Source organism: Melanotaenia boesemani, chromosome 1 (genome assembly GCF_017639745.1).
Source record: "Melanotaenia boesemani isolate fMelBoe1 chromosome 1, fMelBoe1.pri, whole genome shotgun sequence".
In the NCBI taxonomy this organism is placed as follows: Eukaryota; Metazoa; Chordata; class Actinopteri; order Atheriniformes; family Melanotaeniidae; genus Melanotaenia; species Melanotaenia boesemani.
This window is the reverse complement of record NC_055682.1, coordinates 556,011-844,368: the sequence shown is the minus strand read 5'-3', so window position 1 is coordinate 844,368 and position 288,358 is coordinate 556,011. Positions and strand designations below refer to the sequence as shown.

General features: G+C 43.9%; 2 protein-coding genes and 3 long non-coding RNA genes across 6 annotated transcripts in view; 4 read left to right on the top strand and 1 right to left on the bottom strand.

The window, feature by feature from the left end:
- Positions 1 to 54,777: 54,777 nt before the first annotated feature.
- LOC121641417 (transient receptor potential cation channel subfamily M member 1-like) lies at positions 54,778 to 187,198 on the top strand. The gene is made up of 28 exons (XM_041987529.1): positions 54,778 to 54,828; positions 60,743 to 60,819; positions 63,057 to 63,249; positions 63,338 to 63,551; positions 63,986 to 64,110; positions 73,705 to 73,876; positions 88,042 to 88,216; positions 88,303 to 88,426; positions 133,093 to 133,165; positions 133,242 to 133,342; positions 133,534 to 133,698; positions 133,776 to 133,910; positions 155,323 to 155,373; positions 158,750 to 158,890; positions 159,060 to 159,089; positions 159,173 to 159,465; positions 159,654 to 159,882; positions 159,970 to 160,098; positions 160,171 to 160,308; positions 163,069 to 163,197; positions 163,459 to 163,710; positions 164,230 to 164,404; positions 169,676 to 169,696; positions 170,026 to 170,170; positions 170,826 to 171,028; positions 176,183 to 176,315; positions 176,993 to 177,363; positions 186,618 to 187,198. Exons 1-28 carry the CDS (start codon positions 54,778 to 54,780, stop codon positions 187,196 to 187,198), a joined length of 4,626 nt encoding a protein of 1,541 aa, XP_041843463.1.
- LOC121642142 lies at positions 91,765 to 106,418 on the top strand. The gene is made up of 3 exons (XR_006010844.1): positions 91,765 to 91,775; positions 92,897 to 92,907; positions 106,343 to 106,418. It is a non-coding gene; the product is annotated as an uncharacterized LOC121642142 (long non-coding RNA).
- On the top strand, positions 142,465 to 144,888 carry LOC121642135. Its single transcript, XR_006010841.1, has 4 exons — positions 142,465 to 142,505; positions 143,066 to 143,164; positions 143,267 to 143,339; positions 144,288 to 144,888. It is a non-coding gene; the product is annotated as an uncharacterized LOC121642135 (long non-coding RNA).
- LOC121642130 lies at positions 145,742 to 146,708 on the top strand. The gene is made up of 3 exons (XR_006010840.1): positions 145,742 to 146,060; positions 146,225 to 146,366; positions 146,485 to 146,708. It is a non-coding gene; the product is annotated as an uncharacterized LOC121642130 (long non-coding RNA).
- Positions 187,199 to 254,551: 67,353 nt separating the features above from the next.
- galr1b (galanin receptor 1b) overlaps positions 254,552 to 288,358 on the bottom strand; it is a 132,934-nt gene continuing 99,127 nt past the window's right edge. For both annotated transcript variants that reach the window (XM_041991763.1, XM_041991755.1), the window contains exon 3: positions 254,552 to 255,743. In XM_041991763.1, coding sequence (XP_041847697.1) covers positions 255,426 to 255,743 — 318 coding nt within the window. In that variant the 3' untranslated portion in view covers positions 254,552 to 255,425. The remainder of the gene's footprint in view (positions 255,744 to 288,358) is intronic.

The window sequence follows — 288,358 nt, the reverse complement described above, 5'->3', positions numbered from 1 at the left end:
TATTGTTTTTCTTTTTTAAGTTTTCAATGTTATTCCAATATGCATTAAGGTCTGTTATCTTGAAATTGGAGAAGGAGGGTATGTTTTTCTGCCAAATCATTTTGTGCAAGTAATATTTTGCTAAAATAATTATTAAATTAATAATGTATTTTTCATTAGCTAAAAAATTAGAGTTAGTTACTATTAGAAGTATTTCGAGTTTGCTCAGAAATATGTCTTTTCTAATCTTTTGGGAAATGTATCTTTGTAAGTGGAACCAGAAAAAAGTTACATGAAAACAATCAACAAATACATGTTCAATGGTTTCTCCCTCACACCCACAGAATGAACAAGTGTTGCTTACAGTAGGAACAAAAGAAGAAATATTTGCTTTTGAAGGGTAGTACCTGTGCACAATTTTGAATAATACATCTTTGATTTTGTTTGTAATCACATATTGATGAGGTAACTGGAAGATTAAGTTCCATAATCTTTTGTCCAGGCCAGTCCATCGGTGTTTACATAAGGGAGTCGTGACAGGATCTAGCAGGTTTCTAATAAAAGCATTGTTACATCTCTTGTCTGTAAGTGGAATACCAGAAATGGAAGGTGAGCTGGCAGTTAAAGACAAGGAAATATCTGTCTGTACACTCTTTGCCAAGGAGACGATACTAGCTGGGATAGATTTCATTACCATGTCAAATTCTTTTTCAGAAGTATGCAACCCAGAATGTTCTGTAAATTCATTATAGGAGTAGAATTCACCATTACCCTTTAGTAAATTGTTCACTGTGTTAAGATTATTAATAAACCAATCATGTAGAAAAAGTGTTTTGCGTTTGTGTAGTATATATGCGTTGTTCCAGAGAATACAATTGTGTGGGGAAAAATTGTGTTTAAAGATAAGATTCCAACATAATAAAGTTTGTTTATGGAAGAGGGTTAGTTTCACAGGGAGTTTTCCTACTGAGAACGGACACAGAAGCAAAAAATTGATACCACCAACAGTCTGAAATAAGTTTTTTGGGATAATATTCCACATGTTGTTTGGACATTTGAGGAAATTTTTGATCCAGCTGATTTTCATAATCTGGTTGAAAGATGTAAAGGTCAGTACATTCAGACCTCCTTCAGCTAAAGGGTTTGAGAGGACAGATCTTTTAATTTTATCAGGTTTATTCTTCCAGATGAATTTGAAGAGAATTCTATCAAGTCTGGAACAAGTGGATTTAGGTATGTCTAGACATGAGAAAACATAGGCTGCTCTAGACATTCCTTCTGCTTTGCTTAACAGAACTCTGCCATATATAGAGAGATCTCTGGCAGACCAACAATTAAACTTAGTTTTGATGGCTTCAGTCACCGGGACCATATTTAGATCAAGGGTTTCTTTTGGGTCTTTGGATATTTTTATGCCAAGATAAGTTACAGTGTCTTTGAATGGGATATTACATATGTTAGATTGACTGCTGTCTTTCAGGGGAAGAATTTCACATTTTGTTATGTTTAGTTTTAATCCTGATATCTTTGAAAACTTTGTTATTGTAGCTAAGGAGAGCGGAACTTGTTTGTGGTTTTCTAAAAATAAAGTAGTATCATCTGCTAGTTGTGAAATTTTGATTTCTTTGTCGAAGACTTGGATTCCCTTAAAAGGAGATTGTAATATTAGATAATTTAGTATCTGGGCAACAAGCAAGAAGATATAAGGGGATGCAGGACATCCTTGGCGTACCCCTTTTTCTACATTGAATCTCTGAGATGTACCATACATAAGTTTTACAGAGCTATTATTATTTCTATAAAGTGTTTTCACTGCATTGATGAAGAAATTGCCAAAGTTTAAGAAGGATAATGTTTCAAAAATGAACTTATGGCTAATAGTATCGAAAGCTTTCTGGAAGTCCAAAAATAGAATAATTGGGTCCCCAGATAGTAGGTGTCTATAGTTAACAAGGTCCAAGACTAATCTGATATTATTAGAAATATGACGCCCAGGCATGAAGCCACTTTGTGATTCATGAATAATGTTGTTCATTCCGTGTTTTAGTCTTTTAGCTAATATAGATGCTAAAATTTTATAGTCATTATTTAATAATGTAATGCCCCGCCAATTGTCAATTAATAGAATGTCTTTATTAGGTTTTGGGATTAATGCTATTAGGCCTTGTTTCATTGAGTGGGTTAGTTCTTCATTGTTCAGAGCTTCATTGTATACTGCCAAGAGAAATTTTGACAATTCTTCAGGAAATGCTTGATAAAATTCCGCCGTGAGGCCATCGTTTCCAGGTGACTTGTTAAGTTTAAGATTTTTTATACCCCAATTTATTTCCTCAATAGATATTGGCTCATCACATTCTTCTCTGAATGCGGTGCTTGCTTTTTTGACATCTTCGAGTGAATTGAGAACCTCAGAGGCATCTAGGCATATATCTATTTTATGGAGATTAGTATAAAAATTGGACACAAATTTTGAAATAATCTCATACTCTTCTGTTATGGAATTTTCTATTTTTAGTTTACATAAAGAGTTTCTTTCCTTGTTTCTTTTTTCAATCCCAAAGAAATACTTACTATTTTTTTCCCCGTCTTCAAACCATTTTAGTCTTGATCGTATGAACGCACCCTTGGCTTTTCCTTATAAATATCATCTAATTCTGTTTGAAAATGTTCTAACTGTAAGGATTGTTCATTATCTGTTAAATTTAAAGTGATGTTTGAAATACTTTTGATTAAAAATTCTATTCTTGCTCTTTTTCTTTTGACTAAATCTTTACTGAGATGAATGGCATATTTCCTAATTTCATATTTCAATAATTCCCATTGTATCCCATAATCATTTGTAGAGATTGCTTGTTTCCAATGTTTTTCAATAAGTTTTTTTGTGTTTTCTGTAAAGTTCCTATTATTCAGTAAAGTACTGTTAAATTTCCAGTAATTGAAATTTGTTTTGTTTGGTTGCTGAGACAAGTTCAATTTAAGAGAGATTATTTTATGATCTGTCATAACTGTTGGGCAGATCTTTACCTCTGTGACCTGTTCATTCATATCATTAGAAATCATCCAGAAGTCAATTCGGGAGCAGTGTGAGCCATTTTTGTTGCTCCACGTGAATTGTTTCTCTTGTGGAAAGCGGTGTCTCCATATATCTACCAAATTTAATCTTTTGCTAAATTTGATAAGATTGTTTTCTCCATCATTAGGTTTTGGTGGATGTTTATCCATCTCCTGAGACCATGTCATGTTAAAATCTCCACCTAAAATCATTTTGGCTGAAGGGTATTTGCTAGTTAAGGATTTAATAATATCTTCGATCTCCTCTAATAAGTGACGATTTGCTGATTCAGAGTTATAACCATAAATGTTCCCTAATAAAACAAATTGTACATGTAATTCTAAAACCAAAAATGTCCAGTGTCCTTTATCATCAATTCTTTTTTCTAAAACTTTTCCAATAAATTTGTCTTTTAGAGTAGCAACTCCTGCCTCCTGCTGTCATTAACTCTCTGCTGTCATTCACTTCCTGTTGTCATTAATTTCCTGTTATCATTCACTTCCTGCTGTCATTCACTTCCTGTTGTCATTCACTTCCTGTTGTTATTCACTTCCTGCTGTCATTAACTTCCTGTTGTCATTCACTTCCTGCTGTCATTCACTTCCTGTTATCATTCACTTCCTGTTGTCTTTAACTTTCTGGTGTCATGCACTTCCTATCATTCACTTCCTGTTGTCATTCATTTGCTGTTATCATTAACTTCCTGTTGTCATTCACTTCCTGCTGTCATTCACTGCCTGTTGTCTTTAACTTCCTAATGTCATTCACTTCCTATCATTCACTTCCTGCTGTCATTCACTTCCTGTTGTCATTAACTCTCTGCTGTCATTCACTTCCTGCTGTCATTCACTTCCTGTTATCATTCACTTCCTGCTGTCATTCACTTCCTGTTATCATTCACTTCCTGTTGTCATTCACTTCCTGTTGTCATTCACTTCCTGTTGTGTGGCTGCCAGATCTGTATTTCTGCCAGATTCGTATTTTTGTCGACTGCGCATGCGCATCGCGGCGGCCATCTTGGACGCTGAAATACGGCAACACCGTCTAGTCAAATCTGTGTGGTAGACGCTTTTTAGCTTATGGTGAACAACTTTTTGGTAGACGCTTTTTAGCTTATGGTGAACAACTTTTTGGTAGACGCTTTTTAGCTTATGGTGAACAACTTTTTTCGCTTTTGTTGTCGCTGCCTGAGCTGTACTGCACATATTGTGTCTGTGAGGTGCACGTAATCTATATATATATATACATATGTACATATATATATATATATATATATATATATATATATATATATATATATATATACGTATATATATATATATACGTGTATATATATATATATATATATATATTTATTATTACTGTGCCCACACTGTAATTGTCTGGCACATGTAGGAATTTGTTTATGGATGTGCGCACCCTGTTTCATGTTAAGGTTCCTCTAAGATTAAGGGCTATAACATTTGGGCTCGAACATTAACCCACAAAAACCCTATTTATTTGAAATGAAGAGGATTTACATAAGTGTAGAATTTAATCAAACAATACACTATAGTGACTGATGACCTTAAATATTGTTGTCAAATAATAACATAATGGCATTCCAAAGGTAACAACACAGGTCACACTGGAGGAGAACATCAGTGAAATAAATCAAAGGATATTTCTACTGACTCACACATAATAAAATTTTGTCAATATGGTGAGAAAATAACAGCTAAGTACAAATCCTGATCCTGTATAACATGCAGAAAACTATGTACTGCACATTAAGATTTTCAATATTTAAGGGATACAGCAAATTGAAGTGCATTTCAAAATTACAATAGTGTATAGATATTTGTGGAGAACTATGAACATTTCAGTATTACAAAAATGTGCAGATGTTTGAATAAAGATTTTTATTGATGCTACACGTTGACAAATGAATTGAATTTCACAATAAGAAATTTACACCTAGCTTAACAGAAAACTATTTACACAGTAGCACAAAAGCAAGCGTCTATCCTCTAAGGAGAGGGGGTGGAGGTTGTGACCTCATTATGTATCCATATTTGTGTAAGCGTTTGCACAGAACGCATTTACTTTAAGTTTTTTTTCGTCCCCACACTCCTCGAAGAATTTTTCCATATCCTCCATCTCTTCAAAAATAAACAAAAAGTGATCCCTCAATTCGTCCCTGTCTTCACTGTCACTGGCCTCCAAGCCCTCACGCACAGCACTCTGATGACTTGGGCTCATGCGCAGAAAGGCTGGCTCTTGAAAATCCCCCTTGAGGCTGCTGTGGTTGTCCCGAAGCCACTGCAGTGCTGGTTTGAGGTCCCTAATGAAGGGGTGCTCCTTGAAGAACCAATAACAAAAAAGATTAACAGCAGCATGAATAACCTAATTAGTATTATGTTAAATGTGTTAATTAGTATTTAGTACACTTTGCATAGTGCCGCATACTATGACCTTACACATGACTGATGAGCAGCAATTTTTGCTGAAACTTATTTCAACTTAAAAGGATGAGGCATCCTAATATAAAAGGAGTATCACTAAAGTTTTTCATGGCTGGATCAGATGTCCTCTTTTTTCAAAACAGAATATGCTCACCCTGTATCTATACACATCACAATTACCTGGGTTGTCCTACTGCGAGGCAGTCTAACTACTGGCGTCAACCTTCCCTCCAGCAAGGCCTTCGACTCCTCCGTCCAGAAAGCGAATCGATGTCCATGCCTTAGTAATAGTCCCAAAATGTTAACACAGTTGTAGAACATTAATTGTGGACAAATGCCAACATGATTAGAGGGCAACATACCCTTCAATGCAGAACCTCTCCATCAATTGAACACACCACCACCTGCGGATGGCTGGCATGTCACTCTGCAAAGTACATGTATTGTTACAAAACAGAAAAGTAAGCATGTAACTTAGTAAAGTGACATTACTGCGAATTAAAAAGCTTACTTCTGTAAAGTCAAATGGTGTGTCCGTGCAAATGCTGAGGGCAGACTGAAAAATACAGGTAGTGGATGCAAGAAATTAAAAAATGCATTTTCTACACAATTCAATTTGAATTTCATTCATTTACCATAAGCATGAAGACGCCACAGGGGTTGGAGTTTGTTTGCACAGGAAAGTTCTGTAAAACACAATATATTCCTGATATTCATACCATACCATATCTATATTTTGATTCAATATTAACATTACGTGTCGCATTGAAGCAGTTACCTCAAAATCACTCCCAGTCTTTTCTTTCCAACCTCCATTGCTGATGCTGTTTGCCACTTGTCTAATATAAACATAAAAAACAAAGTCAAACAAGTGGATAACATAACAGGTTTATGAAAAAAAAAGTCAATTACCACATAATCCCACAGAACAGTGCCTAACCTGAAGATGGAAGCCACAGAACGGGGCTCCATGAACTGAATAAATAACAGCTTGAACAGCATGCCATAACCTGGACTGTCCAAAGAACAGGCCCAACTATTTTTTCTGTTTTCAACCTAAATATAGCCTGGTATGCTTCATCTCCGAAGCCACCTGGAAGAAGGGAATCCAGAAATAAAATCTCCTTCTTCAATGGTAGCAACGCCTGTAACAAACATTTACACAACATTGTAATAATTACATCACTTAAATATTAACAGACAAAATGCAATGTCTCTGAAACCATTGGCTGTACTCAACACATAGCATGTAGTGATCTGCCCGATCCTGCTGTCTGCTCCATGACGGAAACAAGACGGCATCCAATGAAGCCACATTGTCCTAATGTTATTGGAATAAATGCATTTCAGTTCTAATTTCTTGTAGTTGTACACGAATTGCAAACTTTATCAAGAAAGAAAACCCCAAAACTAACCGGCAGGCCAAGCAGGGGATTTCCTGTGTCTTTCCATGTTGGAACCACAAACATGTCCACAATGTGGACATTTTTACCCTGTAAGGAGATAAGTATCATTCTATAGATTAAATGACCCAAGACTTAAAAGGAATACTTCACCCTCAGGATGATTTGCCTTCATTTTCTAGCCACCCTCATGCTGATTAACACTCTGGAACATTTTTTTTTTTATATTAATCGTGCAGCCGGAGATGTAGGGAGGCTTTCGTTCTGCATACATTCCTTTACAGTGATGTTGTACGGTGCCCGGGGAAAAAGTTCCATAAAAACTTGTCAATATTCCTCGATACTGCTGGTTCATAGTAAACCAAGTGTCCTGAGTGGGTAGCATCCATAATCGACTGAAAATAACATAATTTAATATATTTTTAGAGCCCAAACCGTAGCATGTTGTACTTCCTGGATACGCGAGTAGTATGGAGTATGGAGAAATATTGCCAAGTTTTTATGTCCCTTTTCGAACAGGTGCCATTCAACATCAGTGTGCAGAAGTCTATGCAGAACGAAAACCTCCCCATATCTTTGGCTGCATGATATCAAAAAAGTGTTCCAGAGTGTTAATTAGCATTAGGCTGAAAAGAAAATAAAGGCACGTCATCCTGAGGCTGAAGTATTCCTTTACGTTATTTGTAATTAAAAAAAAGAACATTACATGTCTCTGAGCAGCCTCGAAAATAATCTTCAGGCAGGCATTTCCAATCTTAAGAATGTAAAAAATGAAGTTAGATATCCATGGTAGCTTAAATATTATGTAAATCAACAACATTTATTACTCACTTGAGAGTCCATCCACTGATTTTTTCCAAGAGACATAAACTCTTCACGGGTCAGGCACACAGTTCCATCTTTTATGATGAGCTCATTGGCTGGACGGGCCTTGTCCAGGACGTATTCCAGCTGAAAAACAACTTTATTCAGTGACAACTAAACCAAACAAATTGGCAATCAAATCTCATGTGGATTAAAAACCAAATCAAATCGGATTAAACTTGCCAATTCATGCTGAAGAGGACCCAATGTTTTTCTCCATTTTGGTCCACTGAAGGAGTAGAGGTGGCCATCTGCTTCTTCAGTGGGATGGTACTGGTGGTCATGGTGGAATGTCGCAATGGAGGGTTCCTGATCTGGGAGTCACAAATGTAGGTCAGTTACACAGATTAGAATTGGGATGGGATTGCAGCAATTTCCATGACTAAAACGAGAACTGTGTAAAGCTTGGAGACACTTACTCTCCAGACTGTAGTACGGCCTTAGCCGTGACACATTCTGCCTCTTTTTACTTCCATCACTTTTTAAGACAGTGGCAACACCTTTTGGGGTCATCCCAACCACTACATATGGTCCCTCATGCCGTGGAGAGAGGCCTTTCAGGGACATCTTCCTTGGATCCTGTGAGATAAGGACCTTATCTCCTACCTTGATTCTGAAGGGTTTAACTTTTTTCTTTCTGGCCTCATATCCCTTCTTTTGCCTGTTTTGGGCTTGGCGAATATTGTTCAGCACCTAAAAATATAAAGAATTACATTTATCACTTCCATGCCAACCACAGTTAGTATTATGTGCCTCTTGAAATAATACTAACCTTCTCATTTAGCTCAATCACATTTGACACATTGGCACCAATGGTGTCCTCTGGGTTTCCCACTTCAAAATGGTCTCCCCTTTCGCAGGCGTTCAAAACCTCTGGGAGGCGTGGATGCCGGTGAAACATCAAAAAGAATGGCGAATACTTTGTGGATGCCTGTAATTAATTGAGTAGATATTGATCTTAACATGTTTCACAAAATGTAGTTATGACACATCAAACCTACAAATATGAGCCTTCACCTGCACAGCTGTGTTGATGCCATACACGACTGCAGGGAGGTGCAGGTCCCAATCATCATGCGCTTCATTTACATATTTTCTTAATGCTCGCTTTACATTTTGATTGGTTCTTTCGTCCTTCACGGTACAGATTTTGAAAAAAACAAACAAACATTACTGCAATGTAAAAGTAGCCATCTAGTATACTTTGAATAAGGGATCAAAAATTACCTGGCCATTTGATTGGGGATGATATGCACTGGTCACTGAGTGCTTTATGTTGAGCATCTGGAATATGCTGTCATTTAGCTGTAAACAGGTCAGACACACACACACAACCATTTAAAAGAAACATAAAAACAATGTTCAAATTTTCTTAATGATGCAGCAATGTATAGTGTATATTGCATACTTATATTTATCATCGGTAAATAAGCCACTATACCTCATTCACAAACTCCCTGCCTTGGTCAGTGATAATTTTTCTGACCATACCATACATGTACATTTTCTGTACCAGGGCTGATGCCACCTCACTGGCGCTCTTTTCCTTTAGGGGCTCAGCCACCACCCACTTAGTGAATAGGTCTGTCATGGTCATCACATATTTGTGACCTCTGGGGGTTTCCATCAAGGGACCCACAAGGTCTAACCCCACAACCTCAAAGGGTTCATTGACCTAACATATGACAATAAGAAAAACAATTAAAAATCTTGTAAAATTCTGGGATTAATAATCAAACTTCCTGAAAGTCACAAAATTACCTTTATAGGATGCAAGGCTGGAACCTGGGTCTTAATGGGGTCATTCAGTTGACACTGATGGCAACATCTCACCTAAGATATGAGGTATGTCAATAAAGCAAAGTAAGATATTCTCTGACTTTGCCCACAAATTTATCATAATCCTTTATTTTCGCTGTTTGAAACAGGTTTTATGGAAATCCCCTTTTATCCCCTGAACTGTGGGAACCCTGGTTTGATGTTTTACCCAGTTAGCCACATCCTCCGTCAAGGTACTCCAATAGTACCCGGCCACAACCCGGTCTCTGGTGCCTCTTTCACCAAGGTGGTTCCCGGTACCCGGTGCGTTGTGGCACTCAGCCAACACTGCCCGCTTCTCCTCCTCAGACATGACCACCATGCGCATGTACTGTTTCTTCGGTCCTATATAAAACAACCGGCCGTCTATTAAAAGAAAAAAGAAAGAACTTATTAAGGCCGTCTATCTTTTTTTTTTTTTTTTTAAACGTATCTCCTTGAATGAAGAAACCAGTTATTGTTCACTTCTTATACTCAAGCAATCATCACATACTAGCTAACTTTATATGAGACCGTTGTTAAATCATTGCATCCCTAACTAAATATACATAAAGTTTAGTTGGAACTTTGAAACATACAAACCCGTTGGTAATTCCATACATATTACATTTTTTTAACTTCACATCTCAGGACCAAAATATAACAAGTGCATAACCTGTTTGCAGCTAACTGTTAGCTTAAGGTACAAACCTTTCATTAAAAAGTTGTCAACAACACGCCGAATGTCGGCTTTTTCTGTTGGACCCAAGCTGGGATGAAACACGCCATCAGCCATGAAGGCTTGAACATTGTTGAAGAAGACAAATCCCCTCATCGCGAAGCTGCAAAAAGAGGCAAAAAAAGTTGTTCACCATAAGCTAAAAAGCGTCTACCACACAGATTTGACTAGACGGTGTTGCCGTATTTCAGCGTCCAAGATGGCCGCCGCGATGCGCATGCGCAGTCGACAAAAATACGAATCTGGCAGAAATACAGATCTGGCAGCCACATGTTGTCTTTAACTTTCTGGTGTCATGCACTTCCTATCATTCACTTCCTGTTGTCATTCATTTCCTGTTGTCATTAACTTCCTGTTGTCATTCACTTCCTGCTGTCATTCACTTCCTGTTATCATTCACTTCCTGCTGTCATTCACTTCCTGCTGTCATTCACTTCCTGTTATCATTCACTTCCTGTTGTCTTTAACTTTCTGGTGTCATGCACTTCCTATCATTCACTTCCTGTTGTCATTCATTTCCTGTTATCATTAACTTCCTGTTGTCATTCACTTCCTGCTGTCATTCACTGCCTGTTGTCTTTAACTTCCTAATGTCATTCACTTCCTGTTATCATTCACTTCCTGTTGTCTTTAACTTCCTGGTGTCATTAACTTCCTGTTGTTATTCACTTCCTGCTGTCATTCACTTCCTGTTGTCATTAACTCTCTGCTGTCATTCACTTCCTGCTGTCATTCATTTCCTGTTATCATTCACTTCCTGCTGTCATTCACTTCCCGTTATCATTCACTTCCTGTTGTCTTTAACTTCCTGTTATCATTCACTTCCTGTTGTCATTCACTTCCTGTTATCATTCACTTCCTGTTGTCTTTAACTTCCTGGTGTCATTCACTTCCTGTTGTCATTCACTTCCTGCTGTCATTTACTTCCTGTTGTTATTCACTTCCTGCTGTCATTCACTTCCTGTTATCATTCACTTCCTGTTGTCATTCACTTCCTGCTGTCATTCACTTCCTGTTGTCATTCACTTCCTGTTGTCATTAACTCTCTGCTGTCATTCACTTCCTGTTGTCATTAACTCTCTGCTGTCATTCACTTCCTGCTGTCATTCACTTCCTGCTGTCATTCACTCCCTGTTTTCATTCACTTCCTGCTGTCATTCACTTCCTGTTATCATTCACTTCCTGTTGTCATTCACTTCCTGTTATCATTCACTTCCTGCTGTCATTAACTTCCTGCTGTCATTCACTTCCTGCTGTCATTCACTTCCTGCTGTCATTCACTTCCTGCTATCATTCACTTCCTGTTGTCATTCACTTCCTGCTGTCATTCACTTCCTGCTGTCATTCACTTCCTGTTATCATTCACTTCCTGCTGTCATTCACTTCCTGTTATCATTCACTTCCTGCTGTCATTCACTTCCTGTTATCATTCACTTCCTGTTGTCATTCACTTCCTGTTATCATTCACTTCCTGTTGTCATTAACTCTCTGCTGTCATTCACTTCCTGCTGTCATTCACTTCCTGCTGTCATTCACTTCCTGTTATCATTCACTTCCTGCTGTCATTCACTTCCTGTTATCATTCACTTCCTGCTGTCATTCACTTCCTGTTATCATTCACTTCCTGTTGTCATTCACTTCCTGTTATCATTCACTTCCTGTTGTCATTAACTCTCTGCTGTCATTCACTTCCTGCTGTCATTCACTTCCTGCTGTCATTCACTTCCTGTTATCATTCACTTCCTGTTGTCTTTAACTTCCTGGTGTCATTCACTTCCTATCATTCACTTCCTGTTGTCATTCATTTCCTGTTATGATTAACTTCCTGTTGTCATTCACTTCCTGCTGTCATTCACGTCCTGTTATCATTAACTTCCTGTTGTCATTCACTTCCTGCTGTCATTCACTTCCTGCTGTCATTTACTTCCTGTTGTCATTTACTTCCTGCTGTCATTTACTTCCTGTTGTCATTCACTTCCTGCTGTCATTCACTTCCTGCTGTCATTTACTTCCTGTTGTCATTTACTTCCTGCTGTCATTTACTTCCTGCTGTCATTCACTTCCTGCTGTCATTCACTTCCTGTTATCATTCACTTCCTGCTGTCATTCACTTCCTGTTGTCATTAACTTCCTTAAAGCTCTCTGCACTTTATTACCGGAGACCCACCCAAGCGTCGCTGATGCCTCCTTCTTGTCAAACCATTGGGGTGAAAACATCAGTAGCTCTATGCTTTAATAGATGCCAGGAAAACTAGTAACTTTTCAGGTGATTTAGCTGCTGTCTTAAATATTGATGAGTCATTTGTGATAGTGGTGGATGTATATGGTTATACCTCAGCACCTCAAAATAAGCTACGGTAAGAAAAATGATCAGACGTGTTATCTGAATTTAACGCTTATATCCTACAGATTTGGTTTTACTAGGTGGTGACTGTAATCTTATTCCAAATGAATGGCAGGATAGATTTCCTTCCAGACACAATATCAATCAGTGGAATCCAATATTGAGAAGTTTTATTGATTCTAATCACTTAAATGATACATGGAGAGAGAAAAACCCTGGAAGCACCCAGTTTTCTTGGATCAAACCAAATGGGAGTAATAGGTCTAGGTTAGATTTATGGTTAGGTTATAGATGTGTTTCACATGTTTCAGTCTCCACTGCTCCGCTTACTGATCACACCCTTATAACGCTAAAACTTAATACTGAAAATAAAACAAAATTTCAAAAAGATTATTGGAAATTTAATGCTTGCCTTTGATGACGAATACGTTAACACTGTTAAAGAGTTTCTCCACAATATCTAAAACGATAAAACTGTTGGTAATTATTGAGTAGATGGGAATTCTCAATTACTTTTAGTAAAATGAAAAGTAAACAAAGGGAAATTGAAAGTAATTTGATTCTAAATAGAAACAACTGCTGTAATAAACATGTCATGACGAGAGCAGATGAAATAACTTTTTATCCTTACTCGCCCAGTTGGATGATTTGTATAAGAAAAAAACCCACAGCGCACACGTTAGAGCTTAGGCAAAATGGATCGAACAAGGTGAAAAAAGTGCGTCTTACTTTACAATCTGGAAAATGTTTTAATGTAAATCGAGGAATTTGTCAAGGTTGCCCAGTATCCCCCTTTGCTCTTCATCACTGTGACTGAGTTATTGGCAGTTTTTATGAAAAACAATCAGAACATTGCACCTTTAAACTTGATGGGAACTTCAGTCATTATAAGTTAATTAGCAGATGATGCAACTCTATTTCTAATCTCAATGTTCTCGAAAGCTTCTGGTTCAAAGTTGAATTTTACAAATTGTGAGTTATTGACAATTCATGATCACCCACCTGAAAACTTCTTTAACATCCCTGTTAGAAATTAAATTAAATATTTAGGAATTACAATCACAAAAGACATAAATAAAAAGAGATTCTAAACTTTGAAAATAATATACAAAAATCTAAAAAGATCTTAAACAGTCGGCTCCAAAGAGACTGGTCCATTTCTGGATGTATTCTGCTAAAAAATGGATGGTCTTTCATAATGAATCTACCCCTCACAGCTTATATATATCTAAAATATCTATAACAAAATAAATCAAAATCACTTTAATTACATTTGGAAAAATAAACATAATTATATTAGGAAGAATGATGCAGTTAATTAATTTGAGGAAGGATTGATTTTATATCAATGAATGGTTCTATCAAATTAAAATGGCTGCAATTATTCGTAAAGAAACTGGACAAATCTTGGTTTTAAATTCCTAAAGTAAAGTTTGAAAAGTTTGGAGGAATTTAATTCTTACAAAAACGTGATTTTGAAATTTCTAAATTACCAATTAAATGATCAGACTTTCACAAACAGGTTCGCCAGTACTGGAAAATGATCTTTAAACACTTCAGTTTGGAACAATAAGTGTATTTTAATAAACAGAAAATCAATTTTCTATAAAGACTGGATGGACAAAGGAATTTGGACCACATTACATTTACTAGATACCGATGGAAATCCTTTATCATACAACAAGTTTACTGAGAAATATGAGTTCTAAAAAGTACTGAAAGCTGTCCGTTCGGCAATGATCCAGATGGCTAAAGAGGTTTTAACTCATTCCTCTTATATAATCAGGAAAACATCATTCATAATTGAAGGATGTCTATTTATGGACAAGAAATATAACAACAAATTTTTAAGGACAAATCTCACTAAACATCACTTTCCATCTAACAAGGAAACTCTTTTTTAAAGATTATAACCCAAAATTTATGGTTCATTATCTTTTCCAATTAACTTCCTGCTCGACCATCTGTGTCTATCTACTGTCTGACTTCATGGTCAGACGAGAACTTTGTGAGTCATCATGCCGAACTATAAAAGCAGCGTAGCCTCAAGGTCGTCACCATAGCGACTGCAAGGATGGACGATCTCGTGGTATTTGCTTCGTCATTGCGGATTCCCGTTTTTCTTCAGGATGATGTCGTTGTGCAGCAAGGCTGGAGTTCCTTCAGTGATGGTTCAGTGATTAACTTTGTGGTCAGTAGCCTTCGTAGCTGCTGACCAACGTGGGCAAATGATGGACTCGTCCAAGTCTGATCTGAAATGGACAGGCCCAGATCCTGACCCAGTAGAGATGCTATGACCTGGAGAAAGTCCTCCACTAAACACATCCAGGGAATGTGAGCTAAACCAGTTCTGTCTGGAAGAACAGGCTGGACATTCTGATCCAGTTCCTGCTGGAACAAGGAGATTCACCTGGTCCAGATCTGATCCAGTTCCTGCTGGAACAAGGAGGTTTTCCTGGTCCAGATCTGATCCAGTTCCTGCTGGAACAAGGAGATTCACCTGGTCCAGATCTGATCCAGTTCCTGCTGGAACAAGGAGGTTCTCCTGGTCCAGATCTGATCCCGTTCCTGCTGGAACAAGGAGGTTCTCCTGGTCCAGATCTGATCCAGTTCCTGCTGGAACAAGGAGGTTCTCCTGGTCTTTGTTGCTGGTAAATGGTCATCCTCACATTTACTAAACTTTAATGCCAACAGCCTGACAATAACATGCCAGGTTTAGTAATTCAGAGCCAATAAAAGAAATGGGAACAGTTATCTGGATGTAGTAGAAATAAATGCAGGCTACAACCTGGCCCTTCAGTACTGACCTAGGACAGGATCTGATGGATCCAGATCTGTGCTGTGGGCTCCATTACTTTCACTTCTGTTCCTTCTTATAGTTTATTTATGTGTTGAGGGTGTGAAAGGCAGCTAGAAACACAACGTATTATTATTATTATTATTATTATTATTATTATTATTATTATTATTATTATTATTATTATTATTATTATGGATGACATGAGGAAAAGCAGGAACACACCAGTAAGTCCTGGTATTGTGGATCTTTGAATGAAACAAAACCAGATTATAGAGAATGGTGAAATTATTGTATGTGTTATGTTGACATGAGCTCCAGTTCTGCTTCATATTTATCTCGGTGTGATAACTTGGAGGCTGCTCTGCTGAAGCAGCCAAAGATCAGCCTGTCCAGGTTTAGTAAAGATGAGCTGCAACATGAAACACCAAGACTGTTAGAAACCATGCTGGAGCCTGTTAATGACACAGAAACAGATTTCTTACTGGGAGCGTTGCACGGAAGTCCCGGCAGAAAACCGGAGGTTGAACCTGTCGTCATCGGAGGCGGGTCCACAAGCTGCAGTTCGTAGCTCTTTCTTTTACCTTGTCTTGTCCAGCATGGTGGCGGCAGAATGATGGTCTGGCTGCTGTGTTATACCAAACAAATTTGCTTTGCCAAGGGGAGCTTTACGGGTATAAGACTGCTCTTGATAATCTGATTTTATTTATTTTTATTTTTTTAATCTTGCTGGACCCAACCAGAGGGGAGAGAAGAAAAGAAGAATAATGAAGAAAAATAAAAAGGAAAGTAGAAAAAAGGAAGAGAAGACAAAGATCCAGCAGATAGAAGTGTCAATCCAACCTAACACCAACCATCTGCTACACCTGTACAGAAACACAACAGAGAATTTCCTACAGCTTTTACAGGTAAACTAAAAAATAACCCAGACGATCAGCAACCATCCTGGAGCACAAACCCAAGCCACCCCATCACGAAGACCCCAGTCAACCCCGCCAGGCACCAGCCATCCAGGCCCCCAAGAACCCAGAGAGAGAGCGGGGAAGGAGAGGGGTCCAGGGATGTAAGTCCAAAGAACTTTCCTCCAGAAGGTGAGCCGCTGGTGGCAGTAGGCACCCCCGTTCCATATCCTTCCAGATGTGAAAGACAAGCTTGCTGATACCATTGATATTGTTCATCGTCTGGGAAAAAAGCAACAGGTTACAAGAGATGACAGAAGATCCAGGGAGATTATTCTGAAATTCTCATCACGTGTCTGCAGGGATGCAGTGTTGAAGGCTAACCCAACCCAACGGCTGCGGTTCAAAGAGGACTTTCCCAAGGGTGGTGCGGATTCCCGTTTTCTTCATGACGATGTCATTGTGCAGCGTGGCTGGAATTCCTTCAGTGATGGTTCAGGGATTAACTGTGTGGTCAGTAGCCTTTGTAGCTGCTGACCAACGTGGGCAAATGATGTGCAGAGGCTCGTCCTGCCAGGAAAACAGCCAAAAGCTTTCATTGCAGGAGAAGGTGAAATAAAACTTATGGACTAGGAAAGGCAGTTTTATCTGTACGTCACATTTCATGTACAAGACAAAGTGCTTTAAATAAAACATTAAAAGCATCACAGCAGCAGCAGGAAGGAGTAAAAAGAGCATTAAGAACAAACTTTAAAAGAAATAAAATAAATTAAATAAAAACATAAAGCTAAAATAAACTGGATAAAAAGCCAGAATTAAAATTCCAGTTTGGGGAATTAACAGTTGTTCTGATAAAAAGCAGCAAATAGAAAAGTTTTAACCCTGATGTAAAACTGCTGAGTCAGCAGACCTGCAGGTTTCTGGGAGTTTGTTCCACATGTGAGGAGCATACAAGCTGAACGCTGCCTCTCCATGTTTAGTTCTGACTCTGGGAACAGAAAGTAGGCCTGACCCTGATGACCTGAGGGATCTGGTTGCTCCATAACCAGCTAGAAGGTCCTGAATGGGTTCTGGTCCTGAACCATTCAGGTCTTTGTAAACTAGCAGCAGGAAGCCAGTGTAAAGATCTGAGGACTGGAGTTCTAAGATCTACTTTCCTGGTCTTAGTGAGGATGGAGTTCTAGGATCTACTTTCCTGGTCTTAGTGAGGACTGGAGTTCTAGGATCTACTTTCCTGGTCTTAGTGAGGACTGGAGTTCTAGGATCTACGTTCCTGGTCTTAGTGAGGACTGGAGGTCTAGGATCTACCTTCCTGGTCTTAGTGAGGACTAGAGTTCTAGGATCTATGTTCCTGGTCTTAGTGAGGACTGGAGTTCTAGGATCTACTTTCCTGGTCTTAGTGAGGACTGGAGGTCTAGGATCTACCTTCCTGGTCTTAGTGAGGACTGGAGGTCTAGGATCTACTTTCCTGGTCTTAGTGAGGACTGGAGTTCTAGGATCTACTTTCCTGGTCTTAGTGAGGACTGGAGTTCTAGGATCTACGTTCCTGGTCTTAGTGAGGACTGGAGGTCTAGGATCTACCTTCCTGGTCTTAGTGAGGACTAGAGTTCTAGGATCTACCTTCCTGGTCTTAGTGAGGACTGGAGTTCTAGGATCTACTTTCCTGGTCTTAGTGAGGACTGGAGGTCTAGGATCTACTTTCCTGGTCTTAGTGAGGACTGGAGTTCTAGGATCTACTTTCCTGGTCTTAGTGAGGACTGGAGTTCTAGGATCTACCTTCCTGGTCTTAGTGAGGACTGGAGTTCTAGGATCTACCTTCCTGGTCTTAGTGAGGACTGGAGTTCTAGGATCTACTTTCCTGGTCTTAGTGAGGACTGGAGTTCTAGGATCTACTTTCCTGGTCTTAGTGAGGACTGGAGTTCTAGGATCTACTTTCCTGGTCTTAGTGAGGACTAGAGTTCTAGGATCTACCTTCCTGGTCTTAGTGAGGATGGAGTTCTAGGATCTACCTTCCTGGTCTTAGTGAGGACTGAAGTTCTAGGATCTACCTTCCTGGTCTTAGTGAGGACTGGAGTTCTAGGATCTACTTTCCTTGTGTTAGTGATGACTGGAGGTCTAGGATCTACCTTCCTGGTCTTAGTGAGGACTGGAGTTCTAGGATCTACCTTCCTGGTCTTAGTGAGGACTGGAGGTCTAGGATCTACTTTCCTGGTCTTAGTGAGGATGGAGTTCTAGGATCTACTTTCCTGGTCTTAGTGAGGACTGGAGTTCTAGGATCTACGTTCCTGGTCTTAGTGAGGACTGGAGTTCTAGGATCTACTTTCCTGGTCTTAGTGAGGACTGGAGTTCTAGGATCTACTTTCCTGGTCTTAGTGAGGACTGGAGTTCTAGGATCTACGTTCCTGGTCTTAGTGAGGACTGGAGTTCTAGGATCTACTTTCCTGGTCTTAGTGAGGACTGGAGTTCTAGGATCTACTGTCCTGGTCTTAGTGAGGACTGGAGTTCTAGGATCTATGTTCCTGGTCTTAGTGAGGACTGGAGTTCTAGGATCTATGTTCCTGGTCTTAGTGAGGACTGGAGTTCTAGGATCTATGTTCCTGGTCTTAGTGAGGACTGGAGTTCTAGGATCTACTGTCCTGGTCTTAGTGAGGACTGGAGTTCTAGGATCTATGTTCCTGGTCTTAGTGAGGACTGGAATTCTAGGATCTACTTTCCTGGTCTTAGTGAGGACTGGAGGTCTAGGATCTACTTTCCTGGTCTTAGTGAGGACTGGAGGTCTAGGATCTACTTTCCTGGTCTTAGTGAGGACTGGAGGTCTAGGATCTACTTTCCTGGTCTTAGTGAGGACTGGAGTTCTAGGATCTACTTTCCTGGTCTTAGTGAGGACTGGAGTTCTAGGATCTACGTTCCTGGTCTTAGTGAGGACTGGAGGTCTAGGATCTACCTTCCTGGTCTTAGTGAGGACTAGAGTTCTAGGATCTACCTTCCTGGTCTTAGTGAGGACTGGAGTTCTAGGATCTACTTTCCTGGTCTTAGTGAGGACTGGAGTTCTAGGATCTACTTTCCTGGTCTTAGTGAGGACTGGAGGTCTAGGATCTACTTTCCTGGTCTTAGTGAGGACTGGAGTTCTAGGATCTACTTTCCTGGTCTTAGTGAGGACTGGAGTTCTAGGATCTACTTTCCTGGTCTTAGTGAGGACTGGAGTTCTAGGATCTACTTTCCTGGTCTTAGTGAGGACTAGAGTTCTAGGATCTACCTTCCTGGTCTTAGTGAGGATGGAGTTCTAGGATCTACCTTCCTGGTCTTAGTGAGGACTGAAGTTCTAGGATCTACCTTCCTGGTCTTAGTGAGGACTGGAGTTCTAGGATCTACTTTCCTTGTGTTAGTGATGACTGGAGGTCTAGGATCTACCTTCCTGGTCTTAGTGAGGACTGGAGTTCTAGGATCTACCTTCCTGGTCTTAGTGAGGACTGGAGGTCTAGGATCTACTTTCCTGGTCTTAGTGAGGATGGAGTTCTAGGATCTACTTTCCTGGTCTTAGTGAGGACTGGAGTTCTAGGATCTACGTTCCTGGTCTTAGTGAGGACTGGAGTTCTAGGATCTACTTTCCTGGTCTTAGTGAGGACTGGAGTTCTAGGATCTACTTTCCTGGTCTTAGTGAGGACTGGAGTTCTAGGATCTACGTTCCTGGTCTTAGTGAGGACTGGAGTTCTAGGATCTACTTTCCTGGTCTTAGTGAGGACTGGAGTTCTAGGATCTACTGTCCTGGTCTTAGTGAGGACTGGAGTTCTAGGATCTATGTTCCTGGTCTTAGTGAGGACTGGAGTTCTAGGATCTATGTTCCTGGTCTTAGTGAGGACTGGAGTTCTAGGATCTATGTTCCTGGTCTTAGTGAGGACTGGAGTTCTAGGATCTACTGTCCTGGTCTTAGTGAGGACTGGAGTTCTAGGATCTATGTTCCTGGTCTTAGTGAGGACTGGAATTCTAGGATCTACTTTCCTGGTCTTAGTGAGGACTGGAGGTCTAGGATCTACTTTCCTGGTCTTAGTGATGACTGGAGTTCTAGGATCTATGTTCCTGGTCTTAGTGAGGATGGAGTTCTAGGATCTACTTTCCTGGTCTTAGTGAGGATGGAGTTCTAGGATCTACGTTCCTGGTCTTAGTGAGGACTGGAGTTCTAGGATCTACTTTCCTGGTCTAGTGAGGACTGGAGTTCTAGGATCTATGTTCCTGGTCTTAGTGAGGACTGGAGTTCTAGGATCTATGTTCCTGGTCTTAGTGAGGACTGGAGTTCTAGGATCTATGTTCCTGGTCTTAGTGAGGACTGGAGCAGCAGCGTTCTGGACTAACTGCAGGTGTCTGATGGACTTTTTAGGGAGACCTGTGAGGACAGCATTACAGTAGTCCAGTCTACTAAAGATAAATACATGGACCAGTTTTTTTTAAATCCTGCTGAGTCACCAGTCCTTTAATCCTCCAGATGTTCTTTAAGTGAAAACAGGCCGACTTCACAGCTGTCTTATGCTGGGCTTACTTCAGAAGACTTTGAAAAGATTTGCAAAAGACTAGAAAACCACCAGCTCACATCTAAAGACAAATGTTTAAAGTATAAATGTGATTCTTTCAGCATTTCTTGCGACATGTTGGACAGCTGGTATGGAACAGGGCTGATCTGCCCACAGCAAAGCAAACAAGGGGAGAGTTTTCAGGGAATTACACATCATCTTTATTAAGTGTGGCTTTGCATCTCCACCAGGTGTCACACCGACTCTTCAGCATCTGGAGGATGAATGAGTTTCTATTCTTCTCTCATTTGTTAGACCATGATACTGTAACAGAAATGATCCACAGCAGATGTTTACTTCTTAAAATCTGCTCCTCTTCCTGGATGCTCCACCGACGACGTTTCATCACCGCTTCTTCTTCCTATTTTTTTTTTTTTTTTGTTCGTTTTGGCCGGTGTTCTGTCAGGATTCCTGTTTCTGCTTTTGTCAGAGCTCATCTGTTGGTTGTTCATTGTGTTTTGTCACAGCGACTGCAGACCAGGACTAGAGAAAGACTGACATGAGACAGCGCAGATTACAGCTTGACCCTAACGATGGAGATGACGGGGGCGCTGGGACTCCAGTAAGACTCCTAGATTTACTAAAGACTTCAGTTTTTAGTCTGTGACCATGAAAATTATTTGTTGTAAGCCCAGTATTAATACTGCTAAAATCCAGGTCTGAGTCCAGGACTACTCCCAGGTTTCTGGCTTGGTTGGTAGTTTTGAACTTTGCTGTTTGAAGCTGAAAACTAACTTTGAGCTGAAGTCTGGAGGGGTCACTTCTATAAGAACAAGCATCTTTTTCTCTGTCTGACCAGCTTTCTGGTAAAAACAGGAAATTAACTTTGTGCTTTGTAATAAAATCATTGATTAAAATGTTTTTCCAGCCAAGATCTGACATTTAGCAAAGCTAGCTTCAGTGTGCTAAAACATTACCTGTGCAGGTGTTGTTCTGGGCAGGCTGAGGCTGATGAGGAACGAACACAAGATGTAATAAATTTATAGAATTTATTCGGTGAATCTGGCTTCTCCGAACAGCCCAGCTTATCCTGGACAGAACCATGAGTACCTACATAGCTGCAGCCTGGACCAGCTCAGATCCATCAGATGCTGGTTGTTATCAGGCTGGAGACAGATGAGGAGCTTGGTTCCGTCCTGGAGGGAGGGGAGGCCGGCGCTGGGGCTGGGACGACTGGTCAGAGCTCACTGGGGAACTGGTGGGGGAGGATGAAGTGGGATGGTTTGGGGTGAAAAGATGGGACTGGGACATAGGGTCAGTTTGGTCGCCATAGTGACCAGCTCCTCCATCTGGGAGGTAAAGTCCAGGAGGGGTGGGGAGGATGGGGAGAGGGAGGGTGACCTGGATGGAGTATGAAGAGATGAAGGGGATGGGTCCTCGCTGGGAGCTTTGGGGGTTTCTTCAGGAGGTTTTTCCTCAGGTTTCCTCTAGACTCATCACGTTGTTCTGGGCTCTCTTGTCTGTTGTCCTTGTCCGAGGGAACAGAGTCTGAAAATAAACCAGGTTGGAGGTGAACAGCTTCACTCCTGACTTGTTCAGCCAGAATCCATCTGTCTTAAAAAAGTGCCTGCGGTCCCAGAAGAAGCTGAACTTGTCTAGAAATGAACTGGATGTGGTACATGCAGCTGACAGCCATCATTTTTGTCCATTTTTGGACGGTGGGAGGAAGCCAGAGAACCCACACATACACAAGGAGAACATGCAAACTCCACACAGAAAGGCCACAGTTCCATTACATTCACCTACCAAAGACTGTAGGTTCTTGAGACAAATTAGATGAGCTACATAAAATCAGAGGTTTTTAGTGGCCAGAGCATCACAAGCAGATGGCATCTTATTCTTCAAACTGGAAAGATCAAGAGCCAAGTAAAAAACTGGATCTGACAGCAAAGGGATATTTCCAAACCATGTTTTCATTATTTCTCTACTTTATACAAAACTCAGTTTGATAGTGATGCACTTTTAATTTCTCACAATATTTAGGAAAATGAGCTCAGATTTAGTTGTTTTCCAGTTCCAGTAAAATCTAAACCTCAAGGCCATAAAACACCCGGCCAGTGACAGCATCATCCCGGAGCTGGAAGATATTTTCTGAACCAGCTTTTCTCTTGAATGTCTTTTCTAAAAGTCTTACAAACTAAAAAAAAAAAAAAAAAACACAGAATTAATACTGAAAACGTGCCTCATAATAACTATAAACTGTTTGCCACAGTTTTTTTTCCCCAGAGATTACAGATGGAAATCATTTGGTTTTATTAATGATAGACATCATTAGGCGAGGCAGTTTATTTGTACACGTTTCATATACAGGACAAGTCAAAGTGCTTTACATAAAACAAAAGCATTACAGATATTAAGAAATAGTAAAAGGCAGCAACACAAAGCAAGAATCACAATAAAATAATAAATTACATTAAAATGACTAAAAACAAGACAAGTTAAAAAGTTACCATGTAGATTTCATGCATAGACATGAGAAAAGAAAAGTTTTAACCTGGATTTAAAAATGTCTGCATTTGGTGAAAGTTTAATCTCCGCTGGCAGTTTGCAGAGATGGGAGTAAGTCACTCATGTATAGGGGTGCAACGGATCATGACTGAACCGTGAGCCGTACGGATCACTAGCCACGGTTCGGATCACATGTGTACCGCGGATTGGGTGTGTTTTATTCTGGAAGGCGTTGATTGGTTGATAATTTAAAAAAAAAAAGCCAGGTGTACGTTCACGCGAACAAGATGGTTTGCCCATGTCAAAGCGCAGTGTGTTAGCAAGCATGGCAAGCGGACGACCAGGAGAGCAAGAACTAGAGAGGCCCCGGCATCATTTAAATCAGTTGTATGGGAGCACTTTGCCTTTCCGGTCAACTATAATGATGATGGGAGAAGGTTGGTGGACAAAACTGTTACGGTGTGTCGGCACTGTGGCATGAGAAAGTCATACGAGCATGGCAATACATCTAGCATGATCACGCACATGAAGCGACATCACCAGGGTGTGTCACTCACAACGACGACGGAAAAAAAGGCAACACGGCAGCTAATCACCGGTGCATTTCAGCAGCCTTTCCCTGTAACATCACAGCGGTTTAAAAATATTACAAAATCCATCGGAGTGTTTATAGCGGCAGATACAGTATGAGGCCATACTCCCTCGTGGAGAACAAAGGATTTAAATATATGGTCAAAGAACTTGAGCCACGGTACGAAATCCCCTCACGCACACACTTTAGCACAAAGATCGTTCCAGAACTTAATGAGCAGGAAAAGAACAGAGTAGTAGAGGAATTATCTAGTGCATCATTCGTTGCTCTCACCACAGACGGGTGGACGTCCAGAGCTACAGAAAGCTACGTGACGGTGACTGCTCACTTTATCACACCGGAGTGGGAGATGAGAAGCCCAGTGTTGCAGACACGCCCTCTCTAAGAGAGTCACACCAGCACCAATCCAGCGCAGGTACTGACAGGAGCAGAAGCAGAATGGAAGTTAGAGAGGCCCAACATTCCAGTCACCACAGATAATGCTAGAAACCAAATTAATGCAGTATATGAGGCTGGATTGGGCCCTCAAGTAGGATGCTTTGCACATGTCATCAATTTAGCATCCCAAAGGGGAATCAGAGTGAACCAGGTGGAACGTCTACTCAGGAGAGTCAGAAAGGTGGTTGAATATTTCCACCGTAGCTCAACAGCAGCTCATTTGCTTAAGACCAAGCAAAAAATGCTACAGCTGCCCACCCACAAGCTCATACATGATGTGCCAACAAGGTGGAATTCCACTTATGACATGTTAGAGCGTTATCTTGAACAGCAGGCAGCTATATTCTCAGCGCTTACTGACAAAGTCCTGAAAAAAAAAATATCAGAGATATTGTTACCGTGTCTGAAGATGATGTGAAAGTGGCAGAGGAGGTTCTCCAGGTACTCAAACCCCTCAAAATGGTCACATCCCTATTGAGCACTGAGTCAGCACCGTCTGTGTCCATGATCCTACCCTTGAAATCAAGGATTTTACAATCCTTGACCCCAAGTGAGGAAGACTGCACCATCACCAGAGATGTCAAGGCTGCCATTAAAGAGGACCTGGAGCCCAGATACACTGATCCCGCTAATCTACAGGACTACCTTCATAGATCAACTGCATTGGACCCAAGGTTCACGACCCTATCCCACCTCAATCCTTCCCTGCACCTCACAACTTACTCTGACCTCACCGCTGAGGTTGTGGCCAGTCTCGGCACTGAAGTGGACTGTGATGATGAGGTAAAAAAATATGAATGAATTACCTGAATAGTGTACTGCAGTCTAGTCTTGGCTCTTTTGCTTTGAGAAATTATATAATTTAAATATGCAGATTAATCTGTTCTAATAAATGTTATTGATACAATTATATTTATACAAAATCTGAAATATTCAAATAACACAATCAATTAAATGGATCAAATCATTGTTTCTACAGGGTCAAGCCAGTGCACAGTCAGGAGAACACTTGGACACATCTCCTCCACAAAAAAAGTCAGCCATGAAGGAGCTTTTTGGGGAGACCTTTGCAAACAAGGTAACAACCAAGACATTTGCCACTACAGTAGAAGAGGAGGTGGCATCCTACCAGGCAGCAGCTGGCGTTCCAGTGGATGGGGATCCACTGGCATGGTGGAAAAGAAATGAGTGCAATTACCCTCATGTAGCCAGGATGGCAAGGCGCTACCTCGCTGTGCCTGCTACGTCTGTCCCCAGTGAGACGGTGTTTTCAGCAGCAGGGGACATAGTGTCTGCAAAGAGGTCTACACTTTCCCCAGACAATGCAGACATCCTTATATTTTTGAAAAAGAATTTGAAGTTGTAAATTCAGGTATGCCTTGCTGTCTTTTACCTTTTTCTTTACTTTTTTCACAATGCAATGGCCCATATTGCACTTTGTTTTTCTATATGGACGTCTTGAGTTCAAAGATGTCATTAGTGTTTTGTTTTTCTAAATAGGCCTACTCAATGGGCAAATGTTTTGAAGTGTTTTATATTTATATGTGTATATGTTTTGAAGTATTACATATATGTTTTAAAACATATATGTTTTGAAGTGTTTTTTGTTTTTCCTTTTTACTGATCCGAACTGTGAGTTTTGTGATCCGTTGCACCCCTACTCATGTGCAAGTCACAAGTAAGCACCAAGTCTTCACCTTCAAGTTACAAGCAAGTCTAAGTCAATTTTTATGAGAACCAAGCAAGTCAAGTCAAGTCACTGCTTTTGGTCTGCAAGTCGTGTCAAGTCAGACATTTAATTAGCCCAGTTTTACAGATTAAAAGTTTAAAGACAAAAGTCTTAAACTGTGGGACTTTATTATTATATATTTGCCAACAAACAATTTGTAGGACCACACAGAGCTAAGTTTTTTAAAATAAAAATATAAAAAATAAATAAATGAAATAATAAATAAAAAGTAGTATTCCTGTCATTATTGCTTGACCATTTAAGTCACTTGATAAACAAGCACAGAAACACATGGATAAAAAACAGCATCACCCCTGTCATATACTTAGCAAATACAGGATGTTAAATTTTGAAACGAAAACTAGCTTATGTGTCTGTTTTTCAAGATTATGCAAAACTGCACCCTAAGCACTTTGTTTAGATGACCTCTGAAAAAAAAATAGCAGCAAGACCAACCTATAGGGGGCAGTGCAGTCTTCAAAATCATAAAATAACTTTCATAAAGCGATTAAGTCCCCACACATCTGAAAACATACCAACTTTTGTAAGTGAGGTAAAAAGTAAGGTATCGGTGGGCCAACAATATCAATACTGAGCAATATTTTGTTCTTGTTTTCTTTTCTTGTACTCGAACATGCATACTGTATATTTGTGTTGTTTCGTGGTATATTTTCTGAACACATTCCCTACCAAACAAAGCCTGAACTGACAAACAACAACAACCTTCAAGTTATACTTAAGGCCTATTATTAGACTGTGCACATACATAAGTGGAACTACAAACAGATATCACGCAACATTTCTTCCTATTAAATGAATAAATCCAATCACAGTGCATTGCATTTGCAAAAAATTAAATTGGACAGAACTTTGTCTCTCATTTGTGAGCGATGTGGTCGCATTATCACCCCTCCATGGCTGAATACACGCTCAACTGGTGCACTTGATGCAGGGATTGCCAGAACTGTGGCTGCCACCTTGAACAAAGAGGGTAGTATGTGCCTGTTCATGGCCCAAAAATGAAGGGAGTTCTGTCCATCACAAATATCCAAATAGTGGTTCAGTTGAATTAGAGGACTGGAACATGAATCTCGTTTCTGTTTCTTGCGGTAGGCTGTAAACAGTCCAGACTGAAGCTCTGCTTCTGACTCTGTTACTTGGTCCTCCTGCTGCTGGGTAGGGGGAGGAGATGGGGTAGCCTTGTATGCCTCTTGAATAATCAAGTCTGAAAAGCACAAAACAGAAATCACAAACTGTTTTAAACACTGAGTACAAACAGCACATCATTGCACAAGTTACCCATTAATCTATATACTAAAATAATCAATCTAATTCACAGTCCAAATCTGTTACATTGAAGTTTACCTTTAATCATGGTAGACACAGCCTCTTTGGTCTTTTCAGGTGCCATAACATCATGGATTAGCCACATGGTGCCAAAAGAAGGATCCAGTAGAGCGGCTTTGAGGTATAGAGGGTCAGAGAAAGGTAGTGGTGGCCCACTCTCACCATCTTCCATCTTTACATTAATGAAGATCCCTCTGAATCTTTTTTTAGGGATGTTTGCAGGCTACAGATAAAGCCCCACAGGTAGCAGACTTTCTCTTTTTCATTTTCCAGGTGGTGATTAAGTGAAAGTACACAGGGAACCACAGCACCAATTTTTCTCCTTGTGTGAGATCTGTGGCTTCTGCAAAGGGCTGCAAGACACGCACAAGTTCTTGCAATTGATTCCACTCTCTTGCTGTAAATACAATCTCTTTGTGTCCCACATTTGCAAGAAGGGTACACAGTTTTTGGTTGTCACAGCTGATTACTGCTTTCAGTTGCCTGAGCGTAGAATTCCAGCGCGTGGTAACAGAGGCTGGGATTCCGCGCTGTCCAAACTCCATCTCAAAGTTCTCCTTGAAAGAAGTACTTGCGTGTAGCAAAGAGCTTAACCTGGAGGATTTTGACAGAGCTGCACTATCTAATTTTGTCTCCTTTAGGCCATCTCCTACAACTAATTGTAGAGTGTGTGCAAAACATTGGAGCCGTGTCTGAGTTTTGGCATTTAAAGACTTTTCAACCAAGTCTTGCTCCTCAACTGCCAGGTCATTCCAAATGTCATTTCTCCTGGTCCTGGAAAGCACACGGTGAATGCTTTTTTCATGTTAGCGGCATTATCACAGATAATGTGCTCAACTTTTTTCTTGATTTGGTACTTTTCACATATTTGCTCAAAATCTTCACAAATCCTCTCTCCAGTATGGGAACCTTTGAAGCGTTTGCAGGCAAGCAACGGTGATTTTAACTGCAAACTGTCATCTTCTATGTTGAGCCAGTGCGCTGTGACTCCTAAAAAGCCTCTCATTTTACGGTCTGACCAAATGTCTACAGTTATTGACAAATTGTCAGCCTTTGCAAGCTCATTTTTTAACTTTAACTGCCTTTCCATCACTAGATCATCCAGCTTTGATGTAATGGTTTTTCGACAAACAGGTGAGTACTTATTGTCTATAACTGACAAAAAGTGATGAAAGCTTTTGTGCTCTATTATAGACAATGGCATATTGCAGTTTATAATCAGGTCTGACAATATAGAATTTGTTATGGCTCTCTGTTGAGGGTGACTACTGTAGAGTGGAATAGTGCGTGACTCAATAAACTGGGATATCTGAGGCTGCTGTGAGTCAAATGTTTTGGTGTTGATGTATTCTTCATATCTAAAGAAAGAGAGAAAACAAGACAGAATACTTAATTGCAGTAAATATTTAATAATTTACCACAAACTGTATAAATAACTGCTTTCATGAATTACTGGCCTTCTGTAGGCTATTGAGAGACAAGAAAATAATTACTGAAGAAAATGCCTGGTCCATAGAGTATCATTATATTTTATATTTTTATAAGTAAACAGTTATATAAACAGCTGAGAAATTAATGTTATACCCCAGCTTAAGTTTTTACCCACTTTTAACAACAAAAAATAAAAATATTGTAAGATAATTATCATTATAATTTATGTAAAACATTGTGGCTAAAAGTGAGATAATAATCTAGGATATCTATCTAGGAGCACATTAATTCTGAATTTGTGATCATTAAAACACAACAACCTTTACTGTTTGTCCACTTTTATGGGGATTTTATAGATTAAATATAACATAAGATAATGCATTAATACTGTATTTATTCTTAAAAAGTAATAATAGAAATGGTATTAATCTGTGTTTGCAAGAACACAAGAAAGAATGTGAGCGTTTAATGTTTAGCGGGATCTGCATCAGCTAGAAGCTTGGGTTCAGATCAGCCTCTAAATCAGTGCCGGCCGGTTTATAACTTTTAATCTTAACAAAAAGCACATATAGACCACGCTATGGACACGGCCCCGCACTGCGCCACACCCCACATCCCTCTCGTGGCCTCACCTCGTCGGCAGCAGTTGTACGCTCAGCCAGACTCAACGAGACCTGGCGAGACACACGGGAAAGTAAACGTTATGGCGCTGTCTACGTTGATAGCTGCAATTAACATTAAGACTGGACGTTCAAAGACTCCAAAGTGAAAGCACTGCCTCATTTAAATCTGTCAAAATGACAAACTAGGTAGCCTACCTCCCAGCCAAAAAAACAAATCAGACAAAAAGACCTCGGTATAATCTCTTCTGCTTCCCACCGTATAAAACACTCACACAACTAGCGTACTTTTAAGCCTGTAAAACGTTAGCGTTAGCTAAAGACTGAGCAACCCCGGTACTTACTTTTCTTTGTGGCATTTGAAGTGTCGAATGAAATTCAACGTAGTTGTCATTGTATCGCGTAGCTTGACTCGGCAGACCTTACAAACCGCCGTTCTTTTTTTGTTGGTGCATACATATTCGCTGAAGCCAAACTTGACAATACGTGGAGCTACTGTTGTGCCCTCCATGTTGGTCAATGTTCTGCCAGATTGCGCCAAAGTGAGCACATGCGCAATATAGGAAAATAAAGCAGGCAAAAGCCGACTTGATAAAACAAAGCACACAATTATATCCTGAATATTTGAAAAATACAACAAAATGTTAAACCAAAAATAAATAATTTCAAGTCATTCAGCTCAAGTCCGAGTCAAGTCTAAAGTCATGAAGAGCAAGTCAAAGTCAAGTAGAGTCTTTTTGGAACATTTGTCAAGCAAGTCACAAGTCCTAAAAATAGCGACTCGAGTCCGACTCGAGTCAAGTCATGTGACTCGAGTCTCCCATCTCTGGCAGTTTGTTCCACTTGTTTGCAGCAGAACAGCTAAATGCTGCTTCTCCATGTTTAGTCTGGACTCTGGTCTGGATTCTGGTCTGGACTCTGGTCTGGACCATGGTCTGGACTCTGGTCTTGATTCTGGTCTGGTCTCTGGTCTGGACCCTGGGCTGGACTCTGGTCTGGACCCTGGTCTGGACTCTGGTCTGGATTCTGGGCTGGTCTCTGGTCTGGACCCTGGTCTGGACTCTGGTCTGGATTCTGGTCTGTACTCTGGTCTGGACTTTGTGAAGGCCGCGCTCTTCAGTGGTGGCGTGAACACTGCTCTAGGCCAGAGAGCCGTTGCTAAGGCAACGGACAGGGAGCAGAGGCCCTTATCTCGACAGATAACACCTGCTGGAAAGCCCCGCTTTTCTGCTCTCAGTGAGTGAAGGAGGGAGAGAAGTTTTATTAAAGTTTGAATCTATGACTGTTATGGCACACATGATGTGAGATGATGTTTTTAATCAAAAGACTGAGTTTATGGACTGCCTGATCAATACTCATTTATGTTTTTCTATGTGTTATGCATTACCTATTCACATTTCATATATTCCTGTTTGCTTGCTTATTTACATTATTATCCTTAGATTTAGCGATGTTCATTAGGTTTTGGTTTTGATTAATAAGAGCTACAGCTTAGTTGTTATTATTCTGTAGCTTACAGAGAGTGCATTCACAAATAAGATGCAAATAGAGACAGAGTTTTTTACACTGCTGAAGAAGTAGCAGAGAGGCCCAGAAGGTCTGAGTCTAAGAAGGGAGTAACCTGTTATCTGCTCGCTCCGAAGCAGAGCGGAATTTCCCAGCAAACTCAGAAGATATTAACAAGCAGCCTTTGTGTGAAAAACTGTAAGGATAGATAGATAACGGGGCAGGGAAAAGTTTCTTCTTTTCCTTCAGCTCTGATGCAACCCAGAAGGAGGGACCACTTTGCAGATGCCCACATATGCTTTATCCGCTGATGGAAAAATACTAAGTGGGTTGGATCTGAGTTGTTTTCTGTTGATGGAAAAATACTGAGTGGGTTGGTTTTGGGTGTTGTTCTGTTAGTGGGAAGGTACCAGATGGGATGGTTTTTAAGTTATGTATATATACTGGTGATTTTGTGAAAAGAGAGAATTTGTCCGGAGATTTTGAGGAGCTGCGGCGGAGAATCTGCAGAGATTTTTGGACCTTCATCCCTTCACTGGGATAGATTTTTCCCCTTCTTACCAAGGGAGATTGAATCATTATTAGAGAAGATGTAGACCGCGAAAGCGGAATCACCTATTGAGGGAAACTTTTACTTTATACTTATTCTGCTTTTCAACCCTCACTGAAAAGGAAGCCCGAAAAGGGAATTTTATTATTTTTTCTTTCTTTTTATTTTATTCTTTCTGTATTTTACCAATAAAAGAAAACTTGAATAAAAGGGTTATAGTTAACTTCGGTTAACTTCCCAACCAAACTTATTTCTCTTATATTTCTCCACATCCACTGAGGAGAGGAGAGGACAACACAACGAGCAGGTGAGCCCCAGATTCCCCAATACCCGAAGAGACATAAGAATTCGCTAGATTATTATTTCGATACCAGGTAGTTATCCTGTTAGGACGATAGTACGGTAGCTTCATACTCCTAGAACCAAAGGCTGGCTTATCTACCAGAATAACTCCTCAGGTCTATCTCCGCATGAGCGGACGATAATAATCAGGAATTCTAAAGGGGTGAAATTGCTTATTCTCGCGCCACAAGAATCGAGGTAGAAAGGTTCGCCCATCACTTCGCGACTGGAGTCTCAACGGTCGTTAAAGATCCAAGAGAGGAAACAACAGGACGTGAGCCTGAAAGGTCGGTCAAAGAACTGGCAATAGGGTAAATATTCGTCACCGGTTTCAACAACTTTGGTCTGGATTCTGGCCTGGTCTCTGGTCTGGACCCTGGTCTGGACTCTGGTCTGGATTCTGGTCTGGACTCTGGTCTGGACTGTGGTCTGGATTCTGTTCTGGACTCTGGTCTGGACTAGTTGATCAGAGGCTTTGGATCCAAGAGCTCTGCTAGGTTTAGATTCTCTACCAGTACAGTAATCCAGTTTACTGGAGATGGATGCATGGAGGAGTTTCTCTGGTCTTTCTGGGAGAGTAAAATTTTAATTCCGTTGATGTTTCTGGTAAAAAGATTCTTAGTTAAGTTTTATTGTGGCTGCTGGTCTTAAACTAGCTAAAACCTGCTCTGGCTACAGCTGTCTTACAGCTCTTCCCTTCAGTGTTAAAACCGGAATCGGAATGAATCCTGAAAAAAATCGACCAGCGTCTAAAATACATTTACATGTCTGCATTTAGCAGATGCAAAAAAGCGACCTGGTCAGGCGGCAGTTATCCTCAGTCTCCCAGCAGTGATACTCACGGTCAAAACTTTGGCTCCTGACATTCAAACTTTCAGACTACCAGCAAGTTAGTCAGTTCATGTTTACTGTTGTGCTCCTGTGTGTCAGTAAATCAGATGGGAGAAAAAGTAGACATTGTTGAAACAAAAGTGAAAACGATTGGCAAAAACTGTAAAATACAAAGCCAGGTGTCTTCCATGACTATCTGGGTCCTTGTGGGTCTTCAGATGGACATAGAGGAGCTGATTATTCTTGTGCAGCGTTGACAAGGGAGTGTAGCGGTGGTGGATTTGAGCTTGGCCTGTTTGCCATTTCTCTCTGCTTTCTCCCTTCAGCTAGCTGAGAGTAAAGGACTCAGGCATACGAATAACATGACCTGTCCACCTGAGTTGGTGTTGAGCGATGGTGGCAGTGATGGTGGAAATATCCACCTCCTTCAGGGCGCTAGTGTTAGAGCGTTGGTCCTCCCAGCTAATCCTCAGTATTTTATGGAGGCATCTTAGATGATATGCCTCTAGTGCCTTTAGATGCCTACTGTATGTGGTCCAGGCTTCTGACCCATACAGAAGAGTTGGGAGCACCACCGCTTTATCGACCAAGATTTTGGTTGTTGCTTGGAGGTCTCGGTTTTTGAAGACTCTTTTCTTTTGCCTTGAAAAGGCCCTGCTTGCACAGCTGAAGCAGAGGTCTATTTCATCAGCAAGAACAGCTTTTGATGACAAAAGGCTACCAAGATATAGGAAGTGGCCCACATTTTCCAGCCTGGTGTTGTAAATGGATATGTTTGGGGGCAGAACAGGTGAACTGCTATTTGGTGGTGGCTGATGAAGGATTTGGGTCTTTCTTATGTTAACAGCTAGACCAAGCTTTCTGTTCTCTGTAAGTTCTTTTCTGAGAGGGCTACAAGGGCGTTGTCATCTGCATACTACAGCTCCATGATGGACTTGTTGGTGGTTTGACCTTTAGCTCTGAAACGGTTAATATTGAAGATATGCCCATCGGTTCTGTACATAATTTTGACTCCCTGTGGCAGGTCCTTGCTTGTAAGATGTAGGATGACTGCAACAAAGATGGAGAATAGTGTTGGGGCGATGACGCATCCCTGTTTGACTCTTGTGTCAATCCTGAAGGGTTCAGTCTCGTCTCGTCAATGCCACTGAGTACTGTGGCTGACATATGATCATGCAGCAGTCTCAGTACCCTTATGTATTTTTCTGGGCAGCCAGTCTTTGCCAAAACCAGCCAGAGGCTAGAACCTGAGCTAGGGCTTTTCCTATGGTGTTAAGGAGAGAAAAGCCATGGTTATTCCTGCAATCTGCTTTATCTCCCTTCTTAAAGATAGGGACGATAAAGGCATCCCTAAGCTGTGCAGAGATTTTCTCTTCTTCCCTCCATGCCCTGCTGCTCGTGAAGATCAGGACCACCTTTCTTCAGGACTTCTGCTGGGATATCATCAGGCCCAGCAGCCTTGTTGTTTCTCACCTTCCCAATGGCATCCTGCACCTCTTTCAAGCTGGGTGGCTCTCCCATGCTTTCGATTATGGGCTGTTGTGGAGTTGTTCAAGGCCATCCATCTCAGGAGTAGTGTCCCTGTTCAACAACTCCTCATAGTGCTCCTTCCACCTGTTTGCAATTCCCACCTTGTCCTTTAGCCGCGTGAGCCCATCTTTAGAGCAAAGCAGGGTTAGGCAGCAGTAGCTAGGGCCATATGCCGTTCTCGTCAAAGAGCCGTCTCATGTCTCCAGAATCAGCAAGCTGCTGGATCTCCAGAGCCTTCTTTATCCACCACTGATTCTTCAGTTTCCTAACTTGCGTTTGGACAACTCCCTTCGCTTTGGCATGGGCTGCTCTTTTAACCTTACAGTAAGGCAAGGCAAGGCAAGGCAGTTTATTTGTATAGCACATTTCATGTACAGGACAATTCAAAGTGCTTTACATAAAACAAAGACATTACAGATATTTAGAATAGTAAAAGGCATCAACACATAATCAACACATAATCACAATAAAATAATAAATTACATTAAAATGATTAAAAGCAAGATAAGTTAAAAAAAAGTTACCGTGCAGATTTCATGCATAGGCGCATGAGAAAAGACATGTTTTAACCTGGATTTAAAAATGTCTACATTTGGGGAAAGTTTAATCTCCACTGGCAGTTTGTTCCATTTGTTTGCAGCATAACAGCTAAATGCTGCTTCTCCATGTTTAGTCTGGACTCTGGCCTGGACTAGTTGACCAGAGTCTTTGGATCTAAGAGCTCTGCTAGGTTTATATTCTCTGAACATATCACAGATGTATTCTGGGCCTAAACCATTCTGGGATTTGTAAATGATCAGAAGGGTTTTAAAATCTATTCTGTGACTGACTGGAAGCCAGTGTAAAGATTTTAAAACTGGTGTGATGTGTTCAGATCTCTTAGTCCTGGTTAAAACTCTAGCAGCAGCGTTCTGGATGAGCTGCAGATGTTTAATGCTCTTTTTAGGAAGTCCTGTTAAAAGACCATTACAGTAATCCAGTCTACTGGAGATGAATGCATGGATGAGTTTCTCTTGGTCTTTCTGGGAGACTAAACTTTTAATTCTGTTGATGTTTCTGAGCTGGTAAAAAGCTGTCTTAGTGACAGCTTTGATGTGGCTGCTGAAAGTCAGATCTGAGTCTATCAACACTCCCAGGTTACGAACTTGGTTGGTAATTTTAAGAGCCCGAGTCTCCAGGTGTTTGCCAATGCTGACCCTCTTCTCTTTGCTACCAAACAGAATAATCTCAGTTTTGTCTTCATTTAATTGTAGGAAATTCTCCCTCATCCAGGTGTTTATTTGCTCCAGACACTGACACATTAAGTCTATTGGACTGCAGTCATCTGGTGACAGAGACACATAAAGTTGTGTATCATCTGCATAACTTTGATAACTAATGCTATAGTTTTGTAATATTTTACCCAAAGGGAGCATATACAAGTTGAACAGTGGGAGGATGAATGGTGGAGGGATGATGTATGTGTGGGAGGATGGGGTATGTGTGGGAGAATGTATGGTGCAGGGATGGGGGAGTGTGTGGGAGGATGGATGGTGGAAGGATGGTGTGTGTGCGGGAGGATGGATGGTGTATGGGAGGGAGGATGGTGTGTGTGTGGGGGAGTGGTGTATGTTTGGGAGAGTGGGTGATGGAGGGGTGGTGTGTGTGTGTGGGAGGATGGGGTACGTGAAGGTGGATGTTTGGTGTAGGAGAATGACCACCCCCCCTCCCACACACCACGCATCCACCTCCACACACCCCACCCTCCCACACACCATCCCTCCACCACCCATCCCCCCACACCCACACCACTCTCCCACCCCCCCCCCCCACCCCCCCAACACACACACACACAAACACCATCCCCCCACCACCATCCTCCCGCCACCCCACGCCACGGGGGGACAGCCCCAGCCAGGAGGCGAGGAGACACGAGCCAGGCCCCCAACCCCCCACCCCGCCCCCGCCCTCCACTCCCCACCCCCAAAACAGCACCTTCCCCCCAGGGCCAGCAGCCAAAACCCCCCGGGACAGCCCGCCTACGCCCCGGGCCAACGCGACAGGCCACCCGGCCCGCCCCGCCCCCGGGCCATCCATGGAGACAGGGGCGCTTGAAGACCCCATCCCCCCTCCCTCCCCCACTAGTGATGGAATATATTATGTGCTGTTTGCAATTAAAAAAAAGAGGGTTAAAATTGGGGGGCAGTAACTGCATTGAGGAGGGGGTGGGGCCACCTGAGCAGTCCCACCCACCTGACCTCGCATGTTCCACCCCCCAAAACGTGTTTGTATGTTGCAAATGTTATTTGTGCTCAGTGACTAAGTGGAATTAAAAGCTGGGAGGCATGCTGCCGCTCGGCGAAGCAACTGGGCCACTATGATGACCCCCCTGCCCCGCCCAGCGCAACAAGCACACCTCCCACAGCCCTACCTGTGTATGTAGTGAAGAGTGGGGGAGGGGAGGGGTCAGGAGATGTAGGTCCAGAGGGGAGTAAGCCTCCCCCCTGGAAGACGACCCGCCAGTGGCTTAGGACGCCCCCGTCCCCCGCCGGCCCCGAAGGGCGTCACAGGCCCGGAGCAGGCACCCCAACCCAGGCACGCCACGAACCCCCCCAGGGGCCAGCCACCAGCCCAAGGGGCCACTTTCCTCTTTCTGAGTGGGAGGGGGGCGAGGCAAAGGAAGGGAACCCCAGGCCCACGCCCCCAACACCCGGCCAGGGCGCCCCCCAGAGGACACGTCCTAACCCCCTGCAAACGCACACACTTTTTTTTTTTTTTTTTTTTTTTTTTTTTTACCCCAGCCACTCACACACCCTCTCACACACCTCTATACACCAACACCTCAATACGTGCACATACCTCCACACACACACTTCACGCACATACCTATAGACACACACACCGGTGCCCACATACACACACACTCTCATACCCCTCCATACACATACACCACTACACACGCACTCACATACATACCTGCATATACACACAAGCACCTCCATACATACTCACGCCTCCACCCACTCCTTCACTCCTCCACACACACCTCGACCTCCACATGCACACACTCATATATACACACCTTCACACACACCCACACACACATCCCACATAGACCTCCACACACACACCCGCACACCACTCACACACACATACACGCACACACCTAGACCTTCATACACACCCACACACACATACAGCACACACATCCCTCTACACCCACCCACACACCCGCATACCTACAGACACACACACACACACACACCCACCTATATACAAACACACCCCCACCCAGGTTCCGGGGCTGCGACCAAGCACCAGGGCACGGACCAACCCCCGGCACGGCACATCCGGACGGGCCCAGCCCCCCCCAGCAGCGGCAGACCCCCCACCCCCAGGAGAGGGGGGAGACCCGACACCCCAGAGCCCGGGGCCCCCACCCGGCCCACCCCGGGCCCGACCGGCCACCCGGCCAGGGGCCGACGGACACCGACCCAGGCACCCCGGCAGCCACCCCCCACCGCCACGAGGCAGTCCCACCCCGGGGCCCACCCAATGCCGCCCGCCCAGACCGGAACCCCCAGCCGACCCAGCAGCGGAGCAGCCGAGATCCCCACCCAGGAGACAACCGGAGACCCGAAGCCACCAGGGACCCCCCACCCATATCCACCCCCATCCCAGCGAAGCCGCAATCCTCCACCTACATTAGGTGATGTAGCCAGTCACAGGGGACCAGAGGGAATGAAAGTCATCTGATTGGTTCCTGGAGGAGGCAGACATTGTCTCAATGCTGATGTGATCTAACAGGAGATTTCTAAACTGCTGGATAGACAAATTATTCTTATCTTTCCAGTTCACAAGGATAGTTTTCTTTGCGATGCATAAGACTGCGAGGACCAAGTTTATGGAGTGTATTCCTATGTTAGTGTCACCCAGGTCGCCCAGTAGGCAAAGTGTGGGGTTTGCAGAAAAACTGGTTTTAAACCATTTTGAGAGATCTTCACACACCTTAATCCAGAACCTTTGGACAGGTGTGCAGGACCACAGCGCATGGATGTAGCTATCAGAAGTGTTCTCAGAGCAGTGTGGGCAGATATCTGATGGTGAAAGGCCCATCCTGAACATCCTGTGTCCTGTATAATGAGTTCTATGGAGAATTTTGAATTGTATTAGTTGTATATTTGAATTCTGAGTCATTTTAAACGTGTTTAAACATATTTGTGACCATCTTTTCTGATCAAAGTTATTAGATAAATCATCTTCCCATTTTGAAGTTGGGAGAGATATCCTGTCTTCTAGCTTTGCAAGTAATCTATATATTTTTGATAATAATTTTGGAGTATTAAGATTCAAGAATTCTGCTATTCTGACAGGAAGCTGCAAGTCTAACTGTACAGGGGTATACTTCTTACATATAATTGATTTTAGTTGGTGGTACTCTAAGAATTTATTGCTGTTGATTCCATACTGTGAGACAATTGTGTTGAAAGATACAAAGTTTCCATTTTCTATTATCTGTCCTAACTGTTGTATTCCTTTAGTCTTCCATTGAGTGAAGTTTATCATCTTTTTGTTCTGCAGGATGTCAGGGTTGTTCCAGATGGGTGTAAGTCTACATGGAAAGAGGGAAGATCTGGTTATCTTACAGAATTCCCACCAAGCCATTAAGGAAAAACGGATGTTAAGGCTTTTAAAGCACTTATATGGTTTAATGGTTGAGCTGATGAACGGCAGGTCAGAGATGACTAAGTCCTCACACAAAGCCTGCTCCCCATCTAGCCACGGCTCATCCAGATAACTGGGTTTGAGCCACATTGAGATGTACTGCAGCCTGTTAGCTATAAAGTAGTGATTAAAGTTTGGTAGATCCAGTCCTCCTCTATCTTTAGTCTGCTGTAAGGTTTTAAGACTGATACGTGACGGCTTGTTTTTCCAAAGAAACTTGGATATGAAAGAGTCCAGAGATTTAAACCAACTGGTGGAGGGTTTAGTGGGTATCATTGAAAATAAATAATTAACTTTAGGTAGAATCATCATCTTAATGGTGGCAACTATCCCCATTAGTGAGATGGGTAAGCGCCTCCACCGTAAGAGATCATCTTCTATTGTTTTTAGTAGCTGAACATGGTTTAATTTTGTTAAATCTGATAATCTGGGGGAAATATTTATACCTAAATATCTAATGTTTCCTGTCTGTATTTTGATATTAGGGATGTTTTGTAGGTCACAGTTGATGGACATGGCTGTAGTCTTAGACCAGTTAATAGAATAATCAGATATTGATGAGAACTTATTAATAACTGTGATTGTCTCAGAGAGTGATGTTTGTGAGTTCTGAAGGAAGAGTAATACATCATCTGCATAAAGACTTATTTTATGTTCTATATTTTTGCCCTGGATTCCTTTAATTTCTATATTTTGTCTAATAGCAGCTGCTAACGGCTCTATGAAAATGGCAAAAAGTGAGGGGGAGAGTGGGCAGCCCTGTCTGGTGCCTCTCTGTAAGCGAAAGCTTGGAGAAGTTTGATCGTTGGTTTTCACACATGCATTTGGGTTATTATATAATATTTTAATCCACTCTATGAAAGCAGGTCCAAACCCAAATTTGTCTAGTGTTGCAAATAGAAACTTCCAGTTTACCCTGTCGAAGGCTTTTTCTGCATCTAGAGAAATGATTGTGGATTCTAGATTATGTAAAGTAGAGTAATCTATGAGGTTAATTAGTCTACGCGTGTTAGTAGATGAATGTCGACCTTTTATAAAACCTGTCTGGTCCGGATGTATTATAAGAGGGGTTATTTTTTCTATCCTTCTGGCAAGAGCTTTACTAATTATTTTCAGGTCTACATTTATTAAAGATATGGGACGGTAACTGGATGGAAGTGTGGGGTCTTTGCCTGGTTTTAGCAATAGTGTTATATTAGCTAAGTTCATATTTTGCGGTGTTTTTTGTTTTTCCTGTATTTCTAACAACATATTATAAAATGTAGGAGCTAGCGTTGTCCAGAATTCCTTGTAAAATTCTGCTGAGTAACCATCTGGACCCGGGGCTTTATTGTTGGGCATATGTTGGAGAGCTTCGTGGAGTTCATCTACAGTAATAGGTGCATCTAAAGTTATTTTATTTTCATTTTTTAGTTTTGGTAGATTAATGTTGTTTAAAAATTGTTCAATATGTTCATCTGTTGGATTAATCTGTGATTCATATAATGTTTTATAGAAGCTTCTAAACGTGTCATTTATCTTGTCTGGGTCATGGCTGATGTTTCCGTCTTGATCTTTAACAGAGGAGATTGTTGTTTTCTCCTTGTTTGTTTTTAGTTGATTTGCTAAAAACTTTCCAGATTTGTTACTATGTTCAAAGTTCTCCAAGCGAAGTCTTTGCACTAAAAACTGTGTTTTTTTATCTATAATTTCTTTAAGCTGCAATTTAGTTTTCCTTATATTATTCATTGTGTGCTCTTCGGGGGAAATGCGGTAAGCCTCCTCCAATGATTTAATCCTGAGTTCTAATTCTAAAACTCTTGCTGTTTCCTTCTTCTTCTTATGTGAGGAGAAGGAAATTATTTTCCCTCGCATTACTGCTTTTCCTGCTTCCCAAAGGAGACACGCTGAAGTTTCAGGCATGTCATTTTTTTCTATATAAATTGACCATTCTTTTTTAAAATAATCAATAAACTCAGGATCTTTCAATAAAGAGGTGTTAAATCTCCAGCTTTTACCAATCGGTTTATTATTTTTGATTCTCAGACTGAATGAAACTGGTGCGTGATCGCTGATGCTGATTGGATGTATCTGAGTCTCTGAAATGTCGCCCATTAGTGAATTACTATTTAAAATATAATCTAGTCTAGAGAAGGAGTGGTGAACTGAAGAGAAGAAGGTGTATTCTCTTAGTTTAGGATGGTGAGAGCGCCAAGCATCGCAAAGACCAAAATCCTTCATGTACTGTTTGATAGTTTCTGACGACTGCCAGACTCGATGACTGGCTGATGTGCTGCAGCGATCTTGTTCAGTCAAGACTACATTAAAATCACCAGCTAGCACTATTCTGTTATCTGAATAATTCTGGAGTGTAGCAAACAGGGAGTGGAAAAAGGAGGGATCATCTGCATTGGGGCCGTACACATTGGTAATACATAATTTGATATTACAAATAGATAATAAAGTTATCAGAAATCTGCCTTCCGGATCCACTACTGTGCTATCTATGTCAAAATTTAGTCTCTTATTAATAAGAGTAGCTACTCCTCTCTGCCTAGAATTATAACAGGCTGAGTAAACATGAGGAAACTGAGCTGTTTTAAGAAGATCTATGGTTGAGTTTGTTAAATGAGTCTCTTGTAGTAAGACAATGTCAGCCTGCAGCTCCTGTAATTTATTAAAGATCTTCAACCTCTTCTCCCTGGAACCGGCTCCATGTACATTCCAACAGACGATTTTTAACATGGTTATTGTGAACGGTTTAATGCTTCATGCGTGTTACTGACGTGTGTGTCTTTGTGCACCCCTCTTGCGTGTTCGCGCGTGTTTGCATGCAGCCTGACTGCGCGCGTTTGTCCGTATGTTAAATGTCCGTATATGTACCTTAATGCGTGTTCTCTCATACATAAAACGCGAGTGTTTATATTTATCATGTATGGTGCGGCTGTGTGTCCTGACGGTGTTCGACCGGCTGCGTGCGCTGCTGATATTACGAGCTGGATTACAATTAACAGTGAAGACGTGAAATAGAAAGATAGTGAAAAGTGAAAAGTGAGAAGAGTGGTGAAACAGAAAAAAATACATCGATCTAGGTGTAGAGGCCGTGGTGAGACGAGCAGTGTGTTCTACTGTCAGTGATCTATAATGGCGAGTTAAGAGTGATCATTTGGAGAGATTGACTTACAGCACCTGGGATCAGAAGAGCCACGGAGTGACGTCCGGGTCGCGGTACAGTTGTCCATTAATAAACAGTTTATCCACCGCGATGACAGCGCGAGCGCCATTAGCCATAGATTTCCTTCTGATGGGAAACAGGACTCTCCGTCGGTCCAGAATCTCTCTCGGATATTGGTCGTTTACTCCGAAGTTGGTCCCCTTCAGTTCGCGGCCCTGGTTCTTCACCTGCTCCTTCTGTTTGAAGCTGACGAACTTTGCTACTATGGGTCTTGGTCTGCTGGACCCGGGTTTCCTCCCGCCGAGCCGATGGACTCTGTGAAAGGAGATGTTTTTCACCGTTTCCTCCGGGAGCTTCAGGTGGGTTTTGATGAAGTTTTTCACCGTGGTCTCGGGGTCCTCCTCCGTCTGCTCTGGAATCCCTGCAAACACCAGGTTCTCTCTCATGCTCCGCGCCTGCAGATCGATCACCGTTTCCTTAATCTTCTTATTTTCATCTGAGAGACGGGTCAAGCCCTCGGTGAGGGATTTTACCGTCTCTCTGAGACCGGCATTTTCTGCAGCCAGACTTTCCACCTGCTTCTGGCTGAATTCTAATGATTCACGTAGCGCCTGGAACTCCTTGTGGAGAATTTCTACCAGACTCAAACGCGCATCAAAACTACTGAGTTTCTTATCTATGGAGATCAGAACATCTGTTGAGTCGTTCCCCGGTGGTGAAATAGCTCCAGGTGAATCCTCATTTCGCTGTCTCTTGGCCTTAGATGAGGTGGAGGGGGTGGATGTGTTGTTTGGTTTCCCCATGATGATTCTGTCGTAACAACGATCTATAAAATCTGTCAGGCTGGCCAAATCCTCCCCGCTGTGCTCCAGAGTGTACCTTTTAAAGACACTATAGTCCTACTTTAAAGAATATTTTGATTAAGTTGGCACAAAATACAATCGAATGAAAGTAGAAATGTTTGGGCGCGCCTAGTTTGAATCTGCCGTCTCCCCCGGAACTACGTCACCTACAGCATTAGCGTCACTTACCTGCCACCAGCGCTCACTTACCTGCCACCAGCGCCCCTTACCTTCTGTCCTGAGACCAGTCCTGTTGAGCAGATCCATCTATTTCCGGGTTTTAGACACAGACTAATTTTCTTGTTTGACTGTGTGGAATTAATATTTTGCCTAATTGTTTTAATTTTTTGGCTAAAAAAGTTTGCAAATTGGTTGCATTTCTCAGTGGAAAGGAGCTCTGGGCTTATCTGTTTAGGAGGATTTGTAAGTTTTTCAATCATAGCAAACAGAGTGCGAGAATTGTTGACATTCCTGTTAATCATTTCAGATAAATGCAGCTCTCTGGCCTTGCACAACTCATTGTTATAGTTACGCAGGCTTTGTTTGTACAGCTCATAGTAAATTTGAAGTTTATTTTTCCGCCATTTCCGCTCAGTTTTTCTGCATTCTCTTTTTAGGCTGGTAACCACAGTGGTGTTTCTCCATGGTGTTTTCTGTTTGCCACAAACCAAACATGTCCAATATGGAACAAAATTCCTTGACATTACCATCAGTCATGTTATCTACGTGAATGTTAAAATCCCCAGTTAAGATGAAATGGTTAAAATCAGTAGAGATAACCGACAATAATTCAGAAAATTCATCAATAAAATTTACACAGTGTCCTGGACGTCTGTAGATGATTAGAAATAGGATTTTAGGAATGCCCCTTAAAATAAAACTAAGATATTCAAAAGAAGTAAAATCACCAAATGACATTTCTTTACACTGGAATGAATCTTTAAATAAGGCAGCTTCTCCTCCCCCTTTCCTCCCGTTTCGACATTTATTCATGATACTAAAATGAGGGGGTGCTGTTTCATTAAGAACTGTAGCACTTGTGTCTTCTGTTAACCATGTTTCTGTCAGAAAAAGAAAATCTAAACTGTGAGAAATGATGAAGTCATTAACTAACAGTGACTTGTTGGACAGAGATCTAACATTTAGTACAGCTAGCTTTATGAAGTTTACACTGGTCTCTGTTGTATTCTGAGTTATACAAGGTACAGTTAACAGATTAGATCGATTCACCCCACAAGCTGACCGTGTTCGATTCCTTATTTTACTAACTAACACAGGAATCCTACTGGGTCCAGGCTTGATCTCAGAACAGCTGTCAGTAGTAGCAAAACTACAGCAAGGACCCTGAACGCATCATGGCATGTTATCTTTGTTGTGAATTCTGCTGCTCTGGGAACCTCCTCCCATGCCCTGCTCGGTCAGGACAGATGATCTAATAGGAGGATGAGGAGGGGGAGGGGGGGGAGCCCTGTATTTCTTGGTAGATGGTGGTCGCTGGGGTTCAGACCTGGATAGAGACATCCTTTTAAGACCTTGAGTGATGTGGAGAAGAGGGTCTGGTGAGGGGGGAGAGCTGGCAGTTGATCGCTTCTCTGCTGTGTCCTTCGCTCTTATCTGTACACTCATGTTTGGGTTTGCCGTCCCAACAGCATGACGCAAGTGTGCACCAAGTAATCTGCATCCAGTTAGATTTGGATGCACACCATCAGGTCTGAATCGCTCCTTACAGTTCCAAAAGATATTGAAGTTATCAATGAACTTTATCCCATGGGTGATACATGCGTTTGATAACCATGTGTTCAGGCCAAGAAGCCTACTGAAAAGTTCAATTCCTTTACCCGCTGTAGGAATGGGTCCTGAAATGTAAACATGGTGTGCTCCCAACTGACACAGTCTCTCCAACAGCAGAGAAAAGTCTTTTTTAAGGATCTCAGAGCCAATTTTCCTCCTCAGAATATCAAAAGACCCTGTGTGTGTCCTGTTTGGGCAAGGCTGCGCTAAAAGCATCCTGTAGCTGTTGCTGGTAGATGGTTTCACCTAACAGCTCAATGTAAAGCTTCGGTCAGCTCTGACCTTTCTGCATCCTTCTTTTCTGCATTAGGCGGATAGACATAGTGGTACGAATGAGGCGGTGGTCAGTCCAGCAATCATCTGCCCTAGTCATTGCTCTGGTGTTGCAGAGCACTAATGACAGTGGCCCTCTGACTGCTGGCAAGCATCAGGCACATTGATGCCCACAGGAAGTTTGTAGAGGTGGTTAACGAGGCTGTTTTTAATAGCAAAACCCACACCATGGATTCACAGCTTGTTTTTAGGCTTTCCTTTCCAAAAGAAAGTGTAGCCACCTTTTTCCTCCTTTAGCTGCCCTTCTTTAGCCAGTCGGGTCTCACAGAGCGCTGCGATGTCAGTATGGAGCTTCCTTAATTCCCTGGATAAAACCACTTTACCACCAGTGTGGACCACCACTTTACCACCAGTGGGGACCACCACTTTACCACCAGTGGGGACCCCTTTACCACCAGTGTGGACCACCACTTTACCACCAGTGGGGACCCCTTTACCACCAGTGGGGACCCCTTTACCACCAGTGTGGACCACCACTTTACCACCAGTGGGGACCACTTTTGTCACGTCTCCGCTGATAGGGGTCAGTTTTCCCAGCCGCTCCCGAACGCATCTCCAGTTTTCAGCTTGATTGCTGATGTGCTCTAGCTGGGCTGCGCCCTTTTTATACGTGTATGTGACAATTCTTCGGTGTCAGATCGTCTCGGTTTTACCCTGCACGTATCCAGCCTCTGTTTTCCTGTCTGTTTCCCAGTATTACCTCTCTGCCTACCTGCCTGTCGTCGACCCTGTATTCCGGTACTTGGATATTCGCCTTTGCCCACTCCCTTACTGGCAACTCTGCCTTGATTAATTATCGGATTCCCTGGATTACTGACCTCTGGATTGCTCACAAGATTCTGTCTCTAGATCACGGACTCTGTTTACTTCTCTGACGGAGAAACGCGGAAGCGTCTGCTGCAGCCTTCCTTCCCTTGGACTCTCTGGTCTCCGCCGGTCCCCTGAGTTCACTTCCATTCAGTTCATTTTGTTAAATAAAACTCTTTCACCTATCCCTGGGTTTCTGAGATTTCTGAGCCCAACCTCCTGGTACGTGACAACTTTACCACCAGTGTGTACCACCACTTTACCACCAGTGCGTACCACCACTTTACCACCAGTGTGGACCACCACTTTACCACCAGTGTGGACCACCACTTTACCACCAGTGTGGACCACTTTACCATGTTGATTGAATTGTGATTGTTCTTTGTTGTTTTTCCAGAGGGTGGAACGCCAGTTTTCCTGGATCTTTTTAGTGTAGCAGCAGGTTCCAAACAGAAAGTATACTTTGTATATCTTTCCAGTTATGTGCTGCTGAGGCGATCAAATTAATGTATAAATAAAGTTATTTTGTTATTTTATTTCTCGTGTGTTTTTTTCACACTGTCATTGCAAGTCTCCGCCCCCCTCCACAACACCTGGACAAGCCAGAAGCAGCTGCAGTGGGAGGTGTAAATAAATTTATTGGGATACTCATCAAGGAATTACCTACTTTGTGTGCTACTTATTTCATTTATATTCTTACTCTGTTAATCATATTAAATATCTCTTATCTTTAAGCTCATATACTTACTAACAGTGTGTTTAAGCAACAATGAGACTCTTCATATGAGGTGAGTGAGAAGAACATGAGGGGCTGATTAATTGTGTCTGCTGGTAAAACAAAATGTGGATGTTACACTTAAAGCAGGCATGTCAAACTGGTCCAACAAAGGGCCGGTGTGGCTGCAGGTTTTTGTTCCAACCAGCCAAGAGCACACAGTTTGACCAATCAGCTGTCTGAAGACTGAGATCAGTTGATTGAATTAGTCAAATCTGGTGTGCTGCTGCTTGGTTGGAACAAAAACCTGCAGCCACACGGCCCTTTGCTGGACCAGTTTGACATGCCTGACTTAAAGGAAATGTCTAAGTTAACCAGAGTCCAGAGGAAATCTGCTGGTCTGTGTTTTGTCTCCTTGTTCCTGTTATTTAGGACACAAGCAGATGGGGGTCACAAGGAAGGCTGTAGAGATCTGCATGTGGTCGACCTGTAACTGCAGCCAACCAGACTTCTGCAACTGCAGCATTAGTCAGCAAAACTGTGTCTAACAAGAGCTATAAAGGATTCCAAGATCAGTTAGAAGGAGTTCTGACTGTAACAGCAGCAGACTCCGTATTGTATTAGTCCAGGGGACCGGTAATACGAATCCAGGATTCTTTATTTGCACATTTCTCATATTAATTGTAATTAATAAATTAGTTAACTGAGAGAAGTAGTCTGTCATATTTTGATCCATCAAACAACACGCAGGAGAAGACCCTAAAGAGAAAGGTATAAAAAAAATGTGTGGAACAGTACCTTATTAATTAGGAAAGATTTAGATTTAGATTTAGATTAGACTTTATTATCTCACAGTGGAGAAATTCACTTGTTACAGCAGCTCTTGTTATAGAATAAAGTACAGAGAGGCAAAATAAGGTGAACATGCATCACAGCAAGAAAGTGCAATAGAAATTATTTACAAGTCTAAGAAAAGCAAAAATATGTACCGTTATAATATAAAGATATATATATATATATACATATATACATATATATATATATACATACACATATATACATACATACACACATACATACATACATACATACACACATACATTACATATATATATATATATATATACATACATATATACACATATATATATATATATATATATATACACATATACATATATATATATATACATACACACACACACACTACATCCATACATAAAATAAAATAAAATATAACAACAACCTCACAGACTATATACATATTTACATGGTGATGGTGGGATATGAAGAATATGATGACATTGATAATGGGGGGTATTGCACAGTAAAATATAAATAAATATTACACAGTATTATGACTATACAGATAAGTTGTACAGTCTGACAGCAGTGGGGATGAAGGACCTGCGGTAGCGCTCCCTCCTACACTGAGGGTGTCTCAGTCTGCTGCTGAAGGAGCTGCTCAGCCCCCCCACAGTCTGGTGCAGTGGGTGAGAGGTGTTGTCCATGATGGATGTGAGCTTGGCCAACATCCTCCTCTCACCCACCTCCTCCACAGAGTCCAGCGGGCAGCCCAGGACAGAGCTGGCCCTCCTAACCAGCTTGTTCAGTCTCTTCCTGTCCCGGTCGGTGCTGCTCGCTCCCCAGCAGACAACGGCGTAGAGGACAGCAGAGGCTACCACAGAGTCATAAAATGTCCTTAGCAGAGGCCTGCATACTCCAAAGGACCTCAGTCTCCTCAGGAGGTGGAGGCGACTCTGGCCCTTCTTGTACAGGGTGTCTGTGTGGTGTGACCAGTCCAGTTTATTGTTGAGGTGAACACCCAGGTACTTGAAACTGTCCACCCGGTCAATCTCCTTCCCCTGGATGTTCACCGGTGTGTGGGGTAGTGTCCTTCTCCGGAAGTCAATCACCATCTCCATGGTCTTACTGGTGTTTAAGCACAGGTGGTTGCGCTCACACCAGTCCACAAAGTCCATGATGACTGACCGGTACTCCAGCTCGTTCCCCTCAGACACACAGCCCACAATGGCTGAGTCGTCAGAGAACGTCTGGAGATGACAGCTGCTGGTGTTATAGGTGAAGTCCGAGGTGTAAAGGGTGAAGAGGAACGGTGAGAGCACTGTTCCCTGAGGGGCCCCCGTGCTGCAGACTACCACCTCAGACACACAGTTCTGCAGACACACGTACTGTGGCCGGTTGGTGAGGTAGTCGATGGTCCACGCGGCTAGCTTTCCATCCACACCAGCTCCTTCCAGCTTCCCCCGCAGCAGCACCGGCTGGATGGTGTTAAACGCACTGGAGAAGTCAAAAAACATGACTCTCACGACGCTCCCAGCGGTCTCCAGGTGAGCCAGCGCCCTGTGCAGTAGGTAGATGACAGCATCATCCACCCCGATGTTTGGCCTGTAGGCAAACTGCAGCGGGTCCATCGTGGTGCACACCACGGAGCGGAGGTGACCGAGGATGAGCCTCTCCATGGTCTTCATCAGGTGGGAGGTCAAGGCGACGGGTCTGTAATGGTTCGGTTCCTTCGCGTGTGATATCTTAGGAACCGGAACCACACAGGAGGTCTTCCACAGGACAGGGACCTTCTCCAGGTTGAGGCTCAGGTTAAAGATGTACCTGAGCACCTCACAGAGCTGGTCTGCACAGGTCCTGAGCAGCCTGGGGCTGATGCCGTCTGGTCCTGCAGCTTTCCTGTTCTTCAGCCGCCTCAGTTCTCTCCTCACCTGGGCCGATGTAAGGGAGAGGGGGGAGGTGGAGGGCAGTGGGGGGCTGGTGGTGGAGTCCATTGGTGTGGAGTGGAGATGGGGGGTAGGTGAAAGTGGAGGTGAAGATGAAGGTGGTCGGGGGAAGGTGATGGTAGACGCTGGACTGGGGATGTGTGAAGAGGAGGGAGGGGGGGCAGAGGGAGTGGGGTTAGAATCAAATCTGTTAAAAAACAGATTTAAATCATTGGCCCAGCGCTGGTCTCCATCAGCTGTCCCTCTGGCACCACTCTGTCCAAATCCAGAGATCTCCTTCAGCCCTCTCCACACGTCCCGTGTGTTCTTCTGCTCCAGCTGCTCCTCCAGCTTCTTCCTGTAGCTGTCCTTGGCTCGCCTGATCTTGTACTGGAGTTCATGCTGAACTCTCCTCTGCTCCTCTCTGTCCCCTGAAATGAAAGCCCTCTTTTTCTGGTTCAGCAGGACTTTAAGCTCAGGGGTCACCCAGGGTTTGTTGTTGGAGAAACACCGCACCCTCCGGGTTGGCACAGTGTTCTCCACACAGAAGCTGATGTAGTCCATGATGCAGTGGGTCAGGCCATCAATGTCCTCTCCATGAGAGCTGCAGAGTGTCTCCCAGTCTGTGGATTGGAAACAGTCTCTCAGTCTCTCAGTCTCTCATTGGAAAGTGGGAAATTAGTACCTGCCTGTTTTAATAATGTGGGAAGAAGTACCTGTTCTTTATTACTTGTGCATTTTTAAGGTTTTCTCCAACAGAGGCTGCAGGACAGGTTCAGGACATCCTTGTTCTTTGGCCACTAGACTGTAAAACAGGGATTTCCCACGTTCCTCATAACCTAACATGGGGAATTAATATCTTAATCTTTAGTGGTCTTATTTTTTATTTTAATTACCTTATGATAGCATTTGTCCCTTTGGGATGAATAGTGCAGAGCTCAGAAGCAACAAAAAGTGTCTAAAATAGGTTCAGATATGGCGTAGAAAAGACGTCCACAACGACCACATGTTGACTACAATGAACCCCAATACAGACGTCCCATGAATGTCAATACTTGACGTTATTTAGAGGTCGGAAAAAAAGACGTCTTTTGGTGTCACAGTCTGCACCGTCTGATATGACCTGGTAAAGACGTCGTTTAGAAGTCATCTTGCACAGTCAGGTGGTGTCAATGGAAATGCTAATAAAGTATTTTCTGATCTATGGCAGTAGATTTTTCCTCTGTTAATTCCATTGGTGCCTCTGATGTTGAATAATTCGACCTGAAAGTGCATCGAATGCTGCTTAGCTTTTCTTTTTCTGGCCTGGCAACCATTAATTTTCTAATATTTTTGAGAATGTAGACAGCAGAGCCTCGGGAGGAAGCGTTGTTGGAGGTGTGATTACTGCTGCTGTTTTCATCTTTTCAGGAAATATTCACTAGTATCACCATCATCATCACTATTAGCTGGTCTTTACTTCCACATTGTTTACAAAAGGAACTATTTCCTATTTTTCTCTCTGATCCAGAAAATGCTGCTTACGTTAAGTTTTTTCCAGCTTAATGAGGGGTTTGTCTAGATTTCCTTTAACAGTTGTTTGGAAGAGTTGGTGCTGCTTTAACCTTCTTTACTACACTTTTTATTATTCCCCATGTAGCCTTTTTATTGTTCCTGTTTTTATTAAGTCACCATAGTATTCTTTTTAATGTCTTATTACAGATACTCTCTTGTTCTTCATTTTAAAAAGCATCTGTAGAAGTAATGGTTCTTCTTACAGATCTTTCCTTTTGTCATCCATGGCGTTTTAGTCTGTCCGTCATGGTCTGGATCCTTATATTACAGGTTTTTTCATGGGCTGATCAATAACCTCATGAAAGAATCAATCCTAGGCTGTTTTTATTTTCGTTTACACAAACCTCATCCGAACTTTGTTGTTTCAGGTCTGTCTTTGATGTTTTATATCCATCAATGGTCTGAACAGCAACAGGTGGAAACACCTGCCTGTAGCCGGAGTGACAGCACGTTTCCATGGCAACCATGTTATTTAATAGTAATGATTATTAATGTGTCTGGAACCTGCTGGCAGCAGACTGTCGCCTTATTCAGCCTGAATGGAAGTTTCCTTCCACAATGACAGAACATGTTTTGCTGGTTGAGCTTCTGGTTAACAAACATCTGCTTCTCTGGTCATCCTGATGTTTCGTTGTGTGTAAGCAGCGCTCCCAGTAGTTTTAATATCAAACACACTTCTTTATTCATGTCTGCAAACAGCTTTAATATCTAACCCGTGGTGTGAAAGGTAATATCTGATTCAGAACAAACGTCTTGCATCATCTCCGGTTTTATTCTGCTGTTGCCGTTTCCTGTTTCTCCAGATTTTCTTCGTACAGCAGATTCAGAGTAGCCGTGCAGGTAGGGACGTTGTCCCGCCAAGTCTGGTTTTTATAAATCCCAGAAGCTGACTAGAACTGGTCTATGCTGGTTTCTGTACTTACGCCGGTTTTTGTACCTACGCCAGCTTCAGAAATGAGGCCCCAGATCTTGACACTGGAACTGGAATGAAGGCTGAACATCTGCATCCAGGTTTTAGTCTCCTCCATGTGTATCCAGCAGGAGGCGCCATCACCTTCACCATGTCGGGAGGATTGGACCTGCAGGGTCTGCTGGTTCTGGTATTAGGTGGACCTTCAGGTTCAGGGTCTGGTGTCAGGACCTTCAGCAGATTTATCCTCCATCATGCATTATTAAATCTCCGCCCTCCATCCTCACTGCTCACTAATCCTGATTACAGCATCCTGACGGAGCACAGAGATCCCACATCACACACAGATGCCTGAACACAACACAGGAGACACAGTGGACCACAGGGGACACACCTGAAACCAGATAGAGGACAGAGGAGAAAGAGAGGATAGAGGAGACAGAAGACAGAGAGGAGATGTCAGGTGTCAGGATGAATGTGGAAATTTAAATTTCATCATCATGGACAACAAAGGACGGAGAGGAACCAATGGATCATTTAAATGCTCGTCTATCAAACGCAGCGCGTCCTCTGGATCGCAGAAGGTAAGACCCAGACCCACCTGAGATCTGATCTCAGACTTCAGACCTGATCTCAGACATGTGGAGGGTCTGGTTGTCCTTTGGACCATTCTGTGCTAGAAACCTTGACCTCTGCTCAGATTCCAGACCTGATGAAGATGCAGATCTGAGTTTTTCTGCTGCTCAGAACCTTTTTTTCTCTGATCTGAGTTTTATTGTGTTTCTGATGTTGAACTGGATCTGATGCAGTGCTGTCCCCAGAATACAGAGATTCCTTCTAATTCTGATTACATTAGATTAAATAGATCTTAATTTCTCCCTTATGGGGATATTGGCAGACAGCTGTATATGGTATATAGATACACAGGACCCAAACAAAACATACACATCTACATACAAGCCACAGGTCATGGTCTCAGGGAGACAAAGCCGTTATAAATACTGTAGAAAAGAAAAGCCATGCATGAAGGTAATGCAGTTGCTGACCAAATAAATAAGTAGAAATGTGAAAATGTACAGTTATTATGACCAGATCTTGCAGAAGGATGAGCTTTGTTGTGGTGGGGGGGTGATCAGCTCTGCTGGGAGATGGTTTGGTTATGGAGGATCTGCTGTACCTCTCCGTCCTGCACCGTGGGTGAAGCCTGCTGCTGATGGTGCTTTCGAGGCTCTGATAGCCTCATGTAGGGGGTGGGGGGCATTGTCCATGATGGCAGCTTTGCCATCATCTTCCGGGCGCCCACCACTTCCAGGTGCTGGAGACTGTGGCCTATAACAGAGCCGGCCTTCTTCACCAGTTTGATCAGTTTCCTGGTCTCTGCCATCATGGTGCCACCACTCTGTAGGCCACATTATGAACTAGGACTGAGGCCCCGATGGAGACGGAAAAGGACCTCAGGAGGCTTTCCTGCCCCTAAAGGACCTGAGTCTATGTAGCAGGTGGAGTCTGCTTTGGCCCTGCTTGTCAAGGGCCTGAACGTTGGTAGTCCGGTCCTGGTTTTTGTTCAGGTGAACACCCAAGTACCTGTATGAGTCCACCATCCCCATGTCCGTTCCCTGAATGTTCACCGGGACAGGAGGGGAGATTTTACGCTGATGGAGGTCCACCACCAGCTCTTTGGTTTTTCCAGCTTTAATCCGGAGGCAGTTCCCTTCACACCAGGCTACAAAGTTCTGGTTAAGTTCTCAGTACTCTTTCTCATCACGTTGTTGATGAGTCCAACGATGGCTGAGTGGTAGATGACTTCTGTAGACGGCAGTTGTTGGTGTAGTGAGTGAAGTCAGCGGTGTCTGTGGTGAAGAGCAGAGGAGCCAGAACAGTCCCTTGTGGCCCCCCAGTGCTGCCCATCTCTGTGTCAGAGACTCAGCCTCTGGACCTCACAAACTGTGGCCTGTTGGTCAGGAAGTCCTGGAGCCATGCTGTCATCCCACCTCTCTGAAATGCTCCTTTTATACCCAGTCATGCTACTGGCCTGTTGCCAGGTAACCTGGTTAGTTGTCCAATGCTCCTCCAGGTGTTTCTGGTTTGTACCAGGTGCTTTTCCAGCCTTTTGTTGCTCCTGTTCCAACTTTTTACAGGCAAGTTGCTGCATCAGATTCACTACCGAAAGACCCGGTCTGTACCAGTACTAACGGATGACCCAGTCCGGACCTGTACTAACAGATGACCCGGTTCTGTACCTTTACTAACGGATGACCCAGTCCCATACCTCTACTACCAAAAGACCCGGTCCGTACCTGTAGTGCCGAAAGACCCAGTCTGTACCTTTACTAACGGATGACCCGGTGTGTACCTTTACTAAGAGATGACCCGGTCCCGGTCCTGTACTAACGGATGACCCGTTCCGTATGTGTCAGCCCAACAGAATGACCCAGTTGATACCCTGTCTATACCCAACATTTCCTGTATCTTTAAATATGTGCTTGCTTCACATGGATCAGTTAAAGATGTTCTGAAATGACCCGGTTCCTGGTGGTACCTGTTTCCACCATCAATGAACCACAAATAAGAAGAGTCTGGACTGAGCCTGACTTAACCAGAGGACAATCCCAAGCAGAACATGGTGGTCCAGAAGTTAGTTTCAACGACGGCTTGGCTGATGGTCTTTGGTTCCTGTGACCCAGAACAGGACCAGGGTTTTGGTTGCAGCTATTCTTGTTTCCAGGGTGCTCCTTAGTGTGCGACTAAAGTGGCTAACCAGAGCACGAGAGATTTAGAGTGTGTTTGAGGGTTTTTGTCATGCTTGTGTTCTGTGTCATCCACTCAGACATGGGACCAGTACTCTTCCTGCTCCGGCTGATTGCTTATTTTGGACTTTACTCCAGTCTTGGCATTGGACCAGAAATGGTGTGTTTCATGGTGCATTTTCTGTGAGGATTACATTGAGTTGGGAGTGGGCACCTCAGATCAACCTGGCAAGGTATATAGAACATGGCCTCCACTAAGCAGCACTCCTGGGAGACCAGGAAACCCATCAGTGTGGTGGGCGTGGATAGTTCTGATTGGTCAAATAATATTAGCTTTTTCTTTTCCTGCAAACATCAGATTTTACCAAGAATGTCTCTGGAAAGAATCCTGTGAAACGCTAAATCAGGGGTGCCCAGCTCTGGTCCTCAAGGCCCACAATCCTGCAGGTTTTTTTATGTGGCCCTGCTCCAAAACCACCTGACTTAATGGGCTGTTGGAGCTATTTAGTTTGAGTTAGGTGTGTTGAAGCAGGAAACATTGGAAAATCTGCAGGACAGCGGCCCTCGAGGACCGACTTTGGGCACCCCTGCTCTAAATGAAACTGGGATATCTCAGGACTGTGTAACAATCATATTTAGAAGGGTCAGATTAGGAAAAGCTCCCGGTTATGATGAAATTTGTGGGCGTACTCTTCATTATTGTGCCGATCAGCTCAGCAGGGTTTTTACCAGACTGCTCCAGATGTGTGCAGACCCTGAACAGACTCCCACAATCATCTCAGCAGTTGGGGGTTTGCTGTCCACATGGTGGGGAAGTCATTGATTTTCTATTACTTTTATGTATTGATAGATATTTCTCTCTTTGCATCTTGTCTTATGTAAATGTACTGCCCACTGTATGACACACCTTAGCTGTGCCGAACAAATTTGCTTTCCCAAGAAGAGATTTATGGATATAAGGCTCCTCTTGATAATCTGATTAATTTATTCATTTATTTACTTTGAATTATGGAATCTTGCTGGACCAGACCAGAGGGGACAGAAAAAAGAAGCAAAAAGGAAAGCAAAAAAAAGAAAGAGGAGACAAAAACACCACAGACAGAAGCACCGAGCTTCAATCCAACCTAACAGCAGACAAGCAGCTGCTACACCTGTACAGAAACACAACAGAGAATTTCCTGCAGCTTTTACAGAAAAATAGAGCTGACAATGATCAAGAGTTCCTAAATAATAAATAAATCAAGAAACATATCACAAAACAACCAAAGAACCAGAAACACACACACCTGACCCAAAGCATGTCTTAGTGTATAAACCCACAGTGCTGTGTCAGCATGAGGAAGGAGGAGGATCAGAGATGAGGCCATGCCTCCACGGAGGCTAGAGGCAGACTAGGGTGGCCCAGAGACCCGGGCCATCAGCAGCAATCGTGGTGCACCAGCTCAAGCCCCCCCACCACAAAGACCACCCCGGACCCACCCAGAGGGTAGCAGAGGAAGGCCCCAGCCCAAGCCCCCATGGTCACGGGGCACAGACCCGACGGGTCAAGATCAGCAGCTGCCGACCTCGCCAGGCACCGGCCAGAGCGAAGGGCCCAGGGCCCCCCAGGCAGAAAGCATGCACTTTGCCCAGGAGAATCCCCCCCCTCCATACAGCCACCCCAAAGAAGAAAACATGGACTATTCTAAAGTGGCTTCTATGAGCCCTGACCTAAATCCTATTAAGCATCTTTGGAAGGAGCTGAAACATGACGTCTGGAAAAGGCTCCTTCAAACCTGAGACAACTGGAGCAGTTTGCTTATGAGGAGTGGATCAAAATACCTGCTGAGAGGTGCAGACGTCTCACTGACAGCTACAGGAATTGTTGGATTGCAGTGGTTGCCTCAAAAGGTTGTTCTACTAAATATTAAGTTAAGGGGACCATCGTTTTTGTCCAGGCCTGTTTCATGAGTTTATTTTTTTAAATAATTCTGTTGAAACATGGTTGAAAAGCAACGTCTGACTTTCATTGGTTAAATTTAATAGAATTTTTATTTATTATTACTTTATTCAGATTCAAGTTATTTCTGTGAACATTGTGAGTTTTTCTTTCATTAACCGAAGGGTACCAACAATTTTATCCACGCGTGTGTTCCTGTATTGCTTTACAGGACAAGTTTTTATCACATTGCAAGTTTAATATTTTGATAAATTCCTCATGTGCTTTATCAGCATCTTTTTCTCTGTAAATGATCTGCTGATTCTGCATCATTAAGTCATTTTTAGTGCAACCATGACTTCCTCTGTCTCCATTCTTATATATCTATAATTATGAGACTCAGAGTAAAGCAGAAACCGGGAGGTCCGGGTGGGACCAGGTCCCTGATGGCTGCTGGGAGGAGCTGGTTGCATGTTGTCAGGTAGTGTTGCAGAGCGGGATGTCAGCCCGCTGGTTGGGTATAAGCTCATGCTGAACACTGACTCTATAAACTCACTTTATGTTTCTTTGGATTTAAGAGGTCGATGTTAAAACCATCAGATGTAGCAACATATGTAGAATGTGTTTTCCATCCAGTCTCTAAACGCTTCAATAACTGATCCAGGAGATCTACATCTACATGTTTTCTAAACAGCTGCGGTCACATTTTCAATAATTTATCAAGTATTTATTAGTCATTATATTTCAAACCATTTCCATGTATATTGCCACCCCTCCTCCATTTTTGTTCTTCCTGTTGATATAATGCTGCGCGGTGGTGAAGTGGTTAGCACCACAGCCTCACAGCAAGAAGGTCACTGGTTCAAGCCTTGGCTGGGGGAAGGTTCGGACCTGGGGGGCGGTGGCCTTTCTGTGTGGAGTTTAGATGTTACCACCAGGTACTCCGGCTTCCTCCCACCATCCAAAGACATGATGTTAGGTTAACTTGTTAGACTAATCCTCCCTAGGAGTGAGTGGGAATGGTTGTTTATCTCTCTGTTGGCCCTGCGATGGACTGGTGAGCTGTCCAGGTGTACCTGTGTCTCAACTGTTAAAATGCTGGGATAGGCTCCAGCTTATCCACAACCCTTAATGGACTAAGCGTTCAGATAATGAATGATTAAATTCATAAACCATCTAGTTGTAAACCAGATCCCTTCTCATGCTGATCTGTTTCTGACACAGTGAACGGTCCTACATCAATGGTCTTACGTCCGTGGTTCTTTGTCTGTGGTTTTACGCCCGTAGTCCTACATCTGTTGTCCTACGTCCATGGTCCTACGTCCATGTTCCTATGTCCGTGGTTCTTTGTCTGTGGTTTTACGCCCGTAGTCCTACATCCATTGTCCTACGTCCATGGTCCTACATCCATGGTCCTACGTCCGTAGTTCTACATCCGTGGTTCTATGTCCGTGGTCCTACGTCCGTGTTCCTATGTCCGTGGTTCTACATCCATGGTTCTATGTCCGTAGTTTTACGTCCGTAGTTCTACGTCCATGTTTTTACATCCGTGGTTCTGTGTCCGTGGTTCTATGTCCGTAGTTCTACGTCCAGGGTTTTACAGCCGTGGTTCTACGTTCGTGGTTCTACGTTCGTGGTTCTATGTCCGTGATCCTTCGTCCGTGGTCCTACGTTCGTGGTTCTTCATTTGTAGTATTACGCCCGTGGTCCTACGTCCGTGGTTCTATATCCGTGGTCCTAAGTCCGTGGTCCTAAGTCCGTGGTTCTTTGTCTGTGGTTTTATGCCCGTAGTCCTACATTCATGGTTCTACGTCCGTAGTTCTACGTCCATGGTTTTACAGCCGTGGTTCCACGTCCATGGTTCTATGTCCATGGTTCTACGTCCGTGGTTCTATGTCCGTGATCCTTCGTCTGCGGTCCTACGTTCGTGGTTCTTCATTTGTAGTATTACGCCCGTGGTTCTTTGTCTGTGGTTTTACACCCGTAGTCCTACATCCGTGGTCCTACGTCCGTGGTTCTACGTCCGTGGTCCTACGTCCATGGTCCTACGTCCGTGGTTCTTTGTCTGTGGTTTTATGCCCGTAGTCCTACATCCCTGGTCCTACGTCCGTGGTCCTAAGTCCGTGGTTCTATGTCCGTGGTCCTAAGTCTGTGGTTCTTTGTCTGTGGTTTTATGCCCGTAGTCCTACATTCATGGTTCTACGTCCGTGGTCCTACGTCCATGGTTCTATGTTCATGGTCCCTTGAAGTGGTTCTACGTCCGTGGTCCTACTTTTGTTGTTCTACGTCTGTGGTCCTTGTCATAGTGCAAGTCTCTACTTTGGTTTGTTGTTGGAAGAAACTTTGCTGTGCAACTTATGATGTTTCTAAGATGCAAAAACTGATAATGTTTAGTATGTGAAGCACTTTCTGCTGCAATCCTTCATGAAAAGTGCTATATAAATAAAGTTTGTTTGATTGATTGATTGCTTGATTGATACAGTTGATCACCAGATTTTATTAAACAGACTCAGTCTGGTGGGCCTCTCAGGTACTGTTCTTAAATGGTTTTACTTCTATCTCGCAGATCAACAACAATTTTATGTAGGTATGGATACATGCACCTCAGGAATCCATAAAATCCTATGTGGGGTTCCCCAAAGGCCAGTTCTAGGCCCACTTCTGTTTAATCTGTCCATGTTACCTCATGGGGATGTTATCAGGAGACACGCCATTGATTTCCACAGCTATGCTGTTGACACACAGCTTTACATTGTGTGTGTGTGTGTGTGTGTGTGGGGGGGGGTATGCTTTGTGTGTGTATGCATGTGTGTGAGATCTGTGTGTGAAAGCGACTGTGTTTTTACTTTGCTTTATGTGCATGACTTGCTTTTTATTGTGTGAAGCACTTTATAAATAAAGTTTAATTTGATTTCTAATTACATTTATTCTGTGGTTGCTTTATGCTAGCATGCTAACAGGTGTATTAGCCTGTTTCAGCATTTTCAGCATGTCGTGTTGTCATGGCTACTCAGGATGACACATGGTACTATTGTCCGTGCTGAGCTGCTCATGAGTTGGCTGTATGGGACAAAGTTTTCTGAATCTAAAACTCTTGGTTTGCAGCCAGTCTTGGCTCTGGCTGGTCTTGGTTCCAGCTCCAGGTCCACTTCCTGTATCTGAACAACAGCATGAAGTGATCCAGCAGGTCATTATGGAAACATTAATCTTGATTAAATCCTGGTAATCCAGCCTGTGTTCATTGTTTCTGAGACCTGCGTCTTTGTTACAAAATCACTTCAATAAAAATCATCGGCAGGTCTGAAACACTTTTAGACCAGAACCACTCCAAATGGACCCAGTCCTATGTTTAAAGTTTTATCTCTGACAGGGTCAGCAGTAAACCCTGATCCAATTAGATTATTGTTCCCACAGACCAGGTCCGCACTGAGACCCAGGGTCCAAATTGGTATGATGGTGATGATGGTGATGATGATGGTGATGATGATGATGGTAATGATGATGATGGCGGTGGTGATAATGATGATGATGATGATGGTGATGATGATGATGGTGGTGATGGTGATGATGATGATGATGGCGGTGGTGGTGATGGTGATGATGATGATGATGGTGATGATGGTAATGATGATGGTGATGATGGTAATGATGATGGTGATGATGGTGGTGATGATGATGATGATGATAATGATGATGATGATGATGGTGATGATGATGGAGCCTCTTTATGTAAAAAGACAATAAAACGGAGGCTCGTGCTGCTCAAACATTAATCCTCCATCATCCAGAGTGCAGGACAAAGTCTGCACACACACACACCCATGTGCACACTCTTGTGTGCACTCAGTCTTTACAGCTGCAGGATTTAAACACACAGCAGCGGCAGATTTAAAAGGCATTTCCGTGTTTCAGGATAAGAGGATTAACTGAAGAAAGAAATGAAAAGCTTTGCTTTCCAGAAATTAGCCAGAAGCAGCACGAACACTCCACAGCAGCAGGTGTAAACCACCACATTCCTCCAAGTCACCCTCCACTGATAGATGAGCCACGACAAACTTCATTTATTTATTGAATCCTAACTTAAAAACACCCTCTTCATGGAGGCGGAGCCTATCCCAGCTGCTATCAGGTGAGAGGCAGGAACACCTGGACAGGTCATCAGCCCATCTCAGAGACAAACAACCACGCACCACTTGGGTCAGAATCCCCAAGATGTCTTCATGTTGTCTGATTGGTCCGTCAGAACAGGTGTAGAATTTGCTGACGTTTCCTCTTCCTGCTGCCGTTTCAGGTTCACCGAGCCTGGATCGAGAGAACCTTCCTGAAGAGAGAATGTGTTCAGATCATCCCCAGCAAAGATGTCAGCAGGTACGGATTCACCTGCAGGAAGTCCTGAGGTGAACGGGTTGTTCTGGTCCAACAGGAAGTTCTGATCAGCTTCCAGAGCCACTGACTAACGCTGGGCTCACACCAAACCATTTTCACGGTGGCAGACTAAAAACTGAAGTCTTTAGTAAATCTAGGAGTCTTACTGGAGTCCCGGCGCTCCTATCATCTCCATCGTTAGGGTCAAGCTGTAATCTGCGCTGTCTCATGTCAGTCTTTCTCTAATCCTGGTCTGCAACCATATCAAACGTGTTTGAGACGCTCAAACAAAAATGTTAAGAGAATCCAGTCTCATAAACAGTGATTCAGTGTTTGTCTGATCTTAGACTGAGACTCGGCACTCGTCGTTATGCTGGGCTTACACCAGAAGACTTTTAAAAGATTTGCAAAAAACTCTAGAAAACTACCAGCTCACATCTAAAGACAAATGTTCAGAGTTTTAGGTTTTACCCGAGTCTCAGACTGAGATTTGACAAAGACTGTGAATCACTATTTACGACTACAACTAGATTCTTTTAGCATTTTTTGTGACATGCTGGATAGTTGATATGGAACAGGGTTGATCTGCCCACATCAAAGCAAAGAAGGAGAGTTTTCCTCCAGGGAATTACACATCACCTTTATGAAGTGTGGCTTTGCAGAGTCTAGCTACTGATGTGGCGCCACCTTGTGGTGGGAGCACTAGACGTCTTTCACTGGCAGAGCGTAACTGTGGAGAGGGAGTGTAGCTCTGGATTAAGGAGTGGAGGTAGACCGGAGCCGTTTGGGTTATTGTTTTGTAAGCCAGAAGCAGAGCTTTGAATCTGATGCGCTGCAACTGGAAGCCAGTGGAGAGCGATTAGCAGCGGAGTGACATGAGCTCTTTTGGGCTGGTTGAAGACCAGACGTGCTGCTGCGTTCTGGATCATCTACAGAGGTTTAACTGAGCATGCAGGCAGGCCAGCCAGTAAGGAGTTGCAGTAGTCAATGAGCGAAATGACCAGAGCCTGGACCAGGAGCTGGGTCGTGTGTTCAGTCGGGTAGGGTCTGATCCTCCTGATGTTGTAGAGAGCAAATCGGCAAGATCGAGCAACCGAGGCAACATGGTCCTTAAAGGTCAGCTGGTTGTCTACCATGACACCAAGATTCATGGTAGAAGATGTAGACAAAAGCGTGATGGAGTCAAGCTGCACGCTTATCTGTGGCGGTAAAGAAGGACTGGCTGGAAAGACAATAAGCTCGGTCTTGGACAGATGAAGGTGGCGATCCTTCATCCATGCGGAGATATCAGCAACATGCTGATATTCACATTGAGACATTGTGTCGTCAGGTGGGAAAGAAAGGAAAAGCTGAGTGTCATCTGCATAGCAGTGGTAGGAGAAACCATGAGAGCTAATGATGCACCAAGTGAGGAGGTGTATAGTGAAAAGAGAAGAGGGCCAAGCACTGAGCCCTGAGGCACCCCTGTTGTCAGCCCACGTGATCTGGACACGCTCCCTCACCAAGATATTTTGAAGGATCTTCCTGTGAGGTAGGACGTAAACCACAAGAGGACAGATCCTGAGATACCAAGCTCCAAAAGTGTGGAGAACAGTATATGATGGTTGACCGTGTCAAAGGCAGCAGACAGGTCCAGCAGTATAAGGACTGAGGATTGACCAGCGGATCTGGCAACCTGTAGGGAATCAGTAACTGACAGGAGAGCAGTTTCAGTAGAGCGGCCTTGCCTATAGCCAGACTGATATGGATCTAACAGGTTGTTGTCTTGGAGGAACTGTGAGACCTGACTGAAGACGGCACGCTCTAGTAGTTTAGACATGAATGGAAGCAGTGAGACCGGCCGGTAGTTTCTTGGTCATCTTGGTAGTGTCATGTGTGTTGTTAGCCCCAGAAAATCCAGAAATGGCCAAAGAGGTGGAGCTGAGAAGGAGACTGTGAAGGTGGGGGTGGATGATTGACACCCATCAAACTCCGAGCTGCCTGTAGCTAAGAGCTAACCGAGTTAACCCGGAGCTAACGGTAGCTAACCAGCTAGCAAAGTTAGGCGAGCTAAAGCTAAGGCACACTGTGAAGTTGGTCTTTTTAACATTGGAGTCTATGAGGATTTGCTCTGTTTTGGAGCCCCTAGTGGATGAGGGGGGGAGCTGCAATTTTTTGCCCTTCCACATAGACTTCACATTTTACAGGCGGAGGTTGCCGCTTGGACAGGATGCATGTCTCTACCTTCTGTTGGTGTCCAGGTGCAGCTGTGGCCAGCTGGTGGTGCAGCACACTTCCATTCCTCAAGGGGCCAGAGATGAAGGGGCCCCTCTGGTTCAGCTGGAGGTCCAAGCTTCTGAGAGATGGAGCGCCCTCAAACACACCCAAACCTCCCCAACGGATGCCTATGGAGTTCTGGAGTTCCAGGGAGGAGGACATGTCAACAAGGCCATGGTACTGGACCAGACCCGGATTCAGTAAGCTGTTCATGTAGCGACTCTGACTGACGTCCTCCCCTTTCTCCCCCCATGTCCTCCTCCAGTACATCAGGGTCTCCTACGACTCCAAGCCAGACTCCCTGCTCCACCTGATGGTGAAGGACTGGCAGCTGGAGCTCCCCACGCTGCTCATCTCTGTACACGGAGGTCTCCAGAACTTCGACCTGCCCCCCAAACTGAAGCAGGTCTTTGGTAAGGGTCTGATCAAAGCATCTGTGACCACAGGAGCCTGGATCTTCACGGGAGGAGTCAGTACAGGTACCACATTCCATCCATCCATTCAACCATCCATCCATCCATCCATCCAGCCATCATCTTAACTGGCAGGATAATGCTAGAGATGGGGGGCTTTAACAGTACTGTGTGAAAAGGATCTAACTAGAAAGCTTTAATTTACAGTTGGGGGAGGGGGCAGTATATTTTTACAGAAAAAAATACTGGCGGGGACATCAGGGGTTAGGTGGGGAGATAGTGGGTCTGAACAATGAAAACAGGGGCCTGGTTTAACCTTCGTTAGTGCAGATCAAACCAGTAAGTGGACCCTGTGTGTGTGTGTGTGTAGAGGTAGGTTTATGATATTTCTATTAGAAAACTATGCCAGACTAGAAGGATGTTTTAATAAGAAACCCAACGTAGAACAGTTCTGCTCATTCTTTTATCTGCCACGTCCAGAAATGATCTTTACATTTCAGGAGTCATCCGCCATGTTGGAGACGCTCTGAAAGACCATTCGTCCAAATCCAGAGGGCGGGTCTGCGCCATCGGCATCGCACCGTGGGGAATCGTCGAAAACAAAGAAGACCTGATCGGGAAAGACGTAAGACCCAAACTAACCAGAACTAGAATCAAGCAGACTAGACAAAATTGATGAAGCAGAACCATTCCAGACTGAAACAGAACCAGTCTGAACAATTTTTTTCCATCCAGGAACTTTGTGAAGGTCTCTTCACTGGGCTGCTTGGCCTGCTGTGCTCAGGTTGGCCTGTAGGGGGCGACAGATGCAGCTGGAACAGAGACACCTCAAAAACAGAAGAATTCATTCAGGAACATTTTCTCATCCATGATCTGATCCTACTCCGTCACATGATCATGTGACCCTGAGCAGCCTTCTCAGGGAGAATCAGAGCATTTCATGTTGTGTGTAAATATGTGTGCGCTTTGCATTTATGAGGTAAAAACATGGTTTAATTTTGTTGATCGGGTGTAAACCATCAGAGCTCAAATGCTGAAGATCGTTTGCATTCTGACTTCAGGAAGTTTACAGGATCCTATTTCAGTGTATAAAGGGGAGTTTCAGGACTTGATGACTGAAGGGTCTGCGTGGTGTTGCACACGGATCCACGCAACTTTGTATTAGTACATCCCGATGTGTGTGTGGAATATGTGTAAGGAACATTTTGATGTGTATGCAGCGTTCGTACAGGAGGCCTATGATCTTCATCCCCATCCACAAAATGATAAATTAGCTGTTTCTGGAAGATGCACCATTGTAGGAGCCATACATATAAATAAAGTCATGTGTAAGTATGATGTTGTGTGCACACGTGATTGGCACATGATTGGATGGTGGGTGTGTATTCTGTGGTTACAAATAGTGGCACTCACCTGTGTGCATCACTTGTCTTGGAGGATGCGGTGGTCGGGTGAGCTTGGGAGTGAAATATTTTGTTGACCACAAAACAGCTAGCGACATAAGTCCTGCTTCATGCTTTCTATGTATAGTTTGATTCCTTGCACCCGCTGAATAATATTTAAATGAATCATACTGTGACATGTAAAATAAACAAACTAGAGACCAAGAAGTTACACCCTAGTGTGCATCATCACTTATCTACCATGTTTAGCCTACTGCGGCTGATGAAGACGATAGTGTTGGACAGTTAGCCGCACACAGCCATTTTACCAAAAGTATTGAGATGTCTGGGACATCCCGTCCTTTATCCATAATGTTCAATATGGAGATGTCCCCCCAACAGAATTGGTACTTTACATCCAGCCTAAAGGCGGCCAAGATAGCCTTTTATCAGAACAAGATCCGCAATGCTCCCAACACACGACATGTTCATGGTGTTTAACTCTCTTCTATCTCCACCACCTGCTCAGCCTTCCACTGTGCTGACTGCAGAAATGTTTGCTTCCTACTTCACTGAAAAGGTTGCTACCATCAGTAACCAATTCACTGAGCCTGACCAACTCAGCCGTACCAAACCAGCTACTGGTGCCTCACACTGCTCCTTCCGCTCTCTAAATGAGGACCAAGTCTCTAAACTTCTAGTCAACTCAAAACCCACAACCTGTCCTCTCGTAGTTTATGTCCTACCTCACAGGAAGATCCTTCAAAGTATCTTGGCGAGAGGGAGTGTCCAGATCACATGGGCTGACAACAGGGGTGCCTCAGGGCTCGGTTGGATGATGTTAAATCTATTCCTAAATACTTAATATGCTCATTTTTCAAATTTAACTTAAAATTCTGACGTAAAGTTGCAGGTGCTGTATAATTGTCATCACCTTGTTTTTAAAATATTGACTTTATAACCAGAAAGCTTCCCAAAGTCTATCAGAATGGATATCAGTTCATTGAATGACCCCTCTGGCTCCCCCAGGCAAACCAAGCGGTCATCAGCAAACATTGCTGCCGTATGTTCCACTTCTGACACTACAGCACTCTTATTATTCTGATCATGTCTTAGTGTTTCTAAAAATAGAAACACCAGATAAACTTATCCTGAAAGCTAAACTTCCCTAATGCCTTGTAGCGTCCATCTAACAGAGGCGAAGGCTTTCTCAGCATCCAGGCTGACTAAGTGATTGAGTTTTGTTTCTTTGTATTTGGCTTAAAATGTGTAAAATTCTTCTGATGTTATCAGTCGTTTGTTTGCTGTGAATAAAGCCAGTCTGGTCTAAATGAATAAGGTGAGGCAACAGCTTCTCTACATGACGAGCAAAAATAGAGGTGAACAGTTTATAGTCCAAGTTGGGGACACTGATCGGATGGTAATTCCCACATTCTCGTCTATCTTTCTCCTCTTTCTGGGTAACAGACATTGTTGCCTCCTTCCAAGAGGGCGGGATTACTCCCTCCTGTAGGATGTACTTAAAAGTCTTCAGTAATAGTGGGACTAGTTCTGTCCTCGGGCTGTGGTAACACTGGGAGATGAACCTTTCCTGGTTTTATTCTGGCGAGAGCTGCATTCATTTCCTCCACTGATATTGGTTTTATTAAATCTTCATGTTAAAGGTCTTAGAGTAAAGGCAGGTCTAGAAAGCCGAGAAATGGATCAATGCATTTGTCCTCTGCAGCGCTAGGTTGTGAGTATAGATCCCAGTAGAAGTAGAAGGTCCCAAAACTTCCCTGAATCTTTCCACTTTAGTTTCTAGAATATTAGTTTTAGGGTCCCTAATTTAGTGTATTGTACTTTCCTCTTGTTTGCGTAGCTTATATGCCAGGTATTTAGCAGATTTCCCTCCTATCTCATAATATTTCTGCCTCAGGAAAGTTAAATTCTTCTGTCTGTAGATATCATTAATTTCACCTTGTATTTTCCTGATTTCCTGCTTTACAGTGGAGTTTGGGTTGTTTCTATCTTCCTGTTCTTTCAGCTTTAAATGACCCTGTAGAGCTGTAGACCTGTAGATCCCAAATTTCCCTGAGGGCTCTCCGAAGGGATTAATAAAGTATTTCTATTCTATTCTATTCTATTCTAGATCTACTAGTTTTTGCCCTTTGGTTTTCTTTAGGTGGGGGGTGATGGCAATTAATTTACCTCTCATTACCACTTTAAGCATATCTCATAGAATAGTTGGCAGTACCTCCCCTGTGTCATTAGTTTCTGGAAATTTATTTATATCCTACTTAATTTTCATCACTGTGGCCAGATCATTAAGTAAATGTGAGGTAAATTTCCACAGAGTGTTTTGTTTTTTTCTTAGCCACCTGCAAAGACATAGCAATTGGACTATGGTCATATATATCTCTCATTAGTATGTCACACTCTCTAATCTTAAATCTCTCCATATTAAAGATAAAAAGTAGTCCAGCCTTGCGTAGACTAACCTGAACAATGAGAGTAGTCTCTGACAGATGGGAATAGCTCTCTCCACACATCTATTATCCCCATTTCTACCATAAAGGAGTTAACTTTCCTTATGAGTGGGTTGAACTGATAAGTTAGATTGGAGGAGTCTATTTTGGGGTCAACCCTTAAACTTAAAGTCCCCCCACACACAACTGTCCCCTGAGAGTCCACCATTAAATCAAAGATATTCCTGTAGGATAGCCAGTTACTCCCTGGTGGGGCATGCACTTTTAGTAATGTGATTACTGCCCCTCTATCCTTCCTGTTGCTCTCACAAATCTGCCTTTATCGTCACTAAATTATGAAATATGTTCATAGTTTAACAGAGATACGTGTAGCCACGCCCCCTGTGTTCAGATTTGACAGAAGAGAAGAATAAATATTTAAAACCTTTTCTTTTCAACCTCAAGTGAGCTGCTTGGTTCAAGCATGTCTCCTAAGGCAATCTGGGCTTTTTCTTTCTTTAGTTTAGACTATCTTACCCATTCAAAACATTAATAGAAGTAATTTTTACTGGCTCATTTTGCATGAAGTTATATGATCTGACCATACATTATAACCTCAACAGCAGCTGGAAAACTCCCCTTAGAACAACAACAAACGGTAAAATAAAAAGTGAACCGAAAGTTTAGTGCACCACTGAAACATGAATGCTTCTGTCCAGACTTCAAACAGTGATTCACTAGGTGTGCTGGAAAGAGGGTCCGAAAATGTAGATTCTTATCCCTCAGGATCTTGGGGCCTCTGCATACTCCGTCCTCATGACCATGATCTCCAGGGGATAATCATGGTTGAGGTTTATCTTTGCTCCATTCCACATACAGCCTTTCTTCTCCCATGACAGCCTCTTTGATGATGAAACAGGAATTTTCCCTGGACTGACCTAGGCTGGGACCTGACTGGAAAGCTCTCTTTGGACCTGTACTGGTGTTGACGAGGGGATGCTGAGATTCTCCTGCAGTAGCTTTTCCACAAAATGGGTCATAGATGGTGACCCCGATTCGGCTCCCTCTGTGAGTAGGCCTCCAGTGATGTCAGTTTTGATTGAAGCTTCTCTTGCATTGTTATCATCTCGGATGATTTCTCATCTGTGTTTTGGGGCTTGTCCTCACGCTCGGCGATCCTGCTTTCTGCTTCATTTGCTTTGTGCAGCTCTCCTCTGATTTCCTGCAGTTATGTTTTCAAATCTTTCCGAAATTGTTTCCCCTCTTTCCCGACACCTCTCAGTTCTTTCAGTTTCATCGTCAGGCTTACCGGTTCGTCCTCCGACCCATCATCATCATAGCTAGGGATGGGGGAGGTGCCCCAGCTCGCCCCGGGAGGGCTAGCATTACCTTCTTCTGTTAGCTGCGAATTGTTGTCTTTGACTTGTTCGAGTTTACTTTTTACCCTTCCTGTTCTTAGACTGATCAGAGTATTAGTGGATGAAAGTCAACCCTCTATAAAGCCTGTTTGGTCAGGATGAATGAGAGGAATTGCTTTTCTAACCTTCTGGTGAGCACTCTGCAGATTATCTTAAAGTCTGCATTTATTAATGATGGACGGTAACTGGATAGAAGTGTGGGGTCTGTTCCTGGTTTTAATACTACCATAATATGAGCCACATTCATGTTTTGAGATATTTTGCAGTTTGCCTTAATCTCTGTTTTCCTTAACGTGTGGAATGTGGGTGCCAGTGTGGTCCACAGTTCTTTATAGAAGTCTGGGACCCATCTGGACCTGGGGCTTTACTACTGGGCATGCTCTGCAGAGCTTCATGGAGTTCAGCTACTGAGACGGTGAATCCAGAACCATTCCCTGGTCCTGTTGTAGTTTTAGCAGGTTTAGGTCACTAAGGAATTCTTCATGTTATCATCGTCTAGTGGATCAGTCTATGAGTATAACGTTTTATTGAAATCCCTAAAAAGGTGATTTATGCTGTCGGGATCATGGCTGATATTTCCTGATGAATCCTGAACAGAAGAAGATTCTTTTTAACTGGTTAGCCAGGATTTTTTTGGATTCGTTGCCATGTTCAAAGTTCTCCAAGTTTTCTTCTCATTTATTTCATTCATCTCAATTTTTACTTTCCTTTTATTGATAGCGTGAGCTCTTCTGGAGAAGCCCTGCAGGCATCTCCTAGAGATTTCCTTCTAAGCTCTAATTCAGATGTTCTCCAACAATCCTCCTTTTTCTGATGTGATGAAAATGAGATTATTTTCCCTCCTTACGGCCTTTCCTGCTTCTCAACGAACACAAGTTGGTGTCCCTGGTAGGTCATTATTTTCTATAGACAAAGACAGTTCCCTTTTGTGGGAACTGATCAAATCAGAATCTTTGAGTAATGATGTGTTAAATCTCCAGTTTCTGAAAGGTGGTTTCATTTTCTTATCAAAGTAAATAAGACTGGTGCATGGTCCCTGATAGCGATGGGATGGATTCTAGTTTCCCATGTCATTCATTAAAGAGCTGTTAACTAAGAAATAATGTATTCAGTCCTGCTGAATCTAATGCTATGTTGAAGTCTCCTCCAGTAATGAGTGTGTTATCTAAGCAATCATAGAGTGAGGTGAAAAAGGAGTGAAAAAAGAGGGTCATCAACATTTGGTCCACATATATTAACAATGCACAGCTTCAAACTGTATGGATAATGTAACTATTATAAATCTACCTTCAGGAGCTATAACTGTTCCATTAGTGGTACAATGAGCTTTTCTGTTTATAGAATGGCTACTCCTCTTTGCCTGGAATTAATAGGCTGAATAAACATGAGGAAGCCGTGCTGTAGCTAGCACATTAGCTGTTGGTTTTAATAAGTGAATCTCCTGAACCAGGACGATGTCTGCCTGTAAATCCTTCAGTCTGTTAAACACCTTTAATTAATTAATTAATCAATGGCTCATTAGCAAACTTGTGCTGAGCTGGTCAGAGAGCCTTTTAATTTGAATCAGGTGTGTTGTAGAAGGGCAACATCTAAGACCTGCAGCATAGTGGCCTGAAGATCGGGTTTGGGGACCTCTGCCATACGGTAATGTAACGTGATGATGTCAGGATGCGGCGGAAGTGAGGACCCAAGTACAGACAATAAAGGCAGAAGGCAGAACAATGCTGTTGACTAAGATTTAATCCGGACCTCAAAACAGGAACTAAGACACAACATGGATAAACATAAGGACCTGACAAAGACAACTGAAAACCAAGGGGCATATATACAAAGAGGGACTAACGAAGAACAGGTGAAGTGAATGAGAAATCAGACCACGTGATCTACTAAACCAGGAACACAAAACACAGAGCACATGAGGAAAACTACAAACTGAACTAAACATGACAAAAGCCAAGAACTTAAACTGTGATCATGACGGGACCTAAACCAACAACAAAAACAAATTATAACATAAACTAAACATGGATCTTTAACCCAGGATCAAAATATGCCAAACCAAAATAGACAAAACCCAAACACAAGAAATAAGACTGTGAAGCATGACAAAAACTGGTATATGGTACCCTAATGTGATGGTGGTATACGGTACATTAAGATACCGTAATGTGACGCTGCTATACGGTACATTACGTTACCGTAATGTGACCCTGGTACACGGTACATTACAGTACCGAAACGTGACGCTGGTATACATTACATTATGGTCCCTTAACGTGACACTGGTATACGGTACATTACGTTACCATATCGTGACGCTGGTATAGGGTACATTACTTCACCGAAATGTAACAATGGTATATGGTACATTATGTTTCCGTAACGTGATGCTGGTACACAGTACATTATGGTACAGTAACTTGATGCTGGTATATGGTACATTTTGGTACAGTAACGTGATGCTGGTACACGGTACATTATGGTAACGTGACGCTGGTATACAGTACATTAGTGTAAACTATTGTGACATTGGTATATGGTACATTATGGTACCGTAACGCTGGTATACAATACATTACTGTAAGCTATTGTGACATTGGTATACGGTACATTATGGTACCGTAACGTGACGCTGGTATACGGTACATTACGGTAAACTATTGTGACGCTGGTATATGGTACATTACGGTACCGTAACGTGACTCTGGTATACAATACATTACTGTAAACTATTGTGACATTGGAATACGGTACATTACTGTACCGAAATGTGACGCTGGTATACGGTACATTAGGGTACCCCAACATGACGCTGGTACACGATACATTACAGTACTGCAACGTGACGCTGGTATACTGTACATTACGGCACCCTAATGTGACGCTGGTATACTGTACATTACTGTACAGTAACGTGATACTGGTATACATTACATTATGTAACTTAACGTGATGCTGGTACACGATACATTACAGTACCATAATATGATGCTGGTATAAGGTACATTACGGTATAGTAACATGACGGTGGTATATGTTCCATTACGGTACCGTAACGTGATGCTGGTATACGGTATATTACAGTACCCTAGTGTGACGTTGGTATATGGTACATTACGGTACTGTAATGTGACCCTGGTATATGGTATGTTACAGTACCGAAACATGATGCTGGTGTACAGTTTATTAAGGTACCCTTACATGGCGCTTGTACACGGTACATTACGGTACCTTAACTTGACGCTGGTATACCGTACATTACGGTACCCTAATGTGACGCTGGTATACGGTACATTAGGGTACCCCAACATGACGCTGGTACACGATACATTACAGTACCATAATATGATGCTGGTATAAGGTACATTATGGTATAGTAACATGACGGTGGTATATGTTACATTAAGGTACCGTAACGTGATGCTGGTATACGGTATATTACAGTACCCTAGTGTGACGTTGGTATATGGTACATTACGGTACTGTAATGTGACCCTGGTATATGGTATGTTACAGTACCGAAACATGATGCTGGTGTACAGTTTATTAAGGTACCCTTATATGGCGCTTGTACACGGTACATTACGGTACCTTAACTTGACGCTGGTATACCGTACATTACGGTACCCTAATGTGACGCTGGTATACGGTACATTACGGTAGAGTAACGTGATCCTGGTATATGGTACATTACGGTACCGTAATGTGATGCTGGTATACGGTACATTATGGTACTGTAACGTGACACTGGTATATGGTACATTACAGTAAACTATTGTGACGCTGGTATATGGTACATTACGGTAAACTTTTGTGACATTGGTATACGGTACATTATGGTAAACTATTTTGACGCTGGTATATGGTACATTACGGTACCGAAATGTGACGCTGGTATACCGTACATTATGGTACAGTAACGTGATGCTGGTATATGGTACATTACAGTTCTCTAACGTGATACTGGTATAAGCTAAATTACAGTACCATAACGTGACACTGGTAAACGGCACATCACGGTACCGAAATGTGACGCTGGTATGTGGTACATTACGGTAGAGTAACGTGATCCTGGTATATGGTATATTACGGTACCGAAATGTGACGCTGGTATACTGTACATTAGGGTACCCCAACATGATGCTGGTACATAATACATTACAGTACTGCAACGTGACGCTGGTATACTGTACATTACGGCACCCTAATGTGACGCTGGTATACTGTACATTACTGTACAGTAACGTGATACTGGTATACATTACATTATGTAATGTAACGTGATGCTGGTACACGATACATTACAGTACCATAATACGATGCTGGTATAAGGCACATTACGGTATCGTAACGTGACTGTGGTATATGTTACATTACGGTACCGTAACGTGATGCTGGTATATGGTATATTTCAGTACCCTAGTGTGACATTGGTATATGGTACATTACGGTACTGTAATGTGACCCTGGTATATGGTATGTTACAGTACCGAAACATGATGCTGGTGTACAGTTTATTAAGGTATCCTTACATGGCGCTTGAACACGGTACATTACGGTACCTTAACTTGATGCTGGTATACGGTACATTACGGTACCTTAACTTGACGCTGGTATGTGGTATATTACGGTACCCTAACGTGATCCTGGTATACGGTACATTACGGTACCCTAACGTGATGCTGGTATGCGGTACATTACAGTACCCTAACGTGAGGCTGGTTTACGGTACATTACGGTACCGAAACGTGACGCTGGTATACGCTACATTACGTTACCCTAACGTGACGCTGGTATATGCTACATTACGTTACCCTAACGTGACGCTGGTATACGGTACATTCCGGTACCATAACAAGGCATTGTTATAGTTGTTCCTGCCGAGCCTGGAAACACCTGACTAACATGACATTTTAGACTGAAGCTGTTACCATAGCAACTGGCCTGTGATTGGAGTGGTGTTCTTTTTCAGGTGACACGGCCCTATCAGACCATGTCCAACCCGCTCAGCAAGCTGGCAGTTCTGAACAGCAGCCACTCTCACTTCATCCTGTCCGACAATGGGACCACCGGGAAGTATGGCGCCGAGGTCCGCCTGCGCCGGCAGCTTGAGAAGCACATCTCTCTGCAGAAGATCAACACACGTAAGTCTGTTGACCACTCCCACTTACTCATCCCACTCACACCCCCAAGATTCATGTTTTTTTTAGAGCTCATTTAAAGGCTCATCTGTTCACCCTTCTCCCTTCTAGTGAGGAGTTAAATAGTTTGATGGCATGGGGGACAAGAAGAGTTCCTCAGTCTCTTGGTCCTGTACTTAGGGAGGAGTTGGTTGCTGATGACAGTGTGCATAGGGTGGCTGGCATTGTCCAGTATGTCCAGCAGTTTGCTTAGAGTTCTCCTCTTGGCTACTGTCACCAGAGGGTCCATCTTCATGCCAACCACCGAACTGGCGCACCAGGTCAGCTCTTCCAACCTGGAGAGGTCTGCCTTTGAAGTGCTCTTGCCCCATCACACCACAGGGTAGGAAAGTACACTGGCGACCACGGACAGATAAAATATTCTCAGGAGTTTCCTGAAGAGGATAAAGCCTCCTCTTAGCCTCCTCAGGAAATGCGTACTGCTCTGAGCTGTCTTATACAGCTGCTTCATGTTGCTTGTCCATTCCAGCTTATTATCCAGCCACAGCCCAAGACATTTATAGCTCTGTACGACCTCCACCTCCTCCTTCTATCTCTAACAGAACTGGTCTAGGACTGGGTTTGCCCCTTCCAAAATCAATGACCAGTTCTTTAGCGTTAGAGGTGTTGAGCTGCAGGTTGTCGGTATGACGCCAGGCAACAAATTCCTCACCAGGTTCCTGTATCACTTCCCTTCATCTTCTCTGATACACCCCATGATGGCCGTGTCATCTGTGAACTTCTGGATGTGACAATTTTTCAGTATTGTAGTAGAAGCCTGTCGTGTCCAGAGTGAAAAGGATGGGGGACAGCACAGTCCCCTGAGGAGCTCCAATGCTAGGCAGGGCTCCACTTGCATGCTGATGAGTTTTTCCTGGAGTGCAAGGGGCTGAATCGTATTGAAGGCACTTGAAAAACCCAGGTACAGTATCCTGACTGTGTCGCTTCAATTGTCCAGATGCGAGTGGGCTTGGTGAAGAAGAGATGATGGCATGCTCGACACTGTTAGATAGATACTGATAGACTTCATCAGATGTGATTTAAGTGCTACTGGTCAGAAGTTGTTTAGCTTGCTAGGCCAGTTGTTCTTGGGAACTGGAATGATGCATGATGTCTTCCAGAAGGCACTTGCAGGCTCAGGTTGTAGACCTGTTTAAGTGGCTCTCCGAGTTCATCAGCACAGGTCTCGAGGAGCCTGGACTGGGGCCCCCTCAGTTCTCCCCTCACCTGGTCAGATGTGATGCAGGGAGGAGGCTGTGGGGAGGGGTGAGAAAAGGGGAGCTGCTCATCTGCCATGGAAGGCGGGGAGAGGGGAGGGGACTTGAGTAAGAGAGAGATGAGGGAAGGAAGGAAGTGTGGAGGATAGTTGTGGCAGCTGTGTGGGCATGGGAGGGAGTAGAGCAGCTGAACCTACTGAATAAGTTATTCAGTTATTCAGGTTGTTCGCTCTCTCCACCCCCCACGCCCATTGTGCTGGCCATTGCTTTGTGGCCTATGATCCCTCGTGTTGTTTTCTCTCAAATTCTGTTCCATTTTGTTCCTGTAGGAGTCTTTTTCCCCCCTCAGGCAGCATTTCACTTCTAGTGGTGGAGGAGGAAACATCTGGCTGCAGGAGGTTAGACTAGCAGCTGCACAACAGCTAACCCTAACCCAGTCAGAGCCTCACAGATTAACCATAAAACTTTACAATCTACCCTGAAACCAATGGGGAGCTGATGAAGGGAAGCAAGTGCTGGAGTTCCCTCTTGTTGCTGTTAGAAGACAAGCTACAACGTTGTAGACCAGTTACAAGCTGGACCTGCACCACCTGCTTCAGCTAGAGGTTCTGGTCATGTGACCCCAGGGTTTCCCTTTGTCATCCTATGCCTGGAGGTTTCTGGAAGGCAGGGACGGCAGAGGAAGGCTCAGCCGTCACGTCACACTTCAACCCAGACCAGTCCAACCCAAACAACTAGAACTACCAGGACCAGAATCATAGTCCAATCCGAACCACCAAAACTACAACCACCACAGAGAATCAAACAAATTAATATCTATAGAGTGAAATCTGGAATTCTGAAATAACCATGTTCTAGACCTACGGCTCTGCTCTGACCTGGAACCAGATGGTTTATCAGTTTGATGACAAACTATATTTGAGGGAGCCATGAGCTCACAGACTGCAGGACATGGTTCTGGTTCCAGACTGGATCTGTGAGTGGACTGGAGCAGTCTCTCAGAGGCCCTCTATGAGTGCTTTCACAGGGTGAAAACTGCTTTTCAGTTCGTCTGTTTTTCACCATACGGCTCTAGAAGGTCGGTTTCCGTGCAGGGTGAGGTGTGAGACATGGTGAACTGTGCAGATCATCCGGAGGAAGGAGAGGTAACCAAGCATCCGCTGGATGATCCTGTGGAGCGTTTTTCTGTTGCAGGCCAGCTAGAGCAGTGATATTAAACTTTTTGAGCCACAACCCCTAAGATAAGATGCATTGGTGTTGGTGACCCCCACCCCCACATGGTGGGGCATCAGCTAAAAGTAAGGCTGGAAAACTGTGAGAATCGTCATAAATAGGGACAAAGGGGTTTTTGATAGTTCACCGCTTTGACAAAGCACCTACATGCCCAAAATCAGCTTCTTTTGTAAAGATAATGTCAAATTCCGATTTTTAATATGGCATGTGTACTAACTTTGTTGTTTATACATTATTTTGTTAAAAAATGAATGTGATCACTTCGAATATTTATCTCTTCATTAACAGTTTAAGTTTGACAGCCCTGAAAAAAAAATATACTAATATATTTTGATAAATGAAGGATATATTTTATTTGAAATTACTGTACTTCTTAGGAAAAACCTCAATCAGAACCAGGACCAGGAAGGATGGCCATCTTCCTGGACCAGTTGGGGTGGAGAGGACAGGAAAGAGGGGTCAACCAGCAGCAGAACTGTCTAACGCACAGTAGAAAAGCCGCTTAAGTGAATAATAAAAATAATAATAATACATTTAGGACACTGTACAAAAGAACATTAAAATAGCTAAAAAACAATAAGTACAAAACAAAACGGAACAAAGAACAACATAAAGATGGAGAGTGACTAGATGACGTAGGACTGTCTGAACAAATGTGTTTTGAGTTGTGATTTGAAGAGAGGAAGAGAGTCTACGGTACGGATGTCAGGGGGAAGAGAGTTCCAGAGGTGGGGAGCAGAGCGGCTGAATGCTCGGCTCCCCATAGTGACGAGACGGGCAGGGGGAACAAGAAGCTGGAGTCCAGACGACCTTCCTCCTGGTGTTCTCAGACTGTGTTCAGAGCAACTTGCTCCTGTTTAACTCACCTGTATAATATGTCACTTAGAAACTGCACTGTTCCACTTAGTTTTAAAAAGTCTGTCATACTACCAGCGCCTAAGAAGACACCTGTGAAGTGCCTTGATGACTATCTGCCAGTGGCCTTAACTTCTGTTTTAATGAAAACTTTTGAGCGACTGGTGTTGGACTATATAAAGATCAGGTTCCTGTGTCTGTGGAACCACTGCAGTTTGCTTACAGACAAAACAGAAGCGTTGAAGACGCCGTTTCCTTTGCTCTGAACTCTGTATATGAACATTTGGATAAAAGAAAATCTTATGCATGGATGCTTTTTATAGACTATAACTCTGCTTTTAACTCTCCGGTTCCTGTGAAGCTCATTCACAAACTGAAATCTCTTGGACTTGGTGATGCCATCTGCAAATGGATTTTAAACTTTTAACCTGCAGACCACAGAAGGTCAAAATTAATGGCTGTGTATCTGATGAACTTTGTGTGAACGCTGGCTCCCCACAAGGTTGTATTCTAAGTCCTTTGCTCTTCACTCTGCACACATATGACTGTGCTGCTACCATCCTAACAATCTGATTGTCAAGTATGCAGACGACACCACTGTTATCGGTCTGATCAGGTCAAAGGATGAATCACTTTACAGAGCAGAGGTAGAAAATGTTGTCTGTTGGAGTGAAGAAAACAACCTTGTTCTGAACACTTCTAAAACCTGTGAACTGGTTGTTGATTTTAGTCGGTGTAAGAACAACAAGCCTGTTGTCATTTATGATTCTGAGGTACAAATAGTTGATAGATGTAAGTTTCTGCGTGTCACTCTCTCCAAAGATCTAAGCTGGCAGTCAAACACTGGTAACATTGCTAAAAAGGCTCGCCAGCATCTCTTCTTTTTAAGGAAATTAAAAGAATTCACTCAAAACAAAACTATTCTTTTAAACTTTTATGGGTGTAGTATTGAAAGTCTTCTTACCGGCTCCATCACTGCGTGGTTTAGTAACCTCACTGTGAAAGAAAAGAAAAGTTTAAACAGAGTGGTTCGCTCTGCTCAAAGGACGATGTGATCAACCAGTCCTGGAGAACATAAATCCAGACTCTTAACAAGAGCTTTAAAGATCATCAAGGATCCCTCTGACCACCCTGCTACGAAGATGTTTGACCTCCTGCCCTCAGGGAAACGATATCGTGCTATCAAATGCACCACATCTCGTCATTCTAAAGGTTTTTTTCCACAAGCTGTCATGACTTTGAACAATGAACTCTGAAATGCCTCAGACATGCATTTTACTGTTTTAGTTACTTTTACTGCTATTTATTTATACAGTGTTTTATACTGTTTTTTTTTTTTTTTTATTGATTTAGTGTTTTATTGTTCTTAGTATTATGCGTTTTAGGATGTGTCTTTGTGTTGTATTCTTAGGCTTGTGGTTGTTTGTTTTGTCTGTTAAATGTGACAATGCACTTTGAGTTCCTTGCAACTGTTCTTTTCCAATGTGGTTTCCTTCTGCAAATGGCAACTAAACTAAACCAAACTAAACTAAAGGAACCCCCTCCCCCTACTTTAACCCAAGGCCTCAACCAAAGAAAGAGCTGCTCCTCATTGACAACTGGTGCCCAGTTTGCTTCCTCAATGATTATAAAATATTTGCATTAATCTTTGCTAAAAGAATTATAACAGTTTTGGACCCCAGAATTGATGAGACTCAAACTGGATTCATGAGTAACAGACAAATTTCCAACAACATCAGATTAGTACTTGACTTAATTGATTATTCAAATTTATGCTCTGATGAAAGTTTTATCCTTTTTTGAGATTTTTATAAAGCCTTCAGCATCGTTGAACATAACTTTATGTTTCATGCTTTGGAGAAGTTTTGCTTGGGCCTGTATTTCAGCAGTGCTTTCAAAACACTGTATACAAATGGAAACTGTCCAATCACATTGCATGCTGGTACTTCTGCTCGTTTCTTCCTTAGACGTGGAGTCAGACAGGATGTCCCATATCACCTCATCTCTTTTTGTTCTGTACTCAGCTACTAACTGACTCTTTAAAACTTAGTCCATTAAAGGCATTACAGTTGCAGGCAGCCAAGTTATCGTCAGCCAAGTGGCTGATGATACGACATTATTTTTAAAAGATCTCTCTCAGATACCTTTATCTATTGATTTGATAAATACCTTCTCTGCTGCGTCTGGACTTTGTTTAAACATAAAGAAATGTGAATTGTTTGTAAATACAGCAATGTCCCTTCTATCTGTAATACGGATCAAGAAACCAGATGCCGTCTGAATTTTGATCTGATTATTGACAAAACCCAGAAAAAAATTAACCAATGGCTTTAAAGAGATTTCTCATTGAGAGGTAGGATTCTGGTAACCAAAGCTGAGGGACTATCCAATCTCACACTGCGCTATCTTTCAATGTTAATAAAAACGTCTCCAAAGAAATGGACAAAATGTTATTCAACTTTATATGGAGGAACAAAAACCATTATATCCAAAATCTCTAATAATGAACTCATATGATAAGGGCGGCCTTAACTTTCTAGACTTTTGTACTATAAATAATACTTTTAAAATAAATTGGCTCAAACAGTTAATCAAAAACCATCTTCAATCTGGAACTTATACCACATTTTATTTTTTTCCAAATTAGGAGGCTTGAATTTCCTCCTACTGCGTAACTATAACATTAAAAAAATCCCCTCGACTTCCGGTGAGGTCATGTTGGAGGCAGCAGCATAGAGGCTAGGCTCCGTCCATTTAATATAATATCCTAACTAAACAACTACAAAATTCGGCAAATTTTGGTTTAAACAACATGGCATCGTCTGTTAGAAGTAAGGGTTCAAGCAAACAGAGCCACAGGTAAAGACAAGGGCGAAAATTTAAAGCCGCTAACTCGGATGCAAACAACACCGAGTGCGAGTGTAGCTGCAGATGCTAACACGCGTGACTTAGAATCAAAAATAATGTCGGAGCTAGAAAAACTCAGAAAGGAGAATCTTGAGGGCCACACGCAAACCAAATTATCTCTGACAAGACTGGAGACGTCTATGAAAGATCTGGGAGACAAAATGATGACATTAGAAAACAGGACCACAGAAGCAGAGGCTCATATTTGTGCCAATGAAGACACTGGAAGGCGCTATGAGCGAGTGCTCCGGTACCTGGTCCGCAGAGAGATGGCTCTGACTGCCAAATATGATGATGTCCAAAACAGACTGAGGAGAAACAACTTAAGAATTTACCGTGTGCCTGAAGGACGCGAAGGAAGGGACATCAAAGCATTTGTAAAGGAGCTACTCCGAACCGCTCTCCAGCTCCCACCTGAACTCAACATCAACATTGAGAGGGCACATCGAGCCCAAGAATCCAACGGCTGCCCCACGCTCGCTGATTGTCAGGTTTATGAACTATACTGTCAAAGAAAGTGTCTTATGACAGGCTTGGACACAAGGGAAGGTGCTATATGAGGAAGAGCAGATTTTCTTTGATCATGATTACTCTCCGGAGTTACAGAAGAAGAGAGCAGCAGTGAGGGTCGTGATTAAACAGTTAAAACAGAAAAACATAAAAGCGAAATGCCTGTACCCGGCACAGCTCAAAGTGGTGATGGATGACGGGGAGAAGACATATTCAACTATTACCTGCACTTCAGGAGCTGGGCGTTCACGTACAGGTGGATGAAGGAGAGCGGATAGAAGCAGAGATGTCCCGTCACCGCTGGAGCACCGCGGGAGGAAGCTGTCATACGCGGAGGTCAAGGCTTTTCTCAGCACAGACGACAACTGAATTCTACTATGCCGAGCTAATATCTCTGTGCTAAACACAATACGTTAGGAGGGAAGAACCGTTTTATTATTCACTTTGGACGGACCGACCAGCTGGTACTTTCCACATCGCATCGATCTACAGACGGACGACAGCAGCGCCAACACTGGGTGTGTTTTCCCACGGCGGACCTGTCACCATCCTCCGCCCAGGATACATCGGGGACTGGTTTGAAAGTCAGGTTTGAAAACTATTTTTGGACTGGACTATTCAATACAGTCGGGTATGTGGAAGTGTAGTTTATTCTGTTCATGTGTTATAAGTTCAATTGTATCTGTTCATTTTATCCTGAGACTAACTGAGGGCCCTTTTTTTTGTTAAGTATTATATTATTTTCTATTACTTGAATGAAAACTTAGTTAGTGTTAAATCAAACTAGAACAAAAGAAGACAATACGGATAATCTAGTGTGTGTAACCTATAATATTAAAGGGCTGGGTAGTCCAATTAAGAGAAAAAAGGTTCTCAACCAATTAAAAAAGCTAAACTGTGCAATAGCTATGATACAAGAGACACATCTCTCTGATAGGGAGCATATGATGTTGAGGAGAGAGTGAGTAGATCAACAGTATAGTTCTTCTTTTGAAAATGGGAGAAGGAGGGGAGTTGTAGTCCTTCTGAATAAGTCAGTTTATTTTTGTCATGAAAAAACATTTTCGGATAAAGAGGGTAACATAGGGGGCACTAAAATTACTTTACTCAACCTATATGCACCAAACGAGGACTGCCCTGACTTCTTCAAAAGTATTGCTGCCCTAATAGCAGAAAACTCAGAGGGTGTCATTCTGGTAGGAGGAGATTTTAATTGTGTTTTACGAAGCATCTGTTGATCGGCTTCCAGTAGGCACAGGCCCTATGTCTAAGAAATCTCTAACACTCTGTGTGATGATCAAGGAATTAGGCCTAATCGAGGTTTGGAGTCATTTACATCCTAAGGACAAGGACTTCACTTTTTTCTCCCAAGTGCATTGTAGCCACTCTAGGATAGACATGTTTTTGATTTCAGGAACAGACAGTTACAGAGCTACTGAGTGTAACATTGAAGCAACAACTATCTCAGATCATGCCCCGATAACTTTGAAATTAAAAATAGGGTCAAATAAACAATTTAAATATTGGAGAGCCAATGTATCTCTTTTGAATAATGAAACTATTCAACAGGAAATACGACAAGGTTTGACTGATTATATTAAATGTAATCATAAGGACAATGTAACACCGTCTGTTCTATGGGAGACAGCTAAAGTTGTGCTGAGGGGCAATATAATCGCAATCTCATCAAGATCAAAAAAAAAGAGGCTGACAGAACAATTAGACCTGGAAAATAAGATTAAAGAATTAGAAAAAAAGTATCAACAATCTCAAAAAGATGAAATATTGACCATTTTGAAGGAAAACAGACAAAAACTGAATAACTTCTTAGCATATAAGGCTGAGGGTCAGCTACGTTTTACTAATCAGAAATATTACGAATTTGGTAATAAGGCTAACCGATTATTAGCATTTCAGCTGCGTAAATCACAGTCAAACAGAGTGGTCCATAAGATAAAATGCCCGTTTCCTGGGGATCTATTTAGCCAGCCTGAGGGGGTTGCAAAAGTATTTGCTCAATACTATCAAGAACTATATAAGGGAGAAAATGATCCAAATAAGGTAGACAAAATTAAGCAATTTTTTAATTCAATTAATCTTAACAGATAGAATGGGGAGGAGGCTGATCTGATAACGCGACCTATCACAGGGGAAGAAATTAAGGACAGTATTTTGAGACTTAAGAATAATAAATCTCCAGGAGTGGATGGCCTTCCTGGAGAGTATTATAAAACATATGGTCTGAAGCCATCCACAAAGAGGGCAAAGACCCAACATCGTGTGCATCGTATCGTCCGATCAGCCGCCTTTGTGTTGATTTGAAAATACTCACCTCTATTATCGCCAATAGAATTCAATCGTGCATAAGAAAATTAGTGAAACCAGACCAAACTGGGTTTATAACACAAAGACAGGGAACTGATAATGTGAGGAGAGCCCTGAATCAGCGGGGAGACACTCCGTCAATGCTTCTCAGCCTTGATGCTGAGGAGGCATTCAACCGAGTGGACTGGGCTTTCCTACAGCACACCCTTAGACAGATGGGCTTTAATGATACTTTTCTTAAATGGGTTCAAACTTTTTATAAATCCCCCAGGTCTAGAGTGCAGGTCAATGGCCACTGCTCCGAGTTTTTTCCTCTTGGACGCGGTACGTGACAAGGAGATGCTTTGTCACCCTCATTATTTTCCCTCAGTATAGAGCCTCTAGCAGAATTAATTAGATCTAACCCTCTTATTCAAGGATTATGTGATGAAGCAAATGTCCAACAAAAAGTGTCACTATCTGCTGACGACATATTAGTATTTTTAAAAAATCCTATTACTTCTGTCCCCGCTTTCCCTAATAGTCTAAATGAATATAGTTTGGTATCGGGGTATAAGGTCAATACAAACAAATCAGAGGCTATGATGATTGTGGGAGACCGGCCTTCCCAGTTAGATGATCTGGTCTCTTTCAAAAAATCTAAACAAGGATTTAGATATCTTGGAGTAGTTCTTACCCCAAAAATATGCCAACTGTACTCTTCTAATTATGAAAAACTTATAAAAGAAATTAAAACAGGCTTAAATAGATGGGATATGCTTCCACTTTCGCTCCTAGGACGGACTGAATGTGTAAGAATGAATATTTTACCAAGATTACTATTCCAATTTCAGTCCCTCCCAGTCTTTGTATCACAGTCTACATTTAAGCTTTTAGAAAAACTTATATCAAAATTCATCTGGCAGAATAAAAGACCAAGAATAAGACTTAAAATTCTAAAGTCTGGTAAAGAAAGAGGAGGCCTTGGATTGCCTAACTTAAGACTTTACTATTGGGCTGCTCAAATAAGAGCAATAGTGGCATGGATCATTAGGGATCCAGAAACACAATGGGTCTAAATTGAGGAGTCCTCACTACCAGGTAAAAGTCTTTCAACTCTTCCATTTCTTAGCCTGCAATCCCAGAAAGAAATTTAAAATAAATAATCTATGGGTTAGACATGCAGTAAAAGTATGGAACCAAATACAGAAACAAACAAAGGGATCTATATGCCTGTCAAGGGCAATTTCTGTTAATAGGAATATTGAGTTTTTACCATCCCTGTGTGATAGGACCTTTGATAGATGGTCAGAATGTGGGTTGATTACAATAAGCCAGTTGTTTGAGGGGAATATACTTAAGACTTTCTCCCAACTGAAGAACAAATTTACTCTCCCCTCTACTGACCTGTACAGATTCCTACAGATCAGACACTATGTGTATCACAACATGCAGATTGGGAATGTATTAAAAGGGAACAAATATAGAAAAACATTTTATAAACTTATCAGAAAACCCCTGAACGATGAAAAAACAGGTTTCTTTGATGTACAAAAAACTAATGATGGATATGTCAGATAATACCCAGTATATTAAGCAACAATGGGAGATGGAACTGAATGTCATCTTGGAGGAGGATTCTTGGGAAAACATCTGTGTTAGTGGTCATAAGGGAATCTGGAGTCAGCTCTGGAGAGAATTTGATTGGAAAGTCAAAATGAGATTTTTCCGAACACCACTTAAGACTTTCCTTTCCAAAAGTAGTTCTACTGAGAACTGCTGGAGGAACTGTGGACTTGTGGGTGACCACAGTCACATTTTCTGGGACTGCCCTCAGATACAACACTTCTGGAAAACTGTTAAAGACACGTTGGAGAAAATACTGAGGATAAACATTCCTCTGAACCCTATAATCTTTCTGCTAGATGTGTTCCCTGACCATCTTACTCATGATCAATGCTTTCTATTACATATTCTTTTAATGACAGCAAGGAAAATGATTACGGTTAACTGGATGAAACCTGATCCACCGAACACTGATCACTGGATAATGAAAATTAGGCACGTTTACAAAATGGAACAATTAACTGCCCAACTACAACTAAAAACTCAGAGTTTTGAAAAACGATGGAACCTATTGAAACTTTCTTTAACTAGGATGCTTTGTTTTCCTTCTCTTTTGTTATCTACCTTAGCCTTGTATGGTGAAAAATGTAAACTTTGTAATTTTGTATCTTTGTACTGAAGTTAAGGCCCAGTCTCAGGTTGAAATTGTTTGTATGTAAATTGCCTTGTTTCTGTTTGGCAATAAAAGTTAAAAAAAAAAAAAAAAAATCCCCTCAAAACTAACACAATTTTCCCCACACAGATGCTACATATGGAACAATAAAGACATCACATACAGAAACAAATCTTTATTTTATCCTCTCTGGTTCACCCACAGTATACTCCTGGTCCATCTTCTATTTAACCCAGATGTGTCTTTAATAACTTATCAAGAGTTTGGCTTAAAATATGGACTCACAATCCCTCTGAATGAGTTTAACATAGTTAAAAATCCCAGATGGAACACTAATGCTATTTAAAGGTAAACAGGACAGAATCCAACACTACTACCGATTGATCCGACCAAGTCTTAAAATGGCCAAATGTGTTTCTCTTCAACACGGAGCAGTAATCGTCATATATGCTCATTATTCCAGAAAGATGTTGTGTCAGTTCCATATGTGGAATCTTACTGGAATGGCTTTATTAACAATCCTGACTGGAAAGAGATTTGGAACTTACTGGCTGGATACATTAAATAGCAAAGTAAAAGAAGTCACTTTTAACATAATTCACAGATTTTACACATCCAAAGTTTTAACCTTGCAAAAAGAACATAGATATGAAATGCTATTTTTGTGAAGGACACCCTGAAGATGTGTTTCATTTATTTTGGTCTTTCTCATTCTCCACCAAATTATGGGAAAACATTTGCAATCTGATTCTTACTTGCATTGTAACCTTTTCCCTTTGAACACGGATAGTTTGGCTTCACTAATTATCCATCTGGAATAAAAAAAACAATTTTACATTATTAATCTTATTATATATGTAGCCGAATGGCATATCCACAAAAGTCGATGCACTAGCCAAAAACCACTTCTCTCTGTCTTTTATAATGAGGTCAAACAATCTATTAAAACAAATCGACATTGTCTCAATATGAAAGCCATGAAAGAAAAAAGTCTGGAAGAGGTGCGCATCGAGCTACGCCGAGCCTCAAACATGCGAGCATAAATCCGCCTATAGAGCCACGTTCTGACGAGAGGGAGACGAGCCAACCTCGTGGTAAGATTACGAGCCAAACTGTAGCGTAGTTGACTTATATTCTGTTACTTTCATGTGTTCGTTTAATATTTCATGTTAAACTTTAAGAGGACAATACGGGTAAAGGCCAGATGGTTGTCCCGTCAGCCTGAGGAGTGGAGGACCAACCGAAAGCTTAAATCCATTCGTCCCTCGCATTGGGTCAGTGGATGTTTCAAGCGGAAAAGTCCACTAGCCGCTATGCTAGCTTTTTTTAAATCACATAGACATATGCTAACAGTATTAGCTTTGGCTACACTAGCTATATAGAGAAACTGCGGCGTGGTTTCTTTTTCCACATTAAAATATCATTGCACTTTGTTACTTTCATTTTGTTCTGCATTGGATAACTTAGCAATTTTGTGATGTTAATATGGGGAAAACCGTGTATGCAATATATTTTTTTCTCTCCTTTTTTTCTTCAAATGTGTATACTCTTTTTGTTAGCCTTTGAAATTAATTTAGTTTCATCATTGTTTCATGAAAGTTTCATGAGTTTCATGAGTGATGAATGTGAAAGAAGTTGTACAACTAAAGTAGGAATTGGGAATGGGAATTATTACATCTATGTTCTCTAATCAGCAATGGTTATGTCTGAAAAATATAGGAGTAATTTATTTCTGATCTATAGGTCAGGTTTTTATATAGAGTTGAAGAACCAGAGACGAGGTTTCATTGGTTGAAGACCTGCAAGAAACTGTTCTATTAATGGCTGGCGAGCCACTGCCTGTGTGGAACTGAAGTGATCTTCCTCCCACCTGGAGAGCGGTGGGACGTACTGCACGATAACACTCAGAAACGTGGACTGAATTCACGAGCATCCACTAAAGTTGGAGTGATTCCCTGGTGGAGTGGGAAGGACTGAGATTATTAGGATCTGGAACTGTTTATTTTCAATATTACAAGTATGCACATGTTATTTCTATTCTTTTCAAAGCTGTATATTTAGGCCCTGTTATGTTGTAAGTTCTGAATCATTTAATACATGTTGTTTTCTCAAAAATTGTGTATGCGTGTTTCAGTAGTTACTTACCTCAAGCCTCCTGCCGTTCCTAGACTCCCTGAGATCTGGCCTAAATCAAGCTTATCTTTCTACAGCTTTACTGTGCTGTGTTTAGACTTTGGTAAAGCTTGATAACTAATGGAGTAGAACAGTGCCAATGGTCTGTTACACCTCATGCGTTGGATACACAGGGATTCCTGCTGAGAAAGAAGAGAAACACAGATGAATGACAACAATGTCAGATATTTCTACATGGAGAGTAAAGATAGCAGAGACGAGCCCGGTGCATCATGGGACGTCCCCCAGCAGAGACGAGCCCGGTGCATCATGGGACGTCCCCCAGCAGAGACGAGCCCGGTGCATCATGGGACGTCCCCAAGCAGCCTCGGCCTATAGCAGCAGGACTAAAGAATTGATCCGGGTCACCAAGCCAGACCTGCTATAAGATTTATATTCTTTATATTATTATTTATATTATTCTTTTAGGAAGGAAAGTTTGAAGAGGATCTTAAGGTAGAGAGAGGGTCAGTGTTCTACTTTTAGAACCTCTAGGAGCCAAAAGTAAAGCTGCATTGTGAGCATGAAGAGTTCTGTTCCATTAGGAACATGTCCACTCTTTACATCCTGGTCCACTTCTGGTGATGACTTAACTGAGGTCCATCAGATTCTGGGATGTTCTGATCCATCACTAAGATCCTGTTTGGGACCAGATGTACTTAGTTGTCGTCATTCTGTCTGTGTGGTTCCAGGTCTGGGTCAGGGGGTCCCGGTGGTGTGTCTAATCCTGGAAGGGGGTCCTAATGTCATCTCCATCGTGCTGGAGAGCTTGAAGGAGGACCCTCCAGTCCCGGTTGTGGTCTGTGACGGCAGTGGACGGGCCTCGGACATCATCTCCTTCGCTCATCGATACTGCGAGGAGGATGGGTGAGGATGAATTTGTTTGTTAGTCTCCAGACGATAGAGGTGGGGGTCTCTGGTCATCTCCAGGTGTTTCTGCTCCACCTCCACAGGCAGGTGAGTGAGAGTGTCAAAGACCAGCTGCTGGTCACCATCCAAAAAACCTTCAACTACAGCCGCAGCCAGGCCCTGCAGATCTTCCTCATGGTGATGGAGTGCATGAAGAAAAGGGGTCTGGTAGGTCAGACAAACACAAGGTGCTGTTTGCATCCCCCATGTGCTTATGCCTATTATTGAACCTATTGCACCTATGCTGTTGCAACAAAGCAGTTTCCCCACTGAGGGACTAATAAAAGTGTCTTATACGTATATTTCATTGTTACCACGACAACAATGAGGCTGCTGTTAATCCTGTTGTCTGTGTCACCATTCATCCTCCACTCTGCCCAGTTCATCACCATTCAGTGTAATGATTTCCAGGGGAAGGATGAGTTTAGACCCACTCGCAGGCAGTTGAGGACAGGAGGCAGAATTGTGCAGATGATGAGTGATGTTATTTCAGCCCAAAACAACAAGACTTGACATAACAAAAGTTCAAACTAAGACTAAAAAGAAACATGAAAAACTAAGACAAGCAATAACAGGGAAACCTGGTGAAACCATGTAGAAACCACAAGGACCCGGCAAGGAATAAACAAACCCAGGAGTATAAATACAAACGCAAACAGTTGAATGGGATTGGTGTCCAGCCCAGGTGTGCTAATGAACCTGGAGCCTATACAAAATCACATGACCTACATACTAATTGAAAACATAGTAACCTGAGTAACACAAATTCCTAACTTTACTTCAACCTAGAACCAGAACTTAAAACATGATTCAAAATATAACATAACAAAACCTGACTATAATACAAGAACCCCAACATGACATTATAAACCAAGAACCCTAAAGCCATAATATAAACAAAAACCCAATACACCCCACAATCCCAAAACAAGGTCTTAACTAATTTAAACATAAGACCCATGATCATGTCAGGACCCACACATTTCCCATAATCATGACATTCAGTTTGTTTCTGTCCACATCACATAAACCTGCCTCACAACTGGGACCCCGAGACCCCCCAAGACCAAGCTGAGACCCCCCCACGGGACCAAGCTGAGACCCTCCCCGAGACCCTCATAAGACTAAGATGAGACCCCCAAAAACCCTCACAAGACCAAGCTTAAACCCCCCATACCGAGATGCTCATGAGACCAAGCTGAGACCCCTGCCGAGAAGACCTAGATGAGACCTCCTCCAAGCCCCTCACAAGACCAAGCTTAAATCCCCACCGAGAACCACATGAGACCAAGCTGAGACCCCCCCAACACCCTCACGAGACCAAGCTTAGATCCCCCCACCGAGACCCTCACATGACTAAGTTGAGGTCCCCTTAGACCCTCACGAGACTAAGCTGAGACCTCCTTAGACCCTCACAAGAGTGTTTATTCTCATTTGCCCAGTAAGGAAACAAATTTACCTGAACAACCACAACCAGACGACAATGAACTGTTAATAATAGAGAGGATGTGGGGACCCACGGTGTCGAAGATGCCCCTCAAAAATCTAGTGGGCAGAATGTCTAATTTGCAGGTAGTAGGATTTGCATGCTGAATAAGATCCTTTAAGAAATTTGTTTAAAATGTGTCAGTGAGGACCCAGGTTGGTTCAGGACATCAAAGTTGCCAGGGGCAGGTGGAATGTTATTCCTAATGTTGGCAATTTTATTAACAAAATGAGTGAGAAACTGCTCACATTTTGCAGCAGAAGCATCGATAGTAGGGGTAGGAGGGCAAGTAACTAAGTTTATTGTTTTAAATAATATTCTAGAATTGTTTCTGTTTGAGATTAACTCTGAGAAATACAATTTGCGCGCTTCATCCAATTGGTAGACAAGCATATGGTGTCTAAGGTTTTCTAAAGATACCACAAGTTTATCTTTTTTCCATTTCCATTCTGCTTTTCTGCATTGTTGTTTTAACTACCTAGTATGATGATTAAGCCAGGGTAGGAAATTCCTTTTGACATGTTTTGTTTTATATGGGGCAATAGTATCTAGAATTTCCTGGCATGTATTATTGAAATTGTCCAGGAGCTCATTTACTGATGACACATTTGTTTGCACATTGCTAATCGATGCAGCCAGAAACATGGTGCTAAAACTGTTTGTTGAGTTGGGTTTGAAACTGCGAGTACGGCTGCTTGATGTAAGCTTTTGTATGGTAGAATGCAAATTAGTTTTGAATGAGACACCCTTATGGTCAGAGACACAGAAATTCAAGAGGTTTACATTATCAATGTCAACTACCAGGGAGAGGACAAGGTCAAGAGTATGTCCTCTGCTATGGGTTGGATTTTTTACATGTTGGACTAAGTTAAAAGAATCTATAAGACTAATAAAATCAGTGGTAAAACTTGAAGAACTGGGACATGTATGTTAAAATCACCAACAATTATTACCCTATCATATTTGGCAACAGTGCACACAAGAAAATCTGAGAATTCTTCAATGAATTCAGTGGTGGCTTTAGGTGGCCTATAGATAACGGCACAAAATGTAGGTTGTGGGCCACAGAGAAGAAAGACCAGGGATTCAAATGAAGAAAACGTATCATTAGGGAGGGTGGAGCATTTGTAATCAGATCTGTAGATCACCGCAATTCCCCCTCCACGACCAGACAATCTTGGGTGATTAAGGCTAGAGTACTCAGGTGGACAGGGTTCAGTTAAGGGGATAGTACAGCCAGGTGTTCTTAAAGCAGGATGGGGGACCAAGGTAGCGGTCTTAAAGCAGGATGGGGGCCATGGTAGTGGTCTTAAAGCAGGATGGGGGCCCATGGTAGTGGTCTTAAAGTAGGATGGGGGACCATGGTAGTGGTCTTAAAGTAGGATAGAGGACCATGGTAGTGGTCTTAAAGCAGGATGGGGGACCAAGGTAGCGGTCTTAAAGCAGGATGGGGGACCATGGTAGTGGTCTTAAAGTAGGATGGGGGACCATGGTAGCGGTCTTAAAGCAGGATGGGGGACCATGGTAGTGGTCTTAAAGTAGGATAGAGGACCATGGTAGTTGTCTTAAAACAGGATGTGGGCCCATGGTAGTGGTCTTAAAGCAGGATGGACCAGTTCTCTGGTTGAGGGACAGGTTGAATATGGAGATGAGAATGTCAGGCAGCTCAGTGGAACATGTTCTGAGGGCTCGTCCAGGGATGCTGTCTGGCCCTGCTGCTTTGTGGGGGTTGATCCTCCTCAGAGCTTTGTTTACCTGGGCTGATGAGACGACTGGTGAGGGGGAGGGGGTGTTGCTGTCCAGGTGTCTGAGAGCCTCCTCTCTGTGTGGGGGGGTGGAGGTCTCAAAGGCAAGGCAAATTTATTTGTATAGCACATTTCATGTACAAGACAATTCAAAGTGCTTTACATAAAACATAAAAACATTACAGCAAGGTGCAGTGAAAGAAAATAAAGAAGAAAGAAAAACAAAGACTCAAAGCAGGTGTAGAACTTGTTGAGGTCATCAGACAGACTGCCTGTGGTGCTGATGGTGCTGGAGCTGCTCCTGTAGTCTGTGATGTGCTGCAGACCTGCCACATGCTGGACTCAGCAGTGGAGTTGAAGCCGTCCAGCTTCTGTCTGTCCTGCCGCTCGGCTGCTCTGATGGCCTTCCTCAGTTCGTACTTTGCAGCTTTGTACTCGGTCTCATTGCCAGATGTAAATGCAGTGGAGCGAGCACGCAGCATCTGACGTACCCGACTGTTTATCCGGGGCTTCTGGTTGGGGAACTTCCTGACTTGTATGGAGGGAATGATGTCATCCACAAGAGTGCTGATGTACTCAGTCCCATAGTCACATAGTCCTGTACACTGACAGAAGAGTCCTTCAGAGTGGCTGCAGCTTTCTGGTTGGCTTCTGACCAAGCTGAGACCTCCATAGACCCTCACATTACCCCTTTAGACCAGGGGTATCAAACTCATTTTCATTCTGGGCCACATCAAGATCATGACGTCAATGAGCTGGTTGTGGCAGAATGTTTGGGTAAAACTAGCCGTTAACAAGTTGTTAAAAATGAATAAATAGCTGTCTCTGCATTGGATGACTCGTTCTTAAAATTAAAATTTTCTCATTGATAAAATATTTAAGCACACAGCTATTTTAACATTTTATTAATCAAGCCAAGAAACTCTGATCATTAAAAAAAAGCCTGAGCTTTTCCAACTATGTGCACAAGAACAAACATTAAAAGCAAAGTACTAGCTTCCCTCGAAGCTTGGAGTCACATGTGAGAGAAGTAAACGGGCCTCTAACTGTCTGGCATAAATGCCAAATTAACTCTACACTGGGCTGAATGAACACATTCACAGGCTGAAAATATGAAACACACACAAAGCAAATCTTTTAAATGACTCAGAATGTCAATGTAAGCAGTCTGAGCTCACAGCTGTGATGCTCAAGCCTGTTTGATGCATGAAATAACTGAGATGACCTGACTAATGACCCCTTCTCCTTGGACCACAGCAATCAAGTGGCGCCTCCGTCCTGGTCGGACGCCTGTTGCAGCAGCTCCAGTTCTGCGGGTGCTTTTACTGTTATTTAGTATTTATTTAGTATTTATTTTATCTTTCCTTTGGTTTTTCGCTGTGTTTATTATTTATTGCAACGGAACAGCAATGGTTTTTGTATGCTCCAAGTTCTTCTTTTCACTTTTATTGCTGCTCTCGTTACTCCTCGTAACCCGGAGCAACGCTCACAGTGGCAGGCCCATTGTTTACTCTCGCGACCAGCTGTTAGCGCTGAGTAAACCTGTACTGTCGCCGGGGGTCAGGCACGATATCCCGAAGGAGCTACGGAGGAGACGCCGGGGATGCAGAGCCGGAGTGAGGGTGAAGGCAAGGAAGTGGAGATACAAGCCTGCTGTTCCTGCCATCATAGTGGGGAATGTGCGCTCTCTGGCGAACAAGATGGACGAGCTGGCGGCGCTGATTAAAACACAGAGGGAGTACCGTGGGTGCAGTTTACTGAGTTTTACGGAGTCGTGGCTGCACTCACATATTCCGGACCACAGCGTTGCTATACCCGGCTTTGTGACCGTGCGGGCGGACAGAGACGTGACAGACAGCGGTAAGAAGAAGGGAGGAGGGATTGTGCTTTATGTGAATGAACGTTGGTGCAATCCCGGACACGTCCGTGTCAAGGAACGTCTCTGCAACCCAAACGTGGAACTGCTGGCTGTTGGGCTACGGCCGTATTACTTGCCAAGAGAGTTTACATCAGCCATTGTGTTAACTGCTTACATTCCCCCATCAGCTGATGCGGAGGCCGCCGCTGACGTCATCAGCTCCGTCGTCTCCCGGTTGCAGACGCAGCAACCAAATGCCTTCATGGTAATCACAGGGGACTTTAATCATGCTAGCATGGACAGAACACTGACTGACTTCACTCAGTATGTGGACTGCTCCACTCGGGACAATAAAACTCTGGACCTACTGTATGCAAACGCACAGGGAGCATACAGTGCAACCGCCCTTCCCCCCCTTGGCAGATCAGATCACAACCTGGTTCTGCTTTCACCAAAGTATGTGCCTATTGTCCGGCAGCAGCCTGTGCCCACAAGGAGAGTGAGGAGGTGGACACAGGAGGCTGAGGAGGCCCTGCAGGACTGCTTTGACTGCACAGACTGGGATGCACTCCGCCTGCCTCATGGGGAGGACATCAACAATATGACGGACAGCATCACGGAATACATCAAATTCTGTGAGGACACTGTCATGCCCTCCAGGACTGTTAGATGCTTCCCAAACAACAAGCCGTGGATCACTAGCGACCTGAAGACCCTACTCAACAAGAAGAAGAGAGCCTTCAGGTCTGGAGACAGGGAGGAGCTGAGGAGGGTGCAGCACCAACTGAGGGACAAGTTGAGGGAGTGTAAGGACTCTTACAAGAGGAAGCTGGAGGCCAAACTCCAGAAGAACAACATGAGGGAGGTGTGGTCTGGAATGAAGGAGATCACAGGATGTGGGGGGAGAGGCAGACTGGCTGATGGTAACAGGGAGAGAGCTAACGAGCTTAACACCTTTTTCAACAGGTTTAGCTGTCAGACTCCCCCTGTCTCCTCTGCCCCTACCCCAGCCATCCCACACCTCCCCCCTCTTCCAACTGCTCCACTGCTCTCCCCTCCCCCCCCTACAGTGAGCCCACTGGATCAGACTGGACTTCAACCCATAACACCTCCCCCTGCCCCAACCCCTTCCCCTGGCTTGACTGTAACAGCCTGGCAGGTGAGGAGACAGCTGGAGAGAGTGAACAGACACAAGGCTGCTGGCCCGGATGGTATCAGCCCCAGGATACTGAGGACCTGTGCCAGCCAGCTGTCTGTAGTTCTCCAGCACCTCTTCAATCTGAGCCTCAGCCTGGAGAAGGTGCCACAACTTTGGAAGACCTCCTGCCTGGTTCCTGTTCCTAAGAAGTCATCTCCATCTGGCCTCAGTGATTACCGTCCAGTTGCCCTTACATCACATGTGATGAAGGTGCTGGAGAGGCTGGTGTTGGCCCACCTGAGGCCGCTGGTGAAACCTTCTCTCGACCCTCTGCAGTTTGCCTACCGGCCACGTGTGGGGGTGGATGATGCTGTCATCTATCTGCTGCAGCGAGCTCACTCGCACCTGGATGGTAGTGGAGGCATTGTGAGAGTCACATTCTTTGACTTCTCCAGTGCCTTCAACACCATCCAGCCTTCTTTACTGAGTGGGAAGCTGCGGCTGATGGGTGTCGGCGGGTCCTCTGTCTCCTGGATCGCTGATTACCTGACAGACAGGCCGCAGTTTGTCCGGCTGGGCGGTGTCCTGTCTGATGTGGTGATGAGTGATGTAGGAGCCCCGCAGGGCACTGTGCTCTCTCCATTCCTGTTCACCTTATACACCACAGACTTTCAGTACAACTCAGAGTCATGTCACCTTCAGAAATATTCTGACGACTCTGCAGTTGTTGGGTGTATAAGTGGTGGACGGGAGGAGGAGTACAGGGGGCTGGTGGACGGATTTGTGGAGTGGGCGGGTAAGAATCACCTGCTGCTTAATGTGGACAAGACCAAAGAGATGGTGTTAGACTTCAGTAAGAAGGGATCAGCTCCACAGCCCCTCTGCATCCTGGGTAGTGATGTGGACACGGTTGAGGAATATAAATACCTGGGAGTGACTATTGATAACAGACTGAGCTGGAAGACCAACAGCACAGCTGTGTACAAGAAGGCCTGCAGCAGACTCTACTTCCTGAGGAAGCTGCGGTCGTTCAACGTGTGCAGCAAGATGCTGGAAATCTTTTACCAGTCTGTTGTGGCCGGTGCCCTGTTCTCATCTGTGGTCTGCTGGGGGGGCAGCATTGCAGCCAGTGACACCAACAGACTGAACAAACTGATCAGGAAGGCTGGCTCTGTCATTGGCTGCAGACAGGACACTTTAGAAGCAGTGGTGGAGAGGAGGACACTGAACAAACTGTTATCTATCTTGGATAACCCGGACCACCCTCTCCACCCTGTGCTGGACAGACAGCGGAGCTCCTTTTCCAAAAGGCTCAGACAGCTTCGCTGTCTCAAGGACCGCTTCAGGAAATCTTTCCTGCCACACGCAATAAGACTGTTTAACTCATCATCATGGTCTCAGAGATAACAATATGAGTGACTGTTGTAACTGGTGAATCTTTGCACTGACTGGATCAACCTTGCACAGTTAAACTCCTCATCTTCACTACTAATCATTGCACTGGACTATATTATTCGCTGGCTATTCTCACTCTTACTGTGTATAGCTAAATACCTAATTGTATAAGTCTTGTAAATATTGAAATTTTTATACTGTTTTTCATTTTTTTTGCTACCTTAAGAAGCACAACTGCTAAATGACTGTACCACTGCAACACCTAAATTTCCCAGCTTGGGATGAATAAAGTACTTCTATTCTATTCTATTCTATTCTATCACGCACCATCCTCATCCGCCATCAAGTCCTGTAAAACACACTAAGCACAAAGCAAGCCCAACCATTAAACTCCGCACATAACTCTTATTCATGGTAATATATATAATATGTGTGTGTGAATAATATTTTTTTAATACTTGCCTATTTGTTTTCTGGCCTGATGTCTGACACCGTTTTCCAGAGCTTAGCTTGGCGATTTTTGGCTTCATGTCTTGTGCAGTGGCAATCCTCAAGACAGCGAGAAGGCGGTCATCAGTGAGACGGGATCTATGCATGACTGAAAACACCATGGACAGCATGAAGTCAAGCTGTGGCCTTTTGAAGCCGGTAAAAGTCTTGGATTTCAGCATCCTGGAACTTTGCTCTCAAGTCACCATCACTTTGGCGATCTATTAATTCTAACTGAAGGACATAAGAAGAACCGTAGACATCTGCTGTGGAAGGACTGGAGAAGATGCCAAACCCTGAATGACGTGTTCTGAAGTCAGAGAAGCAGAGGGTCAAGAACCGGGAAATGTGGCTGAGATGCTCGGACAGAAAGGGACGTGGATCAGATTGTTTTGTTTGAGATTTCTGAAGATGCAGTTGATGGTGAAAAGCAGCGACCAGGTTGTACATCTCCACCGCTTCAAAAATGTCCCTTCCTGTTGTGGTCCCATGCAGTGATGTTACATCCAAGAGCTCCTCACAGACACTCGTGTCTTTCCTCACACCGCGTATGAAAGTAGATGGCCGTGCAGGGTCCGTATTATTGGTGCGTTCATCATGCGATTGAAAAGGCCACATAACTATTTGTGTCTTTTGCCAGCTCTGCTGCCAGCTCCGTCACCCTCTCTGCAATGGTGTCAAACTGTCAAACTGGTGCTGCTTAATGCTGCATTTGGTCAGGACACACCTGCTCACTCACCGTGCGCATGCACTGCTTCAAAAAGGCACCCTACGAATAACACGGCAGCACGGGCGATATCCTCAGCTGCGATGAAGCTGGCTCTCAGCACTGCATCATGTCTGGCTGAGGCTTTTGTAAACATATTCTGCTGGGATTGCAGACTATTTTTTATGTCTTTAATGAGTTGACATTTTTCATCGCGGCTAACAGTAGCATATATAGCTCTGTGTTTTGTGCTGAAGTTGTACTCCTTCATTAGCAACAGCCTCGTAACACAGTTTTTCTCCGTGAAGCACAAACAGGCATTCGACAGCATCAATTTTTCTTTTCTTGGACATTTTGGGTTACTTCCTTTCATCTTCATCTCCTGCTTAAAAAAACAAACAAACAAACAAACAAACAAAAAAAAACTGTGCTAGTTAAATGTCAAAGTGAACACTACCCTCTGGTGGCAGGATGCTGTTACTTAAGGCTGCTGCATGATGGGAGCAGCTGCGCTGATTAGACAGTTATAGCAATCTCCAGAGGGCTACATAAATGATTACGGTTGGCTGGATTTGGCCCAGGAGCCTTGAGTTTGACACATGTGCCTTAAACCATCATGAGACCAAGCTAAGGTTCCCCACAAATAGGTGGATGGATGAAATCTGTGATTGTGTGTAAATACACTGTTACAATAATCAAGCCGACTAAAGATGGAAGCTGGACTAGTTTTTCCAGGTCCTGCTGAGACATCACATCTTTTACCCTTGATATATTCTTAAGCTGATAGTAGACTGACTTTGTGGTTCCCTTCATGTAGTTCTCACAGTTTAGGCCTGAGTCCATCACTACGCCCAGATTTCTGGTCTGGTTGGTGGTTTTTAGGTGTATAGACTGAAACTCTGTGGTGACACTTAATCGTTCCTCTTTGGCTCCAAAGACCATCACCTCAGTTTAGTTTTTGTTTAACTGGAGAAAGTTCAGACACATCCAGTCATTAATCTCCTCAATACATTTACCAAGAGCCTGTACGGGGCCTCGGTCTCCTGGTGACATTATAATATATACCTGTGTGTCATCTGCGTAGCTATGGTAACTAATGTTATTGTTATTTATGACGTGTGGCAGTGGCAGCATGTAGATGTTAAACAGAAGAGGCCCCAGGATGGAACCTTGGGGAACTCCACATGTAATTCTTGTCTGTTCAGATGTAAAGTTACCTACTGACACAAAGTACTTCCTCCCTCCATCCATCCATCCATTTTCTTCCGCTTATCCGGAGTCGGGTCGCGGGGCAGCTGCCTAAGCAGAGAAACCCAGACTTCCTTCTCCCCGGCCACATTCACCAGCTCATCCGAAGGGATCCCGAGGCGTTCCCAGGCCAGCCGAGAGATGTAGTCTGTCCAGCGTGTCCTGGGTCTGCCCCGGGGCCTCCTTCCGGTGGGACGTGCCCGGAACACCTCACCAGGGAGGTGTCCAGGAGGCATCCTAACCAGATGCCCGAGCCACCTCATCTGGCTCCTCTCGATGTGGAGGAGAAGCAGCTCTACTCTGAGCCCCTCCCGGATCACCGAGCTTCTCACCCTATCTCTAAGAGAGAGCCCGGCCACCCTGCGGAGGAAACTCATTTCGGCAGCTTGTATTCGAGATCTCTCTTTCGGTCATTACCCACAGCTCATGACCATAGGTGAGAGTAGGAACGTAGATCGACCGGTAAATCGAGAGCAGCGACTCTACTCTGAGCCCCTCCCAGATCACTGAGCTTCTCACCCTATCTCTAAGGGAGAGCTCCTCCACTTGGGGCAGGACCCTAGCGAATCGCTCCAGTGAGAGCTGAAGATCACGTCCCGATGAAGCCAACAGAACCACGTCATCCGCAAAGAGCAGAGACCCAATCCTGAGGCCACCGAACCGGATCCCCTCCACACCTCGGCTGCGCCTCGAAATTCTGTCCATAAAAATTATGAACAGAATCGGTGACAGAGGACAGCCTTGGCGGAGTCCAACCCGCTCTGGAAACGATTCTGATTTACTGCAATGCGGACCAAGCTCTGACACCGGTCGTACAGGGACCAGACAGCTCTTACAAGCGAGCAGATTGGTTGGGCAAACTCCCATGCCCCCTCAAAGACCCCAAAGATGGTGTAGAGCTGGCCCACTCTTCCACGACCGAGACAAAAACCACACTGCTCCTCCTCAATACGAGGTTCGTCTATCCGACGGACCCTCCTCTGCAGCACCCCTGAATAGACCTTACCGGGGAGGCTGAGGAGTGTGATCCCCCTGTAGTTGGAGCACACCCTCCGGTCCCCCTTTTTGAAGAGGGGGACCACCACCCCAGTCTGCCAGTCCAGGGGGACTGTCCCCGATGTCCACGCGATGCTGCAGAGGCTTGTCAACCAAGACAGCCCTACAGCATCCAGAGCCTTAAGGAACTCCGGGCGGACCTCATCCACCCCCGGGGCCTTGCCACCAAGGAGATTTTTAACCACCTCAGCGACCTCAGCCCCAGAGATAGGTGAGCCAGCACCAGCTACCCCAGACTCTGCTTCCTCATCAGAAGACGTGTTGGTGGGAGAACTCCATGAGCAGACACCTTATCGTGGTGGAGGAGTTTGTGTGTCCTGACATCCTAGCAGCTATGTTGTCGGGGGCGCATGCCCCTGGTAGGGTCACCCATGGCAAACAGGTGTCTAGGGGAGGGACCAGACGAAGCGCAGCTCAGACAAAGTACTTCCTGTTCTCTAAAAAAGATTTAAACCAGCGTAGCACCAGAGAGGCCACCCAGTTCTCCAGTCGGGAGTAATATATTGTGGGCGACTGTATCAAATGCAGCACTGAAGTCCAGTAAGACTAAGACTGACATTTTTCCATCGTCTGTGTTCAAACATATGTCATTAATGACTTTGGTCAGAGCATCTCAGTGCTGTGGTGCTGTCTAAAACCTGACTGGAAGACATCGTAGCAGTTGTTTTGTGTTAAAAATAGTTTAGTTGATGAAAAACGACTTTTTATGATCTTACTGAGAAACAGAAGATCTGAGATCAGCCTGCAGTTGCTCATTTGTCTCTAGATTGTCCTTTTTAGCAGAGGTTTGATTACAGTTGTTTTTGGAAGTTCTGGGAAGACGCCTGAAATGAAACCAGTTCACAATTTGGACCAGGTCTGGTTCCAGAGACAACTTTCACTTTAATAGGAACAATAGCATCCATAATATTTAGCATGTTAGCATTAAAATTAGCAGCAAGTTTTAACAGATGAGATGTGGGAAAATGTATGTTCTGACTGTCACAAAGAATTGGAAGCCAACTCTGGAGAGAGTTCGACAGGAAAACAAAAACTAGATTTTTTAGAACCCCTTTAAGGACATACATGTCTAAAAGTACCACTACAGACAAGTGTTGGAGAAACTGTGGCATGGTTGGTGACTACACCCATGTTTTTTGGGACTGCCCAAAATAAGATCATTCTGGGAGAATATCAAAAAGAACATAGAGGACATCTTAAGGACAGACCTCCCCATGGATCCTCTCATATTCCTTCTGGACTTGTACACCAATGACCTTCTCACCAAAGATCAGTGTTATATTTTGCATGTCCTACTGCTGGTTGCACGAAAGACCATCACCCTAAACTGGCTTAAGCCTTGCCCACCAACTATAGCTCAGTGGAAGAAAAAATTAAAACAGGTTTATTTGATGGAATGTCCAGTGATGACTGCCCAACTACAACTGAAAATTGATATTTTTTCAAAAAGATGGTCGAGAGTGTCTACTCTTTTTGACTAATACTTGTTTTGTATTGGAATGTATGTTGTGTATTTCCCCCATTCTGCATATGCCTACTGTCTTCTTTGTACCTACTAGGATGAGCCCAATCTCAACACGTGTTAATACTTGTTAATATGTTATGTTAATTGCCTGTGATTTTGCGTTCTAAGGCAATAAAGTAAAAAAAATGACTAGCAGCAAGCTCATTGGCTGAAGCCCCTGACAGTGCAGGTGTTAAAGAGAAGACCTGGTTAAACATCCCAGCTGTGTTTTCAGTTATACACGTTCTGTGGTCACCTCTTCTGAGACATTAGTGTGAACAGGAATCGTATCTCAAAGAAAACACAGTAATGATCAGACAGGCCACATCACACACAGTAAACATGGAAACGTCCAAACCCTTTGAAATCACCAAGTTTAGAGTGTGTCCTTTAACGTGTGTGGGCTCTGTTATATGCTGAGTCAGCCCAAAGTTCTCCAGACTGTTACTCAGATCTTTAGTCCCCTTATCGGGAGGATTGTAATTACACAGTCAAAATCCAAACAGATTGTAGCAGCAGTTCACTAAACTCTTTATAAAATTCTGCGCAGTGCCCTGGTGGTCTATAGAAATTTAGCTATATTATTTTATGATAAGCTTTCAACTGAAGAGCCACATATTTAAAAGAAGTAAAACTTCCAAGAGATAACTGCTTACACTGAAATGATTCATTAAATAAAACTCCTCCTCCTCTCCTGTTCAGTCTGACCTCACTGATAAAACTAAAGTTGGGAGGGGTTGACTCTATCAGGGCAGCTGTGTTATTATCTTGGTTTAACCAGGTTTCTGTTAAAAACATAAAATCATTAATTAAAATGTTTCCCTGCTAATGACCTAACATTTAATAAAGCTAACTTAATGGGTTTGGAATTGTTTACTCTATGTTTGGGGGCACGCTGTGGCTCACAGGGTATGTTAACTCTACTTAGAAACCTTTTAGAAAGCAGCTCTCTGTGTTCTGACCGAACTGCTTTTCTCCTTCTGTTGCCAAACAGTCCAGATATTTTTGGACCTTCTAATAAACAGGGGTCCAGCTGGAACTGGGAAATCATGACTGCTGTTATCTACACAGCCTGGACCCTCCACACATCATACATCCCAAACATGAAGCTGGCATGGTGGTACAGGAGGGGCTGGGTGCCCCCCATTTAGCTGCCCCGGTGGGGGGTTTATGGGAGACAGAAACATACTGGGGCATGGGGTTAGTTTGGTCACAATAGTGACCAGCTCTTTCATCTGGTAGGTGAAGTTCAGGAGGGGTGGGGAGGATGGGGAGAGGGAGGGTGGCTTGGATGGAGGATGATGAGATGAAGGGGGTGGGTCCTCGTTGAGAGCTTTGGGGCTTTCTTCAGGAGGGGCTGAGGTGGTTTTTTCTTAAGGTTTCCTCTAGGCTCTGTCTTATCACGTTGTTTTGGTCTCACTGTTGCATCTCCATGCTGGGCCTTTCCAGCCTCATCTTCTACCCGTCATATTATCTCTTCCATCTATATCTAATATTAATATATTATACTGCTGTCTCAGTCTGCCTGATCCTGTTTGTTTTTACACGTGGTTGCTGTCTACTCTTGGACGGGTTGTACTGGAATACATGTGTACTGCACTTATATAATAACAAACAGTCTTGAGTCTTGTCTGTTGTCCTTGTCTGAGGGAACAGAGTCTGTTCAGAAAATAAAACAGTCGTCATGGAGACCAGAGTGTCCAGCCTCAGTCAGACTAAGAGGAGAACAGTCCTACAGATTCAGTTCTAGGGACCGTCAACAAACTGCGGTTTCCAGAGTGTAACATTAACCTTGCAGAGGATGAAGATGAGGAGGGTGAAGCTGAGCAGTTTTCTGCATTAACATGAACCAGAGGGGATGTAATGATGAAGAAGAGGATACAGAGACAGCGGTGAGTCCTGAAAGGAGTGTTTAGAACAAAGCAGATGGCAGAGGAGGACGTCAAGCTTTTACATGCTGAAAACGTCATCATCATCAAACATGGCTGTTATTAGACCATGTTTATCCTCAGAGACGGTCTGAAACGGGAGTTTTACAGCTTGACTTACACAGGTTTTTAATAGATATACCAGCTGGTGTACATGCTGACTGGTTAAACTGGTTAAAGTCGTGTATCTGAGCCAGTCTGTGGCCTCACATGCTGACACACCTGCTCACTGCAACATTAACATAATCACAAAGCTTTTACATTTAATGCAGCACTTAATGGGGATTGTTCTGTCAGCATCCATTTATTTAATCCCACAATCCTCAGCTGCTCCCACAGAACATCTGCAGCTGGATGTAAAACAATGTGAGCATCAACTCACTCCCACTGATCTGCTGCCAGATTAGAACCAGTCTGGATCTGGAGCCTGAGTCAGGGACAAAACCTGAAGAACCAACTCAGATCTGAACCCACGCACCGGTCCAACACCCAGAGTGGCGTTATCGGGCATCGTCCAGCGTCATCTGGAGTTACTGGACGTTGGTTGGGTGGGAGGGTGGATAGGTGGGGTTTTGGGTGGATGGGTAAACAGTGGAGGTGGGGTGCGAGGTTGTTGGGCGGGTTGAGAGTAGCCTGAGTGGGCCGGGGGGGGGAATGGTGCTCTTGTATTATATGGCGTGGGTGTAGATGTGGGATTATCATTAGATGCATGTTTGGGAACGTGAATGCATGAAGTGTTTGTATATGTGTATTTATAAGGGTACAAATGGGTAAATAATAACCATTTTCCTCTAAGTGCCAGGGATTTATTTTCCTCTAAGCAAACTGTTTATTAATCCATCCTCTTTTTTTTTTCCTGTTCTGACAGATTTCAGATCTTTAGTTTGCTTGGTTGAAACATAGATCAGGCCTTCAGTGTTGATTCTTAAAAGTAAAACATGTATTTTTCTTCTTTTATATATGTTTGGGACCTTGATCTCAAAGAGCCATGTTATCCATTTTAATTTACCAATGAGCCATGACAGATCAATACCAAAGAAAATCATTCCAGTATATGTGGATGTGGCTGCTAATAACCCCTAAATGCAGTATGTTATGGTTCACACATGAGACCACGACTCAGTTATTATGCAGCCTTTTTGTTACTCAAGACTCCAAGGAGACAAGATCAGGTTAACTATGCTTTAATACAGATCAGTACTGAGAGGAAGATTCATACTGGTACCAATACTGAAGAAGGCAAGGGGGGTTGAGGAATGCAGGAACAGAGAGTCCATAAGATGTGTAGGTTTAAGGTCCGACAAGGAGTAACTGAGAAGGTGGAGTATATAAGGGCTGGAGAGTCAATGGGAGACAGGTGTGACAGGTTGGCTTGATGATGATGATGAGCAGAGCAGGACCAGGTGTGGAGGATCAGGGAAGTGCAGATGGAGTGGAGTGACTGGCTGAGAGTGGAATGACAGACTGAGTGGCTGTAACACTTTAAGAGCAAAATGAAGCTGTTTCAGGTTTATAAGAAATTATAGATACCAAGATATTCAAAACCGTAACTTAAACCAAATGTGAGCAAAAATAAAATAATCAGGACCCAGAGACACACAAGCAGTGTTGGTGCGAATCACGCACACACTTAAAGTTGTCAGGAAATCAGGAGAGTTGCAGCTTGCATCACCACACAGAACCAAGCAGGGAAACTGCTGTTCGGTATTTACATAAATACACATAAGGATCAGCATGTTGGCGTTTCCACCTCTGGAGGAAGGTTTTACTCTCTCACTGCTTCAGCTGTAGGAATGAGAGAGAAACCATCTTATCAGATCCTGGGTCAGCGGTTAGACGGTAATCTGGAGGAAATATAAATTCATGTGTCAGTGAGTCACCGTTAGGATGCATCTGAAGGATCAAATAAAGAAAATATTATTTTCATCTGGTTTTACTCATTTCTCTTTCTTTTAAAACAAGGAGCCGATCAGTGTTGGAGACCTGAGGAAAGGTTGCTGCCACCAGCTCGCTAAACATGTTCTCTGTTTTCTAAACCAGACAGGGTTAGTAGCTCTTCATGTCATGTTGTCATGTCGTCAGTAGCAACAGGTACTTCATTGCAGTGAGCGTGTAGCTGTGTCCCAATTCAGGGTCTGCACACTTCGAAGTGCGCAGACTACGTAGGCTACAGAGTGTCCTCCGTAGTCTACACACTTCGAAGTCTGCTTAAAGTTCGTGAAATGGGACAGCCTACCTAGTCTACAAGAATTTCCCATAGCAACAACACAGGACGTTTAATCACTTAAACCTCAGAAATTACTTGTAGGAAACGTCAGCAGACGCTGAACAGAGAGGCAACACCGACAGTTTAAAAAAAAACAAACAAAAAAAAAAAAAAACGGTTTGAGGCTTTGTTGTTTTCCATCCGGTACACAGTTCATTAACCCCTTAAAAGTAACTGAATATCAAATATTACCGAATTTTAATGTCACCATTTAACAAACATGCTTTAAATATACTTGGTTTTGTAACGTTTATACTAAAGTGTAGTTAAAAAAACGAACTTTTTTTTAAAATAAAACTTTATTTAAACTTAATACGACTCTTCTGAGGTTGCTGATTCGCCACCGTCCTGTGCGCAAGGAATTATGGGAGAAAAGAGGCCGCGAAGGATGCATCACCAGCATCCTTCGTTTGAGGCCAAACGAAGTGCGGATTCGAAGGGTGGATTCGGAGGGTCCTTCAAATTCTGTGAATTGGGACAGTACTTCGCGCACCGCGATGACGTATGTGGCCGACGAATCCGCACTTCGAAGTGTGCAGACCCTGAATTGGGACACACCATGTGTGTGTGTTCATGTAAATGTGTGTGTACATGTGTGTGTCTCTTGTTCCAGCTGTGAACTCGTCTTATGTGCAGACCTACTCTAGAACTGAAGCTGTCTTTCGTTTACTTTTAGTGTCTTCTCTTCATAAAGATAAGAACTGTTAAACTTTGGTGTATTAACAGAGTTTTGTATTAAATCATGAACTATTTATGGTAAGAAATCAGAACATCTCACCATCAGTGTCACGTGGTCACATGACTGCTTCCATCTCCGAGTCAGCTCTGCCGGGGATCAGTCAGATGGCAAACCGCCTTTTCATTTTATGTCCAATGACCCTTCTCACCACATGGATGTTCTGTCTCTGGTCAGCAGACCTGGATGGTTTTCCAACCTCTGGCCCCCACCACCCACCTCAGCCCAGTGGCCACGCCACCACGGAAACTGGCCCGGAAAGGTCGCACAGTTTTCTTGTCCCGATTGTCCTCTGAATAAAAGGCATGATCAGGAGCGTTGTGGAGGATGGTGTTCCACCATCCAAAAGCAGATGTTTACACGTCCATCAAACATCTGGTTTCAGTCTCTTTGAAACTGGAAGCAGAGGAACTCTCTGGTGGTAACTGCTGGAGATCTAGAATCCTATAGAACACCAGGTGGAGCAGGTAGGAGCAGGTGGAGCAGGTAGGGGTGGGCATCAGTCTCAGTTCGTAGGACATGGTGATAGTGTTTTTATATCAGTGGGTCTCTGCTGACTTTTATCCTGGCGGAAGAACTGAGTCGGGTCAGGTGTGCAGCCTGTGGGCTTCAGGACTGCAAAATGGGGGTGGGAGGGGGGGGGGGGGGTGTCCCTTTACAGTCGTGAACGTCTTCACGGACTCTGAGTAATCAGTTTACCCGGCCACTCTTAGCCGGTGGCCTTTTCCACCGGGGGACCTCTGCGGACACAGAGGGATTACCAGCTGCAGGCCTGTAACCCGCAGCTATCACCGCGTACGCCCACGCGGTCCAGACTCTCACAAGCCCAAACAGACCCTCTGTCTCCAAACCAGCTTCACAGCTTCAACAAAGTACGTCTAACTCACCAGACTTATTTCAGACTATTTTTTGAGTTCGTTGATTTCGGAGATGAGCTGCAGAGAATCTGAGCGAAGGGTCCTCCTTTCAAACTGGAGGCTAAATGGAAATCCCCACTACCGGGTAGGCTGTAACACACACACCTAACGTAGACCTGAGCTGCAACAACTGGACAAACGAGCATAAGCAGACGCCACAACATATAATACACTTCAGAAATGGTTTTATTGGAAAAAAGGAAAAATCTAGAAGGTCTTTCTCTTTGACTATGGCTCAAACATTCATGTTTGCCTCAGGAGTGTGCGTGTTTGTGTGTAAATGTGACCACCTGAACAAACATGGCTGCTCCATGAACACTCGTGTGATATCTAGCCTATATTCTCTTTGCATTCAGAGCTGCAAACTTGTCATTTTCGGCGACAATCGACGTTTTGTTGGTCAAATGGGTCATTTATGTGAATCGTGTAGAACCAAGAGTTTTTTAAGGGGGGGTCTGGCCATCAGCACCCTTCCAAGCTGAGGTGACGGTTTCATTTTGCCTCCACTTCATGTAGCGTCGAAGGCTCAGAATGGATCTTTAATTGACATTTTCTGGGCCAATCAGAATCTCGGCCCTTGCTTCAGAATCTTGACACACACTCCGCCGAGCCGAGCTCGTCTTTAGCTCCTTTCATGAGACACCTTAATTCGAGGTAAGTCAATCTTTTTGGAGAAAACACGTTCTAGCCATCTAACAGTAGCTAGTTGTAATGTTAATTCCAGCATTGTCTGATTGTCTCGGCTAAATAAAGTTAACTGTTTAGGTTGCTAGTATTTCAGCTAGCCAGCTGCTAACCTTGCAGTAGGCTCAACTTTAGCCTTGTGCTTTGCTGTTGAACCGATGGATGCAGATATGGATATTTAGGGTTGCTGTTTATTTTTTAACCGTATATTTTGCCTCTGTGGAGGTTAAATGTCTCTGTTGGGATAATTAAATGGTTCTTATCTTAGATTCTCTGGTGTGGTGTAGACCAGAGCCTGCCAGAGTTACCAGCTGGAGGTGATGCTGTCAGCTGGTGGGCAGATGTCTTTCAAATGAGAAGGTACCCAGCTTTCACCACAGTGGTACAGCGGTAACAAGACGGCATTAGAGATGTTTAACAGAGTAGACATAAAGTATGGGCCAGCAGATCAAAAGATTTGTGCCAAAACATCCTGTCGGCTGGAAGCAAGAACAAAGCCTTAAGAAAGCAGGAAACCTTGATGGAGATGGAAAGACGGCAGGTGTTTGACTGCCAGCATCCACAAGCGCTGCTGCAGCCAGAAAAACCAAGGCAGAACAGGAGGCTCTGGCCAGAAGGAGGCAGGCGGCCAAACAACAAAAGCGAGCTTGTGAAACGCTTGTCCAGGCTAAGAAAAATAAATAAATGTTTTTCAGTATGATGTCATGTCTGTCTGTGGTTCTTTTAAGAGCATTGCCCAGTGAGTCGCCCCGAGCCACCCGTTCACCACCCGTTCACCTTTTTTTTTTCTGAGAAGTTTGCAGGTCTGTTGCATATGAAAAACAAAGAACACTAAAACCAGGGCCAGTGTGTGCCTGTTTTGCTTGAATATGTTCTCGAATCACAGTGGTGACAGATGAATGTTGGTGGCCCTCAAACTCGATGGACCCAAAGACTACGATGGACAGTTTGTCCTCATCGGAAGTCTCAGTCTTCAGCACTGCCTTTCAGTTTTTTTGGGAGGATTTCGCTTCATCTGTTCTCTTCCATCAGTGCTGGTTTTACTGGTGTATCTGTGAGTATTTCAAACTGCCTCTTCTTCCTGATGCTGCCAGTAGTTTTCCTTGGCCTTGCCTTTGGAAAAGGCAGGATCGCTCAAGGACTGAATGTCTGAGCGGGAGACAACCCTGAGGTGGTTGTTTCAACTGCAGCTTACATCATGAATAGTTGAGGAGTCAGAGTCCATACTGGAGCTGCTAACACCTGCTAAGACAAGCCACCAGTTGCTAACAACTGCTAATACCTGCTAACATGTACTACCAGTCGCTAGCAGCAGCTAATACCTGCTAACGTCTGCGCTCATCACTCACTCCACATGCTGCTGCAATCCTTATCCATAGTCTTGTCACATCCCGCATCGACTACTGTAACTCACTCCTCTTTGGTCTTCCCAATAAATCACTTCAGAAACTGCAGCTTCTTCAGAACTCTGCTGCTCGTATCCTGACTCGCACCTCTTCCTTTCAACATATTTGCCCTGTCCTTCAACAACTCCACTGGCTCCCAATAAAATACAGAATTAACTATAAGTTACTGGTCCTCACTTTCAAAGGTATTCACCATCTGGCCCCTCCTTATCTGTCTGATCTCCTCCATATTGCCACTTCCTCCCGTGCTCTCAGGTCATCCTCCTCCGTTCACCTTACTGTTCCCTCTGCCCTTCTCTCTACCATGGGGAGCAGAGCCTTCAGTCGCTCCCCAGCTCTGGAACTCACTTCCATCCGAGATTAGGAACATCAGCTCCCTTCCATCATTCACATCTGCACTCAAAACCCACCTGTTTAAACTGCCATACTCCCTATAACCCATGTAAACTGACTGTTTTGTGTATTTTTATATCAATGTCCGTTATCTGTTTTAACTCTTATGTAATTTATATTTTTATTGTCTTTTTATGTATTTTTCTTTTTGTGTACGGTGACCTTGGGTGTTTGAAAGGCGCCAAGAAATAAAATGCATTATTATTATTAACACGTACTAACATTCGATAACACCTGCTAACATGTACTACCAGTCGCTAACAGCTACTAATACCTGCTAACACAAGCTACCAGTTGCTAATAACTGCTAATACCTGCTAACATGTACTACCAGTCGCTAACAACTGCTAATACCTGCTAACATGTACTACCAGTCGCTAACAGCTGCTAATACCTGCTAACACATAGTACCAGTTGCTAACAGTTGCTAATACCTGCTAACACGTACTAACATTAGATAACACCTGCTAACATGTACTACCAGTCGCTAACAGCTGCTAATACTTGCTAACAAGACTACCCGTCGCTAACAGTTGCTAATACCTGCTAACACGTACTAACATTCGATAACACCTGCTAACATGTACTACCAGTCGCTAACAGCTACTAATACCTGCTAACACAAGCTAACAGTTGCTAATACCTGCTAAGACGTATTACCAGTCGCTAACAGCTACTAATACCCGCTAACATGTACAACCAGCCGCTAACAGCTGCTAATACCTGCTAACACGTACTACCAGTTGCTAACAGCTGCTAATACCTGCTAACACGTACTAACATTAGATAACACCTGCTAACATGTACTCTTTCACGACGCAGATCCTGCTCCTCGTATTTTCTCAGTGTCCTCAAAACCTCTGAACTCAGCTTTGAATTTAGCGAAAGGCACTGGCTCCTCACTTTGTGATATATGGATTGCAAATGGTTTGAATGCCTCAGGCTGTCCCTCCAAAACATCGCTACCAACAGACAATCACTTAATGTTTCTCCAGCATTTGTCAAAGCTGTAATGGCTGTCTGCATGAATCACATAGTCAGTCACACTCTCAGCTCGGTGTACAGGCTAATGATGCGCAGATCCGTACAGCCTAGACCAGCGGCCTCTCGACTCACCTGGTGTGGTCATAGCGTTAGCGTTAACTCCCAGAGGTAGCCGCGCAACAGTTCATTCATGCTACCGATCGCCCTGTATCCTGGGCTCATAACCAGTTGGCAGGATTCTGCTCAGCGGTCCGCATGTATACTGAGGCCGATTTATATGAATCACGATGGAGGACACATTCACATGCGCTAAAAGTGATCAAACACACTGCCAAGTTTATTGGAAACTCCCATTATATAATCCCTTCACTTGGATAGAGTAACAAGCACTTCCAGCGACATTCAAAAATAAATGTATACAATGATACAACCCATACAACTGAGAGCAAATCATGACATTTGTCAACACCTGCTAGCCTGTTAGGAAAAAAACTCATGAACGACAGACTCTCAGATCGGTGAGAAGAAGCTGTTTTTACTACAATTGCAGGAGTTCACACAAAGTTTGGTCACTCAGGTTGACAGACAATGTTGGACTGGCTTGCAGCTCAGGTTTAAGTAGCCGATCCCCCTGGAAACAATGGTCTCTGGTGCCAAACCACTGGAGGGAGGTTCATGTTGACTGACCACAGAGGAAGGCAGTAAAGCCCTTTGATGTATTTTACAACTGTAATCATTCCCAGGGGGGCACGAAAAAGATAACAGTCCTGCAAAAACAGTTCTGATCACAATCTTTAATGACTGGCTGTGTCTCTCACAGATGGTCACAATATCATTAATACAAGATTTTCCCATCACAACCATAATAAAACTGTGCTCTTATGCTAAACCTCCGATTTCTCACGCTGAAATGAACATCAAGAGCAATGCAGGCTAAACGGGAGGTTCAGGAGGATTCTTGGGCCGGAGTCCAGGTGAAACAAAGAAATGAATGGGTGGGTAAGTAAGAACGGGCCTACGGTTTGATCCGGATCAATACTGAAATATCTATACCAACATTTCTATAACTAAACTTTCAGGATAGGTAGGAACTACTTCTGCCATGGGCACATGCGAAACAGGACAGCATTGCAGCAGCGGTTCATCCGCTGCTCAGTGATCAGTCCGACATGCAGAGATGTGAGGAGATATTTCAGCTCCACAAACAGCAACGATGGGCAGGATGATGTGAAGACCACAAACCTCCAGAAACGTCAGAGAATTCGTCATGACAGAAGCAGAGGAGATGAGGCGAACTAACGAGGAGAGGAGGCGAACTAACGAGGAGAGGAGGCGAACTAACGAGGAGATGAGGCGAACTAACGAGGAAAGGAGGCGAACTAACGAGGAGATGAGGCGAACTAACGAGGAGATGAGGCGAACTAACGAGGAGAGGAGGCGAACTAACGAGGAGATGAGGCGAACTAACGAGGAGAGGAGGTGAACTAACGAGGAGATGAGGCGAACTAACGAGGAGAGGAGGAGGACAGGTGCAGCTGGGCAGAGACACACAGTACTGTTTTTTTTTTGGTGCTGCAGGCAGTTACTATCATGTTCTACCAGGTACTATCGAGGTGCTATCATGTACTACCAGGTACTATCAGGTCATGCCAGGTACTATCAGGTACTACCAGTATTATCAGGTACTATCATGTACTACCAGGTACTATCCAGGTGCTACCAGGTATTATCAGATACTATCAGGTACTACCTGTATTACCAGGTAATATCAGGTACTACCACTATTATCAGGTACTATCATGTTCTACCAGGTACTATTCAGGTGCTATCAAGTACTACCAGGTACTATCAGGTACTGCCAGGTACTATCAGGTACTAACAGGTACTACCAGTATTATCAGGTACTATCAGGTACTACCAGGTGCTATCATGTACTACCAGGTACTATCCAGGTGCTACCAGGTATTATCAGGTTACTATCAGGTACTACCTGTATTACCAGGTAATATCAGGTACTATCATGTACTACCAGGTACTATCAGGTACTACCAGTATTATCAGGTACTATCATATACTACCAGGTACAATCCGGGTGCTATCATGTACTACCAGGTACTATCAGGTACTACCAGTATTATCAGGTACTACCAGGTACTATCAGGTACTACCACTATTATCAGGTACTATCATGTACTTCCAGGTACTATCCAGGTGCTGTCATGTACTACCAGGTACTATCCAGGTGCTATCATGTACTACCAGGTACTATCAGGTACTACCAGTATTATCAGGTACTATCATATACTACCAGGTACAATCCGGGTGCTATCATGTACTACCAGGTACTATCAGGTACTACCAGGTACTATCAGGTACTACCAGTATTAACAGGTACCTCCAGGTACTATCAGGTATTACCGCTATTATCAGGTACTATCATGTACTACCAGGTACTATCCAGGTGCTATCATGTACTACCAGGTACTATCAGGTACTACCAGTATTATCAGGTACTACCAGGTACTATCAGGTACTACCAGTATTATCAGGTACTACCAGGTACTATCAGGTACTACCAGTATTAACAGGTACCTCCAGGTACTATCAGCTACTACCGCTATTATCAGGTACTATCATGTACTACCAGGTACTATCCAGGTGCTATCATGTACTACCAGGTAATATCAGGTACTACCAGTATTATCAGTTACTATCATGTACTATCAAGTACAATCCAGGTGCTATCATGTTCTACCAGGTACTATTCAGGTGCTATCAAGTACTACCAGGTAATATCAGGTACTACCAGTATTATCAGTTACTATCATGTACTATCAAGTACAATCCAGGTGCTATCATGTTCTACCAGGTACTATTCAGGTGCTATCAAGTACTACCAGGTACTATCAGGTACTGCCAGGTACTATCAGGTACTAACAGGTACTACCAGTATTATCAGGTACTATCAGGTACTACCAGGTGCTATCATGTACTACCAGGTACTATCCAGGTGCTACCAGGTATTATCAGGTTACTATCAGGTACTACCTGTATTACCAGGTAATATCAGGTACTACCAGGTACTATCAGGTACTATCAGGTACTACCAGTATTATCAGGTACTATCATATACTACCAGATACAATCCGGGTGCTATCATGTACTACCAGGTACTATCAGGTACTACCAGTATTAACAGGTACCTCCAGGTACTATCAGGTACTACCGCTATTATCAGGTACTATCATGTACTACCAGGTACTATCCAGGTGCTATCATGTACTACCAGGTACTATCAGGTACTACCAGTATTATCAGATACTACCAGGTACTATCAGGTACTACCACTATTATCAGGTACTATCATGTACTTCCAGGTACTATCCAGGTGCTGTCATGTACGACCAGGTACTATCCAGGTGCTATCATGTACTACCAGGTACTATCTGGTACTACCAGTATTATCAGGTACTATCATATACTACCAGGTACAATCCGGGTGCTATCATGTACTACCAGGTACTATCAGGTACTACCAGGTACTATCAGGTACTACCAGTATTAACAGGTACCTCCAGGTACTATCAGGTATTACCGCTATTATCAGGTACTATCATGTTCTACCAGGTACTATCCAGGTGCTATCATGTACTACCAGGTACTATCAGGTACCACCAGTATTATCAGATACTACCAGGTACTATCAGGTACTACCAGTATTATCAGGTACTACCAGGTACTATCAGGTACTACCAGTATTAACAGGTACCTCCAGGTACTATCAGGTACTATCAGGTACTACCGCTATTATCAGGTACTATCATGTTCTACCAGGTACTATTCAGGTGCTATCAAGTACTACCAGGTACTATCAGGTACTGCCAGGTACTATCAGGTACTAACAGGTACTACCAGTATTATCAGGTACTATCAGGTACTACCAGGTGCTATCATGTACTACCAGGTACTATCCAGGTGCTACCAGGTATTATCAGGTTACTATCAGGTACTACCTGTATTACCAGGTAATATCAGGTACTACCAGGTACTATCATGTACTATCAGGTACTACCAGTATTATCAGGTACTATCATATACTACCAGGTACAATCCGGGTGCTATCATGTACTACCAGGTACTATCAGGTACTACCAGGTACTATCAGGTACTACCAGTATTAACAGGTACCTCCAGGTACTATCAGGTACTACCAGTATTATCAGGTACTATCAGGTACTACCAGGTGCTATCATGTACTACCAGGTACTATCCAGGTGCTATCATGTACTACCAGGTACTATCAGGTACTACCAGCATTATCAGGTACTATCATGTATTATCAAGTACAATTCAGGTGCTTTCATGTACTACCAGGTACTATCAGGTACTGACAGGTACTACCAGGTGCTATCATGTACTACCAGGTACTATCCAGGTGCTACCAGGTATTATCAGGTACTACCACTATTATCAGGTACTATCATGTACTACCAGGTACTATCCAGGTGCTATCATGTACTACCAGGTACTATCCAGGTGCTATCATGTACTACCAGGTACTATCCATGTACTATCAGGTACTACCAGTATTATCAGGTACTATCATGTACTACCAGGTACAATCCAGGTGCTATCATGTACTAACAGGTACTATCAGGTACTACCACTATTATCAGGTACTATCATGTACTACCAGGTACAATCCAGGTGCTATCATGTACTACCAGGTACTATCAGTTACTACCAGGTAGTACCAGGTAGTACCAGTTATTATCAGGTACTACAGGTAATACCAGGTATTACCAGGTACTATCAGATACCATCAGTTACTCCCGGGTACTAAAAGGTACTATCAGGTGCTATCAGGTACTATCAGGTACTACAAGGTACTACCAGGTACTATCAATTTCCATCAGGTACTACTAGGTGTTACCAGGTACTACAAGGTACAATCAGGTACTACCAGTATTATCAGGTACTATTATGTACTACCAGGTACTATCCAGGTGCTACCAGGTATTATCAGGTACTATCAGGTACTACCAGTATTATCAGGTATTATCAGGTTCTACCAGGTACTATCCAGGTGCTACCAGTTATTATCAAGTACTACAGGTAATACCAAGTATTACCAGGTACTATCAGATACCATCAGTTACTACCGGGTACTACAAGGTACTATCCGGTGCTACCAGGTACTATCAGGTACCACCAGGTACTATCAATTACTATCAGGTACTACTAGGTGTTACCAGGTACTATCAGCTACTAAAAGGTACAATCAGGTACTACAAGGTATTATCTGCTACTGTCAGATGGTATTAGGTCTGTGTTTTTACGTGCAATGAACAGCTGACCAATTTATCCATCCATCCATTCTCTTCCGCTTATCCGGAGTCGGGTCGCGGGGGCAGCTGCCTAAGCAGGGAAACCCAGACTTCCCTCTCCCCGGCCACATTCACCAGCTCATACGAAGGGATCCCGAGGCGTTCCCAGGCCAGCCGAGAGATGTAGTCTGTCCAGCGTGTCCTGGGTCTGCCCCGGGGCCTCCTTCCGGTGGGACATGCCCGGAACACCTCACCAGGGAGGCGTCCAGGAGGCATCCTAACCAGATGCCCGAGCCACCTCATCTGGCTCCTCTCGATGTGGAGGAGAAGCGGCTCTACTCTGAGCCCCTCCCGGATCACCGAGCTTCTCACCCTATCTCTAAGGGAGAGCCCGGCCACCCTGCGGAGGAAACTCATTTCGCTCATTTCGGCCGCTTGTATTCGAGATCTCGTTCTTTCGGTCATTACCCACAGCTCATGCCCATAGGTGAGGGTAGGAACGTAGATCGACCGGTAAATCGAGAGCTTTGCCTTTCGGCTCAGCTCTCTCTTCACCACGACAGACCGATGCAGAGCCCGGATCACTGCGGACCCCGCACCGATCCGCCTGTCGATCTCTCGCTCCATCCTTCCCTCACTCGTGAACAAGACCCCGAGATATGTAAACTCCTCCACTTGGGGCAGGACCCCATCGCAGACCCGGAGAGAGCACTCCACCCTTTTCCGGCTGAGGACCATGGTCTCGGATTTGGAGGTGCTGATTCTCATCCCAGCCGCTTCACACGAATCGCTCCAGTGCGAGCTGAAGATCACGTCCCGATGAAGCCAACAGAACCACGTCATCCGCAAAGAGCAGAGACCCAATCCTGAGGCCACCGAACCGGATCCCCTCGACACCTCGGCTGCGCCTAGAAATTCTGTCCATAAAAGTTATGAACAGAATCGGTGACAAAGGACAGCCTTGGCGGAGTCCAACCCGCACCGGAAACGATTCTGATTTACTGCCGGCAATGCGGACCAAGCTCTGACACCGGTCGTACAGGGACCGGACAGCTCTTACAAGCGAGTCCGGCACTCCATACTCCCGGAGTACCCCCTGGAGTGATCCCCCTGTAGTTGGAGCACACCCTCCGGTCCCCCTTTTTGAAGAGGGGGACCACCACCCCAGTCTGCCAGTCCAGGGGGACTGTCCCTGATGTCCACGCGATGCCGCAGAGGCGTGTCAACCAAGACAGCCCTACGGCATCCAGAGCCTTAAGGAACTCTGGGCGGACCTCATCCACCCCCGGGGCCTTGCCACCAAGGAGATTTTTAACAACCTCAGCGACCTCAGCCCCAGAGATAGGCGAGCCAGCACCAGCTACCCCAGACTCTGCTTCCTCATCAGAAGACGTGTTGGTGGGATTGAGGAGGTCTTCGAAGTATTCCCTCCACCGCCTCACAACGTCTCGAGTCGAGGTCAGCAGCCCCCCATCCCCACTGTACACAGTGTTGACGGAGCACTGCTTTCCCCTCCCGAGCCGCCGGATGGTGGACCAGAATCTCCTCGAAGCCGTCCGGAAGTCATTCTCCATGGCCTCTCCAAACTCCTCCCACGCCCGAGCTTTTGTCTTAGCGACCGCCGAAGCCGCGCTCCGCTTAGCCCGCCGATACCCATCAGCTGCCTCTGGAGTCCCACAGGCCAAAAAGGCCCGATAGGACTCCTTCTTCAGCTTGACGGCATCCCTTACTGTCGGTGTCCACCAACAAGTTCGGGGGTTACCGCTACGACAGGCACCGACGACCTTACGGCCACAGCTGCGGCTGGCCGCCTCGACAATAGAGGCACGGAACACAGCCCATTCAGACTCAATGTCCCCCGCCTCACCCGGGACTTGGTTGAAGCTCTGCCGGAGATGGGAGTTGAAACTCCTTCTGACAGGGGACTCTGCCAGACGTTCCCAGCAGACCCTCACAACACGCTTGGGCCTGCCAGGCCTGACCGGCATCCTCCCCCACCATCTGAGCCAACTCACCACCAGGTGGTGATCAGTTGACAGCTCCGCCCCTCTCTTCACCCGAGTGTCCAGGACATGCGGCCGCAAGTCCGACGACACGACTACAAAGTCGATCATCGAACTGCGGCCTAGAGTGTCCTGGTGCCAAGTGCACATGTGGACACTCTAATGTCTGAACAAGGTGTTCGTTATGGACAATCCATGACGAGCACAGAAGTCCAACAACAAAACACCACTCGGATTCAGATCAGGGGGGCTGTTCCTCCCAATCACGCCCCTCCAGGTCTCGCTGTCATTGCCCACGTGAGCATTGAAGTCCCCCAGCAGAACGAGGGAGTCCCCAGAAGGAGTGCTCTCCAACACCCCCCCCAAGGACTCCAAAAAGGGTGGGTACTCTGAACTGCTATTTGGTGCATAGGCACAAACAACAGTCAGGACCCGTCCCTCCACCCGAAGGCGGAGGGAGGCTACCCTTTCGTCCACCGGGGTAAACCCCAACGTACAGGCGCCAAGTTGGGGGGCAATGAGCTGGCCTACACCTGCTCGGCGCCTCTCACCGGGAGCAACTCCAGAATGGAAGAGGGTCCAGCCCCTCTCGAGGGCAGTTGTTCCAGAGCCCAAGCTATGCGTCGAGGTGAGTCCAACTATATCTAGCCGGAACCGCTCAACCTCGCGCACCAGCTCAGGCTCCTTACCCGCCAGAGAGGTGACATTCCACGTCCCTAGAGCTAGCTTTTGCAGCCGAGGATCAGACCGCCAGGGTCCCCGCCTCTGGCAGCCGCCCAGCTCACAATGCACCCGACCCCTATGGCCCCTCCCGTAGGTGGTGAGCCCACGAGAGGAGCTGACCAATTTATGTCATATTAAACCAGAGACTTGGTGCATGGCGGGCGGGTCGGAGCAGTTCCTGACTGTGTTCCAGTTAGTGTTAATTTTATCAGCCATTTTAAAATTTAGTCTCTGTTTTAGTCCAGCTTTAATCGCGCTTCTTACCTTTTATCACATTTAGTCAACCTCATCTCATTTTTATTTAGTCAAGTTTTGGTCGACTATGAGTCGACCATTTTAGTCTTTATTTTAGTCCAAGAAAACATAATTTTGTTTAGTTTTATTCAACAAAACTGTCAACATTTTAGTCTAGTTTTAGTCAGGACAATCATTTTACCCTTTTACTTTTTTATGTCAGCAGATAATATTGAACATTGTTAGTAGTTAGTAGAACATTGTTAGTAGTGTATTACGTTGTCAGCAGTTAGTAGAACGTTGTTAGTAGTGTATTACATTGTCAGCAGTTAGTAGAACGTTGTTAGCAGTGTATTACCTTGTTAGCAGTTAGTAGAACGTTGTTAGTAGTTGTTAGTAGTGTATTACCTTGTTAGCAGTTAGTAGAACGTTGTTAGTAGTGTATTTCATTGTCAGCAGTTAGTAGAACATTGTTAGTAGTGTATTACGTTGTCAGCAGTTAGTAGAACGTTAGTAGTGTATTATGTTGTTAGTAGATAGTAGAACATTGTTAGTGGTATATGACATTGTTAGCAGTCAGTAGAACATTGTTGGTAGTATATTACATTGTTAGTAGTAAAACATTGTTAGTAGTATATTACATTGTTAGTAGTTAGTAGAACGTTGTTAGTAGTATATTACATTGTTAGTAGTTAGTAGAACGTTGTTAGTAGTATATTACATTCTTAGTAGTTAGTAGAACGTTGTTAGTAGTATATTACATTGTTAGTAGTTAGTAGAACGTTGTTAGTAGTATATTACATTGTTAGTAGTTAGCAGAACATTCTTAGTAGTATATTACATTGTTAGTAGTTAGTAGAACATTGTTAGTAGTATATTACATTGTTAGTAGTCAGAACGTTGTTAGTAGTATATTACATTGTTAGTAGTTAGTAGAACATTGTTACTAGTATATTACATTGTTAGTAGTTAGAACGTTGTTAGTAGTATATCACATTGTTAGTAGTTAGTAGAACATTGTTAGTAGTATATTACATTGTTAGTAGTCAGTAGAACGTTGTTAGTAGTATATTACATTGTTAGTAGTTAGTAGAACGTTGTTAGTAGTATATTACATTGTTAGTAGTTAGCAGAACATTCTTAGTAGTATATTACATTGTTAGTAGTTAGTAGAACATTGTTAGTAGTATATTACATTGTTAGTAGTTAGAACGTTGTTAGTAGTATATTACATTGTTAGTAGTTGGTAGAACATTGTTACTAGTATATTACATTGTTAGTAGTTAGAACGTTGTTAGTAGTATATCACATTGTTAGTAGTTAGTAGAACATTGTTAGTAGTATATTACATTGTTAGTAGTCAGTAGAACGTTGTTATTAGTATATTACATTGTTAGTAGTTAGTAGAACGTTGTTATTAGTATATTACATTGTTAGTAGTTAGTAGAACAATGTTAGTAGTATATTATATTGATAGCAGTTAGTAGAACATTGTTAGTAGTATATTACATTGTTAGTAGTTAGTAGAACGTTGTTAGTAGTATATTACATTGTTAGTAGTTAGTAGAACGTTGTTAGTAGTATATTACATTGTTAGTAGTTAGTAGAACGTTGTTAGTAGTATATTACATTGTTAGTAGTTAGCAGAACATTGTCATTAGTATATTACATTGTTAGTAGTTAGTAGAACGTTGTTAGTAGTATATTACATTGTTAGTAGTTAGTAGAACGTTGTTATTAGTATATTATATTTATAGCAGTTAGTAGAACATTGTTAGTAGTATATTACATTGTTAGTAGTTAGTAGAACATTGTTAGTAGTATATTACATTGTTAGTAGTTAGAACGTTGTTAGTAGTATATTACATTGTTAGTAGTTAGAACGTTGTTAGTAGTATATTACATTGTTAGTAGTTAGTAGAACGTTGTTATTAGTATATTACATTGTTAGTAGTTAGAACGTTGTTAGTAGTATATTACATTGTTAGTAGTTAGTAGAACATTGTTAGTAGTATATTACATTGTTAGTAGTTAGTAGAACGTTGTTAGTAGTATATTACATTGTTAGTAGTTAAAACGTTGTTAGTAGTATATTACATTGTTAGTAGTTAGTAGAACGTTGTTAGTAGTATATTACATTGTTAGTAGTTAGAACGTTGTTAGTAGTATATTACATTGTTAGTAGTTAGTAGAACGTTGTTAGTAGTATATTACATTGTTAGTAGTTAGTAGAACGTTGTTAGTAGTATATTACATTGTTAGTAGTTAGCAGAACATTGTTAGTAGTATATTACATTGTTAGTAGTTAGAATGTTGTTAGTAGTATATTACATTGTTAGTAGTTAGAACGTTGTTAGTAGTATATTACATTGTTAGTAGTTAGTAGAACGTTGTTATTAGTATATTACATTGTTAGTAGTTAGTAGAACGTTGTTAGTAGTATATTACATTGTTAGTAGTTAGCAGAACATTGTTAGTAGTATATTACATTGTTAGTAGTTAGTAGAACGTTGTTAGTAGTATATTACATTGTTAGTAGTTAGAACGTTGTTAGTAGTATATTACATTGTTAGTAGTTAGTAGAACATTGTTAGTAGTATATTACATTGTTAGTAGTTAGTAGAACGTTGTTAGTAGTATATTACATTGTTAGTAGTTAGCAGAACATTGTTAGTAGTATATTACATTGTTAGTAGTTAGTAGAACGTTGTTAGTAGTATATTACATTGTTAGTAGTTAGAACGTTGTTAGTAGTATATTACATTGTTAGTAGTTAGTAGAACGTTGTTATTAGTATATTACATTGTTAGTAGTTAGTAGAACATTGTTAGTAGTATATTATATTGATAGCAGTTAGTAGAACGTTGTTATTAGTATATTACATTGTTAGTAGTTAGAACGTTGTTAGTAGTATATTACATTGTTAGTAGTTAGTAGAACATTGTTAGTAGAATATTACATTGTTAGTAGTTAGTAGAACGTTGTTAGTAGTATATTACATTGTTAGTAGTTAGAACGTTGTTAGTAGTATATTACATTGTTAGTAGTTAGTAGAACGTTGTTATTAGTATATTACATTGTTAGTAGTTAGTAGAACATTGTTAGTAGTATATTATATTGATAGCAGTTAGTAGAACATTGTTAAATGTAGTTTAACATTGTTAAACTACTGAAAACATAGTTGCCTGACAAGTATAACGTATCTAAGTTAGTCTAAATTCAACTTCACACACAATTCTATCAACAAGTGGCTACTATCGCTACATGCTAAGATGCTAATAAGTTAGCTAGCGGTTTGCGGTCGGTTTAACGTTATTGTTGGAACATTACAGCCGGTGGTTTAACCTGTTAAGGCCAGACCCATGAAAAAATGGTAAGAAAAGTCTAATTTTTAAAATATGAGGTATATTTGGCCCTTTGACAAAATGTACAAACATTTTTTTGGGGGGGGATATCTACCATTTATTACCATGTGATATATTAAAAATATTATAATATAGTTTTCTGCTTCTGGGTATCTATAAGGGGACAGAAGACAAGTATCACATTGTGTACAACAGGATTTTGAGCAAAGTTTATACCATAAATTGAAGCAAAATGTCTCAGAAACTATGTAACATATGTCACGTTGGGCTCTTATAGGTAAATGTTACATTATAAACAGCCACCACCAAACTCTTTGTCAACTTACCACGATGTCTTTGGGGTGAACTGCGACATGTCTCTTCAGGTTTGTTGTGTTTTTTCCAGCTAAATTTCCAGACCACATCCCTTCCCTTCGACTAAAATCAAGCATAAGTTTGTCCCATGTGTTTGTTCATCTGCCCACTGCACGTTTGAAAGGGGGTGTGTGTGAGTGTGTGTGTGGGAGGAATAGCCGAGGAGGAGGAGGAGACAGGATTTGACTAAATCATATCATATAATAATATAATTGTCACGAGGCAGCAAACTGGACCACAATAAAAGTCGGAACTGAGGATTGGGTAAAACGGTTTTTATTGTAAAGGTATTAGAATTAGTGCTGGGCACGTTAACACGTTAATTGCGCGTTAACGCAACGCTTAATTAACGCCGTTAATTTTTTTAATCGCGGCTAGTCTTTTTTTTTTTTTTTGCTGGCCGCTGGCTTTGATGACAGAAACATGGCATCCATGTCTCCCTTCCCTGCTGCAGCAGTGCATCTGACGTGATCGAGTTTATTAAAATAAAGAGATGTTTTCTGTCTGGAACAGGAAATAGAAAAAAGAACCGACGTTTATTGTTGTCAAAATACATGCAGATGGACAGAACATCGTAATTTTTGGACATTTTTTTTATTATTATTATTTTTAATAAATGCAAATGCAAAAATTTAATAATTTGTGCAAGACAGCAAAGGTAAAACATGTTTTCTGACTTTTACAAACGTGAAGCATAAATCGGGTCTTATTCTGCCTCTGGTTCGGTGAATCTTGGTCATATTAAGATGAAACTTCCAGCTGTGGAATCTGTGAGATGTGAGCTTACAGTACACTCTAAAAAGAAATGTCTTGGTCCAACACAAAAAATCAACGCAACCCTCTGCGATAGCCTTTTTGAGTTGTCCCAAAAGAACAGCAATTGTCTTACACCAATTGACATTTTCCTTTTGAGGTAAATTTATTTTTATCTAGAGCTGTTTGTTATTTTACTTTGGACCAACTAAATAAATAAGTACGTTGGCATACAATTTTAAGTTCAGTGCATATTAATTTGACTTGCCTCAGTTTGATTTTAACATTATGTAACCTAACTTTTTATTTGGTACCAACTCTTTTTTTTATCATTTCAAAAACATTTTTAAGTTCACTCTAATAGATATATTAGCAATTTGAATTAATTATTCTAATACATAATAAAACAATAGAAACAAAGAACAATTTCAGATATTGTTTATTTTACTTGAACAGGCTGCACAATATGCAGATGCACAGTTGAAAATGTATAACAGTTACTGTGTGTGAACATATTCTATGGCTATATCCAGAGATTTAACTATTACAACAGGAAGTACAACATTTTCAAGAAGCTTGACAGATTATTTAGAAAGAAGCCCCATGACAGTTTTTATATGAAACAGTTATTATATGTCAAAGGATCTAAATATTGTACTAATTACATATATTCTTATTACAATGTTAACATTGTGCAAAACAATTTCACTTGTCTCCTGTACAGCCCAAATGGAAAATAAATCGTTGATTGTGTTGTGTGCCCTGAGGACTCTTAATGAATCAATCTAACAATGAAAAAGGTAGATTCTGTTACCTGACTTTGATGTGTACTTAAAGATTGTCTCTGCTAACTGTCTAAGATTATAATCTACTATGTGACATTTTGGATCAAATATAGTGCCAAAGGAACTGGTTTCCACATTAATGTGCACCCAATTAAAGAAATGTGGTTAAAATTATTGTTGTCGTGTAGTGATAATGATGAACTTTCATGAACATGAACAAATCTTTGTATTTTTTCAGAAACTGTGTGGATAATTTTGAACAATAAACCTTTTGTTACAAAGGACAATAAAGAATAATGGTAATGTAAAATAAAGATTCACTTTTTCACCTGGCCTACAGTATAAACACGTTTGGCCTCAACATTTTAGAAGATACTTTTTTTAAGAGTGAGAATTTTTGCACTTATCTTCATTGTGTCAAGTTTTAGTTTTTGAAACACCTCAAAAGTGTATTTAAGTTGTTTAGCATAGGTGAGATTTAGCGCATAGATGAGTCCCATCAGTAGAGTGCAGCACCTGGGAATGCTGTTTTCCTCAATTACCTTGGTTCCCTCAATCACAATGGCAGCCACTCTGTTCTCTGTATTACCAATGATGGCAATATTCATGACCAGGTCTTGGAGATGGCTTTCAAAGTCTTCGGTGTCCTTCAAAAACATCACAGACATATTTGTGATTGCAAATTAGACTAGAATCAAAATTATGTTACATATCACATTAGGACTGAATAATTTCTGAAAAAAATATCTTATTGCAATTTTTATGACGGATTTGGCAATTGCTATTAAATTTGTAATGACACATTTTGCTATTTGTTTTTAAACATGTCTTGAGCCATTAACACTTAAAAAACTAAATATGAACTGTTTAACTTCAACAAGAATCACATGCCTTTCAGAACATGTTTGTAGAGGTTAAACCTACAAGAGAAGCAGCTTTTTGATATTCAATTTTTTGCACAGATATTAAATTGTCTAAAAAGAAAGTAGACTTTGGGATTTGCTAATTGTGATCGTTAAAATTGTGATTCTGATTCAATTGCGATTAATCATTCAGCCCTACATCACGTCAATTTAAACCAAAAATATATCTGATGGATATATAAAAAAATGTTGAAACATATTTTAAACATTTGTATGCTTTCTCATGAACATTTTTATTAATACTTGCCACAAAATGCCAAAAACTCTGCAATAGTCTCCAATATTAACATTATTTTAAAATACACAAAATATGAATTCACAAAATATGTTATTGTTGTTGTAGTACTTACATTAAAGTGCTTGAAAAGGTCGTCTTCTTTTTCACCTAGATACACAATGAGTGAGCGAATGGCAACTTCTCTCCGAACATCGATTGAATTGGACTAGAAGAGGAAAAGTTTCAAGTTAGTGTTAAATTTAGACAATAGATGCAGACTGCTTAAACATACCAAGCTCGCTTTAAATACGGGTACATGCCATTACCCACGACCTAAGTATGTTTACACAAAATGAAACATAGCTATATTTTAAGCGGAGAAAAGAAAGGTAAATAAACATCGGCGGAGTGATATAGCCGCGTTACTGCGCCGACGGCGTATAGTCACTTCTTTTCTCCGCTTAAAAAATTGCCACGTTTCATTTTGTGTAAACATTCTCTGGTGGTGGGTCGTGTAATGTACTTGTATTAAATAGGGAAAACGTAGAAGAGCTTGGTCGCTTCTAAAAGATAGCGGGAGGTGGCCTCATAGGAATACATTGGAGAAACTAACTGTTAACAAACTAAAACCTTTCGCTACAAGAACTGACCGCACGCGTTGAGATGAGACAGGTACCTGTATATATCCACTCGTCTAAAGTGAGAGACGAACATAGTTGAATATAGAAAAACGGTGGTGTGTTCCTTTAAAGTTTTTTGCATACCTGAAGAAGGAGATCTTTTATCCCTCTGATTTTCACTCCAGCTCCTCCTCGTGTAGAAGCCACCTCCATTAGTTTTGGTGTGCACAGATCAAGCTGTGCCATGAAGGTGGACTCCAGGCTCACTGTTGTGATTCTTTTGAATTCTTCATTAACCTGCAAAATATACCACATAGTATAAGACAAAAAAAATTACAAAAAATATGCTGTACAACAACAAAGACAAAGAATAAGAAACACAATGAATGAATAACAAATAAAAACATTCAGTACCTGTCCAGGATTGAAAAGAGCAGGCCAGCGATGCATGAAGTCTCTCACTGCTGGTTCATCATAGATAATTTCTTGTCTTCGGAGTGAGAAAGTTCTTGCCATTTTTTCAGTCAACACTTGACTATCTCTCTTGGTGACTTCCAGGATGAGATCCTGCCTCTCTTTCTCCAGACTGTCACTTGTTTCGCCTTGAGGATGTGGGGGTAAGTAATTAACTTCAGCCTTTCTAGGCTTTTTGATGTTCTTGGCTGGAGTTTGATCATGTGCTGCTTTTCTCTTGAGTGAATTCACTGTAAGTTCCGGATAGCCAATGCCTCGTTTGGACCGAAAGTTGTTCATTTTATATTTTAGTCTCTGGATCCATCCATAGCACCCATTGAATGATCCCGGTTCTTTTAGGCAGGGATGCTTTTGGACAAGTGCTTCCGCTACCTGGCTCAGATGTGCGCTTGATGGATAAGCACTGTACTCAAAAATTGTCTCTGCCAATTGACTAAGAATGTCAGGTAGTATTGTCAGTAGTTCTTTTGAACAGAATAGAGTCCCAGAGGATATATATTTTTGGTTTCCAGATGACAGTAGCACTTCAGTAGATGAAGAAAACCGGGGTACTGGAAATTCATCTGGCCACGGCATAGTTCGCCCATTTGATGATGGTGAAAGAGGTGCTGTGTCATCTGAAGACAATGAAGATGTATTATCCAAAGGCTGGGTTATAGGAAGTGAAGAAAAGTCGCTGTCGCTTGTGTTGTCTACAGATGACAACGTCAAGGTTACTGTAGGTTCATCTATGTACACAACTTTGATGGTGTCTTTATCCTTGATGTCATTTGTGGACAGCAGTGTAAAATATGCATTGCCAAAATCTGCATCCATATAATGTAAACAAAAATTTCCAGAAAGGGTAAAAGCATCTCTAATTGCTAGTTGCAGCTCCTCAACTGTTGAGGGAATTCCATGTGGCAAGGTCAGTTTTCGAACAGCATGGTCTGACAGTATTACACGAAGCAATGTTGATTCGGTCATATTTCATCCTGTAAAACACAAACAATACAAAAAAGTTTTACACAATACGCAATACACAACTTCTGAAAAGCAAAGCCTTACTCAACAGTTATGTGACGTTTTAAAGTTATTATCTTTTTTCCACCAATATTGTAGGGTGTTAAAGGGAACATGTCAGTTAGCTCTGCAGGCTGGATAACTTTAATAGTGTGAGTTCTCTCCACTACAAAGCTTCTGAGATGCTCAACTGACCACACACTCAAACATTTAACAACAAATGAAAGACACCCTTTAACAACAGCTATCTGCAAAACTTCCACAAAGTCAGGCAGACCCCCTGTCGAGCCATGGGCCAAAATCATCCCAACAGCAAACTTTGTGCCACAGTAATTGAGATGTTTTGTGATCTGCATTTCTGTCTCATTTGGGAATTTTAGGCGCAGTGCCTCCAGAAAGTCCTCTCTCAAGACAGCTATGTCTATAGAAGACAGCTGTGTGGCTTGTAGAGCAGGGTTGACCAAACTAGCATCCTGCTGATTATGGTATGCCATCATGAGCTGATGCTTGGTCGCAAGTGTTAACAAAATATTCCGAAAGCTGTGGCAGTGCCTACTGACACGCTTGAAGAAGCTGTGCTTCGCTTCAAACCTCATACTCCAAAGAGCTATAAGTGGACCATATGCCCTGATCAGCTGGGGGTAGTGCTCCAGGTAATGGTGTTTGGGGATTAGTTTTTCATCTGGAAAAACTTGCTGAAATCTGTGTCTGTGTTCAGAGATTTTGCTGTCAAGGTAACATATTGTCTCCTCTGTGTGGACATGACTGACAACAAGTTCTACTATGTCTTTCAGCAGTAGCAGTACCTCCCATGCTGGTTCTCCCTCAGGAATTTTGGTTCCAATAATGAGAGGCAGAAATCGCAGTAATGACCAGTTTTCGTGGGCGTTTCCGCCAACACTTTTTTTGGCAGCAAAATTCAGAGGGACTTGTTGTGGGGCATTAGTCTTATCTGTCCATTTGTAAGGAAACATTTTGATGCGGCTGTTAAGGTCCTCAAGAGTAAAATATTTACTTTTAATAAGCACCTGTAGACACAAAGCCAGCTCTCTGGGAACTATACCCTCAAACAGATCATGCATTAAGTCTGGTGGGTACCCTGATGTGACATGAAAATACTCCAGAGTCTGTGTCAGTGCGCACTGTTTTTTAACTCCACACACGTGCCCTAGAGCAGCATTTTCCTGCACCATCTTAACATGTTCTTCATGTTTTTCTTTAGTTCTGAGATCAAACATCCCTGTTCTCACCTCCTGGGTCTGAAATTGAGGCTGCTGCCCTAAACAAAATCGGCACACAAAAGAACCAGAAAAGCTTTCCACAAATCCCCCAATGGAATGGGCTCCAAGATTGTCTGCCACAACACTGAACACTGTTCCTTTTACCTTTTTGCCCAGTGAAGGGATGTACAGACCTTCCTTCTCAAAGCTCACAAGATCCTTCAGCAGAGGCTCTAGTATGGTGCTGTAGCCAAACCTTTTTACATCGTCAGACCTGCAGAGAACAGCCAAGAAAATAGACGTCAGTGAAGACCTAAGCAGTACAGGGACATCTGCCAACACCCAATAAACAGCTGTGACTTTGTGCTTTTTTCTCGAGGTCCCCAGGGGGTTACAGATCTCAAAATCATCACAGTAGAGAATAATGGAAATTGTAGGATCCTGTTCTGAAAAAAGTTTGTTATTTTTATAGTTAAAGCCATCAGAAAATGATCTATAGGTTGTGTCACTGTTACTTTGAGCTTCACTGTTGAAAATCACATCCTGAATATTTTTCTGGTTCAAAACTTGGAGCAAAGACTTGTGAATGGGAACATATTGAAATGTTCTACCATTTTCCCTACTGAGTACATATTCCACTGGTTCAACCACTGAAAAGTTGTTTGTGTAATAAGCCCTTCTCTTGTAAGCTGTAGACAGTGGGCCACCTTTGCTCAGAACTGAAGTAAAAGGGTTGGCCTCACAAAGTTCATTTACCATATCTGATATAACAGATTCCTCAAGATCACTATTATGCTTTCTCAGACATGCTTTTACAGTGTCTTTCATGATAGGAGCAGAAGCTGACTGAGAGAGGAAATGCAACTCTTCAACAACATCATCAATACACCTGTTAGAAACTTGAAATGCACTTTCCATTTTTAGAAATAACAATGCAATGTTTTTTTCCAACACATGTGGTAAATCCACCACATTAGTCTCATCAGCTTCATCAGTAAGAGACAGGTTACCATGTTCAAAGTCCATGTCACTGTTAGCATCTGTGTCAACATGTGTGGGGCTTCCATACCTTTTTAGCAAGTCTTCTTTAAAATCCTGCACCGAGTGAGGAGTATGTTTTCGGCTCCTGTGGGAAGAAAATGTCCCATAAACATTAGTCTTGAAATTACAGTTCTTGAAAACACAGCTGACCATCTCATTTTTTTTCAAATGCTTGGTAAGGTGTTCAAAGAAATCTTTTTCTGTAGAGATGGTGTTGTTACAGCACTTGCAAATAAAACTTAGGCTTTGTGTAGAGCCTGATATTTCACTAGCTCTCTGGGAATGATTTCTTGACATGTGTGATTTAAGGCTTCCCCATGTCTTAAAAGAACAAAAACAATTCTAAAAAAAGACAGGGCAAGGACTGTCTACCATGGCCGTGAAATAATCTGTAATGTTTCATCAAAGCATACTTTGAAGATGCTTTCTGTTTACACACTTTGCAAACCCAATCCATTTTAACATGTAATCACAAAAATATGAACTTTAAAACAACTGCTATTCTGTTTTAAATAGCGCACCCTTGGTCTTTTTAATAATGTGCTATCAGTGTGTTTTAGCACAATAATGTACAAAAGGTAAAAACAGCTATGAACTCTGAAGAAGAACCTAACAAAAATGAACGCTAAGTCTACTAATATTTATACACAGTAAAAGTTAGTGCGATTAGAAAAAAACAACAATAAATCCTTTGACTATGCCTAAATTATTAGATTTTGGCCCTGCTGCAAATATACCACGTTACAGCGGCGTCGCCATTTTAAAATAACAGCCCGTCTTGATATTTTAACAGGACAGAGAGTGAGACAAATAAAACCTACATTGTCACTTCAAGCTTCCAACTAACTTGAAAGCAGATGGAAAATAATACATAACCTACACCACACAATCTTTCAAACACAACCACTTAAAACTTACAACTACTTATAACTGCTATTACCAGAAGCACATGTCTCAAGCTAGCTTGTAATAGGCTAACAAACACTTACATACCCTCTAGCTTCACGTTCAAAATGAATAATAATGTTTAGGTAAGCAAATACATATGATAAAGAAATGTATGCATGGTTTACGTAAAACGAAACCTACCTTGAGCTATACTTTTACTGTGGAATTGTCCACTTTTTCGCAAACGATGCAGTCACAATGTTCAGAATAGTCGGACAAGCCAGAGCATGTTGAGTGGGCGGAGCCAAGTGCTGAATGAAAAACAAACCTACTTTTGCAACAAATTAGATTGATGAGCTATTTTTTTGAGTCTGTACAGAAGGATTTTCTCAATGATTGGTTCAAAAGAAAAACACTATGTCAAACAAGACATATTTTTAACCCAAAGTAATTGTATATTGTTTTGAGTTGAAACAGGGTATCAAAATAACATTTGAAACTCAAAAAGTATACCTGTGTCAATTAATTAGCATTTTCTATTTACAGCAATACAATAACAGTATCTATAGCAACATCTTACTTGGATGACTTTTTAGAGTGTAGAGGAGCCGTTTGTTCGTGTTCATGGGGAAACATCATCTGTGTTTACGTGTTTTTCAGACTTTGTGTACCTGGTTTTTTAATTATTGTTGTCTTAACTGTGTTTGTTGGTGATAGAAATGGTTTTACTGAGCTGGTAGCTGAGATTCTGGACTTTCTGTGGATACCACACATGTTTATAGTTACATCTACAGACCTGACGCTACACCTGGAAACCAGATGTTAACCCTTAACTCCCGGTAGCGGAGGTGAAAATTAAAGTTTAGAGAAATTATATCCAGAAATGTGGATAATGAAACACTGAAGGTGCATGGATGGAAGTTATTGTGCATATTGTGAATATTTCTCTCTCCTCACCATCTAGAAGCTGTGAGATTCTCATCCTGCTTTCTGTCTGTTCACCTGATGCTGATATTCATCACATATTGTTCCTTCTGTGTTTAGAAGGAAGCAGCTTCACAGCTTTAAATTCATCCTGCTGACTTTTTACCTTTTAGTTAGTAAATCCTGAACATTTCATCCTTCTTTCTCATAAATATTTGATTTTATAAACATATATGAAGAAATATTTTATCTGGAAATTGCTGCTAAACCTCTTTATGTGTTTAGTGCAGGGGTCTGCAGCCTTTCCAATCCAAAGAGCCATTTTTCCCTCAGCCAGCTAAATAAAACTACTTTAGAGACGCAGATGTTACCAGACTTTAAAAAAAGGAAACTTAACATATATTTTAATGAAGAGCCACCATAGGATGTTTGTTATTTTTGAAGAACCACATTTTTATTTCCATTTTTAAGGTTTTAAAATAAAGAAAAACATAAAACCTTTATAAAAAGAGGATAGACAGACTTTCTGCAAAGGAATGTAGATATTTGTGGAAAATGATGTAAAAGAAAGGAAAAAAAAGTCCATGGTTTCCAACCTAATGACAAGAAAGATAGATTTAAAAAAAAAAATTTAGCCACGTATTTAGAGGCATTGTGGAAGGTCCAGAGAGACACTTGCAGCTCCAGAGTTGCAGGTTGGAGACCCCTGATGTCGTGTTTGTAAACCAAAACTTACTGCATTTTCTTTTTATAGCTGTAGGCCTTTTTTAAAGGAAACATTTTGCGTGTTGCAGCATGTCATGCGATTAATCGCGATTAAAAAATTTTAATCATTGCCCAGCACTAATTAGAATATCTCCAGGGGAGTCGAGTCTGGTCTCACAGTCAGCTAGCCAGTAATCCGTAATCCAAATTCAAATCTGGGGGACAGTCCAAGGGTCAGAGAACCAGCAGAATCAACAACAGACAGAGTTACCAGACAGGGGGCAGGCAGAGTCAGGATATCCAGGTCAAAAACGGGTCGAAGATCAGAGAACAGGTTGGCAGGCAGGTGATCAGGGCTGGAAACGTGCAGGGATAAACCGAGACGATCTGGCAGGGAAGAGTTGTCACAGGCTGGTATTTAAGGTGCATAGCGCAGGTGGAGCGCATCAGCAATCAAAGCTGTGCTGGAGGGAGAATGCCTTCAGGGAAGGCTGGGGAATCTCAGCGCCAGCTATACACCGTGACAATAATTTTCGTCTCATCTTTGTTCGTGAACTAAAATGTCCATAGATTTTAGTCCAGTTTTTATTTAGTGAACAACATTTTCATCTTGTCTTTTTTAGTCCATGAACATGCATTCTGATTTAGTCCCAGTTATTGTTTATTAACGGGGGTTTTAGTCTAATCTAGTCTAGATTTAGTCCGGTGAAAAAAGTACTTTCACAAAAATATTTTTGCTTAGTTTTCGTTAACGAAATTAACACTAGTTCCATGTGTTGTCCTCATTTTCATACTTTCTCACCACCTCGATCAGCTGGTAATTAAGGCCTCAAAAAAGCCACAAGCCAGTCTGACAAGGCACACGGGTCTAGAGAAATGACTATTAATGTGAAATTCCCTGTGTCCTGTCTTAGTGTCACTTCCTTTGTGTAGTAAATTGTTTCCTGTTTTATTTTGAAGTGTCTAATAGTAGTTTTAGTAAACTATTTGTCAACCTTTTTACATTTTGTTCCTCCTGAAAGCTGTATTTATGATTAAACCTGCAGTAAATGAGTCTCATGTCTTGTTGCCGAGTAGGTGGCAACCACTTGGCAACATTCCGGTTGGTTCCACCAGATCTCGCTCCGAGGATTATGGAAAAGCTGGCAGCTCTGTAAAGAGTCGATAAAAATAACAGGAAATCAGCAGGTTTATTGTAAAGCTCAGTTTCTGTTATCAAATGTCTCATCAGCTTCACCTGCAACAGGACCAGGTCCTGATCCTGCTGTACCAGGTCTTGTTGGTCCAGATCCTGCTGGTCCTGTTTCAGACACTGTTTCTGTGTGTTATCTCTGTAGATCACAGTGTTCCGGATGGGATCGGAGGGCCAGCAGGACATTGAGATGTCCATCCTCACAGCTCTGCTCAAAGGTAAACCCACCGTTGTTCTGTTTCCTGTTTACACAAACAACATTCTAAATGTGAGCGGTTCTGGTTATGGTTCCAGGTACCAATGCATCAGCGTCTGATCAGCTGAGTTTGGCTTTGGCCTGGAACCGAGTGGACATCGCTCGCAGCCAGATCTTTGTATACGGACTCCACTGGCCCGTGAGTTCCAGACCAGAAACAGATAAACATCTAAAATCCATCAGATCAGCAGAAAGTGAACTGGATCTTTCTATAGACTTATCACAGCCCAATTCTGGTCAAGCCTGGTTCTGATCCAGCATGGTTCTTGTCCAGACTGCTTCTGGTCCAGTACAGTTGTTGTTCAGCCCGGTTCTGCTGTCTCTCTTCAGCCGGCCAGTGCTCTACCGAGGGAGCGTCCTAAAAGCCCAGCAGCTCAGAGGCAGTCCGGTCCCGGAGGGAAAGGAAAGGCCCGGGTGAAGAAGGGGAAGGGGGCCAAAACCAAACCTGATCCTCCTGAGGAGACTGACCCCCGTAAACTGGAGCTGCTCAGTTGGGTAAGACCCTGGATCAGTAAGAACCGGTAGACATGGTGATGGTTGTTATGGAGATAATGGTGATGGTGGTCTTCCAGGTGAACTCCCTGGAGCAGGCCATGATGGACGCGCTGGTGTTGGACCGGGTGGACTTTGTGAAGCTGCTGATTGAGAACGGGGTCAACATCCACCAGTTCCTGACAATCCCCCGCCTAGAGGAGCTCTACAACACGGTGAGACACACCAGGGACACTGGGTCTCTGGACCGGGTCAGGGCGTTTATCCACTACCTCAGACCAGGAAAGCCAAACCTGACCTTGTTCAGGTTCCAGGTTGTAGAACAACAACAGATTTAAGTTGGTGGATGTCTCCAAGGCTTATGGGAGGGCTGCTGGCCCTGGGGGGAGGAGGGTTCAGTCTTTTTTTTTTTTCTGTCCTGTCCAGCATGTTGGTGGCAGAATGATGGTCTTGCTGCTGTGTTGAGCTGAACTAATTTACTCTACCAGGAGGACCTTCTGGATTTGGGGCTCTCCTTGAATCTGAATGTGTTTTGTTGTGCCTGTGCATTTTTTATTTTTAATGGTTACTTCAGTGTTGAAATGTCCTGTCCTGTCTGCACCGCGGGACAGTGGGAAGTGTAATCTTGATTCCTTTGTATGTCTTGTACATGTGAAGAAATTGACAATAAAGCTGACTTTGACTTTCTTCAATACAGAATAGAACAGAATAGAACAGAAAGCCTTTATTGTCATTATACCGAGAACCATGAGATTTAAAAGCAGCTCCGTAAATGTGCACACATAATAGTAACTTTTTTAAATCCTTTTTTTAGAAGTTTAAACAAAGAACACAATATAAATAGCAGATATAAAAAGTACTCAAGACTCAAAATGAATTGATAGCACATGTGCAAGTAGTTGTTATGACACCTAGTTGGTGTTACTACACCTAGCTCGGCTTCGAGGAGATTCTGGTCCACCATCCGGCGGCTCAGGAGGGGAAAGCAGTGCTCCGTCAACACTGTGTACAGTGGGGATGGGGGCTGCTGACCTTGACTCGGGACGTTGTGAGGTGGTGGAGGGAATACTTCGAAGACCTTCTCAATCCCACCAACACGTCTTCCGATGAGGAAGCAGAGTCTGGGGTAGCTGATGCTGGCTCTCCCATCTCTGGGGCTGAGGTCACTGAGGTGGTTAAAAAGCTCCTCGGTGGCAGGGCCCCAGGGGTGAATGAGGTCCGCCCAGAGTTCCTTAAGGCTCTGGATGCTGTAGGGCTGTCTTGGTTGACACGCCTCTGCAGCATCGCGTGGACATTGGGGACAGTCCCTCTGGACTGGCAGACTGGGGTAGTGGTTTTCGTCCCGGTCGTGGAACAGTGGACCAGCTCTACACCCTCTTCGGGGTCTTTGAGGGGGCATGGGAGTTTGCCCAGCCAATCTACATGTGCTTTGTGGGCTTGGAGAAGGCATTCAACCGTGTTCCCCGGGGATTCCTGTGGGGGCTACTCCGGGAGTATGGAGTGCCGGACTCGCTTGTGAGAGCTGTCTGGTCCCTGTACGACCGGTGTCATGCTTGGTCCACATTGCCCGCAGTAAATCAGAATCGTTTCCAGTGCGGGTTGGACTCCACCAAGGCTGCCCTCTGTCACCGATTATGTTCATAACTTTTATGGACAGAATTTCTAGGCGCAGCCGAGGTGTCGAGGGGATCCGGTTCGTGGCCTCAGGATTGGGTCTCTGCTCTTTGCGGATGATGTGGTTCTGTTGGCTTCATCAGGCCGTGATCTTCAGCTCTCACTGGAGCGATTTGTAGCCAAGTGTGAAGCGGCTGGAATGAGAATCATCACTTCCAAGTCCGAGACTATGGTTCTCAGCCGGAAAAGAGTGGAGTGCTCTCTCCGGGTCCGCAATAGGGTCCTGCCCCAAGTGGAGGAGCTCTCCCTTAGAGATAGGGTGAGAAGCTCAGTGATCTGGGAGGGGCTCAGAGTAGAGTCGATGCTCCTCCACATCAAGAGGAGCCAGATGAGGTGGCTCGGGCATCTGGTTAGGATGCCTCCTGGACGCCTCGCTGGTGAGGTGTTCCGGGCATGTCCCACTGGAAAGAGGCCCCGGGGAAGACCTAGGACACGCTGTACGGACTACATCTCTCGGCTGGCCTGGGAACACCTTGGGATCCCTCCAGATGAGCTGGTGAATGTGGCCGGAGAGAGGGAAGTCTGGGTTACCCTGCTTAGGCAGCTGCCCCCACAACCCAACTCCGGATAAGCGGAAGAAAATGGATGGATGAATGGATGAATGGCTGGATGGATGGATGGATGGATAGTTGTTATTACACCTAGTTGGTTGTTATTACACCTAGTTGATGTTATTACACCTATTTGGTGTTATTAGACCTAGTTGGTTGTTATTAGACCTAGTTGGTTGTTATTACACCTAGTTGGTTGTTATTACACCTAGTTGGTGTTATTACACCTAGTTGGTTGTTATTACACCTAGTTGGTGTTGTTAGACCTAGTTGGTTGTTATTAGACCTAGTTGGTTGTTATTACACCTAGTTGGTGTTATTAGACTTAGTTGGTGTTATTAGACCTAGTAGGGGTTATTAGACCTAGTTGGTTGTTATTACACCTAGCTGGTGTTGTTAGACCTAGTTTGGGTTATTACACCTAGTTGGTTGTTGTTAGACCTAGTTGGTGTTATTACACCTAGCTGGTGTTATTAGACCTAGTTGGTGTTATTACACCTAGTTGGTGTTATTACACCTAGTTGGTTGTTGTTAGACCTAGTTGGTGTTATTACACCTAGCTGGTGTTGTTAGACCTAGTTGGCGTTATTACACCTAGTTGGTGTTATTAGACTTAGTTGGTGTTATTAGACCTAGTAGGAGTTATTAGACTTAGTTGGTGTTATTAGACCTAGTTGGGGTTATTAGACCTAGTTGATTGTTATTACACCTAGTTGGTGTTATTAGACCTAGTTGGTTGTTATTACACCTAGTTGGTTGTTATTACACCTAGCTGGTGTTGTTAGACCTAGTTGGTGTTATTACACCTAGTTGGTGTTATTAGACTTAGTTGGTGTTATTAGACCTAGTAGGGGTTATTAGACCTAGTTGATTGTTATTACACCTAGTTGGTGTTATTAGACTTAGTTGGTGTTATTAGACCTAGTTGGGGTTATTAGACCTAGTTGGTTGTTATTACACCTAGTTGGTTGTTATTACACCTAGTTGGTGTTATTACACCTAGTTGGTGTTATTAGACCTAGTTGGTGTTATTAGACCTAGTAGGGGTTATTAGACCTAGTTGGTTGTTATTACACCTAGTTGGTGTTATTAGACCTAGTTGGGGTTATTAGATCTAGTTGGTTGTTATTACACCTAGCTGGTGTTATTACACCTAGTTGGTGTTATTAGACCTAGTTGGTTGTTATTACACATAGTTGGATGTTATTACACCTAGCTGGTGTTGTTAGACATAGTTGGGGTTATTACACCTAGTTGGTTGTTATTACACCTAGCTGGTGTTGTTAGACCTAGTTGGTGTTATTACACCTAGCTGGTGTTGTTAGACCTAGTTGGGGTTATTAGACCTAGTTGGTTGTTATTACACCTAGTTGGTTGTTATTACACCTAGTTGGTGTTGTTAGACCTAGTTGGGGTTATTACACCTAGTTGGTTGTTGTTAGACCTAGTTGGTGTTATTACACCTAGCTGGTGTTGTTAGACCTAGTTGGGGTTATTAGACCTAGTTGGTTGTTATTACACCTAGTTGGTGTTATTACACCTAGTTGGTGTTATTAGACCTAGTTGGGGTTATTAGACCTAGTTGGTTGTTATTACACCTAGTTGGTGTTATTAGACCTAGTTGGGGTTATTAGATCTAGTTGGTTGTTATTACACCTAGCTGGTGTTATTACACCTAGTTGGTGTTATTAGACCTAGTTGGTTGTTATTACACATAGTTGGTTGTTATTAGACCTAGCTGGTGTTGTTAGACATAGTTGGGGTTATTACACCTAGTTGGTTGTTATTACACCTAGCTGGTGTTGTTAGACCTAGTTGGTGTTATTACACCTAGCTGGTGTTGTTAGACCTAGTTGGGGTTATTAGACCTAGTTGGTTGTTATTACACCTAGTTGGTGTTATTAGACCTAGTTGGGGTTATTAGATCTAGTTGGTTGTTATTACACCTAGTTGGTTGTTATTACACCTAGTTGGTGTTGTTAGACCTAGTTGGGGTTATTACACCTAGTTGGTTGTTGTTAGACCTAGTTGGTGTTATTACACCTAGCTGGTGTTGTTAGACCTAGTTGGGGTTATTAGACCTAGTTGGTTGTTATTACACCTAGTTGGTGTTATTAGACCTAGTTGGGGTTATTAGATCTAGTTGGTTGTTATTACACCTAGCTGGTGTTATTACACCTAGTTGGTGTTATTAGACCTAGTTGGTTGTTATTACACATAGTTGGTTGTTATTAGACCTAGCTGGTGTTGTTAGACATAGTTGGGGTTATTACACCTAGTTGGTTGTTATTACACCTAGCTGGTGTTGTTAGACCTAGTTGGTGTTATTACACCTAGCTGGTGTTGTTAGACCTAGTTGGGGTTATTAGACCTAGTTGGTTGTTATTACACCTAGTTGGTGTTATTAGACCTAGTTGGGGTTATTAGATCTAGTTGGTTGTTATTACACCTAGTTGGTTGTTATTACACCTAGTTGGTGTTGTTAGACCTAGTTGGGGTTATTACACCTAGTTGGTTGTTGTTAGACCTAGTTGGTGTTATTACACCTAGCTGGTGTTGTTAGACCTAGTTGGGGTTATTAGACCTAGTTGGTTGTTATTACACCTAGTTGGTGTTATTACACCTAGTTGGTGTTATTAGACCTAGTTGGGGTTATTAGACCTAGTTGGTTGTTATTACACCTAGTTGGTGTTATTAGACCTAGTTGGGGTTATTAGATCTAGTTGGTTGTTATTACACCTAGCTGGTGTTATTACACCTAGTTGGTGTTATTAGACCTAGTTGGTTGTTATTACACATAGTTGGTTGTTATTAGACCTAGCTGGTGTTGTTAGACATAGTTGGGGTTATTACACCTAGTTGGTTGTTATTACACCTAGCTGGTGTTGTTAGACCTAGTTGGTGTTATTACACCTAGCTGGTGTTGTTAGACCTAGTTGGGGTTATTAGACCTAGTTGGTTGTTATTACACCTAGTTGGTGTTATTAGACCTAGTTGGGGTTATTAGATCTAGTTGGTTGTTATTACACCTAGCTGGTGTTATTACACCTAGTAGGTGTTATTAGACCTAGTTGGTTGTTATTACACATAGTTGGTTGTTATTACACCTAGCTGGTGTTGTTAGACATAGTTGGGGTTATTACACCTAGTTGGTTGTTATTACACCTAGCTGGTGTTGTTAGACCTAGTTGGTGTTATTACACCTAGCTGGTGTTGTTAGACCTAGTTGGGGTTATTAGACCTAGTTGGTTGTTATTACACCTAGTTGGTTGTTATTACACCTAGCTGATGTTGTTAGACCTAGTTGGGGTTATTACACCTAGTTGGTTGTTATTACACCTAGTTGGTGTTATTAGACCTAGTTGGGGTTATTACACCTAGTTGGTTGTTATTACACCTAGTTGGTTGTTATTACACCTAGTTGGTGTTATTAGACCTAGTTGGGGTTATTAGACCTAGCTGGTTGTTATTACACCTAGTTGGTTGTTATTACACCTAGTTGGTGTTATTAGACCTAGTTGGTGTTATTAGACCTAGTTGGGGTTATTACACCTAGTTGGTTGTTATTAGCCCTAGTTGGGGTTATTACACCTAGTTGATGGTATTAAACATAGTTGGGGTTATTACACCTAGTTGGTTGTTATTACACCTAGTTGGTGTTATTAGACCTAGTTGGGGTTATTACACCTATCAGTACAGGTCTGAGCTCAGTTTGGTAGCAGCTTGGGGAAAGAAGCTGTCTCTGACTCTGTTCTGAACTATATGGACCTATAGCACCTGCCGGAGGGCAACAGGTCAAAGAGGTGAAAACCGGGGTGAGTGGAGTCCTTCATGATGTTTTTGGCCCTGCTGAGACAACAGGAGTTATGGACGTCAGATATGGAGAGCAGAGGGCAGCCGGTGACCTTCTGTGCTGTATTAACCACCCTCCACAGCCTCTTCCTGTCAGCCTCTGTGCAGCTGGAGCTTGACCAGCGATGTGGTGTTCTCAGATCAGGAGAGGTCTGTGGAGACGTGGACGCCTAGGAGCTTGAAGGACTGTACTGTCTCTACATGTTCATCATTGATGAACAGGGCTGTGGGATCAGTTCTGTTCTGCCTAAAATCCAGGGTGATTTCCTTGGTCTTCACTGAGCCCCATTCATCAAGTTTCCGGACCTCGTCTCTGTAGGCTGCCTCGTTCCTTCCTGTAATCAGCCCTACCACCGTCGTGTCATCTGCAGATGTGACGATGATGTCCTCTGGATGAGCAGGACTGCAGTCAGATGTACAGAGGGAGTAGAGTAGTGGGCTCAGCATCCCTGAGTAGAGCCAGTGGAGGAGAGATGGTAGCCAATTTTTACGTACTGCGGCTGGTTGATCAGAAAGTCCTTTATCCAAGCGCAGATGGGTGGTGGGAGCCCCAAGCAGGATTGTTTTGGGACCAGAATGTCTGGGATTATTGTATTGAAGGCTGAGCTGAAGTCAGTGAAGAGCATCCTGACGTAGCTCCCCTCATGCTCCAAGTGGCTCAGTGTTGAGTGGAGAGTGATGGCGATGGCGTCCTCAGTTGACCTGTTTGTATGCAAACTGGTGCGGGTCCAGGGTTGGAGGGAGGCAGGCTTTGATGTGCTGTAGGACGAGTCTCTCAAAGCACTTAGTAATGACCGGGGTGCTACCGGGAGGGCGTTGAGGCTGGTTGGAGATGCCATTTTTGGAACTGGGATGATTGTGGCAGATTTCAGGCAGGACGGGATGACGGCTTTTACCAACAAGAGGTTGAAGATGTCGGTGAAGACCTGGGAGAGCTGATGGGCACATGTCTTGAGCAATCTTCCAGGTCCTCCATCTGGACCTGTAGCCTTCTGGGGTTCACTGACCAGAGCACACGTCTTACATCCTGTACCTGTATGGTGAGTAGGGTGAGTGGGGGGTACTGGAGGCTGGTGGGGGTTGCAGTGGTGTGGCTGAGTGCTGTTGTTGAGACTCAGACTGGGCAAAGAAACTGTTCAGCTCCTCTGCAAGCGCCTCATTGGACTCCCCAGATGTCATATCACAGCCTTTGTATTTTGTGATGTTCTGCATACCCTGCCACACCTGGCGGGGGTTATTGATGAGATGGTCTTCTATCCTCCTCTTAGAATCTGCTTTTGCAGCCCTGATGCCTCTCTTCAGGTTGGCTCGAGCGGCGTTGTACAGAGCTCTGTCATCTGACCTGAAGGCTGAGTCGCGGGCCCGAAGGAGCATGCGGACCTGGCTTGTCATTAAAGGTTTCTAGAGGTGGTCTGACAGGCCCAGGTAGGGGAGGGGTAAGGCTCTGTGTGCATGCTTGATGTTGGAGTACACATGATCCAGAGTGTTGTTCCTTCTAGTTTGGCATGTATGATGTTGGCTAGAGCTGGGCATCGATTCAAATTTCACGAATCGATTCGATCCGATCTGTTCTGATCCAATATCGATTTGGGTCAGTGTTATTATAACAGTTTTTTAGCTATTACCTGAATTATATTACTTTGTAGTTGTAAAACATATTAATCTAGCATTATATTGACATTCAACCACAATTTAATGAATTACTTGTAGTTAAAGATGGCTGTAAGGACCAATCTCCTCCTAGATTGTTGAATCAGATGCTTTCACAAACGTGTTGTGGGGCAGAATTACTGAACAGTTCTAGGGCCGCCACCAGAGGGCGCCAGAGGTGTCTCTACCTGCAGCAATAGACTGCTACTGGGATACTAACCACTTGCAATATTAAAAATTTGATATTAAGAACACTAATGCAATTTTAATTCAACATAGGTCTGGGTATTGTCACTAATTTCCCTCAACTGATTCAATATCAATTAATTTACGGCTAATTATGTAACACCACATATTTTTCTTGAATAGTAAAAACATTTTCAGAAAACTTTTTTTTTTAAATATATAAAACACTGAGTAGTTGACAATCAAAATACACAATACAGTGTTTCCCAGATTTAGAGCCAGAAATGCTGTTATGGGGGAAAAAACAGAGGACAGGAAAAAGGGGTTAAACTTTTTAACAGTCTGATTAAACTGTTTTAAGTCGCTCTAAATATTCTTTAAGCTCAGAGCTCAGATATCATGTTGATGTTAATACAACTTACAAAGAATATTGGATCAATTTAAACTCGTAATACGGCTCAGAAATTCCTTCAATGATGGTAGATCCAGCTTGATCAGCACGTTGCCATGACAACCATGACGTTATCAGCGTAACCCGGAGCAGGAGAAATCCGCCATCTGCTCCTCACTGGAGCGAAATGCTTCCATCTCCCCCTGCTGAGAGAATCTAGAGAAAACTTTTGATTGGTTGACGTGTTTACCGACACGCACTCTGTCCTCTGACAGAAACCCGTCTGTGTGTGTGTGTGTTGACTGCCGTGGACACAGAGAGAGCAGGTGCAGCTTAGTGTGCCTCTAGAGAGAGAGTGGCGCCATCTCCGTTCACTGCAATGGTTCAGTTTTTTCACAGCAATGGCGGCGTATGGAGCCCCTCAAAAGTTCCCGGAAGTTAGCAAAAGCTAAGCGACGGTCAATGTATTTCAATGGAGCAGATTGTCGGAGCTACACTTCTTCAAGGTAAGATGTTTTAATAGTCATATTTCCATATCAGTTGTGCATCGAAATCAACTTGACAGGAGTAAATAAATATGTTGACGGATTGTCACCGTCTAGATTAATATATTTAGAGATTATAAACCGATAAAAGTTTATGCTAGCACACTGATAGCAACAGATGCCACAGGCTGATGAATGTAAATTCTGTTTGTCAATATAAATTGATCCAACGCCGTTGATAGCGAGGTTAATGTGTAGGGAGAGCGATTGTAGTTACGTTTTTATTTAATTTTAATGTATTTATAAGGCTGTGGAATTATGGACAAAGATATGACGATGATTCTGTATGTGGGTCATAATGTGTGACCACCGCATTTCACACATTTAACACTATAGGCCAGGCCAATAATTACACCGTTCATTTTACATAATAACTAGAAAGTGAGCTATTTTGTGGAATAGTGCAGCACCTACAATTATACAATATTAGGGCTGTCATTTGATATTGCAGGGTGAAAAGTTCAGTCATATATATTCACTATATATTATACTATTATATATTAATTATGTTGTATTATCAGTGTATATCAGTTACCTTCACTTGGTGCTGTGTGGTCAAGAAGCAGTGATGCCACTTCACAACCTTCTTGTGCATGCTTTAGGCCAGGAGTGCTGAAAACGTGAGACTGAAAACATAATGAATGCAGAGTTTTTCAATCAATCATACTAAACAAATGTCTCTAACAGGTCATATCATCTTGCAAATATTTTGAAACCTACAGGAGGAGCACTTTGTTGTGGAGCATCAGGCCAGGAGTATGTGGTGGACCACAGGGAGACTAAAAACATAGTAAGGTAGGTCAGGTATAATAAATTCCAAATATATAAGTTTTGTAATGAATGTATGTATGGCAGAGCAGTTGAACTAGATTGTATTAGATTGTACAAATGTGCCTTAGGAAATGGGTGATGATTATTACTGTAATGAATATGTAGTTTACTATTAATTAAAGAATCATACCGCATTACTGCTGCATGCTGCACATCGGGAGAACTGAAGAATGATGTTGGCTGGGGAAGAGCAGTGATGTAGCTGGGGCTGGTAGTTGGTGAAGCAGGGGCTGGTAGTTTGTGAAGCAGGGGCTGGTAGTTGGTGAAGCAGGGGCTGGTAGTTTGTGAAGTAGGGGCTGGTAGTTGGTGAAGCAGGGGCTGGTAGTTGGTGAAGCAGGGGCTGGTAGTTTGTGAAGTAGGGGCTGGTAGTTGGTGAAGCAGGGGCTGGTAGTTGGTGAAGCAGGGGCTGGTAGTTTGTGAAGTAGGGGCTGGTAGTTGGTGAAGCAGGGGCTGGTAGTTGGTGAAGCAGGGGCTGGTAGATGGGGGATTTATTAGTGTGGCAGTGTTGTGGAAGGTTGAGGAGCAGTGATTGTTGGGTGTGCAGGCAGACCATGGTGCTGGCTGGGTTGTGGATGGTGAGGGATGAGTGATGTGGGTTGGGTGCTGGTAGGCAGATAGATGATAAGTGTTGTTGGTTGGGTGGTGATAGGTGGGGGATTGCTGAGGGTGGCTGGGTATATGTAGGTGGAGGGGCAATGATGCTGGCTTTGTCCTGAAACATTTTCAGCTGTTCTGGTGTTGCCTGATTTTGAACCTAGGCTACTGTTCTTTTTCACCTTCTTGGTTTGGCTTTTGCTTCCCAGATGGCCATCTTTTAAGTGTTGTTTTTTCCTGTCATTTTGTATTTTTTTTGCTTCAATCCGCAACCTCAGCCTTATAAATCTCCTGATGATTTTTTCTTTTATTCCACAGCATGATGGAAGCTTGCTGGAGAGTGCCTGTAGAGCTTCCTTCTCCAACACACCCACTGCATTTGGAAGCTCCATGAGGGAAGAACCAGTCTTGGTTCTAAACAATTGCTCAATGTGGTGAACAACATCATAGGCTTCTCTGGATGGATGGCAAAGGGAACCTGACTTGAACTCTTTAAACTGTAACAACATGCTCTTTTCTCCCACAGGATTGTCATCAGGCTGCTGTGATGCAGTTTTGCATTCTTCACAGATGCTGGCAAATTTGATGATCTTGTGGACAATGTAGCCTGCAAGATGGAAAAGAATGCATTGTTCTGTCTTTTTAATGTCATGTGCTTCTCCACTCACCACTGTCAGTTGTTCCACTCTAACTGATGGAGTGACATTTTTCTCCACTCTGTCCAGGAAGTCTGCCAAAAAGCTACTGTCATCCTCCTGGTAGCTGCCCGATTTGATGGTGGTGAGGAACTGCCCCACAGATATAATTCTGAGAGCATGGTGGAACTCCACTGGAGTTGGCACAGGATTTTTTGACCTCACACAGCTGAATGTATTTTCAAGGCAGTCTTGTGTGAACCTTGATGTTAATACAAACCTGTGGCCTCTCACCAGCATCTCCTCCTGTATGGCCAGAATTGATGTTGTAGCCATTATCACTTCTGACTGAACGGGCTTCCACCATCCCTTTGGACCAATCTTCATGCCACGAAACAAATGGACAATTTCTTGGAGGAAGGTGATGGCCTTCTGGTATTCGTCAATCCTGTGCCTGCTCAAGGCTGTAACTGGATGCCGAGATGACATGAGGTCAAACCATTTATCAATTTGCTCTAGGAACCATGCTGTGGTCATGTAGGACAGAGGGCGGTGTTTTAGCTGCACCATGTATTTCAGCCCAGCACTTGTTGCTCTACTGAATACATTCAGAGCTGGCCCAACCTTCATTTTGTCAAAGTGACTTGGCCCAATGGCTGCAGCTGTCACGTGAGGAGCTATTTTTAATGCCATCCCTTCTTGGAATGTAATTAGGTCCTTAATTGGGACCACAGACACATCATTAGTGGGGAGATTGTGCTTTTGCACCATATCTGGAGGAATTACAAACACCTGTCCACGTATAAGGGCACTTTTTAGGTTTTTCACCAGATGTGGGACATCTGGCATGAAGAAGAGCTGCCTGTCTGGTGTTGCTGGATGTGTCAACGATGTGTTGTTATGGTCGACCCCAAACAATTTCCACATTGCCTGGTTAGGGCTACCCATGTCAGTGGTGACATTCATGACATGTAGCCCAATAGTTGCTGCCCTCTGAATTATTTCTGAAATTATTGGCTTGTACTCTGCTCCATTTGTTGAATTGCCACTGAAATGGTATGCCACAACTTGCTTCCAGTGTGTGGTGTTTCCAGCCAACATAAACACAACCGCATGTGTTGCCACCCTTGTGTGACCAGGCAAAGTCACATCACCATACAGTTTTCCTGTAAGCATGTGTAACTCCACACTTGGTGTTATTGCCATTTCATCCATGGTCAACACACACTCCTTCTCCAGGTCTGTAAATCCATTCACCTTCAGTTTGAGGAAGTCAAATACTTCTGTCAAAACACCAGGCTCAAATTTAACTGTTTGCATCCTTCTTTGCAGGGTTCTAATTCCTGGCAGGGGAATCTGCATGTCCCGCAAGGCCTTGTATCCTGTGGAACCTGCAGCAAATCGAAGTTTTAATGCCTTCTTCAGTGTATCGTTGCTCCATATCATCCCTTTTGTGGTTAGTCTCCCTAATGCTTCAACTTGATCTGTTGCTAAAAATTTCTTCATTTTTTTGTCCCTAATTTTCATTTTCTTCTTAAGAAGTGCATTTTCCTTCTTCACTTTTCTCAATTCTGCTTAGGTGTTTTTAATTAGATTTTCTTGTCTTTTCATTTTTTTTAGGAGCTGTGAATCTGTGGTTAGTGGTTCCCTGTTGTGCTGACTGACTGACGTGGGCTCTCCCTGTCTCTCCTCATCTGCCATGTTGACTCTTTCTACTGTCTCACTTTCCCTTCTCTCAGTCTCCTCAGTCTTGGAAACTGTTGTAAGTAGAAGACATGGCACTGTTCATTTTTAATAGTAAAATATGTCACTTAAACAAGAAATACTGGAATATTTATCAAAAGTTTATATACATTATACCTGTGTCATCTTTAATACAGTAGCTGTGATCAGCAGCTATGGACCATGCATTTGCAGGTGAAAGAGGGCATCGTGGAGTTGGGGCCTTCCTCTTTTTTTCATAGAGTGATGCGCAAAGATGGTGGGTATCGCATCTTCTCTCAGCCTCATCTTGCCCTTGCTGGTCTTAATAAACTGGTCAGCCTCAAAATGTGCCTGCAGAGTTACCTCACCTTAGTTGACATACACCACAGCTCACTTTTATCTGGCACTGTGGACATGTCTAGCATATATCACATTGTGGTTGAATACACAGTATTAGATAGCACAATACTCTTAGTATATGTGTTTACAATCTTTACAACTATAAAACCTAACCTGTTAAATGTAACAAACATGTTAACCTTAAGAACTTAACAAAATATACATATACAAAATAAGTGGCTGATTGTACATTGAGTACAAGCACTTCCTGGAACTTTTGGAGGCTACATGGACCACGTGATCGGCAAGCGTTTTGAGCTTCCGGTGGCGCCACTCTCTCTCTAGAGGCACTCTAGTGCAGCTATAACATGTCGTCATGGAAACCAAATAAACAGCATCAGACTGTTTACTGTTTGATAAAAGGATGACGTGTAAACCTGTTCTAGATTAAATGTGACTTTAAATAAGCATATCGTTTTGTTATAAACTACGTGCGTGGTGACATCACTTCCTGTTGAACGTGATAGTGACCGTTAGCGTTAGCTGCTAATATGAGTGCCGCGATCTTAGCGTTAGCTGCTAAAATGAGCGGTAATATGCTGCAAAGGACATTACAGGTGAATGTAATCCACACTGGTGAGTTAAAACATCTGAACTTGACATTTTCTCGGGAAGAGAAGCTGAATTTTGGACGGAAGCGACACAGGAAACCTGTGTGTTGATAGACTCAGACCTGACTTTCAGCAGCCATATCAAAGCTTCACTAAGAAGCTTTTTACCATCAACAGGATTAAAAGTTTAGTCTCCCGGTAAGAGAAACTCCTCCATGATCCATCTCCAGTAGGCTGGATTACTGTACTGGTCTTTAACAGGACTTCCCAGTAAGACCAGTAAACATCTGCAGCTCATCCAGATGCTGCTGCTAGAGTTTTAACCAGGACTAAGAGATCTGAACACATCACACCAGTTTTAACATCTTTACACTGGCTTCCAGTTTATACTGGTTTCCCGTCACAGAATAGATTTAAACCCTTCTGATGGTTTACATCCCAGAACTGTTTAAAATCCAGGTTAAAAACATTTTTCTCATGTCTCTACATGAAATCTTTACAATAACTTTTTATCTCATCTTGCTTTTAATCATTTTAATGTATTTTTTTATTTTATTGTGATTCTTGCTTTGTGTTGATGCATTTTACTATTCTAAATATCTGTAATGTTTTTGTTTATGTAAAGCACTTTGAATTGTCCTGTACATGAAATGTGTTGTACAAATAAACTGCCTCACCTTCAGTGTTGGAGATGTTTTACCAGCCTGTCTTCTCCAGGGAGCTTCTCTTTGCTGCTGTGTGCTGGGAAGCAGCATCGGAGCAGCAGCACCAGCAGCCTGAACAACCTTAGAAAGAAGGCTGGAACTGGTGGAGAGGAGGTGCTGAACAACCTGGTTTCCATCATGGAGAACCCGACCACCTCTCCACCACACTGGTCAGCCAGTGGAGCTCCTTCTCCACCAGACTAAGACACTCCGATACAGGAAACCTGTCTATCACTAATCAATAAGTCAGCTCTGCTCAGACACCAGGCTCCACCTGCTGCTTCTATCCACCATTTTTTACAGAATAACTTTTATTATGAGGAGCAACTTAAATTTTTAGGAGCGCACACTGAAATCTCCTTGAAAAGCAAATATTCACATTTCCTCTCATTTTCACTGTATTATTGATAAATACTGTAACAATAAATTCAGAAATTACAATGTTGACAATTCACTTTTTTCGTGTTGGAATAAGGCAAGGCTAATTTATTTGTACAGCAGATTTCATGTACGAGACAATTCAAAGAGCTTTCCATAAAACAGAAAAACATTCCAGCAGGTGCAGAAAGCAAAACAGATGCATTAAAAAACAAAAATGCAATTAATCAAATAAAAACAGAAGGAAGATGCTAAAATAAAGGAGATAAAATGCAAGAAATAAAGTTCCAGTGTGGGGAAAGACAATATTAAAACATGATTCCAGCTTAAAAGAACCAGATGTAGATTTTGACTTCTAAATAAAAACTAGTCCATGCAGCAGAGAACAGGTGGGTCTTTAACCTGGATTTAAATAAACTGAGTGTTTCAGCTGATCTGAGGCTTTCTGGGAGTTTGTTCCAGACATGTGGAGCATAGAAGCTGAATGCAGCTTCTCCATGTCTGGTTCTGACTCTGGAACTGATAAGAAACTGGATCCAGATGACCTGAGGGTTCTGGTAGGTTCATACTGGGTCAAGAGGTCTCTGGTGTATGTTGGTCCTAAACCATTCAGAGCTTTCTAGACCAGCAGCAGAACTTTAAAGTCTATCCTCTGACGGACCGGCAGCCAGTGTAAAGACCTCAGAGCTGGACTGATGTGGTCCACTTTCTTGGTCTTAGTGAGGACTGGAGCAGCAGAGTTCTGGATCAGCTGCAGGTGTCTGACAGATGTTTTAGGTAGAACCTGTAAAAACACTGTTACAATAATCAAGCCGACTAAAGATGGAAGCTGGACTAGTTTTTCCAGGTCCTGCTGAGACATCAGATCTTTTACCCTTGATATGTTCTTAAGCTGATAGGCTGACTTTGTGGTTCCCTTCATGTGTTTGTCAAAGTTTAGGTCTGAGTCCATCACTACACCCAGATTTCTGGCCTGGTTGGTGGTTTTTAGGTCTGAGTCCATCACTACACCCAGATTTCTGGTCTGGTTGGTGGTTTTTAGGTCTGAGTCCATCACTAGATCCAGATTTCTGGCCTGGTTGGTGGTTTTTAAGTGTATAGACTGAAGCTCTCTGCTGGCCTTTAATCATTTCTCTTTGGCTTCAAAAACCATCACCTCAGTATTGTTTTTGTTCAACTGAAGAAAGTTTAGATACATCCAGTCATTAATCTCCTCAATGCATTTACCAAGAGCCTGTACGGGGCCTCGGTCTCCTGGTGACATTGTAAGATATACCTGTGTGTCATCTGTGTAGCTATGGTAACTAATGTTGTTCTTTATTTTTTTTACTCTGTCCTGTCCAGCATCCTAACATACAGAACGGTGATCTGTGTGCCACATTTTGCTTTGGTAGCAGATTTGCTCTACCAAGGGAGATATATATATATTATATTTTATATACATGACTGCCCTTGATATTTTTATTATTTTTATAGTAATCTTATTTTCTTTAGTCTTTATATGTCAGTGCCGAACCTGACAGGGAGATAAAGGAAGAGGGGGAAAAGGGGAGAAAAGGACAGGATTTAAATGTGTAAAAAACAGTTGTCTATGCTGCCTAAAACACACCACAAAAAACAATATAAACTACCACAGTACTACATGATACATAAAGAAAATAGGATAATGATGATATGAAAAAGTACAGTAGTCATCAAATGTACCTGCAGAGAAACGTACCAACACACAAACATCAGCAACATCTAGTCAGAAGCAGATGGAGAGACGAGCATGTTTGTGAGCATGCATGTGTCAGCGTGCGTGTGTGGCCATGCAACAAGGAAAAAATGTGTGCTTGCAAGGGTGCCGTGATCACACCGCACCCCGAAGCATCAGCGGAGGACAGGGGAAGCCTGAGGCCCCACAGGCCCAGCAGGTCCACAGAGCACCAAGCCCAGGACGGCCAAAGCAGACAGAGCAGCGGCCACTCAGACCAGAGCAGAGGGGCCCCCAGACCAGAGCCACCCGACGTGGCAGGGGCACCAGGCAGCCCAGGGTGACGGTGAGCAGGCCCAGCGTGCACAGGCCGCACGGAGGGCACCCCACAGGCCCAAGGGCCACCCATTCCCCCCAGCAGAGCCAGGAACCTGATCGCCCCAGGCAAAACCACCGCTGGCCACGCCAACCCAACACCAAGGCTAGGCACCCCAAAGAGGCTAGGGGAAGGTGGGCCCCAGACCCGACCCTCTCCACATACTGAAGTTTTTTAATTGTTGGTTTTAAAAGATTTGTTCACCACCTGTAAATAAATCATCAGAAGGAAGAGTGTTCAAAAATCCACATTTTTAAAAGAAGGAAAAACACCAGAGATTGAGTAGAATTGACAATTCTTTGTTAAGCCAGTAAGGTAAGAAACAGGGGAGGCCTGTTAGCTTAGCTTCTGGTCCACTAATACATGAAGTGTCGGGACCCTTCGGTTCAGCCAAAAGACCCGCCTACCTAAGTTATCCTCCTCATTTATACTGATACAATGCATTGTGGCTATATGCGTGCATGTGAATGCACATGCACATGTGAATGTGTATTTTGCAAGGTGGTCCCTCCTTCTTCCGGGAACTTGATTCCTCCAGGTCCTCCATCTGAGGTGCGTCAGAGCTGAAAGGAAAAAGATACTTCGCTCTGCCCTGTTATCTGTCTGCCTTTCTGTGCTAACTCCCTTCTACCTTTTTTCCCACAGTTTCACACAAAGGCTGCTCTTTAATAATTTCTCTGAGTTACTGGAAATTCGATTCTGCTTGGAGTGAGGAATAGATAAGTAAGGAGATACAACAATATTTACAACCACTCCCTACTGAACATCCAGAACATTTTCAAGGTCCCTGTTATTTTCTCAGTATTGAACTCAGTAGCCCTGTATGAGTTTGTGTCCTGTTTGTGAATGCATTATCTGTAAGCTGTGAAGGAATAATAATAATTAAGCTGTTTTCACCTCAGCACCACTATATAATGTAGCTCTATTAATTAAAAGCAGAGCCTAATGAATGTTACTAAAATCTAAGGATAAAATGTAAATGATTAGTTACTAAAATCTAAGGATAAAATGTAAATAAGTAAATAAATAATAATGTTTAAAAAATATTTGCAACAATACACACACTCACACAACCACATGCATTCTCCCTGAGGTCCGCCCAGCAGCACCCTGCACAGGACTGCAGGCCGGCACCAAACCTCCACCCCCCGCAGCCCCGAGCGCATCCCAGGACACGAGAGCGTAGGAAGACCTCCGCCCCCCCTGCCCCCCCGCCTGAGTTGTGTGTGCATGAGTGTGGGCTATTTATACTGCAATTAAAAACTGGAAGGAGCCATGGCTGCCAGGCAGCAGGACCCCCTCAGGGCTCCCTCAGTATGTGTGAGTGTGTGTGTTATGTGTGTAGTGCAATACTATTAAATGTGGTAGTGTCTAATGTGCAAATAAAATCGGGGGGAGAGAGGTCGCAAAGGGAGGGAAAGGAGGAAGGGCCACCTCGGTGGCTCCTGTCCGTCCATCCACAGCCCATGTGCCCATCTCCCTGAGGCCCTAAATGTATATTGGTTGTGATTAAAATCTAGTGGGGCAGGCAGTCGCAGGGGTCCACTGGGGGATCCCGCAATGGGGACCCCTCAGCCAAACCCATCAACTCCACCCGCCCTACAGAGCCCTATGTGTGGTGTGTATGATGTGGGGTGGAGGGGGGGGAGAGGGGCTTGGGGAGGGACACAACCGGGAGAGACGTCTTCTCCCAGGCAGCCAACTCCTCAGCTGGCCGCTGTAGGCGCCCCCGCCTCCCCAGGACCACCCAAGGGCAGAAGGGCAAAGGCCCGGCCCGGCCAAGACCCCAACGCCCAAATGCAGCACTGAGGTCCAGTAAGACTAAGACTGACATTTTTCCATCGTCTGTGTTCAAACACACGTCATTAATGACTCTGGTCAGAGCATCTCAGTGCTGTGGTGCTGTCTAAAACCTGACTGGAAGACATCGTAACAGTTGTTTTGTGTTAAAAATAGTTTAGTTGATGAAAAACGGCTTTTTATGATCTTACTGAGAAACAGAAGATCTGAGATCAGCCTGTAGTTGCTCATTTGTGTCTAGATTGTCCTTTTTAGCAGAGGTTTGATTACAGCTGTTTATAGAAGTTTTGGGAAGACGCCTGAAATGAAAGACCAGTTCACAATCTGGACCAGATCTGGTTCCGGAGACAACCTTCACCTTAATAGGAACAATAGCATCCATAATATTTAGCACGTTAGCATTACATGATGAATATCTGGGCATTCAGACAGCTGATCGTATCCAGCAGTTCAGTAAAATCCTGCTTCAGTTCCTCAGATTGTTGTTTCATAACGGCATTCGATCCTACATGCAGGATGTGCTTTTCTACAGTTGGGTGCCCCACCACAATTTGCGTAATTTTTCCACACACATTTCTCACGTCTTTCACACCGAAGTCACCAACAATCAGAGTCTGAGGCCATCTGCTTTTACTTTCTGACTTGTGTTTTGGTCTAACCTTGGTGTGTAGGGAGATTTCATTCCGATCATCAGATGTAGATCCAGGATCCGGCAGCAGTGGCGCAAACCTGTTCTGTAGATGCATGTCTGGTTGTTGTGAAGAGGATTTGTTAGTTTTCCTTCTGATAACTGGCCACGACTGTGTCTTGCTAATGAGAGGGGTTGAGGATGTGCTTGGTCTGGATGGCAGAGCAGGCCAGCCGGTCACGTCGCTAATCTTCGCAAACTGGGCTCTGCCTGTTACTCGTCCTCCCATTTCCTTATGAGATGATTAACTTTTAGGCTTTGCACCAAGAGCATTCCAGGGAGGACTATCAGTGAAAGAGTTATTACCTTGCACATTGTCCTTTTTCTTTCCAGCTAAGTTTGTGCTAATTAGCTGTGCATTAGCATAATCTTGTCTGCTGTTTTTTTTTATTAAAGGCAAGGTTGATTCATTTCCTCACAATCCATTCACTTCCATATTCATGTCAAGCTGTTGAATCTTTGTTTCCAGCATGTTGATCCTCTGTAGAAGTTTGTGATAGTCATCTGTAGAGAGGGGAGGCATCTAGCGGCTAGTTAGCTTTAGCTCCTGAGTAACTGTAGATAAGGCTTCTGCTGATGTGACACTGACAAGATTATGAGTCTTAAAAAATAGTAGTATCCAACCAAATCTACCACAAAATACAGTCCCAGTCAACTTGTCAAATCAAATCAGATTTGATTTTCACTTTGTAGTCGAAGCAGAACGGCAACTTTGTCCCCATCTTCCCCCACAGGACATGGTATGACTGGTCCATGTAGTTCCTGGTAATAAACAGCTTCAGGGACTGATGCTTCTCTCCAGCCACTGTTCCCACTCCTGGCTGTCCCAGAAGTCGCAAATTAGCATAATCAGCCTGGTACATATAGTTGTAACGGATGCTGCCATAAAGAGGGACGTAGTGGGAAAGAAAAAATTAATAAAAAGACAACCTAAAAATGTTTAGAACAGCTAAATAATAAATAAATAAAATAATAATCCATCCATACATACATACATACATACATACATACATACATACATAAAGATTTATTGGTTTTGTTGTCTGTGCTGGGGAAGCAGCATTATAATCCAGTAAATTATGTTCATTGTATTTTACTTTAAATGATAAGTAACTCAGCTGTGTGACAGCATTTAGAAATATTTTGTTTAATATTTCAAATCTAATTTTAAAGTTCACTTCAATATAAAAACCCGATAAAGAGTCCTGTGTTGCTGCTGGAATTTCTGGTGCAATTTTTACTTTGTCGATCTACGTTCCTACCCTCACCTATGGTCACGAGCTGTGGGTAGTGACCGAACAAACAAAATTGCAAATACAAGCAACTGAAATGAGTTTTCTCCGCAGGGTGGCCAGGCTCTCCCTTAGAGATAGGGTGTGAAGCTCAGTGATACCTTACCCCCGTGATACCCCTATGTATATTCATAGACACATTTTTTTAATTCATTTATTTATTTATCTTTTCTGTTTTAAGACAAAGATAAAAGATACTTGTGTGTTACATATCTATAAATTTGTAAGCTCAATCTGTGAACTTGGTTTAAACTGACAGATAGAAGAACGTGTCTTTGTTTTGTCTGTACAAATGTTCAATAAAGTTCCATTTAAAACAATCTACTTCCTGTCTGTTAGATCTGCTTCTCACCCATACACTGTATATGAAAGATTCAGGAGCCTCCATGACGTCACCCGTAGGTTTCTGAAGAGCTGAAGTGAAGCTCATTGGACAGTTCGTACCATCGCCATCTTGACAGTGTCACGCCTGCTGTCACTCCCGGAAAATACAAAAATTGGCAAAGAGGTGGAGTTTAGAAGGGGGCTGTGAAGGTGGGGGTGGATAATTGACGTCTATCAAATTCTGATTGCCTGTAGGTAAGAGCTTACCGAGCTAACCCGGCGCTAACGGTAGCTAACCAGCTAAAGGAGGTACACTACCGTTCAAAAGTTTGGGGTCACTTTTGCCATGGGATTCAATAGGGAAGTGACCCCAAACTTTTGAACGGTAGTGTAGGTGGCCTAAAGCTAAGGGGCACTGTTAGCCGTCTAAAAATTGCAGTTGTGCTGCACTCTCCCTTATTTCCGCGGATATTGGATACCTGTCAATCAAAAGGACACGCCCCTAATTATGCCTAATTTTAAGATTAAATAACATCCAAATGGATGAGTTAGAGAAAAATTCACCCCCTCACAGTTTTCATGAAGGTAAACTTGACCTATTAATCCTGAAATAGATTTTTGTACCAGGCTTTAAACATGTTTATTTCTGCTGTGAAGTCTATGGGGATTTGCTCTGTTTTGGAGCCAGCCCCTAGTGGATGAAGGGGGAACTACATTTTTTTTATTTTTGACTTTCGCATAGGCTTCACATTTGACTGCGGGAGGTTGCCACTTCACACCACATCCTCTCTGCTCTGTCTCTGCAGAAATTGGGTCCTGCCAACACGCTGCACTTCCTGGTCCGAGATGTCAAGAAGGTGAGTGCTGCACTCAGCCCAAGCTCAGGTCGGTGTGGTTTTCTTCAGTCCACCAAGCTGTGAAGACACAGGAGCAGATCCAGAATGGATCCAGAACAGATGCATATCGGATTCAGAACGGATCCAGAATGGATCCAGAACAGATCAAAAACTGATCCAGAACGGATCTAGAATGAGTCCAGAACTGATCCAGAACAGATCCAGAAAGGATCCAGAACAGATCTAGAACATATAAAGATTGGATCCACAATGGACCTAGAACGGATCCAAAATGGATCCAGAATGAATCCAGAACAACCAGAACATATCCAAAACAGGTGCCAAACAGATCCAGAACAGAACCAGAACAGGTCAAGAACGGATCCAGAACAGATACTGATCGGATCCAGAATGGATCCAGAACAGATCTAGAATGGATAAAGAACGGGTCCAGAACACATCAAGAACAAATCCAGAATGGATCCAGAACAGATCCAGAATGGATACAGAACCAATCCAGAACAAATCCAGAACAGATCCAGAACAGATCTAGTACAGATTAACAATGGGTCCAGAAGAGATCCAGAACGGATCCAGAACTGATCCAGAACGGATCCATAACAGATCTAGAACAGATCTAGAACAGATTAATAATGGGTCCAGAACAGATCCAGAACAGATGCCAAACGGAACCAGAACAGATCCAGAATGGCTCCAGAAAGGATCCAGAATGGATGTAGAACGAATCCAGAACAGAACCAGAACATATTCAGAACAGTTCAAGAATGGATCCAGTATGGGTCCAGAATAGATACAGAACCAATCCAGAACCGATCCACAACAGATCCAGAACGGATCCAGAATGGATCCAGAGCGTATAAAGAACGGGTCAAGAATGGATCCAGAACAGATCTAGAATGATAAAGAACGGGTCCAGAACAGATCCAGAATGGATCTAGAATGCATACAGAACAGTTCCAGAATGGATCTAGAACAGATCTAAAACAGATCTAGAACGGATCCAGAATGGATCCAGTATGGGTCCAGAATGAATACAGAACCGATCCAGAACAGATCTAGAATGGATAAATAACGGGTCCTGAATAGATCCAGAACAGATACAGAACCGATCCAGAACAGATCTAGAATGGATAAAGAACAGATCAAGAACAGATCCAGAATGGATCCAGTATGGGTCCAGAATGGATACAGAACCATCCAGAACAGATCTAGAACGGTGTCATAACTCAGGTGATTAGACTCAGTAAAATCCAGAATCCCACAGATAGGTATAAGGTCTTTTATTGTACACAGTGAATCAAATGAATGTGCAATCCGGTCTCTCTTTAGTCAGTTGTCTGTGGACACACGAGACAGGGGTTAGGAAGCAGGTAGAGTGAGATAATACTGAACTGGTGTAAAGGTTCACGTACCAGCTGATGTGATTCCAGCGTTTGACTGAACGAGGACTCCGGAGGGGGGGGGTAAGGGAAGCCAAGAGGGAGACCGCTGGAGTGTGGGAGAGAACTGCTGAACAGAGAAGATGTTAGTGGAGGAGTCACAGACTGAGGGCAGGGGTACCATGTATGGTAGACAGCGGTGGGGGTTTCCATCATCCAATATCCAATCCCGTTAACAAATCCAGAGGTCAGAAAGCCAGGCGATCCAAACACAATCACAGCAGAGTACCAGACAGGGAGCAGGCAGAGACAAGAATCCAGGTCCAAAAATACATGGTCGACGGCAGGCAGGCAGACAGGAAAACAAAGGCTGGATACGTGCAGGGAAGAACCAAGACGATCTGGCACAGGAAGATTGTCACACACAGGTAGATAAGGACCCCAGCGCAGGTGGAGCGCATCAATGAGAGTGGAAGGAAGATGCTTTCAGGGCAGCTGGGAAATCCAAGCACCATAAAACGGATCATGACAAACGGATAAAGAACGGGTCCAGAACAGATCCAGAATGGATCCAGAACAGGTACAGAACGGATCCAGAACCATTCCAGAACAGATCCAGAACAGATCCTGAACGGATCTAGAATGGATACAGAATGGTACCAGAACGCATCCAGAGCAGATCCAAAACAGATCTAGAACGGATAAAGAATGGGTCCAGAACGGATCCAGAACAGATCTAGAACGGGTCTAGAACGGATCCAGAATGGATCCAGAACTGATCCAGAACTGATCCAGAACGGATATTGAACCGATCGAGAATGGATCCAGAACAGATCCAAAACAGATCCAGAACAGATTCAGAACTGATCTAGAACGGATAAATAATGGGTCCAGAACAGATCCAGAACGGATCCAGAACAGTTTCAGAACGGATCCAAAACAGATCTAGAACGGATAAAGAATGGGTCCAGAACAGATCCAGAACGGATCCACAACAGATCCAGGACGGATCTGTTTGGGTTTTTGGTTTTTGTTAGTTTTTTCCTTGTGTGCTCTGTGGTTTCTGTTTCCGCCTCGTTAGAACACCTGGTCTAATTACTCATCCACTTCACCTGTTCCCCATTACTCCCTCTTTGTATATATGTCCTTGGTTTTCAGTCACTCCTTGTCAGATCCTCTTATGTGGTTATATGTGGTATACTCCCTGTCGTGTGTGGTTCCCTGTCTTGAATTTCGGGAAAATAAACCTTGTCATTTGCACCGATTCTGCCTCCTGCCCTGACTGCCTGCAATTGGGTGCTCACCTCCACCGCAACCTGTGACAGGATCCAGTATGGGTCCAGAATTGATACAGAACGGATCCAGAACGGATCCTAGACAGATCCAGTATGGGTCCAGAATGGATCCAGAACCAATCCAGAACAGATCTAGAATGAGTAAAGAATGGGTCCAGAACAGATCCAGAACTGATCCAGAATGGATCCAGAACGGGTTCAGAATGGATCCAAAACAGATCTAGAATGGCTAAAGAACGCGTCCAGAACAGATCCAGAACGGATCCAGAACAGACCTAGAATGGATACAGAACAGATGCTGAACAGCACAGAGCCCAATGAGTCTGAGGACAAAAATCAAAATCCACCAACAGGGTAATGACTGATACTGAATTTCTCCTTGCTTTCTATCTTCCTGTTGACCCTGATTCTAAGGTCCAGAACCGGAACAACTCAGCTCTGCTGTTGTGATCTGTTGAAAGATTTCCCAGATTTCTCCCATCTTAGAAGCCTGTTGCCGAGTTGGCCTTAAGTCTGCGTAAATCCGTGGGACTGAGCAGACGAATATTGTGAGACAATGGTTCCCAGATCTCATGATTTCTGGTCTCTGGTCCAGTTTTTCCTTGTGTTCTGTAAAAGGAAAAAGTTTTGTGTGAAAATGTTGTGTGAATGGTTTACCAGGAAGTCTTGTGCCTGAGGGTCACTTCCTGTTGTGTGTTTCAGGGGAATCTTCCTCCAGATTACCAGATCACACTGATTGACATTGGGCTGGTGCTGGAGTTCTTGATGGGTGGGGCTTACCGCTGCAACTACACCAGGAAGAGCTTCAGGACGCTGTACAACAACCTGTATGGACTGAAAAGAGTAAGTACAGGTGGTGTAGAGAAGACCTGGTGGTCCCCCTGGTCAGACCACAGCACCAGGGTTTAGAAGAGATGCATTCCAGCTGGAAACCAGTTTGAGAAAGAGATTGAACTCCATCCTTACCACCAGAGGAATGAGCTTTATAACGTCCTTGTCTTGTGTCTTACAGCCTAAAGCTCTGAAGCTGCTAGGCATGGAGGTACGTATGTGTTGAATCTGAATCTAGGACTGGTCTGCTGGACGGGTTGGTGGTAATCACCAGTTCTGGTCTGGTTCCTGCAGGACGACGAGCCCCGACCCAAGGGGAAGGGTAAGAAGAACAAGAAGAAGGAGGAGGAGGTAGACATTGATGTGGATGACCCTGAGGTTAGCAGGTTCCAGTATCCCTTCCATGAGCTGATGGTGTGGGCAGTGCTGATGAAGCGCCAGAAGATGGCACTGTTCCTTTGGCAGCGGGGGGAGGAGGCCATGGCCAAGGCTCTGGTGGCCTGTAAACTCTACAAGGCCATGGCCCATGAGTCGTCCCAGAGCGAGCTGGTGGACGACATCTACCAGGACCTGGAGAACAATTCCAAGTGAGTCCCGACAACCAGGTCCAGATACATGATGTAGTAGACCTCATGATGGAGATATTAATCCATGTTTCATCTGCGTGGTATCTCTAATGAAACCTGAGTCAGAACAAGGTCCAGTCTGAACACAAACACCTGTCAGGTCTCTGGTGTGGTGACAGCCTGAGGGGGGCGCTGTTGTTTCTGTGCAGGGAGTTCGGTCAGCTGGCTTATGAGCTGCTGGATCAGTCGTACAAACACGACGAACAGGTGGCCATGAAGCTGCTCACCTACGAGCTGAAGAACTGGAGTAACTCTACCTGCCTGAAGCTGGCTGTGGCAGCCAAACACAGAGACTTCATCGCCCACACCTGCAGCCAGATGTTGCTGACTGACATGTGGATGGGCTGCCTGAGGATGGGCAAGAGCAACAGCCTCAAGGTACTAGCTGCTGTCGCACCATTGACCCCATTAGATAATCTCACAGTAAATCTTTGACCTGAGAATAACCACCTGTCTGGTCTCCAGGTGATTTTAGGGATCATTGTCCCTCCGGCTATCCTCCTTCTTGATTTCCGACTTGGAGATGAAGCTTCACATCATTCATCCAAAGGAAGTGATAAAGGAAAGACAAAAGATGAGGACAAATCCAGCAAGGTAGGAACCAGCTTAAGGGTTTCTGATGTCCTGGTCAGATTAAAACTGTCTGAGTCCCTCGCTCTGTTTCAGGAAGCCGTTTCAAGTGTTGACACCACGTCAAAGAAAGGAGACGAAGAAGAAAACCAGAAGAAGCACTCAAGAATTCCCATCAGCAGGAAGATCTATGAGTTCTACAATGCCCCCTTCACCAAGTTCTGGTTCAACACAGTAAGTCCACATATGCTCTGTAACACCAGCTGTGATTGCAGGTTGCCATGATGCTCCTCAGTTCAAAGTTTCCTGCTTTTACAAATAAACAGAAACCACATCAGCTGATGGTCCTGAGACTTCCCGTCACCCCTCCAGACACCAGATGGACTTCAGTTAGCTACAACTCCAGAGTAAATCAGTGTTTGATGGATTATTTCAGTTTAACTCCAAGGTTTGGTTTAAAATTTATACCAGTCTGTAGCAACTGGAGCTTTTATTCCCAGTCAGCATGCAGACATGATGTTTCCAGGACAGGCTCAGCTGTGAGATTATGAGGCTAAAATGATATAAAATTAATTCAATTCAAGACTTCATTTATCCCCAATGGGTAATTTAAAAGGTTTGAATGGGTACTGCACCAAAAATGTTTTTTTTTAGCTGTAAACAACCAGGTTATATTTTTTTTCATGACATAGAGAGGTTATCTATGTCACGAGAAAATTTTAAAAACCCCACAGCCCCTCCCTTTTCGATGCAGGTAGGTGGGACGTGTCTTGCAGGCATAGAAAGCCACGCCCACCAACACTTATGAAGGGATGTGAACTTATCTGGTGTAGATCAACTAGTTTCGGACTTCTATTTCTGATGAAATGTTCATGCAATCGGACAGATTTGTGCTTCTGAGGAGTGTAAAACAGAATAGAGAATAGAATACAACAAAATAAACGTGATGCAGACCTAGACATCATGCAGACCTGGTCCTGATGCAGATTTGGACGTGATACAGATCTGGACCTGATGAAGACCTAGACATCATGCAGAGCAGGTTGTGATGCAGAACCTGGATGTGATGCAGACTGGACTCGATGCAGACTGGACATGATGCAGAATGGACATGATGCAGACTGGACGTTATGCAGACCTGGATGTGATGCAGACTGGACATGATGCAGACCTAGACATCATGCAGACCTGGACGTGATGCAAAATGGACGTGATGTAGGCCTGGACGTGATGCAGACCTGGATATCATGCAGACCTAGACATCATGCAGAGCTGGTTGTGATGCAGAACCTGGATGTGATGCAGACTGGACTTGATGCAGAACCTGGACATGATGTAGACTGGACATGATGCAGGCCTGGACGTGATGCAGACCTAGACATCATGGAGAACTGGACGTGATACAGACTGGACGTGATGCAGACCTGGACCTGATGAAGACCTAGATGTCATGCAGACTGGACGTTATGCAGACTGGACGTGATACAGACTGGACGTGATGCAGACCTGGACCTGATGAAGACCTAGATGTCATGCAGACTGGACGTGATGCAGACTGGACGTTATGCAGACTGGACGTGATACAGACTGGATGTGATGCAGACCTGGACCTGATGAAGACCTAGATGTCATGCAGACTGGACGTGTTGCAGACTGGACGTTATACAGACTGGACGTTATGCAGACTGGGTACTGATGCAGATTTGGACGTGATGCAGACCTGGACATGATGAAGACCTAAACATCATGCAGACCTGGACGTGATGCAGACTGGACGTGATGCAGTTGGACATGATGCAGACTGGATTTGATGCAGTCTGGACATAATGAAGACATAGACATCATGCAGACCTGGACGTGATGCAGACCTAGACATCATGCAGACCTGGTCCTGATGCAGATTTGGATGTGATGCAGACCTGGACGTCATGCAGACCTGGACGTCATGCAGATCTGGACATGATGCAGACCTGGATCTCATGCAGATCTGGACATGATGCAGACCTGGATCTCATGCAGATTTGGACGTGATGCAGACCTGGACGTGATGCAGACCTGGACATAATGAAGACCTAGACATCATGCAGACCTGGACATGATGCAGACCTAGACATCATGCAGACCTGGTCCTGATGCAGATTTGGATGTGATGCAGACCTGGATGTCATGCAGACCTAGACATGATGCAGACCTGGACCTCATGCAGATTTGGACGTGACGCAGACTGGACTTGATGCAGACTGGACATGATGCAGACTGGATTTTAAGCAGGCCTGGATGTTATGCAGACCTGGACATCATGGAGAACTGGACGTGATGCAGACTGGACATGATGCAGACTGGACATGATGCAGACTGGACGTGATGCAGACCTGGACGTGATGCAGACCTAGACATCATGCAGACCTGGTCCTGATGCAGATTTGGACGTGATACAGATCTGGACCTGATGAAGACCTATACATCATGCAGAGCAGGTTGTGATGCAGAACCTGGATGTGATGCAGACTGGACTTGATGCAGACTGGACATGATGCAGAATGGACTTGATGCAGACTGGACGTTATGCAGACCTGGATGTGATGCAGACTGGACATGATGCAGACCTAGACATCATGCAGACCTGGACGTGATGCAAAATGGACGTGAAGCAGACCTGGACATGATGCAGAATGGATGTGATGCAGACCTGGACCTGATGCAGATTTGGATGTGATACAGATCTGGACCTGATGAAGACCAATACATCATGCAGACCTGGACGTGATGCAGGCCTGGACGTGATGTAGGCCTGGACGTGATGCAGACCTGGACATCATGCAGACTGGACTTGACGCAGACCTGGACTTGATGCAGATCTGATCCTGATGCAGACCTGGACGTGATGCAGACCTGGACTTGATGCAGACCTGATCGTGATGCAGACCTGGATGTGATGCAGACCTGGACGTCATGCAGACTGGACATAGCGTGAACTGTCTGTCTCTTTCTTAGATCTCTTACCTGGTTTACCTGATGCTGTACAACTACATCATCCTGGTGAAGATGGAGCGCTGGCCATGTCTGCAAGAGTGGATCGTCATCTCTTACATCATCACTTTGGGACTGGAGAAAGTTAGACAGGTAAGACCAAACACACCTAGAATGTCAGAATACCATCTGTTCCAGTCACCATCTGGGAAACGTCCTGCTGGGATGAGGTCGCGATGTGGCTTCAAATGGATCTGGGTTTGGTCCAAACTGGAAAACATTTGTTGTGTTTATGAGCTTCAGTGGTTCAGGGGTCCATTATGTGGTCTGGTTCACAGTTAATGTGGTACCCAGAAAATCCGGGATGTTGTCAACAACTGATAAAAAGCTGAGTTCCAGGCCTTTCTGTGTCAGATCCTGATGTCGGAGCCGGGGAAGCTGCGGCAGAAGATCAACGTGTGGTTGGAGGATTACTGGAACATCACCGACCTGGTGGCCATCTCTGTCTTCCTCCTGGGTCTTCTCCTGAGGCTGCAACCTGAACCCTCCATGGGGTACGGACGCGTCCTCTACTGTGTGGATATCATCTTCTGGTACATCCGAGTCCTTGACATCTTTGGAGTCAACAAGTACCTGGGTCCCTACGTCATGATGATCGGGAAGATGGTAGGATGTGCTGCAGCCTCCCGCTCTATACTGCAATACCAGGTTCCTGTAAAACTGTCAAATCAGGTTCAATTTACTAACAAAAAAAACTCCTCTAAAGAAAAAAACAAACAAACAAAAAAAAAAAAAACAGTTCTTTAAGCTTTAGTTATCTGAACCGATCTGGGCTGATCTGGATTGATGTAGAGCTAAACTCCATAGACATGCTTTCAGTTTCATGAGCTCAAATCTGTAAATTAAAGGTGATGATTCACAAGATGCGTTCAGGTTCACTGAGATGTTCCTAGATGTTGGATGAACTGATGTCATATCCTTGGAGATCCAGTCATGATGTGGACCTTGACTTTAGTGGTGAACGGTGGTTTTGGATGGAATGATCTGAAATTTTGACAGATTTGAGAAATGCATGAAACCTGCGAGTCTATTTTCCATTTAAGGCATCGCAACTATCATTTAACTGAGCTAAAAGCTGCATTTTAAAACAGGCTTGATTGTCTTCTATCCCCTGAATGTCTCCAGATGATAGACATGTTGTACTTTGTGGTGATCATGCTGGTGGTGCTGATGAGCTTCGGCGTAGCTCGGCAAGCGATCCTCCACCCAGATGAGGAACCAACATGGCGTCTGGCTCGCAATATCTTCTACATGCCATACTGGATGATCTACGGAGAGGTGTTTGCAGACTCCATAGACCGTAAGACTAGCGTCCATAGTAAGACATCTGTTAGTCCTCCCCTGTTCTTTTGTCTGTCCTCACCCTGTTTCCCCATTTACCTGTCTAAGTGATTAATGGACCGCAATATGTTTGTCTAGACGGTTGTCTGTACGTTTTGTCCAGTTATTTATTCGGAAGTTTTATCAAGATGGTTGTCTAGACGGTTGTCCAGACATTTGTCTATATGTTCTGTCCAGACATTTTGTCCAGACAGTTGACTCGACATTTTTCCAGGTGTTTATCCAGATGGTTGTCCAGACGTTTTATCCAGACATTTGTCCAACGTTTGTCCAGACGGTTGTCTAGACATTTTATTCAGATGGTTGTCCAGACTTTTTATCCAGGTAGTTGTCTAGTTGATTTTCCGGACATTTGTTTAGACGTTTTGTCCAGCCGGTTGTCCAGGCATTGGAAAACCCCTTGACATGTAACATATCATTTGCAAGGGGGACCAAAAGAAACATAAAGACATAGGCACAACAATAGACAAAACAATATTACAATATAACAAACATACTGTATAACACTAAATATAAAACAAAGACAGGACACGATTCAATGACTAGCACTGGCTTGCTTTCACAACCCACTTCTACCAAAACTGTATAGATTCATCATTAACACAGAGTTTGTGTCAGTTACAGTTTGCACAATTTCAGATTAATGGATAAACACATAATGAGCAGCGAGGAAACAGCATTACAAACACTGACAAACTGTTTTGAGGTAAGTATTGAGTAGGATTCTAAAGACCATAGGATGTTATTGACCTCAAAGATGCAGGTAAACAGTTCATTAGGGTCCTTAGAGGAGAAGGACCACCAACGTGCCTCCTTCCTCACTAATGGAACAATAAAGGAGAGATTTTCAGAGTTTCTTAAAGAGTAAGAGGACGAAAAAGAATTAAGAAACATTTCAGATATGGAGGTGAGTCAAAACAAGCACATTTAAAAATAAATTGAAAACAATGGCAGCGTCTTCTCACGTCAGGCTGTAACCAATTGAGTTTCTCATATAGAGTACGATGATGAGTTCTATAAGGACATTTTAAGATGAATCTGCAGAGAGTATTAAATAAGATATTTAATGGTTTAAGATGTATATCATATGTATTTTGATAAATTGTGTCAGCATAATCAGTAATAGGTAATATCAACTGAGAGACTATTTTCTTTTTTATTTCTTGAGTGCAACAGTTAAATGAATGGTATAAGGCATTAAACAAGTATAAGTTCTTTTGATTATGTAGTCAATATGTGGTTTAAATTTGAGTTCTTGGTCTAAAAGAACACCTAAATATTTAACAGTAATTTTATTATCCATTAATGCACCATTATCAAAACTGATATTTAAGTTTGCTGTGTGAAGCGAATTTCGGGTGCCAAATAAAATGTAAAAGGTTTTCTTTAGGTTAGATTTTAGCAAATTTACTTTTAGCCAGTTTTGAATTAGATTAAAATTGTCCTGTAGTAGTTTTTTTTTATATTAGGTATATTTGAGCCAGACAGATAGATGACAGTGTCATCAGCATACAAATGAGTTTGACGGTTAATACAGACTTGAGGAAGGTCATTAATAAAAATAGAAAATAACAGGGGCCCGATAGTAGAGCCTTGTGGAACACCTTTTTCAATAATACAGTGATCAGACTGATGATCATCAAAAACAACAAATTGATGTCTGTTATGCAAATAAGAATTGAACCATAAAAGAGCATTCCTGCTGAGTCCAATTAAATAGTGTTTATCTAGAAGCAGTGGTCTACTAGATCAAAAGCTTTAGAGAGATCAAGAAATATGGCACCTGTGTACTGATTTTGATTGAAAGAAGAGAGCACATCATTTGTAAATTTAAGTAGGGCAGTAGTTGTTGAGTAGCCAGAACAAAAGCCTGATTGATTGGGTGATAAGATATCAAAATGATAATTGTATAGTTGACGGAAGATCAATTATTCAAATAATTTGGTGATGGCACATAAAATAGAAATAGGTCGATTACAGTGTGATTACCTCCTTTGAATATGGGTGTTATCCTTGCAGTTTTCCAGATAAGAGGAATAGAGCATGTATTTATGGATAAATTAAATAGATCTGTTGATGGGTAAACCAGGCTTCCTCTGCTGCTGTGATGGATGCAGGATGTGGTTCAGCATCGTCTTGCTGAAATCTGCAAGGCCTTCCCTGAAAGAGACGTTGTCTGGATGGGAGCAGATGTTGCTCTAAAACCTCCATGTACTTTTCAGCATTGATGGAGCTTCACAGATGTGGAAGCTGCCCACGCCATGGACACTAATGCAGCCCCATCCCATCAGAGATGCAGCTTTTCACCTGTCCACTGATAACAAGCTGGATGCTCCCTCTCCTCTTTAGTCTGCAGGACACGCTGTCCATGCTTTCCACAAACTAGTTCACATCTTCATTATCAACATCATGGCAGATGGCTGCCATGACATGTCTCTGAGCATTTTGGCTGGCCTGAATCTTCTAAGAATCCATTAAATAACATCGCAATCCTTTTGTTAAGACAGGAGGCGAGCTAGCTTTTGACTCAAGCTACAGTTGGGCTTCATTTCCAATGTCAATTGTGAATTATATCACTGCTTCATAAGACCTGTGGCAGGAAACCAAGTCAAGAGGCCTCCAGGCCAAAAGGACTTGACTGGAAAAGGAACATCTAATATTTTCTTCTTCTAACATCTACCTCCAAAATCCACCACTGGTTCATCGTGGTAAGAATATCATGCCTCCTAAAAAAGCTGCACCTTGTGAGGATGAGTCTGCCATCACCATGGCTGTGCTCACACATATGTTGGAGCAGCAAAAAGAATTCTACAAGGAAATGATGAATCTGCAGCAAAGAAAACTTCAAATGTTTCATTCAAATGAAGATTGGTGGAACTATAAGAGGCTGGATGGGGTTATGAAAGATGTACAAGAATTGAAGACAAGCCTGGAGTTTACACCAAATAAAATGAAGGAGATGAGAAAAGGGCACAAGGAAAATAACGCCAAAATAAAATCTTCTGAAAGCAGCATAATGAAGTCCAATCAGGATATTGATGCAATGCACACAAAGTTGGATTACACTGAAAACCAGCACAGAAGGAAAATATTATTATTGATGGGATTCCGGACGCAAAAGGAGAAAAATGGAATGAACTGGAGCATAAGGTTAAACAAACGTTCTCCAATAATCTTGAACTTGACGGTGCCAAGATTGAGATGGAGTCCAGAGGATGACCAGAGGATCGGTCAGCACCAGGAGGGGAAAGAGCAGGAAAAATCCTGGTGGATCAAACAGCACATCCTCTCTTCTGTTGAAGAGCTGAAGGGGACTAATATCTACGTAAACGAAGACTTCTCTGAGGCAGTGCAGCTGAGAAGAAATGAACTCTGGCCAAAGCTGAAAGAGAGAAAGATCCGGGCTGAGGTACAACAAGCTGGTCACTGGGCCGAAAGATCAACATATAGAAAATGAATAACGGAATTTTATCAGGATGTTTTATACGTGTGTTCTACTTTTGAGACTTCAGTTATGAACTCTAACAAGATAATTAAATCTTTTTCTAAAAAGTCCTGGCCCACTTCAACATATGCAGCCTGAGAAATAAGGTTGATGAAATAACTAGACTCTGTCAAATAGAAAACATTCATGTCCTTGCACATTTGGACAATAGTTTGATAACTGCACTAGCAGCTGATGGCTACATCCTGTACAGAAGAGACCCGGATAAATATGGAGGGGGTATAGCACTGTTTATTAAAGAAAACATGGCAGTCTTCCCAAGAAATGATATAATGTGTGCTGATATTTAAACACTATGGCTACAGATTCAAATGGTCCATTGCAAGCCCTTTTTAGTTAGTTGCTGTTATAGCCCTTTTAGGGGATTGTAATATAGACTGGTCTTCTGAGTCTTCTATGGCTAGTGTTTGTAATTCTACCCAGATTGTTACGCAACCCACAAGGATTTCTTTCGGTAAAGATGGAAGGAAGACTTCTACCTGCATTGACCTAATATTTACTAATATTCCAGAGCACTGCTCACCAACAGTTTCCAAAGCAGTGGGATGTGGTGATCATAATCTGATTGCTTTCTCAAGAAACATGAAATTGCCCAAATCAGGGGTTAGGATTGTTCTCTGCAGGTCATTTAATGAGTTCAACCCAGATGTATTTATATCAGACATCATTAATATGCTGTGGTAAGATGTTTGTGAAGAACAAAATGTAAATGCCGCTTTAAAAATGTTCATGGACAAATTAATGACGCTGGTTAATAAGTATGCTCCTCTAAGAAAAGGTGAACATGGAGTAACAGTGAACCCGGGCTGGACAGTGTCATGCTTCAGAGGGATAAAACCAAACAGCTGCTCAGAAACCAGGAAGATTTACTGCACACTGAGGAACAAAATCACAAAAATAAATCATAGAAAAAAGAGTGATTACTTTAAACAATAATCAATAACTCTGCTAATGATTGTAAACAATTGTGGAAAACATTAAATGTATTGATGAACAAAAAGCCAAACAACTCCGAACTTTGTAGAATGTGAGGGGCAGTTTATCACTAGAACATATGATATGACTAATTATTTTAACAGTTGTTTTACAAACAAAGTTAACAAACTAGGGCTGGCATGAATATTACTAATAGTCCCTCATGTTGTAAACTGGTGGATGAAGTAATGTCTGGTAAACCTGCCAATCTGAATTTAATACAGTGACTCAGGATGCAGTTGAGAAGATGCTTCAGTGTATTTCTGATGATACATCTTCAGGTATGGATAATTGTGATGGAAAAATACTTAAAGTAGCTGCAAAACAGCTTTCCAACCCTATTTGTCATATTTTCACTACGTCTGTAAAAAGTGGGGCTTTTCCTGGTAGCAGTCAAAAATGATGCCTCTACTCAAAGATCCAAAAGCAGGTTTTACCGGATCAAACAGCAGACCAATCAGTTTACGTCCAGTATTAAGTAAGATTTTGGAGAAGATTATTTTTAACCAAATAACTTATTATTTTATTATTATTATTTTAGTACAAATAAATTGCTTACAGACAAAGTTTTTCTACAAACACGGCACTAGCACACACGACCTCAGACCTCACCCATCCTCCCCCGTCCTCCTCGACCAGAAAATGAATATGTTTTCCTTGTTTGTGTGAAGGTGGTTGCATCTGTTTTTCCTCTGTGATCTGATGCTAGTGTCCTTCTGTCTCCGTCCTTACTCTGCTGCTCATGGACAGTTTATGCGATGGAGATCAACCGTAAGTATGACTTTGGTTGTGCACTGAACATCATCGTCAGTCCAGTTTCTTCTTTTATTTCCCTGAAGCAGATGACACATCTTTGAGTTGACAAATCTTTCTCCTGTCTCTTCAAAAAGTCAGTAATGAAAACACGGCGTCTCCTGGTTTTCTGAGAACCTGGTCTCTGAAAAACTTCTTATTTATATGTGCTGCAGAAGTCTGGTCGGTGGACTGATCCTGGATCAGTTCTCCGCAGAACGAACCCTGACAAGATTATTCTGAAGTGAAATGATCTACAGCTTGTAACAGACAAATTGAACAGAAACATGTCCTGCTGTATGTCTCAGCTCCGTGTGGAGAAAACCTGTATGATGAAGATGGCAAGAAGCTTCCTCCCTGCATCCCTGGAGCCTGGCTCACTCCTGCCATCATGGCCTGTTACCTGCTGGTGGCCAACATCCTACTGGTCAACCTGCTCATCGCTGTCTTCAAGTCAGTACCAATTATTAATTTTTCACAATTCAAATGCATGTTGAGGCCTAATTATCCCTCCTCGGAGTGTTTGTAGACCTTTTCCAAACTATAATAAATATTTTCAACATTCTCACACACTTTATACACTCTCAAAAACATACATATGTTTAACAACATGAATTTCTTAATATTTACTCACCCCACATATTACAGCTTCTCTGCTGGCACGGCGTCCCCACCCTCATCTGTAACGTTATTTTTCACAGAAGGCCCGGAACACGAAGTAGACTGACTCTGGACAGAGTCCTTTAGACAATCAAGACACAAAACAGCGCATTGATGTTTACCGATCAATCAAGAAACAAAGCACAGTGGGTTGATTCCTACAGTAAAATCTTGACATACAATGGTAGAAATTGGATTTACATATACTTAAATATGCTGTGCTGCATACAAAACAAATCCGTGAAACAGAGAAACCGCAGAAGAACCACGATATGGCGAGGGACCACACTACCCACTGTAGCTTCCACTTTATGAGAACAGGTTCAATATTAAGAAAATGAACAACAGTTGGTTCATCAACATCTGAAAATAAGGTCAGAATTATCTGGAAAATGATGACTCAGCCAATCAACCCAGACTTGTCTTCCTCCCTCATCTTTCTTCACAGCAACACCTTCTTTGAAGTAAAGTCCATCTCCAACCAGGTGTGGAAGTTCCAGAGGTATCAGCTGATCATGACCTTCCATGACCGGCCCATCCTGCCACCCCCCCTCATCGTCTTCCCACACATCTACATCGTGATGAAGAGGCTGTGCTGCCGCTGCCGACGAAGACCAGACGGGGAGCACGACGACCGCGAGAGGCGACTACGTAAGACAGACCTCAGTGAATCTTTGTGGCAGGGACATGGTAGTACCTCCCCTTAGTTAGACTGGGCGAGGCCTGGTGGCTTTTCACTACCATGCTGAGGATAGGGCTGATGGCTCCACCCTCAACCTGGCCTGGGCTAGCACCTCCGACTGCCTCATCATCAGGAGGTCAGCAGCAGCACTACCAGGGTCATTACTACAGCGGTAGTACCAGGGTCATTACTACAGCGGTAGTACCAGGGTCAGTATTATAGCGGTAGTAACAGGATCAGTATTACAGCAGTAGTACCAGGGTCAGTATTACAGCAGTAGTACCAGGGTCAGTATTACAGCGATAGTACCAGGATCAGTACTACAGTGATAGTACCAGGATCAGTACTACAGCGATACAGTACCAGGCAGACCAATCAGACATACAAACGCAATGCACCGTGATTGATTATTTATTGATCTTTGACTAGCTTTTCTCACAATGACAGAAACCGTGTTTCCATGGCGAGGCGATAACTGACGGAGTTTAATATTTGGTAGATTCCTTTCAGGGGACTCCTCTCCTCCCCATTTCCATCCATCCATCCATTGTCTACCGCTTATCCGGAGTCAGGTCGCGAGGGCAGCAGGGAAACCCAGATTTCCCTCTCCCCGGCCACATTCACCAGCTCATCTGGGGGGATCCCAAGGTGTTCCCAGGCCAGCCGGCAGATTTAGTCCATCCAGCGTGTCCTGGGTCTTCCCTGGGCCTCTTTCCAGTGGGACGTGCCCGGAACACCTCACCAGGGAGGCGTCCAGGAGGCACCCTAACCAGATGCCCGAGCCACCTCATCTGGCTCCTCTCGATGTGGAGGAGCAGCGGATCACCGAGCTTCTCACCCTATTTCTAAGGGAGAGCCCGGCCACCCTGCGGAGAAAACTAATTTCGGCCGCTTGTATTCGCGATCTTTTTCTTTCCGTCACTACCCACAGCTCTTGACCATAGGTGAGGGTAGGAACGTAGATCGACCGGTAAATCGAGAGCTTTGCCTTTCGCCTCAGCTCCTTCTTCACCATGACAGACTGATGCAGAGTCCGCATCACTGCAGATGCTGCACCGATCCGTCTGTCGATCTCCCGCTCCATCCTTCCCTCACTCCTGAACAAGACCCCGAGATACGTGAATTCCTCCACTTGGGGCAGGACCCTCTTGCGGACCCGGAGAGAGCACTCCACCCTGTTCCGGCTGAGGACCATGGTCTTGGATTTGGAGGTGCTGATTCTCATCCCAGCCGCGTCACACGCCCGATGAAGCCTATAGAACCACATCATCCGCAAATAGCAGAGACCCCATCCTGAGGCCACCAGACCGGATCCCCTCAACACCTCGGCTGAACCTAGAAATTCTGTCCATAAAAGCTATGAAAAGAATCAGTGACAAAGGGCAGCCTTGTCCCACCCTCACCGTAAAACGATTCTGATTTACTGCCGGCAATGCGGACCAAGCTCTGACACTGGTCATACAGGGATGGGACAGCTCGTACAAGGGGTTTTGGCACTCCATACTCCCAGAGTACCCCCCACAAAAGGCCCCGGCGGACTTGGTTGAATGCCTTCTCCAAGTCCACAAAACACATGTAGACTGGTTGAGCGAACTCCCATGCCCCCTCCAAGACCCCGAAGAGAGTATAAAGCTGGTCCACTGTTCCACGACCGGGACAAATACCACACTGCTCCTCCTCAATCCGAGTTTCGACTATCCAGTGGCCCCTCCTCTCCAGCACCCCTGAATAGACCTTACCAGGGAGGCTGAGGAGTGTGATATAGTTGGAGCACACCCCCTGGTCCCCAGTTTTTACAAGGTGGACCACCACCCCAGTCTGCCAGTCCAGGGGAACTTTCCCTGATGTCCACGCGATGCTGCAGAGGCGTGTTAGCCAAGATAGCCCTACAGCATTTAGAGCCTTAAGGAACTCCGGGCAGACCTCATCCACCCCCAGGGCCCTGCCACCAAGGAGCTTTTTAACCACCTCGGCAACCTCAGCCCCAGAGATGGGAAAGGTACCACCAGACTCTGCTTTGTCATCAGAAGACGTGTTGGTAGGATTGAAAAAGGTCTTCAAAGTATTCTCCCCACCTCCTCACAGCGTTCCAAGTTGAGGTCAGCAGTCCCCCATCCCCACTGTACACAGTGTTGATGGAGCACTGCTTTCCCCTCCTGAGCCGCCAGATGGTGGACCAGAATTTCCTCAAAGCCATCTGGAAGTCATTCTCCATGGCCTTTCCAAACTCCTCCCATGTCTGAGTTTTTGACTTAGCGACCGCCGAAGCTGTGTTCCACTTAGCCTGCCGATACCCATTAGCTGCCTCTGAAGTCCCACAGGCCAAAAAGGCCCGATAGGACTCCTTCAGCTTGATGGCATCCCTTATTGCTGGTGTCTACCAACAAGTTCATGGCTTACCGCCACGACAGGCACAGACGGCCTTGAGGCCACAGCTGCGGCTGGCCGCCTCAAAAATAGAGGCACGGAACACAGTCCACTCGGACTCATTGTCCCCCGCCTTACCCGGGACATGGTTGAAGCTCTGCTGGAGATGGAGGTTGAAACTCTTTCTGACAGGGGACTCCGCCAGACGTTCCCGGCAGACCCTCACAACACGCTTGGGTCTACCAGGCCTGACCCAAGCAGTCCTCCTCCACCATCTGAGCCAACTCACCACCAGGTGGTGATTAGTTGACTCTTCACCTGAGTGTCCAGAACATGCGGCCGGCAGTTCGATGATCGACACGACTACAAAGTCGATCATCTAACTGCGGCCTAGAGTGTCCTGATGCACATGTGGCCACTCTTATGCCTGAACAAGGTGCACAAGGTGGGGAAAGGTCACACTGCACCCAACCTCTATGGCCCCTCCTGCAGGTGGTGAGCCCACGGTGGTTGGGGGGGCATGTCACCCTTTCGGGCTGAGCCTGACCGAGCCCCATGGGCAAAGGCCCAGCCCCCAAGCGCTGGCCTCCATGCCCCACCTCTAGAGGGGGGTCCCAAAGACCCATGTCCGAGCAAGGGAAACCTAGGTCCATGATTTGTTGTCATCGCAGGGGTGATTTGAGTCGCACTTCGTCTGGTCCCTCCCCTAGACACCTGTTTGCCATGGGTGAACCTACCAGGGACATAAAGCTCCTCCCTGAGCCGTCACCTTAATATTTGGTAGATTCTGTGGGGATGGCGACACATACAGGGGGTCAGGGAACAGAAAGGTATAATCATATATAATTCATAAATAATGGCTTATGAGTGGAGTAGTAAAGGTTGTAGAGAGTACTTACCTCTCAGCCTTGAAGCAGCACAACAGGACAGATAGCAGACTTCCATGCACATACACACACAGATACAGACGCAGGGAATGACGTTTAACACAGATGGTTTGTTTAATATTCGGATAGAACAGCACACACTTATATACAACCTCTATACAGCCGATGACATGGCCATCGTTGGGTGTATCAGGGATGACAGAGAGGAGGAGAATCTGGTGGGGGACTTTGCTGCATAGTGTCACAGTAACCACCTACAGCTCAACACCTCTAAGACGAAGGACCTGGTTGTTGACTCTGCGAGGTCCAGACCAACACCACGACCAGTCTGGATTAGGGAGCTGAGGTGGAGGCAGTGGGCTCTTATAAATACCTCGGGCTGTGGGTGGACAATAAACTGGACTGGATAACACACACCAGCCACCTGTATGGGAAGACACAGAGCAGGATGTACTTCAAGGCTGTGGTCCTTCAACATCTGCAGCGAATTTCTGCGGATGTTCTACCAGTCTGTGGTGGCCAGTGTCCTCTTCTACACTGTGGTGTGCTGGAGGGGCAGCTTATCCAAGAAGGACACATCCACACTGGATAAACAGATCGGGCGGGCTGGCTCTGTGGTCGGCATGAAGCTGGACTCTCTGGTGACGGTGGCAGAGTTGAGGACTCTGGACAAACTGCTGGATATTATGGACAATGCCATCCACCCTCTGCACACGGTCATCAGTAACCAGAGGAGCCTGTTCAGTGAAAGACTGCTCCTTCCCAAGTGTAGGACCACCAGGCTTAAGAACACCTTAACCATCATGCCATCACACTGTACAACTCCTCACATGGGGGGAAGAGGACAGAGAGGAGGACACAGAACATAGAGAACAGTTAAAAAGGGGGGGGTTAGCCTTTTACATCTACTTGTGCAGTACAGGCACACACAGAGATGGACACTTTCCCTGGTGCAGTAACCTCATCTTCATCCGTAATGTAATAATTTCAACTCATATTCTAAACAAGCCATATCTGGCTCCTTTGCCTTTGTCTTTATTTTTATCTTATTTATCTGTGTGTTGCTCTTTTTTACTCATTTTGCTATTTTATACCTGTGTGCTTATTTACCTGCTTTTTCTATCATGCTGCTGGAATTTTGAATTTCCCAAGGGAGTCATCCCAAGGGTTTAATAAAGTTAAGTCTAAGTCTAAGCCAGACCAGACCAGTTTTTCTAGGGCAGATAGTGAAGTATAAAATAAGATAGCACTTCCTGAGTTTTCACACTCTGCGTGGATCTTGGAGCACTTGTTCCTGCCTCTAGTTAAGAGTCTCCAGATATATCTGCGGGAAATTGCTCATGTAACCTTTTTGCTGCTAATTAAAATAAATGAAAATTGGAATCGATCTCAAGTGGTCTTATCTCCATCAACGGACCCGGGGGAATCTGGGGATTCCAACAATTCCTTTCAGGGGTCTCCTCTCCTCCCCTTTTCCCTTGTAGTTTTTATCTAACTGCATCTTATACCAGTCCAAAGAACAGAAGGAATTTCCACACGACCCTTTGTCAACAGCACAGGACAGTTACTTTTAATAAGGCCCCCACACTTTCATTAATGGTTCCACCCAGTTCTGTTCATACAGGTGCAGACACATTGAGACAGTGATCAGTTAATGATGCAATATCAACCTTAATAAATAATAACACAACTTTTACTAATGGACCTAAAAGCAACCATTCTAAGCTAAAATGGTGAATTTAAATCTCCCGGTTTATTAGTAATGTGAGAAAATGTACCGGTTGTATCAAAGAAGTTTCATCCTTCTACTGGAACAGAACTGGCTACCAGAACCATCCCTGCTTTGCTGACTTTTGGTTGTTTCCTCAGAGTTGGTGCTGAGTGCAGATGAGCTGAAGAGTCTGCATGAGTTCGAGGAGCAGTGTGTGGAGGAATACTTCAGAGAGAAAGAAGACGAGAAGCAGTCGTCCAACAATGAGCGAATCAGAGTCACATCTGAGAGGTAAGCAGCCGATCCATCTGCTGGTTCATCAGCTGATCCATCCACCGGTCCATCAGCTGATTCGTCCACTGGTCCATCAGCCGATCCATCCACCGGTCCATCAGCTGATCCATCCACCAGTCCATCAGCTGATTCATCCATCTATCCATCTGCCGCTCCGTCAGCTGATCCATCTGCCGAACCATCAGTTGATCCATCCACCCATCCATCAGCTGATCCATCCATCTGTCCATCTGCTGCTCCATCCACCGGTCCTTTAGCTGATCCATCCAACGATCCATTAGCTGATCCATCCACTGGTCCATCTGCTGCTCCATCCACCGGTCCTTTAGCTGATCCATCCAACGATCCATTAGCTGATCCATCCACTGGTCCATCAGCTAATCCATCTACTGCTCCATCCACCGGTCCAATAGCTGATCTATCCAATGATCCATTAGCTGATCCATCCACTGGTCCATCAGCTAATCCATCTACCTGTCCATCCACCGGTCCAATAGCTGATCTATCCAATGATCCATCGGCTGATCCATCTACCGATTCATCAGCCAATCCATCCGCCGGTTCATCAGCTGATCCATCTGCTGATCCATCTGCTGATCCACCAGGCATTTGTCAATCAGACGTTTATTGATTAGACATTCAGATGTTTTTTGATCAGTGTACTTTGTGTTTAGGGTGGAGAACATGTCCATGCGTCTGGAGGAGGTGAATGAAAGGGAGCACTCCATGAAGGCCTCCCTGCAGACGGTGGACCTCCGCCTGGCCCAGCTGGAGGAGTTTTCCAGCCGCATGATGAATGCAGTGGAGAAGCTGGCCGGGGTAGACCGGGCCGAGTTGGTCCGTACGCGGTCTAGAGCCTCATCTGTGTGCGAACCCTCCTCTCTGCTGCGACACGGCAGCATCAACAGCATGGACGGATACAGCCTGTACCGGTATCAGTTGGACGCTGACGACAGGATGTCTGTCTGCGGAGACGTGGAGGACAAGAGGACTCATCCGAATTTAGACACACAAATAGGAAACTCTGAGGGAGTCAACACAGCAGGTAGGATTTGAGTGATTAGACCAGGTTAGGAACTGGGTCAGTAAACAGGTCAGGGACTGGGTCAAGAACCAGGTCAGGAAGCGGGTGAGGAACAGTGTCAGGAACCGTGTCAAGAACTGGGTCAGCAACGATGTCAAGAACCGGGTTAGAAGACAGGGTTTATACGTCCTTCCATCTTCAAACAGGTTCTTCAGACCTGTTGCTATAGTATAGTGGGTTTGGTCCACCAGGAACTATCCCAGAAAGTTTTAGTTGCATGTTTTGCAGCCTGAAGCGCCTCAGATAGGGCCGGACTCGTTCTCTCCAACCACTTCGAGGTTCTTTTTTATTGCAAATCATGACAATATTTACAGCGTGTATGTGATAGAGTAAATAAATAAATAGGAACATAAAAGAAGGGGGATAGAAGAGAAAGACAAAAGAAAATTCAGAAAAAAGATACAATTCCAAACAGTTTGGTAAATTTCAAGTGTTGACATGCATAGCTGTGTTACTGTGTTGAGTATGTCTGTCGATGTCAGCTTTATTTCTGTAGCACATTTAAAGCCTTTGGCCAAGCAGATCGCTTTGTAGGAGCAGTCATCAACAATAAGAAACTATATAAGCAAGACAATAAAACAATAAAAAGACTGAATGCCGCTGATGCTGTACGTGACGTAGTTCCGGTGAGACGGCCAATTTAAACCAGCAGCCCTTGTACTGCACACACATAATAATAATCCTTTATTAGTCCCACAGTGGGGAAATTCTTTCTCTGCATTTAACCCATCCTGGTTGCTACGAGCAGGGAGCTGCCAGTTTCCAGCACCTGGGCAGCAATCGGGGGTTAAGGGCCTTGCTCTGGGACCCACAGTGGTTTTTACCTCAGTTGCCAGCTCTGGGACTTGAACACACATGCAGCTTGGGTCTGGAGAACCCAGGTTCTTCACACCCAAGCCCACCTCTGTAACCACTAGGCTACCTAATGTCTCTAACCCTGCAGTATCAGTGAGCTGACTGTAAGCGACGTTCTTTAAGGATAACAGCTGGAGAAGACCCGTTCCCACTGCAGGTAGAGGAACTGAGCTTTTCAGGAGCCTTCTTCTCCTGAACACATGGTTGTCAGATGCACGTATCACCTATGGGATAAAGTTCTGTTACGTGTTCTGGGTGAAAAACAGGATCCAAGTGCAGACACTGGAATGGAAATGAGTAAAGTGTTTTATTTCAGGAATCCACGGATGGGAGGATGTGACTGGCAAGCAGGCAGGTAGGCAAGCAGGATCTCTGCTTAAAGCAGAGCAAAAATAAGACAAGTTAGGCAGGCAAAAGACAAGGCAATCAAAAATACAAAAAATGGCCGAGAGCTGTTACCACTGGGTAAATCAAGAAACTGGCGATGATTTGAAGGCTGAGCTTAAATACGCACTGCTTGATTGAGGAATGAGGCGCAGGTGAAGATCCGGTTGTCAGGGAAACAAGCATGCCCACCAGTGCCACACACCGGAGCAGGAACCACAACAAATTCATTGATAACGTCAGTATCTTATGGAACTGAAGAAATTACTCAGACCTGATGGCTGCATCCAGGTCTAACTGGATCCAGATTACTTGAGCCCTGTTTCAACTGAGTGCTTAGTTTGGAAGAGTGCGGTCCGGTATGCTATTATGTGTGTTTCCATTATAAAAGGGGTCTATATAACTGAACCATACTGCACCATTTATGGATGCCCTTCAGTTGGTCCATAGGAAAATGCTATGGTACAGTCAAGGCGAAGCTACTGGCATATAACTATAAAATCCAGAACAGAAAAAGGTCACTGCCCATGACCAACGCAAGCAACATTCACTTCATGGATCAGTTGGACATTGGAAAGATAATAGGAAAAAGGATGCTGGCAAACAACAGTAAGGTCTAGTCGTACGATGCAGCATGTATTATTTGTACAAAGAACTAAACGCTAAGCAGAACAAAAACCCACTGCTGATTTGCCTCCACTGTTGTTTGTAGCTTCACTTTGTTGTCGTCACACTGGTATGACGCTACGCTGGGCATCTGGTATGAACCCTGCTGTCCAGTGGCGGTCCCACTTGCAGTGGTGAATGCTCACCTGAATTGGCTGGACCATTCTAAAACTTCCAAACCGTACCGTCCCAGATCGAAACTGAAACAGTGGAAATGGGGCTTTGGTGCACACCTGCGTCATGCTGCCGGGACGGCAAAGCCAAACATGATGTACAGATAAGAGCAAAGGACCCAGCAGAGAGGCGATCAACTCTCAGCTCTCCCCCCTCACCAGACACTCTTCTCCACAACCCTCTAAGGTCTTCAAAGGATGTCTCTATCCCGGACCGGACCCCAGCGACCACCATCTACCAAGAAATACAGGGGTCCCCCTCCTCCCCCTCCTATTAGATCATCTGTCCTGGCAGAACAGGGCACAGGATGAGGTGCAGGAGGTTCACGGCAAGGTTATAATAGTTTTGAATTTTTATTAGTTTTATTTTTTATTTCGTTTTGACTTTTTATTTTCAAATTCAGTTAGCTTTAATTAGTTTTTAGAGCAAATTTTCTAGTTTTTATTAGTTGTTTTTTTTTTAAACGCTTAGTTTTAGTTCAGTTTTTATTAGTTTTAGTTTTTTGTGTGTTTGTTTTTTCTAAATTAGGGTATGTAGCGACTATCTGGTCCTATCATTTTAGTTGCTCTGGGTGTGGGGGATCCTGGTCATGGGCTTCATTAAAACAATGTCCAGACAGAAAGATAAGTTTGGGGTGTGTTACCATTTACTGAATGAAAGAATGATGATCTGAAGTCCAGGATTGCGGTCTACAGCAAGGGCCCTGAGGTTATGACAGGTATGGAGGCCGCTTGGAACAGCATTGAGACATGAAAAAACGTTAAGGAGCGGAGAATTGATGGAAGCGGTAAAAACCATGCGACCTTCCGTCACCCGAGCACCCCATGCAGTCACCTCCATACCTATATGCACTTTCCTCAACACCGCCACCAAAGGTCAAGGAGAATATAGGTCACCTGTGCCATCCCAAACATAAACAAACACCACCACAATAAACCTGAACCAAACAATAAACAGAAATAATGGCTCCTACAGGGTATTTGTCATGTGCAAAATTCAAAATAATCAGAATAAGCACTGTGTAATAAAAATTCAGTTTTTAAAAACTGTATCAGGAGGAAACATGAACACCATTGACAAATCAAATACAACAGCCCAAAAGATAGCAGCCTTAAAAAAAAAGAAGAAAAGAAAAAAAAAATGCATCAACATAACATGAATCCATTCAAGAGACAATTCAGTCCTTGGCAGCCAGGAGTCTAAAGGAGCTCAATCTGACTCATCATGAACAACCTCAACAACCCAACAAACTCTAGACTAGAGCTTTAATTCATTCAGATGAAACAACTCATAATTAACTATATAAAGAACTGAAATAGAGGTGCAGCAGCTTTAGTACAAATCCCTGCAGCTGATTAACAGAACCTCACATGTTATACTGGACATGATAAAGCAGTGGATATTTTAGACACTGAACACAGAGCCAGCATCTGGTTAACATACTGGTCTATCAGCTGGATGCTGATGTGCTTTTCTTTTCTTTTCAGAATTAAAAGTTTAGTCTACCAGTAAGACCAGGAGACAGTCATCCATGAATCCATCTCCAGTAGACTGGATTACTGTACTGGTCTTTACCAGGACTTCCTTTAAAAGACCAGTAAACATCTTCATCTCATCCAAAACGCTACTGTTAGAGTTTTAACCAGGACTAAGAGATCTGAACACATCACACCAGTTTTGAAATCTTTACACTGGCTTCCAGTCAGTCACAGAATAGATTTTAAAACCCTTCTGATGGTTTACATCCCAGAATGGTTTAGGTCCAGAATACATCTGTGATACATTCAGAGAATATAAACCTAGCAGAGCTCTGAGATCCACAGACTGTGGTCCACTAGTCCAGACCAGGGTCCAGACCAGAGTACAGACCAGAGTCCAGGCCAGGGTCCAGACCAGGGTCCAGACCAGAGTACAGACCAGGGTCCAGACCAGAGTCCAGACCAGAGTCCAGACCAAAGTCCAGGCCAGGGTACAGACCAGAGTACAGACCAGAGTCCAGGCCAGGGTACAGACCAGAGTACAGACCAGAGTCCAGGCCAGGGTCCAGACCAGGGTCCAGACCAGAGTACAGACCAGAGTACAGTCCAGAGTCCAGGCCAGGGTCCAGACCAGAGTCCAGACCAGGGTCCAGACCAGAGTCCAGACTAGAAACCAGACCAGAGTCCAGACTAAACATGGAGAAGCAGCATTTAGCTGTTATGCTGCAAACAAACTGCCAGCGGAGATTAAACTTTCACCAAATGTAGACATTTTTAAATCCAGGTTAAAACTTTTCTTTTCTCATGTCTATACATGAAATCTGCACTGTAACTTTTTAACTTGTCTTGCTTTTAGTTATTTCAATGTAATTTATTATTTTATTGTGATTGTTGCTTTGTGTTGCTGCCTTTTACCATTTCTTAATATCTGTAATGCTTTTGTTTTATGTAAAGCACTTTGACTTGTCATTTTCAGACGTCCTGGACACTGGGCAGATTTTATTGATGAATTTTCTGAGTTATTGTCGATTATCTCTACTGATTTTAACTATTTTAACTTAATGGATGGGAATGTGAAGGAAGTTTCTTCCATACTGGACGCTTCCATGGCAACATGGAAAAGAACTGACCCACATTCCAGGCCACATTCTGGATGATGGATGGATGGATGGATGGACGGACGGACAGACAGACGGATGGACGAATGGATGGATGCATGAATGAATGAATGCATGAATGAATGAATGAATCACATTCATTAATGGGAATGAATGGTTTGGGAAACAGGTGGAGTGTTTGAACTTATTGTGTAAAGCTAGTGATGAGATATGGGGCGGGATTAAAGAAGCTCTCTTTTTTCCACTCCTTTTCCAGCACTAAAGATGTGTATTTATTCTTTAGGGTGAACGTAGACTGTCTGATGCGGTTGGGTCATCAGTTAGTACAGGTCCGGACCGGGTCATCCGTTAGTAGAGGTCCGGACAGGGTCATCCATTAGTACAGGTCCGGGACCAGGTCATCCGTTAGTACAGGTCCGGACAGGGTCATCCATTAGTACAGGTCCGGGACCAGGTCATCCGTTAGTACAGGTCAGGACAGGGTCATCCATTAGTACAGGTCCGGACCGGGTCATCCGTTAGTACAGGTCCGGACAGGGTCATCCATTAGTACAGGCCCGGACAGGGTCATCCGTTAGTACCGGTCCGGACCGGGTCATCCGTTAGTACAGGTATGGGACCTCGTCATCCGTTAGTATAGGTCTGGGACCAGGTCATCCGTTAGTACAGGTCTGGACAGGGTCATCCATTAGTGCAGGTCCGGACCAGGTCATCCATTAGTATAGGCCGGGACCAGGTCATCGATTAGTACAGGTCCGGACAGGGTCAACCATTAGTGCAGGTCCCGGACGAAGTCATCTATTAGTACAGGTCCGGGACCAGGTATTCTCTTAGTAAAGGTACAGACTGGGTCTTTCGGTAGTACAGGTATGGGACTGGGTCATCTGTTAGTAAAGGTACAGACTGGGTCTTTCGGTAGTACAGGTCCGGACAGGGTCATCCATTAGTACAGGTCCGGGACTGGGTCATGTTAGTAAAGGTACAGACCGGGTCTTTCGGTAGTACAGGTACGGACTGGGTCTTTTGGTAATACAGGTCCGGGACCGGGTCATCTGTTAGTACAGGTCCCGGACCGAGTCATCCATTAGTACAGGTCCAGACTGGGTAATCCATTAGTACAGGCCCAGGACCGGGTCATCCGGTAGTACAGGTCCGGGACCGGGTCATCTCTTAGTAAAGGTACAGACCGGGTCTTACGGTAGTAGAGGTACGGACCGGGTCTTTCAGTAGTACAGGTACGGACTGGGTCTTTCGATAGGACAGATATGGGACTGGGTCATCCGTTAGTACAGGTCCGGGACCGGGTCATCTCTTAGTAAAGGTACAGACCGGGTCTTACGGTAGTAGAGGTACGGACCGGGTCTTTCAGTAGTACAGGTACGGACTGGGTCTTTCGATAGGACAGATATGGGACTGGGTCATCCGTTAGTAAACTTACAGACCGGGTCTTTCGGTAGTAAAGGTACGGACCGGGTCTTTTGGTAGTACAGGTCCGGACTGGGTCATCCGTTAGTACAGGTCCAGGACCGGGTCATCCGTTAGTACAGGTCCAGGACCGGGTCATCTGTTAGTACAGGTCCGCGACCGGGTCATCTGTTAGTACAGGTCCAGACTGGGTCATCCGTTAGTACAGGTCCAGGACCGGGTCATCTGTTAGTACAGGTCTGGACTGGGTCATCCGTTAGTAAAGGTACAGAACCGGGTCATCTGTTAGTACAGGTCCAGACTGGGTCATCCATTACTACAGGTCCAGGACCGGGTCATCTGTTAGTACAGGTCTAGACTGGGTCATCTGTTAGTAAAGGTACAGAACCGGGTCATCTGTTAGTACAGGTCCGGACTGGGTCATCCGTTAGTACAGGTACAGACCGGGTCTTTCGGTAGTGAATCTGATGCAGCAACTCCCCTGTAAAAAGTTGGAACAGCAACAAAAGGCTGGAAAAGTACCTGGTACAAACCAGAAACACCTGGAGGAGCATTGGACAACTAACCAGGTTACCTGGCAACAGGCCAGTAACATGACTGGGTATAAAAGGAGCATTTCAGAGAGGTGGGATGACAGCATGGCTCCAGGACTTCCTGACCAACAGGCCACAGTTTGTGAGGTCCAGAGGCTGAGTCTCTGACACAGGGATGGGCAGCACTGGGGGGCCACAAGGGACTGTTCTGGCTCCTCTGCTCTTCACCACAGACACCGCTGACTTCACTCACTACACCAACAACTGCCGTCTACAGAAGTCATCTACCACTCAGCCATCGTTGGACTCATCAACAACGTGATGAGAAAGAGTACTGAGAACTTAACCAGAACTTTGTAGCCTGGTGTGAAGGGAACTGCCTCCGGATTAAAGCTGGAAAAACCAAAGAGCTGGTGGTGGACCTCCATCAGCGTAAAATCTCCCCTCCTGTCCCGGTGAACATTCAGGGAACGGACATGGGGATGGTGGACTCATACAGGTACTTGGGTGTTCACCTGAACAAAAACCAGGACCGGACTACCAACGTTCAGGCCCTTGACAAGCAGGGCCAAAGCAGACTCCACCTGCTACATAGACTCAGGTCCTTTAGGGGCAGGAAAGCCTCCTGAGGTCCTTTTCCGTCTCCATCGGGGCCTCAGTCCTAGTTCATAATATGGCCTACAGAGTGGTGGGACCATGATGGCAGAGACCAGGAAACTGATCAAACTGGTGAAGAAGGCCGGCTCTGTTATAGGCCACAGTCTCCAGCACCTGGAAGTGGTGGGCGCCCGGAAGATGATGGCAAAGCTGCCATCATGGACAATGCCCCCCACCCCCTACATGAGGCTATCAGAGCCTCGAAAGCACCATCAGCAGCAGGCTTCACCCACGGTGCAGGACGGAGAGGTACAGCAGATCCTCCATAACCAAACCATCTCCCAGCAGAGCTGATCACCCCCCCCACCACAACAAAGCTCATCCTTCTGCAAGATCTGGTCATAATAACTGTACATTTTCACATTTCTACTTATTTATTTGGTCAGCAACTGCATTACCTTCATGCATGGCTTTTCTTTTCTACAGTATTTATAACGGCTTTGTCTCCCTGAGACCATGACCTGTGGCTTGTATGTAGATGTGTATGTTTCTGTTTAGGTCCATACAGCTGTCTGCAACACCAATATCCACAAGAGGGAGGAATTAAGGTCTATTTAATCTAATGTCATCTAATTTACATCGCCGTGTCTCCTGATGACCTGTAGCCAGTTAATGTCCTTTTAAACTGTATTTTAGATATAAAGTCATGGATGGCAGAGAACTTCTTACAGCTCAACCAGTAAGTAAGTAAGGCAAAATTAAGTAAATGTTTATTTATACAGCACCTTTCAAGATAAAAACCACAAAGTGCTTAACAATAAAACAGAATACAAAATAACACAGAGAAAATAAAAACAAATAAAACTAAGTAAAAGCAAGTTTAAAAAGATATGTTTTTAGCTGCTTTTTAAAAGAGATCATGGAGTCCGCTGAGAGGAAGGAGGTCCAGAGGGAAGCAGCCTCTGCTGCGAGGCCTCTAGCACCTTTAGTTTTCAGCCATGTTGGCTTAACAACCAGCAGACCTCAGTAGTGCAAAAAACAGCAGTACCGCAATTCTGCAAGACAGAAAGCTGCCGGTAGCAGCAAAGCCAAACACAGACGCCATCTTACCGGAAGGAAGGCCTGGAACACCTAGAACTTCTTTTTACACCAAAAAACTAGGACAAAACTGAAGTTTTAATCATTGGTCCTGAAGATAAGATAGATTATTTAATCAAAATTACAACATTTTAATCCTTCTTAGTGTGGGAGAAACATGGATGTCCTTTTTTATATATTTCTAATAGAACAGATGACTGTAACGTCCCGCTCTCTGGTCTCTAACCTGCAGCTACTCCAGAACTCAGCAGCAGAGTCGTGACAAGGACCAGAGGGACCACATCACACCAGCTTTAAAATCGCTGCGTCTGCTCCCCGAACGTTTCAGGATGATTTTAAGCTTCTTTTACTGGTTTATAAATGTCTTCATGGTCTTGGAACTTCTTAGTTATCAGACCTGCTTTTAGATTATGAACCCTCGCGGACCCTGAGGTCCTCTGGCACCCGACCTTTAGTTGTTCCTAAAGTCTTCACAAAAACATCCGGTGAGGCCTCGTTCCACCACCAGGGGTCTCGGCGATGGAACATCCTGCCAGAGAACCTCAGGGCTGCAGAGACCGTTGATGTTTTTTAAAAAAGGCTCGACCTTTTAACAGAATTTTATTTTGATTTAGTCCATTTTATTTTATCTTATTTACTTTATGGTCATGAGTGGGCATGCGTGTGTGTGAGAGAGAAATTATGATCAGGTGTGTGTTCTTGTACCTAGGTCTGTTAAAACTCGTTTTTATGAAAAAAGTTTCATTTGATTTGATCTACTCAGATCCACTAAGAACCTCAGAGATTACCTCAGAACCAGAGAGGTTTCTGAATGTCGGACCTCTCTGTGACCAGAACAGAACTTAGACCAGAACTCTGAATGTAAACAGTTCTTTGTCTGTTTTCAGGTGGTCTGAAGGACTTCAGTCCCACTCTGGACGTTGGTGGAACGAAGGACAGGACTCGGTCTTTTTCTAATGTTGACATCTTGATCTCCCCATGTGACCCCGCCCACGCCGGCCCCCCTCAACCTCAGGACAACCTGACGGACTCCAACATGGACCAATCGGGACAGAAGAGCAGACTGGAAGCGACGGTGTCATTCCCCCTGGAAAGGTCAAGGGTCACGCAGTATTCCTCGTCTCTGACCCTCAGCAGCCGGAAATGCATCAGCACCATTATCTGTAGCCCCACCCACCAGGACCAGGACCGCGTCACCAGTCTGACCTCTTCGCAGGTGATGGTGGGGTCAAGCAGAGGTGAAGCGGAGGAGTCCAAGCAGCCCGTGGATGATAACCATGGTAACGGAGATGAGGAGGACCGGATCTATCCAACGCTTCGTTCCAAGAGTCTCAACACAAACCCGAGGAAGACGAAGAGGAGGCAGGAGGAAGAGGAGAAACCTCGATCTGCTAGTAGTGTCAAAGACCTGGTGTCAGTGTTCAGGGGGGGTAAGGAGGCCAATCCAAGTCCACAGACCCTGAAGTGAGCTGAGCAGACCCGGATCAGTTCTGTCTGTGATGGAACAGTAATCCAGGATTAATGCTGATCCAAAATTCCAGTCTGGTCCTGTTTGATCTGCTCTAGTCTGATCTGGTCCAGTCTAGTCTGCTCTGGTCCAGTCTAGTCCACTCCAGTCCAGTCTGGTTAAGTCTGGTCCTGTCCAGAGTGGTCCTGTTTGGTCTGGTCCAGAACCGAACAGCTGAAATTTTTTACCATGAAGGCAACTTAGCTGGACTGGCTGGACTGGACTGAATTGAATTGAGAGTCCACGGGGTCACATGATCTCCCTGTGCTCCTGTCAGTCCTGTTTCTGACAGATTCTAACCGGTTCTGTCCAGTTCTGACTGGTTTTGACAAATTCTGACTGATTCTGACCATTTCTGGCTGTATTTGAGACGATTTGACCGGTTCTGACCGGTTCCCTTTATTTTTACCTTTCCTGTCCAGCATGGTGGCGGCAGAATGATGGTCTGGCTGCTGTGTTGAGCTGAACTAATTTACTCTACCAGGAGGAGCTTCTGGATCTGGGGCTCCCCTTGAATCTTAATGTGTTATTCGTTATTGTTCTAAAGGACCGAACGATCCCTGCACCAACACACCTGAGTCAAATTAATGAGTTATTGTGTAGAACCTGATTGGCTGTTAGAGCCACCTAATTTGACTCAGGTGTGTTGGTGCAGGGATACATGGAAAACCTGCTGGATTGCGGCCCTCATAGGACCGAATTGAGTAGCCCTGTCCTAGAGGCTCCCAGAGACAAGCAGACCAGCTATAGACAATCTATAGACCCTGTTAGAGGAAAACCTGGAGAAACCATGAACAGCATGAACACACCGGCAGCTGCTACGTGTGTGTGTGTGTGTGTGTGTGTACTCCGCATTAGGGGTGAGTTGTGCTTAGTGATCATGTAAATGCAACCATCACCCCCCTCCAAGGATCAGAGACAGACCGAGAGGGCTCCAAGCCCCAGGTGACCAGCACCGGTGAGACCAGAGCCGAGACGTTTTACTTTGTGCATGAAAAGGGCTCTATGAATAAAATTTGATTTGAATTGATTTGATTTGATTTGATTTTTATTTGATTTGATTTGATTTGATGAGTCTAATGGCTTAGAGCAGGTGGAGGAAGGTTTAATGGGAATAAATGAAAATAGATAACTGAGTTTAGGTAGAACCATCATTTTTTTGAGTGATATGGGTAAGGGTTTCCACTGTGTGAGATCATCCTCAACTGTTTTTAAAAGCTGGACATAATTTAGCTTCGTTAGTTCTGACAACCTGGGGAAATGTTTAATCCTGAGTATCTAATATTTTCTGACTGTGCAGTATCAGGATTGTTCTGGAAAGTGCAGTTAATGGGTAAAACAGGGGTTTTAGACCAGTACATTGTACATCATCCTCTTATGCTCTTTATTTCTGCCGTCAATACCTTTAATTTCTTTATGTTGTCTAACACCAGCTGCTGAGGGATGAATTAAGTTGACAGAGTGAGGGGGGAGGGGCCAGCCCTGTCTAGTGGCGCTCTGCAGACTGAAGCTTGGAAAAGTTTGATAGTTTGTGCTAACACGCATATTTAAGTTACTATATAATATCTATATCCAGCCAATAAAAGATGAGCCAAACTCAGTTTAGTTTATTCATCAAGACTGCAAGGGGGCGTCTAATGGAGTAGACTGAACTAACACAAGGTCCATGATAAATCCATCATAATCCTGCTTATTTATCTCTCGCTGTAACCTAGACTTGGCCAATTTGAAAACTTAAGCCTCTTTTCCCCCGTGGATAGTCAGTATCTGCAGCTAACATGCCACCAAAGCCAAGTAAGACGACTGCGAGCCACACCGCTGATGAAGCTACCACTCAGAGCAGCACGCTGGAAGACTTTCGCAAGATTGTCAAGGATATAATTTGGAAAGTATTTTCACTAAAATCATAAATTCAGCTTGCAATCGCTCCAGTAAGAGCTGAATTGGATGAATGCAAGATGCAACTTGTTGCCCATGAAAAAGGATTGAACTCTCTAGCTGCCCAGACAGACACTGTGGAAGCTCGCTGCTCTTAGCTGGCTAAGGAAAATGTTGAGCTTCAGATGAAAACTTAGGCTACATTCACACTGCAGGGCTTAATGCTCAATTCAGATTTTTTTTTTTTTTAAATCCGTTTTTTTTTTTTTGAGACTCCGTTATCATTTCCAATTAAATGAGACTTGTATGTGATCTCTTTTATGAACTTGATGCGCAGCAAAAGTGTTGCATGCATAGAAGACACGAGGACGTGACAGTGAGCATGCGCATGACGTCTTCATTTTTGCAGAAGTAAACACAGACGATAACAGTGGAGCATATGTTTATAAGTTCTTGTCCAACCATCGCCAGCACATTTTCAATGGCACTGTTTTGAGGAGATTACAAAAGAGGAGATCCAGACTTATGGCCATGGCAACGTGGCAGCAACGTCTGTACAGAGAAACGTGGGTACGGAGTCGCAACCAGGAGTGGTGGAGAGTCCTGTGAGCCTTTACAGGTGTTACCTTCAGACTTATTGCTCCTAACCTTGGTACGGAGATGTCTGGTTTCCAGGGAAAAGCTTGGCTCGTGCACTGGTAACTCATGTCAGCCCAGGTCGGCTTTCTTAGCATGCTAGCAATGAAGGACACAACTGATCTTTCTTCTTTCAACGGATTTATTTCTCCAACAGGCTCAGAGGCAGTGAACAACACATTATGAACAGTGAGACCCGAGTGGATGTACAATTTGGTCGGAAGTCCCTTGTATTGCAGCATTTAAGGTTGTGTTTCCCTCTTAGCTTAGCCTCGCTCTCTCTCTCACACATGATTCGACTAACAACAACTCAACTTCCGCCTTTCACTTCCGTTAGTCTCCCGGCTGCAGTCGCTCACATCCCCCATGCCCTGGCTTCCTTTTGCGTCACTCCACAGAACAGCCGAGTCAGCAACACAGGTAAGGGTTTATAAACAATGTCGTGCATGACGTGTAGGTCGGATTAATGCGACCTGGCCATTCAGACTGAAGTCGCATGGATAAAGTTCAGATACGTATCGGATTTAGGACACATCCAAGTGTCAAAGTTGAAAAAATCGGATCTGTTATTAAAAGATGAGATACAGGTCGCATAGGGGCAAAAAATTCCGATTTGGGGCACTTCAGCCTGCAGTCTGAACGTAGCCTTAGAAAACAGAGGGAGGAGATGCAATTTAAGAAGGAATACCGAACAAGGCAAACCAACTACTTTTGCCTCAGACATGCTCTATGACTTGTTCTGTGGACCAGATGGTCTGGAGAAGCCTCTATTACTTGATCAAACTCACCTGGTTCCAGCCTTGCAGCCAAAAAGACAGAGAGCGTCCTCGCTCCTTCCTTTGCAGAGTTCACTTTCAAATAAAAGAAAAAATACTGATACTTTCACGACAGGAAGGAAAGTTTACTTAGGACAGCAATCAGATCTTCATCTTCCCAGACTACAGCGCTGACTTGGACAAGCAATGGGCTGCATTTAACGAGGTAAAACATCTACTTCGTGAATCAAATGTGAAGGCCTCTCTATCCAGCCAGGCTGTGGGTCACTTTTGGTGACGCGGCCTTTCCACTCTCCCCTGTCTGCGATGCCGTACGGTGAGTAGACCTGCAGCCGAGGTAAGATGAGCCCTGACGAGACCTGTTCAGAGGCCTGCGGACATGGCAGCGGGTCAGCAGACTGGGGTTTGTGACGGGTCTGATATAGATGGAAGGATTTCTTGATGTTAGCTGAGCTTCTTACACCTAAATAACTTTATTTTGCATGGGCTGGCTGTAAGAGAACTTTTTTCTTGTTTTAAGTACAGATCCATCATAAGCCAGACCCCTTAGACCTCACACATTTCTCTTTATTGTAATCATCACAGTTATTTGGTTGGGATGCTACTCAGCTGTTTACTTTTATCAACAAGGTAGTCCAATGACAACTTCATCTGTCCAGACCGGATTGAATGGCTTCCAGGTCAACTTCATAGCTGGAAGTGCAAAGGTCTTAATCATCCTGTTAAATGTAAAAAGTCTTGTCCCACCCTCAGGACCTTACGGTGAGCATTGCATTCCTCCAGGAGACCCATTTGAAAAACTCAGATCATTTAAGAGTCAGAGTTCAACGGGTTGGTGTATCATTCTACGTTCATTAAGAAAGCGAGAGGAACTGCAATTCTTATTCACAAATATATACATTATTACCTCTCAGGTTATAGCTGAGCAGAACATACTATCGGGTACACTATACAACATACCTTTAACACTAGTTAATATGCTCCAAATTGGGATGACAGTAAATTCTTCAATGAGCTCTTCTGATCTCTTCCTAGCACTGAGGGACGCTAATTGATAATTGGGAGATATATGAACTGTGTTATGGACTCTAAGCTAGATTGCTCTTCCACATAACTTCTGCAGGCTGCAAAGTGCTCCTTGACTCTGTAGTCAAACTTAGAATCACTAGGAGCTGTAGATATGTTACGATTCCTCTTACCATCAGCCAGGCAATACTCCTTTTTCTCCCACGTCCACCAGTCCTACTCACGCATTGATTATTTTTTCATTGACAGGCATCTTCTTCCGATGGTTAAAAACTCCTCATATAATACTATTTTAATCTCAGACCATTGCCCAGTAATTATGGAGTTGGGTCTTCAGGTTCAGTCCTCTCCATACAGATCTTGGAGGTTTAATACTTATTATCAGAAGAAGCTTTTGTTAAACACATCTCCTCAGAAATAGATATAATCCTACAAATTAATGCTGGTAAAGTGTGAACTATAGTATGGTCTGGGAAAGTCTTAGAGCGTATATTTGAGGTAAAATTATTTCTTATAGCTCCTTCAAGAATAGACAGAGAAGAAACCGATTACTGGAACTGGAACTGACTGAAATGATTAAGAGCATGGACCATCAACACTCTGTCTCCATCCACAGATTTATATTGAGACTATGCCTGCAGTCAGAATTTAATCTCCTTTCAACAGAAAAAAACTAGCAGAGGATCCTAAAATCAAACAGTCTGGTTTACGAACATGGTGAGAAAGCATCTAAAATACTTGCTCACCAGTTACAAAGCTCGGAGAAGAAACAGGTAATATCTCCATTTAGAAATTAATTTGGTCACTTAAACTACCACCCTAAAGAAATAAACACGTTTCATGATTTTTTACAGGAAACTTTATGAGTCAGAATCGAGACACAACATACAACCATTAGACAAATTCTCTGATGGAATCTACATTCCTGGCATAAGAGATGAGGCCAAGACAGAACTTGATGAGCATATTAACGCAGCTGAAATTAAGGAAGCAATTAAAACAATGCAAGGAGGCAAATCTCCAGGATCGGACGGTCTCCCGGTTGAATGGTATAAAACTTTTTGCCAAAATCCCGCATCCCCACTCCTCTTTTAATGGAGTGCTCAGAGAAGGGGAGGAGCATAAATTGTCCTTATATGCAGACGACTTTTTGCTTTATATATCTGATCCTATTACATCACTGTTACCCATTCTAGGTATACTTGATCACTTTGGAGAAATTTGAGGCTAAAGATGCCTTTCAGGGGAGTGACGTCATTACACGTTCTACTTTACTTTTTGAGTACCAAACACCGGAAGGGAGAGAGGCTCAGTGTTCAGTACGGATAGATATTTCTCATTTTAATCCATGAGAATTAAAAAGATACAATGAAAAAATAGATGTTCTTGGATTCGATCCTTACAGAGTCCCTGCAGAAGTTTTACAACCGTTACCTGACAAGCTACCGGATTTTTCCTTTCACAACAGTTATATCAACGTCACACACAACCCATCTTTGTACACAGAAGAAAGTGTGAAAGCTTTTAAAAGCACGGATGTGTAACCTATGTGAGGTAATCGTCAGTTCCGGCTGAGTTCATTCCTGGCTGCGCTATTACTTTCATGGGTCGAAGTTATTAAAGAGCGGATGCTCTGCGCCACTTCCTGTTTCCTGCTCTTCAGCTAGCTGCTGACTGATTGCTGCTCCCGCTGTAGTGCAAAATTTGGACTAACAATTGATCTCATATTGAGAAAAGCGTGGTGGACAATTGGATTATGGTCTGCCATATACTGCAACTCCTCAGTTAGGCTTTTGATAGTATAAAGATTCAGAATACTCCAACTTGGATGGCGAGCTACCCGAGAGCCCACACTGCAATGTGGTAGGACTAAAGACTCAATCCTTCTTGTTTTTGTCGATTGGACCTCTGGAACTCTTTGCTTTTTCCCAACCGGACTGTGGGGGAAAAAAAACTAATCCCTTCAGACTGCAGTCTCTTGAGGAAACAGAACATGTGTACTGAGTCTCTTTTGGTTGTTTGTGCATGTTTTTTTCTTCTGTGTTAAGTATACCTGCTTATTTATAACAAATATTAGCATATGCAAAAGTATATTTATATAGTTTTATATTGATCTTTATATACCAGTATATACTGCATAACACTTTGTGTCTATATATGGATACTGCATTAGTTTTTTTGTACTCTGCACTTTAAAGATACACGGTTTTGGGATATACTTCATCTCTCCCCTTATTCACATATCTTGGCTCCTTAGCTGAACCTGATTTCTGTGAAGTAACTAGCAGTAGCAGTCAGGTCCTAAGCCTACCTAACAGAGTTACATATGCTTATTGATATTTCATGGCAGGCTTGATCATTTCCCAGAAAATATGTCATCTCAAAGACAAGGAGATCGTTTTGCTGAAAGGAAAGGTAAGTCATGTTCTGGTGATCAACGTTATGTAAACAATGGTTAACGCTATGTAGCTGTTAGCTCTGCACAGAAGGAGGCTACGACAATATAAATGATCTACCCGAATTATAGAGTAAGACTGATGAGCGATGTAAGAGTGATGTTAAGGTCCTAAAAAACTGTTTTTGAATTACAAGCCGTGGGTAAATGAGCATCTAACTCCTTATTGTTGTAACAAGTGAATGTGTTTACTGAACTAGCCTAGTACTTGAAGTTTCTTTCACGTAATGTTGTACTTGCCACGAGGTAGTTATAATCTCACACTTGTCCTTGATAAGTATTTTTCTGTTTCTACTTCACTAATGAAATTTATTCTTTCACTTTATGTGAATCACTCTCAGGCCATAAATGTCAAACCTACGCAACCCTGGGTTGTTGTTAAAGAGGATGGGACAGTACTAATGACTCACTGCACCTGTAAATCTGGACTAGGAGAAGCATGCTGCCATGCAGCTGCTCTGATGTATGCACTATTGGCTGCAGTCAATCTTAAAGATGGAGAGTCCAGCACTCAGATGGCCTGTGCCTGGGTCCTCCCAAGCAAAACATTTAAAATCCAGTATGAAGAATTGAGCAAAATATCAAATATCTAAAAGAACCCTTCAAAATCCAACCAACTTCCCAGCATTCCTGCCCCTTCAGAAGATGAGTACATGAAGTTCTTCCAGCAGCTGCATGAGTGTGATGTTCAGGATAGTAATCCCAAAGGAACAGCTGTTTTGTCTGTGATCATGGGTCACTCTGACAGATACATACCAAAGACCCTCAAACTGAACTTGCCACAACCTCTAACAAGTCTGTTATCAATGCAAGTTTACAGGCTGGTTTATCATCACTACTAGTAGAGAGTGAAAAGGTCTTTGACAATCTTAAGCTAACAGAGCAAGAGGTATGTACAGACCAACGGGCAGTGTCATTCTTTCCCAACTTTCTAATGCACTTTCCAATTGTCTAATATTTGTAAACTAAATAAGATTACCTGTGTAGCTTGAGAATGCACTTTTTTCCTGAACACTTTTGGTAAAAGCATCAGATAAATGTTAATATGCTAAGTACTGGTATTAAGTATACCTTTTGTACTTTGCTTAACATCAGTATCAACAGATGCATCAACATTAAAAACTGCATTTTACTGAAATAATCTTCAATGTTTAAAACATTTTGCAGTCGAGCAGAGGCTGCAGTGCTGCAGGTAGGTAACGCTGGTGGCAGGTAAGTGACGCTAATGCTGTAGGTGACGTAGTTCCGGGGAGACGGCAGATTCAAACTAGGCGCGCCCAAACATTTATACTTTCATTCAATTGTATTTTGTGCCAGCCTAATCAAAATATTCTTTAAAGTAGGAAAATAGTGTCTTTAAAAGGTTAACTCTGGAGCACAGCGGGAAGGATTTGGCCAGCCTGACAGATTTTATAGATTGTTGTTATGACAGAATCGTCATGGGGAAACCAAACAACACCTCCACCCCCTCCACCTCATCCAAGTCCAAGAGACAGCGAAATGAGGATTCACCTGGAGCTGTTTCACCACCGGGGAACGACTCAACGGATGTTCTGATCTCTATAGATAAGAAACTCAGTAGTTTTGATGCGCGTTTGAGCCTGGTAGAAATTCTCTACAAGGAGTTCCAGGCGCTACGTGAATCACTAGAATTCAGCCAGAAGCAGGTGGAAACTCTGGCTGTAGAAAATGCGGGTCTCAGAGAGTCGGTAAAATCCCTCACCGAGGGCTTGACCCGTCTCTCGGAGGAAAATAAGAAGATGAAGGAAACGGTGATCGATCTGCAGGCGCGGAGCATGAGAGAGAACCTGGTATTTGCAGGGATTCCAGAGCAGACGGAGGAGGACCCCGAGACCACGGTGAAAAACTTCATCAAAACCCACCTGAAGCTCCCGGAGGAAACGGTGAAAAACATCTCCTTTCACAGAGTCCATCGGCTCGGCGGGAGGAAACCCGGGTCCAGCAGACCAAGACCTATTGTAGTGAAGTTCATCAGCTTCAAACAGAAGGAGCAGGTGAAGAACCAGGGCCGCGAACTGAAGGGAACCAACTTTGGAGTAAATGACCAATATCCCAGAGAGATTCTGGACCGACGGAGAGTCCTGTTTCCCATCAGGAGGAAATTTATGGCTGAAAGCGCTCGCGCTGTCATCGGGGTGGATAAATTATTTATTAATGGACAGCTGTACCGCGACCCGGACATCACTCCGTGGCTATACTGACTTGGTATGTGCTTTAATTTTCCTGTTTTCTCACTAGATCATGTTAAATCCATAAAACTGCCATAAAAGATCATTTAGTTAACAGTAAATCCACTGCCCGTCTCCACTACACTGCTCTCAGCACAGATGCGTTTTTTAAATTACTTTTTTTCTTTGACACTGTCGCTCTTTTCACTCTTTACACTTCTTCTCTCCGACCCTTTAACGGCTAACGGTAACACTTGTCATTATATTATATACACATCAGCACTTTTCATGATTCACAGGAACACACACAGAACAGCACAAGCGCACACACATCTCTGTCACAACCAGCTGGCAGATACACATGCACGCGGAGAAGCAGTGGGATGCACGCACACACGCTTCAGTAATATGCATATAGCCTCATCTCTGTGGTTGGTTCATGAACAAACTCACATTTGTCACTTGGAATGTGCGTGGAGCTGGCACAAGGGAAAAGAGGTTAAACATTTTTAATCGTTTGCAAGAAATGAAAGCAGATATAATATTACTCCAAGAGACTCATTTATCAAACTCAACAATAGATCTTCTCTCAACAACCCAGTTTCCACACGTGTATTCAGCTTGTTATAATTCTAGGCAGAGAGGAGCAGCAACTCTTATTAATAGAAGGTTAAATTTTGACATAGATAATACAATCATAGATCCAGAAGGCAGATTTATAATAGTTACATTATCTATTAAAAATGTTAAGTTATGTATCGCAAATATATCTGGTCCAAATGTAGATGATCCTCCTTCTTTCACTCCCTCTTCGCCTCTATGGTCACTCAGATAACACACTAATTATAGGAGGTGATTTTAACATTATACTGGACAAACAAAGTACCACAGGAGCTCATTGAGTCTGGAAATCCTCAGAAACTGTAAAACATGAAGGATTTTGGTCTCTGTGATGCTTGCCGCTCTCACCATCCCACACTAAGAGAATACACCTTCTTCTCTTCAGTCCACCATTCCTATTCTAGATTAGATTATTTCTTAACTAGCAGCTCGCTGATGAATGACATGTCAGAAATCAGAATCCATCCTATTAGCATTAGTGATCACGCACCAGTATCATTCACTCTGAGAAGTAAGAGCAATAAACCAGCAACTAGAAACTGGAGATTTAATACGTCATTACTTAAAGATCCTGAGTTTATCAGCTACTTTAAAAGAGAATGGTCTGTGCTGCAAAAAATCTTCGTGGGGAGAATCAAAAATGATGCCGAGTCAAACTGTCTTTTACAAATTTATTATAGCAAAGAGAAATAAAAAAAAATCATGCAGTCAAGCATGTAGAGAGATCTCTCTGACAAACAAGGAAGTGTCACAAAGTTATATAGGTTTCTGATCACGCCTTTATCTACTGTCATCATCATCATCATGACTTGATGGAAATATCTTTCAATAGCTGTTGCTAGGGGCAACGTAGAGAGAGTTCTTCATAAAACGGAACTATTTGGAGAGAGTTTTACATAAAATGAAACTAGACAAGCTTTGAGACAGCAGATGACCTTTTCGCCTTTACTTCACCCTGCTAGTAGACGGAAAAAGGGGAAGCTGGAAGAGAACTGGCCAGCATCTGTAAGTTTCGTTTTTAGTGTGAAGAGGCCTCATGATAAAAAGCCACATGATCTTCATATCCTAAGTGTTACAATTATGTTTTCAAATTATGACAACTCTAATAAAATTTAGGCCAAGCTCACACAATAATTTCCATCACAATTAGCCCCTTTTGATCCTCAGGATCAATTTTAGACAGAAATTATTTGTGAAATCAAACTCATAAAGCAAAGAAAATAACAAGAGATAAAAATATAAAAAAAAATCACTCCAAGAGCATCAGGAAGATCACACCTTCTAAGGTTTAAGAAAATCCATCATAAAGGAGGATTAAAAATTATTTACACTTCTGCTTCAGATTCTGAGTCTGAGGAGAAAGAGATGGAATCACCATCAGGGATGAGAACAGGAGTGGGGGGAGGAGGAGCAGAGAAGTCTTCAGCTTGAGGCAGGGGAGAATACATCAGCTGAGGAACTTTCTCGCCCATCGCAGTATTAATGAGTTTAACCAGGAGGGCTCTGATACATGGAATGCAGCAGCAGCCACAGAGGACAAGAATAGCTGCGCACACAGCAATGGACATGAGAATAGATGTAAACAAAGCCTTATATTTGCCAAAGAAACCATCAAACATGGAGGTGTCTACACCAGAATGTTCTTTCATTTTGTTACTAAGAGAACGAAGGCCATCCACAGCCCTAGTTAGCTTGCCCATGGGAGCAGTGTTATTAGGGATAAAGGAACAACATTGTTCACCGAATATGGAACATACACCACCTCTTTCTGCTAACAGCATATCCACTGCAATTCTATTTTGGAAGGCCATAAGGGAAGTTGCACGTAGTTGCTCGTGCATGGCTGCTAACCCATCACGAGTATAGTTGGCCAAACGTTGAACATTATAATGGATATAATTAATGCGATCTACGTTCTTGTTGGGTGTTACAGGGAACAGGGCAGAAATTACAGGGAAATTCTCAAAGCCAGCAGATACCTGGTCTGCTAATTTATATTCATCTGGAACTCCTCGAGGAACACCTATGGCGTCAATATAGGTGGGATCAGAGTCATCAAGAGAGAGGGCTAGACTACGACGCTTCCTGGAGAGGTCAGAGGGGGGAAGAGGAAGCATATCTGTTAAAATAGTGGTGGGCATGATAAGGTTAACTGGGGCACATAAGCCTGCCCAGTTCCGTGGGAGAATACTGCGGAGGAAGAAGCCTCCACACCACCACCAAAGGTCAGCACGAGCCACATTAAGCCTAGCGGGAGAGTTGGTGGTGGAGGTGCATAAGGACGAATTATGAGCCCATAAAGGTACTGCCGGGGGTGGAGTTAGTGAAGCATGTGTAATTACCAATAGCTACATTTGTGTCAAAGAGAGGAGGGGTCGTCACAAGAGTCAGGGGAAACGGGCCTTCCCAGATCTGGCAGGGGAGGGAGGGGTTTCGCTTGGTCAGGAGTTCAAGGAGACATTTTGCATTAATACCGGGAGGTGGCGGTTGTCACGGATCAGCAAACTGGACCACAAATAAGTTGGAGCTGAGGAATAAGTGAAAACCGTTTTATTGAGGTGATGAGAACTTCAGCAGGGAAATCAGGTCTGGTTTGTGCAGTCAGCTTAGCCTGCAGGTGGGAGAGCTCAGGTGAGAATCCAGCCACGACAAACAGGAATGTACGATAGATATTGCTCACGTACCAGCAGCGGGGATGGAAACCAGCAGGATGGTTTTCAGGGACCGTGATGTTGTGATAGCAGCTCCACCGGGGCTGTGGGAACTGCAGAACCAGAAAGACAATTAGTTTGCTCTGATAATTACAGAAGGGGATAATCCAGGCTGAATAAGATCTTCGGGAATCCTCCAGAGTTCTCCGATGGCCTGGGGCAAAATCCGTAATCCAAAATCCAAATCCTGAGGACAGTCCAAGGGTCAGAGTACCGGTCAGAAAGAATCACAGGCAGAGTCAACAGACAGGGAGCAGGCAGAATCGGGTCATCCAGGTCGAAATACAGGTCAAGGATCAGAGACAGAGTGGCAGGGTTTACCAGACAGGGAGCAGGCTGATTCGGGATATCCAGGTCCAAAAACGGGTCACAGGTCAGAGATCAGGTTGGCAAGCAAGGGAGAAAGGCTGGAAGCGTACAAGGAAAAACCAAGACGATCTGGCAGAGAAGAACTGTCACAGACTGGTATATAAGGAGCCCAGACCAGGTGGAGCGCATCAGCAATCAGCAGAGTTGGAGGGAGAATGCATTCAGGGATGGCTGGGAAAACTCAGCGCTGACCACGCACTGTGACAGGCGGTACTATCCAAAGAACAGGGCGGGGTCCCAAACAGACTACACAATCGCCGTCAGTTGCTAGTCCAGTTTGTTCTGCTAACAGAAGCCAATTATTTGTGGTGCTGGATTTACCAGTCATAATTTCCAGGTAGTCATCTACTGTCGGTGGTTCATTATACACAGTTATTGCAGTTTTAAGTGTGGTACGTGGTCCTACGGAAATTACACCTGGGGCTGAGCTGTTAATGGGAACATCTTAAGACACATTGCTGCACACAGAGAAAGGAACGTAAGGATCCTCACTGCTGGACCACACAAACAGAGTCATATGTCACAAGTGAATTTCTCCACTGTGAGATAATAAAGTCTAATCTAATCTAATCTAATCTAATATGATAGCAAGAGTTATTGTATCTTGCATCCTGTGGGGGAGGGTGAGGGGAGAGGGGAGAGGCAGTGGTGTTGAAAGTTAGAACAAGATGGGTTTTTGTCAAAGAAAGTGTGAGGCGTTTACGCCACAGTTTTGCTTCACTAGTAGTCATATAGTTGTCTGGGGACCAATCAGTACCTGTATATGCAAATACCTGGCCCCAGCCGCTTGTGCGGTGGGCAGTGGCATGGGACAAATACCATTCATAACCTGACCACTTACTAGCCTTGGCCTTGTGATGGCCCACCCTAAAGGACGTCAGGGGCAAGGTTACTGTAGCATAGAAGGCCGTTGAGTTATAACAGACATATGGGGTGTCTGTAACCGTTGAATCTGAGGAATTACAGGGGTTAGGGAGCGTCTGGGCAGACGATGAAGGTCGATCCTTGTCGGGCAGGAGTATGTAGTGGAATCCTCCTGTTCGCCTCCTAGATAAGTGGTGTGACGGGGCTGAGGGAGTAGGAGGGGAGAGAGGTACACTGGTGGAATTGGGGGAAAGGTCAGGGGTCAGGAACCAGGTCAAAGGAAAGACAATAATCAGTGATAATAGCAGAATACAACACATGCTACCACGAAGGGACCATCCAAGATGACGGAAGGGGTGCCAGGGGTGCGGTCTGTCCATGTTGGCTGAAAGGTTGGAGCTTGGCATGCTACTGTTGCAGTGGAGTGCTCGCAATTTCACCTCCCACTGATATTGCTTGAGAGCGATGGAAGGACTTCGGGAGCTGAGGGTAGACTACCTCAGTCCTTCACCTGTCACGGGGATTATTCTGCCCCTTGTGTGTTCAGGTGTGTTGTTTCGTCAGGTGAGACAGGGTCTTCAACCGGCGGAGGGACCTTCCTGCAGTGTGATGCGTGGATCCAGGTCGCTCGCTCTGCAACTTTCACTGCTGTGTGAGTGGTGAGGAGAACTTGATATGGACCAAGCCACCGCTGATGGTTCCACTTCTGTCGTTTGAAGCTTTTGACCAGCACGAAGTCTCCTGGGTTGAAGGAGTGGAGAACGACTTCTGCTGTGGGAGGGAGCGCAGCTACCACCTGTGAGCGGATGTCTGCAAGAATTTTAACAAGGTTAGAGCAATAAGAGAGCACATTGTGCTCACACAGAGCAGTATCTGGAGGTGGAGTCTTCGGAGGGCCCAGCCCGATGTTGGGAGGAACTGCAAACAGTATTTCAAAAGGACTAAGATTAGCTCTGCCCCGTTTCCGCATCCTCATATACATGAGAACCAGGGGAAGGGCCTTTGTCCATGGCAAACCTGTTTCAGCACAACATTTAGCCAGCTTGTTTTTCAGAGTTCCATTTTCGCGTTCCACAGCGCCACCGCTGGATGGATGATAAGAACAATGCTTTCTGACATCTATGCCAAGATGCAAAGAGATCTGAGAGATGGCTTCATTAGCAAAATGTGCTCCATTATCACTAGACAGCCTTTGAGGTATTCCCCATCTGGGAATGATTTCACTCAGCAGAGCTTTAGTTACAGCAGAAGCATCTGCTTTCGAGGTTGGGAAGTGTGATGGAAATTATTGTGTGAGCTTGGCCTAAATTTTATAAGAGTTGTCATAATTTGAAAACATAATTGTAATACTTAGGATATGATGATCATGTGGCTTTTCATCCTCATGTGGCCTCTTCACACTAAAAAGAAACTTACAGATGCTGGCCAGTTCTCTTCCAGCTTCCCCTTTTTCCATCTACTAGCAGGGTGAAAGTAAGGCGAAAAGGTCATCTGCTGTCTCAAAGCTTGTCTAGTTTCATTTTATGTAAAACTCTCTCCAAATAGTTCCGTTTTACGAAGAACTCTCTCTACGTTGCCCCTAGCAACAGCTATTGATAGATATCTCCATCAAGTCATGATGATGATGATGACAGTTGGTAAAGGCGTAATCAGAAACCTATATAACTTTGTGACACTTCCTTGTTTGTCAGAGAGATCTCTCTGCATGCTTGACTGCATGTATTTTTTTTATTCCTCTTTGCTATAATAAATTTGTAAAAGACAGTTTGACTCGGCATCATTTTTGATTCTCCCCACGAAGATTTTTTCCAGCACAATTTGAGGGCTCGTCCGGGATTCCAAGTGAGTCCGCCAGTGTCGGGGACCGCGGGGCTGATCACCTGAACTACAACTGTTCATCCTCAAACCTCACGCAGACAAAGGACTGACGAGGACCACGGTCTTCGATTCTGGTCGACTGCGCTGGAATCAACGGACACCAGTCTGGAAAAATCGGGTGAGAAGTATTATTTCCAAATTTTATTTTAGATTTAATAACAATTAATTCAAAACTGGAAAGACAGAATTTAGAGGATTTAAGAAAATCTGAATTAGAACAAATTTCTAAATGTACTGAAGAAGGAGTTCAAATCTTCTTGGTGCTTTGGTCAACTGTCTTCATTTTGCTCATGGTTGCTGTTCTTTACTCCTTAATAAGACTATCAGGGAAAGTTGTGTGAAATGCCAGAACATTACTGAATGTGGATAAACAAGGATGATGGAAACCTAGCGGTGATAACACAAATCATCCCTCTGTGAAATCACTGAAAGTGGTTCTGGATTTTAGCCATAAAGTTTTGGTGTCAGAAAATCGAGCTAGTTCGATTTTCAAAAACCGGGAACTCGGGACACATACCATACCTCCCGGTTGGCCAAAACTTAGTTTCAGATAAGTCCTGTGAAGTTTTTTTTAAACTAAGACCAGGCAGATAAGTCCTGTGAAGTGTAATTTCTGTAAAGTTTTACTCTGAGACCAGGCCAGAAATCCAGTGAGTTCCCGGCGTGGACAAGACCTGGTAATAGGGAAAGTAAATAAAGACTAAAATAAAGTCCTGTGAGGGAAAAACTCCAAGACCAGGCCAGAAAGTCCTTTGAGTCAGACGTGACAGGATAAGGTATAATGGGTAATTCAGGAGGAAAAGAGCAGCAACATGACAAACCTGTGTCAAACCTTATGAATTTCATGAAAGCAAAATATGGTACAGACTGTTGTAAATTTGTTTATGTATGGTGTGAAAAGTTTGGATTTCCTGATGGAGGTTCAGTGAGCCAAAATCAGCTAAAAATCCTGAGACAGAAGTTGCAAGCTGAAAAAGAAAAAATGTTAAAACAGAAAAACAGGCTTAAATCAAGTGATTTAAATGTAATTTTTGAAATGGATGAATGTTTAAGGAAATGGGAAAGAGAATGTGATGAGAGACAGAGAAAGTTGTGTCAGAAAGCCATGACATGTTTAAAAGTGACAAATGAAAAGAAGGAGAAAATTGATCCAAACTATGTAAAAGGTCCAAAATCTGGTCCTTCATCTTGTCTGTATCCGTCTGTATCCTGTGGGGAACTGCAGCCGATCCATCTCTGGACTCCGCCCCTCCACCATACAAACCTCCACCCCCCCCCTCTCTCCCCCCACAACCCATTTACATCGATGGCTCCTCCTCCTCAGTCCTCCTCCCCCTCCTCCCCCTAACAGCTCCTCCTCCTCCTCCCCTACCCTGACACGCCTCCCTCCTACCCTCGCCCCCCCAAGCAGCCCTCTCACTTCCTTGGTTGAAGACCTGAACAATGGTGTGATGACAAGAGCACAGACTAGACTGTTGGGTCCTGCCCCCCACATTCCACAGCTACCTATGGTCCAGGTTGCAGGCCCACAAGGAAAGCCTGTCTTTGTGTACCGCCCATGGACTTCAGATGACATCATCGTGGCATCCAAGCATCTCCCCAAGCCAGAGAAGGGAGGAGAGGTGATGGCCAAAGCCCTGATAGACTTTATCCGAGACTACACCCCCACCTCTTCTGAAATGGGCCGAGTAATGATCCATCTGCTCAGCACTGTCCAGTTTGGTCTTCTCCGTGACCAGTTCACCAATCATGTCCAACCCAGTTCACCCAATTGGGAGAAGGCCAATGAAGAGGACGTACCTGCTCCCGGAGACGCTCAATACCAACGATGGCTGGTCCAGTTCATCACCAAGGTCCGAGATTCCTTCCCAGTGGCCTGTGACCTGTCTAAAGTCAGCTCCTGCACTCAAAAGCCAGATGCAGATGTAGAGGGCTACATGATTCGCCTGCAGGAAACTTTTGACAACCACAGTGGGCTTGAAAAACCTCATGATTACCGAGGCCGGGAAGCGGGCCCCTACGAATGTCTGCTGAAACAACAGTTCCTCCAAGGTCTGATGAAGGAACTGGCCAACCTGGTGAAAGACTTCTGCATTGGTTGGTCCGACCCCTCTTCTCGTATGGCTGACATCCTCCGCCACGCCAAACACCAGCAGAAACGACAGAGAGAAAAAGACTCTGCTGAGCACAAGAAGCGCAAAGACACCGCCCTGAAAGCACAGCTCCACCTTCTCCAGCATGCCTCTAACCCACTTGTGCCAAACCCTCACACTATCCTATCTAACATTCCACCTGGCTCCAAATGGTTTTCTGTAATTGACCTGGCAAATGCATTTTTTAGTGTACCTGTTCACCCTGACTCTCAGTTTTGGTTTGCCTTTCACTTCCAAGGGAAAAGCTACACTTTCACTAGGATGCCACAGGGTTATGCTGAGTCTCCCACAGTCTACAACCAAGCCCTGGCTACTTCCCTGTCAACCTATGCCCCCACTCCAGGCTCCGCCCTTATCCAGTATGTAGACGATTTGATGATCTGTGCCCCGACCCGGGAACAGTGCCTAACTGACACTGTCGCCCTCCTCCACCATCTGGCCGAGCAGGGTCACAAGGTCAGCCGCAGCAAAATGCAGTTTGTGCAGCCCGAGGTCATCTTTTTGGGACACACCATCAACTCCCAGGGCAAGTCTTTATCCTCTAAACACCTCACAGCCATCCAACAGGCTCCCAAACCAGTGACTGTTAAACAGCTCCTGTCTTTTATTGGTTTATGCTCTTACTGCAGAGCCTTTGCCCCTAATTTCTCTGTCATGTCTAAACCACTCTCTGCTCTGACTCATTCCAAGCCCATGAAATCTTCTGTTCAGTGGACCCCTGAAGCTGAGAAAGCCTTCACTGCTTTAAAGCTGGCCCTGCAGTCCCCGCCTACTCTGGGCCTGCCTGATCCAGCCAAGCCCTTCACTCAGACAGTGGATGAGCGCGGTGGCTGCATGACCTCTGTTCTCCTACAGGACCATGGAGGTTCTCTGCGCCCTGTTGCTTATTTCTCCTGTAAACTGGATCCTGTTGCTGCAGGCCTCCCTCCCTGTCTTAGAGGAATCGCAGCAGCTGAAAAAGCTCTTGCTGCCTCTAGGGACATTGTGGGCTATTCCCCTCTAACTCTACTGGTACCTCATTCTGTCCATCTCATCCTATCTGAACACAGAACCTCACATCTCTCCATGTCATGTTTCCTCAGATATCACACCTGCCTTCTGGAACTTCCCAATGTAACGGTTAAACGTTGCACTGTTCTAAATCCTGCTACTCTCCTCCCAACCCCTGATGAAGGCATCCCACATGATTGCATGGCTGAACTCTCTATCACGTGCTCCCCCCGCCCAGACTTACTCGATCAGCCACTCTCCAATCCTAATCTTGTGTTGTATGTTGATGGTTCCTCGTTCGGCGATTCTACTGGCAACTGCCGTTCTGGCTACGCTGTTTGCTCTGACCATGACACCATTGAGTCCGCGTCCCTCCCCTGTCATTACTCAGCGCGTAGATTAGGAGATTAGCAATCAGGTTATGGTGGAGGATGGGCTTCCCATCAGATTTCAAAAATCCGCGGTGGCGCCAAAGAGCACCAAAGTCATGCACAACGCCGAATGCATAACGAGAGTCAGTGAAAATTGTCACAGATTTGTCAGCGGAGAGTTTACACGCCTGAGTTAAGGCAACTAATTCGGCTGCTTGCGCTGAGTAATGGCAGGGGAGGGATGCGGATTCAATGGTGTCATGGTCAGAGCAAACAGGACTTTTCCCTGCTTGGTCTTGGTTCACAAGACTTTATTTTATTCCTTTCCCTAGTCACCAGATCTTGTCCACGCCGGGAACTCACTGGATTTCTGGCCTGGTCTCAGCGTAAAACTTCACAGTAATTACACTTCACAGGACTTATCTGCCTGGTCTTAGTTTAAAAAAACTTCACAGGACTTATCTGAACTAAGTTCTGGCCAACCGGGAGGTATGGCACGCTGTGTCCCGAGTTCCCGGTTTTTGAAAATCGAACTAGCTCGATTTTCTGACACCTAAACTTTATGGCTAAAATCCAGAACCACTTTCAGTGATTTCACAGAGGGATGATTTGTGTTATCACCGCTAGGTTTCCATCATCCTTGTTTATCCACATTCAGTAATGTTCTGGCATTCACACAACTTTCCCTATTCTTCTTATTTACACAAAGAGTCTTATAAGAAGTAAAGAACAGCAACCATGAGCAAGATAAAGACAGTTGACCAAAGCACCAGGAAGATTTGAACTCCTTCTTCAGTACATTTAGAAATTTGTTCTAATTCAGATTTTCTTAAATCCTCTAAATTCTGTCTTTCCAGTTTTAAATTAATTGTTATTAAATCTAAAATAAAATTTGGAAATAATACTTCTCACCCGATTTTTCCAGACTGGAGTCCCGTTGATTCCAGCGCAGTCGACCAGAATCGAAGACCGTGGTCCTCGTCAGTCCTTTGTCTGCGTGAGGTTTGAGGATGAACAGTTGTAGTTCAGGTGATCAGCCCCGCGGTCCCCGACACCGGCAGACTCACTTGGAATCCCGGACGAGCCCCCAAAATGTGCTGGAAAAAATCTTCGTGGGGAGAATCAAAAATGATGCCGAGTCAAACTGTCTTTTACAAATTTATTATAGCAAAGAGAAATAATAAAAAAATCATGCAGTCAAGCATGCAGAGAGATCTCTCTGACAAACAAGGAAGTGTCACAAAGTTATATAGGTTTCTGATCACGCCTTTACCAACTGTCATCATCATCATCATGACTTGATGGAGATATCTTTCAATAGCTGTTGCTAGGGGCAATGTAGAGAGAGTTCTTCATAAAACGGAACTATTTGGAGAGAGTTTTACATAAAATGAAACTAGACAAGCTTTGAGACAGCAGATGACCTTTTCGCCTTTACTTCACCCTGCTAGTAGACGGAAAAAGAAGAAGCTGGAAGAGAACTGGCCAGCATCTGTAAGTTTCGTTTTTAGTGTGAAGAGGCCTCATGATAAAAAGCCACATGATCATCATATCCTAAGTATTACAATTATGTTTTCAAATTATGACAGCTCTAATAAAATTTAGGCCAAGCTCACACAATAATTTCCATCACAGGTCCTTATATCTAGAAAAAAACGACTTGCAAGAAACTTCAGCGTGTGTTCTTTGGGAAGCAGGAAAAGCAGTAATGAGAGGGAAATAATTTCCTTTTCTTCTCATAAGAAAAAGAAGGAAACTTTGAGAATTTCAGAGTTAGAACTCAGAATTAAATCCTTAGAGGAGCTTACCATGTCTCCCCAGAAGAACACACACTAAATGCTATAAGGAAAGCTAAACTTGAACTCAATGAAATAATAGATAAAAAGACGCAATTCTTGGTGCAAAGACTTCGTTTGGAGAATTTTGAGCATGGCAACAAATCTGGAAGGTTCCTGGCTAATCAGTTAAAAACAAACAAGGAGAAATCAACCATCTCCTCTGTCAGAGATCCAGAAGGAAACATCAGCCACGACCCTGACAAGATAAATAACACTTTCGAAGAATTCTATAAAACATTATAAACATCACAACTAACTACAACAGATGACAATATTGATCAATTTCTTAGTAACATCAATCTTCCAAAATTAAAACATGAAAATAAAATAACCCTGGATTCAGCTCTTTCAGTCGGCGAACTCCAAGAAACTCTCCAGCATATGCCCAACAATAAAGCTCCAGGTCCAGATGGTCCAGGTCCAGATGGTTACCCAGCAGAATTCTACAAAGAATTCTCGACAATGCTGGCACCCACTTTCTACAATATGATATTAGAAATAAGGGAAAAACAAAAAATACCTTCAAATATGAACCTAGCCAATATTACTCTACTATTAAAACCAGGTAAAGACCCGACACTTTCATCAAGTTACCGTCCAATTTCATTAATAAATGTAGATCTCAAAATAATTAGCAAAGCTTTGGCCAGAAGAATAGAAAAAAATAACCACTCTAATAATACATCCTGACCAAACAGGCTTTATTAAATGTAGACATTCCTCTACTAACATGCGTAGATTAATTAACATCATAGATTATTCTACTCTACATAATCTGGAATCCACAGTCATTTCTTTAGACGCAGAAAAAGCATTTGACCAAGTAAATTGGAAATTTTTATTTGCAACGTTAAAAAAATTTGGGTTTGGGTCATCTTTCATAGATTGGATAAAAATATTATATAACAACCCAAATGCATGTGTGAAGACCAATGATCAAACTTCTCCAAGCTTCTGTTTGCAGAGAGGAACCAGACAGGGCTGCCCGCTTTCTCCATCACTCTTTGCTATTTTTATTGAACCCCTAGCTGCTGCCATAAGACAAAATAAAGAGATTAAAGGAATCCATGCCAAAAATATAGAACATAGGATAAGTCTTTATGCTGATGATGTATTACTTTTCCTCCAGAACTCACTGACATCTCTCCCCCAGACAATCACACTTATTAACACATTCTCATCAATATCTGACTACTCTATTAACTGGTCTAAGACTATTATTTTGCCCATTAACTGTGTCCTACAAAACATACCCAAACAGTACAGTCTGGAAACATTAGATATTTAGACATAAACATTTCCCCCAGGTTATCAGAACTAACAAAGCTAAATTATGTCCAGCTACTTAAAGCAATAGAGGATGATCTCTCACGGTGGAGGCGCTTACCCATATCACTCATGGGTGGGTTGCCACAGTTAAAATGATGGTTCTATCAAAAGTAAACTACCTGTTTTCAATGATACCCACTAAACCATCCTCCAGCTGGTTTAAGTCACTGGACTCACATATATCTAAATTTTTATGGAAAAACCATCCATCACGTATCAGTCTAAAAACTTTACAACAGACTAAAGACAGAGATGGATTGGAGCTACCATACTTTAATCATGTTTTCTTAGCTAATCCTCACTTTTTCCATATAAGTTTACACCCCTCTGGAACAACCCTGACATCCTGCAAAACAACAAGCTTATCAATTTTACTCAGTGGAAAAATAAAGGAATAAAACAGTTAGGCCCTGATCTATTAACGTTTTGCGTGTGCTAAAACAGGTGCAGACGGCTTTGCTCCGCTAAAATCGGCCCAAGCTTATCTATCAAAGCCGCAAACATGGAACTGCGTCAGTTATCCTGGCAAAACTGCGCCGCTCTCCACTTTGCGTTTCTGAAGCTACTGCATATGCATTATGGGCGTTCCGGCCAGAAAGTGCACATTAGTGGGAGGAGACTATGCAAATAAATCTGGTTTGCGCAGCAGTGGGATTCATGTAGCCCGCAAATAGTTTGCGGTGTTTATGTTTGCTCTAAAAATAGCGTTTCTGAAAAGCAGGTGCTAATTGGCACAACAGTATACGCGCAATGGCTGCAGTAATAATTTTAAGGAGGAGGCACAGACACCATGAAAGGCGACTAAGATAATGCATTTTTTTCTATTATATTAATATATTTAGAATGCCAGAGAAGAGGATTGTGGAGACGATCCAGCGTTGCAATATTAGAATTGCTGGATAAGTTTAAAGACTTTATCATGCCTGTCTTTTATTATTATTATTATTATTATTATTATTATTATTTCTTTATAGCTTTTAAACCTTTATTATTTCTTATTTGTTCCTTGCATGTTTTTATATGTACAATACCTTGGTTCCTAAAGGTTGTTGTTAGTGTGCTTTATAAATAAATTGAACTTGAATATGAAACTATATTGCAGCATTTCTGGTGACATTTAGATTTTTTTCCTCGACTTCCGCAATATTTTTATTTGTCTCCTTTATTTGTCTCAACTTCTATCGGATAAAAGTTAATTTTGCGTTTGCGGTTTCCTTGCTCTCCAGAACCTTACATGACTGAGCAAACAGCGCCGCTAAATCCTCATTTAAATACTGCTGTTTGCTCCGCAAATGATAACAGGAGCAGTCTTAATAGATCAGGCGCTAATCGTAGAAACATAACCAGAGCAAAACTGCGCAGCAAATGTTAAATAGCGCAGCAGTTTTGCCCTCGTCATAACTCAGCCCCTTAGAGCATATAATAAAAAATGGAAACTTCTTGTCATTTAATATTCTCACTTCACAATATGGAATCAGTAGCAAAAAATTTTTTAGAATATCACCAGCTTAAATCTATTATATGTAAAAAATATACCATTAATCAATTAAACTTACAGCTACCTATTAGGGTGGCAGAATTCATGAATCTCAATGCCCCAAAGCTATTATCAAAAACATATAGACTATTATCCAAACTAGAAGACTCAATCTGTCTTCCAACTTCAAAATGGGAGGGTGACTTATCCAGTAACTTTAATAAAGATAAATGGTCACAAATATGTTTAAACACCTTTAAAATGACTAAGAATTCAAATATGCAACTGATACAATTCAAAATTCTGCATAGAACTCATTATACAGGACAAAGGATGTTCAGGATGGGTCTGTCACAATCAAACATCTGCACACACTGCAATGAAAACACACCTGACAACCATCTCCATGCCTTGTGGTCCTGCACACCTGTCCGCAGGTTCTGGCTTCAGGTATGTGTGGACATGTCAACATGGTTTAAATGTAATATTCCTACAATCCCCGCACTATGTCTACTAGGTGACTTGGGTGACATTAATATGGCAATTAACTCTGCACACATGATACGCACAGCATTATGCATCGCAAAGAAAACTATCCTTGTGAACTGGAAAAACAAAAATAATCTGTGTATTCAGCAGTTTAGGAATCTCTTAGTTGACCACATCAGTAGTGAGACAATGTCTGCCTCCTCAAAGAACTATTTAGCTGAATCTCATTCCCTCTGGTCCACTGTGCTTAGCTCCATCACTTTGTGTAGATGGAGGACTGTGACCTCGTTGCTATGGGGGTTTGGGAAATGGCTGGGAGTGACTGGTGGTTGCGGGTTCTTTGTGGTTGCCCGTGGTGCAGGACAGGGCTGCTCTGTGATGGGGGTGGCTCTGGGTCTGGCCCCGTCGGGGGCTGTGGGGGCCAGTGGTTGGAGTCGCCTTGTGGCGGGGGGTGACACTGGTGGTGCCTGGGTTTGTGGGCGTCGGTCCTAAGCCGGGCGGCCGGGCTATTCCGGGGCGGGCTGGGCGGGGGTTCTGGGCTCTGGTGCCCGGGGGTGGTCCTCCTCCCTCCCGGGTGGTGGGGTCCATATGTGCCGGAGCGGGATGGGATTGGGAGTAATTTTATCAGGATTGGGACAGGACAAGATTTTTTTCTGTGGGGGTGGGATGGGACAAGAATGAAAATCCACTCCCATGTCAACCTCTACAGTGCATAAAAAAATTTTTTTTTAAAGTCTTTTGTAGGTAGTTTTGTTTAAATACAAGATCACGATTTCATCTAACATCATCATCTTGAGTATAAGTGCAGCAGCTTCTTCAGTACTTGGTTGAGCCAAAGAGCTGGACAAATCTTTCTACCTCATTCTGAGTAGAAGAGTTTAGCTAAGTGTGGAAATGCTCCTTAAACAACTGAGTCTTTAGCTTTCATTTTTAAAGTGGATAAGGACTCTGTGGATCAGACGGAGTTTGGTAGATCGTTCCACCACCGGGGAACAACAGAGGAGAAGAGTCTAGCTACTGATGTGGCGCCACCTTGTGGTGGGAGCACTAGGCGTCTTTCACTGGTAGAGCGTAACTGTGGAGAGGGAGTGTAGCTCTGGATTAAGGAGTGAAGGTAGACCGGAGCCGTTTGGGTTATTGTTTTGTAAGCCAGAAGCAGAGCTTTGAATCTGATGCGCTGCAACTGGAAGCCAGTGGAGAGGGATTAGCAGCGGAGTGACATGAGCTCTTTTGGGCTGGTTGAAGACCAGACGTGCTGCTGCGTTCTGGATCATCTGCAGAGGTTTAACTGAGCATGCAGGCAGGCCAGCCAGTAAGGAGTTGCAGTAGTCATTGCGTGAAATGACCAGAGCCTGGACCAGGAGCTGGGTCGTGTGTTCAGTCAGGTAGGGTCTGATCCTCCTGATGTTGTAGAGAGCAAATCGGCAAGATCGAGCAACCGAGGCAATATGGTCCTTAAAGGTCAGCTGGTTGTCTACCATGACACCAAGATTCCTGGTAGAAGACGTAGGCACAAGCGTGATGGCGTCAAGCTGCACGCTTATCTGTGGCGGTAAGGAAGGATTGGCTGGAAAGACAATAAGCTCGGTCTTGGACAGATTTAGCTGAAGGTGGCGATCCTTCATCCATGTGGAGATATCAGCAACATGCTGATATTCACATTGAGACGTTGTGTCGTCAGGTGGGAAAGAAAGGAAAAGCTGAGTGTCATCTGCATAGCAGTGGTAGGAGAAACCATGAGAGCTAATGATGCACCGAGTGTTGAGGTGTATAGTGAAAAGAGAAGAGGGCCAAACACCAAGACCTGAGGCACCCCTGTTGTCAACCCATGTGATCTGGACACGCCCCTTCGCCAAGATACTTTGATGGATCTTCCTGTGAGGTAGGACAGAAACCACGAGAGGACAGATCCTGAGATGCCAAGCTCTGAGAGTGTGGAGAACAGGACTGAGTATTGACCAGCGGATCTGGCAACCCGTAGGGAATCAGTACTGACAGGAGAGCAGTTTCAGTAGAGTGACCTTGCCTATAGCCAGACTGATATGGGTCTAACAGGTTGTTGTCCTGGAGGAACTGTGAGACCTGACTGAAGATGGCACGCTCTAGTAATTTAGACATGAATGGAAGCAGTGAGACCGGCCGGTAGTTTCCAACCTGGGCTGGGTTGAGTTTCTGTGTTTCTGTGGTAAAACCTAAAAACATGTTAAAATGTTGTAATAATGAAACAAGCTTATTTTTAAACACAGATTTATTTAAATCTGCAGTTCTTTGTGGGTTGGGATCACTCTGGTGACAGGAGGCCACAGCTCACTTTTACCATTTAGTCTAGTGGAACGAGTCCACCTGGGGCTGAATAACAAAGTCACATGGGTGTAGTTCCTTAAAAATAGTGTACTTATTCCTTACAAGTCCTCGAATTCTCTCCACATGGATGGCACTGTTGCCGGTCCCCACCGTGACTCTACTTCCTCTGGGTGAAGCTGCCGTTTTCCTTTGGGAAAGGCAGGTATCTTCAGTCGCACATTTCCAAAGACTCTGCTACATTAAACCCTGTCTGCAAGAACCACATCCCCAGGGGACAACAGGTCAAGGAATCCACTAGGCTCTGTCACATACTGACCACTTGTCCTCCCAACCTTGTGAAACAAAGCCAATGACCCCAATGCAGAATGCTCTGCGCCTGCAGATCGATCACCGTTTCCTTCATCTTCTTATTTTCCTCAGAGAGCCGGGTCAAGGTGAGGGATTTTTCCGACTCTCTGAGACCGGCATTATCTACAGCCAGAGTTTCCACCTGCTTCTGGCTGAATTCTAATGATTCACGTAATGCCTGGAACTCCTTGTGGAGAATTTCTACCAGGCTCAAACGTATGTATGTAAAGCAGAACATGCAGCATCCTTGTTTAATTCCATTTAAAAAAATCTAAAATAAAACCTTTGCCCTGACCATTAACATGAACTTAACTTTGCACGAGTAATGGTGACAACAGAAGCGTTGTTGAAGGCATGTTAGCTTCAAGCTAACACAGCACAGCACTTCTCTTATGTTTTAGTACAATTTAAACTTCACATCATTGTTCTTTTCTTCAACTATGATGAATTTATTTAATTGGCAAACCTTTTTTTCATGACGATAATGAGAGGGTTAGGGTTAAAAATTGGCTCTCTGATGATGAAAACATGACGAGACGAAAATGTTCAAGGACTGATTGTCTGAAATTAAAAACACAACATTTCTGCCTGTTGTGAGCTCGATCTGTCAGTCAGCAATGCTGCTGCACCTTGGCCACTCCCACCACCAGACGTGCAGCATCACACAGACAAGCAGTTCATTCATTCATTCACAGATGAATCATGACGGCAGCATGGATGAAGGGGTTTGATGGAAGCGATGAAACGATATATGATCATATTTTAACTATAATCCATCATAATTCCACTGGCAGACCAGGTCAAGATGAGCATGTGTTCCTCATCCTTTACCCATATTTTGGACATGTGTGTGTCCAGGGTGGAGTTTTACACTTCAGAAAATTCCACAGTTAGAACTTTATCTGTGCGAAGCAGAACCCTAAGTAGATCAGAAAGTATCTGCTGTTGGTTGGAAACCTTCTAAGTCTGAAACCATTTCTTTTCATTTTCTAATTATTGATGAAAATAACCAAACAACAAGCTTAACAATGTGTTGTTCTATGTTGAACTTATAGATCTGATGTTTGTGTGACATGTTTGTATGATGAAGTCGGGCACCAATTCATGAAAAAAGGTGAAATATGGAAATAAAAGGTTTCTGTCCAACAGCAGTTAAGTAACACGGCAGCATTTCATCCTCGGCTTTTACAGCCCATTAACATCCATAAACACCAACCGAACTCCCCGTGAAATAAAATGACCAGATATGACATCCTTACCTGCAGTAAAATCAGGTTTCAGTGCAACCGTTGGACTTTCGCTGCTGACGCGAGGTAATGGTGGAGGCTGAAATCAGCAGCACGGGCACATCTGCATGACATCACATGGTCACATGATACGAACTTCTTTGCCTTGAAGTTAATCATTAATTAAGTACTACTTTGTTTAATCTACTTCATTCCATGGAAAGTGATTTTTAATCTTGGGTAAAATTGAACAGTTTCAAACCAGAAATACATGGACGTTTTACTTTTTGGGACGGTGAATGGGTGGACAGGTGGGGCTGTTGGGTGGATGGGTAGACGGTGGAGGTGGGACAATCATTAGATGCGTGTTATGGAAGGTGAATGCATGAATATCAGAACCAAAACCAGAATACTTTATTAGTCCCGGAGGAAACTGTGTGCACACAGTCGCTCCATACCAAATAAAGAAAGGAGGAGATAAAGATAAAAATCACAATAAGAAAACTAGATTAGTTAGGATATCTCTATAAACAGATGCAGGATCAGTCCTGCAGTGAGTACTATGTACAGTATCATCAGTATGATAGACAGTAAAAAGTAAATGTAGAGCAGAGTGTAAATGTATAACAGTGGATGTTATATGGAGGAGTTGTACAGTGTGATGGCTGCAGGTAGGAATGACTTCCTGTGTGGTTGAGTGGAGCATTGGGGTGGTAACCGTCTCTCTCTGAATGTACGGATATAAGTGTTTGTATATGTGTATGTGTGTTTATAAGGGTGTAAATGGGTACATTATTATTATTATTATTATCATTATTATTATTCATTCTCTGTACTGCTTAGTCCGTTATGGGTCACGCCTAAGCTGTAGCCTGTCCCAGCACTTAACAGGTGAGAGGGAGGTACACCTGGACAGGTCACCAGTCCATCGCAGGGCCGACACAGAAAGATCACACGGATGTGATCAGCAGGCGACCCTGTAAATGTGTCTGTATGGGCGTCTGCTTTGAACGCTGGTGAAGGGTGAATGTATCTGGATGTGGGGATGGATAGACAAAATGGATGAAGTGGAGGTGTGTATGGTTGTTGATGTGGCTGTCTGGGCCTTCCTGCCCTTTGGCCCAGTTGGACTGATCCCTCAGAGGGTGGTTGGGAGTGGAGCCTGGGGGCTGGATGGGATTTGGGATATAGACTGGGATTGGATGCAGTGGGATGGTGGCATGGATGTGGAAGGGAAGGTGGGAGGGAAGAGTTGGGTGGGGTGGGGGATATGGGTTTGGAGATGTGCAACATGTTAAGGGGTTGGGGAATGGGTTGGGCTTGGTCTGGGTTGTGAATTTTAGAGGGATGGATGGAGTGGGGTGGGTGGGGGGATTCAGGGACATTGTGATCTCTGGGGTGCCTGGCCGGGGGCGCTGGCCCATGGCCTCTGGCTGTGGTCTTCCTCTGCCTCCTTCTGTCTGCACGCCATTCCTGCAGTGGGTGGTCTCGGTTCTTGGTTCTGGTCTCTGCCCGGGGCTTGGAGCCCTCTCGGTCTGTGCCTCCTTGGAGGGGGGACGGCTGCATTTACATGATCACTCAGCACGACTCACCCTTAATGCTACACATACACACACACACACACACACACTGCTAGTGTGTTTATGCTGTTCATGGTTTCTCCAGGTTTTCCTCTAACAGGGTTTATAGATGATCTATAGATGGTCTCTGGGAGCTTCCAGGATGTTCCTGCGTCTGTCATGATGGCTGCTCTGCCTTTCCTGCAGTTCAATCAGGCTCGTTTACTCCACCAGGGCCTCATGATTGCTCCCTCTCCTCACCTGCTCTTCAGATGGTCAGCAATAATCATTGTTTGATATCCAGCATTCTTGTCTTTAGATTCCTGTGTTCGACCCTGCTACGTTTCCTGGACTCCCTGCTGCCCGATTCCCTATTGGACCTTCCTGCTCTCTGCCTACCTGGATAACGACTTTGGACTTTGGACTGGACAGGAAAGGTAAAAAGAAGGAAATAAAAAAAATATAAATAAATAAAACCATGTGCATGCACACCTCCAAGCACTTTCCCCTTTATAGATCACAGGCAGATGGAAATGTGTGTACCTGAACCGGCCTCGTATCCCGCCCTGAACACGCCCAGTTTAGCTACATGTGGTCCAGGCAATGCAGGGCATGGAGGTGGATCCATGTGAAGCAATGCTGGTCAAAGAGGAAATCATGGCAACAAACAAAAGAAAATAAACTTTTCTGACAGAAGTTGAAGTGCTCGTCGGTGGAGGCGTGTAAGAAATGTTGGGTGGCCACAGCCATGGAGCCACAAGGAAAAGAAAAGCTGCGATGCAGCATGCTGATGTGGTGCATAGCATCAGACCAGGAGCCTCGTTTATCAAACAGTTTGTAGCAAAGCGAACTACAGGCGGTGTCTGTGGTGTTAAAAGGAAATGCTGACACTTCTACTTCCAGATTTATCAAAGTCACGCACGTCCTCCACCTGTTTCCGTTTATAAACCAGAACCAACTCTAAAGCGGCGCAGGTGAGGGACGCCTTGCCCCGCCCACATGGTGGCTATAAACGGTCAGGTGGACGCCTGTAATACATATTCATCACATCATTTCCATGATGGCTCGGGAGGAAAAAATGGGAAGAAGAGGAATTTTTCAGGATGTGAGACAGAGATCCTGATGGGTGGACATGGCGTGGACGTTACTGGTGTCAGAAAGACAGAATAGTGGCAGCAGGTGGAGATGTTGTCATCACAGTGTCACAAGGGAAGACATGGGAGAGGAGGATCAGCTCGATTATTCCTTTGTTTCCATCTAGAATTTTTTTTTCTTTTTTTTAACCTGTCCAGCATCATAGCAGCAAAATAATAATCTGGTTGCTGTATTGTACTGAACAAATTTGCTCTGCCAAGGGGAGGCCTATGGGTAAGGCTCCTCTTGATAATCTGATTCATTTATTTATTTATTTACTTTGAATCACGAATCTATGTAATCTTGCTGGACCTGACCGGAGGGGACAGAAAAAGATGGAAAATAGCAAAAAGAGCAAAAGGGAAAGAAGATCACAGACAGAAGGAAACGACCCTTCAGTCCACACCATCACCAGACAACAAACTGTTACTGTAATGTTTTACTCCTGAAGACCCGGAAATTCAACCACACACAGATAGTAGGTTTGAATAGAATGAGGTTTATTAGAAACAGGAGATGAATGTGAAGAAACCAGCTGTAGTCCGTAGGGAGGGTCAGGCAATCCTGGGGCTGTGAGTGAAGAATCCTGAAATGAACACTCCAGACAGGCAATGTTCATATTGGGGGGGGGGGGGACAGGCAATCTCCATGGTCGTACGAACAAGGGGTCAATGTCCAGGTGGGCACTCGAAGAAATCCGGCGGGGGTCAGGCAAGAGAAAATCCAAGGTCGTAACAGGGTTGATGCCAAGGGAGTCTGAAACAAGAAAATAGCTGGATCTCAACAAGGTAATACTACTGACCACCTGGCAGGGAAGCAGAGAGTGGAGAGTGTATAAGTAGGGTGGGGAGCAGGTGAGGAGAATGAACAATCAGGGCAGGTGTAGGAGATGAGCTTGATTGCAGCTCTGCAGTGCAGTTCTGCAACCATGACAGTTACACCTGTACATGAACACACCAGAAAGTGGGCGGTGCTACAGCTGAGGGTGGAGACAGTGAGGCCAGAGACTCCACCCAGCATCACTGCAGCCATGTCCTCAGAGGAAGTCCCGCTGGTGCACAGGGACGCCATCACCGCCAGTAACCAGGAGGACAAGGACCTGCAGAAGATGGAGACGTTCTTGATGGAAACTGGGACAATTAAAAAAGGATTGTGTAAGAATAAATAAACAAACAAATAAACAAACAAACAAACATACAAAATAAATGAATGAAATCCACCTCTGGTGTGTTTCCTAAGTGTTGCATCACTTCTAGACCTCCAGCCTCCAGTCTGGTCCTGCTCTGCTGGGTCTTAGTATGAATGACTGGAGCTACTTTCCATCTGTTCTTTTACTGACTGCTACATGCTGGGACGACTTGTTCAGAAAGACGTCTGCAGACACCAGAACATAGAGCGCTTCCGGTACTTCCATTCACCACCTGAAGCCTCATTTCCAACAATGGATATGGAGCAGATCCTGCAGATATAGCAGCCGCCTCAGTTAGTGGACCCAGGCCGATGAGCCACATGTTGGACCACACATGATTTGGAAGGTTAGAGAATGAAAATGCTTTGGTTATTGACAGCAGGTTTCATTTCTAATTTGCAACTTTCCTCTGGGATGTTTGTTTTTTACATTTTATTTCTTCTCTCCTGGTTCTTCACCATCACCAGCAGCGATTCCATCGGGGAAACCGGACGTTGCTGCAAACTGCATCGATGTGTTTCCTGTTCTCCTCCAGTGAAGGAAAGTTCATGTAAGGTTGGGACAAACCGATGATGCTGTCTAACACTTCTGGCATCACACGGCTGAAAGTTGGCTGTGATATCCCCGACCTGGCAGCTGGTCCCTCCTGGTGGTCTCTGGAACGCCGGGCCCAAAGCATCACAGAGGTCAGAGACCATCACAGAAATCCAACAGCACAGCACACAGCAGTCGGAAACCAGCTCATGAGCCATGTAGTAAGTCTTGCTGGTCTCTAAAAACCCGCTCACACCTGAGTCTCGCGTCATATCGTCCAGCAGAGCCAGATAAGCCATTGTACGTCTTTACTCACTGGGATACCTTTTAAATTTTCTGAACAGCAACAGGTGGAAACACCTGACTGTAGCCTGAGTGACAGCACGTTTCCATGGCAACCATGTTATTTAATAGTAATGATTATTAATGTGTCTGGAACCTGCTGCCAGCAGGGTGTTGCCTTATTCAGCCTGAATGGAAGTTTCCTTCCACAATGACAGAACATGTTTTACTGGTTGAGCTTCTGGTTAACAAACATCTGCTTCTCTGGTCATCCTGATGTTTCATTGTGTGTAAGCAGCCATGCAGACCTCTCCTCAGTGGGGCTGCTAGCAAACTGAAGAGTGTGCAACCTTAGTCTACATCATGCTTGGGAAATTTATTTCCCACCTAATAGCCAAAACATTACACTTTCAAACATTACAAGTTGAGCTAACAATAATTTCAAACAGACATTGTCAGAAAATATAACTTTACATAAAAGAAATAAAACTTCAAATTACAATACATGTATTTGTAAGCTCATACCTGTACAAAAAAAACATTTAATCAGTACAGCAACTCTCTTTAACCTGGCTTCACCATGCACACCTTTAGCAGGGAAAAGAACAAAAAAAACAATGGGCCGCATGAGAGAGACCAGACACATGCTCTGGTTAGCTAAACATCGACAAATGAGCACCACCCACCAATAAAATAAGTGCTTTACAGAAAAATAAAGAACATAGTGCTGAACAAACCATATACAGACATATAAGGGGGATTTTTAGTGAAATGTATAGTATTTTAACACACCTGTTACATCCACCCCTCCTAAATTTCACAAAAATCCAAACTAGCATGGAAAATATCCAAATATTGAAACATCCGTAAAGTACCCTGAAAATCTGGCATGGGTGTCCCACAAACTCTAAGCTTATGTCTCGGCTATAAAAGCCACCTATACCACAGGTTCAGAAAGAACAAAAGGGTGATCAAGCCTTTGTTCCTCTTAGATTAATATGATGCCGTTTACACCACACATTTCCCTTGCCACACAGGCAAATAAACATACAGGGTAAATTTAATGACAGTGACATTGCCACAATAGATCAGCAAGCATAAAAAAAACTGATCAGGTTCAATACCCTAAAACGATGAAAGGAGTGACTGAGGTCTCCTGCTAACAGAATCTGCAAAACCTCTGAAATTAGAAGGCCTTTGCACCATGGCTTGAATAAGTCTGAAGTTTAGACTTTGTCATGACGTAAGTAAGTGGGTTGTTATCTGTCCACACTGTAAAAGACTGACCTCTCAGCCAGTGGCTAAACTTCTCACATACACTCCACTGCAAAGCCAAAAACTCAAGCCTATGAGCTGGGTACTTTTTCTGGGAGTTACTTAGGGTCTTACTGGCAAAAGCTACAGGGCGTGCTTTCTTTTCTCCAGCCGGTATTTGTGACAAGACGGCACCAAGCCCGTCTAGTGAGGCATCAATAGACAGGATGAAGGGCAGTGAGAAATCTGGATGTGCAAGAACAGCACAATTCAAGAGTTTTTCTTTCAGGGCAGAAAAGGCTGCATCACATTCATCTGTCCAATCAGAAGGTCTGAGGTTCCTGTATGACCCAGAATTTGTGTTTATGTGGCCTGTTCCCCTTCTTTTTTGCCCAGCAGTGAGAGCAAACAATGGCTTGGCTATGGAAGAACAGCTTGGAATGAAATGTTGGTAGTAAAATACCATGCCAAGGAAAGATCTGATTCTCTTCATTGATGGTGTGCAGCCATTAAGTCTGTTTTTGTCATCTTTGTTATGACCTCAATCTTTTCGGAGTCCACAGCTACTCCACTGCCATCTATGATGTGACCCAAAAACTTGACAGAATATCTCATGAAGTGACACTTTTTAGGGCTCAGTTTGAGGTTGTGCACACGCAGTCGCTGGAACACCACCTCCAGCCGTTTGTGTTTGCTCAGTGTAAGCAAACACAAGTAAATCATCAAGGTAACACAACAGACTGCTGAAGTTCAGATCACCAATTATGCTTAGCATCATTCTCATGAATGAGGCAGGGCTGTTGCATAAACCTTGGGGCATTCTGTTGTACTCATACAAGCCCATCGGAGTTGTGAAAGCAGTGTATTTCTTGTCTTCCTCTGGCATCGGGATATTGTAGAACCCTGAGGTCAGGTCCATTGTGCTGAAAAAGGTGTTTCCCCCTAATGCAGCCAGACAGTCGGACTGGTGTGGCAGAGGATGTGCATCTTTGAATGTTCTCGCATTGATCCATCTGAAGTCAGTACAGATTCTCAAACTGCCGTCCTTTTTCCAAACTAACACAAGGGGGGAGGCGTACTCACTGACTTCCTTATTATTTCCTGCTCCTCCATTTCAGACAGAACTTGTCGCAGTTTCTGATGGGCCGGTGGTATCCGGTGGTAAGGAAGGCGGAATGGCTTTTCATCTACAAGTCGGATGTGATGCACAAAGCCTTTTGTCTCGCCACAGTCCAGTTCATGTTTGGAGAAAACATCCTTATAATTTTCAAGCAGTTCAACCAGCTTCACTTTCCCTGCGTGGTCAGCATGGCACAAATCAACATCAATGTCACTGAGACCAACCAGCTGCAGTCGCTGTTTGAGATCTGCAGGTTTGGTGTCATCACAGGTCTCCTCCTGCCTAGTTTTTGCAGGCTGACTAGTGCCTTGAAAGATCTCAAAATCCTCTACAGCCAAACAAGGCGACACATCTGCCAGCTTACTGTTCCTCCTCAGGATGAGGGGGGTCATGGGGACCCACCTATCCCCCCACAATGGTGTATTGACACGGCCGACCATAAAATTGCGTGGAATGGACTTGGATGTGGTGGGTTCAACGATCACTGTGCTCCCTTGAGACATGGGAATGTTATTTGGCAGCTTACCCTGTCGTAGATAAATTCTTTATCAAAAGGGCTGCTGATATTAAGAGTCTGCAGACAGAGGTCTTAATGATCTTCCTTTATTCGGCCGAACAGGGGGACACCCCTTCAGGATCAAAGACCACGTACATTCATTTCTCCAAGCTTATATAGTCTCTCTGATTCTATTTCTGTATACACACACAGCCTTTTAGGGCTGACTGGTTGACATCATTTTGATATCATGTTATAATGTCATACTATTAATATTCTGTTTACCAAGGACAGTACACCTGTTGGTTTCCATTAGAACTCTGATATATTCATACTTCCACATTTCCCCCTTTCAAATATTTCAGAGTAATCGGCCCTAAGACGATACTCTGAAACTTACAATAGGGAAACCTTTTTATGCACACTTGTCCACACACGCAGGTCTCAAGCATAACATAGGAGCCGATCTGAACCTCCCGTACGAGGGCGAAAAAACCCCGAAGGGAGAAAAAATTCCCCCGTGCCCCCCCTCTGGGCGAGCACCGGTAACTTTTGATCTTACTTGACACTCAGGCACGGGTAGGCCAGTGAACCCCTGCAGGAGACCTTCTAAGTACTATGACAGAAATTAATCATACACACACAACAAAGAAAATACATTACAATCCGTTTTCACAAGGATAACCTATTACAGAAGATTACTGACTACAAAAACCACACGTGAATAACACAAGATAGAGTCTTTTTCCAGTCCGGAGGCAAACAGGAGCGTTGGGTCACCAGCCTTCCTTTGTCTGGCTGCCGACCCTTCGTCCAACCGACTGCAGTTATATTAAGACGTCACAGGTCCAACTCAGTATGGATCAATTGGGCAGCCATGATGACAGATGTCTGTTCCTTGAGACTCATACTCCACGCTTTCCTCAGGGCGGGAACGATGCACATGCCAAACAAGAAAAGAAGGATCAGAACCAAAGCTGACCCAACTCCCACCTTTATCAACACATTTTTCCAGTCAGCCATTAACTGGTCCAACCAATCAAGAGACCAGTCGCTCTTCCCAGCATGCTCTCGCACCTCCCTCCCCACCCGTATTATCTCGTCCATGGCAGATGTAAAGGAACCATCTGGCACTGTGTTAGCTGGAATAAAAGTGCAACAGTCCTCCCCGAACATTTGACATATCCCTCCCTTATCTGCCAGAAGCCAATCTAATGCTTGTCTATTTTGTAACGCGAGTCTGCTAGTCTCATGTAACTGTTCTCCTAGTGCACTCAGACCCTCGATGGTATGGTTAAACAACCGCTGCTGATTATAATATATATAATTTATCCAGTTAACATTTTTGTTCACAGTGATCCATGGTAATATAGATTCTATGCCGGCAACTACCTCATTCCTGGCCGAAAATTCTACAGGGATCCCTTTAGCGATTCCAATGGAGTCTCGATATACCTCATGAGAACCCGAGACCTGACGCCTACTCCTACGCAGCGCGCCCTTGTCTTGTTTTAAGTTAAGAATGTTATTTACACCATTGTATACCACCATAGCTGGCACCTTTAAGCGAACAGTAGCACACAACCCCACCCAAGAGGGGGGTAGGGTGCTACATAGCAGATTATTTCCACATAACCAGAAACTATCAGCGACCGCATGTGATTGGTCTCTGAACCAAAATAGGGTTGGAACCGTGATTGACATATCCTTGCAGTCCTGATGTATAGGCTCCGGGTTCTCAAACCATACTGCTTTTGTTATGAAGAGAGGAGACACACCAGACTCTGGGAACCATGATAATACCCATGTGACATTACATCTTACCGTCGTGTTCCCCACCATTATCCCATTTTGCTGGAGAAATCCTCCGCTGGCAAAACACTCGTATGCGGCGTTATAGTCCACCTTATAGACCGTGGGAGGGGCCATGGCGGTATTTGCCATCTGGTAAGGTTCACACAATTCCTGGATCTTGTAACCCCTATATTTATTCAGGTAACCATGCATCCTCTGGGCCCCATAAAGTAATCTACACTTTATACCACACATTGGGAGCCCGAAGAAAGCATTCGGCATTATAGACTTGAACGCTTTCCCTGCGCACACTCGGCGCTGTTCCTGTGCACACTCCCAAGAGCTGTACTTATCTGGGACAACAACCGGAGGGGCTCCAGGCGCCTTTGAGCACCATATGCATTCCTCCGATGTCATTTCCTTTACTGACAGCCAAGCCCAGCGATACCAAGTGTTGGCCATCGCTTCCTTCCATAAGTAATCTTCACTAGGTCTAAACCCTCGTACTTCCGGTTGCCCCTTTACATCCTTGACCTCCCCCCCCTTTAATGTTTTATCATGATAACTATTTACCAAAGTATCTAACCCTTGAGGGGGAAGAGTGAAAGACGCAACCACCTCATTGTCAGGATGGCCATTGATAACCGCGGTGGACTGTGGTTCAGGTGTAGAGACCGCAGTTGAGGTCTGGTTCAAATGTACTGCTGTGCTGTCTGTGGTCCAGTGAGAACTTACAACCTTCCCGACCTCCAACAGACCTTCCAATGTGTTCCATGCAGCAGCCCATACCTGGTCAAACATTAAGGATGTTATATGTGCTAAGCGTACATACCCCAATCCTCCTGGTACTGGCTGACGGTTACCTATCTCTGCCTGTGGGCTTGCAGCAGCGTTTGCTACAGGATCAACCTTGTCCGGCTCCTGGACAGGAGCCCCAGCTGGAGGGGGAGTGGGCCCCTCTTTTACAAAGTGAACTCCCCATTTCTTGGCAGTTGCAGCTGTAGTAACATAAACACTTAAGTCTGAGCCCAGAGGGTCTAGCCTGGACCCCAAAGCCTCTCCTCCCTGAGCACCGCTTTTATCATCCATCCCAGGATTCACTGGAATGTTATGCCCCTCTACATTTTTCCCATTAGTTGATCTTACCCTTCGCCGACGTTGTGCCATAAGGGCAACATCTGTCTGAAATACCGAGTCACGGGTAGTGTGTAGATGTGTGCGGGTGCATGCCGGCAAGAGACCTGACTGATAATGGCATTTGGCATGTGGATCGTACTTCCCCTGATCACTGAGGTCGGCGTTCCGTCTTTGAGCTGGCGCCCCTCTGTTCCCTTGAGAAGGCCCTGGTGATGGGACGACGTAGTGGCTGCTGCTTCGGGTCCGGGTTGGATGACTTGCCCATGTCCACATTACTGTCCCGAACAACAGAAGAAACCACAGGAACTTCAGACACAACATCATCGGGCGACAACTCTGAATCTGCCCTGACCGGACTATCTTTGTCAGATGCATGCCAGGCGATACTTCCCCTTTTGGGGGACTGGTTATTTGAGAACGCTGCACAATCCGACCAGTCCCCAGGGCCCGTTTTGCAGTTGTTGGTCGTAGTTGCCAACGAACAATGGTTCAGGTGGTGCCAAGCGAAGCTTCCTTCTACCTGGACCGCAGTCGGGGTGGCTCGGACTACCGTGTAGGGACCTCGGCGTCTAGGAGTGTTCCACTTCCTCCGAAATTCCTTGATGTACACCTTATCCCCGGGCACCACTGGACCCGATTCCACCGAGACCTGCTTGGGCTCGTTTGCTTTTTCCTGAAAATAAATTGCTTTATGGATAGCAGACAACTGTTTCATGTAACTGTGCAGCTCCTTCTCCAACTGCTCCAGCGGGGGTCCTTTGAAAGGACCCCGAAACTGGGGGCCCGGCATGGGACGACCTGTTAACATTTCATGAGGAGACAAATGTGTGACCCGATGAGCTTGCATGCGGTAACTCATTAGGGCCAGCGGTAATGCGTCATGCCACCGTAACCCAGTACATGCACAAATCTTATTAATTTTTGCCTTAAGCGTGCCATTCACTCGTTCCACCCCTCCCTGACTGGAGGGAGTGTAAATACTCCCATGGCGGACTTTGATTCCCAGCTGACGCAGGACGCCCTCGTAGACTTTATTGATGAATGCTGGTCCCGAGTCTGATGAAAGGATGGATGGTAAGCCAAACCTAGGGATCACCTCACGGACCAGGAACTTTATGACTGTTCCCGCCCCCATGTCCTTTGACGGAGTGGCCTCCACCCAACGACTGAAATGATCAAAAACCACCAAAAGGTAGCGCTTACCGTGTACCGGGACCAACATGTCCACAAAATCTAAAATCAGATGACGAAACGGGCCTTCCGGGACAGGAATTCGCGCTGTGGGGGTGACAATACCTTTCCGAATGTTATTTTGCGAGCATATCTCGCACCGATTTAGCGCATCCGTCACCAATGCCTGCAGGTACGGCGCCCAATAACCCTGTTGTTGTACCCGATGCACCACCTCATCTCGCCCACAGTGGTCTGGTTTATGACACTCTGGAATCAACAGAGACAAAAGTGAGATTGGAGCGACAATCAGGCCGGTATGTGACCGCCATAACCCTCGCCCATCTTTTGTAGCACCCCTTTTTTCCCACATGTTTTGTTCACTTGCGCTGGCACGCGCTTGCATTAGTGTGATATCGTCGGGTGTGACAGATGGTTCCAACTCCACAGCTGGGGCCAAGACGGCGACCTTGCAACCTGAAGCGTGCTTTGCAGCTTCGTCTGCCGCATTGTTTCCCATTGTGGTGATGGAGTTGTCTTTTCGATGAGCAGGACACTTGATAATGGCCAATCGATGTGGAAGCATCATGGCCGAGATTAACTTCATAATCTGTTTCCCATGCCGAACAGGTTTACCATCTGATTTTTGAAACCCGGGCAGTTTCCAAACTGCTCCAAACAGGTGACAGACTCCGTGAGCGTATGCTGAATCTGTGTAGATATTAGCAGAGGAGTCTTTAGCAAGTTCACATGCCGCAGTAAGTCCGTATAGTTCAGCTAATTGTGCAGAGCAAGGTTGTAAACACTGTTCAGCTTTTATAGTTACAAACGTCCCTTCCTGCCGTTCCACCACGGCGTAGCCTGCATGAGTTCCCATGTAGTCTCGAAAGCATGACCCATCCACATAATACGTGACCTGTGCATCGTTCAACGGCTCAGATTCCAAGTCCGGTCTCAGTTTTGTGTACCTTGTGGTCTCAGCGACGCACTCGTGTGTATCACCTTCGAAATCAAAAGGTAACATATTAGCAGGATTTGTGGTCTCACACCTCTTAATCGTTACATCTGGATAGGTGAGCAGTGGTAGGTACTGAAGGCAACGTGCTAGTGTTAAAACAAGTTTACTGTGATTGATCAACTCTGTGATTTTATGATGGGTAAAAATAACCACAGGATATGATTTAGTTATTGCAGACGCCTTTTCATACGCCATATGTACTGCTGCGAGACCCTGGTAGCACGGGGGCCACCCTCTTGCTACGTCGTCCAGTTTTGTACTGTAATAAGCGATGGGTTGTTTCTTTCCACCAGCACATGAGTCTTGTGCCAATACAGCCGCTGCATACATGTTACATCTGTTTGAAACATAAAGATGAAAAGTTTTATCATAGTCTGGCATTTTCAGCGCTGGGGCACTTTGCAGTTCCTGCTTGAGCACATCAAAAGCCAACAGTGCCTCTGTGGTCCACTCCAAAGACTTCTTTAAAGTCTTGGCTTCAGAGGACTTCAGGAGATCCCTGAGCGGCGCCGTCTTTACTGCGTAGTCCTCCAACCACTCCGCGCTGAATCCTATGATACCTAAAAAGGTCATTAGTTGCGCGCATGTCTGTGGACGCGGTGCTCGACTTATGCCTTTGAGGTGGTCAGGAGACAGAGCTATTGTTCCATGGGAGATTACTCTGCCAAGGAATTCCACCTGAGGCTGGCAGAATTGCAGTTTTGTCCGAGAAGCTTTGTGTCCACATTCTGCCAGTCTCTGCAGCACTTTGATCGAGTCGCGCTGACAATTTTCAATGGTGTCTGAACAAATCAATATATCGTCTACATACCGGATTAGGACGCCGCTCAAATCCAGCTCCTGTAGATCCTGACTCACCACACGATCAAACCACGCGGGGCTGCTTGTCAGTCCCTGGGGCATTCTGGCGTAGCTGTATTGTCGACCTCTAAAGGTAAATGAAAACAGATATCGTGACTCTTCTGCCAGAGGGATACTGAAAAATGCTGAACAAAGATCCACTACTGTTAAAAACTTAGCTTTAGTAGGGATAGCATTCAACAGTGTGTGAGGATTAGCGAAGTCTGCCGCGACATCTTCAAGAATGGCATTGATCGCCCTTAGATCATGGACCAGTCGGTACTTTGATTTATCTGCTTTTAGAACTGCAAGAATTGGGGTGTTACAAGGACTAGAAATCTCAATCAGCACTCCTACTTTTAAAAACCCATCAATTAGGATTCCAATCCCTTCTTCATCAGCGGGATTAAGTTTGTATTGTGGCCGCCAAGGTAAAACTGCACCTGGTTTTAATTTGACAGTAACTGGGCTGGCTGAAACTGCCAGTCCCACATCCGTCTCATGTCTGGACCACAGTTGGTCCGGAACCTGTGTTAAAATATCAGTTTCCAGATCACTGTTAAATCCAAGGGGGTTGGTTTTGCATGTCATCATTATGTTTTTTCCTGGTAGCACCACCATCTGAGGTGTTGCTTGTAATGACAGATCACACCTAATCCTTAACATTGATCCATCATCTGAAAGAGAGATTAATGGGTTGTCTGTACTTCTCCATGTTAAATGCTCTGCGGTTCTTACCATCGGACCGAGGTCCCTTGAATGGTATCCTGGGTTTACCAACAGTGTAATGTGTGGTGAGGATTGAGTAACACAGTACCATTTATTAATAAAAGTATTGTGGTTTACCTTTAATGCTGCGCCTTGGCCTCCAATCAGGATATATGGAGCCTCCAATTCAACCTTTACACCCTCCGTCTCCTTTTCCCACCTATCCTGAAAGGTTGGGCTGGCTGATGGATCAAAAAACATTGTACAGTGAGGAGGCAAGATTGGAGGAAAACCTCTCGGTGCCTGGGCCCTTACGCATGTTTCCCATTTTTCCAACACTGAACCCACGGGTCCCTCCATGTTTCCCAACCAATAAACAATTGCTGGTTCTGCTTAAGCAGTCATTTGTAAATCCAATCCAATATTCTCCACGTATATTCCCGAAGGGGAGCATAAAATTTTGAGCCCCAGTTTACAAAGTGCATCTCGTCCTAATAAATTGACGGGTGTTTGGTCTGAAACCAAAATGGGTATTTTAATTTCATCATTTCCTACTTTTATTTTAACGGGAGCAGTAATAGGAACCAATTGACTTTTTCCCGAGAATCCTACTGTCTTGACAAAGTTATCTGACAGGGGAAGGTTCTTGGCGAGGTGTTCCTGTATGCATGAGTGAGTAGCTCCCGTGTCGATCATCATAGAAACCTGTTGATCCCCAACTTCCACATTTATCATGGGGTCAGTGCGTGTGTGTAGGATCAACGGGTACGAACCTTCACCCATAGGATTCCCGGGACCCCCCTAAAACTGAGAGGGTCTTGGCCGAGTGCCACCCAGGGCCCCTCCTCCACCTCTTCTGGGGACAACTCCGTTTCTTCCAGGACCACCTGCCGAGAGGGGCATAAACCGTGGGCAAGCCCTAGCAAAATGTCCAAACATTCCACAATACCAGCAGCGGTTGGATCCCTGCCACGCCCCAGACGAGGGAGTACCAAGCCTTGAGTAGGAAGGGCGGAACGGCTGGGGACCACTGGCGGCCTGCGTTGACTCAGGAACTCCAGCAGTCTGACCCGCACCTGGATCTGTGAACACAACAGCTTGAGTCTTTTCTTTCAGCTTGCCTTGCAAATCATTTAGTTGCATCTGAGTCAGTTTCCTTTGAATCTGGAGGTCCTGTTCAGAGGTCTTGCTTATATCTCTTCTGTACCGCATTACTGCATGAATCACATGATCACGGAACAGCTGCGAGGACATGGACGCCAGGCCAACAACGTCCTCCAGGCGCCGGGTGACTTCCTTTGGCATCGATGTGATCACTGCATTTCTGAAAAGAGTGAGCAAACCAGGATCATTTTCCACATCTTTTTCAGTCTCTAGGCGCCATCTTTTCAACTGCATATCGATGTATGCTGCTGGATTCTGGTCGTCTTTCAGAGGTTCCCCTTTTAAAGCATCAACATCAATTTTATTAGGGTACTTGGTGCGTATTCCTTTCCAAATCACCCCTTTATAGGCAGCCAGTTCTGTTACATCTGCCCTCTCACTCAAAATCCAGTCCAGTTCATTGTCTTTGAAAAACTGTTGCATCTTAGACAACCCCAAAACCTGTGTGAGGACAGCCTTGATGTTGCCTAGTGAAAGTAGTGTTCCGGCCGTGTTTGATTCAAAAGCTTTAACCCATTTGCCCCCTCCTGCGGTGATCTGTGGGAGCCCGGAGACCAAACCTGTCAAGTCCCGAGCTGGCCAAGGGTGATAATCGGCCCTCGTTCCCCTAATCAGGATTGGGAATTCTCCACCTGTGAATCTATCAGGAGGTCTAATATTTGGCCTATATCTTAAGTCATACTCATCCCTGGAAACCCCTGTGGACGCGCCGGGCTTTTGCAGGCACGCAGGCATGGAAGTCCCACCCCCCGAGGTCGCCCCCTCCACCTCCTCATTTAAGTCATCTATTTCCTGTTCCATCTCAACTATCTGGCTCCGTCCCAACTCACGATGTAAATCTTGTTGACGGGGCCCTAAGTTTAACCAAAAACTGTCCTCAGCTTTGCCCTTTCGAACCAATTCGGTTCGATCTTGATAACAATTAATAATTCCAGACTGACGTCGCTGCGTGCTACAATGTTTTGGGATTGTCATGTGGGGAGGAGTTTCCTGCCTTTGAGCAGAATGGGCAGAAGCCGGACGCTGTCTGACCTGGGCCTGGGCTTCTCCAGTGTTTGGTGGTAAAGACAGGCTCCTCTGTCTGGAGTTGAGTGGGTCTGGAACAGGAAGTGCTCCCTCAGCAACCCTTGAAGCAACAGATGACCTGTCATGAATGTTACTTACGGTTCCCGACATGTCAGCATTAGCTGGTACCCCTGGAAGGCTTTGCTGGTCATCAAGATTAAAGTTTCCATCTATCTTTATTGTTCCTGTTAAGTTTGGGAAGAGTTCAGCATCAGTAAGGTTTTCAGTTTCCCCTGGATTATCTGTAAAAGACACAATTGTTTTGACATTTCTTTTAATTGGCTTGCTGATTCTAAATAAGTTTAAAATTTCCAACTCAAGCTCTCGCTTCTTTTGTCGTTTCTTAGAATTATTTCCAGCTTTGTAATCCTCAATGCAATGTTGCATCAATTCACAAATATTTCTATCGAAGGTTCCTGTAGCAGGCCACGGGTCTTTAAGGTTTTTTGTTCTTTTATGCCATTTCTGGGACATATGTTGAACCTCTTTCATCCTGTGGGGGTAACGGATACAAACAATAGCTTCGGGCGTACTCATCATTATCCTATTCAGTCAACCCTGCTTTAATACAATATGATAATCATGCAACTCAAATGGAATCCACTTGGGTGTGCTGCAACTCCGTGTCCTGTTTCTTGGTGTCAACCCAATGGGAGGAGTCGTGTTCTGTTGGAAAGAAACCAAAGGAGTTCAGCGGTTTTATTTTAACAGGCGTACGAATAGAACAGCTACATCCTTGTAGCTGCACAAGAGAAGAGCACTATTTTATTTTTGTCAGTGCTTGTGTCTATGCGCGTCAGCAAGTAGCTTAGTGTCAGATTTCACCAGACCACTATCTTGTGAGTTGGGGGAATGAGTCAATCTATGCACTTCAGTTCATGCTATATCTTTTCACAACACCATGCATTATACTGCAAACAGAGGCCTCTCTACATGCTCATGCACAAGTTTTTTCCAGTATCCTCAGCAGCTGCTTCAATCTCCAATTACACTCGAGGCGAGTGACACACACACTCGTCTCAAGTTTCGCTCGGACGCGCCTTACACACACACTTGGCGGTTTACACACACTGTCAGCTCACCAGTCATACATTTCTGTCCGGTGCATCACACACTATCCGCTTCATACACACACTTCAACAGCTGAACAAATCACCATTAGTCAGAGGGGAATTAAACATTCAAAACCAGTTTAAAAGTCACAAGTTCGCTCTCAGTGAGCAGTCGAAAGAAGGGATATGTCAACAGTCAGTTTATAAAACATTTTTCCTTTATTATTTAATGTTGCAACAAGGTTTTTTCACAGCTGTACTGCGCTAAGCCCCTTTTACGCAGATTTCCCGGGTTAACAGAGCTTAAACCTTTCACTACTGGCTCTGTTTAATTTAGGATCAGATTTTTGATCGATCATTGCACCCTTTTTTCTCACGATCCTAGCCGTAAGCTACTCAAACCCACTTAACTGACCCCCTGTACAAGACCAGCCTATAGCATCGCAATCTTGCGGGCCCTGTATAATAACTCTTTACTAAATTTGGAACTCGAAACAGATCGATCGGTGCATTTTCATCACTTTCACTTTTACTTTACACTTCCACTACTATTTTTGTTGCCAATTTACTATTTCACCACTATCTGACTCTCCTCTCAAAATTCCAAGGGGCCTGCGTCCAGTCTACCCCCCGGGTTCTGATAGAGCCCTGAAATATTACACACCCACTGAAACTGACTCCCCTTAAGACCAGCCTAAAGCTCGCAATCTTGTGAGCCCTGTGTAATTCGCCTTAAAACTGACCTTCCTCCCAGCTACTTCTGGTAAGGCCCTCATAAACTACTTAATCTCCTTAAAACTGACCTTCCTCCCAGCTACTTCTGGTAAGGCCCTCATAAACTACCCAATATCGCCTTATACTGACCTTCCTCCCAGCTACTTCTGGTAAGGCCCTCATAAACTACCCAATATCGCCTTATACTGACCTTCCTCCCAGCTACTTCTGGTAAGGCCCTCATAAACTACTTAATCTCCTTAAAACTGACCTTCCTCCCAGCTACTTCTGGTAAGGCCCTCATAAACTACCCAATATCACCTTATACTGACCTTCCTCCCAGCTACTTCTGGTAAGGCCCTGTCTTCACAAAACTACTTTATTTGTGTGCACACAAATTTATCTGTCAGCAGAGTCACAGCAGCTGTATAACTAAGTTCAACTTGTGGCCAGGACGGGCTCCCCGCTTTGGCCCACCCCACGCAGAAGGATTTAAAATGGGGCTTACCTCCTTAAGCGGTGAGTCAAAGCGGTCCACACGTCCGGCCCCAGCGGTTAACTGGCTGGCTCGCCAAATGTCGTAGATAAATTCTTTATCAAAAGGGCTGCTGATATTAAGAGTCTGCAGACAGAGGTCTTAATGATCTTCCTTTATTCGGCCGAACAGGGGGACACCCCTTCAGGATCAAAGACCACGTACATTCATTTCTCCAAGCTTATATAGTCTCTCTGATTCTATTTCTGTATACACACACAGCCTTTTAGGGCTGACTGGTTGACATCATTTTGATATCATGTTATAATGTCATACTATTAATATTCTGTTTACCAAGGACAGTACACCTGTTGGTTTCCATTAGAACTCTGATATATTCATACTTCCACATTACATGCTCTTTCTTCACTGACAGGGTGACTGAATGTTGCAGCTTTACGGTGCCTATTTTGTCCGGAAGCTCCTCAGCCTTCCACCGGGAAGTGTTTGCCATTAGTTGCCATTAGTTTACTGCTTGAGTTTCTGTCTTGGTTTCAGGTTATTGTTTACATTGCTGGTGTGGGGCTCTGTCGTTAGCACCTTCTCTCTACAACCAGTTGAGGCCGTGAAGCGGGTCACATCCACTATGTACTGCTCAGGTAAAGCAGATGGAGGCGTCGGCCATTGTGTCAGCCCACGTCAGGTTAAGACCACAAAGGGTAAAGACCTGCGAGTCCACCGAGCAAGGGCACGACCTTAAACCTCCTCACTATTAAATCAACGCACAATGTGCTTCAAACCATCCCTGTCAGACATGGTACAGACCAAGGCGTGTCACCCATAGACACCGCAATCCGCAAAACCCGTCCTTTCCAATGGCATGCACGTCAGTCACACCCTCTGTTACCTTCGGTCTCTGGAACTGTCAGTCTGCAGTGAACAAAACAGAATTCATCAGTTCATTGATAAATCTCTCTGACATTCAGGTCCTAGCCCTGACTGAAACCTGGATCCATCCAGAAAACACAGCTACACCAGCTGCTCTTTCTCTCAATACAGAATTTACCCAAACACCTCGCTCAGCTGGACGAGGAGGTGAAACGGGCATTATTATTTCTAAAAAGTGGAACTTTACCTCTCCGTCCTATAACTACCTGCTCATCACTTGAGTATCACACAGTAAAAGGTCTCTACACCCATCACTGCATACATTCTGGTCATTTACCGCCCTCCGGGTGGCAGTATAGATGAGTTTGTCTCTGAAATGGACATGATTCTCTCTGACATTCCTGATGATGGCACACCACTAATTGTCATGGGAGACATGAACATTCACATTGGCAAACCACAGCAACTGACTTTCTGGCTCTCATCTACTCTTTCAATCTGAAACTGGTTCAGACTCCTCCAACACACAAAGCTGGCAATACTCTTGACTTGGTGCTGACCAGAAACTGCTCCACAGCCAACCTGTCCGTCACCCCGCTGCACCTCTCAGACCACTTCCTGGTTAAATTCTCTGTCTTCCTTCCTCATGTCAATCAAGCGGCTCCAGAAATGGTGTCCTACCGCAGAAACCTGAGATCCCTCAGACCTACACAGCTGTCTGATGAGGTTTACTCTACCCTCCCTTCCCACTCAGACTTCTCCTTACTGTCTGTTAATGAGGCTACAGAAACACTCTGATCCTCTCTCGCCTCCTCTCTGGACAAACTCTGTCCTCTGGTGTCAAAACCAGCCAGACAAAACCCTCCCAGTCCATGGCTCACAGAGGTTCTAAGGGAGCACAGAGCCGGACTCGGGGCTGCAGAAAGAAAGTGTCGCAAATCAAAAGAGCACACTCACTTGTCTGAGTACCAGCAAAAATCTGAAACTTTCACATCCAGCCTAAAGGCGGCCAAGATAGCCTTTTATCAGAACAAGATCCGCAATGCTCCCAACACACGACATGTTCATGGTGTTTAACTCTCTTCTATCTCCACCACCTGCTCAGCCTCCCACTGTGCTGACTGCAGAAATGTTTGTTTCCTACTTCACTGAAAAGGTCGCTACCATCAGTAACCAATTCACTGAGCCTGACCAACTCAGCCTTACCAAACTAGCTACTGGTGCCTCACTCTGCTCCTTCCGCTCTCTAAATGAGGACCAAGTCTCTAAACTTCTAGTCAGCTCAAAACCCACGACCTGTCCTCTTGATACTGTTCCCTCTGACATCCTGCAGAGCATTTTACCTACAGTCAAAACTGCAGTAACTCATATTATCAACTCCTCTCTTAAATCCGGTGTCTTTCCCTCTGCCTTCAAGCAAGCTCGGGTTACCCGCTGCTGAAGAAACCCACACTCAACCCAGCCCAGGTTGGAAACTACCGGCCGGTCTCACTGCTTCCATTCATGTCTAAACTACTAGAGCGTGTCGTCTTCAGTCAGGTCTTACAGTTCCTCCAAGACAACAACCTGTTAGATCCATATCAGTCTGGCTATAGGCAAGGTCACTCTACTGAAACTGCTCTCCTGTCACTTACTGATTCCCTACAGGTTGCCAGATCCACTGGTCCATCCTCAGTCCTTATGCTGCTGGACCTCACAGGGAGATCATTTAAAGTATCTTGGCAAGGGTGAATGTCCAGATCACATGGGTTGACAACAGGGGTGCCTCAGGTCTTGGTGCTTGGCCCTCTTCTCTTTTCACTATACACCTCAACACTCGGTGCATCATTAGCTCTCATGGTTTCTCCTACCACTGCTATGCAGATGACACTCAGCTTTTCCTTTCTTTCCCACCTGACGACACAACCATCTCAATGTGAATATCAGCATGTTGCTGATGTCTCCGCATGGATGAAGGATCGCCACCTTCAGCTAAATCTGTCCAAGACCGAGCTTATTGTCTTTCCAGCCAATCCTTCCTTACCGCCACAGATAAGCGTGCAGCTTGACTCCATCATGCTTGTGCCTACGTCTTCTACCAGGAATCTTGGTGTCATGGTAGACAACAAGCTGACCTTTAAGGACCATGTTGCCTCGGTTTCCCGGTCTTGCCAATTTGCTCTCTACAACATCAGGAGGATCAGACCCTACCTGACTGAACACACGGCCCAGTTCCTGGTCCAGGCTCTGGTCATTTCACGCAATGACTACTGAAACTCCTTACTGGCTGGCCTGCCTGCATGCTCAGTTAAACCTCTGCAGATGATCCAGAACGCAGCAGTACGTCTGGTCTTCAACCAGCCCAAAAGAGCTCATGTCACTCCGCTGCTAATCGCTCTCCACTGGCTTCCAGTTGCAGCGCATCAGATTTAAAGCTCTGCTTCTGGCTTACAAAACAATAACCCAAACGGCTCCGGTCTACCTCCACTCCTTAATCCAGAGCTACACTCCCTCTCCACAGTTACGCTCTGCCAGTGAAAGACGCCTAGTGCTCCCACCACAAGGTGGCGCCACATCAGTAGCTAGACTCTTCTCCTCTGTTGTTCCCCGGTGGTGGAACCATCTACCAAACTCCGTCCGATCCGCAGAGTCCTTATCCACTTTTAAAAGCAAGCTAAAGACTCAGCTGTTTAAGGAGCATTTCCACACTTAGCTTAAATCTTCTACTCAGAATGAGTCAGAAAGATTTGTCCAGATCTTTGGCTCAACCAAGTACTGAAGAAGCTGCTGCACTTATGACCAAGTTGATATTGTGTGATGAAATCGTGATCTTGTATTTAAATAAAATGACTTAAAAAAAAAAAAATTATATGCACTGCCTCTAGAACTACATGACAGCACCTGGGTCCAACTGGACTCAAAGCGGTCTGACTATCACTTAATTATGACGTCCCATCTTGTTTGAATTCATGCTTGTACTGTTCTTACTCTCAAATGTAAGTCACTTTGGATAAAAGCGTCTGCTAAATGACTGTAGAATAGAATAGAATAGAATAGAATAGAATAGAATAGAATAGGTCAGGCTACTGCTCACACTCTGGGAGAAGACTGCCGCTGGACACAAGATGCCAATAATCACTGGTTATTTTCAGTTGACGGATGAGAAATCTGACGACATTTGTGCCGATGATTAGATCATCACGTTGGCCTACAAGGACAGGAACAGTACAGGTTTCTCCATACAACTTCATTTCCACCTCATACATGCACTTAGGTTTGCTGAGTGTCCCACCGAAGCCTACCAGCACAATTTCTTGAATCAAGGGGATGGGATTAAAGAGTGCATTCTCACTCAGCATCTTCTGTTCTGCTTCCTCACTGAGTGTGCAGGCCATGGAACCTGAATCCAGCAAACCCTGCAGATGGTTTGTGTTGTTAATGGTAACAGGGGTGTAAAACATCATATGGCCCCACTCTTTGTGTATTCTGTGCTATCACCTTAGCACCAACCGGTGCAGCTGCACATGCCTTTATGTTCAAAATCATCGTTGTTGAGGGTCCCATCAATTTTACCCACACTTCCCCTCACCGAATGCGGGCCAGTTAGTTTAAATGCTGGGAATTTTGTGGCTGGGAGGTATGCTGATTTTGAGCAGACAAGCGGTTAGGACAGTCTCTTTTGATGTGGTTTGGCTGGAAGCAAGCAAGCAGAGATGTTTCTGTCTGAAGTGTGCAACAGTGGAATGTTCTGGGGACTGGCAGACCCTGCATGTTGTGAAGTGTGTTCGACCAGGAGAGATCGCCTTACTGGTAGCCTGATTATACTCTGACAGTGCACGTTCAAAAAGACTCAACAAGGTTTTCATGCATCCGTTGTACAAGATGTCACGGTTTTTGCCTGTAGTCTGGATCTCCAAGCCGTCCCTGAAGGCATCCTTCCTTCAGAGCGCCTCCGATTACTGATGCGCTCCACCTGCGCGGTGCGCTTTATATACCAGTGCTTGACAGCAGTTCTCTGCCAGATCTTCTCGGTTTACCCTGCACGTTTCCAGCCTTTATTACCTGCCTGTATTCTGACCTCCAATTCGTATTCTGACCAAGATTTCCTGATTCTGCCTGCCCCCTGTCTGGTAACTCTGCTATCTGTTGTTTTGGATTCTTTTTTTTTTTTTTTTTTTTTTTTAACCTGTCTTGTCCAGCATCGTTGCAAACAGAATGATTGTCTGGCTGCCGTCTGATGCTGGGCAATTTTACTCTATCAAGCAGGGATTTATACTACATGTATAAAGTCCCTCTTGATGACATGAAAAACTTTATTAAATCAGACTCTTAATGCTGGACTCGACCGGAGGGGACAGAGAGAGAGAGAGAGACAAGAAAGTAGAGAGAAGAGGGAGGGGAGAGAGAGGGACAGAAAGGGTGTGGGGAGTGCGGGTGGGGACTTGAAACATCATACAGAAGACCATGTAATCCATACTACTTACAACATATATAGCTAAGATCATCCTAGCCAGTAGGTCATTACACAGCTAGTTGGTAATAGTAACAATAATAATAATAAGAGTAAGAGTAATAATAATAATAAGAACAGAAATAATAAAAAAAAAAAAAAAAAAAAAAAAAAAAGGAAAAAAAAAATATGATAATAGATATAAGTGAAACTGCTGTATTCAAGAACACGCGCAGAGAAACCTGTGTGGATGTGTTGGAGAACTCGGCCACACGGCGACGCAAAGACTGTGTGGAGACGTTCAGGAAGGAGTGACCATGCAGAGTGATCATGCAGATGCCACCTCACTTGAACAGAGGCCAGAGTCAGGCCAGCGGTCCCGAGACCCAGGCCACCAGCCCCCCCGCAGGCAACAGATCCCGACCGGTCCACAGAGACGACCACTCGCCCGCCCAGGAAGGCAGCAGCAGGAGACCCCAGCAGGAGCCGCCCCGCGGATACAGGGCACTGGCCCCGGCGGGCCGAGGCCAGCAGTCCCCGACCCCCCCGGGCACCGGCCGCCCGGGACAGACGGGGCAGAGGGCCCGGGCCCAGGAGCGCAGGGACACCCCCCCCCCCCCACAGGCCGAGGGCCAGCACGCCACCCGGGGGGACCCGGCCCGCCCAGACAGCCACCACCAGAGGCCAGCCCCACACCCCAGCGCCCAGCCGCACACCCCGAGAACCAGTCCTGCCCCCCCCCAGACCAACACACACACACACAAACACACACACTCTCCTTCCACTCCTCCATTCATCCTCCCACGCATACACCATTCAACCCTCACATACTCTGTTCTCCCACACACACACACCATCCTTCCACCATCCATCCTTCCACACACACACCATCCTTCCTCCCACACACTCACCATCCTTCCACCATACACTCTCCCACACCTACCCCATCCTCCCACACACACATCATCCCTCCACCACTCATCCTCCCACACATACACCATCCTCCCTCTCATGCACCATTCATCTACCTTCACACCTCCCACACACACACACACACACCATCCTTCCACTACCCATCCTCCCACACATACATCATTCTCCTACACATACACCGTCCTCCCTCTCCTACACCAAACATCCACCTTCACGTACCCCATCCTCCCACACACACACACCACCCCTCCATCACCCACTCTCCCAAACATACACCACTCCCCCACACACACACCATCCTCCCTCCCATACACCATCCATCCTCCCGCACACACACCATCCTTCCACCATCCATCCTCCCACACACTCCCCCATCCCTGCACCATACATTCTCCCACACATACCCCATCCTCCCACACATACATCATCCCTCCACCATTCATCCTCCCACACCCACACCACCCCCCCTCCCACACACCACGCATCCACCTCCACACACCCCACCCTCCCACACACCATCCCTCCACCACCCATCCCCCCACACCCACACCACTCTCCCCCCCCCCCCCCCCCCCCCCCCAACACACACACACACAAACACCATCCCCCCACCACCATCCTCCCGCCACCCCACGCCGCGGGGGGACAGCCCCAGCCAGGAGGCGAGGAGACACGAGCTGGGAGGCATGCTGCCGCTCGGCAAAGCAACGGGGCCACTATGATGACCCCCCTGCCCCGCCCAGCGCAACAAGCACACCTCCCACAGCCCTACCTGTGTATGTAGTGAAGAGTGGGGGAGGGGAGGGGTCAGGAGATGTAGGTCCAGAGGGGAGTAGGCCTCCCCCCTGGAAGACGACCCGCCAGTGGCCTAGGGCGCCCCCGTCCCCCGCCGGCCCCGAAGGGCGTCACAGGCCCGGAGCAGGCACCCCAACCCAGGCACACCACGAACCCCCCCAGGGGCCAGCCACCAGCCCAAGGGGCCACTTTGCTCTTTCTGAGTGGGAGGGGGGCGAGGCAAAGGAAGGGAACCCCAGGCCCACGCCCCCAACACCCGGCCAGGGCGCCCCCCAGAGGACACGTCCTAACCCCTTGCAAAAGCACACATACTCTTTTTTTTTTTTTTTTTTTTTTTCCCCCCAGCCACTCACACACCCTCTCACACACCTCTATACACCAACACCTCAATACGTGCACATACCTCCACACACACACTTCACGCACATACCTATAAACACACACACCGGTGCCCACATACACACACACTCTCATACCCCTCCATACACATACACCACTACATACGCACTCACATACATACCTGCATATACACACAAGCACCTCCATACATACTCACGCCTCCACCCACTCCTTCACTCCTCCACACACACCTCGACCTCCACGTGCACACACTCATCTATACACACCTTCACACACACCCACACACACCTCCCACATAGACCTCCACACACACACCCGCACACCACTCACACACACATACACGCACACACCTAGACCTTCATACACAACCACACACACATACAGCACACACATCCCTCTACACCCACCCACACACCAGCATACCTACAGACACACACACACACACACCCACCTATATACAAACACACCCCCACCCAGGTTCCGGGGCTGCGACCAAGCACCAGGGCACGGACCAACCCCCGGCACGGCACATCCGGACGGGCCCAGCCCCCCCCAGCAGCGGCAGACCCCCCACCCCCAGGAGCGGGGGGAGACCCGACACCCCAGAGCCCGGGGCCCCCACCCGGCCCACCCCGGGCCCGACTGGCCACCCGGCCAGGGGCCGACGGACACCGACCCAGGCACCCCGGCAGCCACCCCCCACCGCCACGAGGCAGCCCCACCCCGGGGCCCACCCAATGCCGCCCGCCCAGACCGGAACCCCCAGCCGACCCAGCAGCGGAGCGGCCGAGATCCCCACCCAGGAGACAACCGGAGACCCGAAGCCACCAGGGACCCCCCACCCATATCCACCCCCATCCCAGCGAAGCCGCAATCTTCCACCTACATTAGGTGATGTAGCCAGTCACAGGGGACCAGAGGGAATGAAAGTCATCTGATTGGTTCCTGGAGGAGGCAGACATTGTCTCAATGCTGATGTGATCTAACAGGAGATTTCTAAACTGCTGGATAGACAAATTATTCTTATCTTTCCAGTTCACAAGAATAGTTTTCTTTGCGATGCATAAGACTGCGAGGACCAAGTTTATGGAGTGTATTCCTATGTTAGTGTCACCCAGGTCGCCCAGTAGGCAAAGTGTGGGGTTTGCAGAAAAACTGGTTTTAAACCATTTTGAGAGATCTTCACACACCTTAATCCAGAACCTTTGGACAGGTGTGCAGGACCACAGCGCATGGATGTAGCTATCAGAAGTGTTCTCAGAGCAGTGTGGGCAGATATCTGATGGTGAAAGGCCCATCCTGAACATCCTGTGTCCTGTATAATGAGTTCTATGGAGAATTTTGAATTGTATTAGTTGTATATTTGAATTCTGAGTCATTTTAAACGTGTTTAAACATATTTGTGACCATCTTTTCTGATCAAAGTTATTAGATAAATCATCTTCCCATTTTGAAGTTGGGAGAGATATCCTGTCTTCTAGCTTTGCAAGTAATCTATATATTTTTGATAATAATTTTGGAGTATTAAGATTCAAGAATTCTGCTATTCTGACAGGAAGCTGCAAGTCTAACTGTACAGGGGTATACTTCTTACATATAATTGATTTTAGTTGGTGGTACTCTAAGAATTTATTGCTGTTGATTCCATACTGTGAGACAATTGTGTTGAAAGATACAAAGTTTCCATTTTCTATTATCTGTCCTAACTGTTGTATTCCTTTAGTCTTCCATTGAGTGAAGTTTATCATCTTTTTGTTCTGCAGGATGTCAGGGTTGTTCCAGATGGGTGTAAGTCTACATGGAAAGAGGGAAGATCTGGTTATCTTACAGAATTCCCACCAAGCCATTAAGGAAAAACGGATGTTAAGGCTTTTAAAGCACTTATATGGTTTAATGGTTGAGCTGATGAACGGCAGGTCAGAGATGACTAAGTCCTCACACAATGCCTGCTCCACATCTAGCCACGGCTCATCCAGATAACTGGGTTTGAGCCACTTTGAGATGTACTGCAGTCTGTTAGCTATAAAGTAGTGATTAAAGTTTGGTAGATCCAGTCCTCCTCTATCTTTAGTCTGCTGTAAGGTTTTAAGACTGATACGTGACGGCTTGTTTTTCCAAAGAAACTTGGATATGAAAGAGTCCAGAGATTTAAACCAACTGGTGGAGGGTTTAGTGGGTATCATTGAAAATAAATATTTAACTTTAGGTAGAATCATCATCTTAATGGTGGCAACTCTCCCCATTAGTGAGATGGGTAAGCGCCTCCACCGTAAGAGATCATCTTCTATTGTTTTTAGTAGCTGAACATAGTTTAATTTTGTTAAATCTGATAATCTGGGGGAAATATTTATACCTAAATATCTAATGTTTCCTGTCTGTATTTTGATATTTGGGATGTTTTGTAGGTCACAGTTGATGGACATGGCTGTAGTCTTAGACCAGTTAATAGAATAATCAGATATTGATGAGAACTTATTAATAACTGTGATTGTCTCAGAGAGTGATGTTTTCGAGTTCTGAAGGAAGAGTAATACATCATCTGCATAAAGACTTATTTTATGTTCTATATTTTTGCCCTGGATTCCTTTAATTTCTATATTTTGTCTAATAGCAGCCGCTAACGGCTCTATGAATATGGCAAAAAGTGAGGGGGAGAGTGGACAGCCCTGTCTGGTGCCTCTCTGTAAGCGGAAGCTTGGAGAAGTTTGATCGTTGGTTTTCACACATGCATTTGGGTTATTATATAATATTTTAATCCACTCTATGAAAGCAGGTCCAAACCCAAATTTGTCTAGTGTTGCAAATAGAAACTTCCAGTTTACCCTGTCGAAGGCTTTTTCTGCATCTAGAGAAATGATTGTGGATTCTAGATTATGTAAAGTAGAGTAATCTATGAGGTTAATTAGTCTACGCGTGTTAGTAGATGAATGTCGGCCTTTTATAAAACCTGTCTGGTCCGGATGTATTATAAGAGGGGTTATTTTTTCTATCCTTCTGGCAAGAGCTTTACTAATTATTTTCAGGTCTACATTTATTAAAGATATGGGACGGTAACTGGATGGAAGTGTGGGGTCTTTGCCTGGTTTTAGCAATAGTGTTATATTAGCTAAGTTCATATTTTGCGGTATTTTTTGTTTTTCCTGTATTTCTAACAACATATTATAAAATGTAGGAGCTAGCGTTGTCCAGAATTCCTTGTAAAATTCTGCTGAGTAACCATCTGGACCCGGGGCTTTATTGTTGGGCATATGTTGGAGAGCTTCGTGGAGTTCATCTACAGTAATAGGTGCATCTAAATTTATTTTATTTTCATTTTTTAGTTTTGGTAGATTAATGTTGTTTAAAAATTGTTCAATATGTTCATCTGTTGGATTAATCTGTGATTCATATAATGTTTTATAGAAGCTTCTAAACATGTCATTTATCTTGTCTGGGTCATGGCTGATGTTTCCGTCTTGATCTTTAACAGAGGAGATTGTTGTTTTCTCCTTGTTTGTTTTTAGTTGATTTGCTAAAAACTTTCCAGATTTGTTACTATGTTCAAAGTTCTCCAAGCGAAGTCTTTGCACTAAAAACTGTGTTTTTTTATCTATAATTTCTTTAAGCTGCAATTTAGTTTTCCTTATGTTATTCATTGTGTGCTCTTCGGGGGAAATGCGGTAAGCCTCCTCCAATGATTTAATCCTGAGTTCTAATTCTAAAACTCTTGCTGTTTCCTTCTTCTTATGTGAGGAGAAGGAAATTATTTTCCCTCGCATTACTGCTTTTCCTGCTTCCCAAAGGAGACACGCTGAAGTTTCAGGCATGTCATTTTTTTCTATATAAATTGACCATTCTTTTTTAAAATAATCAATAAACTCAGGATCTTTCAATAAAGAGGTGTTAAATCTCCAGTTTTTACCAATCGGTTTATTATTTTTGATTCTCAGACTGAATGAAACTGGTGCGTGATCACTGATGCTGATTGGATGTATCTGAGTCTCTGAAATGTCGCCCATTAGTGAGTTACTATTTAAAATATAATCTATTCTAGAGAAGGAGTGGTGAACTGAAGAGAAGAAGGTGTATTCTCTTAGTTTAAGATGGTGAGAGCGCCAAGCATCGCAAAGACCAAAATCCTTCATGTACTGTTTGATAGTTTCTGACGACTGCCAGACTCGATGACTGCCTGATGTGCTGCAGCGATCTTGTTCAGTCAAGACTACATTAAAATCACCAGCTAGCACTATTCTGTTATCTGAATAATTCTGGAGTGTAGCAAACAGGGAGTGGAAAAAGGAGGGATCATCTGCATTGGGACCGTACACATTGGTAATACATAATTTGATATTACAAATAGATAATAAAGTTATCAGAAATCTGCCTTCAGGATCCACTACTGTGCTATCTATGTCAAAATTTAGTCTCTTATTAATAAGAGTAGCTACTCCTCTCTGCCTAGAATTGTAACAAGCTGAGTAAACATGAGGAAACTGAGCTGTTTTAAGAAGATCTATGGTTGAGTTTGTTAGATGAGTCTCTTGTAGTAAGACAATGTCAGCCTGCAGCTCCTGTAATTTATTAAAGATCTTCAACCTCTTCTCCCTGGAACCGGCTCCATGTACATTCCAACAGACGATTTTTAACATGGTTATTGTGAACGGTTTAATGCTTCATGCGTGTTACTGACGCGTGTGTCTTTGTGCGCCCCTCTTGCGTGTTCGCGCGTGTTTGCATGCAGCCTGATTGTGCGCGTTTGTCCGTATGTTAAATGTCCGTATATGTACCTTAATGCGTGTTCTCTCATACATAAAACGCGAGTGTTTATATGTATCATGTATGGTGCGGCTGTGTGTCCTGACGGTGTTCGACCGGCTACGTGCGCTGCTGATATTACGAGCTGGATTACAATTAACAGTGAAGACGTGAAATAGAAAGATAGTGAAAAGTGAAAAGTGAGAAGAGTGGTAAAACAGAAAAAAATACATCGACATAGGTGTAGAGGCTGTGGTGAGACGAGCAGTGTGTTCTACTGTCAGTGATCTATAATGGCGAGTTAAGAGTGATCATTTGGAGAGATTGACTTACAGCACCTGGGATCAGAAGAGCCACGGAGTGATGTCCGGGTCGCGGTACAGTTGTCCATTAATAAACAGTTTATCCACCGCGATGACAGCGCGAGCGCCATCGGCGATCTTTTTCCTCCTGATGGGAAACAGGACTCTCCGTCGGTCCAGAATCTCTCTCGGATATTGGTCGTTTACTCCGAAGTTGGTCCCCTTCAGTTCGCGGCCCTGGTTCTTCACCTGCTCCTTCTGTTTGAAGCTGACGAACTTCGCTACTATGGGTCTTGGTCTGCTGGACCCGGGTTTCCTCCTGCCGAGCCGATGGACTCTGTGAAAGGAGATGTTTTTCACCGTTTCTTCCGGGAGCTTCAGGTGGGTTTTGATGAAGTTTTTCACCGTGGTCTCGGGGTCCTCCTCCGTCTGCTCTGGAATCCCTGCAAACACCAGGTTCTCTCTCATGCTCCGCGCCTGCAGATCGATCACCGTTTCCTTAATCTTCTTATTTTCATCTGAGAGACGGGTCAAGCCCTCGGTGAGGGATTTTACCGTCTCTCTGAGACCGGCATTTTCTGCAGCCAGACTTTCCACCTGCTTCTGGCTGAATTCTAATGATTAACGTAGCGCCTGGAACTCTTTGTGGAGAATTTCTACCAGACTCAAACGTGCATCAAAACTACTGAGTTTCTTATCTATGGAGATCAGAACATCTGTTGAGTCGTTCCCCGTTGGTGAAACAGCTCCAGGTGAATCCTCATTTCGCTGTCTCTTGGACTTGGATGAGGTGGAGGGGGTGGAGGTGTTGTTTGGTTTCCCCATGACGATTCTGTCGTAACAACGATCTATAAAATCTGTCAGGCTGGCCAAATCCTCCCCGCTGTGCTCCAGAGTGTACCTTTTAAAGACACTATAGTCCTACTTTAAAGAATATTTTGATTAAGTTGGCAAAAAATACAATCGAATGAAAGTAGAAATGTTTGGGCGCACCTAGTTTGAATCTGCCGTCTCCCCCGGAACTACGTCACCTACAGCATTAGCGTCACTTACCTGCCACCAGCGACACCTCTGTTGTTTTGGATTCTGCCGGTGTATTGACCCTTGGACTGTCTTATTGGATTTGGATTCTATATTTGGATATAGGATTTCGGATGTGGATCTGGACATTGGATCTGGAATCAGACACATACCTAACACAACTTGTCCTCTTTTCTTTCTTCCCCAGAAGATTCAGTGGACCTCAGATCTAAGGCCTGACTAATCTGTTTTTCCCCTCAGCCTTATCACCCTACCTCGTCTCAGCTCTTCACACCACAACCTCAGTGGACCTCTTACTGCCCTCCCGGTACGGAGATCTCCCTGCTTCCTCCATTTCCTCGACCGGTACGTAAGCGCCAGAATTCACCCTTCCCCATTGTGCCTCGCTTATTCTCACCTTGGATCTCTTGTTCTCACAGGCCAGTGGGCGACGTGACCAGACCCGGGTTACCTGAAAACTATTCATTACCTTACAATAAATCTGTTTTCTTACCAACCCTCTGTCCTGATATCTTCTGTGGTCCAGTTTGCTGTTACCGTTACACAAGAAGGCCTAGCTGCTGCACTGGTTTCAACCTGGGCCGTCGGCACCGCTGACTGACTTGTTACGGGGTGATTTTCAAGAGCAGGGGCCTGGACATGAACTGTAACTGGCCTAGATGATCTTAATCTGGAGAGCACCTGTTCTCTTGATTCAATATGGTAGAGATCATTCTGTTCTTGAATCTCACTGGCTGTCCATTTATCTGGTGCTTTGAACTTGAGAACAGCAGCAGCATGACTGCCTCTTGGCATGGGTCTTCTAAGTGACGTCCTAGCCTTTTTAAGCCTTCTTTTGCTGCATCAACTGCCTTATTCAGTCGTACCCAGTAATCTAGAGGAGACTCTCCTGTTACAGGGACTGTGCTGTAGAAATCAGCCATAGGCATACATGAGTAAGACACTTCACTAAAATGCTGTCTGAGAATTTGGTAAATGACCTCTGGGTTCTCTTCAGCCTTCAGTGAAGGGCTGCTTCTCAGTGTTGTTCTCACAATGTCTTTAGCTTTTCCCATCAACCTAGACATTATCTCTGAGTGCTGTTCTTCCATCGGTATGGCTCGCTTCCTTAAGTACATTTTCATCATCTCTTCCCACTCACAGATAGTGGTTTTGTCTGACCCCTCCCCTCTGAAGATAGGGGGCTCTCTTATGTCTGACTGCAGAACTAGCTTTGCCCCAGTCAAGGTAAGTAGAGTCATGGGGTAACTGACCTGCACCAGAGTGAGATTGTGAGGCCCTGCCATCACTCTCTCCAAATCCCCCCTTAAGATGATCCCGAATAGTCAGCCCAACCTGCTGAGCGATTTGAGTTATCAGGTTATCTAACCCTGGATCAGCAGTAGCTGGGTTGTCTGAAAATGTGGCATTTTGCTTAGGACTAGAAGCTGCTTGACCCACAATGCGGGTTGAACAAAAAGCTGGAGAGCCTGTACCATCTCAAACTGGGGTAACCGGTAATCCTCCAATTAATCTCCCCATCCCAAAAGAAAAGTTAAAAGAATCAGCTGATGGCTTGTTTTCATCCATTTTACAAAGTACATACGTAATTCCCAATCCCTTACACAGTAATCAAGTTATGAATAACTATACAGAATTTACTGAGGCAACAAATTTGTCTTCAAGACTGTATGTGCAAATAACAACAAAAAAAAATTTCTGTATCCCTTCACACTCTTATTTTGTACTGACCGATATGTTAACATTGACACATTTATAGCAGCAACCTCTGGTGACCAAACTGTTGTTGATCCACAACGTCAGGAGCCATGATGATCCAGTCTGAAGCAGTGTGGATTCGGGTCACAGCACCACTGTAACCGGTCTTGCTTGACACCGTCTATCTGCGTTGTGTAGTTTGAAGAATGAGGAGGCGGATACCACTGTGACCTTGCAACTGGCTGGCGGGTTTATTCTGTACAAAAAAACCTTTAATCAGTACAGCAACTCTCTTTAACCTGGCTTCACCATGCAGACCTCTCCTCGGTGGGGCTGCTAGCAACCTGAAGAGTGTGCAACCTTAGTCTACAACATGCTTGGGAAATTTATTTCCCACCTAATAGCCATAACATTACACTTTCAAACATTACAAGTTGAGCTAACAATAATTTCAAACAGACATTGTCAGAAAATATAACTTTACATAAAAGAAATAAAACTTCAAATTACAATAAATGTATTTGTACGCTCATACCTGTACAAAAAAAAACATTTAATCAGTACAGCAACTCTCTTTAACCTGGCTTCACCATGCACACCTTTAGCAGGGAAAAGAACAAAAAAAACAATGGGCCGCATGAGAGAGACCAGACACATGCTCTGGTTAGCTAAACATCGACAAATGAGCACCACCCACCAATAAAATAAGTGCTTTACAGAAAAATAAAGAACATAGTGCTGAACAAACCATATACAGACATATAAGGGGGATTTTTAGTGAAATGTATAGTATTTTAACACACCTGTTACACATATTTGTATATACATATATATATATCCATCCATTATCTGCTGCTTATCCGGAGTCTGGTCGTGAGGGCAGCTGCCTAAGCAGGGAAACCCAGATTTCCGTCTCTCCAGCCAGCCAAGAGATGTAGTCCATCCAGCATGTCCTGGGTCTACCCCGGGGCCTCTTTCCGGTGGGACGTGCCCAGAACACCTCACCAGGGAGGCATCCAGGAGGCATCCTAACCAGATGCCCGAGCCACCTCATCTGGCTCCTCTCGATGTGGAGGAGCAGCGGCTCTACTCTGAGCCCCTCCCGGATCACCGAGCTTCTCACCCTATCTCTAAGGGAGAGCCCGGCCACCCTGCAGAGAAAACATTTCGGCCGCTTGTATTTGCGATCTTGTTCTTTCGGTTACTACCCACAGCTCATGACCATAGGTGAGTGACCAGGCTTGTCCTGTCCCTCCGTTTGAAAAACCCAAACCTGCTGAGGAGAGAGGACTCTGGGGTTGCTTGTTCGCCGCTATCTGCCCATGTTATTATGCACATCTATGGCTGACAGCTATTTGCACTTTTATTATTTTTATTATGACTTTTTATTCTTATTTTTGCACTTTTTTGAGATATTTGCACGTGTTTCTTTTAAGAGCCTCGTGCTCTAGTCTTTCTCGACTTTGGTTCCTGGCCAGACTACACTGGTGGTGATGCTATGTAGCTAACCACCTGCCTGCTAGACGACTTCCAGCTGTCAAATTTGTCCCCCTGGGAAAAGGACTCCTTGGATCCGACCAACATATCATCCTGACAGATAACGAGTCACCCACACCACAGTTTCTGGTACTGTAATGCACTCCTCATCGGGATCCCTGGCAAGAGCATTCAGAGACTACAGTACATCCAGATCAGCGCTGCCAGGATCCTGACGAGGGTGCGCAAGCAAGATCATATCACCCCCATCCTGAAAACTCTTCACTGGCTCCCCATCCAACCCATCCGAATAGCATAAAAGGTCTCCCTCCTCACCTATCAGTGCATTCATGGACATGCTCCTCCTTACCTACAGGAACTCCTCACCCCTCATCCCTCCTCACAAACCCTTTCGCCTCTGCTCCTTCTTCACCATGACAGACTGATGCAGAGTCCGCGTCACTGCAGACGCCGCACCGATCCACCTGTCGATCTCCATCCATCCTTCCCTCACTCCTGAACAAGACCCCGAAATACATGAACTCCTCAATGTGAGGCAGGACCCTATTGCGGACCCGGAGAGAGCACTCCACCCTTTTCTGGCTGAGGACCATGGTCTCGGACTTGCAGGTGCTGATTCTCATCCCAGCCGCTTCACACTCGGCTGTGAATCGCTCCAGTGAGAGCTGAAGATCACGGCCCGATGAAGCCAACAGAACCACATCATCCACAAAGAGCAGAGACCCAATCCTGAGGCCACCGAACCAGATCCCCTTAACACCTCGGCTGCTCTCAGAAATTCTGTCCATAAAGGTTATGAACAGAATCGGTGACAAAGGGCAGCCTTGGCGGAGTCCAACCCTAACTGGAAACGATTCTGATTTACTGCCGGCAATGTGGACCAAGCTCTGACACCAGTCGTACAGGGTCCGGACAGCTCGTACAAGGGGGTCCGGCACTCCCTACTCCCGAAGTACCCCCCACAGGAGTTCCCAGGGGACATGGTTGAACGCCTTCTCCAAGTCCACAAAGCACATGTAGACTCATTGAGCAAACTCCCATGCCCCCTCCAAGACCCTGAAGAGGGTGTAGTGCTGGTCCACTGTTCCACGACTAGGACGAAAACTACACTGCTCCTCCTCAATCCGAGGTTCCACTATCCGATGGACCCTCCTCTCCAGCACCCCTGAATAGACCTTACCAGGGAGGCTGAGGAGTGTGATCCCCCTGTAGTTTTAGCACACCCTCCGGTCCCCCTTTTTGAAGAGGGGGACCACCACCCCAGTCTGCCAGTCCAGAGGAACTGTCCCCGATGTCCACGCGATGCAGCAGAGGCGTGTCAGCCAAGACACCCCTACAACATCCAGAGCCTTAAGGAACTCTTGGCAGACCTCATCCACCCCCGGGGTTCATGTCACCCTTTTGGGCTGAGCCCGACCGAGCCCCATGTGCAAAGGCCCAACCAACAAGCGCTCGCCTCTGTGCCCCACCTCCAGATCTGCCTCCAGAGGGGGGCCCCAGTGACCCATGTCCGGGCAAGGGAAACCTGGGTCCATGATTTGTCGTCATCATAGGGGTGTTTTTGAGCCGTGCTTCGTCTGGTCCCTCACCTAGACACCTGTTTGCCATGGGTGACCCTACCATATATACTACAGTCATTTAGCAGATGCTTTTTTGCTTTGCTTTCAAAAAAAAAAAAAAAGAAAAAAGAAAAAAAAATTACATGCACTTTTTTAAAAGTTTTTTTTGTAGTTTTCTGTATATATATATATATATATATATATACATATATATATATATATATATATATATATATATATGGGATGGACAGTCCTGATACCGAAAGATCACTCTGGGGAAAGATCCTGAGAAAGAACCAGTCTGGCTGACCCTCAACTTGTTCCAGTTCTTTCATTTTGGCCAGCTGTGTATTTGAGTTTGACAACCTGCTCTAAACCCAGATATATGCCCAGATCTAAACCCTGATTTAAACCTAGACCTAAACCTGGACCAAAACCAGGATTTAAACCCACACCTAAACATGAATCCAAACCTGCACCTAAACATGGACCTAAACTTTTTCCTAACTGTTTTACACCTTTAGATCTTCAGACCGGTCATTAGTAGTTCTGGCCTTGTCCTGGACATTATGTTGGACCCGGACCACATTCACATCTTTCATGTTTTATTGACAGAACACATAAATAAAAACAAAGAATTCAGACAAGTGGAACCAGACCCTGAATTCTGGTCTCAGATCAGTTTATGATTCTGCTATGAGGCCTGAAATCGGATCAATCAATCAATCAATCAATCAATCAATCAATGTTTAAGGAATCAGAACCAGAAAAAAATGGTTTTCTTTTACGTCTGGTTAGAATATGGTCTGGTTGTCTCTGCTCACATCTAGTTTTCTCTGGTTGTCTCTGGATGTCTTTGGCTGTCTCTGCTCGAGTCTAGTTGTCTCTGGTTGTCTCTGGATGTCTCTGCTTGTGTCTAGTTGTCTCTGGATGTCTCTGGTTGTCTCTGCTTGTGTCTAGTTGTCTCTGGTTGTCTCTGAATGTCTTTGGTTGTCTCTGCTCGCGTCTAGTTGTCTCTGCTGGTCTCTGGCGTGTCTAGTTATCTTTGGTTGTCTCTGCTCGCGTCTAGTTGTCTCTGGTTTTCTCTGGTCGCATCTAGTTGTCTCTGCTTGTCTCTGCTTGCGTCTAGTTGTCTAGTTGTCTCTGCTACTGTCTAGTTGTCTCTGGTTGTCTCTGGATGTCTCTGCTTGTGTCTAGTTGTCTCTGGATGTCTCTGCTTGTGTCTAGTTGTCTCTGGTTGTCTCTGGATGTCTTTGGTTGTCTCTGCTTGCGTCTAGTTGTCTCTGCTGGTCTCTGGTGTGTCTAGTTGTCTTTGGTTGTCTCTGCTCGAGTCTAGTTGTCTCTGGTTATCTCTGGTCGCATCTAGTTGTCTCTGGTTGTCTCTGCTTGCGTCTAGTTGCCTCTGGTTGTCTCTGCTCGTGTCTAGTTGTCTCTGGATGTCTCTGCTTGTGTCTAGTTGTCTCTGGATGTCTCTGCTTGTGTCTAGTTGTCTCTGGTTGTCTCTGGATGTCTCTGGTTGTCTCTGCTCACGTCTAGTTGTCTCTGTTTGCGTCTAGTTTTCTCTGGTTGTCTCTGCTCGCGTCTAGTTGTCTCTGCTGGTCTCTGGTTGTCTCTGCTCCTGTCTAGTTGTCTCTGGATGTCTCTGCTTGTGTCTAGTTGTCTCTGGACGTCTCTGGTTGTCTCTGCTTGTGTCTAGTTGTCTCTGGTTGTCTCTGCTCACGTCTAGTTGTCTCTGGTTGCCTCTGCTCTCGTCTAGTTTTCTCTGGTTGTCTCTGGATGTCTCTGGTTGTCTCTGCTCGCATCTAGTTGTCTCTGGTTGTCTCTGCTCGTGTCTAGTTGTCTCTGGTTGTCTCTGCTCACGTCTAGTTGTCTCTGGATGTCTCTGCTCGTGTCTAGTTGTCTCTGGTTGTCTCTGGATGTCTCTGGTTGTCTCTGGATGCCTCTGCTCGTGTCTAGTTGTCTCTGGTTGTCTCTGCTCGCGTCTAGTTTTCTCTAGTTGTCTCTGGATGTCTTTGGTTGTCTCTGCTCGCGTCTAGTTGTCTCTGGATGTCTAAGGTTGTCTCTGCTCGTGTCTAGTTGTCTCTGCTCGCTTCTAGTTGTCTCTGGATGTCTCTGGTTGTCTCTGCGCGTGTCTGGTTGTCTCTGGTTGTCTCTGCCTGCATCTAGTTGTCTCTGGTTGTCTCTGCTCGCGTCTAGTTGTCTCTGGAAGTCTCTGCTCGCGTTTAGTTGTCTCTGGTTGTCTCTGCTCGCGTCTAGTTGTCTCTGGATGTCTCTGCTCGCGTCTAGTTGTCTCTGGTTGTCTCTTTTCGCATCTAGTTGTCTCTGCTCGTGTCTAGTTGTCTCTGGTTGTCTCTGTTCGCATCTAGTTGTCTCTGCTCGTGTCTAGTTGTCTCTGGTTGTCTCTGTTCGGATCTAGTTGTCTTTGCTTTTGTCTAGTAGTCTCTGGTCATCTCTGGATGTCTCTTTTAGTGCTGCGTTCACACTGCAGGTAAAAGTGAGTCAAATCTGAGTTTTTTTGTCCTTGTCTGTCCCATATAAGATATTTTATGACAATCTGATGAAGACAGATCCAATCCAGACCACTTTCCTAATTTGTACCAAATCAAAGCAACCTCAGTCTGACAAGCCATGTTGCAACCCATCCAAGTTTCATGTCATTGACATGAGACAGAAATCATCCCAGGAGGAGATGAGACATGATTAGATTGGGTTTAACAATATTTTATTTAAATTGATGTAACACATCACATTTACGTTTACCTACGTAAACACTCTGTGGGATGTCACAGTGATATTATTACATGAACAACCACACAAAATAATCAGATTCATGATATAAAATCAGATTTCTGCATAAAATGGTATTTGAGAATTAAGACCTGCAGTGTGAACATTGTCTAACCTGAAACCAGTCCATATAAATTCATGAAGTTCAGACTGGATCACACTGATCCAGACTTATGCAGATTGTAACCGACTCTGACCAGAACCTGAAAAATTTGGACCAGAACATCTGAAGGTTCAGTTCTTGTGTCCTACATGTAAAAGGTCTATTTCTGAGTTTCCATTTGTAGAATTCTGCATCACCATGTAACCTGATGCGACACCTGGAGCGAACTTCACTGTTGTGATGGACCCAGCACATCCTGAATATTCTGAGTCAGTCAGCTGATCTGAAGCTGGACAGGCCCATAGCCATATAGGTCTGAGGAGACGTTCGGTGTGTGTGTGTGTGTGTGTGTGTGTGCGCGTGCATGCAGGCTGACAAAAGCAGCCAATCACACGTGGTTCTGTGGTCATGACCAGATATCCTGGCCCATCAGATGTTGGTGGTGGAGTGTGTGGTGGAGAAGTTGTCCATGCGGAAGCGGACCACTTTGCTGGTGGAGGGAGGCGGCTGCAGGAGGTGGCGGCTGAAAACCTGACGGCAGGCTTTCCGGAAGTTCTCTGACAGGAAGGCGTAGAGGACCGGGTTCACGCAGGAGTGTCCGTAGGACAGGCAATGGGCAGCGATCCGGAAAGCGAAGGAGGCGTTGGTCAGAGGGAAGCTGCCGAACGCCACCCACATATCGATGATGTGATGGGGCATCCAGCAAATGGTGAAGGCGGAGACGAGGAGGAGGACAGTCTGAGCGGTCTGGGGAAGAAAAAAACAGGAATATGAATCTGACAGATACATTCCCAGAACAACGTATAGACGTTCCCAGAACAACGTACAGTCCGCCTGGAATAATACAACGACTTCACTTCCAGAACATTCCAGATATTCAGAAATACTGTTTCCAAAATACACAGATGGCACAACATTCCATAAATATTAACGTCACACTTAATGACTACCCCCAAAACATTTCTCTAATTTTCCAAAACCTTCCCATAATATTCCTAAATATTGCCTTAATATATTTTTTTTATTTTTATTATTATTTTATTATTATTTTTGTTACATAAAAGTGACGTATTGGTTTAATTATTTGTGTGGGGGGGCAGATTATATAAGATTTTCTTCTTTCTGCTCCTTTTCATTCAGCTCTTGATTTTTTCTTGTTTGGATTGTTTTGTTTTGTTTTGTTTTTCTTGTTGTGAAATAAATAAATATTTTAAATAAAAATATTCCTAAACATTCCCAAACCCTACCCTAACATTCTCATAACATTCCCAAACATTCCTATAACCTACCTTAAGATTCCCATATATAATATTGGATCCTTGAGGACCCAAACCTTCCCATAATATTCCCAAACGTCTCATAAATTCCCAGGTATTAGTGTGTGGTACAGAGGTCAAGTTAGGCTCATCAGAAACCCTGTAACGGGAATGTTTGTGTCCTCACATTCAAACACTAAGTCCAAAGATCACGAGATGGTCACAGGTGACGCCCAACTGGGCCATGTTTTTCATTCCCAACTCAACCATGCTTAATGAGGATCTAGATGTTGCACCCCCTATTTGAACCGAGCCCCTGATCGTAGCGAATCTAGCAGACTGTCTTGGTGGGAATACACCCAGTGCACATCCTGCTCTGGGCTGGACCAGGTAGTGGTCATGGTGGGTAATGAAGAGACACTGTATGTCTCAAAATATCATCATCTGACAGTATGAAGTCAAACAAGTTGTACGGCACTTACAAAGAAAAGCCTGTTGATTACTTTAGAAATAAACTACTCACCTGTAGTATATAGCAGAGTTGTTTTACTTTTGTTTTGTTTTAAAACTCAGATCAAATCAAATCAAATTTATTTATTTGATGGGGACAAGTAGGTTTCATGAGTCATGTGACACTACAGCATTTTAGCCAAGTCTAATTCTCCCGTCCCTAGTTAGGCTTTTACAAAAAACACACACTACAGTGACTGTACACAACACGATGAAAAACAATAGAACGTCATTGTGACGAAGCCGTCTCGTCACTGACAGCTGTCCCTACTGAGTCCATAAGCGCGCACACACACACACACACACACACACACAAAGTCCCGCCAAAGTCCGACAGTCATATTACAGCAGTAAAGCACACAGGAAGCAGTCTGCCTCACGTAGCGACTTATTAAGGGTGCACACTTAATATTTTGCTAGGCTGATTGAGTATATGGCGTTTGCTGGTTACTTACCGTCCTCTTCCTGTCACTGCTGTGGCTTTGGTCAAAACCGAGGCCATATCCAATCCATTGTTAAGTAGCCGACCTGACCTACATCCGGAAGTGACGTCACGACCATGTGATCACTCCGGTTCGTGCCAAACATTTTTATTTTTAAAAACCATTTATTACTTTGCTGTTTCTTCTACTGTGATTAATAAGTATATACGAAACGAATGTGTAGAATTTGTGTTATTTTTGTAATTATTTTATTTATGTGGAAACATAACAAGAACTTAACTAAAGTGATTTATTTGTAGAAATTAAGGATTATTGAGCATAAGGGGAGGGGCTTAGCATATTTTTATTTATTTATTTTTTTTAACCCTGTCCTGTCCAGCATCCTAACATACAGAACGGTGGTCTGTGTGCCATATTTTGCTTGACAGATTTGCTCTACCAAGGGAGACATGTTATATACATGGCTGCCCTTGATATTTTTATTATTTTTATTGTAATCTTATTTTCTTTAGTCTTATATGTCAGTGCCGAACCTGACAGGGAGATAGAGGAAGAGAGAGAGAGAGAAAAAAAAAAAGGGAGAAAAGGACAGGATTAAAATGTGGAAATAACAGTTGTCTATGCTGCCCAGAACATATCACAAAAAAAAAAACAACAACATAAACTACCACAGTACTACATGATACCGAAAGAAAGATAGAATGATGATGATTTAAAAAATTACAATAGTCATCAAACGTACCTGCAGATGAACGTACCAACACACAAACATCAGCTACATCTAGTGAGAAGCGGATGGAGAGACGAGCACGTTTGTGAGCATGCAAGTGTTAATATGCATGTGTGGCCATGCAACAGGGAGGAAATGTGTACCCGCAAGGGGGCCGCGATCACGCCGCACCCCGAAGCATCAGCGGGGGACGGGGGGAGCCCGAGGCCCCAAAGGCCAAGCAGATCCACAGAGTACCAAGCCCGGGACAGCCAAAGCAGACAGAGCAGCGGCCCACCCGGACCAGAGCAGAGGGGTCCCCAGACCGGAACCCCCGGCGCGACGGGGCACCGGGCAGCCCAGGGCGATGGCGAGCAGGCCCAGCGGGCGCCGGGCGCTGCGGCGCGGGCCACACGGAGGGCAGGCGCCCCACAGGCCCAAGGGCCACCCTTTCCCCCCAGCAAAGCCCCACCCAGGAACCCGACGGGGCCCGACCGCCCCAGGCAAAACCATCGTGGGCCACGCCAACCCAACACCAAGGCTAGGCACCCCAGGGACAAGAACATGTCCGCAGGTCCAGGGTTAGGGTTAGGGTTAGGGTTAGGTTTTTTTTTTTTTATTCTTTTTGTAAATATGTAAATATAATTTGCACTGGAGTTTTGGACATTTCTCGCACTGCTGAGCACAGTTTGGGAGCCACGGGCACAATAAATCCACCACAAACTGACAAACGACTTGCCTGTTTTATTGGTTGGCGAAGAACCCCGCCACAGTCATGAATACAACATGTGATGTTCATGTCTGACCTCTCTATAAAACACTATCAAAAAATAAAACTGTGCCTTCAGCTGTCAGTACACACAACATTCCCACCCATTTAACACCCACACAGAAAATGACCGTTTTAAACATGAGAACAGTCCTGGTTTGTCTTTACCAGCTCTTAAGCCTGGAAGTAAACCTGTAAAGTCAGGTTTGGTCTTCATGTCAGATGGTAGTGAGTTCCAGAGCTTAGAGATGGCTGTCTGTCCAAAGCTAGACCTGCAGTTTGGGGTTTTAGTCCTGATTTGTGGCACTTCTGGTGACTCTGCTGCTGTTTTGTCTCTCAGTAATTGTACTTAGTGGCTCAGGCGCTAAATGATGAATTAATTGAATTGAATTAATTGAATTAATTAATTTAATGACAATAATTACTGAAGCTACCAAAGCTCATTAGATTATATTTCTTAAGGATTATACAATGACGATGGCGGATTGTTTTTTTTATCCATAACTTTAGTGCTGGATTGTACGTCTGGTAGCAGGAGGAGCAGCCGGTGTCCAGGCTGTACGATATACGAGAAACAATCGTAGCATGTACAGCCGGGCAGCCTGGTTTGGTATGTAGTTTCTGATTAGTTTAAAACAGTTTACATTACTTTTTATTGTTATTGAGATTTTCTTTATATGTTTATTGATTTTTTTTTTTTTATTTATTTTTTTTTTATTAGTTTTAATAATAAGCACTGATATACAGTATAAGCACATGCTGTGCACTTGCACTTACATCAGATATTCAACATTTTCTTTGTAAATATCTACATCAGTGATGGCAAAAGAAAAAAAAATGAAACAACAAAAAAAACATGAGGACTTTCAGAACCCTTGGGAGTGACCGTTTAAATTACTAACAGAAAAAAAACGCAATCAGGCCTTTGGACCAGCATGTCCTGAACCCATTTTTCCCAACATGATTCAAAAATGCCCAGCTTATAATTCATCAATGCTGTCATCTCCTCCATCTTATAAATTTCCATTGTTATGTCCATCCATGTATTTAAAGTAGGCTTTTCCTGTGTCAACCACTTCCTAGTCACAGTCTTCTTACTGGCAACAAGCAGAATGCTGAACAGGTATTTGTCTCTTCTCCTCCATTCTTGCGTTATACTTCCAAAGTATATAGTCTTAATGCCAAAAGGGATGTCACAGTTGAAGATTTCCTGCAGGGCATCATGTATATTCTTCCAATATGATGTGATAAGAGGGCAGTCCCACAGTGTGTGGAAATGGTTCACATGTTGGTTCCCACATTTTCTCCAACAGGTAGATGGAGTCTTGTCATAGTGTGTTTTCTGACATGGAGTGATAAAATATCTTATCAGGGTTTTCCAACCAAACTCTTTACATTTTTGTGATTTTGTACATTTCCATTGATCTTTCCAAATACACATCCATTCATCTTCAGATATGTTTATCCCTCCTTCTTTCTCCCACATTGCTTTAACATATAAGGCTGAGTGTGGTTTACAATTCACAAAACATTTATACAGTAAAGAAATAATTCTCTTAGATGTATCAGTAACCAATTCACTGAGCCTGACCAACTCAGCCTTACCAAACCAGCTACTGGTGCCTCACTCTGCTCCTTCCGCTCTCTAAATGAGGACCAAGTCTCTAAACTTCTAGTCAACTCAAAACCCACGACCTGTCCTCTTGATCCTGTTCCCTCTGACATCCTGCAGAGCATTTTACCTAAAATCAAACCTGCAGTAACCCATATTATCACCTCCTCTCTTAAATCCGGTGTCTTTCCCTCTGCCTTCAAGTAAGCTCGGGTTACCCTCTGCTGAAGAAACCCACACTCAACCCAGCCCAGGTTGGAAACTACCGGCCGGTCTCACTGCTCCCATTCATGTCTAAACTACTAGAGCGTGCCGTCTTCAGTCAGGTCTCACAGTTCCTCCAAGACAACAACCTGTTAGATCCATATCAGTCTGGCTATAGGCAAGGTCACTCTACTGAACCTGCTCTCCTGTCAGTTACTGATTCCCTACAGGTTGCCAGATCCACTGGTCCATCTTCAGTCCTTATACTGCTGGACCTCACAAGAAGATCCTTCAAAGTATCTTGGCGAGGGGGCGTGTCCAGATCACATGGGTTGACAACAGGGGTGCCTCAGGGTTCGGCCCTCTTCTCTTTTCACTATACACCTCCTCACTCGGTGCATCATTAGCTCTCATGGTTTCTCCTACCACTGCTATGCAGATGACACTCAGCTTTTCCTTTCTTTCCCACCTGACGACACAACCATCTCAATGTGAATATCAGCATGTTGCTGATGTCTCCGCATGGATGAAGGATCGCCACCTTCAGCTAAATCTGTCCAAGACCGAGCTTATTGTCTTTCCAGCCAATCCTTCCTTACCGCCACAGATAAGCGTGCAGCTTGACTCCATCATGCTTGTGCCTACGTCTTCTACCAGGAATCTTGGTGTCATGGTAGACAACCAGCTGACCTTTAAGGACGATGTTGCCTCGGTTTCCCAGTCTTGCCGATTTGCTCTCTACAACATCAGGAGGATCAGACCCTACCTGACTGAACACACGACCCAGCTCCTGGTCCAGGCTCTGGTCATTTCACGCATTGACTACTGCAACTCCTTACTGGCTGGCCTGCCTGCATGCTCAGTTAAACCTCTGCAGATGATCCAGAACGCAGCAGCACGTCTGGTCTTCAACCAGCCCAAAAGAGCTCATGTTATCCTTCCGGCTCTCAACCGAGGCAGACGCTTTTTCTTCTCCCTCCCTCTCCCACTCTGCCCTGCTACTGTCCTGTCATCTCTCTGAGCCTCTCTCTGCATTTCCTTCCAAAACTAAATCTTGAGATATGGATCTGATCAGTTGGTCCCTAAATGCAATCGACCAAATTTATTCAAACCGGAAAACAGGCGTAGGGGAGCCTGCTTGCCCTGGCGGAACGTTTTCGGCTGGATATGTGATGGATTCCTGGGGAGTGTGGAAAGTCATGTGTCTGTCGATTCTTTCTGTCGAGGACGCTGAGGACATCTATACATTCGGATTCATGATAACTGGGTTTCTGCTGTTTGGAGCGGGCGGTTTCCTGGCATATCGCAAAATTCGGACACTGTCGGCAGTCACTGGCAAGCTGCCGGATTTCTGTGCTGGTGTGTGCCGAGCTATGAACAATCAGGCTGTGGCGATGCAGGAGCTGAATCGTAAACTGGAGGCTATTCCAGTTCTGGATGGCAAACTGGTTGCGATTTCTGGGCTTGTACGTGAGGTGGTCACCAACTTGGAGAAGTTGTCAGCTCGGCTGGATGGAAATTGACCCAAAATTCGGATGATTGGAGTCGCCAGTGGGACCACTGTAGAGACTCAAGGCAGACGAAACAGCTCTGGCCTGAACCAAAACAAATGCTGTTATCAAATTTGGCTCCCTGTGCTGGCCTTGATGGCTGGTTGAAAGCTCCCTGGAATGTTTTGTTGATGGACGCTCAGTCCCCCACCCTCCCCTCACCCTCTTCACGGGGTAATGGACTTCAACCTGGATCAGCCCTCAAGAATGCCCCACTATCATCAGGTGGCAGAGACTGTGAGGGAGAACTGGGGCAAAGTTCATATGCTCACTTCTACGCACACACACGCTCCACACTCAAGTACACCACTACAGATACACCTCCCCGTTATTCACTGCCTGGGCTGTCCTTCCCACCTCCCTCCACTCCCGGGCAGTGGGTTGATTGGACGCGCTCAGAGAATGCAGCTGCGTCTGCACTTGCTGCGATGGGAGACCCCTCTCCTCCCCCGCCACGTGTTTCTGATGTTGTGATTGTCTGAGTTATGTTCTTTATGTACTGAGGAGTGTTTTTTGTATCTCAATAATGGGCCCTTAGGCCCAGTGTGGAGATGCCTTTTTTTTATCCTCTCCAGCTACATCTTACTCCCCTCATGTTACCTTTCACCTATATCTAAGACAAGGAGCGCTGTAGAAACGGCTGCTCCGTCAGTCTGCCTGTTCTTGTTTGTGTTATATGTTGTTTTGTCTAGTCTTGGATGGGTTGTACTGAAAACATGAATTTCCCTGCAAGGGATTAATAAAGTATTTCTGATTTCTGATTTCTGTTACTCCGCTGCTAATCGCTCTCCACTGGCTTCCAGTTGCAGGGCATCAGATTCAAAGCTCTGCTTCTGGCTTACAAAACAATAACCCAAACGGCTCCGGTCTACCTTCACTCCTTAATCCAGAGCTACACTCCCTCTCCACAGTTACGCTCTGCCAGTGAAAGACGCCTAGTGCTCCCACCACAAGGTGGCGCCACATCAGTAGCTAGACTCTTCTCCTCTGTTGTTCCCCGGTGGTGGAACCATCTACCAAACTCCGTCCGATCCGCAGAGTCCTTATCCACTTTTAAGACCAAGCTAAAGACTCAGTTGTTTGAGAAGCATTTCCACATTTAGCTTAACTAAATGAGTTAGAAAGATTTGTCCAGCTCTTTGGCTCAACCAAGTAGTGAAGAAGCTGCTGCACTTATGACCAAGTTGATATTGTGTGATGAAATCGTGATCTTGTATTTAAATAAAATGACTTAAAAAAAAAAAAATGTATGCACTGTCTCCAGCACTACATGACAGCACCTGGGTCCAACTGGACTCAAAGCAGTCTATCACTTAATTATGACGTCCCATCTTGTTTGAATTCATGCTTGTGTTGTTCTTACTCTCAAATGTAAGTCGTTTTGGATAAAAGCGTCTGCTAAATGACTGTAGAATAGAATAGAATAGAATAGAATAGAATAGAATAGAATAGAATGTTTTACAGTCATATGCTTTTTTAAACAGTTCTACCAGGCCTGTATTCACCACTGACACTCTGTCAATCTTTGTATCCACATAATGTCGTAGTTGTAGATATCGATAAAAGTCTTGTTTTTCTAAATGATATTCTTTTTTTGAGTGTTTCAAAACTTAATAATGTATTTTGTTTAAATAATTTGCATAAGGCTGTCAGTCCTTTAGAATTCCAGACCTTGAATTGTAAATCTAACTTGTTAAGGAGAAAGTCAGAGTCATAGGCGTACCACTTGAAAAGGGCTTTGTACTTATCTAACTTGTATTCTTTAAGAACACCTTTCCAGACACTAAGGGTACATTCCACCCAGGGGTTGTCAGCCATGTCTACGTACCTTTGAATGTTTGAGTCAGCTAAGGTGCTTGAATTGGACAGGAAAATGTTTCTTCTTCAATATTTTTCCATTGGGCATTATATGATGTGTCGCACCACTTTATCATCGCTTTTATCTGTGCTGCATGATAGTAATCTCTGAGGGACGGCAAACCCCATCCTCCCTTCTCTTTAGGTAACTGTAGTGTTTTATAACCAACCAGAAAACAACTACTCATATTTGAAAGTTTATCAATTATTTCTGCAAATTTCGCTTCCTGGACCTCTTTAATAGAAAAACAACCTGTTGGGGCAATTTTTGCTATAAAATTTTGATTGTCTGCAGGCTGAAAATCTTTTGCTAGTTCTTCAACTGAATGTACAAAATATGAGCTGAACTCATCAGCCATAATAAACTATTGGTTATATTTATGTTCTGTAATCTTCCCGTGTTTATTTGATTTGTTACTTAAATTACTCGAATGCTTCCAAAGTGTTTTATTGCTGCCCTTTACATTGTCAATTAACTGGATGTAAAATGTTGCTTTTGCTTCACACAGTTCAACTTTATTTCTTAGGCTTTTGTCAATCAAAAGGTCAGTATTAAGTTTTAAACGTAGTGATGTTGTCAGAGCGAAATCTCGCTTCTTCAAACGTTTTTGTATTTCATTATTTATCCAGGGTACAGTGGATTCTTTTTGTCTAGTTTTTATTTGCTTTGTAAATTTCTTTATTAGTCCTGTGATAGCTGCTGTCATAGAATTACAGCACTCCTCTACATCATCTAGAGCCGTAATCTGTTCCCAGTTTATGTTATTGACTTCTCTTTCAAATTGTACAGTTTTAGATTTTGGAATAATGCAGTTTTCCACTATCAGGTTTACCAAAATACTGCAGGTGCTTTGTAGGGAGTTTCTTAATAGTCAGTCATGTTGTGGTCCGAGAGTCCTGTTATCAGATTATAAGTCCTTATGTTCTGGTTTGTTAACAAATGCCAGGAGAGCAGACTAGCTCTTGGAAGTAGAGGTAGAGTGAGGAGGTGCTGCAGGTAGGTAACACTGGTGGCAGGTAAGTGACGCTAATGCTGTAGGTGACGTAGTTCCGGGGAGACGGCAGATTCAAACTAGGCGCGCCCAAACATTTATACACTCATTCAATTGTATTTTGTGCCAGCCGAATCAAAATATTCTTTAAAATAGGAAAATAGTGTCTTTAAAAGGTACACTCTGGAGCACAGCGAGGAGGATTTGGCCAGCCTGACAGATTTTATAGATCGTTGTTACGACAGAATCGTCATGGGGAAACCAAACAACACCTCCACCCCCTCCACCGCATCTAAGTCCAAGAGACAGCAAAATGAGGATTCACCTGGAGCTATTTCACCACCGGGGAACGACTCAACGGATGTTCTGATCTCTATAGATAAGAAACTCAGTAGTTTTGATGCACGTTTGAGCCTGGTAGAAATTCTCCACAAGGAGTTCCAGGCGCTACGTGAATCACTAGAATTCAGCCAGAAGCAGGTGGAAACTCTGGCTGTAGAAAATGCCGGTCTCAGAGAGTCGGTAAAATCCCTCACCGAGGGCTTGACCCGTCTCTCGGAGGAAAATAAGAAGATGAAGGAAACGGTGATCGATCTGCAGGCGCGGAGCATGAGAGAGAACCTGGTATTTGCAGGGATTCCAGAGCAGACGGAGGAGGACCCCGAGACCACGGTGAAAAACTTCATCAAAACCCACCTGAAGCTCCCGGAGGAAAAGGTGAAAAACATCTCCTTTCACAGAGTCCATCGGCTCGGCGGGAGGAAACCCGGGTCCAGCAGACCAAGACCTATTGTAGTGAAGTTCGTCAGCTTCAAACAGAAGGAGCAGGTGAAGAACCAGGGCCGCGAACTGAAGGGAACCAACTTTGGAGTAAACGACCAATATCCCAGAGAGAACCTGGACCGACGGAGAGTCCTGTTTCCCATCAGGAGGAAATCCATCACTGAAGGCTATCGTGCAGTCATCGCGGTGGATAAATTATTTATTAATGGACAGCTGTACCGCGACCCGGACATCACTCCGTGGCTCTACTGACTTGGTATGTGCTTTAATTTTCCTGTTTTCTCACTAGATCATGTTATATCCATAAAACTGCCATAAAAGATCATTTAGTTAACAGTAAATCCACTGCCCGTCTCCACTACACTGCTCTCAGCACAGATGCGTTTTTTAAATTACTTTTTTCCTTTGGCACTGTCGCTCTTTTCACTCTTTACACTTCTTCTCTCCGACCCTTTAACGGTTAACGGTAACACTTGTCATTATATTATATACACATCAGCACTTTTCATGATTCACAGGAACACACACAGAACAGCACAAGCGCACACACATCTCTGTCACAACCAGCTGGCAGATACACATGCACGCGAAGAAGCAGTGGGATGCACGCACACACGCTTCAGTAATATGCATATAGCCTCATCTCTGTGGTTGGTTCATGAACAAACTCACATTTGTCACTTGGAATGTGCGTGGAGCTGGCACAAGGGAAAAGAGGTTAAACATTTTTAATCGTTTGCAAGAAATGAAAGCAGATATAATATTACTCCAAGAGACTCATTTATCAAACTCAACAATAGATCTTCTCTCAACAACCCAGTTTCCACACGTGTATTCAGCTTGTTATAATTCTAGGCAGAGAGGAGTAACAACTCTTATTAATAGAAGGTTAAATTTTGACATAGATAATACAATCATAGATCCAGAAGGCAGATTTATAATAGTTACATTATCTATTAAAAATGTTAAGTTATGTATTGTAAATATATCTGGTCCAAATGTAGATGATCCCTCCTTCTTTCACTCCCTCTTCGCCTCTGTGGTCACTCAGATAACACACTAATTGTAGGAGGTTATTTTAACATTGTACTGGACAAACATAGAACCACAGGAGCTCATCGATTCTGGAAATCCTCAGAAACTGTAAAACATGAAGGATTTTGGTCTCTGTGATGCTTGGCGCTCTCACCATCCCACACTAAGAGAATACACCTTCTTCTCTTCAGTTCACCATTCCTATTCTAGATTAGATTATTTCTTAACTAGCAGCTCGCTGATGAATGACATGTCAGAAATCAGAATCCATCCTATTAGCATTAGTGATCACGCACCAGTATCATTCACTCTGAGAAGTAAGAGCAATAAACCAGCAACTAGAAACTGGAGATTTAATACGTCATTACTTAAAGATCCTGAGTTTATCAGCTACTTTAAAAGAGAATGGTCCTTATATCTAGAAAATAACGACGTGCCAGAAACTTCAGCATGTGTTCTTTGGGAAGCAGGAAAAGCAGTAATGAGAGGGAAAATAATTTCCTTTTCTTCTCATAAGAAAAAGAAGGAAACTTTGAGAATTTCAGAGTTAGAACTCAGAATTAAATCTTTAGAGGAGCTTATCATGTCTCCCCAGAAGAGCACACACTAAATGCTATAAGGAAAGCTAAACTTGAACTTAATGAAATAATAGATAAAAAGACGCAATTCTTGGTGCAAAGACTTTGCTTGGAGAACTTTGAGCATGGCAACAAATCTGGAAGGTTCCTGGCTAATCAGTTAAAAACAAACAAGGAGAAAACAACCATCTCCTCTGTCAGAGATCCAGAAGGAAACATCAGCCACGACCCCGACAAGATAAATAACACTTTCAAAGAATTCTATAAAACATTATATACATCACAACTAACTACAACAGATGACAATAATGATAAATTTCTTAGTAACATCAATCTTCCAAAATTAAAACATGAAAATAAAATAATAATAATAATAACCGGGGGCGGCAGTGGCTCAGGCGGTAGAGCAGGTCGTCCAATGATCGGAAGGTGGGGGGTTCGATTCCCGCTCCCGCAGTCATCTGTCGTTGTGTCCTTGGGCAAGACACTTAAACCTCCTTGCCTCCAGTGGCATCGCTGGTGTATGAATGTGTGGATGAATGTTCGGTGATGGTCAGAGAGGCCGTAGGCACAGACTGGCAGCCACGTTTCCGTCAGCCTGCCCCAGGGCAGCTGTGGCTACGCACGTAGCTTACCATCACCAGGTATGAGTGAGGAGTGGATGAATAATGGATTCACAATGTAAAGCGCTATATAAATCTAATCCATTATTATTATTATTATTATAAAATAACCCTGGATTCAGCTCTTTCAGTCGGCGAACTCCATGAATCTCTCCAGCATATGTCCAACAATAAAGCTCCAGGTCCAGATGGTCCAGGTCCAGATGGTTCAGGTCCAGGTGGTCCAGGTCCAGATGGTTACCCAGCAGAATTCTACAAAGAATTCTGGACAATGCTGGCACCCACTTTCTACAATATGATATTAGAAATAAGGGAAAAACAAAAAATACCTTCAAATATGAACCTAGCCAATATTACTCTACTATTAAAACCAGGTAAAGACCCGACACTTCCATCCAGTTACCGTCCAATTTCATTAATAAATGTAGATCTTAAAATAATTAGCAAAGCTTTGGCCAGAAGAATAGAAAAAATAACCCCTCTAATAATACATCCTGACCAAACAGGCTTTATTAAAGGTAGACATTCCTCTACTAACATGCATAGATTAATTAACATCATAGATTATTCTACTCTACATAACCTGGAATCCACAGTCATTTCTTTAGACGCAGAAAAAGCATTTGACCAAGTAAACTGGAAATTTTTATTTGCAATGTTAAACAAATTTGAGTTTGGGTCATCTTTCATAGATTGGATAAAAATATTATATAACAACCCAAATGCATGTGTGAAGACCAATGATCAAACCTCTCCAAGCTTCTGTTTACAGAGAGGAACCAGACAGGGCTGCCCGCTTTCTCCATCACTCTTTGCTATTTTTATTGAACCCCTAGCTGCTGCCATAAGACAAAATAAAGAGATTAAAGGAATCCATGCCAAAAAATATAGAACATAAGATAAGTCTTTATGCTGATGATGTATTACTTTTCCTCCAGAACTCACTGACATCTCTCCCCCAGACAATCACACTTATTAACACATTCTCATCAATATCTGACTACTCTATTAACTGGTCTAAGACTATTATTATGCCCATCAACTGTGACCTACAAAACACACCCAATACTACAATACAGTCTGGAAACATTAGATATCTAGGCATAAACATTTCCCCCAGGTTATCAGAACTAACAAAGCTAAATTATGTCCAGCTACTTAAAGCAATAGAGGATGATCTCTCACGGTGGAGGCACTTACCCATATCACTCATGGGGAGGGTTGCCACAGTTAAAATGATGGTTCTATCTAAAGTAAACTACCTGTTTTCAATGAAACCCACTAAACCATCCTCCAGCTGGTTTAAGTCACTGGACTCACATATATCTAAATTTTTATGGAAAAACAAGCCATCATGTATCAGTCTAAAAACTTTACAACAGACTAAAGATAGAGGCGGATTGGAGCTACCATACTTTAATCATGTTTTCTTAGCTAACAAGCTGCAGTATATCTCCAAATGGCTTAAACCTAGCAGTCTGGATGAACCATGGTTAGATGTAGAGCAAGCATTGTGTGAGGATGTGTTTATCTCTGACCTGCCATTCATCAGCTCAACCATCAAAACACATAAGTGTTTTAAAAGCATCAATATCAGTTCCTCCTTAGTGGCTTGGTGGGATTTTCTAAAAATAAACAAATCCTCACTTTTTCCATGTAAGTTTACACCCCTCTGGAACAACCCTGACATCCTGCAAAACAAAAAGCTTATCAATTTCACTCAGTGGAAAAATAAAGGAATAAAACAGTTAGTTATTTAATATTCTCACTTCACAATATGGAATCAGTAGCAAAACATTTTAGAATATCACCAGCTTAAATCTATTATATGTAAAAAATATACCATTAATCAATTAAACTTACAGCTACCTATTAGGGTGGCAGAATTCATGAATCTCAATGCCCCAAAGCTATTATCAAAAACATATAGACTATTATCCAAACTAGAAGACTCAATCTGTCTTCCAACTTCAAAATGGGAGGGTGACTTATCCAGTAACTTTAATAAAGATAAATGGTCACAAATATGTTTAAACACCTTTAAAATGACTAAGAATTCAAATATGCAACTGATACAATTCAAAATTCTGCATAGAACTCATTATACAGGACAAAGGATGTTCAGGATGGGTCTGTCACAATCAAACATCTGCACACACTGCAATGAAAACACACCTGACAGCTATCTCCATGCCTTGTGGTCCTGCACACCTGTCCGCAGGTTCTGGCTTCAGGTATGTGTGGACATGTCAACATGGTTTAAATGTAATATTCCTGCAAACCCTGCACTATGTCTACTAGGTGACTTGGGTGACATTAATATGGCAATTAACTCTGCACACATGATACGTACAGCATTATGCATCGCAAAGAAAACTGTCCTTGTGAACTGGAAAAACAAAAATAATCTGTGTATTCAGCAGTTTAGGAATCTCTTAGTTGACCACATCAGTAGTGAGACAAAGTCTGCCTCCTCAACGAACTATTTAGCTGAATCTCATTCCCTCTGGTCCCCTGTGCTTAGGTCCATCACTTAGTGTAGGTGGAGGACTGTGACCTCGTTGCTATGGGGGTTTAGGAAATGGCCGGGAGTGACTGGTGGTTGCGGGTTCTTTGTGGTTTACCGTAGTGCAGGACCAGGCTGCTCTGCAATGGGGGTGGCTCTGGGTCTGGCCCCGTTGGGGGCTGTGGGGGCCAGTGGTTGGAGTCGCCTCGTGGCGGGGGGTGAGGCCACTGGTGGCGCCTGGGTTGGTGGGCGTCGGTCCTGGGTGTGCGTGTGCATGTGTTGGGATGAGTGGGCGTGTGTCTGGGGAGTGAGAGTGGGAGGGTTGGATGCTGTGTGAGTGTTTATATTGTGTGGGTAGGGCTGAGAGGGCATATATGAGTTAGGGTGAGCGGGAGTGTGCAAGGAAATAGGTGTGTGCATGTGTTTCTGTGTGTGGTTGGGGCGGGTTAAGTGCACTTGTGGGGGGGGCCTGGGCGGGCCTGGGGGTGGTGTGCCGTGGGTCTGCCACTGTCCCCATCCTCTCATTCCCCGTTAGGGATATGGGAGGGTGGGTACTTTCTGGGGTTGGTGACGGCTCACTGGCTGTGGTCCCTGAATGGCCTGGTCATGGGGGGCTGCCTCTCCTGGCCAGTCTTGCCCTGGGGGGCCTCCTGGGGAGCGGGGGTGCCTAATACCACTAGAGGCTTATCATCCAGAGGGAAGTTTGCTTCCCTCTGGACGTACATCCCCGGACCCCTCTTACTTCCCGCTCTCTCTGTCTCTGACACACACACACACACACGTAGGGAGTTGGGAGACGTGGAGCCATGCGGGGTGGAGCGGAGGAGACCATTCAGTGGTCTCCTTGGATGCACCCCGTGGCGACTCGCCTCTCAGTTTTAATTGCACCGAGACACCAAAACACAAACACAACACACAAACAACACCTGGGGGGTATGACATGTGGTGCATGTCGGGCGGGGCCACTTAGGTGGCCCGGCTCCCGACTCATTGCGGTCACTGCCCCTCAATTTTAAATGCATACAACACGCACTACATAAACAGTCAGGAGCGGTGGGGGGAGAGGGAATTTGGGACCTGTCACACCCCTGTTCCCCCTGTGTGTTGCTGGGGCGAGTGGGGGGGGGGGGGGGGGGGGTGTGTGTGCTTGGGGCTATCTGTACTCTGGTCCGCCTGGGGGTATGGTGGGAGGGTGTGAGTGTGGGGTTATATGGGGTGCAAATTGGAGTAGGTGGGGATTGGGGGGAGGGGGCCGATAGCACCCTGATTCCCGGGGTGTGCAGCTGGGACATCGGGGTGTGTGCTGGCCTACGCTGGGTGGCTGTCTGGGGGGGCCTGGTCCTCCGAGGCATGTTGCTGCCTTTGGGGGGTGGGGCGGCCGCCTCTGGGCTCCTGGGGCCCTGGGCCCTTCGCTTGGGCTGCCCTGGCGGGGCCGGCGGATGCTGATCTTGGCCCACTGGGACCTGTGCCCCGGGACCGTGGGGGCTCTTGCTGGGGCTCTCCTCTGCCGCCCTTCGGGTGGGGCTGGAGTCGTCTTCGTGGTGGGGTGGCTTGGGTTGGTGCTCCGGTGCTGCTGCTGAGGGCCCAGGCCTGTGGCCCTGGTCTGCCTCTGGCCTCCGTGGAGGCGTGGTCGCCTTTGCATGATCTCACTCACCACTCTTCATCACTGATCACTCCTTGTTTCTCATGCTCTGCATGCTGACACAGTCACTGAGTTGGCCAGTGGGTTTTTAATACTAAGCGATAAATCTCTTAATGACTAGTTTTTTCTGTGTGTGTGTTTCTGCTTTTGTAAACGTTGTAGGAAACTTTCTGGTGTGTTCATGTACAGGTGTAACAGTTTGTTGTCTGGTGATGATGTGGATTGAAGGGTCGTTTCCTTCTGTCTGTGATCTTTTTGTCTCCTTTCTTCTTTCCCTTTTGCTTCTTTTCGCTATTTTCCTTCTTTTTCTGTCCCCTCCGGTCAGGTCCAGCAAGATTACATAGATTCCGTGATTCAAAGTAAATAAATAAATAAATGAATCAGATTATCAAGAGGAGCCTTACCCATAGGCCTCCCCTTGGCAGAGCAAATTTGTTCAGCACGATACAGAAACCAGATTATCATTCTGCTGCTATGATGCTGGACAGGACAAGTTAAAAAAAAACAAAAACAAAAAAAACAAAAAAAACAAATGCCAGGTCACTGAGGGTCTTAGTCTGTCTGGTTATCCTTGTTGGCCCTTTAACAGATTGTTCAAGAGTTTAATAATTATTTAGTTTCATCCGTGGAGGAGTTGTCTAATTGTCATGATCTGCAGACCAGGGAGGATTACCAGCAACCAAAAAATGCAAATGGCAGTGTATTTTTCTTGAACAAACAACTGAGCAAGTGGTGTTAGCAGTCATAGAAAACAGAAATAACAGTCAAGCTAAAGATCTTTTTAATACTGACGTTTCACTTCTTAAGAGGAATAAATAAATATTAGTGAAACTCATTTGGCAATGCAGATGAAGCCTGTAATTATAGACCAATTAACATTTTGCCAATCTTTTCCAAGGGGCTGGAAAAGATCATAGCAAATTAATTAATGTCCTTTTTGCAGTTCAATAATGTGCTGCATCCTCTGTAATTTGGATTCTGCCCTCAATACTCGACTGAAAGTGTCAGTTGCATTTTATTAAACAACTTAAATTAGCCATTGGTAAAAGCCAAGCAGCTGGAGCGATCTTTTTGGATTTAAAAAAGCCTTTGATCTGTTGAATCATATGACCTTTTGCAGAAATTATCAAGGTTAATCACTGATTAAGTCATATCTACAACAAAGACAACAATGTGTAATAATAATGAAAAACAATCATATTTAACACTAAAAACAGAAATCCCATGGGAACTATAATTGTTCCACTTCTTTTCTCGTTCTATAAAAATGATTTGCCAAATATCTGTCCTGGTACTGGTTTCCAAATGTATGCAGATGATGCAGTTGTTTATGTGTTTATGTACTTCTCAGCTACAGCACCATCGAGATGCTGTGTCTGTGTGGTCTCAAAATTCAGGGCTTACTCTAAATGTTAATAAAACAGTGTTGGTTTGTTTTTCTTCAAGATGTCGTTCTTATGGAAAACTGCATCTTAGAATTAATGGTCAAGAAATTGAAAAGTTAAGTTAAGGAAGTAAAATATTTGGGCTTGATTTTAGACTGTAATTTATCACTTGAAAGTCATATAAAAAAGATCATAAGAACAGCAAAGGCAAATTTCTTTCAACTAAGTAGGAACTGTTTATCATTCCAGGCGGCAAATGTATTCAAGCATGCAAAGGTTTTCTCCAATCTCAGTTACTGTATAACCTCCTGGTCACAGGCAACAAGTACAGAAATTACTCCAGTATGAATGATTTACAGTAGAGCTTTAAGAATATTGGCTAGAAAACCTGTTAGAACTCACCATTGTGAGATATTGCAGAGGTTACATTTTCTTAATTTTAAAAAATTAATTAATTCAATTCAATTCAATTCAGTTTCTTTATTGTCCCCAAAGGGAAATTGATTTCGCAGCCAAAACACACACATAGGACAGACATCACATCAAAACATCAGCAAACAAAATCAGAACTGAAGGCATATGTCAAAAAGAGAGATTCTCACAATTCAAAACATTAAATGAGCTTAAAATAAGTTAAATAGAGTCACAGCTAAAAACAAAATAAAACAACTCTGCCACCTTAGGCCATTGCTGTTAAGCAATTGAACAGCAGTAGGGACAAATGACACTTTAAGTCTCTTTGTCCTCCCCAAAGTGGCCTTGAAGCGACGGCCAGAAGGTAATAAAATGAACTCATTCTGGAGAGGGAGGTTCGGGCAGTCTAATATAGAATGGGCTTTCCTCAACACATTTTTATTAAAAATGGACAAAAGACCCTCCTGCTGGGATCCAGAGACTTTGCCAGCAGCTTTGACTAGACGACCTAAGCGGTTTTTATCTGCCAAACTTAGGCTCCCGAACCAAGCAATAATACAAAAGGATAAAACCGATTCAATTACACTTTTGTAAAAAAGAGACAACATTTTAGTGCAAACGTTAAAAGACCTCATCTTTCTTAAAAAGAATAACCTCTTGTGAATCTTTTTTGAGGTTAAGTCAATGTGAGATTTAAAACATAATTTGTTGTCGAAGACCACACCCAAGTATTTATAACTGTCTACCTCTTCAATGGCAGCTGCTTTAATAAAAGTAGACGGGGGTTTGACGGAGACTTTCTACAATCGATAACCATATCTCTGGTTTTGGACACATTTATATGGAGGGAGGAGTTTTCACACCAGCTCACAAAATCATCCACGATCTGCCCATGTGCTGTCTCACCTTCCTCAAGAAGGCTAACGATGGCAGAGTCGTCAGCAAACTTTAAAATATATCTGTTATTAACATTACTGCGACACTCGTCAGTGTACAGAATGTATAGAAGAGGAGAAAGACAACAACCCTGTGGAGAACCTGTGGAAGATGGGAGCACATTAGAAAACGTGCCATTCACCTTCACACATTGGGACCTGTTAGTAAGAAAATCCACAATCCAGCCAGTCAAGTTAGGATGAATCTTAAAATCAGTAAACCTTTCAACCAATAAATAGGGTTGCAAAGTGTTAAATGCGGATGAAAAATCCACAAACAAAACTCTGGCGTGAGTTTTGGTGCCTTCCAGGTGTTTTAACAACAAATGTAAAAGGGTAACCACAGCATCCTCCACACCTCTACCCTCCATATGCAAACTGGAATGGATCGAGGTACTTTTCTACCTGGGATAAAACTTCTTTCTTAATAATTTTTTCAAAAGACTTCATAACAAGAGAGGTCAACGCTACAGGTCTAAAATCATTTAAAACAACAGGGGAGCTGCACTTAGGCACAGGAACAATTACAGAATGTTTCCAGATCTTGGGAACCTTTAAAGATTGCAGGAAGATATAATGAAAAATCACACTTAGCTGATCTGCACATAATTTTAACACCTTCCCACAGATATGATCATTTCCAGGGCTCTTGACCTTAGTATGCCTCAGCTGGTTAGCCACCTCTTTAACATCAAAGGAGAAGGATGGAAGAGCAGCAGTCTTTCCCTTTAAAACATCCAGGTGTTCAGTACCGTCAACATTTTCAAAACGAAGAAAGAATTTATTAAGACCATCTGCTAAGTGTTTATCGGAGTTAAAACCATCCAGAGAAATAGTGCAGTTACTCTTTGTCTGCATTCCCGTCATGGTTTTCATTCCAGACCAAGCTCTCTTGACATTATTACTGCGGAATTCTGCTTCTATCCTTTCCTTATACCTTAGTTTAGACTTGTGTATTTCAGTTCTCGCTGCCTTTTTCCATTCCCTTTCAGCAAGTAAGTCCCCCTCTCTGAGCGCTTTTTTCCTCTTGAGAATCATGTCCTTAATGTCATTGGAAAGCCCTGGTTTATTGTTCGGGAATATCTTAATAACTCTAGAAGGAATCACAGAGTCTTTGCAAAACAAAATATAACTGCACACCACATCATTCATCCAGATCAGAAGCTCTCCTGGAACAAAAGCACCCTTGTAGAGCAAGAGAACTATCATCTGTCCAAACTTTAACTTGCTTCACACAAGACTTTTCTCTTTTCAACACAGATCTATAGGCAGGTAAAAGGTGAACAGTATTATGGTCTGAAGATCCCAACGCAGGACCCGCCACAGATTTATACGCCCCCTTAATAGGACCGTAACATAGATCCAGGGTTCTGTTATGGCGAGTGTGGCAGGTGACATATTGATAAAGGTGATTCAGTGATTTCTTAAGATTACAGTTATTAAAATCACCCAAGATAAAGTGGGGAGCATCCGGAGAAACTGACTGGAAGTTGTGAGACACTTCAAAGATGATATCCGCGGCCGCTCTGACGTCAGCCTTAGGATGAATGTAAACAACAGTGATGAATATTTGTGGAAATTCCCTTGGAAGGTAGAATGGCCTTACAGACACAGACAGGAGTTCAATGTTGGTATGACACAGCTGCTCGCGCACAGTGACATTACTGCACCAGCTATGATTGACATAAAGACAAACTCCACCTCCCTGGGATTTGCCCGTCACCACGCTGTCCCGATCCAAACGAACAGGAGCCCCAAAGCCGGTAATTTGTAAGGAAGAGTAGCTATCCTCATCAGTAAGCCAAGTCTCAGTGAACGCCAAAAGAAAGGCGTCTCTGTATTCCCGTAAGTGGAGTACATCCCCTTGCAATTCGTCAGTCTTATTCCCGAGAGATTGAACATTAGCCAGGATCATGGAAGGCAAAGGAATACGTTTCTTACTTTGAAGCTTTCTAATGTGCTGACGCACGCCACCCTTCTTCCCCCTTTTCTTTGGGTGACGTGGCCTTGCAGAATTCACTTTTGTCCCATCAGATAGAGCCTCAGCAGGGTTAAAATCCGGATCGGAATATGTAGGATTGTTCATGGCCAGATAACTCCAGCGCAATCCCAGGAGCAATCCCATTACTCTCGTGAATAAGTAATTGTATGGCTCCATACAAAGTCTATAACAAACATTAACAATGAAAAACGTAGAATCTCCATTTTGACAGAGTACCTTCTAAGGAAGCTGACTCTGTTAACTCATAAACTTAAAACACCAAAATAAAACAACACACACGGAGCACAAAACGATAGCTGCCGGTCGCCACAAGAGCAGCGCCCAATTGTAATTATGAATTGTAATTTAAAATGAATGTATAAACGTTTGCATAATCAAGCTCTGGAGGTCCTTGGACAGTTTACAGTCCCACTAAGAGCAGTGGTGTCAATCACGCGAGGAGCTTCCAATGGGAATGTGAAAGAGCCTCAGAGAAAAACAGCCCTTGGAAGGTCAGTTTTTTTTCTGTTGAGGATGCTAAAGTGTGGAACTCTTTGTCACCTGAATTGAAACGGGACCTAGATTTAGGGGCTTTTAAAAACAAACTAAAGAGGGTTTTAAAGAGGGATCATGTTTGTACGCATTTTTATGCTGAATGTATTGTTTTGCGTAGTGTAAATGTAATGTATTTGTATTGTAAAAGTCCATCTAGGGACAGACTTTGCTAATTAGCTTTGGCTATAAATGTTTTGGTGTGATACGTTTATTGTATACACCACAGCCAAAAGGCTGCAGTGCAGGGCCCCAGCCACCCCGATAGGTGCAATCTATCCAGACCCCAGACCGAGCAGGCAAAACCCCCCAGCGTGGAGGATCCCCACAAGGAAAACACTGGAGTTACAATTAAAATTTAACAACTTTAAGAAACAATAAGAACAGAAGAAGCTAAGAATGAATGAATAAATAAGTAAGTGAATAAATAAATAAGTAGTACAGTTGAATAAAATGAAAATAAAATTGGTGAAATAAAGTGATGTAAAATAAATTAAGATCAAATAAAATTTAGTTAAAAGCTAAGCTAAAAAGGTCTTAAGCCTCTTTTTAAAAACATCAACGTTCTCTGCAGCCCTGAGGCCCTCCGGCAGACTGTTCCACAGACGAGGGCCGTAACAGTGGAAAGAGGCCTCACCATATGTCTTGGTCCTCACCCTTGGAACAGCTAAAAGGCCGCTACCAGAGGACCTCAGGGTCCGCGAGGATTCATGACTTAAAAGGTCTGTTAATAAGAGGGCCCAAGACCATTAAGACATTTATAAACTACTAAAAGAACCTTAAAATCAATACTGAAACACACAGGGAGCCAATGCAGCAATTTTAAAACTGGTGTGATGTGTTCCCGTCCTCTGATCCTGGTCATAACACGTGCCGCTGAGTTCTGAAGTAGCTGTAAGTTTAAGATGAACTTGTTAGGAAGACCAGAGAGCGGGGCATTACAGTAATCTACTCTACTTGAAATAAAGGCATCAGCCCCTCCGTGCTGGCAAGAGAGAGAAATGAGCGGACTCTGGCAATGTTTTTAAAATGATAAAATCCAGTTTTTGTTATATTTCTGATGTGTGGAATAAAATCAAGCTCAGAGTAAAAAAAAAATACCCAGATTTCTCACACACTGAGATGGATTAAAAGGATGCATTTTTTAAAAAATGATCTCTCTCTTGCTCTCAGGACCGATAATTAAAACTTCAGTTTTGTCCTGATTGAGCTGTAAGAAGTTCTCTGCCATCCATGACTTAATGTTTAAAATCCAGTTTAAAAGGAAATTAACTGGCTCCAGGTCATCAGGAGACACGGCGATGTAAAGCTGTGCATCATCAGCTAAACTGTGAAAATCAATGCTGTATCTCCTGATGACATCCCCAAGAAGTAACATGTACAAATTAAAAAGTATCGGGCTTAAAATTGATCCTTGGGGAGCCCCACACTTGACTTTATGGATCCTTGAGGAGCAGGTATCCATACTTACAAAGAATTGGCGATCTGTGAGATGTTGTAAATCCATTTAAGAACAGTACCTGAGAGGCCCACAAGACTTCTGAGTCTGTCTAGTAAAATCTGGTGACCGAAGGTGGCACTAAGATCCAGTAAAACAGGACAGAAAGTTTCTGTGAGTCTAAATTAAGTCTAAGATCATTAACAATTTTTAAAAGGGCGTCTCGTAGTGATCAGAAAAAACCCCGACCCGCGGGTCCCGCTCTTTTAAAAAAATTGGGCCGCACCAAACCGCCCCGCACCTCCGCTTCTATTTTTTTAACCCGACCCGACCCACCCCGCCCCATTAAAACACATCTTATGATATTGACGAATGCTTTTATTTAGTCTGAGAAAGGTGCATATGGTCTCCTAAATTGGCACTGGAAACTGGCAACACAAAATGTATTTTCATTTGAACGTTAAGCCTATAAACATAAATAGGTAAATGAATAAAGTGTTTTAAAACGTTTAAGTGTTATAAAGCACATAGCCAATGCTGCTGCTGTTGTCTGCACTGATTACCTCGTTGAACCTGTCCCAAACCTGTGATTTAGCCATTTGACCCTCCTTCTTCTTTTTAAGGACGTAAACTCCCGAACGAATGTTATTCAACACTTCTTCCATCTTTTGTTGCTTGTCTGCTTGGCGCTTTCTGCACGTAGCCTGCGTAGCCTACTACGCGCCTACGTGGACATTACATTATAAAACGTGACCTGTGTTTAAATAACTGATAAATATTTTGTCTTACATATTATAGTAACAAATGTAGACACTGATTAAGGTCTTTACTTTCAGTTTGACAAAAAATAAAATTAATAGATAGAACTAGATACTTCAGAATAGTAAACCACACCAACCCGCCCCGCAGTGAAGCGAAAATTCTTTGACCAGCCCCAACCCGAACCGCGGGTAACCCGCGGCACCCGCGGGTTAGGGGGCGGCCCGCGCATCACTAACGTCTCGGTACTGTGGTTTGTCCTAAAACCAGACTGATATTTTTCAAAAATCTTGTGTTCATTCAAAAGCTAATGTAATTGAATAAAAACACTTCTTTTTGTCATCCATCCATTTTCTGACACTTTTCCGGAGTCGGGTAGCGGGGGCAGCTGCCTAAGCAGGGAAACCCAGACTTCCCTCTCCCCGGCCACATTCACCAGCTCATCCGGAGGGATCCCGAGGTGTTCCCAGGCCAGCCAAGAGATGTAGTACATCCAGCGTGTCCTAGGTCATCCCCGGGGCCTCTTTCCGGTGGGACGTGCCCGGAACACCTCACCAGGGAGGCATCCAGGAGGCATCCTAACCAGATGCCCGAGCCACCTCATCTGGCTCCTCTCGATGTGGAGGAGCAGCGGCTCTACTCTGAGCCCCTCCCGGATCACCGAGCTTCTCACACTATCTCTAAGGGAGAGCCCAGCCACCCTGCGGAGAAAACTCATTTCGGCCGCTTGTATTCGCAATCTCGTTCTTTCGGTCACTACACACAGCTCATACCATAGGTGAGGGTAGGAACGTAGATCGACCGGTAAATTGAGAGCTTTGCCTTTTGGCTCAGCTCCTTCTTCACCATGACAGACCGATGCAGAGTCCGCATCACTGCAGACGCCGCACCGATCCGCCTGTCCATCTCCCGCTCCATCCTTCCCTCACTCGTGAACAAGACCCCGAGATACGTGAACTCCTCCACTTGGGGCAGGACCCTATTGCAGAGCCGGAGAGAGCACTCCACCCTTTTCCGGCTGAGGACCATGGTCTCGATTTGGAGGGGCTGATTCTCATCCCAGCCGCTTGACACTCGGCTGCGAATCGCTCCAGTGAGAGTTGAAGATTACGGCCGGATGAAGCCAACAGAACCACATCATCCGCAAAGAGCAGAGACCCAAACCTGAGGCCACCAAACCGGATCCCCTCAACACCTCGGCTGCACCTAGAAATTCTGTCCATAAAAGTTAAGAACAGAATTGGTGACCAAGGGCAGCCTTGGCGGAGTCCAACCCGCACTGGAAACGATTCTGATTTACTGCTGGCGATGTGGACCATACAGGGACCGGACAGCTCGTACTAGCGGGTCTGGCACTTCATAATCCCGGAGTACCCCCACACAGGAGTCCCCGGAGAACACAGTCGAATGCCTTCTCCAAATCCACAAAACACATGTAGCAGGGAAGACACCCATCTGAAGAGAGTAATTTACTACGTTTAAAAGCTCAGGCTCAAAGAAACCATAAAATGTTTTTATAAGTGATGTGGGAATTGGGTCTAAAAGGCAGGTTGTTGGGTTTAGTTGGGAGAAAACTCGACCAAGCATCTTTGCATCAACCAGGACAAAAATCTCCAGTGTTTCCTCTGGTAAAAGCAAAGCTTCAGGTCTGTTAAAATCAAAATGTTGTTGGGATAAAAGACTGGATCCAATAGTATTGATCTTACTTGTGAAGTGGTCTGCAAAGTCCTCGCATGCAATGTCTGATAGAGGCATGGAGAACTTGTTAAAATCTGTGTTTGTTAAAAGATCAATGGTTTTAAAGAGGAATTTTGTGTTGTTTTTATTATTTGTGGGGAGATTTGAGTAGTAGAGTTTTCTTGCCTGTTTTACTGAATTATTGTAGATTTTGAGTTGTTCTTTTAAAATTTCATGATGGACTGTTAGTAATGTATCGTTTCCTCACAGTTCTCACCGAGGTCTCCCGCTGGCTAAAACTGGTGATGTTAAAAAACACACAGTAGTGGTCTGACACAGCCAGATCGACAACAGAGAACAAACCAGCAGACAGGCCACAGGTAATGGCCAGGTCTAGGGCGTGTCCTCTGTTGTGAGTAGGCTGTGTTACATGTTGCTTAAAACCCATGCTGTTTAAAATGTTTAGAAATTCGCTGGCGTAGGATTCACTACTGTTATCAATGTGAAGGTTAAAATCACCAGGTATTAAAATCTTATTGTATTTAATATGTATGGTTGATAAAAACTCTGAAAACTCTTTAATAAAACAGGAAGGAGGGTTTGGTGGTTTGTAAATTGTACTGGATAAAACAGGCGGGTTGTTAAAAACAAATGATTGATGGTCAAATGAAGAATAGTTTGTCAATTAGATTATTTGTGCTGATAATGACTGTTGAGCAATCGAAGCTGTTCCACTGCCCTTTTTTACCTCCCCTGATAGAAAATTAAAAATTTAAATTTGCGGGAGAGGCCTCTGTGAGGATGACTGAAGCATCAGTGCAGAGCCAGGTTTCAGTTAAAAAGAGACAGTCAATATTATTATCTAAAATCAGATCATTGATAATAAAAGATTTGTTTGACAGCGATCTGATGTTTAAAAGAGCCATGGTAAATGTTGCAGGAAAGTTTGGTTGTGAAGTTGTGGATATGTGTTCTGTACTGGGAGCTGTATGTATGGGATGGAGACATCTGACAGTAAGAGTATGTGAATGTGGACGGATATGTCTGTATTGTCTGCTGGTGATGTGTACTGGTATGTTATGTATCAGAGAGTAAGTTTTAATTGAGGGAGGTATGTACTGGCTGGACCGTCAATCTGAAAAAGCTTTGCAGGACTGGATCAATGTTCATGGAGAGAAGATGAGAACCTGTGTGATTTGGGTGTAAGCCATCAGACTTGAAAAGGTATGGTCTATTGTAGAATGTGGTGAAGTTGTCGATGTATGGGATGTTGAAGGAGTGACAGTAACCTTTTAACCAGATGTGAAGATTTGAATAATTTTAAATGTCTTTTGAAAACTTATCTCTTTACTTTGGCTTTTAACCCTAGAGAGGGGGATCATTAGGCTAGGTCTTTTAATTTAATTATATTTTTATCTGTCTGTTTTACTGTTTTAAACTGCTTGCTTTATTGTGATTTGATGTTTTATTTGTTGTCATTTTATTTGTACAGCACTTTGGGTACCCTGGGGTATGAGAAGGTGCTATAGAAATAAAGGTTGATTGATTGATTGATTATTTGAAGCTGTCGGATGCGGCTGAACTTAATGTCTCCATAACGGGGTGAAGGTTGTTGACCGGAAATAATGCAGTGTTTATTTAACTGTTTGATATTGTCAATGAGGTTGATAAAATCCATCTTTAGTGTCTCTGACTGCTGGAACTTCAGATCATTTGTGCCTGCATGTATTACTATGGTGGAAGCTGAGGGGTGATGATGAGAAAGTTGGTTCAAACCGGAGTCACAGCCGGGCAGCGAAGCGTCAGACAAAACCTGGAAATGGTTAGATAAAACCAGGCAAGCACTATTGGAGTCTTTTTTGGGACGGCTAAGCACCTAAGACCAAGATAGCAGGTGTTTTGGCGTGGAGCTGGAAGAGGGCCGGGGCGAGGTAGCAGGGTCCCAAGTCATTGTGTCCTGGAGAGCCGCTTTGTGACGCTATGTGAATCGACTGCTGGTGGGCTACATCCATCAGGGAGTTCAGTTGATTGTTTTTGAACTTCAGTTCCTCGGATAGCTTCCGGATGTCTTCTTTCAAGTTGGTGATCTGTATGTATGTTATTTCCAGGCTTTAATCGGAAAGTGCCAAGGCAGCCATTTCAAGCCTTCTGTAATTTCTGATTAAAACCGTTCTTTATTAATACCGGAATATTAAAAGCTACGGTTAAAAAGTACAGTTCAGGTTTTTAAAAAGGCTTAAAACAGACTTAAAACAGCTAAAAGCCAATAAAACCAGTAAAAATCAAGCAAAGTCAGGCAGAGCGTCTTGCAGAGCGTTCGGGCTTGTCACTCACGCCAACCTGAAGCCAGAACCTGCGGACAGGTGTGCAGGACCACAAGGCATGTTTTTACTCTGATCCATATCTAAACTCATGTTTTTCCATCCGGATCTCACTGCTCCAACAACAGTTCAATCCAAACTCTTCTGAAAATTTCGCATCAGCTGTAAAAACCTGACATGACTTCCATTAAATGTCCCCATTTTCCCAAATTCTCCCAATGGATGTTCCGCCATCCTCAAAGGTCTTCAGTAGAATGCATCCTGACTTTTCAAAAACACCCTCCTGCTTCTAAAAATACGTCTCTTGGTTTTCCCGGACTGGAACCAAACATCCTGCTCCTGTCTTCATGAAATATTTCTTTATGTCTTTATGTGTCCAACATCCATAAAACTGGTTCTGAGTGAAGCAGACATTCCTCCAATAATCCATCACCGTTCCCACAGACAGGAATGTTCCACATTTCCAGTTTATGTGCTGCTGGACGAAGATGAACGACAGGAAAACACAAGTAGGACGGCAGGATATCTGTCCACCCAGCTGTGTTTAACAGCTCCTCCCCACCCGCACCATTGCAGAACCCTTCAGCATTGACTGAAATTAACTGTTGCACAGATTTGGAGCAGAAAAAGCTTGACTTTCTCTGGATCCTAGCATCAGATCCTAGCATCAGATCCTATCATCAGATCCTAGCATCATACCCTAGCGTCAGATCCTAGCATCGGACCTTAGCATCGGACCCTAGCATCGGACCCTAGCATCGGACCTTAGCGTCGGACCTTAGCGTCGGACCCTAGCATCGGACCCTAGCATCGGACCCTAGCATCGGACCCTAGCATCGGACCCTAGCATCGGACCCTAGCATCGGACCTTAGCATCGGACCTTAGCGTCGGATCCTAGCGTCGGACCCTAGCATCGGACCTTAGCATCGGACCTTAGCGTCGGATCCTAGTGTCGGACCCTAGCGTCAGACCCTAGCGTCGGACCTTAGCGTCGGACCCTAGCGTCGGATCCTAGCATCAGAACTGAACTACTACTGAACTGACAAAGAAACCAAGACTAGTGTAACCTAAAGCATCCTACAATCCAGCCCCACCCTCTCAGCTTTTTGCATCTCTATAATTTTGCAGTGGGCACAGGTTAATAAAGAAAATGGTGAAGTCAGTGAATGTGTCCGTAAAGATAAATAAAAGTAAGTTTCTAAGGAACAGCAGCAGTGAGGTGGTGGGACTTCCACCTTCTCCATCACACTGTCTGGATGAAGTTCACTGAAATAAGTGTTTAAAATACAGAACCATCAGCTGTCCTGATGAGGAAGAGAATTATCAGTCTGACCACCTGTTCTCCACTTAGTATCAGGACGCTGTGACATGTCGGCTGAGGAAGGTGGGGATTGAATCAGCAACCTGCTGACCTGTAAACATGTGGTTACACTGAACTCTGCAGATGTTCTGGTTCAAAATTTGCCAGTTGAACAGCTTCCACCCTGATTAACATGTTCTGCAGTTTATTTAATAAACATATTTTATGACTTCATTTGTTTGTGATTCAGCTGCTTTAATAAAGTCAGTTATCAGCAGAACCATAAAACTCTTTAGCTGTGGTTGTAACCACAACTGAGACGCCAGAGTTCAGTCTGTGAATGAAGCCGTGAAATTCCTCAAAGGGAATCTCCTCTATTCTTTGTCCTGCTGTCTAAATATTTACCCAGCAGCCTTTGTTCAGCCTCAGCGAGCCGAGGAGCAGCAGATACTCTGCTATAAACGGTCTGCTAGCTGCTCTGCTGCTGCAGGGACATCTGCACTGTCGCCTGAAAACTAGCAACACTGGCTGGTCTGTCAATCGTCCTGCACACCTGTGATGACACATTGCACCCAGGCCACTCAGATGAGACCACGGACAGGTGACATATTGCAGGATGGGCTCACATGTCTGACCTGGTCCTCATGGTGGAATTTTCAGCAGTGAATATTAATATGGGACATACACTAAACTGTGTGGTCAGCGTATGACTGATGTTTTAACAGTTTACATTGTTTAAGCTGCCATTATGACAATAAAATAAACAGAATGAATATTTTGACTACAGTTTTCAATTATGCTGGCAACCAAAGTAGCTCCAAGCAGCAAGCTGCTGGTTTTATGTTCCAGTGCCGTCTTAGTTTACAGCTACTCATCGTTTTTTGTGTTCATTCTTGTTTCCTGTTTTATTTTGTAGGCTCCCCCCTTGTGTATTCTGTTTGCTTTACTTCCTGTTTCCTGCTTCCAGTCATTAAATGTCACACCTGCTTATTGCTTTTAATCAGGCCCTCTGTATATGTGCTCCACCTTTTCCTTTATTCATTACCAGTTCATTGTGTTAGTTGTCAGTCTGTCAGTCTGGTCAGTGTTGTAGTCTTTGTTTTGTCTTAGTTCTGTTGTCTAGTCTGCAGTTGTGGCTTTTGTTTATTAAACCTTCAATGTACCGCCATTTTCCTCTGGACCTTCTGTCCTGGATTTGGGACCCACTTCCTCATCTTCAAGTCCACGTTACTTGAGAAAAGCATCAAAAGTCCCACATGATCAAATTCTTCAGCTCCAAAAACTAACTAATTTTCTACATTTCTGATCATTTTCCATGTTTCGGGTCATTTTCCGTGTTTCTGATATGTTTTTGTTTTTTACTTAGTTGCCATTTTTCTGATAATTTTCAATTCATCAAGATGGTGGCGCTTGTAGACGCAGCGACCTCTCTCTGTCCCGACCGTCACAAACAGTGTTTGTCTAAAAGTTTTATGTCAATATACATGTACAGGCGACAGGCTCTGTCAGACATTTTCAAAAGCAAGATTTGCAATGCTTTGGACTACGAAACAACATAGATGCTAAGGGAGCTCGGACTACTGCGTAAGCTTGCAATCACACCGAACTCGCCTGCTACTCCTCCCCCGGAAAGGAAGCGTCGGAAGTGGTGTGCGAGGAAGCAGAAGAGGGGTAAGCATGGAGGTATCCGGGCTAGGCTAGCAGGTAATCCAACTCGCCTAGCCATACCATCTGTCCTTCTGGCAAACATGTGGGACCCTCGGTGGTTGTATCTCCGGCGGTGCTGGAAAGTGATGTGAAGGTGAAGGTGGAGAGCCTCTGGCACAGGTCCAGGCCGGTGCCAGCGCAGCCGGAGCAGGTTGGTAGCCACGTACTGGAGCAAACCCATCACTGGCAGGTGAATAGGCAGTAGAATGAGACAGGCACAGACAAAAAAATATGTAAGTCCTGTTGGCCCACATTGTGGACGAAGACTCAGGCAATGTCGATTGTCAGGAAAACACCAGGTGAGGCACAAGCTGGGTGAGGACAGGTGAACAACACTGACAGACACAGAAATAGTCCAATGGAGAGAGTTTCACAGTCTGATAAGGTCCTAAAACCATAAAATGAGTCTGGAGGTTTAAAAAGAGTCTGAAGGTTTGAAAATTACTGGTACTAGCGAGCAGCGGCAGCAAGCTGCGCATATAAGTAGCTGCCCTCTCAATATGTGGGTTGAGAGAGTTTTTGTACTTTTTATCGCGGTAGAACTTTTACTTTCATGGGGAGTTGGGACCACACAGTCTCAGACCATATTATCCACATCCTAGTGGCAGTTTATGTTCCTCCTTCTGCCAAACCCACTGCTGCATGTGACACTGTTCATGCTACCATCGCCCGATTACAGACTCAACACCCGAGTGCTGTCATTGTGATCTTGGGGGACTTCAACCATGTCAATGTGGACACCACACTGTCAAACGTTGTGCAGTACGTGGACTGTCCCACCAGAGAGGAGAGAACTTTAGACCTGTTGCATGCAAATCCTAAGGATGCCTACAGTTCCTCCCCCCTGCCCCCACTGGGGAGATCAGACCACAACCTCATCCATCTGTCTTCATGCTATGTTCCTGTTGTTAAGAGGCAGCCGGTGACCACAAGGGCAGTTAGGAGCTGGTCGGAGGAGGCGTTGGAGGAATTACAGGGATGCTTTGTAGCGACAGACTGGCGAGCACTCTGAGCCCCACGGTGAGGACACCGATGGGCTCACTGAGTGTTTCACAATGATTTCTCTGCTGATAGCATCGTCCCAACACAGTCTGTTGTTACCCAGATAACACCCCTAACCCTAACCCTAACCCTAACCACTAAAGACATCAAAGCCCTCCTCACCAACAAGAAGAATCTTTCAGGGCTGGAGACAGAGAGGTGGTGAGAACGATCCAGAGTTCACTGAGAGTCAAGATCAGGGAGGCTAAGAACCAATTACCGGAGAAAGCTGGAGTGGAAACTCCGACTGAACAACATGAGAGAGGTTTGGAGCGGGATGAAGACCATCACTGGTTTCAGACCATCCATCAGCAGAGGAGCTGAGGGCGATGAGGACAGAAGGTTCTGATGACTCTGCTGTAGCTGGATGATTCAGGGAGGAGATGAGGTGGAATATCCAGCTGCTGTGGACTCCTTTGTCACATGGTGTGAGCAGAACCATCTGCAGCTTAATGTGAGAAAGACTCAGGAACTGATGGTGGATTTTAGGATCCAGAACACCAGTTTCAGTCCAGGTGTGAATGTGGAAGTGGTGAAGGGTTACAGATACCTTGGAGTGCATGTTGACAGTAAACTGGACTGGGTTAAGAACACTTCTGCACTTTACAAGGACCAGAGCGTCTCTCTTTGTTGAGGTGACTAAGGTGGTTTAACATCTGCCAAACGCTGCTCAGGATGTTTTATGAGTGTGTGGTGGCCAGTGCTATTCTCTATGCTGCTGCATGATGCAGCAGGCTGAGGGTTGCAGACACAAACACACTGAACACACTGATCCACAAAGA

Bases quoted from the DNA above. Each gene is read 5' to 3' on its own strand.
- LOC121641417 (XM_041987529.1), top strand. From the start codon at position 54,778: ATGGCCTCCACTAAGCAGCACTCCTGGGAGACCAGGAAACCCATCAGT. The intron at 155,374-158,749 runs GTGAGTGCTGCA...TGTGTGTTTCAG, and splicing joins TGGTCCGAGATGTCAAGAAG to GGGAATCTTCCTCCAGATTA. The intron at 170,171-170,825 runs GTCAGTACCAAT...CTTTCTTCACAG, and splicing joins CTGCTCATCGCTGTCTTCAA to CAACACCTTCTTTGAAGTAA.